The sequence below is a fragment of the Platalea leucorodia genome, assembly GCF_965183815.1.
Source record: "Platalea leucorodia genome assembly, chromosome: W".
NCBI lineage: Eukaryota > Metazoa > Chordata > Aves > Pelecaniformes > Threskiornithidae > Platalea > Platalea leucorodia.
This window is the reverse complement of record NC_138859.1, coordinates 17,975,230-18,263,587: the sequence shown is the minus strand read 5'-3', so window position 1 is coordinate 18,263,587 and position 288,358 is coordinate 17,975,230. Positions and strand designations below refer to the sequence as shown.

Here is a 288,358-nt window from a genome sequence, read left to right as displayed (position 1 = left end):
TTTATTATATTAACTTGTTACACTCTCAAGAAAACTGCCTAAGACTAAAAAAAAAAAATCCCTCTCTCACATGAAAATGTTCAAATCTAATCACAATTTTTCTGTTGAAGCCCTGCTAAGAAGTAATTCTGACCAGAGTTGAAGCCACAATAATGTTTCAATATGAATCTCAGAGACCATCCTTTTTGATACCAAAGCTGAACAATTCCTAAACAGCAAATAAGATTTGCAAAGAGGCAGTTTTGCATTACAGAATCATATTAATGCAGAAACAGTTTGTCCTCTACATAAAAGGGCAATAGATAGGTCTGTGTGTAATTAAGATAATGATTTCTTGGCTTCAGAAACACTATTAACTAAGCCATTTTTAAAAATTCACCATAATTGTTCTGCAGCTAAAGAATTAACATATTATGATGCTATTTGTGGGCATGCCCAGTTTCTGAAAAAAACACCTCTCTGAAATTTATTTTTCAATTTATTTAGTAAATAATCTAAAATTCGGCCCATATGGAGAGCAGCCCATGTTTGATCCCTGACTCATACAGCATGTAAGGAGTCTGTCCCTCTCACTCAACATGCAGTGGCAAGGGCAAGTGCAGCACAGAGACCTGAGCAGTTCACTCCTGCTCAGGACAGCCACAGGACCCAAGAGCTGCCTGAATGGCTGCGGGACTGTCACTGTCCTCAGCATCTGAGTGGAGCAAGGCTCTGGGAGGCAATCCACAGCTGGGTTCAAATGTGCAGTGTTTCAATAAAGGGTGTGATGAAGGTGTGTGGTAGTCCTTGAGAAATGTCTGGAGCAGCAGTTGATCCCAAAACTTTTGAAACTGCTTGTAGCAAACTCTTGGGGGACACTGAGGGACCAAGCATTGTTCCCCCTGTTTTTGTGGATACTATGGAGGCCTGCTTGTGCTAGACACAAGATTTCTCTTCCCTCTGTTAGCCTATACAATCTGATGGAAGATTGCCTCTTCCTGCCCATGGGAACACCTGAATTTTATAGGGTAGTGTTGCACAATGTGAGAGCAGTCCCACTTTTCTCTAAGGCTCACCAATGCCACAGGAATGTTTTGTTGCTTACCAGTAACCCTGAAATCAGCCTTAGCACCAATAAAAGAAAAGATCCTGTATAACAGTATCTCTATGCATTTGTCCACCCAAGAAGCGGTTAAAGTATCTGCATGGCTTCATGGCTGGGATCACTCCTTATGTTAAAACCCCATCCTAGCTTTAGTTTCACTGAAGATCATCCAAGGCAGGAACACCTACAGATTTGTCAATGCAAATGCTGCCAAATTCTGTTCCTATTCAATCCTCCTCCACGAAGGATTTCCTTTGCTGTGTAACTAACTCAGCCAGTACACCAGCATGAATATTTCTCCTGAAGGGTAACTGATGGCCCCCATCTAACACTGACATCCACTGTGGGTCCTTACCACCTTTTGATCAGGACTAGACACAACAGTACCTAAACAATTTGGAGTACAATACCCAGGGTACCAACTTCTATGGGTGACCGGCCAACTCGGAACATCTGCCCATGACTGAACAGATGCTTTGTATCCTGAAAGCATCAACAAAAAGCCATTGCACCTACCCCACTGCCCATTGCCCATCAGCCCAGGCCCCCACTTTTCCCACCTCCCTTCTGTGCCTGTCTTGTCAAATGCAAGTGAGCACTACTCAGAAATTCTCCCTAGATACTGCCTGGCAGAGGGAGAGATTTCAATCAGCATCATCCCTCTGAAAGGGATACATATTTGTTAAGTCTGTCTTGCCTAAATGATTGATATTGATTTCAGAATACCATTTCCATTGGATTCTTTTTCTCTGTTTTGCTTCTCTGTTTTGCAGGCAGGACATGGGGAAGAAGCTTACAGCATCCTCTAGGGATGGCTGGATGACTCTGCTCTGCACGTCAGCCTCCCGCTGATGGTCCACCCCCCCCCACTGAAGGGCTGTGGCTACAATATTAACAAAGCTCCAAAGCCAGCTCAGAGGAATGCTGTGCAAACAGAAGTTATATGAGTAACATAAGCAGCTACTGGCTTTATTTTCAAGGCTAAATACAGCAGAGCTCAAACCTTCCTATTTTTAGCTTGATTTCTTAAGAGAACATATCTGTGTCCTGCTGTCTTCTTGTCTCTCCTCCCAAACAACTTTTGACCTCACTGGCAATTTCAGCCAAAGCTGGCTGCACACAGGACGGCAATATTACGGTCTTACACATTTTATAAAAAGGGGTGGCCTTATAGTGCAAACATCTGGGCAGTGCCCCCACCCTGGGAAGGGCAAGCAAAGCTCAGCTGCTGCCCTCACCACGTGGCCAGAGCTGGCTGGCCAACAGCTCCCAGCAAGCACTGGGCACTACGGTGTCAGGCTGCAGGAGGGCACTGGAGGGGAGGTAGCCAGCACTGTCTGCAGGAATCAAGGGTTATAGCATGGAGGTGGGATCACTGAGCTGGGGACAGAATGGGGGTGATCAGAGGGGGGAAGGATTAGAGTAGATAGTGAGGAACTGGAGATAGGAGGGCAAGGAGAAAGTGGGACTGAGGAAAGGATCTGGGATGTAATTGTGGAAGGGAAGGGCTGCGGGACACCAATCCATAGGAAACAAAGCTTCATTAGCCTCACTGCTCACGGGATAACAGGTCTAAAAAGGAAAAGAGATGAGATTTTTCCTGCCATTTCCCCATAGCCATAAGGACAGAGGATCAATGCCTTTTAACTTCTGCTCTGATCATAGTTAGCATCTCACTTGCACAGCTGCAATCTGCAAAGCATTCTGGGATGTAGTTTGCATGAAAAATGTTTCTGCAAAATAAGGTCTTAATTGGGTCTGTGCAGAGAACTCCCTGCAACCCTCTGTGGCTCTGTGCTGGTCTCAGGCTCACCACAGGGATCCAAGGGCAAGACCAGGCTCTGAAGTTGTACTTTGTTTCTGCCTGAGCAAACAGTTAAGATGATGAACCTGAAAGACAAGCATGGGTCAGAGGACGTAAAACAAGGGACAAAGAAACCATTCTTACCTTACAGATCTTTCCCTCTTCAGTACCAACAAGAAATAAATAGTCTATCTTTTTGTGAAAATCAAATGATGTCCCGCAGCCTGTTAACAGAAGAAAGGTCTGTGAGACAGAGAATTGGTTCATCTGACCAGCATGCGCTCCTTGCCTATGGTACACACACACTACCAGTGTTTTCAGAAGTGATTTATTAGCCAGAAGCTCCCAAAAGAAATTAGAGCCATACCTCTGCAAACACTTTCCAAGCTGTGCCTGTCCCCAAGACCTGCAATTTGAAGAGCCAACACAGACAAAGGGAAAAGGGAACTGGAAGAACTGGAAGAACAAATTGTCCCAAAACCAGGATTCACTCTGGTAAGAATTTAAAATGCCTGATGCAAATGTAAGGGTCGTGAGGACCAGGCCCACCTCCTATTGGGGAAGAACAGATCTTTTCTGTTTGTTTAGTATTCACAAAAATATAAATGGTTTCCCATGCATAAAAGAGCCCAGAGAGGAAACACCACATCATACCTCCCTGTGCCCTTTTCATCCTTAGCTCAGAAGCCATTTAGCAGGCTCACTTCAGTAAAGCCAATAGCAAAGGATGTGATTGGGAAGAAATCTTTTGCTAGGCACAGAAGGTTTGTCTTGACTTCAAAAGCCCTGAATCGAGCAACATTGTGACCTGTGTTTAAAATGGGTGTCAATCACAACAAGATGTGACTCCTTGAGATTTTTCTGGCTTCTGCTCCTGAGGCAGATGCAACATCATCCAAGAAAGCCAACTCGCATGATGGTGAAAGAAAATTTCAGCAGGGTCCTTGAGCAGAAGATGGGATGTCTGCTGAGTGCCAGAGCAATTTGGGGCTGTTGACCAGCAGGGACACCCACAGCAATCATCAGAGGAGAAACAGGAACAAGCAGACAAGGCTCAGAAGCACAGTTACAGAGAACTTTCTGCAAAGGCAGCTGTCTTAAACATTATGTCTTAAATGTTAACAAAATGTAGTCCTCAAAAGGTTAAGGTCGTTTCAAACCTGTAATAGTGTCTGCATTTTTAACATTTGAATAGATTGTTAAATATTCAAGATAAGTCTTTGAAAATCCATTTCCCGGTAACATTAACAAATAATCCCAAAGTCCCTGGGAGTTCTGCAGTGTACTGCTTTAGCTGGTCTCTTGCAACCTATGCAGCAATGCAAACCTTCTCACAAACACAAATTGTTCAGCAATTACTAGCCTAGAAACACAGCAATCCTTAAATTTAGAGAAAGTTCCTTCTCCAAACCCAGGCCACAGCTTTACAGCCAAAAGCAGGTGCAGTAGGATGATTAGGGGATTCCTCAAGGCTCCCTGTGTAGTCCAGGACCTCCAGAGCTGACTCATCCCATCCTATCTCAAACACAGGATAGTCAGGATGAGGGGATTCAGCCTAGAAGGACTGCACTGTCTCCACCTTGTATGGAAGGAGCCTAACATAGTAGCTCAGAATAGATGCTGTGCTTTTAGAGAGCCAAAGCCAGATGAGGCACATCCTACCACCGGCTGGATGAGCTGTGCACCCAGGAAAGGGCAAAGGTTGCTTTTCATCTTCATTTGGCCAGTCCAGATCAATGCCTGGTAGGAAGAACAAAACTAACTTAGTTTTGACAAATACAGGTAATGCCTGTGCCTTGTCCGCATTGGGATAGCACAGTAAAACATCCATTTTTTTTTTAATTAATGTTTATCTTTTTCTGCAAGTAAAGACAAGATCTAAGCAGCAAACCTTGACTCAGTTAGTGGCCATTGCTCCAGACAGACTTTGCCCTGCTACATAATGAAAGCAAGGAGGAGTAACCCTTCTTTACCTCCTTTCCATCTTAACACCCCACTCCCAATTTAATTCCCCAGAATGACTGATTAGAGGCTTTGTGTCAGTACTTAATCAGCATGACAAGGATTTGGGCTCCTACCAAGCGTTCACAGCTGCAGCCCCTCTGGCCCCTGCATTGTTGTTCCCTCTACTGACAGCTTGATGATATCTGTATGAACCAGCTCTTTCTGCAGGCAGAGGAGATTCCTCATGAATGACAGGCTTTACAGAAAGAATGCAGAGACATTCAATACTTTGAAATGGCAAATTTTATGGAGGAATTTTAAAAAGCTGTCTAAAAGTTGCTTAATGGTTCATGCTCGCAGTTGGCAACTTGCTAACATGTTGTTTTACATAAAATCTCCAGGAAACTGATGCTTTTGTGCACTAATACTGAGAGCCACTGGTACATCACCAGGCACATGCAGCTGACCTGGAAAGCTTTGGGTTTCGGGGTCAACGTTTTCAAGTGGAAGTTGACACTGTCAGCTTAAATCATTGCATTAAGTGAAGTCACCCTGCGTGGTTTAAGATGGGTATTGTATATTATCATGGAGCTAACTAAAATCCACACTAATGGATAGTAACTTACCACCTTGCCAGTCCTTGCTTCTTACCATCTCCCTATTACCCCTAGAGCAGCCTCAGGTCCCAACATTCACAACCTCCTGGGCTCTGAGATTCAAACAACAACATCTAGCAAGCAGCTTCCCCAAGGGAAAAGTGCCCCACGTTGTTGTTATCAGAAGAGCTCTCAAGAGCTCTCATCGCAGGCCATGACACTGCTGTGCTAGGTGCTGTATGAACACAGGGCAAAAAGGTTGTGTCCCATAGTTTACAGTCAAGGTGGGAGACAAAGGACAGATGAAAATAGACACAATGTAGGTGAGTATGAGGAAATGACGAGAAGGCAAAGATCCATTCTTAGACTAGCTTTGGGAATTAAATTACCACTGCAGAATGGAGTTGGTTGTGAATATAAGAATACCCTGGGGCTGATAAAAAGAACAAAGAACTAAAGATTAAATTAGTGAGCAGTGTGGGCCGAGGACTGGATGTTTTCATGAATCTGCAGATTTCCCACTGGAGCACTGCAAGAACAAAACATAACTTCTTAGCTCAGTGAATCAAGCTTTAGTTGGAGCTTCTCTAAGCCGAGAGCAGGACTCAGGTGGAAAAAGACATTCTGCCTGGCAAAGTCAGTCCCAGGAAATTTCATGTTAGGGAAGGTGGGAGAAGACCTTGTGAGCATCTGTTCAGTACTGCAATTCAGAGGGGACAGTGTTCTGTAAGATATTTTTATCATATTTTGGGGGGACAAATTTAGAGAAAGTTCAAGAAAAGTCAAAACCTGTAAAATAATGTACTTCCTTCTCACTAATTTGCACTGCTGTATACCCATGTGCCCTTGCCTATTGATGGGAGTGACTGTTCTCTGAGAGAGCATCAAGAAGCAGGATAGACTCCTGCAGCCTGCAGAGTCCTACCTTCTGTTAGTGACTCTTCTTGCAGCACCTGGGTTACATCAAGTCAGATTCAGTGGGTAAAGGCAGAAGTGATGCTAAGAAAGAGGCCATATATGCTGGTGCATGTGTGCAAGAATTGGAAAGAGCAGTGCCCAGAGCATATTCCACATGCCTCTTGCTGCCCATACAAACATGAGTGCTGGTGGGCTGCTGGGAGTGCAGACAGGACACGCTGAGAAGGCACTTGCCTCTGCTCAGGCTCCCAGGTCTGCCTGCTCTCCAGAGAGCGTCTGCCACATCCAAGCCATGGCTGGTGGCCACATGAGTCTGGTCTGAAGAGCAGCTTTGGAGCTGCCCACAGCTGATCATGTTGATACACACCGTGTGTCTAGCAGAGGTCAGACACATGCTCTGGGCAGGCCCAGAGATGTGCTAGCACATTCACTCTCTGTTCTAGTAGAAAGGCAAACCACACAATACCATCTCTCTAAGCACATACCTTTCTGCAGCCTTTCTCTGAAGATGCCTCCCAGCACCTCCACCCAGCCAAGGCCTCTGTGGACAGCTTCTGTAGCTGTCCTTTGTCTTCACAAAGGATCTTACTTGTGCAGACTTCCCCATTGTGCTGCTTTTATTTTGTACCCAGCCTCGCAGTCTGAAAAATGCATCTGTTCCTGGGGCTGTTTATCGCCTGAGCCATTCACATATTCCTCTGGGTAAACAGACTGTCGACAGTTTGGCCTTCCAGGAATACTGAACAATAATATGTTGCTTCTGCCTAACAATTTTAAAGCACTTTGTAAGCATTAGTGAATTGGGCCTTGCAGCTGCCTGTTTCCCTTTAGTTGTTATTAACCTCAAGTGATGAAGAGGGCCCAGAGCTGTTCAGTAAATTAGCTCTAGGTCATGTAGGAAGGGTGACCTACAGCTACTAATCAAACCTGGGATTGCTGAGGATCAGCCTGAGAAGCAGTGCCAGCCTGCATCCCAACCAACGATTCCTTGACATAGCTCTGACAGCTCTCCTTTTTGATAGGCAATGTGTGAACCCAAGATGGGAGAGCAGAGTCATCCAGCTGCAGAACTCCTGCATCCTTCCTTGACGTTTTACACCTTCAAGATGACCCAAAACCAAGCCAAGCTGACAGCCTAAGCACACATAGCTCACGTGCTAATGTCTCATGAAGTTTATCTAAAGTGATTGTGCCCATTTCTAACAGAGACAACCAGTACAGTCAAGGCAGATTGACCATCCCTAGCTAACATTTGACAACTCTTCTATCCAAATTTTGAGTGGGGCTTGCCAAATATCCAGCTGGAAGTAAGAATGAATTTATTCACTTTGTGCTCTCAGCTTTGGAAGTGTCAAACAGTTACCAGTGTTTGAAAAAGCTTTACTTCTAGATAGTCCTGTCAAAAAGATTAACGAAGCTCTCTTTCATTTATTCCGTATTTGCACTATGGATTTGTAGAATAGAAGACCTCTGGAGTCTCTTCAATTTTACTCTAAATAAAACCCAGAAATCACTCTTTTGTAAAACTGGAATTCAAGCAGATAATTGTCCATTCCTCCTTGCTGGATATAAAACCACAGATTGAACAAAACATCCTTTTCATTCTGTTTCTTGCTTTCCCTGTCGAATCTCAGTCCAAAAAAAGAAACCAGACAGCACCTAAAACTTTGCTGTTTTCCACCCCTGCATGCTAAGTACATACCAGCTCTGGCAATTTCAGAGGTAACTTCACCTCAAAAAAAATCTTAAAACAGTGCTTTCCACATGGGGTTGGCCAAGTTTATAACAGAAGTGCAAAAGTAGAAATGACAATGTGCTAAGCAGATGCAGGTCTTTTAGAAGTCACACCAAAGATGCTTAAGATGCTATCTATCTACATGCTCAAGGGACAGAAGAAAAAAAAACAGCTTACAACATGGGAACACAGTTAAGCACAGATGAATCACAGAAATGTTGCAGAAGACCCTCTACCAGGTGAGTTGCCATCAGAGTCCATCTGCGGACTCTTAGGTTGTCCCAATTGTGGCATTTCTTTGAAGAAAGAGGCTTAATCCAGTGTTTTGTGCCTCCTAAGTGGAGCAGGCTGAGCACATTCAGTTACTGGGGCTCAGCTGATAGGTGTAACCTGCCAGGTCACCTCAATTGGATATGTTTAGCTGTAGGTGTGTATTACCCACTTCAACATAAATTTTTTTGGCATTACTATACAGGGGATAAAACAGGAGATGAGTGCTGGGACAATGTTAGCCTGTCCCTATCTTGGGACACACTCGTAGGAAGGATTTTTGTATCTGAAGCTGCATGTATGAACCTGGAGGAGTTTATAAAAGACCTTAAGAATCAATGCCCTCTGCATGCACCTACCATGTTCATTAGAAGAAGCTCCCACTCCTGAAGTAAGCATAAGACTAAGATATAAATATAATGTTAGACATGAATCCCTGCCCATGGCAGCAAGGCCTAAAATTTTCAGAACAGATAAGCCTTGAGTAGCTTGGTATAACAGGTTGAAAAAATGAGCAGCCAAGGATGTAAAGGAATTTCTTTGCTTGCTGGGGAATAATGGGACAGCTGCTTCAAACTCATATTTAGGGAAATTAATTTATTTTTGAAGTAAAAGATTTTGAAATCTTCAAAATGTAAAATCAAATAGCCAACAGAAAAAACACATGTTGAGATTCAGAGACATAAATCTAAGGGTCATTTAAGGACATTGATGCTAAGTTTCTATCAGTGTACATACTCCAAAAGAAAAAGTGATCAAAGGCAGGGCATGCAAACAAGTTAACAGAGATTGTCTTGTGTGTGAGCTGGCAATGTCATGGCAGGGGGAAATCCTCTGCCTGTCTGATTGCATGTTGCCATCCCACTGCAAATGTGAGCTTATTCTGTGCCACTTTGGCCACGCAGGGGATAAATTTGCACTTTCTCTCTCTTATTCTGAATTGCAATCTGTAGGGGTGCATTTTGAGGGGTGAGAGTCTTGAAGCTGGAGAAGAAAGTGGATTATTCTGCCCTGTCTCTGGGTGACCCTCCCAGGACAAGGAAAATTTCAGAGCAAGGACCAGTCTTGAATTCCTGCAGCTGCAAAGCAGGAAAATGATCTCTCATACTCAGGCCCATGGGGTGCTATAGGTGCAGGCAGGATGAAGGTTACATCCTGAGCAAGGAGGAGGCTGGTTCTGCTCATTTCAGAGCTTAGCATGGAGCCCCAGACCCAGCTAGAGGCCAGAAGCAGCAAGCTGTGACTGCACCTGCAATCTTTTGCTGCCACTTCTTTTCAAACCTGGCTCATTACAAATAAAAATAAAACTAATGCATCATTGAACTTTGGAGGCAATGGGTTATGATTTGGCTGGGAAAGGAAATTGCTACCTACTGTTTACCTTAACTAAAGTCCATGAAACAATCCATCCATCCGAGGAGACAGAGAAGTTGTTCAAATTGTTGTCCATGTCATTCTTCTGCCACTTGACCTTAAAACAAGAAAATAGTCCCAGTCAGCACAGGGCACTCAGCATTACCAGGACAGTTTTCCAAGCCCTCAGCAGGGTCCTCTCACATCCTTCCTAAAGGGCAGCTGGTTTCCACCCCAGAGGCCTGATGCTGGGGATGCTGCAGAGTGGGCAGAGCCCAACACCTGGGGACTCTGCACTTACCCACATCCATCTCCCCCATCATTGCCATCAAGGTTGGGCCTTGTGAGGTGTCTGAGCTATGCAGCGCTGTGTACTACAGCACAATGTCATCCCAGAGATCCCTAAGACAGCTCCAAACAACACCAGAGGTGCCGCAGAAGGGTCCCTGAGACACCTGAATACATCACTGACCCTGCACAAACTAACCCCTTCCCATTTGGCTAATTACTCCAAGTGCAGTGGCATATGGCTACCCTTCAGCCAGATGACCTCAAATTAGCTTTCTGTCTCTATGTGGGGTGCAGATAAGCCTTTGCAGGCAACGTGTGACATGGGTCCTTGGGGCACTTCTGTTTCAGTGATATCAGAACGTCTCCATTAAAACTGAAATCCTCCTTACACCTTCAGAGCATCTGTCTGCCTGGTAAGGAGATTTGACTTCTGACTGTGACAGCTCAGCAGGAGAGATTAGAACTCAGATAAATGGCTTACAGTTTAGTAGAGACATTTCAATTAGACCAAAAGCATTAAGAATGCTTGATTTTCAGATCTGGGAATTCAATCAGACTGAAGGGAAAAGGATGATTTGTCACTGAGCCTATCAGCATACACTCCTGTGGGCACCTGTCAGACAGTTCAGGATGGGGACAAGCACTTTGGCAGGTTCTGCTGAGGTTTTCAAAGGTATATCTGTTCCTGTCCAAGCATTGCAGCAGATACATTTCCCTAAACATCATCCCATAAACATGATAAATGGGCATGATTATCCTAGAGCTTACCAAATACTCCATCTATGACCAGCTATTTATCTGGTACCTGTTCCAGAAAACAAGCAGCATTCTCAATACTTTAATGACACAGATTGGGTATTCTGATGATACTTACTTGGGAAAAACAATGTTAATTCTGTTTTATAAAATTGTTTATACTGTGAAGTTCTGTGGAGCACGAAAATTCAGCAAGAGACTCACCAAAGAGTAATTAATCCTCTAGTGAACAGGTTTCCTACCTAAACACACTATTCCGAGGAAGGAAAAATAAAACGTAAAAGGAATCCATCTGAGAACACATCAAAATGCCAGTTTCATGTCCATAAGATGCGACTGAAGAGTCTCGAGTGGCATATACCTTTGAACATCCTTGCAGAGGAGAAATTTTAAGTCTCCAAGTGGAACCACTTCCGCTATCTTGTATTAAAGGAATGGTGTAATTCAATATGGCCCAGAATAAAATGGCTAATGATGAAAGGACAGGTTCAATGGCACACATGGAGAACAGTGATTTCCAAGACTGGCCATCATGCACAAAATATGCTGGGTATATCTATTCCAGGAACATCTCCCTGGGATCATGAGCTACTGCTGACAATGATGGTCACCAGCAGCTGCTTCAGATGAAGGGGCTGGTGTAGTGAGGAGTTTTAATTCAAAGTGAGAAATGCAGAGTTCAGGGGAACTGTTTACAAACACATGCCCAACATGTCTCATGCTGGGCACAGAAAAAGGGACATGTTCCAAATTAGAGTTTTTTAAAATGCCACTCTAAAACTGTCTGTAGTGGGTTGACCTTTGCTGGATGCCAGGTGACCGCCAAGCTGCTCTATCACTCTCCCTCCTCAGCAGGACGGGGGGGGGGGGGGGGGGGGGGGGAGGAAAAAGATGGAAAAGAACTCATGGATTAAGATAAAGGCAGTTTAATAAAGCAAAAGCAAAGGATGCATGCGGAAACAAAGGAAAACAAAAGATTTATTCTCTACTTCCCATCAGCAGGCAATGTCCAGCCACTTCCTGGGAAGTAGGGCTTCAGTACACGTAGCAGTTGCTCCAGAAGAAAAATGTCATTAATAACAAATGCCCCCCTCCCCTCCTCCTTTCTCTTAGCTTTTATTGCTGAGCAGACATCATATGGTATGGAATATCTCTTTGGTCAGACTGGGTCAGCTGTCTTGGCTATGTCCCCTCCCAAGATCTTGCCCATCCCCAGCCTACTGGCCTTTGGGGCTGGTGAGGGGGGAAATGTTGGAGAGACAGCCTTGATGTGTGTGAGCACTGCTCAGCAGTAGCCAAAACACCTGCGTGTTATCAACACTTTTCTAGCTACCAATACAAAGCACAGCACTATGAGGGCTGCTATGGGGAAAGTTAACTCCATCCCAGCCAGACCCAATAAAATCTCTGCCCCTTATTCCATGCCATGCTCAGGTCCCACATAATTTAATATATTTATATATCTTCTAACCATCCCATTGTATTTAACTCTCATTATCCTACTCTGATTTGATTGGTAATAAATTAAATTAATTTCCCTGAGTCGAGTCTGTTTTGCCCGTGACAGTGAATGATCTCCCTGTCCTTATCTCAACTCACGAGCCTTTTGTTGTATTTTTCTCCCCCTGTCCAGCTGAGGAGGAGGAGTAATAGAGTGACTTGGTGGGTACCTGGCATCCAGCCAAGGTCAACCCACCACACTGTGTGACAATAAGATGTTTTTATTCATATGTCCAACATCTCTCTCCTCTAACTTATGTTCTTCCTCTTCCATCTACTTTCCCAAATATTTGGGAAAAACAGTCACACTTCCCAGCCTGCCTCTAAGGCAAACTGACTTCACCTGAGGTAGGGGAAGCTATTTCTCAAGACAGTATCTTCCATGAAAACACTGTGCAAAGGTTTTGCCATTTAAACCTGGGAGCGGTTAGCACAAGTGCCTCAAATATCCTCTACTGGGACAGAACTACACTGCAAGAAAAGGGGTTCTCCAGTATCTGAAACCTGAAGACTGAACCCAGCAATACCTTGACCTGCACATAGAAGAGAAGTGCAGGTGACACATACCTGTGCTGCAGTCAGCATGGGTCTGAGCCATCCTGAAGTCTAAAGCCACCATCCAGGTTGCTTACACAATGCACACGCTAGGATCAGAGCTGGTCCAGGCCCTCTCTGAAGGGAGAGTCCCAGTATGCCCACTATCAGAGTATATGTCCAGGTGCTCATTAGGAGCTCTGCTTGAGCTGTGCAGGGGCAGCTGCAGCTGAGTTCCCAGCTCTGCTCTTATTAAGTACAGTGTAGATATTTTGCATCTGAGCTAAAGCCAAGCGACAGCCCATCACATCAATGGAAAACATGTGGATGAAGGCTCAGTGGCTGGAGTCCATCCCCGATCATACTGTGAAGACACAGTTCCAGAGTCCTCATGTCTACACTAACACAACATGTTACAGGAACCTCATCTGGAGGTGACCAACAACGCAAGCACTATCATGAGCTCATGGGTTTTTTTTTCGCAAGCCAATTCCTTTCAGCATTCCCCAAGCAAATACCTTTTCCCCAGGGTTCGCCTACTCCAAATACCCTCTCCCTGATGGATATCTATTCAAGTTTTCTACTATCGGTACTCAGGTGTCACAACTACTTCTCTTCATCCATTACACAGGTGGAGTCGACAGCCCCAAAAAGCAAGTAGGCTGATTTGCTTGGGCTACTCTTGCTCCTACATTCAAAGCAGTCAACAGTACCTGAGTTAGGTACATATTGTAGGCTTGAACACAGTCCCTCGAGGGCATCAGGATCTTCCCTCAGATGATTGCCAGCAGCTCTCAGTGATGTTAGCCTGAATTTCAGAAAACAGAAATTGGCACTTAATACTTTCAATTTGCCTTCAACACCTCTGACACCTTAATAGTGTTTGTGATCTTTTTTCTCCTGATCTCTGAATCCCATGAATGCTTATCAGAGTAATTAGCCTTCATGATACTGCAATCAAATCGGGCATCTGCTCAGAACTGGCCTTTTTTCTGCTCCCAGAGGCCCATGAACGTGGCACAACCTCCTGTCATTAGCGGTATCCATGCTGTGCAGGGTAGGGCATTTGATGAGAAAACCAGGCAATTGTGTGCCTAGTGGGAAGAAGTTAATTCTTTTCTGAAGCATGTGATAATCAACCCAGGATTTTGGCTGCGTGAGATGATTTACAGCAAAAGTTCAATTATGATACAGTAAAAGTAAAGAACCACATGAGAAAGGAAAGTATGTGTAAACATTGGAAAGGAGACAAGTAAACACAGTGCAGTAAGTCATTTGCTGTGACTGATCATGATGGGACCTGTAATCAAATCAAGGATACACTGCTATTTTTTCAGTGCAAAATTAGTCTGTGAAACTCATTGCTGTGAGAAGAGTCTACCACTCTTTATTTCTTAAAGCCTGTTTATTTATAAAGAAATTGAGACTATTCAAAACCCTATTTGTTCATAGAAAAATAAAGATAAAAACCTGCATGTTCACTGCTATGTACAGCAAGTTAGCAGGGCAATAATCCATTAATTCTCAGCAAGGGAATACTATCAATCATCTTTGTCTACAGCAGCTGATAGTGGCTCCCGTCCAACAGGAGATTAGACCATTTATCCAATCTGATTTGAAAATTCCCATGTTTCTGATGTCATTCCTACAAAAGATATAATGCTTGATCAGTTTTCATGGCATGGAAGCTGTTAGTCACTCGTGCTGACAAAATACAATTGGTCAAAATCATCCTGGCCATGAAGCTGACTTGAGCACTTTGCAGGCAGCCACAGGCAGGATCTGTCTGCCTTTCTTGTAAGGCAACACCTGCTATTGCAAACACAAATCCCTCCATCTGGGTCTTGGCTTGCCAAAGCTCAACTGTGGGGTGCCACATGCACATTGATTGACAAGCAATTCCTTCCCTTCCTATTAATTATGCTTCATGGAGCCCTTTGCCAGCATTGGAGTACCACGGCCCTGCTGACTCCTGCCCTAAGTGAAATAAAAGTGTTTTGGTCACTCAGTACTTAAAAAAAGAATAAGGTCTGCCACAGGTAGAGAAGAGGAAAGACAACAGCATTATCAAATCCCTGGGTCACCCTTACAGGAACTGGCTGAGTAAGACACGCTCAGACAACTCCAGCAAATGAACGACTCCCTGGGCTTCTGAGGAAAGTCACTGCCAATGTTACCTGGGGACAAATTCCTTCCAATGCCAACCTGGCAATCAGTACAGTCCTAAGCAAAGCCATCATGGCAATGCAGGGTTTGGAAGGACCCAAAAAGGATATCTATTTTGCTCTGAGGTAGGATCAGACACACCCCTACCATTGGTGACAATTCACATAGGCTGTTCTCACAAGCCTCCAACAACAGGCACTCAACAACCTCCCTGTAAATACGTGTTTGATTTGCCTTATACAAGAAATCTCCTTTACTGTAAATCAAGACAATTACTCCTTGCCATCTCCCCAGTGGACACAGAGAACAACTGTTTATTCCCCTTTTTATAACAGTCTTCAAATGGTTGAGAAAAGGTTGCTGTGTCACTGCTCCTTTCTCTTTTTTTCCCAACCAAACAAAACCAATGGCTTCAACTGTTGTTTCCAGGTCCTGCTCTCCAAGCCTTCACCATTCCTGTTCTTCCCCTTCAGCCCTTCTCTGCAGCTGCAAACACATGGTACAGGACTGTCACTAGGCACTAGCAGTCAGGAGTTACAACCGCCTCTATCTTATATTCCTGCTAATAAATCAGAATGACACATGCCTTTGTGCAACAGTATTGCATTGCTGACCATCGGCAGTGAGCTGCTATACTCTCCCCTTCTGGCACCCTGCTGCCTAACCAGTCATCCCCTGTTTCGTATCTGTGCATTTAATTTCCCCTTTCTAAATGTAGTATTTGCTCTTGTCTTTATTGAATTCCATCACATTGATTTTGGACCTTTCTTCCAATTTATCAAGATCATTTTGAACATAATCATGTCCTGCAAACTGCCTTGTCCTCCCAAGGGGGCTTTCCTATTCTGTAATCAGAGTTCTTAATGAAAGTATTGATCAAAAGAAGACCGGGACTGACAGCTGGAGGGTCTCACTTGAAGCATCTGCAGAGTTTGACAGCAAGCCCCAGATGACTGCTCTTTAAGCACACTGTCTGAGCCACCTGAGCAGCCTCTTTATGGTGATTTTACCCAATTCATATTTCTCTACTTTGGTTATAAGAATGTTACTGTGTGAGCCTGGATCAAAAGCTTTAGTCAAGTCAAGATGGATAGAGATGATAACCTTGATTGCCTCCTCCTTCTTCATGAGGCCCATTTCTCTGAAACGAAAGAAAGAAATTATACTAGCTTGACAATTTATTCTGGACAAATCCATGTCGGCTTCTCTGAATCACCTTATTATCTAGACATTTACAAATGGTTTTGCCATTTGTTCCAGTGTTTTTCCAGTCACTGAAATTGGTCTGGCTGGTCAGTAATTCCCTGGGTCTGGTCCTACCATTTTTCCCCAGATATTTTTTTCACTTCTTCTGGTCCTTTGAGACCTTTCCTCCTTTTCATGGCTATGCTTGTCCTACAGGCCAGAGTGCAGCCTGATGCACTGCTGTGCTATCACCCACACTTTGCAAGTCCCCATGGCTGGCTGAGGATGCCTCTAGCCTGGGTGAATCATCCGGACACTGGTTTCTGGGCTCTGGTACCCTGTCCATGCCACTGTCCCTCCTGCATGCAAGGGCATCCCCTTCGAGGAAAGCACCTGCAGAAACGTCTTTTGCCAGACATTGGCTCCACGGCATCACTGAAAAGTGTTTTGGGATTGATGACAACAGACTTCACATGTATCACTATTCCAGTCTGCCCACATCACAGGTACATGAATATGTGTGCATCCATAGGCAACAGCAGTGATGGTTCCCTTCATCCATGCCCCAGAGCACACCCCAACCCTGCCTCTGAGTCGAGGTACTCAATCAGTTCAGATGCTGTATATGGGCTTGCACATAAACACCAGCCTCTGCTTAAAACACAGGATGGATGTAGCCCAAAAACTCCCTAAAATGCTTGCTAATGGTCTGAAATTGCTCTGGCTACTTCAAGTACTCCAGGGTATGTTTAAGCTGATCTTGTTGATAAGCAAGAACCTGTCTCATCGAAATATTCTTTAACATGCTCTTTCCCTATTCTGACCTGTGCTTTCATCCCCTTTTTATATTAATCATATTAAGCAGCCAGTCTCAGACACTTATTGTAAGATTAAACAGCATCAAATATTTCATCCTTCTCCATACCACTCAGTATTAGCTGAAAGCTTGCTTTAGTAATGAGCTTATATTCTTCATTCCTTTAACTTCTAATATACTTCCCAAATATTTTCCCCTTCCCTTTTACGACCCAGGATAATCACAGCTCATTTTGCACTTTCACCATCTCTATATTCCTTTGTCTGTGCTTTTCTCTAATACTCAGCTTTAGACATGTGTCCTTGTTTCTGTGCTTCAAGACTACCTTTGTAATTCACTGCTGAGCTCTAGATACAGCCGTACGGGCCCCTCTCGGAGAGCTTGCCATTCTGCCCAGCCCAGCAGCTCAGGGCATTCGCCCATCTTGCTCCGTAGCCGAACGGAGCCACAGTCTCTCACAGGAGCCCAGCTGTGCATCACGGGAGCAAAAGTGCTTCCCAGCCCCTCCCAGACACCCTGTTTTCCCCACACCTTGGGCATGCAGGGCTAAGTAGGGAGATTCAGACACTTCTTATATTCAGCCAAAGACTTTTACTCAAGGCTTCCCACTGGTAAACATCTGCTCCTTGAGCAAGCATGCAAACGCAGCGAGGGAATCAGCCCTCGGCTCTCTCTAGCTGTGCCTGCCCTGTCAGCAAAGCACAGACACAAGCCCACTGTCAAAACCACATTTCCCCAATGCCTTTATGCACAAGCCTGGACCAAAGCAAAGCGCCAGCAGAGCTCTGCGACTCTCTCTAGGTAGAAGAGTTGAACATATGCTGTGATTTAGCAAGGGTGCAAGCTCTCATGGATGCAGTTTGGCTGCATCCATCACACGATGGCCCAGGTCACCAGCTGACAGATGAACACAGTGTGGATGCTTGCAGAGGCAGACAGACCAAACTCCATCCAGCAGTACCCATCCAAACTTGGACGTGTTAGTCCAACAGTGGCCACCTTTGGTCTGTGTAGAGGATACTTTCTCCATTTCACTGCTATCTTTTTTTTTTAGGCTGCCTCAGCATCATGCTGAGGGTTCATGCTGAAGTGCTGATCTACGATAAATTGTTCCATAGGTCACATCTTCTGGAGCCAGGCTGATCTCTCCTGTGCTCTGGTGCGAATATTCTCCTGGACTCCCTTACAGCAGTCTCAAATTTGAGCTAAGAAGCAGTTCTCATTTCTTCCCTCTGTCGCTTCCAAATGTGTTTCTTGTTGGTTCCTGCCAGCGACTCTCAGCAGAATGGCATCCGGAAACATCAAGTCATTATCAGCAGAGAAGAAATCTTTCACATCCTCCTCCTGTCAATGACAAACTGCCTGTTTTTTGTTTATTTCCCTCCCTGTATCACTTGCCTCTGCTGTTTGCCCAGGGGATCGGCTGCAGTGAAAGTCTCCTAAGACAGTCAGCTGATCCTGAGTCCACTGACTTTCTGTTTTGCTGGAGCAAATACTTTGTCCCTCCTTGCTGCTGAGACAAAGTAGTCTTTCTACAACAAAGTCCCCAAATGCCCTCCATCAATCACGTTGCCAGCTATTCTTCATTTGCTGCTTACCAGGCTCCCCAGCCTGGCTCCATATAGTAGGCCTTGCCGCCTCACTGAGGATCCTCAGCCAGCTACCAGAAGTGAAGCAAAGGCCAGGCACCTGGAGGAAAAATTGCAAAGAGCAAGGCTGCTCCCCTGCAATCAGTCACAAGAGACCCCCAGAAATTACTCACTCGGTCACCTAGAAAGCACAGGCTACTTCACTCCCATGCAAAGTAACTCCAGTGTCAGTCTTTATGCAGCAAGAGACAGGCAGAGCAAGTTTTAGAGGTGAAGAGCAGGGCAGTGTCTGGAGTCTCCAGTGCTAACTTAGACAGCAGTACAAGTTGTCCTATGTGGAGGTGGGAAGAAGGAAGACAGAAAGCTTCACTCCTCGCCATGGTTAGTTGGGATAAAGGCAAAGAGTGAGTTAAATCCAGATGACTCACCTTGACTCGAGGCAATAATGAAGATTTTCAAGAGCTATGATAACTGAGTGCAGACTGCTTATTCCAAGATTTAGGTCAAAGCAGCCCAGTCAGCCTCTTTGGCTGAGTCTATGCTTGGAGGAGAAGGAGCTCCTGGGTCCTGATTGCACTTTGGCCATATGATACCACTGCGGCAGGAGAAGATTTGGCTGTGCCCTGACTGTGTGTGGGTCTGGGCTTCCTGCCAAAGGTAAACCCAGGCAGGCAGGCAGGGAGGAGCCATTGTAAACTCCAGTTGGTCCCTCGATGGGGACCAGAACTATGGGATGGCCAGCATGCCTGTCTTGGAGCCAGGACGGCAGGGTACAGCATAAAGGGCTCCTGCCCTGTGGTGCATGATCAGCAAAATAGATTGCTGGGTTGTATCAGGGCTTTTTATCATTCCTGTCTATTACACTGGGAAGCAGACAGCATTTCTGCTGTGGAACATCTAGTAAGAATGAAAGATCTCCGACAAAATAAGAGTTTTGGTCAACATTGCCATAGAAGACTTTAGCCCTTGATTTTGTTCTCAGAAGCCCTGCTATGAAAGTCTAGTCCCTGTCCCCATCCACATCCCTGAGCTCTAGACACGATGCTGGTAAAAGCACAGCAGATGAATGAATCCAGCCACAACTAAAGAGGAGCAGCCACCCTGGAGAGGAAGAATCAATCAATCAGGCCTGCCATATGGGGAGAGCTGGGCTGACACTGTCAGACTTGAGAGTCTTTGCACATCCAGAAACTTCATGGAGAAAAGCAACCCTCACGAGTGGGGGGGACACTAACACCTTTCTGCCACTGCCTGAGACACCTGCATGGGGACAAAGTTGGAGACTCTCTTTTGAGGGGGATGTGACTTTTTGGGCCAGGAAGCCGGTGCCTGTCTGAAGCCAAAATCAGATATCCCAGAAAGGTTCATCTGAGCCTCTGCCTGTTGGACCCCATTTATTGTTTACAAAGAAGGCAAGTCCCACTACGAACCACAGGTAAAGCAGAAGTATTAAGGCCTTCCTTGTTTCAGTGCCATATAAAAAGATAAATTGTAACTAGACATTTAACAAAATTAACTTTAAGTGCACAGGCCAGAATGCTGAGATAAGACAGATATATGCAACTCTGCAAGGCCTGATGAAATTCACCCTAGGGTACTTAAGGGATCAGCTGAAGCAATCTCTGAATCATTAGCAATTGTCTATGAAAACTAGAAGACAGGAGAGGTCCTGGAGGATAGGAACAGGGTAAAAATGCCCCCAGGAAACCCAAAACAAAACCTGTCTTGAAGGATAAGTTAAAGGACTGTGGACCAGTCAGCCTAACACTGAACTTTGAGAGCTGGAACAAAGTATTGTCATCCATATGTATGTACAGGATAAGAAGATAAGGAACAGTGAATATGGGCTTGTCAAGGAAAGATCTTGTCAAACAAAATTGATTTCCTTCCTTGACAGGGTAATGGGTCTAAAGGATTAGAGGGAAGGAGCAGATGTGATTTACCTTTAATTTAGTAAGGCTTTTGGCATACTCCCTGTGATGTTTTCAGAAGCAAGTTAAAAAAATAAGGTTTAGATGGAATTACTATGAAGTGGATAAGTGATTGAAAAACGAATTTTCAAGAGTTATAATCAGTGATTTCCTGACCACTTGGGAGAACATCTGTAGATGGTTCCCACAAGAGACTGTCCTGAGTCCAGTTTTATTCAATATTTTCATTAGTAAGTTGCATAGTGGATTGCAAAATACACAGAATATTTGCAGATGACACAGTTTGGAGACAGAGGATTCTGTTAGCATCAGAACTCAAAGTTATCTTGACAAACTGGAGACATAGTCTGAAAACAATAAGGTGAAATTTGATAAAGACAAGTGCAGAGGGACACAGACAGGAAGAAGAAAGCATATAAACAAGTAGAAATTAGGGAAATTCTGGCTAAGTGGCAGTAGTGCAGAAAAGGATCAGAGGCTGGTGCAGGAATCAACAAAGTGATACTGCTGGGGGTGGTGGTATTACAGAAATCTTTTTCATATGCATTAAGAGGTGTGTACCATGTAAGACATAGTAGGTAATGACTCCAGTCTGTCAGTACCGGTGAAGACAGCTAGACTGCTTGATCTCATTTTGAATAAAGCACTTCAGGAATGATATGAAAACATCTGTGATGGCATGATGGGAAGAAGAGGACACTCTCAAGGCCTCTTCCAGTTCTCATTTCTGTGATTCATGAACAGTTCCCCAGTTCCAGAAGGGAAGGTTCAGTCTGATTTTAAATTCAGTGTTTCACAAGTTCACTGCATGTCACGTTCAACCATACTGTGACTGTTTCATTCACTGCAACAGATGAGACTGCTTTGTACAGCAGACAAGTCTTTCGAGTGTGAGTAAAAGCTGATGGAAAGATATAAATAAAAAATACTTTGATTTACATATATATATATATAAACTTAAAAATAAATTCATTGAAAAATGTTCCTACCTTAAAATCAGGGTTTTCTTTTAAATTCAAATGTTTCAGCTAGACAGTTATCTACAGATAAGGGAGCTGCTAAGCGGAGGGTTCTCAGTGCTATTCTGTCCTTTGTAGAAAAATATGTTGATGTTTTACTGTAAAATCATGCAACAAGACAGAATGGATCAGCTCAATGTGCTTAGGAAGTAAACTTGCCCCCATGACAGAAGCCATTAAAACGATAAGGTCTGCAAGGACTAACTCTTCCTAAAGGTGAGTCAGTAATATTTGAATACTTGGCTGTACTGTTCGCATTAGAGAGGAAATGGTTTAGACAGCTGATGAATGTCAAAATGTTCGAAGATCCCAATGCCTTCCAGTCAGTTTGGGCTTCCTTCATCTCTCTTACATCTTTAATGAGCAACTCTGGCCTAAGGTACTCCCTGCCATTCTATCTGAAGCAGAGTAGGGATTTACTCAGATGTCTCCTGACTTTACCGACCGTCTTTTTGTGTAACACAGCTTTCCTGATAATAAACATGCCAGTTAGGAGGGTCGGGGTGGCTGATGGGCTTGCTAACAGTAGATAGGTACTGAAATGAAGACAGCTGCTTCATCTACAAAGAAGTCAGGCAGTATCCAAGGCAGCCAGTTTGGCAGGACCATATCTCACCAAGCAAGGATCCATGAAGAAGAAGTCTTCAGCCTACTGCTATGATAACCCAAAGCATATCAAAACACCCTGGAAGGGAAGACACAGCACAGCAGTGCCTGGGTGCTCCTGGAGCAACCCTTGACCATGGCCATCAGTCACCTGCCTCATGGGCATGAGGCTGGCTGATGGCTTTATTCATGGGTACAAGCAAATACCAGGCTTATCTGGTGGAAGATGGTTGCTCCTGCTACACGCAATAGCAGGAACTTCCCATCTAATAAATTTACAAATGCCTCCTCTCATTCTAGCAGCATATGGCTACTTGCAAGCTTTACTACAAGCCTTCCTGGGGTTTTCTCCTCCAAAGTCCTTGAAAGCTTCCTGATAGGCGAGGGAAAACAGTTAGATGTGTTCACCAGCAATGAGGACACACTGTAAAATAAACTCCCATGTCACATTTAGCCCCATAAACACTCCTCTTCTGAAAATCACTTTTTTCCCCCAGCTAGATCAAGTGCCCTCCACCTTGATGGCATGTTCCTGGGACTCAGAGCCCCAAGCACCATCTCTTGGACACCAATGAACTCAAGGGCACAAGATCAGCAGACAGGAGCAAAGAATCAGGCCCACCACATTAGTGCGTTCACACACCACCCACAAATTTGGGGTGCAGAAAGAGGGTAGCAAAACATCTCCTACCAAAAAGCACATTCAGTGATACTGGGAGGGACTCAGCACCAAGCTGAGCAGAGAGCACAGCCATGGGAGTGACACTGATGCAGGGCAAAGGCCCAGCCTAGGGCTTGTGCATCAGTCATGCTTCAGAGACTCAGATTTATCTGGATGTTGTGGTTTAACCCAGCAGGCAGCTAAACACCACACAGCCGTTTGCTCACTCCCCTCCTCCCCAGTGGGACTGGGGAGAGAATCGGGAAAAAAAAAGAAAAAAAAGTAAAATTTGTGTGTTGAGATAAAGACAGTTTAATAGGCCAGTAAAAGAAGAGAAAATAATAATAATGATGATGATGATGATGATGATGATAAAAGAATATACAAAACAAGTGATGCACAATGCAATTGCTCACCACCCGCTGACCGATACCCAGTCAGTTCCCGAGCAGCGGTTCCCCCTGGCCAACTCCCCCCAGTTTATATACTGAGCATGATGTCATATGGTATGGAATAGCCCTTTGGCCAGTTTGGGTCAGCTGTCCTGGCTGTGCCCCCTCCCAGCTTCTCGCTGGCAGGGCATGAGAAGCTGAAAAGTCTTTGACTAGTGTAAGCACTACTTAGCAACAACTAAAACATCAGTGTGTTATCAACATTATTCTCATCCTAAATCAAAAACACAGCACTATACCAGCTACTAGGAAAAAAATTAACTCTATCCCAGCTGAAACCAGGACAACGGTGGAGCAGATATCCACCTGCAGCCTGTGGAGGACCCCACACCAGAGCAGGTGGATGTGCCCGAAGGAGGCTGTGACCCTGTGGGAAGCCCGTGCTGGAGCAGGCTCCTGGCAGGACTTGTGACCCCGTGGGGGACCCATGCTGGAGCAGTGTCTTCCTGAAGGACTGCACCCTGTGGAAAGGACCCACGCTGAAGCAGTTCATGAAGGACTGCAACCTGTGGGAAGGACCCATATTGGAGAAGTTCATGGAGGACTGTCTCCCATGGGAGGGACCCCACACTGGAGCAGGGGAAGAGTGTGAGGAGTCCTCCCCGTGAGGAGGAAGGAGTGGCAGCGACAACGTGTGATGAACTAACCGCAAACCCCATTCCCTGTCCCCCTGCGCCGCTCAGGGGGAGGAGGTAGAGAAATTGGGAATAAAGTTAAGCCCGGGAAGAAGGGAGGGGTGGGGGGAAGGTGTTTTTAGATTTAGTTTTTATTTCTCATTATCCTACTCTGATTGGATTGGTAATAAATTAAACTAATTTCCCCAAGTTGAGTCTGTTTTGCCCATGATGGTAATTGCTGAGTGATCTCCCTGTCCTTATCTTGACCCACAAGCCTTTCATTATATTTTCTCTCCCCCATCCAGCTGAGGAGGGGAGTGATAGAGCGACAAGGGAGCAAACATATGACAGATGTCACTAAATGCCTCATGGTGCTGCAGTGAGGAGTGCAGTGTCAGGTCCTCAACAGACTGACGCAGCTGCTGCTGCAACAACAGCCTGTTACTGGTCTCAGAGTTCAGTGTAGGGAGCAGGATTGCAGCTCAGGACTGCTCCAACAAGGAAGCCTCTGACAAATTGAAGTCTCTGGGCCCCAAATGCACCCTGGCTGGCCCATGGATGTTCTTCCCATCCCTCTGTACTTCTGTGTACCTGCTGAATGACTGAAGTGATCTCTCAGGTGAGGATACAGTGGCCTCCTTTACTCCTAGGTCATCAGAGGTTAATTAGACTTTTTGCCCTGCTTGCACTGGGCCAGGTATGCAAGGCATGGCTGGTAGCAAGAAAAAAGTAGGAGAAATCTGGGGCTGGAGAGGAAGGTCCTCTGTGCAGACATTGCACTGACCCAGTATGAGAGACGCAGTTTGTTTGTGTTACCCTAGAGGTTTTGTGCTAAATGATCCTTACCATCAGGTTTCTGCTCTATTATCCCTTCAGGCTACATTCTCCCACTTGCCAGCTCTCATCCTGACACTCCTCAGCCCTATCTCCTGTCCAGCCTCCTTGGTTTCAGGTGTCCGTTGCTCTCCTTTCTTCTCCAAATTTCTGTTTCTCCTCTAGAGTTATCCCTTAACAGTATCCTCATGGAGCTGAATGAGATTTTATCACTGAACAAACAAACATCCATTTTGTGCTCCTTAGCAGTGAAGGCAACAGGAAAGGCATCGAGCCTGTTCTGAGACAGCTGATCTTTATTCTGACCTTGATAGCAACCTTCTGTCTTTTCTTTTTCTTTTATTTCCTTTGCATCAAACTCTTTGTTTGCCTGAAGCCAAAGGAACAAAATATTATGTGAAGCAGTAACATCTCAGAGGCCAAGCAAGCTGCAAAAGCTGTTTGTCTGACTGCAGATGACAGATTTAGGAGACTGCCCATCATCAGAAATGAAACAATGTGCTGGTGCGACAGTGGATTATGAGCAAAATGCTTTTTCTTCTCCTAAGTGCAGTGAATACAATCAGCTTCCTGGAAAGGCCTTTTTTTTTGTGGAGCTGTGCCCAGCAGCATGGAATGGGGTGGAGAACAGCAGGTCATGCTGATTTTAAAGGGATTTTGTACCTGAACTCATTTACTTCCATCAGCAAAATGAGACCTCGGTGAGTCTGGGGTGGCTTCATGAACTGCTAAGATTCACTGTAGACATATTTAAGGACTTAGATTAGACCATAGAAAGTAGAGGTGGAGAAGGGATCACTCAATTACAGGGCAAATTCCAGCGAGAGACTCAGGTGTGGTTTATCTGGTTTACATTTGAGATGGGACTTTTTCAAATTCTACTGGGGAACTATTCTGCAAACTGACACTCCCTCTAGTTTTCTTTGGCAGTTTGCAGACTATTACCATGCTGCCTTGTCCTTTTTGTCCTAACCACGAGCATCACATTTAACCTAAATGGCATTTGGTGAAGAGTTAGCAAGCAGTGGCCAGCCCTTTCTCCTTCCATGCACGAATATAAGGCAGAAAATAATTCTTCAGGATGCCATCTGAAGCTCCATGGTGTCAGCAACTCAGGGAGACCAGATCAGCTTCAGTAAATTAACAATGAACCAAGTTGCTTTTCTAACCAGTGATTTCTCCATAGCAATTCCAAACCATGCTGTGCACATGGGCAAGCCTGTCACAGCTGAGATTTGCTCTAAGCACAGCCAAAAGAAATGTTCCCTTTGCAGATCTAAGGATCAACACTCCACAGTGGGAATTTAGTCAGTAATTCTGATGGTGAGCAAGTAAAAAAAAAAAAAAAAAATTCCAACCCTCTGCAGCAGTATTGGCTCTGTACTAGTCCCAGAAGCAAGCAGAAATAAAGTCCTTTTGGTTTGATGTGAAAGTGAACCAGAAGCAGACATTGGAAACAAATTTGTTGAAAAAGATATGTTTTAGGAGGGAGATTGAACAGCAGAAACATTGACACAGCAGATGGTAGTTTCAATTATCAATCCCTGTTTCTGAACTGCTCCAGCTTCCAAATGCTTCAAACCTAAAATATTTAGTATATCCCAGTGATGAAAGGTAAGCACTTTTCTCAGCTGCAAATAAACCCTAATCATCATCTTTTTTAAAAAGAAGGGAGAAAGTAAGAACAAAGCTCAAAAGGCTGGCAAAGGGAGAGGCTCTATGCCGAGACCCCCTTCCCAGCAGGGTGCCACATCTCCCCAGAGGAGACTGATGTTGTGGGCTCTGTGTGCCATAGGCTAGTCAAGTTGTCCCACTTTGGCCACCCTGATTAACATCCAGAGCAGAACCCTGGGACTGAGCCACTGTCTCAAACAGATACCCTGTCCAGGGACTTGCTTTCTAGGAGTACTCAGTACTGGAGACGATGGAGGTGTGAGGCTTTTGCTGACTATTATTTGGAGCATTATTTTGATTAAAGCAGTGTAGTGGGTTGACCCTGGCTGGATGCCAAGTGCCCACCAAGCCGCTCTATCACTCCCCCTCCTCAACTGGACAGGAGGAGAAAAATATGATGAAAGGCTTGTGGGTCGAGATAAGGACAGGGAGATCACTCAGCAATTACCATCACAGGCAAAACAGACTCAACTTGGGGAAATGAATGGAATTTATTACCAATCAAATTAGAGCAGGATAATGAGAAATAAAACCAAATCTTAAAACACCTTCCCCCCACCCTTCCCTTCTTCCCGGGCTCAACTTTACTCCCGATTTCTCTACCTCCTCCCCCCCGAGCGGCGCAGGGGGATGGGGAATGGGGGTTGTGGTCAGTTCATCACACGTTGTCTCTGCCACTCCTTCCTCCTCACACTTTCCCCTTCTTAAATATGTTATCACAGAGGCGCTACCACCATCGCTGATTGGCTTGGCCTTGGCCAGAGGCAGGTTAGTCTTGGAGCCAGCTGGCATTGGCTCGGACATAAGGGAGACTTCTGGCATCTTCTCACAGAAGCCACCCCTGTAGCCTCCTGCTACCAAAACTTTGCCACGCAAACCCAATACAAGCAGCGTTTAGCCTGAGCCCACAAAGGCTTCTGCCCAGCAGAACGTGGCAGGTCTGGCACAGTTTCCCAGGAGCTGACTCCTTTTAAGCTGATGTTCGCAGCCAAAGGCAGAGGCCTGAATTCACTGACCTGGGAGACCATTTCTAGTTCTATGTTCCTGTAAGATCTAAGGTTTCAGTGACTGCATTAGCCACATTGCATGGCATGCATATACATTCACATGTCTATGTATGTGTTTATTCCTTTCTGGCTTTGGATCTTAATCAATTGGTAGTAATGAATTAGTAATTTAAAACAAGCCAGAATTTTCCATTATTTATACTGCAGTAGCACTTAATATATGGAAGACAATTGCCAAATCTATAAGAAGCCATAGCTATGCTCTTTAAAAATATGGGGGCCAGTATCAGACAGACAAACTCATTCTTAGGTAACAGAATTAGAAAATTTATATTACGCTATTTTGCTCTTAATAATGGGCTATGTTACACTGGCTTTGTTTTATGCAAACTTACTGAGATATTACTAAGTCACTGAAGATGAAAGGGCACAAGAAAAGAGCTGTCAGGCTGCTTTATTCACTTCTCATTTTGCTTCCATTGTGAAAGGGCTGTATTGTTTCAAAAGGAAGGAGCCAGGCAGTCCAGAGAACAAAGGCTCTTAATTGTCCAGGAGAACTTTGTTACTTTTCTAATTGGTCTTCAAAGTCATGGGCTTGCGGCCTCTACAAAAGTGAGGACTGCACGGGGTGGTCTAGACAGGGATCAGGCTTCAGACTAGTTGGGGTGTTGGTGGGGGAGAATAGAATATCTTTGAACTAAATCTGAGAAACAAGGCATCACTTTGTAGAACCATTTAATGCTGGATGAGGAACAAAAATCCAGTGTCTCAATCTAACAAATTGTCCTTCATGTCTCTTTTCCTCCCATCAAATGGAGAGAAAACCTTTTCTAAACCTTTTGGCTGATATTGACAAATGCCTACAGTTCAGATCTTTCCAACAGAGGTACAAGCTCTTCTCCTGATAGCAATCACCTTATTACTACCCTTGCTCACTAGTTTCATATCAAGTCAAAAACTGTAAAGTTTACTAAAAAATATAGGTACTTTATTGCAGAGGAAAACTAAGACTAATGATTCTCAGCACTCAGCCTTTAGAAATAAAACAAACAAGCAGGAACTAGAGGCTACTCATACCTACATCTATCCATATCCATGAGGTGGTTTCTCTCCTTTTCAGAGCTATCTCCCTAGAGTGCCTAATGATTTTTTTCACCTCTGAACCACATTGCTGCCAAGTGGTACACATAAACCTACCTCTAAAACCCCCTTACAGACAGCATCTACTGCTGAACGTACCTGCGTCTGGTCTGTAGGGATGAGGCCACTAATAACATCCCTTAAGCATACTCTGTCCTTCCCAATATCATCTGGGGCACAAATGATCTGGGATTCTGGTGTCTATAGTGTGCAGTAACAACTGTGACCTCCTGTAGCATGCTGCAGCAAGGCCATGAAAAGCTGCACGTAGGACACTATTTTGTCAGGCTTTTTTACTGGAAGCCTATATGGCAATGGGAGGAGCTTGGAGTTCTCTGCAAGCGTGTGTGTGCGTGTACGCACGACACTGTATGATGATAACAATCCATGGCTGGGGTACCATGTAAACCTGTAAGAAGAGCTAAAAATGTTTGCTAGAGGAAAAGCTTTGGCCAGACAAGCAGCAAATATACAATAATGTTGACAACACACTGATGTTTTAGTTGTTGCTAAGTAGGGCTTACACTAGTCAAGGACTTTTCAGCTTCCCATGCTCTGCCAGGTGCACAAGAAGCTGGGAGGGGGCACAGCCAGGACAGCTGACCCAGACTGGCCAAAGGGCTATTCCATACCATCTGACATCATGCTCAGCATATAAAGTTGAGGGAAGAAGGAAGGGGGGGGGATGTTCAGAGTTATGCCGTTTGTCTTCCCAAGTAACCGTTACACGTGATGGAGCCCTGCTTTCCTGGAGATGGCTGAACACCTGCCTGCCGGTGGGAAGTAGTGCCTGAAATTAGCTCTCCCTATTCTCAAAAGGACTATCTTCCTTTTGTTTTTTTTAATCATGTCCTGACTGTCTCTGCAATTCTCAGGTTTTTTGCTCATCTATAAAAGCAATTTCCAAATTCTTTTAAAGGGGAAGAAAAGCTGTTGATGCAGATAAGCTCTCCAGAAGCAAAGAAGGAGCTTTCCTAATCTATGAAAACAGTGCTCTCTCTAAGAGTATCCTAGCCATCTCTCCAAACACTTTTTTTTTTTTTACTGTCAAATGCCCTCTGGCACACAGTACATGGGAAACAAATTTACTGCTTTCTGTGCTTCGAGTACCTACTATACATCCTATTTGCAGAACAATCTCCTTTTAAAAGTGCTTCCTACCTTTCCTAACATTTTGACCAGCCTGCAGGATAAGGACTTGGTAAACGTGTACCCCAGTGATAACACTAGTTTCAGAGAACTCTCCTTGGCTGCAAGCTGATCCCAAATCAGCATGCAGGTACAGATATTGCTTGCTTCAAATTTATCAAGGCCACACAGAAAACATCTGAAGAACCAGTAAAGAAACTCACACATCAATAAAACTGTTATTGCTGGTTTGTATTTGGAATGTGGAAATATTCTATTTTCATGGGTGTCTCTGTACATTGAGGCCAGGCAGGGGAAATGATTTCCTTATTTTGCAGAAAGGTGAGATATACCAGCATCACTTTAAACATATCTGAACCCAAATAATACTTTTAACATATTTTTTGGAAGAGGGGGAAGCTTATTCCTAGAATTCTAGCTGAAAAGGAAGTGAACTTACTTCCTCCATCAGAGATTTGCCCTGTCCTTTGAATTCACAGAATTGTCTTTGTTCTTAGCCAAGTAATGTCATTGACAGGCTTGCTGGAGACAGATGGGGTTCACCTGTCGCAAAGGGGGAAAAGGATCCTGGCTCAGGAGTTAGCTGGCCTCATTGAGAGAGCTTTAAACTAGATGCGAAGGGGGAAGGGGATAAAACCAGGCTTCCTAGGGATGAGCCTAGGGGTAGCATGCCTGTGTTGGAGAAGAGATCAATAGCCCAACTGAAGTGCATTTACACCAATGCATGCAGCATGGGCAATAAACAGGAGGAGCTGGAAGCCACTGTGCGACAGGAAAACTATGATGTGGTCGCCATCACGGAAACAAGGGACAGGCTAGGAAAAAGAGGTGGAGGGGTAGCCCTGTATGTTAGGGAGTGTTTTGACTGTCTGGAGCTTAACGACAGTAATGATAAGGTTGAGTGCTTATGGGTAAAGATCAGGGGGAAGGCTAACAAGGCAGATATCCTGGTGGGAGTCTGTTACAGACCACCCAACCAGGATGAGGAAACAGATGAAGTATTCTACAAGCGGTTGGCTGAAGTCTCACAATCCCTAGCCCTTGTTCTCGTGGGAGACTTCAATTTACCAGATATCTGCTGGAAATACAACACAGCAGAGAGGAAGCAGTCTCGGAGGTTCCTGGAGTGTGTGGGAGATAGATAGATAGATAACTTCCTGACACAGCTGGTAAGCGAGCCAACCAGGGGAGTTGCCCTGCTGGACCTGCTGTTCATGAACAGAGAAGGCCTGGTGGGTGATGTGGTGGTCAGAGGCTGGCTTGGGCTCAGCGACCATGAAATGATAGAGTTTTCAATTCTAGGAGAGGTAAGGAAGGGGGTCAGCAAGACTGCTACCCTGAACTTTAGAAGGACGGACTTTGGGCTGTTCGGGAGTCTGGTTAACAGAGTCCCTTGGGAAGCAGTCCTGAAGGGCAAAGGAGTCCAGGAAGGCTGGACGTTATTCAAGGAGGAAATCTCAAAGGCGCAGGAGCAGGCCGTCCCCATGTGCCACAAGTTGAGCAGGCAAGGGAGAAGACCGGCATGGCTGGACAGAGAGCTTTGGCTAGAACTCATAAAAAAAAGGAGAGCCTACCGCCTTTGGAAGAAGGGGCAGGCGACTCAGGGGGATTACAAGGATGTTGTGAGGATATGCAGGGAGAAGATCAGAAAGGCGAAGGCGCAGCTGGAACTTAAACTGGCCACCGCCATTAAAGACAAGAAAAAAAGTTTTTATAAATATATCAGTAACAAAAGGAGGGCCAGGGAGAATCTCCCTCCTTTGTTGGATGCAGAAGGTAACCTTGCCATGAAGGATGAGGAGAAGGCAGAGGTACTTAATGCCTTCTTTGCCTCAGTCTTTAATAGTCAAGCTAGTCATCCTCGGGTTTTTCAGGCCCCTGAGCTGGGAGATGGAGATAGGATGCAGAGTGAAGTCCCAGTTGTCGAAGAGGTGGCAGTCACTGACCTGCTCCTCCACCTGGATGCGCACAAGTCCATGGGCCCATATGGGATCCACCCGAGGATACTGAGGGAGCTGGCAGAGGAGCTGGCCAAGCCTCTCTCCATTATTTCTCAGCAGTCCTGGTCAACCAGGGAGGTCCCAGATGACTGGAAGTTAGCAAACGTGACGCCCCTCTACAAGAAGGGTCAGAAGGAGGATCCGGGGAACTACAGGCCTGTCAGCCTGACCTCGGTGCCGGGGAAGGTCATGGAGCAGATCATCTTGAGTGCCGTTACACGGCACGTGTGGGACAACCAAGGGATCAGGCCCAGCCAGCATGGGTTTATGAAAGGCAGGTCCTGCTTGACTAACCTGGTCTCCTTCTATGACAAGGTGACCCACTTAGTGGATGAGGGGAAGGCTGTGGATGTTGTCTACTTGGACTTTAGTAAGGCCTTTGACACTGTCTCCCACAGCATTCTCCTGGAGAAGCTGGCTGCTCACGGCTTGGATGGGTGCACTCTACGCTGGGTTAAAAACTGGCTGGACAGCCGAACCCAGAGAGTGGTGGTGAATGGAGTCAAATCCAGTTGGCGGCCGGTCACGAGTGGTGTTCCCCAGGGCTCAGTATTGGGGCAGGTCCTGTTCAACATCTTCATTGATGATCTGGATGAGGGGATCGAATGCACCCTCAGGAAGTTTGCAGATGACACCAAGCTGGGTGGAAGTGTTGATCTGCTGGAGGGTAGGAAGGCCCTGCAGAGGGACCTGGACAGGCTGGATCGATGGGCTGGGGTCAACTGCATGAGATTCAACAAGGCTAAGTGCCGAGTCCTGCACTTGGGTCACAACAACCCCATGCAACGCTACAGGCTGGGGGAGGAGTGGCTGGAGAGCTGCCTGGCGGAAAAGGACCTGGGGGTGTTGGTTGACAGCCACCTGAACATGAGCCAGCAGTGCGCTCAGGTGGCCAAGAGGGCCAATGGCATCCTGGCTTGTATCAGGAATAGTGTGGCCAGCAGGACCAGGGAAGTGATAGTGCCCCTGTACTTGGCACTGGTGAGGCCGCACCTCGAGTACTGTGTTCAGTTTTGGGACATTGAGGTGCTGGAGCGTGTCCAGAGAAGGGCAACGAAGCTGGTGAAGGGTCTAGAGCACAAGTCTTATGAGGAGCGGCTGAGGGAGCTGGGGTTGTTTAGCCTGGAGAAGAGGAGGCTGAGGGGAGACCTTATTGCTCTCTACAACTACCTGAAAGGAGGTTGTAGCGAGGTGGGGGTCGGTCTCTTCTCCCTAGTAACAAGCGATAGGACGAGAGGAAACGGCCTCAAGCTGCGCCAGGGGAAGTTTAGGTTGGATATTAGGAAAAACTTCTTCACCGAAAGGGTGGTCAAGCATTGGAACAGGCTGCCCAGGGAAGTGGTTGAGTCTCCATCCCTGGAGGTATTTAAAGGACGGATAGACGTGGTGCTCGAGGACATGGTATAGATGGACTTGGCAGTGCTAGGTTAACGGTTGGACTCGATGATCTTAGGGTCTTTTCCAACCTTGACGATTCTATGATTCTATGATTCTATGATTGAACTGGTATTAAGTTGAGGTCCAGCCCTGATACGGCTGAATATCTCTTCTCCTCAACAGCAAAAACACTCAGAAAGGCTGTGATGACGACTTACCTGGAGTGACTCACAGCAGAATGGGCTAGGAAGTCAAATTGGTTAGACAGCCTTTGAACTCAATCTGTTTCATGCTCTTATTTCTCCTGGAGTGTGCTGAACAGACAGGCGTCTTTCCAAAAAGTCTGCAGTGCACATTCATTTTCTATCTGTTGGCACTGAGCTGAGGGACCTCAGGCAGCTTGTCCCCCATGCTCGCTGCACAGACAGCAGAGAGAGACACACCTTTGGAGGGTGATTCAGCTACCGAAGATCTGAATTGGGTTTTGAAGGTGCTGCTTTCTCTGCTGATTTGGCAGTATCATAAGCCAGCCACATTCCTCAATTAGAGATGATGGAGCAGGCCTTTACTGGGTAAAATAACTCAGCAGCTTCACCAAGTCCACCTGGAGGTTAGCCTGGTGGGGGAAAAGCAAGGTCTTGGGAAGAAGCTCTAGCAGTGTGAAACATGGGATTCAGTTTGCAGATTGACAGCCAAATGCAGGTCTACTTGTGGCTGGCTGGCTGTGCGCCCAGAGTTTAAGCTCCTGCTATGATTAGTAGAGATCAATCAATCCACTTCACTGAGTGCAGAAAACTCACCTTAAAGAAAATCCCTATATTTGATCTGCTGATTTACTCTCTGGGCTCCATTGACTGTAATGCCCGGCCCTCTACTGACTGTTAAACCCATCTTAATCCAAGAGATGAATTCTACTCAGTCTCCTTTATGTTATGAAATACTGTGGATGTGGGTTAAATCACAGATATGTGAATACTGCATGTAAGTCTGGATAATATGATTGCTAAAGTACAGCCTATTTCTGATGAAAGGCAAAGTGATGAGAATAATCCACAATTAACACTGAAGTATGGCACATAAATCCCAGTAAAACAATAACCTTCTGAGAGTAGGCATATAAATCCATTTCAATGAAGGGTGAATTCTCACCCAGAGTACTAAACTGTGACATACCAACATGTTCTTTAATAAATGAAAAAATAGGCTTATTTCATTAGCAATATTCTGGAATGGCAGGAACAGCACATACCCACAGCAGCATATCTGTGGTATAGCTTTGAAACATGGGCTTTTCAAGAGAAAGGTTTGTGTTTTTCAGTAAAATGTAGCAGAGCACTGCAGTGTGCCCCAAATCCTGCGTAGTCAGTCTCTCAGGATGCAGGTAGCTTATTAAAACAATGTTAGAAGACCAGAGAGCACACAGTAAAGCAAAGAATGCAGACCCAAGAGCTGACAACAGCTGCACCACTGCTGGAGGTGAAAGCAGCAGCTTCAGATCTGAGACAGCTTCTTTGTGCTGTGCTGCTCTGCACCGCAGGGATGGACCAGCATGCACTGAAAGAGCAGAGAGTGTCTGCCCCATGCAGACCCACAAAGTGCAAACTGAAACGTGGCTCTGAAATACAAGGGCTGGAAATACAAGACAGTTATTCTGACATGCAGTGCCAGCAGGAGTTGTTCTTCCACTTTACAGGAGGACACAAGGCAGCACAGCAAGAAGAGGAGAGTGAACGGACTCTTGCTGTAGTGAGGAAGAGCTGCATATCATGAGGATATTCAGTGTTCACTTGAGCAGAGGTTAAATTTCAGACCCTGACACATAACAAGTGTATGTAGGAAGAGTTTTGCTAATAAAAGATGTAGACAGCACGATTACTGGTCTCAACCTGGAGAAATGAGCCTGTAAGCATCACATGCAATCAGAAATAGGTTTCAAACCAACTATTACTGCTGTCTAAAATATTCACCTGCATTTAAAGCTGGGCAGAATCAACCCAAACCCTTTTCAGAAAAATACCGATTTAGCGGGAGCAAAGTCCCTCAGAATAGCACTGTGGTATCACCAAATAGTTCATGCAAAACAAAAATCTGAAAAGCATCTAAATCTTTCATTCTGATGCTTACTAAGTGTCTGTTTTAACAGATTTTTCTTTTATATTTTTCCTTAGATTAATTTAAAAGAATCAGCAAATGTTCAATATCAGATCAAAATATTTTGTTTGCTGGACAGAATTTTTTTTTTTATTTGCATCTTTCCCTTTTGGTTCACCAAAAAAATCCCCGAGGAATGCATGGTTTTCCTCCATTTCCTCCAAAATGCTTAGTGGCTGAACCAGTAAACTCAACGCAACAGTATCCTCAAGTTAGAAACTACAATGTTTGGGGTAAATCCTGCATTCACATAGTAAATCTCAATGCGGGGACCCTCAGTGGTCACTAGTCAAAGTAGAGATTTTTACTACACAAGAAGCCAGTGTGTGATGGTGTGGGCCCCCCCCCCCCCCCCCCGCCTTTATCTTCCGTAACCCTGCTCAGGTGATAATCACCAGTGGTGGTGGTAATGGATGTGTCTGGTCATGATGGCTGCATCTGGCTCAAAGTGGGTTCAGGAGACAGATAACAACACAATAGCCAAGGGCTATTGTGCAATGCGCCCACCTAATCACAGTGAAGAAACTGAAATCTGTGGTTGGTATGCAAATATGACTATAAGTCAATCATCTTTTACTCCCATAAATAGTGAGCAGCCTAAGAGCCCTCTGAGCTCTCCTGCACGGCAGCAGTCTGCACGCCAGTATCTCCCCTTGAGTAGGGACACTTCTCAAGGTTACTCCTTGAGATTGAGAGATTCCTTGCCACAACAGATCCTTGGTAAGTGACTAATAGCGTGTTAAACTTTGAAATCTTTTAGCTAAAAGTGATGTAAAGGATTGGTTGCGCATATATAATCCTTTAGACATAAACCGTTGACCAAGTCTGGGACTAGGATTGGATCCAGCTGCACCTAGACTCCTCTTTGAGAAGGAGTTTAGAAAGCCAGGGAGTCCTTTCTGAACCTCATGACTCAATGGGAGGGTCTCCCTGACAGTTTTGTCTGACCCTATCCTCTATGCAGTAAATAATCAAGTGCACCTTGCCATCGAATATTGTTAAACCACTGTCACATTTACCATTGAACCTTGTTAACTCACTGGTTTATATCAATAAAGTATATTTTTGCTTCTCTCTCTTATGAGTGAAGTGCATCACTCCATCCATGACGCAGTGCTACAGTTTCTTGTGTGATAAACTGGCAAATCACCTTCTCTTTGGAGGATTTAAAACCCAAAACACTGCAGCCTTACATCTTAGATCCTGTGATACATGGCTTTCTATAAATCAAGTCCACCAGCTGTCTTGCTGATATGACTTGGACCAAGAAATCATAGAATCATAGAATCGTTTAGGTTGGAAAACACCCTTAAGATCATCAAGTCCAACTGTTAACCTAGCACTGCCGAGTCCACCACTAAACCATGTCCCTAAGGACTACATCTCTACCTCCAGGGATGGGGACTCAACCACTTCCCTGGGCAGCCTGTTCCAGTGCCTGACTACCCTTTCAGTGAAGAAGTTTTTCCTAATATCATGCTAAAAGGAACCACTGCTGCTTAAAAGCTGTCCTTTCTCCTCCAAGAGCCCATCTAAAAAAAGAAGCAAGATGGAGAAGCACAGTTGTGAACAGCTGCTTGTTTCTGAGCATCACAGCTGCACAAGCACATCTACTCTCCTTTCCTAGATCTGCCCACGCTTTGATGAGCTTGCTGGCTGGGTCTCTCTCCTTTAGGCTTGGATTTCTGAGAAGCCAAGGGAAGGGGCTGGCTGTGCTTTGCATCCGATTATGCAAGCTCCTCTGGGGAGAAGAGATCAGTTTCAAAGACAAAAATTTTGGTACCCAAAGAAGTGGCTCAGCTGTTCACTTGCCTTTCAGAGATTTAAAGTGTAGAGGACAAAAAAGGTTATCCGCAGGTCAGCAAATTTCTCCAAGCAAATTATTATTATTATTACCCAGGTCGACAAAACACTGAACATATAGCCTAAGAATTTGCCTGTGCTACAGCCTGCATGGCAGATGACTGAGCAAGTCACAAACTAATGAATTCTTAATACTTTTTTTTCTATCAGTCAGCAAAACCTGTGCAGTGTGGCACTGATTACAGGCTAATCTAGCCCGCTGCGAAACATGCTGGGTGAGCTTGTGCTGCTTCAGTAAGACTCTCTCCTGGCTTATTTAAATAGCTCTGCCAACTCCACGCTTTGCTGCGGTCGCTGGCACTTCAAGTTTCAATAGCTCAGAAAAATCAAGAAAGAACAAATCTTTCCAAGGAGCTCAGAGAGTTTGGGCATGCGCTGAATGTGTTTTCAAGGCTCTTGAGGTCTAACGATAATGTTATGGATTTATGCACACTGGCCACCATAACAGGGTCCGACCCTAGGATCCCGCTGATTAATGTAAGGTCCGAGTGAAGGTTTCCAATTCCTCTTTTATTAGTTCTCAGGTTACAGATCGAGCTGGGTGCCTCCAGAGCACCTATCCCAGATTGCACCCCTCAATTATACCTGTACCACCCAGCACCCGATCCCCAAGTCCAATCACTTAATTCTGGTCAGTGGTCTCTTGATTTCTTATTGGTTTTCACTGTTGCTGGGCTGGCCTTCTTCTGAAGTTACCTCATTCTCTTGGAATCGTTTCCTTGGTCCTTATCTTCTTCATTCTGCTCACATCTGCCGGATTCAGCTAGTTCTGTGTTAGCAGCATTAGTTTTATCAAAAAGCTTACTCTCGGTCAGCTCTTGCGGCCTAAGGCTTCAACTACTTTAGCTACTAGTGCTAAGCTACTAATGCTAAACGAGACTATTCAGAAAGAAGAATGCAGTTAATCAAATTTCTTCTATAACAGTCCTCCCTTTGTTTTTTTTTCGGGCATCCCTGCCCATCTATAGTTGGTCTTGTATGAGGATTCTTTGATACCCTTGTATAGATTTCATAAGCATATTCCGTAAACAATCCCGAATACAAGTAAAAGCACAGAAGGCTATCAGAAACACAATAAAAGACTTTTTAGCAATGAACTAAATAAACTACTAAACCATGATGATAATCCCCATCCAGAGAATAAGTTTTGTAACCAATATTGTACTAACACAGTTTTGAGAATAACTCACAAAATGTTGATGCATGGTTGAGCCCATTTTGGCGATGGTTTGCCTGTTGTTTTTGACCAAATGTATAAAAGAAAAAGAACCAAAACACCTATACAAAGAAGGGTTAATATCAGAACTAGGCTAATCCACTCTACTCCTATCTTAAGAAGGTATAGAAGATAATCTAATAATAAAACATCAAATCTCACAGCTAACTCTTCTTCACTGGGTAGTTGGTGCCACCTGCATGCACGGCACCAGCTTATGTATCTGGCTGCACCTTTTCTGGTTATATTTTCCCAGTCTCAACCTCAAATGATGGTTTTCCCAATGACCTTTATAAAAGTTATTAATACACCACCCAGGATAACATGGACCACAATTGTTACAGGATAACCGAAGCCAACCATGCTCATGCCATCTCAAACCTTCCTCTCTTGGAACTGAGTTTGGAGTGATTGCCACTCTATAAGGATGGTGAATACACCAAATAGGACACTGTCCTTGATTTACGTTCTCTGATGGTCCACTTGGCCAAGCAGTGGGTGACTCCCTGGTCCAGATGGTTCTAGAAACAAAAAAAAATGACATGGTTCTGGGATTCCTTCAGCCTTTGTAAGCTCAAACGGTCCTGGTTTCAATCTCCAAGGTAGGATTGACAGAATCCCGCTGGGTCAACGGTGGTCCATCTAACTGATGTTCTTTGGGCAGTCATTTAACATAAGAGTGGAGAATCCAGTTATCTTTTTCTGCAACCTTGACAGCAAAGTAAGAAGTTAATAACACAGTATACGGACCCTCCCATTTATGGTCCAACTTTCTTTTGCAAGAGTGGACTTTTATCATTACTGCATCCCCAAACTGGATATCATGTACTGGCATTCCTGCTGGTACTGGTTGAAACCATTGGGCTTGTGCCCTATTTTCTTCTAGATGTTTTTGTATCCCTAATACAAATTTGTCAACTCATTCATCTCCATCTAAGAGGCTGGTCCTAGTGGGGACAAAGGTCCCAGGTACAGCTAAATGCCTGCCAAACACCGTTTCTGCTGGTGACAACCCTAGAGGTTAGCGAGGGGTATTTCTAATATCCCATAGCACTATTCCTAAAACTTCAGGCCATTTCAAACCCACTTGACTACAAGTTTGAGCAATTTTATTTTTGAGAGTCCTATTCATTCTTTCTACCTGTCCTGAGGACTGCAGATTATGTGGCACATGTAGCTGTCGTTGTATTCCTAAACTTTTATAAATGTTGTTTAGTACTCCTGCTGAAAAATGAGAACCCCTATCAGATTCTATGGTTTCAGGTATTCTGTATCTGGGAATGTTTTTCCTGCAAGAGTGCTTTGACTGGTCCCGCAGTATCAGCTTTCCTGGTGGGAAAAGCTTCTACCCATCTTGAGAGTTGATCCACGATTATCAGCAGGTGCTTAAGTCTGCTCACAGGAGGCATGTCAGCATAATCAATTTGCAGTCTTTGGAATGGGAAGTATGCCCATGGTCGTCCTCCAGCCTCCTGTTTGGATTTTGCATCAGAAAACTTCCAACATGTGGGACAAGAACTCACAATCCTTTTTACTGCCATATGTATTCCTGGAGCTGCCCACATTGTCTCAATCTGGTTAACAATTGCTGCCATCCCTCCATGTGTTTTATCATGAAACCACCTAGCCAAAGTCATTAAATATTTTCTTGGTAAAATGGGTTTTCCTCCAATAGTCCAAATTCCAGTTTCATCTTTCACAGCCTCCCAACTTTCCCATTGAGCCCGTTCTTCCTGAGTGACCTCTGCATATATTAGGGCTGGATTATTGATATCTGGCCAATCATTAGTAGAGGTAGTTATTATGGCGGTACACTCATGTATAGGTTGGCAGGCAGCTGCTTTATCTGCCAATTCATTATTTCTTTCAATTTCACTGGATCCTTTGGCATGAGCTGGACAGTGTACTACAGCGATTTCCCTTGGAAGCTTAATAGCTTCCAACAGCATTCGGATTTCAGACCCATTAGAAATATTTTTTTTTCCCTGACGAGGTAAAGAATCCTCATTCTTTCCATAGCATACCTGTTGCATGACACACTCCAAAAGCATATTTAGAGTCAGTATAAATAGTTATCTGCTGATTACGTCCCCACAAGGCTGCTCTTGCTAATGCAGTTAATTCAGCCCCTTGGGCACTCACTGAGGGTTGTAGAGGTCCTGCTTCAAGTACCTCTAAGTTTCTCATCGCTGCATAGCCCGTGTGTCATTTTCCATTCACATAATACAAAGATCCATCGGTGAAAAGGGTTAGATCAGAGTTCTCTAGAGGTTGATCCCACAGATCTTCCCATAGGCAGCTGGAGTGGAACACTACCTTAGCACAATCATGATGCGGCTCACCATCAGAGGAAGCAGGCAGTAAAGTTGCTGGATTCAAAACATTACATCTTTTTAAAGTAATATTATCCACATTTAAAATCATTATTTCATAACAATGTGCTCTTTGTGGGGACAATGCTTGTGCAGCATATTGCTTAAGAATCAGTTCTACTTCATGCAGGACATACACGGTTGTTGGGTGACCCAGAACTAATGGTCTGCTCCTTTCTATGATAGTCAATGTTGCTGCTATCGCTTTAACACAGGAATTATTCCCTGCTGCTATAGGATCCAGTTCAGTTGAGTAATAAGCCACAGGGCGGAGGTATGGACCTAGCTTTTGGGTAAGGACTCCACTAGCTACTCCTTTGTTCTCATGCACAAATAGTTCAAAGGGCTTGGAGTAATCCAGCAATCCCAATGCCAAAGCAGAAGCTAAAGCTCCTTTTATAGCTTGGAAAGTCTTTTCTCTCTCTGGACCCCAACGTATAGGCTCCACTTGCTCTGCCTTGGTAGCTTCTGTCAATGGCTTACTTAACTCTCCTAGCCCCAGTATCCAGGGTCTGCAGTATCCTACTGCACCTAAAAATCCTCACAATTGTTTTCTTTTTTACCAGTCGAGGTATTTCTACAATAGCCTGGACCCGTTCTGGGTCTACTAATCTTTGCCCTTCTTTTAATATGAATCCTAAATTTTTTACTTCCTGCTGACACAGATGAAGCTTAGAAAGATTCACAGCGACCTTTTTCTGCTAAGGCAGTACATAGACAAATAGCATCTTTCAAGCAATCTTCATATGTTTTACTGGCAAGTAACAAATCATCTACATACTGTACAAGTATAGAACCTCCAGGTAATATAATATCTTTCAAATTTTCTCCTTGCCACCCCGGCATGTGATCATTAAAATAGTTGTGGCTGTCAGAGGCGGCTTGGTCCACAAACACACTTGCTGACAATCATTATTAAAATTCTGGAGAGTCATTCCCCCCGTACGTCAACAAAGCCTGTCGCAATCTTCCCCAGTAGTCACTGGGATGTTCCCCTGGCCTCTGTCTACATTCCTGTACTTTAGTTCAATTTACTCTTATCTCCTCGCAAGCTCTAATCGCATTTATCAGATTTCTAGCCCACACCCCCCCCCAGACACACACCCCCATTGGGCAATTATCTCTATCTGTTTGATTATTATAATCCCAATTAGGATCAGCCTGAGGCCAGGCAGTCCAATTTCCTCCTGACTGTAGGGTTAATTCCACATTCTTTTGAATTGTCTTATCTTTCTCATCTGGGTGGAACAACTCTCTCAATAACAGGTTAACATCGGCCCAGGATGGATTATATATATATTAGAAAATAACGGTGCACATCGACCCACATCTTCCCTTAACCTGGTGTCGTGGTTTAACCCCAGCCAGCAACTAAGCACCACGCAGCCGCTCGCTCACTCCCCCCCAGTGGGATGGGGGAGAGAATCAGAAGGGTAAAAGGGAAAAAACTCATGGGTTGAGATAAAGGCAGTTTAATAATTGAAGCAAAATAAATTAGAACAGTTAAATAGGCAAAGCAAAAACCGTGCACACAAAAAAAGCAAAGCAAGGAATTCATTCACTACTTCCCATCAGCAGGCAGGTGTTCAGCCATCCCCAGGAAAGCAGGGCTCCATCACGCGTAACAGTTACTCGGGAAGACAAACACCATCACACCCCATATCCCCCTGTTCCTTCTTCTTCCCCCAGCTTATATACTGAGCATGACGTCATATGGTATGGAATAGCCCTTTGGCCAGCCTGGGTCAGCATCCCCCCGGCTGTGCCCCCTCCCAGCTTCTTGTGCACCCGGCAGAGCAGGGGAAGCTGAAAAGTCCTTGACCAGTGTGAGCGCCACTTAGCACCTATTTAGAGACAGCTTAGCACTACTTAGCAAGAAGCAAAGCATCAGTGTATCATCGACATTGTTCTCATCCTAAACCCAAAACACAGCCCCATACCGGCTACCAAGACGAAAATTAACTCTATCCCAGCTAAAACCAGGACACCAGGGCATTTTATTTCCCCACATAACCAAATCCCCAGGGTTCCAGGGGTAATAGGCGTATACATGTAACACTGGAGGTGAGGGAGGAATATTTCATACACACACACACCCCCCACACACACGGCTGCATTGCAAGAGGATTAGGGATAACATTAGAAACCATAGGGTAAAGCCCAGCAGAAGCAGTGAGGACAGCAGAGGCAATTGGGGGGGAATCAACAAGCGATACAGAGGGAGGAGTATAGTGTGGTGCAGAGACCGGCTCTGCAGGCACCTCAGTTCAATTACAACTGCTGCAGCTAAAGTTCCTCCTCGAGGTTTTCATACTTATTTTCGACCATCCTCTTTATGGTGGTCATATGCCCAATTGTCCCATACATACCAATAATCCATTTGCTGAGGTTTTCCATTTTTCAGAATTTTCTGGAGCATAGTCAATTTCTTTACTTCGAAGGATCCTTTGTGGAGCCATACCCCTGCTCCGGTAAGTGCTGACCAGTCTTCCTTACATAGCTTTTTTTTTTTTTTTTTTAGACAGACCTTTAATACCATGTATTTTCTTCCAGTTTTCTAAAACCTTGGCTGAGGGCATCCCCTTCTCTACGCCAGGTTTATTTGTCATTCTAAAATTTTACATCTTACTCTGATCAGGCCATGCAATTCTCCCAGCTTTGTGTCTTATGCTGACCAGGCCGTGCAATTCTCCTTTAGTGCACTATTTTACCAGAATTTAAAATTTTGAAGTGGGAATTTAAGACTCACCAGGTTCGGTGCCTCCCGCCACCAAAGAAAGATCCCAGGTGAACTCACCTGTTGGTGCCGATCGGACATTTGGAGACGAGAGGTTCCAATGGTGGTCAACTAGGGTCCCATAGAATCATAGAATGCTTTGGGATGGAAGGGACCTTTAAAGGTCATCTAGTCCAACCCCCCTGCAATGAGCAGGGACATCTTCCACTAGATCAGGTTGCTCAGAGCCCCATCCAGCCTGGCCTTGAATGTTTCCAAGGATGGGGCATCTACCACCTCTCTGGGCAACCCGTTCCAGTGTTTCACCACCCTCATCGTGAAAAATTTCTTCCTTATATCTAGCCTGAATCTGCCCTCTTTTAGTTTAAAACCATTACCCCTTGTCCTGTTGCTACTGGCCCTGCTAAAAAGTCTGTCCCCATCTTTCTTATAAGCCCCCTTTAAGTACTGAAAGGCTGCAATAAGGTCTCCCCACAGCCTTCTCCAGGTTGAACAACCCCAGCTCTTTCAGCCTTTCCTCATAGGAGAGGTGTTCCATCCCTCCGATCATTTTTGTGGCCCTCCTCTGGACCCTCTCCAACAGGTCTATGTCCTTCTTGTACTGAGAACCCCAGAGCTGGACACAGTACTTGAGGTGGGGTCTCACCAGGGCGGAGTAGAGGGGCAGAATCACCTCCCTCGACCTGCTGGCCATGCTTCTTTTGATGCAGCCCAGGATACAGTTGGCTTTCTGGGCTGCGAGAGCACATTGCTGGCTCATGTCCAGCTTTTCATCCACCAGTACCCCCAAGTCCTTCTGCACAGGGCTGCACTCAATCCCTTCATCCCCCAGCCTGTACTGATACCAGGGATTTCCCCGACCCAGGCACAAGACCCTGCACTTGTCCTTGTTGAACCTCATGAGGTTCACACAGGCCCATTTCTCCAGCCTGTCCAGGTCCCTCTGGATGGCATCCCGTCCCTCAGGTGTGTCAACTGCACCACTCAGCTTGGTGTCATCTGCAAACTTGCTGAGGGTGCACTCGATCCCGCCGTCTATGTCATTGATGAAGACATTGAACAGCACTGGTCCCAATATGGACCCCTGAGGGACCCCACTCATCACTGATCTCCATCTGGACATTGAGCCATTGACCACTACCCTCTGGATGCGACCATCCAGCCAATTCCTTATCCACCGAACAGTCCGCCCATCAAATCCATATCCTTCCAATTTAGAGAGAAGGATATTGTGGAGGTCCTTCGGCTGGGGCTGCACGGCTAGAAGGTGTGTCCCCTGGGTGGTGGATAGGGGATCCCTCTCCGGAGGGTGCACCGGATAAAATTGAAGAAGGTGCCGCGAACCAACGCAGCCTAAGGGAAGGCCACCCTGACAGAAAAACCACTGGCCCTCCAAGTCATGGGGGTTGGGCAGGAGGCCAACTACCTCCTCCCGGAAAAAAAAAAAAAAATAAAAAGTTGCAGAAACGACGAGCATCAGAAATGATGGAGAAAATCGGTAATGAAGTGAGGAGGAGGAGATGGAGCTGGATTGGTTGTGTCCTGAGGGGGAAACCGACGGAAGACTGCGCTGTGGCCCTTGACTCCAGAGCACGCAGCCGCGGACCGATCGAAGTGGAAGAACGATGTTCGCGCCTTGTGTGCCTCCTGGCACTGAGAGAATTCAGATTCAGATATTGTGGAGGACTGTGTCAAAGGCCTTACAGAAGTCCAGATAGATGACATCCGTAGCTTGTCCCTCAGCCACCGATGTGTTGTTACCGTCTGTTGTTACCATCTGGAGTGCCAAACTGTTATGGATTTATGCACGCTGGCGACCATAACAGGGTCCGACCCTAGGATCCCGCTGATTAATGTAAGGTCCGAGTGAAGGTTTCCAATTCCTCTTTTATTAGTTCTCAGGTTACAGATCGAGCTGGGTGCCTCCAGAGCACCTATCCCAGATTGCACCCCTCAATTATACCTGTACCACCCAGCACCCGATCCCCAAGTCCAATCACTTAATTCTGGTCAGTGGTCTCTTGATTTCTTATTGGTTTTCACTGTTGCTGGGCTGGCCTTCTTCTGAAGTTACCTCATTCTCTTGGAATCGTTTCCTTGGTCCTTATCTTCTTCATTCTGCTCACATCTGCCGGATTCAGCTAGTTCTGTGTTAGCAGCATTAGTTTTATCAAAAAGCTTACTCTCGGTCAGCTCTTGCGGCCTAAGGCTTCAACTACTTTAGCTACTAGTGCTAAGCTACTAATGCTAAACGAGACTATTCAGAAAGAAGAATGCAGTTAATCAAATTTCTTCTATAATTATAATAACTGGAAGTGTTATAGCACTTGTGAGTGCATTAAGCCTGTATCCACAGCACTCCTTTTTACAGCCAAGGGAATGAGAAAGCCAGTGGACTGCCAAAGACACTACAGCAAGCTGGAAGAACAGGGAGCAGAATTGGGACTTCACAGGACTCTGGTCAAGGTGGCCCCATCCCAGGATCACCGAGAAATTTAAACTGGGATCACCAATGCCCATTCTGTTCCTATTCCCTAAAATGCCCAGAAGTACTGAAATATATTGCTGTGTTGATACAAGCCCTGATCACTATGGATCTGGCTGTGAACCACACTGTGGGCAGGGAAAAGACTAACACTGCACTTTCAAAACAGTCCCTTCCCAGAAAAGAAAATGTTTTGAGTATTCAATACTTTGTAGCTCAAGGCCAGAAAGCCTAGCCTCCTCTATTTCACAGCTCACAAATGTTCCTGGTATATCCTGTTTTGAGCTCGATAACTTGTTTTTGGCTAGTACACGCATACTTCATTTGAAGATCTCAAGAGAAGCCACTGTTTCATTTTGCAGTTTGTTTCAATGTTTAATTGCTTTGAGTGATTAAAAAGCTGCACCTAATTCTTTATTTGATTTATCTGGCTTCCCACTGTCAGGTACGTTTGCATCTTACTCTAAATATAGTCTGGCAAAGTAATACGAGAGACACCACAGTCAACTGGGCCAACAAAAATGTGAGATTTAGGAAACGCTTGGAACAATGCACTGTTATTGCATGCGAGAGCAGAGGCTCAGAAGCAGACAAGAACAGGGGAGAATGGGATGAAAAGATGTAGCTCCTTCCTGAAAACAGCAGGAGGATCTGACTTGCAGCTCAGCTCTCCCCTGGTTCACATAAAGGCGAGCAGGTGAGCATTGCAAAAAGAGAAGGAATATGTGACTGGGCTGAGTTTGCAATGCTGTAGGTAAAACCTGAATTTTCTCATTCTGATTAGACAGGGTTTTGCACAATAGGTCTAGGAGGCACTACAATCCTTTTTTAAATTTTCTTCTTTAAATAAGATATTCATAAGGGCTTGGTTTTACAGTGTAAATAGTAATTGTGCAACTACCCATATGTTATGAATGCTAACTTACACTCTGAAGATACTCAAATAAAAGGGAGAAAGAGTCCATATCTTTATCTTGTATGATAAAGGTACAAGACTAGCAACTGGGAGATTTGTATTCCAGACCCTGCTGTGCCAAGATCAGTTAATGTGATCTTAGTCCTTTCTTCTCTGTACTTCTCACAGCACTTCTGAGGATACACATCACAGATGAGGGAGGAAAAGGATGACTGATGGGGGCTATAAAAGTTCCATATATCAATAATGTCAAAAGCAACACTCTTGTTGTTTTCAGGAATATATTTATGTTTTGACCCTCAGCTAGACAGACTAACAATCTCACATAACTTGCTCTCATAGTGCCTCAGAAACCAGGGAGCAGAGGACACGCTCATCTCCACAGAGCACTCTGGAGCTGGGCAGCTGGACAAGTGCTAATCCTACCATTACACATTTGGCAGCAGTCAGCACAACCAGCTGAACTCTTGCTCCTGCCTTTCTTGTTTTGGTCGGCTTAAGCTGCGGTCTTGATAGTGTTTTACTATTTAATACCTGAGGCTCTATTTATTTCCTCTATCCCTGGTCTAAAAAAAATGGCATACTTGATCCCATTTGCAACCAACTAAATATTTAAGAGTGCCATCAAGTGGCCAAGTGGGGGGCTTCCAGGAGACACATGCCGTTCAGAAATCCCCAGGATCATGCAACAAATGGGACATTTATAAATGTGCCACCTTTGGATAATCGCACCAGCCTGTTGTTACTGCAAACAAGCCAGGCTGCCGGCATCTCAGTATTCCTGACCTGAAGAGCTCTGAGGGGGATGCATGCACTGCAGGAGATACTTATGTATTCCATAATTAAAGGACAGGAATGTTGGAGTTTTATGATGGTGCTGCAGCCTCTTGAAAGCAGACAGATGCCTAATGAGATGGACATGTACAGCCCAGACCATGGAGGAGGCAATTAGAAATGATACTGCAGCTCAGAGAACTGTTCTGAAGACATTTGGCAGAAGACACAGATTTGACTGAGGAGCAAAGAAGCAGCAGAGTTTTACACACAGGCCAACCTGCAGTCAATTTTGCACAGGCATGTACTTCAAGAAACAATGAATATAAGAGTAGTCATTACAGCTCAGACACCTGCCCCTATCTCGTTCTCAGCAGTGGTTGACATCAAACGCTTAGGGAAGTGTATAAAAACAGGGCATAAAAACAGTGATATTTTTTCCAGAATACTGTCTAGGCCCCTATTAATTTGTGGTTAAGCATCTCCCAGGTCCCTAAATGGTCCTCTTCCCATTCCCCTGTGCAGAAGCCAGCTACCGATCATTAAATCTGGACAGTATCTTTCAGCATTCCTCTTTGTATACAGCTGGAATATACACCAGATATTCAGTTCTTCTCACAGTAATTTCTTATTTTTGGCTTGCTTTTATTTTTAGTGTATGAAACATTGTGCATCTGAAGCAGATTTCTGAAGCATATGACTGGTGGTTAATATAAGTGGATTTTAAGAGCTACTAAAAGTAGATTTCAGAGCAAAACTATTAGTTTTCTAAAAAAAAAAATGAATGAAAACAAAGTAACTTTTATATTTGTTAGTCTCAAATAAAGCCAGTTCACAATGTATATGGCAACAAAGCAACAGCTTTCAATCCTTTGATCAGATAACAAAGGCAGGGTAAAAAAGGCAGTTATGACAAGAAGAAAGAGCATCCTTCAGAGTGAAATTTCCAAACAGCAACTAGCTGTTACGAGGGAATGGAACTGGTCCAAAAGGCCGACATAAAGCATCAAATATCTATGTGAACCATGGGCCAAATTTTGGCTCACACTTAGATATGATGGAAAAAGGATGAAAAAGAAAGAAAAGAATCACAGAATCACAGAATAGCTGAGGTTGGAAGGCACCTCTGGAGATCATCTAGTCCAATCCTCTCTGCTTAAAGCAGTTTCAACTAGAGCATGATGCCCAGGACTCTGTTGAGTCAGGTTTTGAATATCTCCAAGGAGATATCTCCACAGCCTCTCTAGGCTGTGGAGATACTGTTCTATTGCCTGACCACCCTCACAGTAAAGAAGTTTTGTTTTACGTTTAAAAGGACTTTTCTCTATCTCAGTTCATGTCCATTGTCTTTTGTCCTTTCACTTGATACCACTGAGAAAAGTCCAGCTCCATTTTCTTTATTCCATCCCATCAGGTATTTATACACATAAGAAAAAAACTTCCACGTTTCTCCAGTGACAGCCAACTTCATAGACTCCCAACTCTGGGAAGCCAACCACTACGTAAACCAAACCAAACTACAAGTCTGGTCAACAACATGGATTTGCTGTGGGAGTTAAAGGGGGTTTAGCTCCCCATTGTCTCCTGTCCCCATCAGCCAGGCTGCTGCTGGGCAGTCTGGCTTCCCTCTAGCATCTCTGCAGCAGAGGAAGAAGCCTGGGACTGCAGAGCATCTAGGAAGTATGTGTTGCTCCAGAGCATCACTCACCTATCCTGTGTGAGCTAAGGTGGGGAAGAGAGTGCACCTGGGCACCTCCCCTGTACACGAAGGGGTTGCATCTGGCTCTGGGCAAGACAAAGCTAACCTGCCTGGGAAACTGATCACAATAAAACACTCAGACACTTCACAGAGCAAATACCATGTTACAACGTGAAAACCAGCTCCCAGTATTTTGCTGGGGTGATCCTGTTCTGAGCATGGCCTTCCACAGTCTTACAGCTTGGACACAAAGATACAGTCATACAGCACCAAGGCTGCCCAGGAAGGCTTAGTCAAACATCTCCAAACTTCAGAATCCTTGGCATCCACAATCTGGCATCCACAGTATCAACATACTGAGAATCTACTGTGCTGGCTTCTCTTTTAAGAATTCACCAAACAATAAAAAAGCTGATACAACTGTCCCTCTATGAAGACCTCTTATGCAGTGCTGGAAACCACTTCATCAGGCACCATTTGATGGGAGGAGATGGAGAATGCCAATGAATCCAGGTAAGGTCAGGAATCTGATGAGAATAACTCAGGGCTGAAAGAGTTGGCAATAAGTCTTGGAGCAATACCTGCTGCCTTTCTTTTATGGCAGGTGAGACTCTTTCCAACAGCAATCACTTGCTTAACTTTAGCAATGATCTAAATCCAGTGTGATAATGTTGAAAAATTAAGGATGCATAGATTACCCAGTCCTACACACAGAGTAAGCCTTAAGTTCCCCACACAGGAAAATCATATTCTCCTTATCTTATAGCCGGGAAAACAGAAGTGTAGAGGAGTTGCGGAAGACACAACTCAAAGCTAGTTACACGATTCACCGCTTAGATTCCCCACCGATATAGAGATTTAAGCATCCCTGAATAATTCTTTCCTGCCTTCTCTAGTTGACTTCAACCCACAATATCATAAAACTCACTTTTGTCCTCTCTCACCTGTATTACAGAAAAGCGATATCCTTGAGAACAAAACATGCAGCACTCAGAATAAAAAAAAAAAAAAAATCCCACCACAAAACATGCAGAGTTTTTTATACTGTTCTGGTGTTGTTAGAAGTTTCTAAAAACTGAAAATTTGGTCTGCATTTATTCTTCAGTGAACAGAATTCTTAAAGTATTCCTGATAGAATCTTAACCTGAAAGCGGCCTGTAATATTGAGTCAGTGGAGGTTAATGTCCAGATATTCCTGGGTATATTCTGACAGTTTGGCAGCCTAGCAAATATTACCAAGCATGAAGTGGAGAATCAAAAACTATGACTGAGTTCCCTAAGTGGGGATCAGCAAAGAAAAATGTTATACTGAAGAATAAGTATTTTTGTTGTGCAGCAGCAAAAAAAACAAAGGTAAGCTAAGAAGAGTTTGGACATCTCACGAGTTTCAACTCTAATGAAAACATTAAATTAAATAGATTTCCTTCAGGTTTTTACTGATCCCTCTGTTGAAAAATGATCCTCACTCATCTCCAAAACAAAAGACAGAAAAGTATTTGAAGAAAAAGTCTTTAATGGGGCCTTATACAATTTCTTTGTAGCATTGTATTGGGATTCTGTGGCAAGGTTTTGGTAGCAGGAGGCTACAGGGGTGGCTTCTGTGAGAAGATGCCAGAAGCTTCCCCTATGTCCAACAGAGCCAGTGCCAGCTGGCTCGAAGATGGACCTGCTGCTGGCCAAGGCTGAGCCAATCAGCAATGGTGGTAGCGCCTCTGTGATAACATATTTAAGAAGGGGAAAGTGTGAGGAGGAAGGAGTGGCAGAGACAACGTGTGATGAACTGACCACAACCCCCATTCCCCATCCCCCTGCGCCGCTCGGGGGGGAGGAGGTAGAGAAATCGGGAGTAAAGTTGAGCCCAGGAAGAAGGGAGGGGTGGGGGGAAGGTCTTTTAAGATTTGGTTTTATTTCTCATTATCCTGCTCTGATTTGATTGGCAATAAATTCCATTCATTTCCCCAAGTTGAGTCTGTTTTGCCTGTGATGGTAATTGCTGAGTGATCTCCCTGTCCTTATCTTGACCCACAAGCCTTTCATCATATTTTTCTCCTCCTGTCCAGTTGAGGAGAGGGAGTGATAGAGCAGCTTTTGTGGGCACCTGGCCTCCAGCCAGGGTCAATGCACCACAAGCATTCTGCCCTAGGAATAGTGACAAGCTATCTAACTTCAGGAGCTTACAAAGTAGCTTACATATTGCTAGAATTAATGATGGAATGAGTCCAACACAGATTCATAAATTCTAAGACCAAAGGAGACTGTTGTGATGAATAAATCCTGTATTTGTTTCTATGTTTAATTACTTCCAGCATTAAAAATTCAATTTATTTGCAGCTTTCTGAGATCTCCGAATTCTACTTCCAGTTGCTAGATTCTGTCCTAGATGAAAGAGTTCTGTTCTCTAAGATATCTATTTCCTTTCCCTTCAAGTAACTAATGGACAGTAATCAAATCACTACTTAAACTTCTCCTTAATAAGCAGTTGAGCTTTTTAAGTATTTCACTGTAAGGCAGAGTTTCCAAACATAAGTCACTGTGGCTCATCTCTGAACCTTTTACAATTTTAACATCCAGTTTGAAGAGTGAACTGTTAATAGCTGGATACAACATTCCAGTAAAGGTCTCACCAGCATCATACACAGAAGTAGCACCTCCTCCCTCCTGCTAGTCTCTAGTAAGTGAATGCATACAGCATCCCATGTCAGATGAACATCTACAACTGCCCTTCCAGATTTAGCTAGAATTTTTCTTTCTCAGAGTGTACATCAAGATAGGAGAATATTTTCAAGTCCAGTTTTCATGACTGACACAAACCAATCTAACCATGGGCTGCTGCTAAAAATGCTGAGCTCTCTTCCCTCTGCTGTTTTTTCTTCCCTCCTCTGTGTCCTAAACCTAGTGTCCCTGTGCTTGCTGTCTGAAAAAACAATCATTTTAAATGGCACTGTCGTCTTAGGGCACTGATGGTGATATTGCATGCGTGTAACACTCAATCTATGTAATTAGCAGTTCTTAAATGAAATCTAAAGAGGAGTAGGTCTTTAAAGCTGCCTGGTGACCCAGCTCTCTGAATGGATGCTAGACAGAAAAGACAGACAGCTGAGTTAGCAAGCTTCCTGGTCGTTGCAGGAGCAGGGGATGGTTGAATCATAGAATCACAGAATCACAGAATACCAGGTTGGAAGGGACCTCAAGGATCATCTGGTCCAACCTTTCTAGGCAAGAATTTGCACAGTCTAGACAAGATGGCCCAGCACCATGTCCAGCTGAGTCTTAAACGTGTTCAGCGTAGCGGAGTCAACCACTTCCCTGGGGAGATTATTCCAATGGTTGACTGTTCTCATTGTGAAAAATTTACCTCTCGTGTCCAATCGGAATGTCCCTGGGAGTAACTTGTACCCATTACCCCTTGTCCTCACCATGTGACTCCTTGTAAAAAGGGAGTCTCCATCTTCTTTGTAGCTCCCCTTTAACTCCTGGTACATGGTGATGAGATCACCTCTAAGCCTCCTTTTCTCAAGGCTGAACAAACCCAGCTCTCTCAGCCTATCCTCATATGGCAGGCTTCCCAGACCCTTGATCGTCTTGGTGGCCCGTCTCTGGACCCCCTCCAGCCTGTCCACATCTTTTTTGTATAGCGGGGACCAGAACTGTACACAGTATTCCAGGTGTGGCCTGACAAGCGCCAAGTAGAGAGGGATAATGACTTCTTTATCTCTGCTGGTGATGCCCTTGTTGATGCAACCCAGCATCCTATTGGCCTTCTTGGCCGCAGCAGCACACTGTTCACTCATATTGAGCTTCCTGTCCACCAGGACCCCCGGGTCCCTTTCCACAGAGCTGCTCCCCAGCCAGGTGGATCCTAGCCTGAGCTGCACTCCTGGATTATGTTCTCCCAGGTGCAAGACCTTACACTTGTCCTTGTTAAACTTCATAAGGTTCTTGTTAGCCCACTCTTCCAGCCTATCCAGATCTTCCTGCAGGGTGGCTCTCCCTTCCAGAGTGTCTACTTCCCCACTCAGTTTGGTGTCATCTGCGAGTTTCATCAGGCTACACTTGATCCCGTTATTCAGATTGCTTATGAAGATATTGAATAGCGTTGGGCCCAATATCGATCCCTGGGGGCCCCCACTTGTGACGGGTTGCCAGTTTGAAAAAGAGCTATTTACCACCACCCTTTGGGTGTGGCCTGCCAGCCAATTCCTCACCCAGACCACTTGTCTAGGCCATAACACCTCAATTTCTCCAGGAGGAGGCCATGGGGAACCGTATCGAAAGCCTTGGAGAAGTCCAGACAGACAACGTCCACCGCTCACCCCATGTCAACCGAGCAGGTCACTTTTTATCATAGAAGGCCACCAGATTTGTCAGGCAGGATCTGCCCTTGGTGAAGCCGTGTTGGCTTTTCCCAATCACGTGCTTCATTTGACTCATGATGGCCCCCAGGAGGATTCGTTCCATAACTTTTCCAGGGATTGAAGTAAGACCGATGGGCCTATAATTACCCGGCTCCTCCCTTGAGCCCTTCTTGTAGATAGGGGTAACATTCGCCTTCCTCCAGTCCTCTGGGACATCCCCTGATCTCCATGACTTCTCGAAGATTATGGAGAGTGGCCCCTCAATGACATCAGCCAGCTCTCTCAACACCCTCGGGTGGATGGCATCAGGGCCCATTGATTTGTAGGGGTCAAGCTCCTGTAATAATTCACATACTAACTCCTCCTTCACTGATGGTGGGTCTATGTTTGGATCAACCTGGATTTTCATTCCCAATGCCTGGGATCCAACAATGTTGGTAGAGACAGAGGTGAAGAAAGTGTTGAGAACCTCTGCCTTTCCAGCATTGTTGGTGACTGATTCACCTCTACTGTTTAACAGTGGGCCTATGTTTTCCTTCTGTTTCCGCTTGCAATTTACATACCTGAAGAACCCTTTCTTGTGATTTTTGACATCTCTGGTCAGTTCCAATTCAAGCTGAGCTTTTGCCTTTCTAACTGCATCTCTGCACACTCTGGCAATGCCCTTGTAGTTCTCAATGGATAATCTTCCACTTCTCCATCTCTGGTACGCATCTCTTTTGGTTTTAAGCAGACCCAGGAGCTCGTGGTTGAGCCAAGGGGGCCTCTTGCTCCGCTTACTTCCCTTTCTTTTATAGGGAATAAACTGGTTTTGTGCTTCCAAGAGAGCATTCTTGAAGAACTCCCAGCACTCGCTATCTCCTTTATCCTCCATGGAAGCATCCCATGGAATCCCTCCCAACTGAGCTCTGAGTGAGCTGAAGTTTGCTCTTCTAAAATCTAGAACCCTTGTCTTGGTGCTAACCTTCAGCATGCTCAGCCGGATCCCAAACTCCACAATATTGTGATCACTGCAGCCAAGGTTGTTACTTGTTGGGACAAGTTAGGAGCTCTCCAAATCAGAAACATGGTGTGAGGGCACCAGTCTGGAGAAGCAGTACTCCAGGTTGAATAACCTCTCTGAAAAAAAAGCCTCTAGAGTCACTGCCCCTCTATGGGAATTGCTGGAATAGAGCCTTCTGTTTCTAGGACTGCCCTACAGGATCTGAGATGAATGTAGCTCTGGATACATGCTGCCTTCTGCAGGTCCCTTGGCTTGGCTTTTTCATCAGTAAGAATGGAAGTGGCATTGCCCAACCTCATCTGGGAAGACACAGTCAAGGCAGAAAGGAACTCGGACACCACAGCAATGGAGATCATTTAAATAACTAAAACAGGCAGGCAGAGATCCTGCCCCCTCTGCAATCCCAGGTTACCGTGGAGGAGCCCTCGCATCCATTGACTCTGAAGTCAGTCTAAACAACAAACATGGATAACTGCAGCACCAGGCTGGAAGGCAAGGGCAACTAGAAAATAGCTCTGCTGGGAGAAGTGCAATATAGGCCCAACCTATAGCTATTTCTATCTTAACCCTTTCTGCAAGCCACATTTGGCCTGGAGGAGAGTCGGATCTTCTCGTTGGTTTCTTTATATTTTGTAACTGCTAGATGCCACAGCTGGAGCAGAAAGGACTTCAAATGAACAGTAGAAAGCTGACCTCTGGTGTTGGGAGCAGGGGTATAGAGAAAAGACAGCAAGGAAGGCATGCTCCCGTGTTCCTGAGCACTGCTTCACAGTCTGTGTAGTTCTCTGGTAAGATTCACTCACTAACATCACTTCACATAAATGAATAAAACCAGTTGATGAATGAAAGCAACATGGAACAACAGGCTACAGTGCTTTGCAGGACTATTGCTGTTTTCATTTCTGTGTTTTCATATCAGTTCTTCCTCCACAAAGCATCTAATCAGCCAATGCTATACAGCAGAAAATTAATGGCTTCCTTCAGAGAGCCGCCTCATGATACCAGAGAGCATGGCGGGATTGTTTGTAAATATATGATTAGAAAAAGCAAGTAAAATTGGTATGAAAACATGCAGGAATTAATGCTGTGCCACTATCTGATAGGGATCTTTATAGTACAGAGGTGATGCCAGCCAACATTAACACATATGGTACTACACCAAATGCCTTCACCAGCGACTCTGCTCATACAAAGCCAGCATTCCCACAGATCCAGTCTGTAAATAGCTGATTGACAGGAGCTGACATAGTTTCCAGGGGATACATTGGGTGTTCTGTTCTGCTCCGTCTCTACACAGCACATAAAAGGGAGGGCACAGGAGCATCCTCAGAGCCTTTGTGTACACCCTCAGCCCTCTCTTTGCCAATTGAAAAAGAGGACAGGGCTCAGGGTGGGAACGAGCCCTGCTTCCTCGGCATTCAGTGTCCTTTGAAAATCTCCCAACCAGGAGCAAAATACATGACCAGTCATTAACCCATGCATGTTTCTCTCTGGATGTTTTCATGCAACAGAACCCTATTTTGGGGAGGTGTTCCCTTGCAGAAGTCTCTCTCCAAAGAGAGGGACATAGGTAGGGCATAGTCTGTGATGAGCTTCAAGGCCCTCTGCATACACGCCTGCACAAGAAAGGAGACTGTCCTCCAGGAAGGATATGTCCTTGCTCACCCACCTGTCTGAAGTGGGAAATCCCTCATCTGGTTTCCAGTCCAAGCCCTGTTCCTTTATTTCTGCATTTCAGGTTTGGATGTAACAAACCCTCTGGCAAGGGGTGTCAGGTGCACACTTGCAGTTTTTTTTTCTCTGGGAAGTGAGTCTGACAATGGCAGGCTGCTTAAGAGGAGATAGAATTCCCATCCCCTTGAGCTTTAAGACGCTGGTCTTTAAAGTGCCACACATCTCCAGAAGCCATTAGGCAGAATTAAGCCTGTCCTGATATAGAGAAATGATTTCTGAAGGCCCATTCCAGCCTGATTTTATATCATTCTTTAACTTCATATTTTGACTTTTGTATGAAACCAACATTGCAATAGTCAAAGATTAATATCAAACCAACGTGCTAATTTACAGTTCCTTCCGACAAACAAGGAAAAACTTCATGTTGTAATGCAGAAGGCAGACATCATCAAATTCCCTCCCAATGAAAACAGTGGGCTGATTCTGATCTTGTTTATGTGAACAGAAATTAGATATAATTCCATAGCCAGACATGCTGGTAAGCCTAGGCATGAAATCAGAATACAGCCTAGCAGTATTTTAGATATGGTCTGATTGCCCTCTCCTACCCAACACAGAAAATACCAGTAAGGTGTGGTAATCATCCCAACTGACAGTAAGCTTTCATTGCCCAGTTATCTCGGTCATTACATGTGTTTTTTAGAATTCCTGCTCTGCAGCTGTTTGCCCAAACTAACAACAATTTCTTTTTCCACTTCAGCTGGAAGTCACATTCCCTCCTTTCTCTTAACTAATTCTGCAGTTATGTAAACACATGTGCTAAGTAAAAGAAAAAAATGCATGATTAATAGTGCAAATGGCACCCAGTGAGGCTTGGAGAAAGCTGACAATTCAAGAAATAATAGAATTCAAATTGGGAAAACAATAGCTTGTTAAAATGTGAATCAGCTGGTGGTCAACATAGAACATGGTCCCAACTGACCATCATTTGTAAATTAATTGAGATTTCCTTTTGGTGGCACCTACCTTGAGAGTCCAGTTGAAGTCATTTATACACTGTAGCAGAACTCAAGAAACAGCGTTACAGTCTTAGTATTCAGGCTGGGACTACATACTGTCAGCTGTAATAGCATATTCAAGAAATGATAAGAATTTGTTTCAAAGAAAGAAGAAAAGGAAATTGCAACTTTCAGAGAATGCTGTGAGGTCTAGAAGGATTAGAGGCTGTCAGAGAACCTGCAGTACAAGAGGCATATAGGAAGAAGCTAAGCTCTGATGCCTTTAAAGTATGAGAGATCCCGGTGGGGCTTGAGGTTTGGTTAGAAATCTTGAAAACCCTTTTGCAAATCTGAAAATGTAGTTCAAACTTTTCTTTGCAAAACTTAATTCATTCTTAGTGGGAATCCAAATTTGGAAAATTACATTTAAAAAATCATAAATAGTTCAGCCACAACAGCAATCTAATCATTACAGATAAATTGAAATGCTTTAAAGGAAGCAAATGAACTGCAAGGAGCATCAAACTAGCAAAGCTGGACCAGATCCATGACTTACCAGTAATTTCCTATTGTATTCCAGGGATCAGAGTGGAGCTGTGAACTGGTCTCACAAGACATGTGAAATGGCAAAAGTTGCAAGTCATCAGATCTGCACAGCCATGAACCCACTGGGATTTTTCTCAGACCTCAGAAGTCCATTTATTTGGGAACCACTTCCTCTACCTTCATGAAGGGACACCACTTGGAGAGCTGTGCAAGGCATCCTATAGACAGAACCACAACAGGGTTGCCAATTCCTGCAAGTTTATCAGGAGTGCTGCAAATGCATGAGGTTTTTTTTCCAAGCCTCAGCTTCATTATTTAAACACAAGTTCTGTTTCTGCTTTGTTTCAAAACAAAACATTGCTAGCCCTCATGGCAATAAAGGAAAGTTATAAAACACCAAACAGATTCCACCCTGAAAGCACAGGAGGGAAATAAAAAGAAGTCGTCTTATAATTTTTAATAATATCATGACTTTGAGAGCCTGTCTTGTGATCTCTGAACGACCAGAATTAGCAATACCATACCACCCTCATGGAAAAATTTCCTAACTACCAAAGAAATTTTCCTTATTCCCTGAAACATGAACTCCCAATGTGTCCTGGTTTCATCTGGGATAGAGTTAATTTTCTTCTTAGCAGCTGGTATAGTGCTGTGTTTTGGATTTAGGATGAGAATAATGTTGATAACACACTGATGTTTTAGTTGTTGCTAAGTAGGGCTTACACTAGTCAAGGACTTTTCAGCTTCCCATGTTCTGCCAGGTGCACAAGAAGCTGGGAGGGAGCATAGCCAGGACAGCTGACCCAGACTGGCCAAAGGGCTATTCCATACCATCTGACATCATGCTCAGCATATAAAGCTGGGGGAAGAAGAAGGAAGGGGGGGACGTTCGGAGTGATGGCGTTTGTCTTCCCAAGTAACCGTTACGCATGATGGAGCCCTGCTTTCCTGGAGATGGCTGAACACCTGCCTGCCCATGGGAAGTAGTGAATGAATTCCTTGCTTTGCTTTGCTTTCGTGCGCGGCTTTTGCTTTACCTATTAAACTGCCTTTATTTCAACCCACGAGCTTTCTCACTTTTATTCTTCCGATCCTCTTCCCCATACCACTGTGGGGGACTGAGTGGCTGTGTGGTGCTTAGTTGCTGGCTGGGGTTAAACCATGACAGTCCTTTTTGGCGCCCAACGTGGGGCTCGAAGGGTTCGAGGTAATGACAGATTTAACTGGAATGTGCTAGATCGAATTTATAGCTGTTACTGCTGTTTAGCTATTAATTGGCAGGCCTCTCTGCTTGCCATGGGGCTTGCTTGCCTTACTGTATATTAGAGTCTAGTGCTCGTTAGTGGCTTTTTGCTTTTGCTGCTTGCTGTACTGTTTATCATCTTATTCTGCTGTGCCTGGGACCATTTTGATAACAGCAATGGCCACGCACCTGGGCTGGCAGATGGCCAGGGCATCTCTGCTGTTTCTGTGCTGCTGTACTAGATAGGCTGGAACTCCAGTATGAACTTGAGTCAAAGGGACTGTGACCTGTGGATGAGTCCATGCGGGAACAGGACACCCCGAAGCGTCTGTGGACGTGGATAAGCCCATGCCAGAGCAGGTATGTCTCGAAACATCTGTGGCCATGGTTATGTCTGTGCCACAGCAGGTATACTTCTGAAGGGATTGTGGCCCAAGGATAAGTCCACGCTGGAGAAGGTACACCTCGAAGCATCTGTGGCTGTGGATAAGTCCATGCTGCAGCAGGTACACCTTGAAGCATCTGTGGCTGTGCATGAGGTCATGCTGGAGCACCTCAAAGCACATGGCCATGGATAAGCCCATGCTGGAGCAAGTTTACTTCTGAAGAGACTGTGGCTCTGGGCAAGGCCACGCTGGAGCAGGTATATCTCTGAAGGCATTGTGGCCCATGGAGAAGGCCATGCAGGAACAGGTGCGCCTGTAAGTGACTGTGGCTGTGGATAAGTCTATGCCACAGCAGGTATACCCCTGGAGAGACTGTGGCTCATAGATAAGGCTCCACTTGGAGCAGGTACTCCCCTAAGGGACTGCAGTCTGTGGATAAGTCCAAGCTGGAGCAGGGACAAGGGGAGGAGTCCTTTGCAGTGTTAAACCCAATGGTCTGGTCCAAAGGGGCCAGGGGTGGAGATTGTAATGGAAATACCTTTAAATTGTTGTAACCCATGATCTGAGTTGCATGTTATGGGAATTACCATAGCAGGAACCACCTGAACCAATGGAGGAGAAGCCTTACAAGAAGCAGTGCAAGTGCAGCAGTGACCTGACCTGAGCTAGCTTTGGTGCCCAATAACTCCACGCAACACACCACCTCTCCTGTCCTGAGCGACCACCATCACAGATGGAGCCCAAAGCCATGGACTAAATGAACTCAATGGACATTATGTGGACATTTGTGGATGTTTATGGACATTTTACAGACATTTCACCCCCCTGCCTGGGGGACAGTCCTGGTATCACTCCTCTTGGTTTGACTGGTCGCTGATGTAATTTTCCAATTAGCAAAAACTACTAACCAGTTGTGCCTTGGAAAAGGAATTTGGGAGGGAGCTAAAAGATAACAAACTGTGGAAAACTAACGGCTCTAACCTTGAAGAAGAGCTAACAAGCCGACAAAAGTGAACATCTTGGCACCAAAGACTGGACGGTGGCCAGAGAAGATAAAACTGCAGAAAGTAGGTGAAAGGTAAATGTGGCGAGGGGAGATCACGACCACCGACTCAATTCAGGACCGAAAAGACTTGCCCCCCCAAACCTGAAAGGAGCATGCATGCTAATTTACATAGCAAGCGAGGCTAATTTAAATACAGTAAACCAATAGTGTACGAAATGTTAATCACTAGCCAATAAGTGTAAATTTAGGCGGGTTTGTACTAATCATGTAGCCTGATAAATGTGCTGTAGTTTGTGTGTGTGGTGTGCTTGTGTGTGTACCGGTACTCATGTTTACGTTCGTGCTCATGCTCGTGTGTGCGTCATTTGTGGAATTATTATCACCGAGCACCCTGCGCAGAATCAACATCTCTATAAGAACCTTCACTTCTCCTCACTCTTTTTCTTCCCTCACCGAATACCCTTGTTGGCAGGACCAACGCTGGATCCAGGACTGGTGATTCTCTATTCTCTCTCTCTCTCTCTCTCTCTTTTTCACTTTTCCTAAGGTGATTAAGTTGTTAAAGTTGTTAAATTGATTCCAAGTACTGCAAAGCCTACCTTGATTTTCTGTAAAACCGCATAGCTGGGGTGGATATAACCGTGAGAGGGTTGGCGGGTATCGAATATTTGTACTCAATGTTTGTCTCTATAGAAGCTTTCTATTAAAGCTGGTGTTTGTGTACGGACCTTGAGTGTTGGTCCACCTTAATCCACACTGAGAGGATTTGCGAATCTTTGTCACTCCTCCCCCCTCCTCCCCAGGTGGGACGTGACAATGGGAAATGGGGTAGTGGTTAATGAGGATGTATTGGATAGTGTAGGACCTGAGCATGACGTATATGGTATGGAATAAGGGGTGGATACTCTCCTGGTTTCATCTGGGATAGAGTTAATTTTCTTCCTAGTAGCTGGTATAGTGCTGTGTTTTGGATTTAGGATGCGAACAATGTTGATAACACACTGATGTTTTGGTTCTTGCTGAGTAGAGTTTATAGTAGTCAAGGACTTTTCAGCTTCCCATGCTCTGCCAGGTGCACAAGAAGCTGGGAGGGGGCACAGCCAGGACAGCTGACCCAGACTGGCCAAAGGGCTATTCCATACCATCTGACATCATGCTCAGTATATAAGCTGGGGGAAGAAGAAGGAAGGGGGGGGACGTTCAGAGTTAAGGCGTTTGTCTTCCCAAGTAACTGTTACGCGTGATGGAGCCCTGCTTTCCTGGGGATGGCTGAACATCTGCCTGCCAACGGGAAGTAGTGAATGAATTCCTTGTTTTGCTTTGCTTGCGTGCGCGGCTTTTGCTTTACCTATTAAACTGTCTTTACCTCAACCCATGAGTTTTCTCACTTTTACCCTTCTGATTCTCTCCCCCATCCCACCGGTGGGGGGGAGCGAGCGAGTGGCTGTGTGGTGCTTAGTTGCCGGCTGGGGTTAAACCATGACACAATGCTTATTAGTATTAGCTTTTCTACTTCAATTTCTTCCTGTTTTCTCACTTTCATATGTCAAATAGCTTTTTGCTGAAGACATCATAAATCCTTACGCTGCATCCAAAACAATTTAAAATACATTCTTTTTATCATAGACAAAGACATATATATTTGATCACTCCTTGTCTCCTTAAATTCTGGCCCACAGACTGCTTTAGTAATCTAGTTTAATTTGCTTTAAGGACATCTATTAAAAAAACCAACTTGTTAAGTTACTACATAAAAATAGTGACTTTTTTTTGCCTATAGTGGTTTGTAATAAAAATTATTTACATACACAGCCTTGCCTTTAAGGGTGACTATGTCATGCAGTGTAGCAAGGGGCAGATCAAGCCATAGAGAGAAGTTACACAGAGGAAATTTTGCTTGCTTTACGCTATGTTTTCGTGTTGATAGTTTTCTGCACTATAACGTGACTCCAAGGTTTAACTGACATGCAAGCTGTTCACACTGATTCATGCAACAGTACTGTATAACTCACATTCTCTTCATAGATTCTTCTACAGTGCCCAGCATTTTGGTGTGGGAGTAACTAAGTTCAGAAATAAAGCAATGAAAGTGGAAGTTGAGTTAATAACTAGCCCATCTGGCCAGTGCGGTACCAGCAGTTACACCACTGCTAATAATGTCTGTACAGAAGGTCTGATCACAAGCTCTGCAGACCTCACGTATAGTGATTTATCTCTTCCCCATCTGCGTTAGAGAAGACAGGTGATTTCATCTCAGTGCACAGACACAAAAGTATTGTCACAATATAAGGTAATCTAACACAAACAAACTGATTGGAGCAGCATGTTTGAAGGTACTTAAGCATTACAGCTGAAAGACATCAAAATTTATTTCAAGCTGGTACATCCACTACACTTCAGCCACACAGCAACATGCTCATTAAGAATTCCTGCAGCACCTTCCACATCACAGGACTGAAAAAAGGATGTTTTCTATAGCAACACACACACACACACAGTCCCCCTTTTTTTACCCCTAAGGAACTGCTTGCCAAATTACAGACTCCACACAAGGATTCACCATTAAAGTGCCTCCTTAGCTTGAAAGACTCTGAATGCAATTGAAAAATGCAGATCATCCAATCATATCTAAGCCTGCAACAGTTAACTTCAAAAAAATCATAACAGAATTCTGTACAAATGATTTGTATGATCGAGTTTTTCAACAGCATCACTTCACTACAGAGGCTGCATTCCTATAGTCATGAAAGATTAACGATAGCTCTATCTTCTTACCAAGGATTTTAAAACTTTTGAGCTTTAATAGTACTGAGCTGATTAACCACAGTAAACTATGCATGAGGCATTAAATAAAAGTTATGGAGTCAGTGGCATTCCTTATCCATGTGGCTGATTTCACAACCACAGTTGCATCTGAGAAACAGAGGAAATGGAAAGACCTCTCAAGTCAATGGATCCAGAGCCTTTTCCTGGCAGGCAACCAGAGCAAATCCATAGCATACTGTCATGGTTTAACCCCAGCCAGCAACTAAGCACCACACAGCCGCTCGCTCGCTCCCCCCCACCGGTGGGATGGGGGAGAGAATCAGAAGGGTAAAAGTGAGAAAACTCATGGGTTGAGGTAAAGACAGTTTAATAGGTAAAGCAAAAGCCGCGCACGCAAGCAAAGCAAAACAAGGAATTCATTCACTACTTCCCGTTGGCAGGCAGGTGTTCAGCCATCCCCAGGAAAGCAGGGCTCCATCACGCGTAACGGTTACTTGGGAAGACAAACGCCATCACTCTGAACGTCCCCCCCTTCCTTCTTCTTCCCCCAGCTTATATACTGAGCATGATGTCAGATGGTATGGAATAGCCCTTTGGTCAGTCTGGGTCAGCTGTCCTAGCTATGCTCCCTCCCAGCTTCTTATGCACCTGGCAGAGCATGGGAAGCTGGAAAGTCCTTGACTAGTGTAAACTCTACTCAGCAAGAACCAAAACATCAGTGTCTTATCAACATTATTCTCATCCTAAATCCAAAACACAGCACTCTACCAGCTACTAAGAAGAAAATTAACTCTATCCCAGCTGAAACCAGGACACATACCAAACTCTCCTTTAAACTAATATATCTGCCTGCACTAGCCTTAAACAGCTCTTATGCCTCCTTGGCATTTATCAGCCCTGATATACTTATGGAGCGCTATGGAGGCAAAACAAATCAATTCATTTCGTCTTCCTTTGCATGGAGGCTCTGGAATTCCTCTGAAGAAAGTGCCATATAAATTTGGTTTATTGTCAGGTAAAAGGATTTTACAAAATTCCCATCCTTTGCGAATCTACCCATGTTAGTGAACCTCCTCTTTGAAGTCCTAATGCAAAGAGTTAAATCAAGGTCAGATCTTCAGTCTTGCTACTGGTATCTCTCAGATAGAACTAGAACCACTTAGATTTCTTAATCTGAGTGGCCCATGTCAAGGTTTTAGCAAAGAAATATAAAGCAAGCAGAAGAAAACCAAGTCCTTCAAAGTACAAGTAAATATAGAAAAATAATTAAGTATCTATCTGGCATAAGTAAATACATTATGGCTAAGTTATGTTGTCTCGTGTTTTATCCAGACTTGACTTTGCTATTTATCTACCTAAACATTGGGTTATTGGGAGAACAGAATGTGTTGGGGTTGCTTGCAGGAATCACTGGCTGCTCCCTAAGCAATGGGGAGCTGGTACCCAAGCACAATAACACAGCCAGCGGTGCAGGGGCCTCGGCAACCCTTGAGCAGTGATGCTGGTGAGGGTGGTCAAGGCCACTAGAGCCTACTACTGCCCTCAGGGCCCTGACAATATTTTTGCTACTTAGAACAGAGTGTGAGTAATAGACTTGATTCCAGGACTTTTCCTATGGAAAAGTCAAGCTATGATGATAATGTAACCTTAGTATTTGGCAGAGAGGGGAAATACAAAAATAAACAAAGTGTTTGGCTTATAGAACATAGGTATAAGAACACCTATGTTTCAGAAAATGAATCTTTAAAATAGAGCATAAAATGATGCTTTTAAGAGAGTGCATAGAGCTGTTTTGCCTGTCCTCAATATCTGTTGATCATCTTCTCCTGCTGAGTCAAGGGGTCTCTCAGTATAGAAGGGTGGAAAATCTTTTAGCAGATTTTCATTATGAGACCATCACCTTGACATCAATAACAAAGAGAGTTAACCCATCCCTGCTTGGTTTCTGTTGTGCAAATGCTAAAAAAAGAATTACCACAGTAACTGAAATGTAGCTGTTTCCAGGGTCAAAGCTAAGAAAGGGAAGGCATCAGACTGGCTTTATCAAACAGGTAAGACTCTATGGCATACAAATGTTTAGTCTCCTGTGGATCAAAATGCACTAATCAAACTAACTGGGCTAGACAAAGAGGTAAGTGGATGGAAGTTAATGGCCTGCAATGCACCGGAGACACAACAGGATGGCTGAGCAGTTCCTTTGATCCCCAGGCTCTATAAAATCTCTTAATACATCTTTTTCCCCAAACACATCAACAGAGCTCTTTATTATTTCATGCTTAACAAAATTCTACAGCAAAAGATGATGTTATGAGTCAATTTAAAATTAAATGAATCAAAAGGTTAAAGCTAGGAAAAATTAGGCAAAGCTTACAGAATTTAAATTACAAATCAGTAATTAAGTCACCAACTGAAATTAATCTTTCATATGATTCACAATGTATTATACTTATTAGGTTGAATTTACTAACAGAGTTGACAGTATAATAGGTACTGTCAATTTTACACTCCCAGAGCCTACACGCATGGTAAGAGATATTTGGTATTTGGAAAACAGATTTAAAGGTGTTGTAATTTTCAGTATAATTATGTTTAATTATTTAACCACAATTAGTTATGTCAATTAACCAGATGTATGATGGCTTAAATTTCTAATACTGATTCCACTAGGGAGGTTTTTCCAAGACTGTCAGACCATGGAGGAGGATACACATGTTTTGCAAGTGAACTTTAAAGTCTCTAACATGAGACTGCAGAGAGCAGCCTCTGAAAAGGCTAGAAGAGGGAATAACTCAGACTCCTGAAGAATATAAGATATGAAGAACATAAGATTTTTCTACATTAATTCTAGTTTTAAATCAAAAAATCATGGCTGCAACAGAGCAAAACTTACAGACAAATATCACGTCTTTAAAATTTCCACATTTTAAAATTTCCAGAGGTTGGGAATTTACCACATGCCAAAATTAATTGTTCTCAGTTATCCATCTGCTATTAAAAAGCCACATTTTGTCTGGCCTGAATTCACGTAGCACCAGATTTTCTTTGATCTTGTTACATCATTTGTCTGGCAGATTTAAGACCCCTTTGTTATATGGTCTGCTTTCCCAATATAGGAAGTTAACAGACCGCAACCCAACTACCTAATAAGATTTCCTTTAACAAGCTGAACAAACTGAATTCCTTGAATTTGTTTCCCAGGTCAGTCCTCCTGTTCTTAGATCATTCTTTCATTCTTTTTTGAACCCTTCCTAATTTATCATCCTTCTCCTTGGCATGTCACCAGCGGTGAGCACACCTTTCCAGGGTGGTCATTCCAGCACTAAATAAAAAAGGTTCTTTTAGCCTCTCAGTTCCTTTGCAAAACTCCCCTCTCTATAGAGCCAAGGATCTCTGAGGCCTTTCTCGGCTGCAGTGCAGCAATGGGGTTTCACCACTGCAGTTCTGAAGCTTTTTTAAAAATCACTGCTCCTCAAGATAGGGCTCCCCCTGTATGGATGCACGGCTTGAATTTCTTTGAACATATGCTTGGACACTAACGCAGAGTGATGCCTTGTACTCAGCTACAAAGGGATCTGTCATGGTTTAACCCCAGCCAGCAACTAAGCACCACACAGCCGCTCGCTCATTCCCCCCCCGCCTTGGTGGGATGGGGGAGAGAATTGGAAGGGTAAAAGTGGTTTGAGATAAGAACAGTTTAATAGTTGAAGTAAAATAAAATAGAATAGTAGTAATAGTAGTAGTAGTAGCAGTAGTAGTAATAATAATAATATAATACATTAATAATATACAAAGCAAGTGATCCACGATGCAATTGCTCACCACCCGCCAGCCAATGCCCAGCACATCCCCAAGCAGCGATTGCTGCCCCCCGGCCAACTCCCCCCAGTTTACATACTGAGCATGATGTCATACGGTATGGAATAGCCCTTTGGCCAGTCTGGGTCAGCTCTCCTGGCTATGCTCCCTCCCAGCTTCTTGTGCACCTGGCAGAGCATGGGAAGCTGAAAAGTCCTTGACTAGTGCAAGCCCTACTCAGCAACAACTAAAACATCAGTGTGTTATCAACATTGTTCTCATCCTAAATCCAAAACACAGCACTATACCAGCTACTAGGAAGAAAATTAACTTTATCACAGCTGAAACCAGGACAGGATCTAAATCACTCTTTGATCTGATTGTTCCATTTCTTGCCACCTCCCAGATATTTGTCTCATCAAAACATTTTATCAGCAGTGATTTCCTGTTTACTTCTTCCTCGTGGATGAAAACATAGATTAGCATTAGACCTAGTTATTAATGGCTTTTGATATGCTTGCCTCAGAGGCTACATTTTGTTTCCTGCCTTTTTTTTCCCCAGCAACCTCTTTTTAATTAATACAATGTAGTCATGCCTTTTTTTAGGCATGTAGTCATGGAAAACTCCTTACAGCTATTAAAAAGTCACATAGCATACACAGCACTCATAAATTAATACAAAGCAGGCCCCATGTCATCCATGGTCTTCCTTTTTGATTGTGGGGGCACTGAGTATCCATAAAAATGTTCTTCAACAATTCACAAATATGACTCACATATTCCCTTTTAACTTTTTCTCTTTGTTTATTTGGTAGATGCTTGTTTTCTGTATTGTAATATTCCCTTACAGTAGCAACTTCACATATTACTTAGTGAGGCTTCAGTCTGCCTGATATAATAAATATAATCAATTAAAATCACTGGCAACTAAGCAACCATTATGTTTTATTCTGTGATTGTCTCTTTTTCCCCTCAAGATAAATTCACTACTAATAGTTAGATATCACTAACTATTAAATCAAATACCATTAATAACTGGCATTATCAGCATTCGCAAATGGTGACAGTCTTTCAACTTACAGTACAAATAACCAAAACATCAATAAACAATACATTCATAGCTAAAAGAAAACACTCAGCCATCATATTGGCACAACACAGTTCTCAAACCTGTTACCAAAAAGTCAGAGTGATCCTCCTGGGTCTTTTAACATTGCAGACATTTAATTTTAGCAACTTCAGATCGGTGCTGGGCACATGCCTCTGAACAGACATGGAGACATTTTCCCAAAGCTGGGATCTGTTATGGCATTTTAGTGCTTTATACAAATAAAGGCCAAAGAGCAAATTGAATCCAGACTGCAATATGAATTTCTCTTTGAGGTGTGTGCATGCTACTGTGGGCCACATGAATCTCTATCAGCCTTTTGTGGTATTGCAATCAGAAAACCGCAGTAGCTTTACTGTGGGGTCCCAAAAGGCCGAAGCTCGCTGCTGGACCTGGTCCAGCACACAGGCCATTATGTGACTGAGGAGCTGCCAGCCCCCCAGTCCAGTGCAGTCCCTTCATGTGAATCACATGTGCACACAGCCTTATACAAGATAAGGAATTTCATCTAAGCAATCATCTAAAATGCTTTTTCTCTCTCTGACAAAGTCTTCAGTCTCCATATTCTCAATTGTATTGGGTTTGCGTGGCAAGGTTTTGGTAGCTGGGGGCTACAGGGGTGGCTTCTGTGAGAAGCTGCTAGAAGCTTCCCCTGTGTCCAATAGAGCCAATGCCAGCCGGCTCCAAGATGGACCCACTGCTGGCCAAGGCCAAGCCAATCAGTGATGGTGGTAACGCCTCTGTGATAACACATTTAAGAAGGGGGGAAAAAAAAAAAACCAAACACAAAACCCCCCTGTGTAACTGCAGCCGGAGAGAGAGGAGTGAGAATATGTGAGGAACAACTATGCAGACACCAAGGTCAGGGAAGAAGGAGGGGGAGGAGGCGCTCCAGGCACCGGAGCAGAGATTCCCCTGCAGCCCATGGTGAAGACCATGGTGAAGCAGGTTGTCCCCCTGCAGCCCATGGAGGTCCATGGTGGAGCAGATATCCACCTGCAGCCTGTGGAGGACCTCACGCTGGAGCAGGTGGATGCCTGAAGGAGGCTGTGCACCCGTGGGAAACCCATGCTGGAGCAGGGTCCTGGCAGGACCTGTGACCCTGTGGAGAGAGGAGCCCACGCTAGAGCAGGTTTGCTGGCAGGACTTGTGACCCTGCAGGGGACTCATGCTGGAGCAGTCTCTTCCTGAAGGACTGCACCCTGTGGAAAGGACCCACGCTGAAGCAGTTTGTGAAGAACTGCAGCCCGTGGGAAGGACCCACGTTGGAGAAGCTGTCTCCCATGGGAGGGACCCCACACTGGAGCAGGGGAAGAGTGTGAGGAGTCCTCCCCCTGAGGAGGAAGGAGTGCCAGAGATAACATGTGATGAACTGACCGCAACCCCCATTCCCCATCCCTCTGCGCCGCTCAGGGGGAGGAGGTAGAGAAAATCGGGAGTAAAGTTAAGCCTGGGAAGAAGGGAGGGGTGGGAGGAAGGTGTTTTAACATTTGTTTTTATTTTCTCATTATCCTACTCTGATTGGATTGGTAATAAATTAAACTAATTTCCCCAAGTTGAGTCTGTTTTGCCCGTGATGCTAATCGGTGAATGATCTCTCCCTGCCCTTATCTCAACCCACGAGCCTTTCATTATATTTTCTCTCCCTTGTCCAGCTGAGGAGGGGGAGTGACAGAGCAGCTTTGGTGGGCACTTGGTGTCCAGCCAGGGTCAACCCACCACATCAATATAAAAATAAACTCATGTAGCTTAGAGAAAGATTAGCAGGTAACTCCACTCCCATAAATCTTCTCTGCCTGTTCTGAGAACATGATTTAAATATATTAAAATCTCTAAAGCCACCTGGAAGAGACTTTTTGTGAGCTGGTTCAGAGATCTGAATTTGTTAGGCAATATTCAGTCCTCTTAGTGCTTTTACTTAAAGCTCTTTGGTCATTCATCAGAAAATACCAAATTTAATAGCGGCTTGTTATGTAAATCCAGTCCAGACTATCTTCCACATGCTGCATCACAATCTTTAAATCTACCACTGCAGAGAAAAGTATCCACAAACACACACCTGGTACAATTTCTAACACTGACTCTCCATACACTTCTGTCCTTGTCACAGGAATTGCCTATCATCATCTATAGGGCTTTGCTCTCAACTGTGCCAGGAATTACACTGCATGCAACCTTCATTAAGTGGGACTAAGTTTAGTCCTCAAACCCGTGGTTAAATAAAGCACTATCTTGTTAAGGGAGCAGCAGCTGCCCCAGCATTCACACACCATTCAGGGAGTCACACACACACCACCCGAGACTTTAACTGCTAGGACCAGAGTTCCTTCGCAGCAGGCAGCTCCATTGAGCTGACAGGTGCCCCTTTCTGACTCCTCGCTCACACACACACACTCACCCTCAGGCGCTTTCTCTCCCCTCAGGCTCGACCCTAGGTTTCCCCAAAGCAGAGTCTCAGACACCACTTAAGCCAGGCAAATTTATTGAGTGGTACAGCGGTGAAGAGCAGCTCGAGCTGGGTGCCTCCGGAGAGGGACCCCAAACAAAGAAATCCCTGGGCAATTATACCCTTACAGGTTAAGTTCCCCTCCCCTCACGTGACGGTTCAGTCCAATAGTAATGTATGGGTTTGGGGTCTTCTTGTTCCTTATTGGATCCTTTCCCCGCCTCCAAGCAGGACATTACTTTTCTTATCTTGAATAGTTGCAGCTTCTGCCAATGGTTGTGGCTACCTTATCTTCCTGGTTTGCACTGGTTTCAGGGCCTTCCTTCATGTAGCTACGTAGGAGTTCAGCATACGGTCAGCATATCTAGGTGAAAGTTCACAGCTTGCAGTCTAAGGCTTCAACAGGTCTTTGGATTCTTATTTGAGCTAAAAAGTGACTTCTACAACAATCATCTTGCACAGAAATGGACTAATAACTTCTTGAAATCCTTTTCAGTTCTATTTTCTATGACTTTCTAATGTATCTGTGAGTTTCAGAGAGCCAGGCTTCATAAGTTATTTCCATAATTTGACTGAGATTTCATAGAAAACTTGAAGGATTTATCTACATTTCAAGATCAGATAAAGCATTATAGCTTCTAAAAAGTAGTTAACATGAATTAATGATCACAGACCTTATCTGTATGCAGTGAGATTCTTTCAGTGTGAGGATCCCAGTCCTGCTGAATCATCTCCCCTATTACTTAGGTCACCAGACCTATGGAGAGGGTAAATGTCTTGTCAAAGCTGCCATCCCTCTTGTCAGGATGACTGATGAAGTAACTGTGCTAACAAGAATATATCTGTGTATTTCTTCAGCATTCAGCTAAGTACATCATAATATTTGATTTAAAAACTTATATGACATGGAATTAGCAGAGCACATACTAGATGGATTAAAAACTGGTTCACCGCCAGAGCCTAAAGTAGAACTGTAAACAGAAAGCAAAATGAACAGAGATGGTTTCTAGTGCAGATTCCCAGGCATCAGTTCTTAGTCCAGCACTGGTTAATATTTTTATTTTGATCTACGTAATGATATACAATGTTTGCTGAGAGAGCCCGGAGATGAGACAACAGTGAGTGGCATGCATAAAAGAGAAACTAGGTCAGTATGCCTGGTTATGGCATTTGCACTCAAGAAGAACGCGGATATGTTGGAGAAAGGTTAAAGTCCACTGAAATAACATGGCAGATGGAAAACAAATCTTGAGTATGGTTTGATGAGTTCAGCCTAAAGAAGAGAAAAATGAGAGATGTCTTCATCAATGCATATGGGCACTTACACCACTTATGGAGAAGGGACTTGCTGGAAAGGCTTTTTAATCTTGCTGCCAAGAGAATAATGAGTTTCAATGGCTGAAAATTTGTTAGATAAATTCAACCTTGAAATGATATACCATTTACCAGGGGGCAGACCAATTCAAAGTTGGAACAGTATAGCAGGAGAGGTGAAGGACTCACCATCAGATGGAGTTTTGACAAGGAAACTGAGCATCATTCTAAAAGCTTTGACCCAGCTTTTAAGAAAAATCCTCCAGCCAGCATGCAAAGGTAGGATGGGGTCCAGCCCTGTCGTCCATTACTTCCTTTCTTGACTTCAAGAAGAAGATTGCCCTCCCCATGCTCAGAACACCTATGGGCTTGCCTTAGGAGAGTTATTATCAGAGCTTATGCTTCAATGCTTTGATTGCTCTTCTATAGGGATCAGGAAGGAATGTTTTCCTGATACCTAACCCAGCTTCCAGATTTGCATTTTCTGCAAGTTTGTCTTAATCAACAGACTGGCCATAGCTGAAGAGAAGGAACTTGGCAGGGCAGGGCACAGTTCTGCAGTGAGACCATAAGTTCCTTCTGATACCTGGCGCAAACATCTTGCTTACATGCTCAGGATGTTACACTATGTCAGAGAGTATCTGTCCTAACTCAGATTGACAAGAGGTTAAGGTTTCAATGTCTCCCTACAGCATCATGAGGTAAGAACCATCCTCTGAAACCATCAGGGTACAGGGTGCCTAATAAATTTCCTTCCCTTGGAAGAACCTGGATACAGGGTACCTTGGCCTCTCCTATTCCTTACTTGTGCCTCTGTGCCTCTCAAATTCATATTCGGCAGAGAAATATTTTGCTAGAAAACAAAGTATTTGGTCTAGCAGAAGTCTTTGGTGCTTGGAACAGGCTGTGTACGAACCTAAGTGGTGTGTAATATGGAGCTGATCTTAATTTTCATGAAATCTTTGGAGTGAATAGTGTATTGGGAATTCTCTACTAATTATTTTTTCTGCTGTTTGCGTTCTAGATAGAGGGGGCCCAGGCTTCTTGCACAAAAAGAGAGAGAGAAAAATAGCATATCTCCAAACATACTCTCTCAGTCCCTGCAGGATTAATTTTACCCTCTAGAAATGAGCTAGTTTTGTTACCAGTCATTTTCTTTATTCTAATCTCCCATTTAAATGCCTGATCCTGCAAATACTCATCACCAATTATGGCATGTAGTAATGAATCCTCCATTCAGTTGTCTGTGCAGGATCAGATCCTTGCTGAGCTGTCTGCAAGGTAAGAGAAGCATGTTCCTTGACCATGCCAATCTTATTTGACATTCATCTTGCTATCTTGTCTTCACTACCCTTCCTGGAGAGAATGTTTCTCAGTGTTACTGAGAAGCTAGCTCCTTGAGGAGCTGTACTTCATCCTTTAGTGCTAAGTGCTCATGGAGCACTGAGGGTGAATAGATTCAATTGACTTGAAGAGTGGCAGAACTGCTGAGGGATGAGACCTCCAGCAGAGCAAGCAATGCCTATGAAGCACAGAGGTGAGCAGGAAGCTTCAGTACCTTGCTGTTAAAGCCACCCAGCTCATTTTCTCCTCTCCCTGTTCTCCAAAACACCCTGAGCATGTCCCATTCAGGAGTATCCTTATTGCAATGGCCATCCATCAGCCTCAATCAGTGGAGGGCAGTAAATAAAAGACTGTCCATGTTCATTGGGCAGTGTATTTGAGAAATGGGAAAATACAAGACTGTCCAGTTAGTACACCCGGTCTCCCTGTGTTTACCTGACACTACATTGTAGAAGAATGCAACAAGAGCTGGCCTGTAGTTTCAGAGTTCAACCATGACTCCTCAGCACCAGGGAGCCTCAGGATATCTGTTAAATACCAGCTCATCTCTGTGAAAGCTCTGGCCCAGATTTTACACCAATTTAGTTCAGTCACAAAGTCATAACAACTCTTACTTCAGATGCAGTCACACCAGTATAAGGACCCTGTACAAGCATTGCTCATCCTGATTTTACACAAGAAAGCTAGAGCAGTAGAGGCATCTTTATGTGGTCTAGTTCTGTCTACATGAGGCCCCGTTAACCAGAGCCATTTCAGACCCAGCACTGTGAAGAACTGAGCAGGAGATACCTTTGCCAGATACTCGAGATGGTTGCCACTGCTTTGGGTGTGAGTCTGTACTCCTCACCCTTCCTTGTGACTGGCAAGTTACATCCACTGAGTGCAAAGAAACAGTAGGATAAAATACATCGGCCATACAGATACTGTTTTTCCCTACTCACTTCATGTGCTGACAGATGAAGCTGCACATAGAAAGTCATCTCTGAGGTACCTGCTGGTTGTTTTGATGTTCTTCAGTGGCCTGACTCTTGGGTACGCGAGCATCTATGTATGTGACGTACTTTTACAACCAGGTTCTCTATCCAGGCAGCAATATCTTGCCACAGTGTGGCAGCCCAGATGGGTTTGCCTCTGCGCTGCCAGTTGCTCTGCTTCCATTGCTGTAACCACCCCCACAGGTCATTTGCCACCATCCATGAGTCAGTATAGAGAGAGAGCTCTGGCCACTTCTCTCAGCCAGCAATATCTAAAGCCAGCTGGATGGCTTTCACCTCTGCAAACTGATTCAATTCACCTTCTCCTTCAGCAGTTTCTGCAACTTGTCATACAGGATTCCATACAGCAGATTTCCACCTCCGATGCTTTCCCACAAGACGACAGGACCCATCAGGGAACAGGGCATATTGCTTCTCATTTTCTGGCAGTTTATTATACGGTGGGGCCTCCTCAGCACACGTCACCTCCTCCTCCTCTGGCGATATTCTGAAATCTTTGCCTTCTGGCCAGTCCATGATCACTTCCAAGATTCCTGGGCGACTGGGGTTTCCTATTCGAGCCCGTTGTGTGATTAGTGTGACCCACTTACTCCATGGAGCATCAGTTGCATGACGTGTACAGGGGATTCTCCCTTTGAACATCCAGCCCAGCACTGCCAGTCGGGGTGCCAGGAGGATCCGTGCTTCAGTACCAACCACTTCCGAAGCATCTCGAACCCCTTCATATGCTGCCAATATCTCTTTTTCCATTGGAGTATAGCGGGCCTCGGATCCTCTGTATCCCCGACTCTAAAACCTTAGGGGTCGACCTCAAGTCTCCCCTGGTGCTTTCTGCCAGAGGCTCCAGGTAGGGCCGTTCTCCCTGGCTGTGGTGTAGAGCACATTTTTTACATCTTGTCCTGCCTGGACTGGCCCAAGGGCTACTGCATGGACTATCTCCTGTTTAATTTGTTCAAAGGCTTGTCGTTGCTCAGGGCCCCATTTGAAATCATTCTTCTTCCGGGTCACTTGATAGAGAGGGCTTATGATGAGACTGTAATTTGGAATATGCATTCTCCAAAAACCCACAATGCCCAAGAAAGCTTGTGTCTCCTTTTTGCTGGTTTGTGGGGACATGGCTGTTATTTTGTTGATCACATCCATTGGGATCTGATGACGTCCATCTTGCCATTGTATTCCTAAAAACTGGATCTCCTGTGCAGGTCCCTTGACCTTACTTTGTTTTATGGCAAAGCCGGCCTCCAGAAAGATTTGGACTATTTTCTTCCCTTTCTCAAAAACCTCTTGTGCTGTGTTGCCCCACACGATGATGTCATCAATGTATTGCAGGGGTTCCAGAGCCCCACCCTGTTCCAATGCAGTCTGGATCAGTCCATGGCAAATGGTGGGGCTGTGTTTCCACCCCTGGGGCAGTCGGTGCCAGGTGTACTGGACCCCCCTCCAAGTGAAAGCAAAGTGTGGCCTGCACTCTGCTGCCAAAGGGATTGAGAAAAAGGCATTAGCAATATTAATTGTGGCATACCACTTGGCTGCCTTTGACTCCAGTTCATATTGAAGTTCTAGCATGTCCGGCAAGGCAGCGCTCAGCAGCGAAGTGACTTCATTCAGCCCACCGCTACCCTTTTGGGTCCTTGAAATACCCTCTCCTGAGGTAGTCTATGCCAAGGATGCACAGAGCTTCTGGGCCAGTCACAATGGGGTGCTTCTGCCACTCCTTCCCAGTTAGGCTCACTTTGGCCTCCAATACAGTCAGCTGTTGGGATCCCCCTGTCACTCCAGAAATACAGATGGGTTCTGCCCCTTTATAGGTTGATGGCATTAGGGTACACTGTGCACTGGTGTCTACTAGAGCCTTCTACTCCTGTGGGTCTGATGTGACAGGCCATCGAATCCACGCAGTCCAGTAAACCCGGTTGTCCCTTTCCTCCACCTGGCTGGAGGCAGGGCCCCTCTTGTTCTGGTCATAGCACTCCTTACTCGCTTCTTGTAAATGCAAATCAAAAATCCCTTTATTAAGATCAGAAACAATATCAGCCCTTCTGCTCTGTCTGGGGAACTGCTCACTGGAAACTGGAGCAGCAATTTTCCTGGGAGAACCACCTTTTGTAGTTGTTTTTCCTTGCAACTCACATACCCGTGCCTCTAGGGTCGAGGTAGATTTTCCATCCCACTTCCTCATGTCCTCTCCGTGGTCACGCAGGTAAAACCACAGGGTGGTCCATGGTGTCTATCCATTACATCCTCTCTCTTGATCAGAGGGACGCTTACTCCTAATGGCTGAGATACTGGTCCGTACAGGTGAGGAGGAGGACATATCTTTGAATCGCTGGAACTCCCAGGACAGGTTTTCCACAGCCGAGACACAGGCCCGTAGGGAGGAAGAGAGACTTTCTTCATATTGTCAGAGTTGGCCAGCCATTTCATCCACCCTTGGTCCCTCTTCATCTTTCCAGGTCATTATTGCCAAAGAGTTTGCGTGCGATGATGGTGCGCTCTGTACAAACTTCCGCCTCATGGGTCGTGTGCATTATCTTTGGATAACTGCTCGTTGTCCAAGTCACTATAAATCACCTCCAGCACAGCTAATTCCCTCAGGTACTGGATACCTCTCTCCATGGTGGTCCACTTGCCTGGGTGACATATAACATCTTCCTTGAAGGGATACCTTTCTTTCACACCTGACAGGAGTCGCCTCCAGAGGCTGAGGGCTTTTGCCCATTTTCCAATTGCTTTGTCAATGCCTTCTTCCCTAGAAAGGGATCCCAGCTGCTTGGCTTCCCTACCCTCTAATTCCAGGCTACTGGCCCCGTTATTCCAGCATTGGAGCAGCCAGGTGATGATGTGCTCTCCTGGACAATGGCTGAAATCTTTTTGCATATCTTGCAGCTCACTCAGGGACAGGGATCGGGTGGTTACCATCTCATTTATGGGTTCTGCCTCTTCCTCCTCCTGTTCTTGTGATGGCCCTCGTTCATCATCAGCCCTTACTAAACGAGTTGATTTTCTTGTGTATTTTTTCTTGTGTACAGGGGCGACTGATACCAGCACGGGTTGGTTCTCTGGCGTAGCCGCTGTGCCTGTCACTGGGGCTGGCGCAGCTGCAGTGCCTGTCGTTTTGTTGTCATATCCAGAGACCTTCTCTTCCCCGTGGGCGTACTGAATAGTGTTGAATAGGGCTCAGTAGGCATGGGCCAGGGCTATTCACAATAGTCAGCACTTCAGGTAGAGCTAGAAAGTAGAAGAGAGTAGGAGAACAGAAGAGAGAATGTTTATTTGCAGTGACATTACTATCCCATCTACACAGGAGTAAAAGGGGAGATGTGAAGACAAGAATCCAGAATACAGCAGTTTTTGTCTGTAAGTGACAAGAGATACCGAACAGGAGGAAATGCAAGGTTGTTGATATGTTTGTTTTTTAACAACATATGATTCATATGTTGTTAAAAAAAAAAAAAAAAAAAAGATAACCTGAGCAGGTAGATGTAATGCACACAGCAAAACAACAAAAAAGGTGAGAAAACATCAACTTGTTAGAATTCTTTTCCATTTCCTGAACATGAGAGCAGCAATACTGGATAGAGATTAATAAGGAGTAACACAGCAACCCCTGAACCTTATGTTCATAGCTGCTCATAATTATCCCATGTCCAATCCCAGACACTACAGCAGGGGAAGTGCCTTTTCACAATATCCAGGCCTGATGTGCCCTAATGGAGATATTATCCTTTGAGGCATCCTTGGAAGGTGTCCCCTAACAAGAAAGCAATGAGTTTACACTTAGGGAAGTCTCTCATGATTAGCTTCTGGCAAAACATAACAGATCTGATCTTTCAGCAATTAGAAGGGCAGGAATAGAGAAATCAGAGCCTATCAAGTAAGATAAAAAGGATTAAGTGGTGCTTCTAGAGGCAAGTTCTTGACTGAAGGGAGAGTCAGCACTGTCATAAGTCAAAAGCCCTAGCTAACGCTGCCCACACCTATGCATTTCTGGATGTTTATGTCATGGTATGTAAAGGCCTTATCCCTGTCTTGAGTTAAATCTCAATATACTGCTTTGAAATTAGGTGAGTCCTTGCTATGAGATGCAATCCATGCCCCAGATTATTATATGATTTGATCTCAGTACACCAATTTAATATTTTAAATCTCAATTTTTTTTTTTTGTGCATTTGTTACTTACAAGAGCCATACCGCACTGCAAATAGGTCCTTGTACTTTGGATTCCTGTAATGAGAATATATATATAAGCTTGCATTTATTATTAACCATATAGTTCCACAGAAATGCAGTGTTTCACACATTAATATCAGAGTCCGTTCTCACAGGACTGCATACAGTCTGAGGGCTTGACCCTTTGAACATATGCACTAGTAAAGTTCATATATGAGTAATTCTTCTGGACTCAAGATGCATAAAAAAAATAGAACATCAGAAGACCACAGCAGTAAATGAAAAGGATAAAAAGGGCACAGACAGACATGGTGTCAATCTCCAGCACTTCTTGGCTTATCCATTTCATAATCACGGAAAGTTTACTTTCAAAAATGAGGTCTTTGAGGAAAGGAAAAAGGCAGGAATGTGTAGGTTTCCATCTTTCAAGAGCAAGAATAAAGGAGTTTCTAAACCACAACAGAATAATACCCAGTAAACTTACTTCACCTATCTGTACACAAGAGTGGACTGCAGGTCAAATGGCTACTAAACTGAACTGTGTAAGATCCCAGTACACAAATACCACTGTTGTCTGGGCAGCGATTGAAATGTGTGCCACTGCCATGCATAAAGGTTTTGTCTGGTATCAGTGCCTCAGCATCTTAGAGCTTGTGGTGATACCTGTCTGGCACATGCTATGTTTGCATTTCCCTTTCTGCTGCTTTACTTCTTCTGTGTTGATACTTGTCAAAAATATAGTTATGGTCCCTTCTCCTCCCCTGGGCTTTTCAGGATTGATTCCTACACCATATTCTCCAAAGATATGACATGTCTATCCCAGCTTTCCCAAGAAGGGACTCTTATTTGCTCTGCTAACTGCACTCACTTTGCCCTAGCACTGCACAGAGCCTGCTGTGCCTTCACCTTTTGCTGAATGGTACACGCCTGGAACATTCAGCCTCACACAAGGTGCTTTCCACCCAGAAGCACCTGGCATGTCTAGGTGCTGCCAAAGTAGCTGACTGTAATTATTCAAAACAGTGGTCCCGGAGAAACCAGCACTGCCTTGTGAGGTGCCATGACATTCAATTCCACTCCTCTGCGAAACAGCTGAGAGTAAGTTTGCAATAAAGAGACTCACCAGGAGATGGCAGTAACTGCAAGTCTCTTGGTTTTGTCATACTGGAACTTCCAGTGGGAGGAGGATTCCTTGCTGGTCTCTGTATTCATCCGAGGCATCCTCAAAATATTTAAAATCTAAAACCAAAAATCAAGGAAAAGGTCCCGGTGAATAAATCTGAAGTAAATCAGCATGGCTGCAGTGCCAGGGAAGCTTTAAAAAAATGCTGTGTTATCCTCACAGCCTCTGCACAACCCAACTGTTAGTATAAAAATGTCTCAGTCCTTAAGTCTCAACTCCAAACCAGCACCTAAGTCCTGTAAATACATTTTACCAAGCACCAAGTCCTCACACCAAAAAGCTGATGGTCCAAAAGCAGACAAAGGATGAAAAAGAAAGCAGAAGCCCAGAGTGAGGAGTGACTTCAAGCCGCTCCTAGAGCTAGATGTGGCCTTTCAGGAGGTAGCTGAGCAGAGATAGCAAAACCCTTGCAAAATAACATCGAGACTGAGTCTGTCGTAGTGGCTGGGACCTGTATGGCAGCAGGAGAGCTGCTCGGCAGTGGCTGTTATCACCAGCACCTGCATCCAGGAGGGAAGTACCTGCTGAGGGACAGAAGTGCTATAGGGAGGGTGATGCTTATCAGACCTGCTTGCCTAGCCCCCTCACAGCAGGGCTGATGCAGCATGCCCTTTAAATGCCAGCGGTCTACTGTCCTGTTTGCCTTGTGTGAGTCAGCAGGTTCCTAGCCCTGCTCATTTTAGCTCTGTTTCTCTAACATTCAGCATTTGAGACACCAGCATGCTGTATGGTAACAAACCAGTTGCTTACATAAAGGCACTAGCTGTGCCCTAATCTTCCGCTGTTCACCTCTGCTTTGGCTTCTTTTGCTGAAATCCCTGCCTGCTTCCTTTACTATGAGAAGCTTCCCCAAAGGAGCTGTTGTGATCCTTGCTACATCTGTGGCCATTCATCTGAAGGAGTTCTGGCTTGAGTGCAAACAGCATCTCCCAGCAGGGTAGTACCTTGTGCAATGTCATCAAATGTGTTCTGATTCACCATCCGCTCCATTATTTTAGCAGCCTTTGAGATCTTGGTTATATCATCACTCTGTTGAAAAGAAAAACAAGGAAGAGAATATGTATATCCTATATGTTTACAAGTCCTTCAGACCTTGTGTTACTGAAAAACTTGAGTCCTTTGATCTTGAATACAGGATAATTTGAAGCTCCTCACACCAGCACCTAATGATAAGGGCACTTGAATTAAGGCAACAACTTTATTATAAGTTTAGCAAGATGCCATTCACAGCTGAGCTGCAGTAACTTCAGTGTTTGTTCCTGATTTAGCTCAATTGCAAGGTACTTATCTGTGAAGGCAGTCTTGTCTTCCTCAACTCATCCAATCTACCTCATGATGGGATGAGCTAAAAGCACATATGTGATCCCTCCCCCATCTCACTTGATAATAGTTCATTAGCTTCAGTAATGCAATCATGTTTAATCATGCATCAGCATCCTCCCATCTCTACCTGGAGAGCTTTAAGGTCTCATGTGTTAAGCACAGATCACAGGATTTAGGAATCCTTCAGTCAATCACTGGGTAATTCCAACTTGATGCATACACAGATCCATAAGCTCATACAATATATAACAAACATGCAAAGGGCAGCTCAATGTCCACCTCTTGTAGAAATTGCTTTGATACTGTGGAAAATCCCATCCTCCTGGCTAGGGAACACCACAAGTAAGCAAGCCTGCATATGTGAAGGTATGCAGACATACCTTCAGGTATGCAAGTATTGGAAACCTTTTGGGGAGTGGCATCCTGCAAGGCCAGCAGTCCCTAGGTAACTGTATCAGTAATATCATGTAAGGCTAAGATTGCCTAGGAAACTATGCCAGAAATAGCAAACTTGGGTATGGATGAAGCAAAAATGTGACCAATAGGGAAAAAATAATTAGGGGCAGGTTGTTGATATGGAAGGAGACAAGAGTGGAGAAAGGGAACGATCCAGGTGGATGGGGGAAGAAGCAGCAAGGACAAATGGAGAAAAGGAAGCATAAAAGGGGCTATTTGACTGTCAGCAGATGGATGGTTGGTATGCTTGTCTGACAGAGCCCTGCACCTGATCACCACAGTCTTATAACCATCTTACTAAACTCTATTCCTAACTATTTTTTGTGTGAGTGTGCTCTCTATCCTCTGTGTGTGTATGTGCAATCACTAGCAAAATCCAAGCTAGATTAACCAGCAAGTAGGACAAGAAGCCTGGGTGCCAGCAACTGGAAGGACAGAGCTTAAATGTCCCCAGGCTGTGCTGGGCCATGAGGATGATGCCAGCACAGCTCTGCACAATGATGTGAGAATGCCAAGGCATGTGCAAAGTGCTCTGACAGCATGCTGCTCCAAGGACCTGAATCCCCATCTACTACTGCTGCCCCAAAGCCCCACCAGTGTTTCAAAGCCTTTCATCTTCAACCCCCTGCTAGGGACTGATGGCTGCCAGCACAGCATGATTTCCTCCACAGTGAGGACACTGAAAAGAAACTAGTCATCCTTGGCACAGCCCAGAGAGTGCCCTGAACATGAAAAGTGAAATGACTCGCCAAAACTACACTGCACAGTCACAATCAGAACCAAGAACACGACTTTGAATTATGTGCATCCCAGCCCTCTGCTTCTTTCTTGGGCTCTGCACAGACTCAAGGGAGACAAAGACTCTTGCTTCAAAGAGCATTAAACCCAAGGTACTACATAAAGATGACAGGACAAAGGAGAAAAAAAGAAATTTTATGATCTGCAACACTTTTTATAAATCCATAGTTTGCCTACACCTTCAATAATGTGTGCAGTTGTCTTCTTCCATCTCAGAAAGGATAAAGTAGAACTTGGAAAAGTTTGAAGAAGAGCAACAAGGATGATCCAAGTCTGGAATGGTTTCTGTACCAGGAAAAACTGAGTAGGCTGGGACTTGCCAGTCTGGAGAAGAGATGGCTTGGGAAGAAATGAGACATGTCTGTGAAATCCAAAACAGCCCAGAGAGGATGGACAGGAACTGACTATTCACTGTCTCTTCTGATATAAAAAGTAGGGGTGTTGAGTGAAGTTAGTGGAAGTCAAGTTCAAAATAAACAAAAGGAGGTGACTCTTACAGAAGGATGACACATCTGTGCAGCTCCTTAGGTGCTGTAGATGCAAGAATTTCATATGGGTTCAAGGAAGACTGAACAAGTACTTCCATCCATCTGCCACACCACATCAAGCTTAGGAAACAGCTGAAAACAGTTGAAGGCTGGAAGAATATTTGGGGCTGGGATACACACTTGCTGTGTTCTTACCCTTCCTCACACATTCACTTAAGGTTAGAGCCTTGATCTGAATCAGTGTGGCCCCTCTCATGTTCTTCAGGTCTATGGGAGGACTTCTTGAGAACTGTGCACAAAATTTACTGTCATGTTCAGAATTTAAGAAAGAACAAGGAGAGATGTTTTCAAATTTTAACACAGCTTGATTTCCTGCAAAATATTCCCTAGACATTAGGACTTCAGAAGTATTAAGAGAAATTAAAGAGGGAGAGAAAGAGGATGCTTGAAACATGTGAAGTAGAAATCAATACTCTCAATTGCTGGGATTTCACTCTTTTGACTTGAAGTTGCCATTATTGCTTCTGCCACAGTAAGATCTGTCTTTCACTAAAACACTTCTTAAAAAAAAAACATTTTACCTTTGCTAACACTTGTCCAACAATATTGGGATCATGACTATAAAAATGTCTTTGGCTGCCACCAGTATATTGCTCTGAATAAGCTTAATTGACAGAGGTTAAATGTTGAAAAGGTTACAATTTGATTAGGAAAAGAGAGGAGCAATAAACAATTTTCTCTCCAACACTGTAAAAGTCATAGTTATGAGGTATAAAGAACAGATCCTCTGGAGTCCTGCTGGTTCATCAGGTGTGTTAGCTAAGCTGCCTTCCATTCACCTACTATGCAGGCAAAAATCTCTCTCCCATTTTAACATTCATCTGCTACTGGAAGGAGCTGGGGAAGAATGACAGTGTTGTACCCTACAGACATAAGCATGACTGTTCTTTTACACATCCAAGGAAACTTACACTTCAAGCATTCTGAATTTCCAACCTGAGACATCATTCTGGGCTGAAGATCAGAAGATAAGGCTTACTTTACTGTGTTATCAAAGATGAATGCTAAATCCTGCATCATCTATAAAGTCTTTTTTTTTTTTTGTCAGTGGAAAGCAGGCTTTTAAAAAAAAAACAAACCCTGTAAATACAGAAACAATGTATTATTCAGTGGAATTTTTCCTGCAATGCAGGAAACTCTCCAGATGAATTGAAAAAGCTTTAAGCCAGCTTTCCTGTTAGGTAGCTATGTTGTTAGCAATGCAGCCATGAATAACTATATTTTTGGCATTAAACTGGATCAGAGTAAGTTATTTTCTCATTGGATCCTGTCCTATTTCAGGATTGATTTATTCTGTATGTTACTGAAATAAATCTTCAGTGGAAGCGATAGGCCTAATTTCTCTTTTTTTTTAAAGATCTGTTTGAAACTCATTTTTTCTTTGTAGGCCAACTCTGGGCTAGCTAGCCAAATGTAATGAGAGCGCATCAGCTAACAAATTTGTTTTGTTTATTTATGTGCATAAATTATTTTTAAAACAGCAATAATGTTAATGGAATCATATGTTAAGATGGATAATGGGCTAGTACTTTGAAAATAAATGTCTTGGTCTTGCTCTACTATTCATTGACACTAATTGCTTCACATTTGCCTCTCAGCAGCTGGCCAGTTGCAATGTGTAACTCCACTAAGCTGGAGCATGAAAAAAGGCTTCTGCTGGTGTATAACTGCAAATCCAGAAGACAAACCCCACCCTAAAACCAATGCAGTAACTGCTTGTATCTCTGGCAATACTGTGACTAGAACTCCTGGCTTTCAAAGAAAAAAGCATGATACAGGCGTGTTGTCATCTGTTGCCCAGCCAACACCTCCATGCACTGCAAACACTCACTGCAAATCCCAAATAAAGTCCCCCAGGTTGAATCCTGTCAAGTAGTTATTCATTTCCAGAATTGTACTCATCTGTTCATTTTCATTATTTGCTTTTAGTACCAATACGCTGTAAACAGCAGAATGAAGATGAGGGAGTTGGTAACAATTCATTCACTCCTTGGGATGACCAGGAACAGGTGAACAATAATATGAAGGTTAATTGCATTCAAATTTCAGCTGTTATTTCAAAAATAACTGGTGGTTATCCAAGAGCTTCCAAATGATAATTATGACCCTGTGGGCTCGGCTATCTCACTGGGCATATTTCAGAAAGGGGTAATGCTATAGTGGGATAGACAATTCAGACAGGACCTCACAAGATTCATGAATGCACATTTCTCTGTTAAATATAAATTTTGCTTGGACTTTTTAATAAACTGTTCAGTCTCGTCTGTTTCAGAGGAGATTAGAGACTGTTCCAGTGCAGTAAGTTCCAGCTTTAACATATTCCTAACTGGTTCACATCCATCTGTATTTCTGTCCATGCTATCCTCTGCCTTAGTAATTCTTCTCCCTCTCTAGTATCTACCTCATATTCCTTCTCTGCCTTTGCATTATACCAGGTAAATATGCCAAGCTTTTTTTAGTCTCTTCTTGTATTCAAGCTTCCAATTTCTTATATTCTTTTCCATATCTATGCAGGTTTGTAATCTATCATCTTTGAACAGGGACAACCAAAATCATATACCCCTATATTATTCCAGATAAGGTATCACCACACTTTGCATAACAGAAATAATATTTCTCTGTTATCCCTCATACAATATATTCCAGCAATGTACTTGTCTTTTCATAGCCACATCACAACTCATGTTTCTCCCTGTCATTTCAAACTGTAAGCTGTTACCTTATCAAAGATTTTTTTAATACTTCTCTCCACTGGTCCCTCCCAATCTGTATTAATAACATCATTATGTTTTCAAATCCTCATCTGATCCCTACCATCATCTCCAGATGTGGCTCTAGTTCTTGGATCTTCTCTTTCATGGCCTCTTACCATAGTAAAAACTTCCATCAGTGATCCACCTCTAGTAATATCCACTCACTTTCTCATCTTCTTCCCTTTGGGTTGAATCCAGTACTATCTCAGTAGCTATCACAGTCTTTTTCTTCTTAGTCCCTAGCCTGATGGAAACAACGATGGAAATCAATTGCTACTTCTAGCCGTTGGATCCTTGATTTTAGCCTTTGTATAGATCAGCCACATCTCCTGCTTGATGTTCCATAGCTCCTGTTCAGCAATGATCAAAGGCAGAATGTACTCAGAAAGTGTTTAGCTGGAAAAGCTCTGTTCCAATTACTATGTGTAGTCTAAAGTATGTAACCTATGAGTTGGAAGCTCCACAAAACCCACTTCTTCATTTGCTGACTTGAGACCAGAGGTACAGATTCTGATGCCATCAACCTTTAATTTCTATAGACCTACACGTGATCAGATGTAATGACTGTTATAAGTCTGATTCTAGCTTTGGATTACTTCAGGTTGCATGTTTCCAGTTAATGACTGCAAAATTCAGCAGGTTTTTCATACGCTTCAAGCTGACCCACCAGCCTCGCAGTGGGTCTCAATTTGGGAGACTGGCTCTGCATAAAGAAGCTTTCCCTTTCACTTTTTCAGTGTATCGAATTTCTGGCTTCCCTGCAATCCCCCTGGAAAGTGCTAAGAGTGAAAAGCAAAGCACCAAAGGGAGGGATCATGGGTGCCTGGATTTCAGCTTCCCACTGTTGTCAGTGGAGCATGCAGCAGGTTTTTTTTATAGTATGGTGTACTGGTTTTGGCTGGGATAGAGTTAATTTTCTTCACAGTAGCTAGTATGGGGCTATTTCTTGGATTTGTGCTGAAAACAGTGTTGATAACACAGGGATGTTTTTGTTATTGCTGAGCAATGCTTACACAGAGTCAAGGCCTTTTCTGCTTCTCACACCACCCCACCAGCGAGTAGGCTGGGGGTGAACAAGAAGTTGGAAGGGGACACAGCTGGGACAGCTGACCCCGACTGGCCAAAGGGCTATTCCATACCATATGACATCATGCTCAGCATATAAAGCTGGGGGAAGAAGAAGGAAGGGGGGGGGGATGTTCAGAGTTAAGGCGTTTGTCTTCCCAAGTAACCATTACGCGTGATGGAGCCCTGCTTTCCTGGAGATGGCTGAACACCTGCCTGCTGATGGGAAGTAGTGAATGAATTCCTTCTTTTGCTTTGCTTGCGCGCGCGGCTTTTGCTTTACCTATTAAACTGCCTTTATCTCAACCCATGAGTTTTCTCACTTTTACTCTTCCGATTCTTTCCTCCATCCCACTGGGGGGGAGTAAGTGGGTGGCTGTGTGGTGCTTAGTTGCTGGCTGGGGTTAAACCAGGACATATGGTTTCATTATCAGCTTTTAACAGCCCACCCTTTAAGCCCATAATTGTATCATTGACTTCAGGCTTAATTCTCTGAAACATACTCAGGTGAAAGGTTTATTAGCTTCAGAAAGGACTGTGAATTTCAATGGCACAATTCACAGGAAGAAGCCTGTCAGAACATGTTCCTGGTCTGTTTACACTATAAGGCTTTTGATGGCACAGTGCTGTTGTGGAAGCTAAACCACCCAAATCCTCTACAGTTGAATCAGCCATATGGTATGAAAGTACTAAAGGCAGTTTCAGGAGCCAGCTTATATTACATAGATATATCTTAGTTACGTTGATATATCTACACCTATTCTAGGAGCAAGCTAAGAACTGACTTTCTGTATCATAGTTCTCAGTGCATTTTGCTCCAGTCATTATAGATATTATTTCCGCTTGCCTTCTAAATGGTTAAATTTAGACTGGGGGTGGGGGTGGAAAGAACCACCCACAATTCTGCATAGATCAAACTCTTTAAACCCTAATAGAAATTTCCTGAACCCCCTGAAAACATTCTGGAACATGAAGCAAATCTTTCAGGGTTGCTGTATAGTATTCTCAGTGCTTGAAGTGGGATCACATTTCTAAGATGGGGATATTACCACTTTAGGAGAATGGACTGTGGCATCCCTGCAGGGCACTCCTAGGCTACTCATGACATAGCCTGGATTAGGAGCCAGCATCACCCTCACAGCAAGATCACAGCACCAGCTTGGAGCTTGGCAGGAGTTATGATACTTGCTACTCTGAGAAGCCAGACTAATGGAGGCTATTCCAGTCTAGCAGCCCTTGCCATTCACCCCACTACTTCATAGGACTCAGGGTGGCTGACCTACTCTTGGGATAATCACATCAACATGACTGAGTGTCCTGGTTTCAGCTGGGATAGCGTTGATTTTTCTTCCTAGTAGCCGGTATGGGGCTGTGTTTTGGATTTAGGATGAGAATAATGTTGATAACATGCTGATGTTTTAGTTGTTGCTGAGTAGCTGCTAAGAGGCGCTCACACTGGTCAAGGACTTTTCAGCTTCCCATGCTCGGCCCAGTGCACAAGAAGCTGGGAGGGGGCACAGCCAGGACAGCTGACCCAGACTGGCCAAAGGGCTATTCCATACCATATGACGTCATGCTCAGTATATAAACTGGGGGGAGTTGGCCGGGGGGAAGCAATAACGGGAACATGCTGGGCATTGGTTGGTGGGTGGTGAGCCAATTGTGTCGTGTATCACTTGCTTTGTATATTATTATTATATTATTATATTATTATTATTGTTATTACTATTACTACGATTCTATTTCATTTTACTTCAATTATTAAACTGTTCTTATCTCAACCCATGAGTTTTCTGACTTTCACCCTTCCAATTCTCTCCCCCATCCCACTGGGGTGGGGGGAGTGAGCGAGCGGCTGTGTGGTGCTTAGTTGCTGGATGGGGTTAAACCACGACAGTCCTTTTTTTGTCGCCCAACGTGGGGCACGAAGGGTTTGAGATAATAACAGATTAACCAGAGCATATTAAGGAATTTGTATCTGTTAACAGTTGCCGGTCATAATATTGATTCATCTGTTCTCGATATTAGTCTGCCTGATCTGCACCATGCTCTTGTTTTTGCAGTACATGTTAAAGATTGGTGCTGGGTGTTGCAGTTTGCTCTGCTCTGCAGTGATTAGTGATGTTTTGCCTGGGAGATTTGTTATTAAAACACTGACCTTGAGCATTATCTGGTATTTGGGTTCTGTAGTGAAGCCATTACTGTACTTCAGGTACCACCTCATGGAGACAATTAGCAATTATACCTCTTCCTCTGAGAGGTTTTTTATGGAGGAAATACAGAATGGCACCTTCGCTGCCTTCTTCTATGATGTTTCCTCCTTCATTACAACAACTTTTCAGTATCTTGAACGTCCTTGAGTAGTTAAGATATATCTATTGGTAGTTCTTGGGAATATTGTTTCAGTTTTGTCTAAGGTTAATAAACAGTTTAAGAATATCATCCAGAGATCTGCCCCAAGGCTGGATAGTTATGAGTGGCAGGGTGTATGGGAGAGCATGGGCAATTACCTAGGACAGTGGGCCCCTCCAGTATTTTGGAACTTCACCCCTGAACAAGTGCAGAATCCTGAAAAACTAGTAAAGTATTTGGAAAAAGTATGTTGTCACCCTGGCAACTCCAGAGAGACACAAATCACTGCAATGTGCTGGGGCCTGGCCCATGCCTACCAAGCCCTGTTCAACACTATTCAGAACCCTCAAAGGGAAGAGAAGGCCTCTGGATCTGACGACAAAATGACAGACGCTGCAGCTGTGCCAGCCCCTGCGGCTGTGCCAGCCCCTGTGACAGGCACTGTGGCTGTGCCAACCCCCACGACAGGCACTGCGGCTGATCCAGACAACCAACCCGTACCAGTATCAGTTGCCCCTGTACACAAGAAAAAGTACACAAGAAAATCAGCTCGTTTAGTAAGGGCTGATGATGAGCCAGGGCCATCAAGAGAGCAGGAGGGGGAAGAGGCAGAACCCATAAATGAGATGGTAACCACCCGATCCCTGTCCCTGAGTGAGCTGCGAGATATGCGAAAAGATTTCAGCCATTGTCCAGGAGAGCACATCATCACCTGGCTGCTCCGATGCTGGGATAATGGGGCCAGTAGCCTGGAATTAGAGGGTAGGGAAGCCAAGCAGCTGGGATCCCTTTCTAGGGAAGAAGGCATTGACAAAGCAATTGGAAAATGGGCAAAAGCCCTCAGCCTCTGGAGGCGACTCCTGTCAGGTGTGAAGGAAAGGTATGCGTTCAAGGAAGATGATATATGTCACCCAGGCAAGTGGACCACCATGGAGAGAGGTATCCAGTACCTGAGGGAATTAGCTGTGCTGGAGGTGATTTATAGTGACTTGGACAACGAGCAGTTACCCAAAGATCCAGATGAAGTCCAGTGCACACGACCCATGAGGCGGAAGTTTGTACAGAGCGCACCATCATCGCACGCAAACTCTTTGGCAATAATGACCTGGAAAGATGAAGAGGGACCAAGGGTGGATGAAATGGCTGGCCAACTCTGACAATATGAAGAAAGTCTCTCTTCCTCCCTACGGGCCTGCGTCTCAGCTGTGGAGAAACTGTCCCAGAAGGTCCAGCAACTTGAAGAGGATATATCCTACTCCTCACCTGCATGGACCAGTATCATCTCAGCCATTAGGAGTAAGCGTCCCTCTGATCAAGAGAGAAGATACACACCATGGACCACCCTGTGGTTTTACCTGCGTGACCACGGAGAGGACATGAGGAAGTGGGATGGAAAATCTACCTCGACCCTAGAGGCACGGGTATGTGAGTTGCAAGGAAAAACAACTACAAAAGGTGGTTCTCCCAGGAAAATTGCTGCTCCAGTTTCCAGTGAGCAGTTCCCCAGACAGAGCAGAAGGGCTGATATTGTTTCTGATCTTAATAAAGGGATTTTTGATTTGCATTTACAAGAAGCGAGTAAGGAGTGCTATGACCAGAACAAGAGGGGCCCTGCCTCCAGCCAGGTGGAGGAAAGGGACAACCGGGTTTACTGGACTGCGTGGATTCGATGGCCTGTCACATCAGACCCACAGGAGTAGAAGGCTCTAGTAGACACCAGTGCACAGTGTACCCTAATGCCATCAACCTATAAAGGGGCAGAACCCATCTGTATTTCTGGAGTGACAGGGGGATCCCAACAGCTGACTGTATTGGAGGCCAAAGTGAGCCTAACTGGGAAGGAGTGGCAGAAGCACCCCATTGTGACTGGCCCAGAAGCTCTGTGCATCCTTGGCATAGACTACCTCAGGAGAGGGTATTTCAAGGACCCAAAAGGGTAGCGGTGGGCTGAATGAAGTCACTTCGCTGCTGAGCGCTGCCTTGCCGGACATGCTAGAACTTCAATATGAACTGGAGTCAAAGGCAGCCAAGTGGTATGCCACAATTAATATTGCTAATGCCTTTTTCTCAATCCCTTTGGCAGCAGAGTGCAGGCCACACTTTGCTTTCACTTGGAGGGGGGTCCAGTACACCTGGCACCGACTGCCCCAGGGGTGGAAACACAGCCCCACCATTTGCCATGGACTGATCCAGACTGCATTGGAACAGGGTGGGGCTCTGGAACCCCTGCAATACATTGATGACATCATCGTGTGGGGCAACACAGCACAAGAGGTTTTTGAGAAAGGGAAGAAAATAGTCCAAATCTTTCTGGAGGCCGGCTTTGCCATAAAACAAAGTAAGGTCAAGGGACCTGCACAGGAGATCCAGTTTTTAGGAATACAATGGCAAGATGGACGTCATCAGATCCCAATGGATGTGATCAACAAAATAACAGCCATGTCCCCACAAACCAGCAAAAAGGAGACACAAGCTTTCTTGGGCATTGTGGGTTTTTGGAGAATGCATATTCCAAATTACAGTCTCATCATAAGCCCTCTCTATCAAGTGACCCGGAAGAAGAATGATTTCAAATGGGGCCCTGAGCAACGACAAGCCTTTGAACAAATTAAACAGGAGATAGTCCATGCAGTAGCCCTTGGGCCAGTCCAGGCAGGACAAGATGTAAAAAATGTGCTCTACACCACAGCCAGGGAGAACGGCCCTACCTGGAGCCTCTGGCAGAAAGCACCAGGGGAGACTTGAGGTCGACCCCTAAGGTTTTAGAGTCGGGGATACAGAGGATCCGAGGCCCGCTATACTCCAATGGAAAAAGAGATATTGGCAGCATATGAAGGGGTTCGAGATGCTTCGGAAGTGGTTGGTACTGAAGCACGGATCCTCCTGGCACCCCGACTGGCAGTGCTGGGCTGGATGTTCAAAGGGAGAATCCCCTGTACACGTCATGCAACTGATGCTCCATGGAGTAAGTGGGTCACACTAATCACACAACGGGCTCGAATAGGAAACCCCAGTCGCCCAGGAATCTTGGAAGTGATCATGGACTGGCCAGAAGGCAAAGATTTCAGAATATCGCCAGAGGAGGAGGAGGTGACGTGTGCTGAGGAGGCCCCACCGTATAATAAACTGCCAGAAAATGAGAAGCAATATGCCCTGTTCCCTGATGGGTCCTGTCGTCTTGTGGGAAAGCATCGGAGGTGGAAATCTGCTGTATGGAATCCTGTATGACAAGTTGCAGAAACTGCTGAAGGAGAAGGTGAATTGAATTGGTGGCTTTAGATATTGCTGGCTGAGAGAAGTGGCCAGAGCTCTCTCTCTATACTGACTCATGGATGGTGGCAAATGACCTGTGGGGGTGGTTACAGCAATGGAAGCAGAGCAACTGGCAGCGCAGAGGCAAACCCATCTGGGCTGCCACATTGTGGCAAGATATTGCTGCCTGGATAGAGAACCTGGTTGTAAAAGTACGTCACATAGATGCTCACATACCCAAGAGTCAGGCCACTGAAGAACATCAAAACCACCAGCAGGTGCATCAGGCTGCTAAGATTGAAGTGGCTCAGGTGGATCTGGACTGGCAACATAAGGGTGAATTATTTCTAGCTTGGTGGGCCCATGACACCTCAGGCCATCAAGGAAGAGATGCAACATCTAGATGGGCTCGTGATCGAGGGGTGGACCTGACCATGGACACTGTTGCACAGGTTATCCATGAATGCAAAACATGCGCTGCAATCAAGCAAGCCAAGCGGTTCAAGCCTCTGTGGTATGGAGGACGATGGCTGAAATATAAATATGGGGAGGCCTGGCAGATTGATTATATCACACTCCCACAAACCGGCCAAGGCAAGCGCCATGTGCTTACAATGGTGGAAGCAACCACCGGATGGCTGGAAACATGTCCCATGCCCCATGCCACTGCCCAGAACACTATCCTGGGCCTTGAAAAGCAAGTCCTGTGGTGACATGGCACCCCAGAAAGAATTGAATCAGACAACGGGACTCATTTCCGAAACAACCTCATCGACACCTGGGCCAAAGAGCATGGCATTGAGTGGGTATATCACATCCCCTATCATACACCAGAAAATCAAACGATACAATGGACTGTTAAAGACTACACTGAGAGCAATGGGTGGTGGGACATTCAAACACTGGGATACACATTTAGCAAAGGCCACCTGGTTAGTCAACACTAGGGGATCTGCCAATCGAGCTGGCCCTGCCCAGTCAAGACTTTTACGTACTGTAGAAGGGGATAAAGTCCTTGTAGTGCACATAAAAAACATGATGGGGAAGACAGTCTGGGTTATTCCCGCCTCAGGCAAAGGTAAGCCCATTTGTGGGATTGCTTTTGCTCAAGGACCGGGGTGCACTTGGTGGGTGATACAGGAGGATGGGGAAGTCCAATGTGTACCTCAAGGGGATTTTATTTTGGGTGAAAATAGTCAATGAACTGAATTGTATGATGTTAATTGCTATATAATACTGGATGTCATCACTTCTGTGATTACTATATCAACAGTATTACAGTAAGAATCACCCAAATTAATGAAGAAGGAACTTTGAGGAAACCAAGGAAAGTGCAGTGGTGATGGAACCAAAACTGACTTCAGCGGGCAATGATCCAACACCACACACCATCTCTCCTGCCCTGAAAGACTCTTATGATGGATGAAGCCCAAAGTCATGGACTAAATGAACTCAACAAATAAATATTTTAGAGGGATAGCCTAGAGACTAAGGAAATTATATCTATGTGTGTGCATATCTATATCTATTTCTATCTATATCTATCTATACCTATCTCAAAAGACTGGAAAAGTGGTGGTGATTAATTGGAATGTATTGGGAAGTGTAAGACCTGGGCATGACGTAGATGGTATGGAATAAGGGGCGGACATTGTCCTGGTTTCAGCTGGGATAGCGTTGATTTTTCTTCCTAGTAGCTGGTATAGTGCTGTGTTTTGGATTTAGGATGAGAATAATGTTGATAACACACTGATGTTTTAGTTGTTGCTGAGTAGGGCTTGCACTAGTCAAGGACTTTTCAGCTTCCCATGCTCGGCCCAGTGCACAAGAAGCTGGAAGGGGGCACAGCCAGGACAGCTGACCCAGACTGGCCAAAGGGCTATTCCATACCATATGACATCATGCTCAGTATATAAACTGGGGGGAGTTGGCCAGGGGTCAGCGATCGCTGCTCAGGGACAGGCTAGGCATTGGTTGGCAGGTGGTGAGCCAATTGTATAGTGTATCACTTGCTTTGTATATGATTATTATATTATTATTACTACTATTCTATTTCATTTTACTTCAATTATTAAACTGTTCTTATCTCAACCCATGAGTTTTCTGACTTTCACCCTTCCAATTCTCTCCCCCATCCCACTGGGGTGGGGGGAGTGAGCGAGCGGCTGTGTGGTGCTTAGTTGCTGGCTGAGGTTAAACCACGACACTGAGGTATCACCATGCTGTGTAATTACTGACTGTGGCATAGCTCTTCAAACACTGGAGGGAGACACTTCTGTCACTTTCCAACTAAATGAATAAAAGATGCATCAAAGATCCCCCTGCAAATCACGTCTAGCCTCCCAGAATCATTATTCATTTTTAAGTATGTAGGCTTCTATTTCAATTAAATATTATATTATAAATATATATTATAATGAAAAATTATTATAAAATTAACTTTATAAAAAAGTTAATTATATTAAATTTTATATAAATTATATATCGTATACCATTTATATGTATATAACTATAAAATATATAAATTATACTTCTATAGCATTATCATTAAAATAATAAAAAATAGTGAAATGTGTTTCACTACAGTGCTTTAGTAACATTTTGAAAGAATCCTAAATTACTTTGCCTTACAGATTGGAAGATTATACCTAAAACCTCTGCATCACTTAGAATTCTTTGAAAAGTCACACAGTGTTTCTACTTATTTCATTTTTTTATCCCTCACATGCTATTCAAAAATGAGACACAAACATGATAATGCACAAAAAAGAAAGCCATAAATCTCATTTGGAAATCAGGTTTGAAGACAAGTTTATGGCTTCATACTGTTTTGTATTCCTATAAAAAGTACAGCAATTTGAAAATCCTGTTTTGGAAATACAGTTCCTAGCAAAAACTAATTTTTGCATTTTTTAGGGTTGTTACTTGCCAACTGAGACAACTAGCTACATAGCCAGCATGAGTTGCTAAATTTCACCTGACTTGCATTATGGATGCATCCACTACCACTCTGAGCATGCTTCTTCCAGCATTATGAAACATACCTGTGATTCCAGAGGGGTCAACTTTCTTCCCCTCCTCTTCTCTCTTTGCTATCTGAGTGTTTGGGTTTTCTTGCTCTTCTGACTTTTTCATTTTCTGAAGCTCCTCCATATAGGCATCATAGATATTCCACTGTGAGACAGAGGCATAATTTATCAGGACCTGATTATGCTCCAGAAAACAGCCATCTACACCATCATCACAAAAATATGATAGTCCTTACAACAATAACACTGCCACTGGAATCAGCTGAAAGACAGTGGGCTTGTTACTTACAAAAAAAAGTGAAGGATTGAAGCCCAGGATTTTTAAAGCTTGATGGGGCACGCCTTACTTTTTAAGAACACAGTATTGCATTCTTAACAATTTCCTTTCCCCAGTACTCTTCTTGGTGCTTTGACTCCGTATCTTGTTTGTAGGACTTTCTGTTTGGCTAATTTACCAGTGTTTAATAGGAAACATGCATCAAACATCTGCTTTATGACATTTCTCATGTGGTGTTGGAAAATTAGAATTATAGAATCATAGAATATCCTGAGTTGCAAGGGACACACAAGGATCATCGAGGCCAACTCCTGTCCCTGCATAGGACAACCCCAAAATTCACACCATATGTCTGAAGGTGTTGTCCAAATGCTTCTTAAATATTGTCAGGCTTGGTGCCGTGACTACCTCCCGGGGGAGCCTGTTCCAGTGCTCCACCACCCTCTGGGTGAAGAACCTTTTCCTAATGTCCAACCTAAACCTCCCCTGGCATATCTTCCTGCCGTTCCCTCGGGTCCTATCATTGGTCGTCAGGGAGAAGAGATCAGCGCCTGCCCCTCCTCCTTCCCTTGTGAGGAAGCTGTAGACCGCGATGAGGTCTCCCCTCAGTCTCCTCTTCTCCAGGCTGAACAGACCAAGTGACTTCAGCCGCTCCTCGTACGGCTTCCCCTCTAAACCCTTCACCATCTTCGTGGCTCTCCTCTGGGCACTCTCCAGTAGCTTCGTATCCTTTTTGTACTGTGGCGCCCAAAACTGCACACAGTACTCAAGATGAGGCCGCACCAGTGCAGAGTAGAGCGGGACAATCACCTCCCTTGACCGGCTAGCAATACAGTGCTTGATGCACCCCAGGACATGGTTGGCCCTCCTGGCTGCCAGGGCACACTGTTGGCTCATGTTCAGTTAAACTGTAGCTGCTTAACACAATTTAAATCTTGGCCTCCAACTCTGCAGCATATGATCAAACGGAAACTGAGAGCAGTTTTACATCTTCTGCTATGCCACATGCCAAAAATGTCTTACCTGAGTAGATCCAAAAGTAATTTTTCTACTTAAGAATTATTCATTAGTATTGGAGTGCTAGTACTGTATCCGAAGCAGGTATATTACTTTCAGGACAAAGAAAAGGTGTTCTAGTTCTGACACATCAGCTTAGGAGAGGGAGCATGATTCAAACACAAAATATAGACTAAAACATTGGAATAAAGAAAGGTAGCAGAAACCGTTAGCAAAAAAACTGCATTGTGTTATAAATTTGCAGGTGGAAATGAGATGGAAAGATGTTCCAAACATCAGGGAAAGGACAAAGAAGATTTGACGAGAAGAGTAGGAGAAGGAGCAGAACAGAAAACTTTGCAAGAGGAAATTGTAAGCATAAGGAAGAACAAGAAAGAAAAAGAGTTGAGGAAAAAAAGAGATTACATTAAAATGTTATTTTATATCCATTCAAATTTTCAACAGAATAAAAAGAAAACAGTGAAAACTTTTCCTCTTAGTTTTCAAACATCTCATGCCAAATTTCAGCAACAGCCTGATTATCTTAATAGCTCTGTTCTCTCTAACTCTCAGGTCATCTCACTGTCAGAAAAAATGAAAGGAAGCTCCAGCTGGAGGGAGGGAAGATCTCAGGCCAATTACTCTGTGATTTCAAGTTCAGGAATAGACTGGGTTACAGTTTTCAGCTTGACAGAGACACCATCGCTCCCCTTACTACCACTTTCCTACAACAGCATTTTTTTATACTTTCTCCTGGGTGTTCCTGTGGTACACTGGTAACAAAACAATATTTCAGTACCAGTTTGGTACACTGGTTTGAAACAATATTTGCATCAGTGACAAACACAAATACATTTTGTAAATATCTGTGAGAATTAATCAGCAGAATTGGCTGGATTCCCTTTCCAATGAAAGCTATAGCATATTTCATGTAAAATGTCATGCAAAATATTTTTTTTTTACATTTTTAAGAGATGGAGAAAATACTGTAGAACAATTGTGGAACAGTTCTTCATCGTGAATAAACAGGCACATTCCCACTACCTAAAAGAGAGCTAAGTCCATTGCAACAGGCTTAGAGTGGGCCTTCCACATTCCTTATGCTGTACTTCTCATTGTGTTCAGCTTCAGGCTTTATAAACCTGCTTTCCCATATAGCTAAACTTAGACAAAGTAAAAACCACAATGTTATAAATATCAAATTCTTGACAACACTCCCAAAAACTCCATGAACCCTTGTAAATTTCCAGCTGTACAAAATCTTCAGAGGTCTCTACTCTCTATGCACAGTGCTCAAAGTGGAGCTAGCATGCAGACGTGCCATAAGTGCTTTTTCATTATTTTGTTCCTATACTTTCAGACCCCATTGAGCCTGCCTCTGATGGGATCAGCTGATGGAGGTGTCCTGCAGCTGACCAGGTAGTGAATGCTGGATCACAGCTCCTCCTAAATGACCAGTTCATCCACCACATACTGATGGAAGATCTTAAACAGGGCAGTCCCCACCCCAAAGAGAGCCGTGTCCCTGGAGGACTCAGTGCCTGGAAGAGGAAGTTGCAGTTGTGTCCCTGTTCCTGCAGAGTTCAGCTGCAGCTCAGCTCTTGAGCCCAGAACCATTCTCATACTGTGGTTTCCCCATTTCCACTCCTTTTAAGACTCTAAATGAGACTGGACAGGGTGGCTGGCAAGTGATAGATCAATCTAAAGCAGCTAAACAGAGACACTTGACCTTAGAAATGTAAACCATTAACAAGTTCACCCATTAAGGCAGAGAAGAGGGCCACACAAGTTTGCTCACAGATTTAAACCAGAGATCAAAGCCACAATATGGGAGTGTGGTGGGTTGACCCTGGCTGGACTCCAGGTGCCCACCAAAGCTGCTCTATCACTCCCCTCCTCAGCTGGACAAGGGAGAGAAAATATAATGAAAGGCTCGTGGGTCGAGATAAGGACAGGGAGATCACTCACCAATTACCATCACGGGCAAAACAGACTCAACTTGGGGAAATTAGTTTAATTTATTACCAATCAAATCAGAGTAGGATAATGAGGAAATAAAAACAAATCTTAAAACACCTTCCTCCCACCCCTCCCTTCTTCCCAGGCTTAACTTTACTCCCGATTTTCTCTACCTCCTCCCCCTGAGTGGCGCAGAGGGATGGGGAATGGGGGTTGCGGTCAGTTCATCACATGTTATCTCTGCCACTCCTTCCTCCTCAGGGGGAGAACTCCTCACACTCTTCCCCTGCTCCAGCATGGATCCCTTCCATGGGGTGCAGTCCTTCAGGAAGAGACTGCTCAAGTGTGGGTCCCCCACGGGGTCACAAGTCCTGCCAGCAAACCTGCTCCAGCGTGGGCTCCTCTCTCCACAGGGTCACAGGTACTGCCAGGAGCCTGCTCCAGCGTGGGCTTCCCACAGGGTCACAGCCTCCTTCAGGCACATCCTCCTGCTCTGGCGTGGGGTCCTCCACAGGCTGCAGGTGGATATCTGCTCCATCATGCACCTCCATGGGCTGCAGGGAGACAACCTGCATCACCATGGTCTTCACCATGGGCTGCAGGGAAATCTCTGCTCTGGTGCCTGGAGCACCTCCTCCCCCTCCTTCTTCACTGACCTTGGTGTCTGCGTAGTTGTTTCTTTCACACAGTCTCACTCCTCTCTCCGGCTGCAGTTGCTGTTGCGCAGCAACTTTTTCCCCTTCTTAAATATGTCATCACAGAGGTGCTACCACTATTCGTTGATTGGCTCAGCCTTGGCCAGCGGTGGGTCCGTCTTGGAGCCAGCTGGCATTGGCTCTATCGGACACAGGGGAAGCTTCTAGCAGCTTCTCACAGAAGCCACCCCTGTAGCCCCTGGCTACCAAAACCTTGCCACGCAAACCCAATACAGGGAGTTCATTCCACTGCAAGGAATGCAAATATAACAATTTGGTTTTTCCTTTCTCATATCTCAGTTTCCTAAATATACTCGAAAAAAGCTTAAAAAGTAAAAAGGATATACCTAGTTAGCAGTGGCTGAGAAATTTTTACAAGGTGTAGGCTCTGATTGACATGCTCTTTCCTGAATAAAGAAAAAGCATGAAGAAGTGTAATCTTTGCACTGAAACTCTTTGCAGTGACATAGTCCAGCAGTGGAGACAGCCTTCTCATAGCAGGTAGTTAGAATAATACTGATCTTAGTTTAATTCAGCATCCAAATGACTACCAGAGCACTGCACAAACATTATCGGTGATCAAGCAACTACAACTAGATTTTCTTGTGGACCAAAAGAAGGTTCACAAGACCTTCTGATTTTTTTTCCAATATACTTAAAATATTTAATTTCAGTATTTAATTTTGAAGGAGTTGAAATGGTTTGTTTCACCTCTGCTACCGGTTATAGTATCAGTTATGATATGCTACCAAATTTGAAAAGTTTTTACTTATATTTTAAAATCCCACTTGGGAGTTGAACAGAATGATAACCTATAAACAATTCATTTGATCTTACTGAAATAATATTTTCATCACCCTTACATTGAAATTCTGAATTAAATGAATATATTTCTGTGAATCTTTCATTTCATGGAACAGCATTTTCTTTCAAAAAAACATTGTGTCAGGACGTTTTTAAGAAGCTGCCTGTAGCATTTCACTGACCTCTGAAATGAAGGAGTCTCAGAGGTGGAAACTGCACATCCTGTACAGCACACAGCAGTACTTCACAGCTATTTAAGGGCTAGATTCTGCTTTCAAAGGCAGAATCACACAGAGTTATACAAGTCTCTTCCAGTAAAATCAATAGGAAGAGAATATGCAGATCTGGGGACAGAGAAATAACAAATTCCATGGCCTCTGCAGGGATTTTTGAAAGATGCAGAATCTTAGCTCAGACTTTGCAGTAAGCACCCCACTGTTGGATGAACTCTCCTGAGATTCTCCATCTCTACTAGTGGGCAGAGATGGTATTCCTTCTGGGAGATAGTAGCTCCAGCAACACAGTAACTCTTAGATCTCTCCAAGCCCATCAGATGTAAAGGCATCTCACTTTAGGCGTAATAGCTGCAAGAAGGAAGGCAGGCTCTCTGGGGAAGTTGTATATACTCTGATTCCAGGGCAGCAATGAAAACAAGAGAATTTTCTCTCTGAAACTTGTATCTATCTCTGACTCATAAAGGTCCTTTTTGAGCACTCAACTAGGGGACAACATCACTGGTACTGCTCGGTCAAGAGGCCCTGTGAAGACACGCTCACTGGGAATGGCTGCAGGCTCAGCAAAAAGCTTAGGGAAGGAACATAAGGTCTTGAGTCTGTACTGATTGGAAAGTGCATGCACAGAGTGGGAGGGAGATGTACCCTGTAGCAGCAGTAAAGATTTGTCATACTTATATGGGTCTGTTACTGTAGTACCTGTGCTTAACACAAGCGTAAATACCTTTATCCTTTTAATACAGGGGCACTTATATCCCTGCTCCATGGGTAAGAATTGAAGTACAAGGCCATAAAGGGACTCTGTGGCAAAAAGAAATTGAATTCAGGGATTCCAACCCCTTAGCTACTACCCTAATCATTGCTCTATACTTTTTCAGATGAGAAAATAGACATGAAAAATGTTATATCTACATAGAGGTGTAAGGATTTACAGTAGCACCAAAACTTCTTGTAGGCTGTCCAAGAGTCCATGAGGCAAGAATTCTTCTGTCACCATTTTCATCACCCCAAATGTTTTACCATAGTAAAACACTGGGGTTTTTTTCTCCTAATAGTATCTACAGAGATCACAGTATATGACACAAACACAGATGCTCCACATGCCCTCCCAAAGGAAAGATCCTCCAAGTCACTGAAGAAAATGGCAGCAGCAGCATACCCACAAAGGGTTGTTGAGTGCCCTTGAAGATCTCTCAGTGAAGTTGAACTGATTTGAAAGCTTCTGCTCCTTCACTCTTGGGGGAGGAGGCTCTTCTGCCTCTGCTGCCTCAGCTACTTCTGCTGTTCCTGCCCCCTCTGCCTCTTCCTCTCCTGCAGCCTGCAAGAAAATAGAGCAGTGACTCCACCCTGAAAGAACTAGACATCTCTTTCCTTCTTCAGAAGCAGTTCTTCTCAGACTGCTGGATTTCTGCTGCCTAGTGAAAGAGACTGTAATTGAAGATTCAATATTTAAGATGGAAATTAGGAGACTTCCAGCTATCAGAACAAGGAGATTCTGGAATGGTATCTAAACAGGAATATGGAAGACCAGGAACTGAAGTTACTTTAAAACAGAGCCTGACATGAGTCGGATAATACAGCATGACTGCCTTTGATAAAATGAACTGGACTCAGGGACCAGAAGACTGTGTTAGAGTCTCACTACTCTGTTTTCATTGCCTTGCTAGACAGTCAGCTTTACCTGAAACTAGTCTGAAATTGATTCCAGGGCCTGACACTGTGTGGATAAGAACAAACTTCTCACAGCATACTCCTTTCCTGATCAGCCAACTGCCTTTAAGTCAGGCCACTGCTTATTTTGGGTAGTTATGCCTGCTGCTTTTATCCCTCCACACTTTGTTTTCCACCAATTTCACTTTCAGGGATGGATATGCTGTCCAGGAAGACTCCAGACCCCAGCAAATTACACTCTATCTTGATATAATATCTGGATGAAGACAGACCTGGTGTGTAAGGACCTGGCATCCCCCTGCACAGCTTCTTCAAACCGAAAAACAGCAGGAGGACCCCAGCTGTTCAGTAGAATCTGCAAGATCTCACCTACAGCAGAGATATCTCAGGCATAAAAGAATCAATCACAGAAGCTTCTCAGCAAGTCCATTTTATAATAAAGTGAATTTCAAACCTAATATTAAAAATAAAATGGACAGCTCTCAGCTGACTATGGAAAATTACATGAGTATCTTCTGTGCTTTCTTCATCTTTAATCTCTGCCCGTTCAGATATTACTGCAGAAATCTCAACAGGAGCCTTTTCTGATGATAGAAAGGATAAGTGAATAAGCCCAGGATAATAGGATATATTATCCCATATTCTGCAAATCCTTCTGTCTTCTGAATCATTAATATACAGACGCATCCTTTCCTAATGCTATCTCATTAGACAATTGTGCTGGTTTTGGCTGAGATAGAGTTAATTTTCTTCACAGTAGCTAGTATGGGGCTATTTTTTGGATTTGTGATGAAAACAGTGTTGATAACACAGGGATGTTTTTGTTATTGCTGAGCAATGCTTACACAGAGTCAAGGCCTTTTCTGCTTCTCACACCACCCCACCAGTGAGTAGGCTGGGGGTGAACAAGAAGTTGGAAGGGGACACAGCTGGGACAGCTGACCCCGACTGGCCAAAGGGATATTCCACACCATATGACATCATGCTCAGCATATAAAGCTGGGGGAAGAAGAAGGAAGGGGGGGACGTTCGGAGTGATGGTGTTTGTCTTCCCAAGTAACCATTATGCGTGATGGAGCCCTGCTTTCCTGGAGATGGCTGAACACCTGCCTGCCAACGGGAAGTAGTGAATGAATTCCTTGCTTTGTTTTGCTTGTGCGTGCAGCTTTTGCTTTACCTATTAAACTGCCTTTATCTCAACCCATGAGTTTTCTCACTTTTATCCTTCCAATTCTCTTCCCCCCATCCCACTGTGGGAGGAGTGAGCAAGTGGCTCTTTTAGAGGCACTGACCCTCAGAATCCGTAAGTAACAACTATTCTCAGGAACTTATGCAGTGGTATCATTGTGCCTGACAGTTACCACTTTGAAAGGACACTCTTTCTGACACAACTCCTTTCACAAACAGCAGAAATATGAGAAAAATCACTAAGTAGTATGTCTTTCCCTGCTGAAAATTCAAACCTAGAACTGTTTACTAACAACAGAGCTTTTCAGCCTCTGATTAAGGTATGTTTGACTGAAAACCTAAGAATGGCAATACTAGCTCAGATCAAAGGTCCAACTAGCTCAATATCTTATATCTCACATTGTCCAGAAGAAGATGCCCTCATAAGACTGTAAAAATGGGTCAAGTATATGATAGCTTCCTGAATGCTCACCCAGCCTCCAAACATTTCTGCTTTAAGACTTTAGGTCATGGCTGAAACTTTCAAAGCAGGCTAAGGAGTTTAGACATGTATGTCCAACTATTTGTAGTGGAAGATGTTTAAAAGACACTAAATAGATCTGAAAATTTCAGTGTTAGTGTCCACCTGGCTTGAAAAGCATGCACTGTTTTCTACACTGTGGCAAACATCTGACTGATTGGGTTTTTTTCTGTTTTTGTTTCCCGAGAAGGATGCAAGCCAAAATAGGAGCTGTTCAATTCTATGGTGATGAAGCATGATCACTCCCTCATGTTGAGGTAGTGGTACCAGTGCCTAGCTGAAAATGTGGTTTCAGATAATAAGCCTACCTGCTGCAGTGCTTAATCTGATACTCTGCCGTCTGCCTTCATCTGAATCTTTGAGTATCATGTTTCCATTCAAAGACAAGCGAATGGCCATTTGATCCACATATAGCTTATTGGCTTGTATGCTCGTTCCTACAAAGAGGAAAAAACAACAAAATTGGCATGGAAAAAAATATATTTTAAACCAGAAATACTGTGTAGCCTAAATTGCTAAAGCTAAGAAGTTCCGTGCTGACGCGGAAGTCACGGACACAGCACACGATCAATATGATCAAGCAAAATGTCGGTTTATTACATACACAGCTTAGTTAATATAGTTTCTTGCCTTCCTAATCATGCATAAACTTATCGCTAATTGGTTAACTATGTTTGGCAATATGCTGTTCATGCGCTACTAGCGATATTCTGATTCGTTCATAACAATAGTTCACACGCACCGCCCACTTCTCCCATATCTTGTTTTCAACATTGCAAGCCAATAGTTTCTTCCTCTTAATCTGCTTGTTTCATGTCTTCCAAACCGCAGTCGACCTTCGCAGCATCCTTGAATTCCTCTTGCGTTAAATGCAGATTAAGTCCACATAGTCTGAGTCTGGGTTGCTCACTACATGTCCTTGGCTTTTCAGATATCCCACAAATCCCCCTTTTTGTTTTTGAGCAATCCAGACTCCATTCATCATACGCTCCATGGCTTTCATGCAATATTTAAAAACACATCTTAATATAAGTATAGTTAATAATAATAATCCCAATAATAATATAAACCCATGGATAATTAGATCTTTTCCCCAACCTGAAATGCCTAACCCAGCTAACCATGAATTAAAACCTAAAGAGCTAGTCTTTCTACAATTGTTGTATCTGCTGTCCAGAAATCTAAATCTGACTTACAATCCTTTGAATATTTTTCAATACTTCTTCAAGATCTGTGGGTTTGTTTTTTAATATTCAAAATCATTGACGTCGTTAGCTATATCTCTGCATGCATGCCTGATGGTGGAGGAGTTACAAACATACTCCCGCTCTTTACCGCCAATCGGAGTCCCCACTAAACATGTCATAAATGGGTTGCCTGCATTTGCTGCCGCTAAACAGATTGAATCTTGCCCTGTTTTATTAGCTAGAGTTACCCAAACATTTGTACATGGTTGTACTGAAATCCATGAGTGACCACTACCAATGATGGAGAGGAATGACGTGAGAAAACATATCATGGTAACTCCTGTTGTGGTCCCGACTCTTCTCTCCATGGTTTCACCCAGCGGCTAGGCACCCACCTCGGACCTTCGTCTGTCAAAACACAAACATATCCTCGACCTGTCATCTTAATTTCTGCAGGACCCTTCCATTCTCCAGTTTTTAAGTCACGATATCGTACTTTTACCGATACTGAATCGATCTTCTGTATTCCCGATTGAAATGACATATGGTGTATAACAATTGGAGGAGATTCACGGTCCCCTGTTAACCGTAAATAATTTAAAACGTAAATCGCTTTTGCAAGACGTTCAGCAGGGGCTATTTCTCCCCCCTTTTGTTTTTGCAACAGCGATTTTAACGTAGCATGTGCGCGTTCTACGATCGCCTGTCCTGTAGGAGAGTGTGGTATGCCTGTGATTCTGCGAATGCCCCACAAGTGGCAGAAATGTTTGAATGTCTTAGAGATATATGCAGGACCATTATCTGTTTTTATCTCTTGAGGAATCCCCAAAGCAGCGATGGCTGCACACAGATGTTTTACAACATGTTTGGCTGTTTCCCCTGTTTGAGCAGTGGCCCAGATTGCATGCGAATAAGTATCAATGCTAACGTGTACATATTTTTGCTGTCCAAACTCTGTGATGTGGGTGACATCCATTTGCCATAACTGTAGGGCTCCCAGACCTCGAGGGTTGACCCCAAGACCTAAACCGAATCCTGATTTTTGGCAGGCAGGACAGGATTGGACGATGCCTCGGGCATCTGATAGTTTTAAATCAAATTGTTTCGCCAATACTTTTGCAGATTGATGTAAAAATTCATGAGATAAACGGGCCTGCTCAAACAGGTTAATATTTTGATTTTTCCAGATGGTAGCAACCAACTTGTCGGCTATGTTGTTTCCAATCGACAAGCCTTGATCAAATTGATGGCTACGAATATGTGTCACAAAATAGTGTTTAGTGCGTTGATTCAATAAAAATAAAAGTTGCATTAATAACATATATAAGGTGTTATTCTTCAGTGATTTGATCATAGCGCGTTCTAGGCGCTGTACCGTTCCTACTACGTAGAGCGAATCTGAAATTACATTTAGAGGTTTGTCAGGCCAGCGTTGAAAGGCCCATAACACCGCTCTCAGCTCGAGGGTTTGTAAAGAGTCGGCGGTATGACCTGTAAGAAGTTGATGATTCCATTGATTATTGTCATACCAAGCAATAGCAGCTCGTTTCGATTTTCTACCAGCATCAGTAAATACTGTAAGCCCTTCAACTGGTACTTCTGATCTATAAGGGATGTCTTCAAAGTCCTGATTTTGTAAAAGCGGCAAAATTTTCGTGGAAGGATAGTTATTGGTTACAGTACCTGGATATTCGGCTAAAGCGATTTGAAACCTTTCTGATGTTGCTAAAAGCCAATCTAAATAATTCTGTGCTATAGGTACAAACAGGGTTTCAGGTTCTTGTCCTGTCAGATCACAAATCCTTCTTCTACCTTTGATGATCATATTAGCTAATAGTTCAATCCGTGTACAGACGGTATTTTTTGGCTGATAGGATAAAAATACCCACTCTAAAATGTTGATGCGTGGGCTATCTATTTGGATTATCAGTCCTATGAAGTGTTTTCGGTTGGGTGATGAGTTAACAATTAAAAATTGCAAAGGCAAATCACTAATTTTTCTTTGTACAACTGTTGTCAAAACCTTTTTTATATTGTGATCCAATGCCTGCTCTTGTTCCTTCGTCAGGCTTCGTTGTTCATCGGCTCTGGTTGAGGTTCCCAACAGAGGCATCAAGGGAGCTAGATCATCATTAGTTATTCCACTAACTGACCTTACCCACTGTAAATCTCCCATTAGTTTTTGAACATCTGAGAGCGTCTTAATGTCTGTTTTGAGTATGATCTTCTGTGGTCTGACTGTGCTCCCAGTAATTGTCCATCCTAAATATTGCCATAGATTTTGTCGTTGTACCTTTTCTGGAGCAATTTTAAGACCTTTCGGTTCTAAGGTTTCTATTAACCTTTGTAAAGTTCCTTCCACATCCATTTTTTCTCCAGCAATTAAGATATCATCCATATAGTGAAAAACTAGTAAAAATGGATGTTTCATTCGGAATGGTTGTAAGGCCCATGCTACAAAATTTTGACACAGAGTAGGTGAGTTTTTCATTCCTTGAGGTAGTACCACCCAATGGTATCTTTTTGCCGGTTCCTGTTTATTGATTGATGGTACTGTAAATGCAAATTTTTCTGCATCTTCAGGATGCAAAGGAATAGTAAAAAAACAATCCTTCAAATCAATGATGAGTAAGTCCCAATTTTCTGGGATCGTCACAGGGGAGGGTAATCCTGGCTGTAATGCCCCCATATTTTGCATTACAGCATTCACCGCTCGTAAATCATGCAACAATCGCCATTTTCCAGATTTTTTGGGGATGGTAAAAACGGGTGTGTTCCAAGGGCTTGTAGAAGGCACAATGTGACCTGCTTCTAGTTGTTCTTTAACTAAATTTTGTAAAATATGCAGCCTCTCCTGTTTCAGCGGCCACTGGTCTACCCACACTGGCGTTGTCGTAGTCCAGGTGAGTTTTAAGATGGGCTGCTCAACCATGGCCGCTCCTAAAAATGCTGGGTTACAAGTTTGGCTCCCATTTGGGATAATATATCCCGACCTATAAGAGCTACAGGCAAGTGCATTACATATGGCCTTGTGGTAACAGTGGCACCGTCTTCAAAATTGAATGCTATCAGTAATTTGCTAATCATCGTGCATTGTGCCCCCCCCGACTCCCACAACACTGGTAGCTGCAGGTACCAGTGGCCAATTACGAGGCCATTTTGTGATAGGGACAATAGTTACATCTGCCCCTGTGTCAATTAACATTGACAGTACTAAAGATTGTCCATTAGGATGTCTTAATGTTACCCTTTCTTCAGGTTTTCCCTTGGCAATATCTATTGCTAATAACACATTTGGTACTCCTGTGGATCCAAAACCTCCATGCCCACGTACAATTGAATGCGCTTTAGGGACACATGCATGAAATGGTATTAATTGAGCTATTTTAGACTGTGCTGGTATTGTAAGTGGTGGCGTTAAGGTATATACCATAATCTTTATGGTTCCACAGAAATCCGCATCGATGAGTCCTGGTACTATAAATATACCTTTTCGTGATATTGAAGAACGGCCTATGAGCAATGCACTCAACCCATGCCCTAGAGGTCCTTGTTGATCTGAATCAATTAATTTAACCTCAGACGTTGTTAAGGTTATGTCTACTGCTGTTGCCAGGTCCACTCCGGCGCTACCGGCTGTGGCGGCTGCGTAGCGGTCCAAGCACCCTGCACTTGTGTCTTCACGCGTGGGTGTGGCACGCTCCGCGCCGTGTTTCCCGATTTTTGACATTCTTGGGTGTCGTGATTATGTTTTTTACAATTCGTACACCATTTTTCTTTCCAACCCTCAGTATTAATTAGACTCCTACATTCTTTTTTAAAATGGCCTAGTTTTCCACAATTAAAGCACTTCTTGTCCTTTTTTCCCTCTTGCTTTTTTGATACCAACGGCTTCAGTGCTGCACCTACAGCTGCGGCCATAACCGTAGCCTTTTCTTGTTCTAACATTCGCTCAGCAGCCTCTAGCAACTGTCCTGTGCTGGATCCTCTTGGCAACACACTGAGTGCTCTTTTTGTTTTTTCATTAGCGTTATCAAAAGCAAGCATATCTAAGAACTTTACTTTCATTCCCTCATCCATATCTGGATGAGCCATAATTGCAGCGTGCAAACGATCAATAAACTTGCCGTACGATTCAGTGGGTCCCTGCCTTACAGCGGTAAAAGCAGGTCTAATTTTCTCATCATGCACGTTAATAAGAGCTTTATAAGCTAACTCCTGACTCAATTGCAATACCTCGGTAGCAAACTGCGCTTGCCAATCAGGTCGCGTAAAAGGCCCTGCGCCCATTAACATTTGAGCCTGGATTCCGAATAACGGATCGCCTTGTTGTCGAGGTATTGAAGCTGCCCTATCACAGGCAGTTTGCCAATGTTGGAAAAATTGTAGTTGTTGCGATGGTGGTAATAGCATCTGGACAATCATTCTAGAATCATAAGGAGTTAATAACTGTGCTGAAAAAATGTGCTGTAATATAGATTGAGTATATGGTGATTTTAAACCATATTGAGTAACAGCGCTTTTCGCTTCTTTCAGTATTTTCCAGTCCAGTGCTTCCCATACACCTCTCCCGTTATTATCAACTACAACAGGAAAAGCCATGGGTAAAACCTGTCCCTCTACCATGGCATCTCGGATAACACCTTTCCATCGCATTGACGGATCCCCAACTCCTCCCACCAACATCCCTTGCCCGAATACACCCCCCCCCCCGATGGTTGTTGTGGTGGCAAAGACGGAAAAGCACCAGTTTCCACCGGTGTCCTAGTTGGAGCAAAAACGTTGGGTGCTGACCGTCCTGGGTATAATGCGGACAGTGACGCTGGTGGGTTTTCTGGCGGGGCCGCCAATCGCGCTTCTAAAGTCTCTAGTCTTTTTATCAATTCCTGTAATTCAGCTTTCTCCGCTAGAACACCATTGTTTTCCTCCTCCTCTTCGCCACCTGGTGGCAAAGGAGGGTAAAGTGAGGTGGTCACCACCGGTGAGCGAGGTCGATTTGGTGGATCAGCCTCATCGTAACTCGGAGGGCGGTCCGACTGTGGTACATCGGGAGATGGTGGAGTAGCCTCCGCAGCGGTTTTTTCTGGTGACTGCACTTCGGTGGTGGTGGGAGCTGCAGTTGCAGTCCCTGCTAGGATCCGGACCCCTCCTGCAACGCGGGCTGGGGTCGCTGCAGGGATTGTCGGACCCGAAAACAACATATTGGTTGCAGAGGTGGGCCCGCCCCCTGGAGTCAAAGCCGCGAATGCCGATGCAGCGACTTGCCGCTCCTCCCCCATGCTTTTTAAAGTTTCATGAATCAGTCTCCACACAGTGGGGAATTTGCTCGTCTCTTTGGATCCTTTACTTATTTCTTCCCACAGTTCTGCCCCTATTTTCTCCCATGTCATAGCATCAAAGGCAACTCCAACCGTGGGGATCAAATCCTTTCCTTTTGCCCAGAGCAATAATGCTTTCAGAGTAGACGAGTCACAACTTATACCTCTCGTTGAGAGGATATGTTGGAGGAGCTTAACCACCACTGACTCTTCTTTTGTCATGGTAGCCCCCATCTCCTCCCCGGCCGCTCACCTGATCAGGGTGAGATTCCACCTTTCGCGCTAGCGTTTCCCGAGTGCCGGGGCAGCACTCACCTTCGGCCGGCTTCCGCCCCCTGCGTTCTCGGTTTCGTCAGAAAATCCAACTCCGATCTGAGGGTCCCTGTTCGGGCGCTGCCTGCTGACGCGGAAGTCACGGACACAGCACACGATCAATATGATCAAGCAAAATGTCGGTTTATTACATACACAGCTTAGTTAATATAGTTTCTTGCCTTCCTAATCATGCATAAACTTATCGCTAATTGGTTAACTATGTTTGGCAATATGCTGTTCATGCGCTACTAGCAATATTCTGATTCGTTCATAACAATAGTTCACACGCACCGCCCGCTTCTCCCATATCTTGTTTTCAACATTGCAAGCCAATAGTTTCTTCCTCTTAATCTGCTTGTTTCATGTCTTCCAAACCGCAGTCGACCTTCGCAGCATCCTTGAATTCCTCTTGCGTTAAATGCAGATTAAGTCCACATAGTCTGAGTCTGGGTTGCTCACTACATGTCCTTGGCTTTTCAGATATCCCACAGTTCCGTACTGATAAATATATGTTTGTTATTGACATATTTACACTGAATTTCTTCCAGCAGCTATTTATATCTCAGTACACTGAGAGCCATAAATTAAAAATACAAGGAAAAGAAGCAAGAACATGAAACCTCTAGTTCTCCACCGCTACCACACCAAGTGAGTTTAAATATAGTTCTAGTGGGTCTCTACTATACAGCACTCCCTAAGAGACTCTGATGTCCTGTTGTGCTGAGATCCCTGAATGAGTTGTTGTACCTACACAAGAGCAGCACGATACAGAGAGAGCTGTGTATGGAGACAGTACAGGCTCTTAGCACTGTGCCCAGGCTTATAAGCACTGCACTAATTCAGCTCTTTGAAGCTAGCTTGATTGGCACTTGCTTGTGGACCACTGTACAATGCAGGCACGCACCTAGGCTCAAACTGTGTATTAAGATTTTGAGCTGCACCTAAAAGCAATCAGAAGCCACTGCAGACCACAGATGCTTCAACAGTTTCTTCTTAAAAATACGACTGCTTTCTGTACCGATCGCAGCATAGCATCGAGCCCACTTCAGTCACTGTGGAGGATTTGAAGATATGGATCATTCACCACCTGTTTCTATTCCATAAATATGGAAAACATCAAGTAGAAGAGAAAGTGACCTTATTTGCTTCCACAAAACTGATTTCCTTCCTCTGGTGATCTCCTGTAATGGTTGGTCAAACTAGTTACAGTAGCACAGAGATGAGACAGGCTCAGGAATATTTTACCTAGTTGTCTGTTCTCTGCCTAAGGTTGGGGATAATTCAGTGCTAGAGCTGTAAGAGCTGTCCCTGTGTCCTTTCTTTCAGGGGGTGTAACCCTTTCCAAGGGAGGGGTAGGAGGCAAAGCCATTCTTCCACACTCCCCCTGTGGCAGCCTGTGTCGCTAGCTGTACATGCTAGCCGGAGGAGGCTGCTCCAGGGTAATGCAGCATATGCTCTGCACACGGAAATGTGAAGGTGTAACTCTTGGATGTTTCCTGGCAGTCTTTGATGCACCCTCCCCTGCTCACTCCTACTCATCATGAATAGAGCTTTTGTCACTGGTTTCACAAAGCACATTTCTGAGCACGCTTATAATTCAAACAACTGAATCTTGATGTGAGGATACTGAGGTATAACTGTCTTAAATACTGAATAAAGCATTGCCTTTTGTCCTCTAACCACCACAGAATGGAAAAAGTTATCACCTGAGATTAGCTGCAATAATTATGTTCGCTGCCAGAACTAGTTGAGTAATTGTTATCTCCTACTTCTGAATAAATATGTCAATGCTTTTAGACTTTTACCCCCTGCAAAAAACCTTTAGGAACCATTGGCAGTAAGTACGTAACAAGATGAAGTCACATCATTAAAAGGAAATTTATCTGGTTATAAATCAAAGGAAAACACAAAAACAGTTAATTGCAAAAAATCTCACCATGGTTTTATAAGTCATGCTGCACTTACTTTAAAGCTGTAACTGACGATATTCTGGGGAGCATGGGGATTATTAGCTGTCGAGATGTGTGTAAATTCCTCTTTTAATTCCTTTGGAATGGAAAAAAAATAGTATTGTAAATAAAACTCCACTGTTAATACAATGTGCAGCATACAAAAATCACCAGGTTCTTTACACTCAGTTCTGTGATGTTCAGTTTGCTGCAGATACCTCACGTGCAGCTGATGCCTCCACAAGAACAATGCTTGAAGCCAAGCTAGCTCAGAGTGGAATCCAGAACACAGTCATCCCGCTTCCTACCATAGTATTTCAATGGGCTTTCTTGAATTCTTTATCTGTCATGTTAATTCTTATCTAAGTTGTGGTAGCACTTGAAAAAATTCTACAGGGCAAGAAAGACAACCTGTGTCTTGAAGCGTACACTGTCCAAAAATAGAGTAAACACTAAGCTCTGTAGCAGTGCTTGCAGGATTGACCACTGCAAACAAAACACAGTACTAGTGTTAATTGTTTTCACTGCCTGAGAGGGGGAAGTATGTATAGCTTACCTTTGAGAGCTATTTGGAGGACAGGGAGCAATGCTAGAGTTTTACATGGCAGCGAGAAGAGAGAGACAACTGCAGTTGGAAGGGTGACCAACTACAGTCCCACTGAACCAAGCTGAGAAGGAATGGCCATAAAACTGTAGGACACCTCCCTGTCCTGTGTATCAGACTCCCGATGGCCCCTGAAAAGATCAGGGTTGGCTCTGGGGCCCTCCTTATCTGAGGGAAGCCCCGGCTCCATTCCCCTCTTGGATCAACTCCTTACAGTTACGTTGCCTTAAGCCCAGAGCTGTGCTTCAAAGCACATTCTCCCTGTTTTCCTGCTGACAGTCAGTTTAGTTTATACTGCAGATGCTGTACATTACCAAGTAGGAGCTTATGAGGAGCGGCTGAGGAAGCTGGGGTTGTTTAGCCTGGAGAAGAGGAGGCTGAGGGGAGACCTTATCACTCTCTACAACTCCCTGAAAGGAGGTTGTAGCGAGGTGGGGGTTGGTCTCTTCTCCCTAGTAACAAGCGATAGGACGAGAGGAAACGGCCTCAAGCTGCGCCAGGGGAAGTTTAGGTTGGATATTAGAAAAAACTTCTTCACCGAAAGGGTAGTCAGGCATTGGAACAGGCTGCCCAGGGAAGTGGTTGAGTCTCCATCCCTGGAGGTATTTAAAAGATGGGTAGACGTGGTGCACGAGGACATGGTTTAGTGGTGGACTTGGCAGTGATAGGTTAACAGTTGGACTTGATCCTCTTAAGGGTCTTTTCCAACCTTAAGGATTCTATGATTCTATGATTCTAAGTACTGGAGTTTTACTCTCACAGAATTTCCTCTAAAACAAACAGGTAAGAGGTAAGCTTCGGCTTATGGAGTTTTGTACACATCTCATGACAACTACAGGCACTGTTTTACTCACAGCTTCAGTCAACTCTAGTTGATGTGGGGGTTTGATTAGAGTCTTTGCTGCTGCCCATTCATCTACCCCCTCTCCTGCTTCAGTGGGATGTCTTCATCCTAGCACAGGAACAAGCCCATTAGTGCACCAAGACTGTGATTGTTTTGCTTCCTCCCAAAGCAGCACTTCTCCAGGCATGGAGCAAGGAGGACAAAACAGCATTTCCCCATCCATCTGTGCTTTGAGCAGAGCAGATAACCCCAACTGTGTTCAGTTTTGGGCTCCTCACTACAGGAAGGATATTGAGGTGCTGGAGCATGTCCAAAGAAGAGCAACGAAGCTGGTGAATGGTCTAGAGACCAAGTCTTATGAAGAGCATCTGAGGGAACTGGGGTTGTTTAGTGTGGAGAAGAGGAGGCTGAGGGGAGACCTTATCACTCTCTACAACTACCTGAAAGGAGGTTGTAGCGAGGTGGGGGTCGGTCTCTTCTCCCAAGTAACAAGCGATAGGACAAGAGGAAATGGCCTCAAGCTGCGCCAGGGGAGGTTTAGGTTGGATATTAGGAAAAACTTCTTCCCCGAAAGGGTAGTCAGGCATTGGAACAGGCTGCCCAGGGAAGTGGTTGAGTCCCCATCCCTGGAGGTATTTAAAAGAAATGTAGATGTGGTGCTTAGGGACATGGTTTAGTGGTGGACTTGGCAGTGTTAGTTAACGGTTGTACTCGATGAACTTAAGGGTGTTTTCCAACCTAAACGATTCTGTGATTCTATGAACACCTTAACGAGTATGAGTCTCTACAGAGATTCCTAGACTCCTCTCATGATTCCCCTTCATTATGAAAATTAAATATTCACTTCTACCATCTGCTTCCTATGTATTAAACAATTAAGCAGCCATAATGACTTTGACCCAGCATCCCCAAGTCTTGTTTCTAAAGCCCCATTGCTTGTTAAGACTTGACAATAAGAATTCAGAAAAGAAATATTTTCAGAGGAGAACAAACTGTAGCAGAGATGTGAGGCTGCGACTTTCAGTGTTGTTTCCCTTTGTACAAACTAAGCCATGTAAAATTGCTGTTACTAACAAGGCATCAGGGATTATTTTTATTCCAGAAGATACATATTAAAGGCGATGAAAAATGAGCAGACTGATACATTTCTATGCTTAGAAAATGTGCCTCACTTTGAAATACAAATAGTATTTCAAGCACAGGCTTGACACTGGAGACCCCACAGCTGTAACATCTCACTACTGGTCAGTTAGAGAAATGCAGATATGCAGAACTGCAGACTGGGGAGCTGGACAAAGCTGGTTTTAGGGGTATCAAAGAAAACAAAAAAAAAAGTATCTATCTAACACACTTAAAAAGCATCATATATAGTAATTTTGGATGTAATGTGGAACACCAGACCAATGAAGAAAGAGAAAGGTGTGAAAGCATGTTAGCTAACATATAAAGAAACTCCAAGTGGGTCCTAGAGTTTAGAAGAAACCATCAACATGGATATCCTGTCCTTCCCAGCGAAGGACCCCAGATGCTGACAACTCGCCATAACATCCCCAACACTACCACTAATGACAGCAAAATGAAACCATCAACCTTGGGACCCAGAGAAGCAGAAGGATGAGCACAACACCAGAAAAGGGGTATAAACTAAGCAGCTTGCATGCAACAATTTTAACTGCATTATTATTAATAGTATTATTATTGATTTTGGTTTTTTTGCACATAAGTATTCTTTATTTTCTCTAATAATTAGATCTGGACTGATGATAATGCTTAGACTAAGATTTCAGTCATACTAACAATAAATTCTTAGTTTTATATACATGAGGTGTGCTTCCTCTTTGCCCATAAACAAGATTTTGAGCATAACAGAGTTTACAGACTATTTCAACAAAGAATCAGGCTCTGAAAGCCTTAAGTTTTATCCCATGCATGTTTTTACTCTTTATCAAAGGGTAGCTGAGTACCACATCCAGTTGTGTATGACTGGGAGAGAGTGTTCAAGGGAGGGGTCTCATTGCATCAGTTGGTGGGATTTACCCCCCGCTCCATTTGTCTCACGCCTACCTTACAGACAGACCCAGCTCCCTGACTGTCTACATGGAGCACGTGACAACTTGCTCCAGGGCTCCCTGGGACCTAAGCAAAGTAGTTCCCTATGGCAGGGAGCAAGGACACAACTGACAGGACAGTTACAGAATCATAGAATCATTTAGGTTGGAAAAGACCCTTAAGATGTCACCATAAGACAATCAGACTACAAGGCTGAGCAATAACAGAATGCTCCTGCTAAGTTTACTGTATTTTCCTGAGCAGAGACATTATCATTCCCGCTTCCTCTGGAGCACAGCACAGAGGTTAACACGTAATCTGAAAAAAAGAGAAGAACAAAGCTGCTTGTAGGATTCTAAGGGGAAGAGGGAGAGTCATTATAAGAGCTAGGCTTGACATTTCTCTAAAACTGTTTAATAACTTCCTGCTAGCTTTTTATTCTTGTTTTGAATATTAGCAGTCTCCATAATAAACTGCCGTTCAGCAGAACAAGCAGAGAAGCATGGCATGGAAACAAAGCCAAAGGAAGCAAAGTGACTTCTAGCCTGCCCTGCAGCAGACATCCATTTACACACACTAGGGAGGCCAATTTAAGAGCTATTTGCCAACACATTTTATAATCTGTTTTCTGAGAGACACTACACTGAGTGTTTATTTTATATTTCATGGATGGTTTAATGCATGTTTAAGAGCCAACGAGCACCTTAAAAGCCTTTGCTGGCAAAAAAGTAAATTGTGGTTAATTGTAGACTGCATCTGGGGAGGAGATCTCTCTGTTTCTCTTTGACAACTTGCTGAACGGCAAAGAAGCTGCTTACATGTCAGTGGGTGCATGTTAAGTGTAACGATAAATGCCTCCCTGTCCAAATTCAGATTCTTTCTTAAAACTGCATAAGTTACCTGTTGCTGACAGTGGAGTTGACCCTAAGTGATAAGTCCAGCCAGTCTGGTTTTATGCACTGTAAATGCAAAGAAGTGTATGCAATGTCAGTTAAGAAACCATAGCCAAATCTTGCTTCTCCTTGGGGTGGGTTCAGCCGCACAGGTACACAGCAGCACAGGGTGCTCTCCACTGCTCAGACAAGGCTTTTCCTTGAGCCACAAAGCAAAGGCATGGAAGTCTGGAACCAACACCTCCAACAGCATACCTGATAATCATGTTTAAAATAACTGCTTTTATAAATCTCAAAATTGTTGACCATTTCCTCTCACCACCCAGGACCATGCATGGGACTGACACAGGGCTAATGGAGTGCTGTTCCCTGCCCTATCAACAACTTCCTGCATGTTCTTGTACATGCCACACAGGTCAGTGTTTTTAAAGAATACTACACTTCTGGGTGTCCTGCTTGTCATACTCAAGACCTCATTTTCAGGAGAGCTGAGAATCTAATTCTTCTGTTCCCTTCAGTCTGATTTAGGGATGTTGGCTTATGCCTTTACATAATTCTGCATCTACCCAAAATGCTGTGGGGCTCAACTGTGCATAACACATTTCAGACCTGAAAGGAAGTATGTTATTGAAGTACAGAGCATACATAAGTATTATTATTTACAAAGCTGCATTGGGAACACAAAGATCCAGGCACATCCAATTATTTTAACAGACTTAACACTGAAACGCATTTCTTATTAATGTACACAAACATACAAGAGCCTAAAGATGCTAATTAATGATTCATCCAGAAGGCCACTACCTTTATCTCTGATGGCCAACCAGCTTTTGACATATTTTCACCCAAGAATATGGGAGATTCCATTCAAAGAAAAAGAAAAAGACATCAGGTGGCTGGAGATTGAACTGGAGGCTGAAGTCACCCGGATGAAGAAACAGAGAGTTAAATAAAGCAAGAAACTGATGTCAGAGGAGAAGGCAGATACAAGACAGGCACAGAAGAAGGGCAGGCAACCACCACCTGTAAGGGAAAAGAAGAAGAAAAAAAGAAGAATTGATCACAAAGCACTTGAAGAACAGACAGCCATGAAAGCAAAGGAGGGGCTGGAAGTGACACACGGTAAAAGGGAAGGACTTGATAGTGTTCACGTAACTATCTTGGCTTTGAGAACAATCTCAGGAAGAAAATTTTCAAAGGGAAAGCAGTCAGCAATGAAAATATGAGGAAGCAGAACAGAACAAAGCAATACATAGGAAACAGAGGAATGAAAAGCGCAGGGACAGGTGAAAAGAGCATAGTGCTAGAGGAGAATTTGCAATGAAAGGGACAAGGACGGAAAGCCTATGGAAATTATGCTCAGCAGTAAAAACAGCCTCACTGGCAAGTAGCAGGCTTGTTTCCTGCCTCACTATGAACACTGGCAGAGAGGAGGAATATATATGACAGAAGTGCAGGAGCTTACTCACTTATTTTCAAAGGAGATTTTCTTGTCAAGAACTGTGATCTAGACCTTGACTCACCAATTAATTTTACAGTGGTCATCAGGGCTCGGTAAATACTAATCATCAGGCCCCGATCAGGTGGTGAGTAGTGCAAAAGCACAGCCATCCACTCCCTGGACTCTGAAAGCCACTGAGATGTGGGCTATATTTTGAGTCAGGGAAAATGAGGCAAAAGCCTCTGGACTCCAGAGCCAGCTAGTCATCCACACAATTCCTCCACTGCAAGAATATTCTAGTAGATAAAAGGACATGAAACAGCAATCAGATTTAACAAGCTCAAGGCAAATATAGGAAAGGCAATACAGGACAAGTTAAAATTATTTTCTTTTAAGTTATTGTAATGAAAGTTATGTGAAAAGCCAAAAATCCAAAGAGTTTAAACAGTTTATGATGCTTCAAGAGCTTTAAAATAAATTTAATGCCTTTACAGCACATTAATTAAGTTTTTCAAATAATATGTGAATCAAAGCCTCTCTGTTTCAGAATATTTGAGATAACGGCTACTGAAAATGATTGAAAATATTTATGTGGAAATTCTAAGAAAAAAAGAAACTGAAATTCAGTGCAAACATTTAATCACAGGTTTAGTTTATATCATTATTATTATTAACGGGTTTTACAATTTTAGCATAAACATCTTCATTATCTAGGACTGGATGTGGTCTTTGGTTCTGAAATCGTGCCCTTTGCAAACTTTATAAAGCCTTTTGCAACTTGATAATTACTAGTACTTCTTAGTAGAAGCATTAGGAATGTCACAGTGATCCTCTCTCTTATTCTTGCCTACTCTAAAGTCCACAAGCCCTTCTACCACATGTGCAGAAATACCCAGATGGCTCCCAGAGACATCAGGCCCATGCAGAACCATTTCAGTACTTCTGGTTTTTGGGCTCCAACCCTTGGTTGCAGGAGCAGGGAGATCTGATCTGGTTCTGCAGTGTCAGCTCACACTTAGCGGGGTTTATTAGCTCAGGCTTCAGAAGTCACATAGGTCTGTATAGAGTCTATACAGCCCTAGTATGGATAAACCAGAGTCTAGATGAATCACCCTTGGGTAATTAGATGGGAACCAGATGATCAGCAAGGGTTGCTGTTCCCTCGTTGTTGAAAAAGCTCCTGCTGTCTGGACCCCCTCAGAGACCACTGGGATTGTCCAGGGATCTCAGCTATCACCTCACAGCTCTGAACCATCACATCGGTCCCTCTTTTTTTCCTTCTGCTTTCCTTGGTCAGTTATGGCTTTCTGGCATGTGTTCTGGACTGAGAAAGCAGGCTGCTTGTTCTCAGTCACTTCTGGGCCACCTATGCTAACCCTCTTTCCCCCACCCCAAAGATCAAATACATTGGGATTGACCTAAACCTGTTATGAAGAAGGTTTTATCTGCCAGGTCAGCTTCTGCTTTTAAATCAAACACTTTGGTACTCCAGTAGCAGATGAGATCCAGGAATGAATCTGACTGAGACCTTCATCCTGTGAGAGGATGCATGCAGACATGCCCATGCAGAGCCTGAAGGCAGACAGTGAGGTCTCACAGACACACATCCACCCACGCTGCTGCTCCCAGAGTAAGATTAGGGCCACGAAGGTTAGAAGATGATGTCACTTCATTGTCAGAACTGAGAGAAGACCAAATAGTAAAACAAAAGGAAAGTAATAAAAGTTACAGCTAAGTATAATTGAAAGCATTTTTTAACACTTTTTAAAAACGGGGATTTCAACCTGTCAATTCAGCATCCCTTAAAAATTCTCTGACAGACTGGGGACATCTCAAGTGCATTAAAACCTGTCCTGGAAGGGAAGTGTCACATGCTGTAACAGTGACAAAATGGCATGACATAATGATGTCCGAAGACCTCTGTAGTCTCACAGGGATGCAACAGTACAGTGACACAGTGTGGAGTGCTGTGGCTTTGGGATGTGCTGGTTTTCCTGAGTAGGGTGGCAATGCATAGAAGTGCCACGGAACATGCAGGGTGTCACGGGCAAGGTGATGACATACCTCAGTGCAGGGACAGAGCAATGCAACATGATGTAACCACACACCAAGCAGTGCCAAGGAGGGGCTGTGCTGAGCCCCTGTGTCCCACCGAGCCCTGCGGGGTTACAACTCTGCAGGGCACCCCGGAGGGAAATGAGCTGGGCTATGCATGGTGATGTAACTTGTGGTGGTGCTGGGAATGATGATGTCATTGTGGGCCTGGTGTTACACCAGTGACACTGCAGCACCCACTCAGAGCAGAAGCTGAAGGCAGCAGAACCAGAGCAGGGCCGCAGAGCGACGCTCCCTCGTATGAACCGCTATCCCCCCGCAGCACGAAGCACTGCAGTGACGCCATTCGGGGGTGACGTCACGGCGCCGGTGGTGACGTCACCACAGCGCTATCACACGGGAGCATGGCATTCACCTTGCTACGATACCCGCTCGGGACAGATCCTTACCTGCCGGTGCCTGTTGCCCGGCTTCGCTGACATGGCAGCTGCCGCAGCGGCTCTCTGCCACCGGCCACTCCTCACGACAGCCCCACGCCTTCCCGACCAACTACGGGCCGGAAGTTGATAGCGGCAACCATGGCAACGTGCCGGAAGCGGCGTGCGGCCAATCAGGCCGTCGGTGCTGGCTATTCCTTCCCCCCCACCTCACCCCTGAGGGAAGGGAATGGTATGTCCCAGCAACAGTGGAGCAGACGCCTCAGGGAACTGAGCATCCGGGCCCCGGAATTATTGCTAGAGGCCCCGCCCTCTTCATGAATATGCAAATATAGAACGGGGCGGTAGCAGCCGCGCCGCTTCCGGGTGCGGCTGAGTCACTTCGGCGGCGAGTGGCGATGACGACGACGATGACGATGACGACGACGACGATGAGGCAGCACCGATGATGAGGCAGCACCTGCGGTGGGTGGCGGTGTCGTCTTTGTCGTCTCTCGGCGCTTGAGGAGTCTCGCCGCGTTCACTCTTCTTTTTTCCCGCCTCGCTTTCACCATCATGATGGAGGAGATAGACCGGTTCCAGGTGCCCGCTGTTCGCGCCGACATGCAGCTGCTGGTGAGGGGCGGGTGGGGCCGTGCCGTCTCTAGGAGCCGCCGCTTCGCCAGGGGGCTGGAGGGCGGGGGCGGCGGTGCTGAGGTCGGGCCCGCGCGCCGCGATCGTTATGTAAGGGTCCTCCCCTCAGCGTCCTTGCTGGGGCCGTGCTCATCGGTGGCTGCCCGTGGTCACGGCTGCCCACCCGGCCATTCCGTCGTACTCTTCTTTTCCCATTACACACACCCCCCCCCCCGCCCCCGGCATCTTCCTGGGTGCCGTCGGTAGCAACGGCGGAAGCCGCCCACGGGGACAGGCGGGCGGCAGCGGCTCTGCTTCTGCCTCTGTTGAAAGGTCGCTCCTCCAAACGCAGCGGCGTCCCGGAGCGCCCCGGCCTGGCTGGCGCATGGGGTGGGCGTTTCCCACCGCCTCGGCCGGTGGGCTCCAGCGCCGGGGAAGGGAGTGCCCCGGGGGGGTGGGAAGCGGCGGTAAGACTGAGGAGCCCGTCCGAGGAAGGACGACCAGCCAGAGCACCTGAGCAGCTGGAGGCGCAGAAGACTGGTGCGGTTCTAGTTGAGTCTTACAATATATGTGAGGTCTGGGGGAAGAATTAGACAGTGTTTGTGCGCAGTTTGGTCTGAGAGGTGCTCCCCAAGGACGGGATACTTGCACGGGATGGGTGTTAAATAAGTGTGTCTGGCATGAGTTGTGGTATGGACCTCCAGGATGCTCTCCATGGCTGATTTTTATAGCCATTGCTCTTAGTGCAAAACTGCTATTAGATACTCGTGTGAAAAATCCAGGTGTTTTGTAAAGAAACATCTCTGTCAAATTACAGTTTTGCTCACAAAAAATGTTTCATGTAAAAAAGCAATCTGTGAGGGGTTGTGGTTTGTGGGTTTTTTATTCCTCCCCCCCCCCCCCCCCCCCCCTCATGCCAGGGTATGTGTTTTTTCACTTAAGGATGTTTTTTTACTTCATAGACACAATTATACTTGGTTAATGAGCTCTGAAGAAGTTGACATAATGGTTACACTACTACATTGGGACCCTGGACAATCTTGCCAGAGAAGGAAGTGTGGGACAGGCTTGTGGGACTTTGTGGCTGCATAAATGGGCAGGTAGAGTGGTCCTGGGCTTTTGATAGCTTCTGAAATGACACTTATGAAGGAAGGCTAGCTGTCTGGCAGCCATGGGAGATGCTAGATCATCACCAAGTAGTCAAAGACTTCTTATGAGCATGTAGCTGCTTTGCTTTGATGCTATATGCTTGCTTGTGTGTGGTGTGCCCCAGCTGCTTTCTGCAGAACACTCAAATGTGTTTATCTGTTTGTTACCCATCTGGAAAAGGTTCCCTTACGTGTTCCTCTCTGCTTACTCCAGTCTGTCTCACTCTCTGCTCGAAGGTGCATTGTTATGTATAACTTTGTGTCGTGGTTTAACTACAGGCAGCAACTAAGCACCACATAGCCACTCGCTCACTTCCCGCCCACCCTGGTGGGATGGGGGAGAAAATTGGAAGGGTGAAAGTCAGAAAACTCATGGGTTGAGATAAGAACAGTTTAATAATTGAAGTAAAATAAAATAGTAGTAGTAATAATAATACTGCAATAATAATATACAAAGCAAGTGAGACACAATGTAATTACTCACCATCCGCCAACTGATGCCCAGCTCGTCCCTGAGCAGTGATCGCTGCCCCCCAGCCAACTCCCCCAGCTTTATATACTGGGCATGACGTCATATGGTATGGAATAGCCCTTTGGCCAGTCTGGGTCAGCTGTCCTGGCTGTGTCCCCTCCCAGCTTCTTGTGCACCGGGCAGAGCATGGGAAGCTGAAAAGTCCTTGACTGGTGTGAGCACTACTTAGCAACAACTAAAACATCAGTGTGTTATCAACATTATTCTCATCCTAAATCCAAAACACAGCACTATACCAGCTACTAGGAAGAAAAATCAACGCTATCCCAGCTGAAACCAGGACAGTATCCACCCCTTATTCCATACCATATACGTCATGCCCAGGTCTTACCCTTTCCAATACATTCCAATTAATCACCACCACTTTTACAGTCTTTTGATATATATACACACACAGATAACATTCCCTTAGTCTATGGGCTATCCCTCTAAAACGTTTGTTGAGTTCATTTAGTCCATGACTTTGGGCTTCATCTGTCATAACAGTCTTTCTGGGCAGGAGAGATGGTGTGTGGTGTTGGATTGTTGCATGCTGAAGTCAGTTCTGGTTCCATCACCGCTGCACTTTTTGCTCGGATTCCTCAAAGTTCATTCTTCATTAATTTGGGTGATTCTTACAGTATACTGTTGATATGGCGCATAGTAATCGTAGAAGTGATGAAATATAGTATTATATTGGTCGACAGCCGGCTGAACATGAGCCAGCAATGTGCCCAGGTGGCCAAGAGGGCTGATAGCATCCTGGCTTGTATTAGGAATAGTGTGGCCAGCAGGATCAGGGAGGTGATAGTGTCCCTGTACTCGGCACTGGTGAGGCCGCACCTCGAATATTGTGTTCAGTTTTGGGCTCCTCGCTACAAGAAGGACATTGAGGTGCTAGAGCGCGTCCAAAGAAGGGCAACGAAGCTGGTGAAGGGTCTAGAGCACAAGTCATATGAAGGAGCGGCTGAGGGAGCTGGGGTTGCTTAGTTTGGAGAAGAGGAGGCTGAGGGGAGACCTTATCGCTCTCTACAACTACCTGAAAGGAGGTTGTAGTGAGGTGGGGGTCAGTCTCTTCTCCCAAGTGATAGGACAAAAGGAAACGGCCTCAAGTTGTGCCAGGGCAGATTTCGGTTGGATATTAGGAAAACCTTTCTTCACCGAAAGAGTAGTCAGGCACTGGAACAGGCTGCCCAGGGAGGTGGTTGAGTCTCCATCCCTGGAGGTATTTAAAAGATGTGTAGATGTGGTGCTTAGGGACATGGTTTAGTGGTGGACTTGGCAGTGTTAGGTTAACGGTTGGACTCAACGATCTTAAGGGTCTTTTCCAACCTTAACGATTCTATGATGCTATGATTCTATATAGCAAATAACATCATTATACAATTCACTTCTTTGGCTATTCTCAGCCAAAATCAAATCCCCTTGAGGTACACATTGGACTTCCTCATCCTCCCGCATCACCCACCAAGTGCACCCCGGTCCCTGAGTAAAAGCAATCCCACAAATGGGTTTGCCTTTGCCTGAGGCAGGAGTAACCCAGACTGTCTTCCCCATCATGTTTTTTATGTGCACTACAGGGACTTTATCCCCTTCTACAGTACGTAAAAGTCCTGATTGGGCAGGGCCAGCTCGATTGGCAGATCCCCTAGTGTTGACTAACCAGGTGGCCTTTGCTAAATGCGTATCCCATTGTTTGAACGTCCCACCACCCATTGCTCTCAGTGTAGTCTTTAACAGTCCATTGTATCGTTTGATTTTCCTGGAAGCTGGTGTATGATAGGGGATGTGATATACCCACTCAATGCCATGCTCTTTGGCCCAGGTGTCTATGAGGTTGTCTTGGAAATGAGTCCCGTTGTCTGACTCAATTCTTTCTGGGGTGCCATGTTGCCATAGGACTTGCTTTTCAAGGCCCAGGATAGTGGCATGGGGCACGGGATGTGTTTCCAGCCATCCGGTGGTTGCTTCCACCATTGTAAGCACGCGGCGCTTGCCTTCGCGGGTTTGTGGGAGTGTGATATAATCAACCTGCCAGGCCTCCCCATATTTATATTTCAGCCACCGTCCTCCATACCACAGAGGCTTGAACCGCTTGGCTTGCTTGATTGCAGCGCATGTTTCGCATTCATGGATAACCTGTGCAATAGTGTCCATGGTCAGGTCCACCCCTCGATCACGAGCCCATCTATATGTTGCATTTCTTCCTTGATGGCCTCAGGTGTCATGGGCCCACCAAGCTAGAAACAATCCACCCTTCTGTTGCCAGTCCAGATCCACCTGAGCCACTTCAATCTTAGCAGCCTGATCCACCTGCTGGTGGTTTTGATGTTCTTCAGTGGCCTGACTCTTGGGTACGTGAGCATCTACGTGACGTACTTTTACAACCCGGTTCTCTATCCGGGCAGCGATATCTTGCCACAGTGTGGCAGCCCAGATAGGTTTGCTTTCCACCTCCGATGCTTTCCCACAAGACAACAGGACCCATCAGGGAACAGGGCATATTGCTTCTCATTTTCTGGCAGTTTATTATACGGTGGGGCCTCCTCAGCACACGTCACCTCCTCCTCCTCTGGCTATATTCCGAAATCTTTGCCTTCTGGCCAGTCCATGATCACTTCCAAGATTCCTGGGCGACTGGGGTTTCCTATTCGAGCCCGTTGTGTGATTAGTGCGACCCGCTTACTCCATGTAGCATCAGTTGCATGACGTGTACAGGGAATCCTCCCTTTGAACATCCAGCCCAGCACTGCCAGTCGGGGTGCCAGGAGGAGCTGTGCTTCAGTACCAACCACTTCCGAAGCATCTCGAACCCCTTCATATGCTGCCAATATCTATTTTTCAGTTGGAGTATAGCGGGCCTCGGATCCTCTGTATCCCCGACTCCAAAACCCTAGGGGTCGACCTCGAGTCTCCCCTGGTGCTTTCTGCCAGAGGCTCCAGGTAGGGCCGTTCTCCCTGGCTGTGGTGTAGAGCACATTTTTTACATCTTGTCCTGCCTGGACTGGCCCAAGGGCTACTGCATGGACTACCTCCTGTTTAATTTGTTCAAAGGCTTGTCGTTGCTCAGGGCCCCATTTGAAATCGTTCTTCTTCCGGGTCACTTGATAGTATCATAAAATCATAGAATGCTTTGGGATGGAAGGGACCTTTAAAGGTCATCTAGTCCATCCCCCCTGCCATGGGCAGGGACATTTTCCACTAGATCAGGTTGCTCAGAGACCCATCCAGCCTGGCCTTGAATGTTTCCAAGGATGGGGCATCTACCACCTCTCTGGGCAACCCGTTCCAGTGTTTCACCACCCTCATCGTGAAAAATTTTTTCCTTGTGTTCAGTCTAAATCTACCCTCCTTTAGTTTAAAACCATTACCCCTTGTCCTGTCGCTGCAGGCCTTGCTAAAAAGACTATCCCCATCTTTCTTGTAGGCCCCCTTTAAGTATTGAAAGGCTGCAATAAGGTCTCCCTGCAGCCTTCTCTTCTCCAGGCTGAACAACCCCAGCTCTTTCAGCCTTTCCTCATAGCAGAGGTGTTCCAGCCCCCTGATCATTTTTGTGGCCCTCCTCTGGACCATCTCCAACAGGTTTATGTCCTTCTTGTACTGAGAACCCCAGAGCTGGACACAGTACTCCAGGTGGTGTCTCACCGGAGCAGAGGGGCAGAATCACCTCCCTCGACCTGCTGGCCATGCTTCTTTTGATGCAGCCCAGGATACGGTTGGCTTTCTCGGCTGTGAGAGCATATTGCCGGCTCATGTCCAGCTTTTCGTCTGTCAGTACCCCCAAGTCCTTCTGCACAGGGCAGCTCTCAATCCCTTCATCCCCCAGCCTCTATTGATACTGGGGATTGCCCAGGTGCAGGACCCTGCACTTGTCCTTGTTGAACCTCATGAGGTTCACACAGGCCCATTTCTCCAGCCTGTCCAGGTCCCTCTGGATGGCATCCCATCCCTCAGGTGTGTCAACTGCATCATTCAGCTTGGTGTCATCCGCAAACTTGCTGAGGGTGCACTCGATCCCGCTGTCTATGTCGTTGATGAAGACGTTGAACAGCACTGGTCCCTGAGGGACCCCACTTGTCACTGTTCTCCATCTGGACATTGAGCCATTGACCACTACCCTCTGGATGTGACCATCCAGCCGGTTTGCTATCCACTGAACAGTCCACCCATCAAATCCATATCCTTCCAATTTAGAGAGGAGGATATTGTGGGGGACCGTGTCAAAGGCCTTACAGAAGTCCAGATAGATGACATCCATAGCTCTTCCCTCGTCCACTGATGTAGTTACTCCATCATAGAAGGCCACTAGGTTGGTCAGGCAGGACTTGCCCTTGGTGAAGCCGTGCTGGCTGTCTCGAATCACCTCCCTGTCCTCCATGTGCCTTAGCATAGCTTCTAGGAGGATCTGTTCCATGATCTCATGGGGCGATCGCTGCTCGGGGATGTGCTGGGCATTGGTTGGCAGGTGGTGAGCAATCGTGTAGTGTATCACTTGCTTTGTATATTATTATTGTATTATTTTACTATTATTATATTATTATTATTACTACTATTGCTACTCTTCTATTTCATTTTACTTCAATTATTAAACTGTTCTTATCTCAACCCATGAGTTTTCTGACTTTCACCCTTCCAATTCTCTCCCCCATCCCACCGGTGGGGGGGAGTGAGCGAGCGGCTGTGTGGTGCTTAGTTGCTGGCTGGGGTTAAACCACAACAGAAATATTTTTTATTTCTGGTACAGGCACATTCATATACTTCTGGTCTATATAAAAGTGAAACCGTTTCAGAGTTTTAGGTTCTGCATTAAGCCAGCTTGTAACATGCTGTCTGTAGGAACAAGAAGGGTGGTGATTATTTGGGGAGAATAGGGGATGTGGATGTCACACTGATATCCCAAAAGGCTCTTTCTAGCCTAAGATGTCTGTTGACTGCCATCTGAACTTCAGTGAGAACAGCCAGAGCGTATGAAGACAAAAATTAATGCTGCAAGATCACATTAGACATTGTCTGTGGGACAGAAGTGTCTAGCACTCTGGAGCTGTAAGGTTCCCTACACTGTTTATTTAGATTTCATTGCCAGGATAGGATTAATTTTTCTTTGGGTTGTTTTTGTTAGAGAATTCCCACCACATCCAGGAAAGCCATGAGCCGCTGAGCTCCAAAAGAAAGTTGACACTAACAGTCTTGTTTTGCCCTCACCTGCCTTATTGGTTCCTCAAGGAGGTGGCCGGTACCTTCACAGGGAGACCTGCCAGAATCTCAGAGGTGTTGCTGAAGTGTAAACTCAAAATTCACTTTTTAACCTTATAGATACAGGATGAATGTTTTGTAGTTCTAATGTTTGCCTCTGACCACCCAGGAAGCAAAGGAAAGACTTATACAGAAATCCTATTCCACAGTGCAAAGATGTTAAAAAATAATCAATTGAAAACAGAAATCTAAATCACTGATCTTGTTAGCGTTGCTTTTGTGTACTCACAGGGCTATCAGAGCCCTCTTCTTCTATGGGAAGAAACCTTGTTTCTACCAGAAAGACTATGGAAACATTAAATAGAAATCTAATATTCAGTAAGTTTACAACACGTTGGTTGCCTATAGCAACACGAGGGCACTATTGCCAGACTCTACTTAATTGAGACTGCAATTTTAATCAATATTAACAGAGTGCACATCCAAACAGAGGTTTTGCGTTGACACAGAGCTGACATTTAAGTACAACTATCTGGTTAAGGAACTATTTTTCTAACACGCAGACTTGGTTATTTAGATGAGCATACTTAAAGATACAGTATAGCACCACAAAATTATCATGTTCTTAATCAACACTGCATATAGAAAATTTGAACCTTACAAAGAACAATAATTTATTCTAGAGAAAAGACTTTAAATTTGGGTTTTCTACTGTCTGCCACCTCTTCCCTTGGAAAACAGAAGTCACTACTTAATTTCTTACATATAGCTCTTTCAAGAGACAGCAGGGATCACAGAAGCCCAGCATGCCACTGGAGAGGGCTACAGCAGGGCTTTCCCAATACATCAACATGATGACAGTTTTCACAATATGGGGGCACATCACCTTAAGTGGACCATAAGCCTCTTTCCTGAAAGTTTGGGCAAAAGCTCTTCCACTGACCAGAAAATTTTACTACTTTTGGCTCATCAGGAGGTTTCTGTGACTCTTACCAAGCTCCTAGATATTTTGGGACAGAACTAAAGCCTTCTACCACCAGTTGTCCAGGTTTGTCTCTTTTTCAACAGTTCCTTAGTAGAGAGAAGTTCACAGATAGGATAAATTAAAACAATTTGGAGAAGAGAAGAAATTTTTTTATTTTTTTTTTTAAAAAAAAAATCCTCCCTTCCAGCATACCACAGTGGATGGAGCTTGGATACAATTTTTACCTTAACCAGAGAAGAACCTTTCCTCAGGGCAAGGCCAGATAGGTGGAAACGATTTGCCAGCTGCAAAGAGCAATGCAGGCAAAGGGGTTATAACAGATGACATGAGCAGGTATGATATGCTTAGCTGGTGGCTACAGATTAGACACACACTGCCTACACACCAAGTCCTACACATGTGCTTTTGGAGTGGCCCAAAAACCAATCTTTTGATTTTTTTGCACAGCTACGCCAAAACAGCAAAACAACAGTTTACAGGAAGACTTTACCTTGCAAGCCCTGAAGCACTCCAGCTTACCCAAACTTGTCAGAGGCCTGCAGGTAGCAAAGGAACCACCACATATGCCTCCCCCATCCATTGGATAATTAGGCAGATGGCAAGCCTGCAACAAAGCCACCACAAGACAGTCCATACTCCTGTTCACTGGACCTTGTAATGCAGCTTCATTTCTCCGATCTAAATACCAAGTCCTGAAAGCTATTTCTCTTGCTCATTTTCTAGACAAGAGTAGGATTCCAGAAGGGAGCTGTTTGCATTAAAAATAGGATGTGTCACGTTAAGCCATTGGTGCATTCTGTAAAAGCTGAAGAAAAGCTTTTGAAGAAAACACTCCAAATTATTCTGGCTTTTCCTCTTGCTACTACCTGGCCTTTGCATTCAAGGGGCATTCAGCACAGTGAAGGCTACCCTGTGGTTGAGTTCCAGCGAGGAAAGTCCTGACCCAGCACCACAAGCATAGCTAAATCTGTAGAAACCCTTCTCTGAGCTACAAGAAAGAGATGAACTTCAAAGAGCAGCTCCTCTGGAGATCAAAAAGAATTCCTGCTAGTTGCTTTACCAGCAACTTTTAACCCAGCACCCTGGATTTGTTTTCAAGAGCTTTGGCAAAAGAGTTGCTCAATGTGCAGCAAGAAGCACAGCCTGACACTGGGGCTGGTCAGTGTCCTGTGACGTTTCCTGGCACATATGGCCACAAACTCATCTCTGGCTATAACACTCATAACTGTGACCATACAACTTGCTGTGGAACAAGTGACAGAAGCATGCAGAAATGTCGCATCAGGTACAAGGCAGCTAAGTTTACACATCCGTGTAAACGGAGCTTAACCACATGCTGAGGACTTTATTGAAGACTGGCCATTGCACTGCAAGTTTACAACCTGGTTTTCCTTAAAGTGAAAAGTGTGCGCGCTAATACTGCTAGCCAATGCACTATGAAACCCTTTCTGTTTTATCAGAGCAATGTCATGCAATCATTTCTTTTGATACTTACATTGACACTTATAGTTCTAATATTTCAGCCACTACAGTTACTACTGGAAAGGAAACATCTAGTAGCCGATGAAAGCTTGGTGCAGTACCAAAGCCAGCATCTAGTATCTGAGACAGAGTAAAAACTGGAGTGATGCTCAGCATCTCAAGTAAGAACTAATGACAGGAATATCCTTCTTATAAGGAGAAGTTACTGGGCTTCAACAACCCCAAGTAGCATGTAAGATTAATTTTGCTCTCCACTAGCAGCTGTAAGAATCTCAACCATTCCTTCATACCACTCTGGCAATAATACAGATTTCGAGGAAAGATGCTGCTCATCCCATAAACCTACCGAAGTTTGGAACAAAACCAAAAGATACAGGTTTCTCCTTTATGTCTTGTTTCTCAATTTGACTTCAGGAGCAGGAGTGGAGGAAACCACAGAGAGAGAAATTGAAAGAAAAACTTCCACATAACAGCTAGTGGGAGAACTGCATCAACACCAGAGAGGAAAAGCCTCTATACAAAAAGTCATAAAAGCAAAAGGGTTCTTTGGAATAACAAAAAATGATACCAAAGCTAGGACAGCTGGTCAAAACACCAACACATCATGGATTGCAACAGCAGAGCAAGATAGTCCTGACAGTTCACAAACACAACTCTGTACAGCTAGTACGAAGTCCCCTGCAATGGCAAATATCTAAGAGACTGGCACAATATGTTACCTTGCATATGCACAGTGTCTTTCCCACAGAGTTGACCAAGTTTGATTAGAGCCTCTTGAAGGTGTTGCAGTTTCCAGCATCCTACTACACCATGTTTTATTTACATATGGACTTTGCCTACTAATGACATGCAATTATCTCATTTTTGTACATAAGAGCTAAATACAAGGAGGAAAAGAGATCATTTTAAAAGAACCTCATGTTACTTTTCTTCAATGAGTGATGCTGAAATGTAACAGCTGCATTGTATTCTACCCTCGAAAGTCTGCTTTTGACCCATCATTTCTACAGAGCTCCTGGAGAACAGACCTAAGCTGCCATTTCCCTTGCTCCGTTTTAGTAAGAGAAGGCAGTATACAGAGTTATTATATTTAACCAGCACTCCCCACTCATATCTCAAAGCTACAAGACTGTCCATTTTCAAAAAGTGTCCAATTGCCATTATTGAAAGTAATGATGCATGGTGATACTAATTTGTTCCTTTAAGAAAGCATGGCTAGAGTAATTGATTTATTTCCACTAGGGTGTTCCTAAAGAAAAAGGAGCATAAGTACAACACTGATGGTGCATCACTTTTTAAAGCCTCGTTTTAAAGGCTGAAAACTGGACTTAGGACTTCGACACTTGTACTCGGCATATAGACACACGCAAGTCTATGGGGCTGGATGGGATCCACCCAAGGGTACTGAGGGAGCTAGTAGAAGTGCTCACCAAGCCACTTTCCATCATTTATCAGCAGTCCTGGCTAACCGGGGAGGCCCCAGTTCACCGGAGGTTAGCAAATGTGATGCCCATCTACAAGAAGGGACGGAAGGAGGATCTGGGGAACTACAGGCCTGTCAGCCTGACCTTGGTGCCAGGGAAGGTCATGGAGCAGATGATCTTGAGTGCCATCATGTGGCACGTGCAGGACAACCAGGGGATCAGGCCCAGTCAGCATGGGTTTAGAAAAGGCAGGTCCTGCTTGACTAACCTGATCTCCTTCTATGACAAGGTGACCCGCTTAGTGGATGAGGGGAAGCCTGTGGATGTTGTCTACCTGGACTTTAGTAAGGCCTTTGACACTGTCTCCCACAGCATTCTCCTGGAAAAACTGGCTGCTCATGGCTTGAACAGGCATACTGTTCGCTGGGTAAAAAACTGGTTGTATGGCCAGACCCAAAGAGTTGTGGTGAATGGAGTTAAATCCAGTTGGCGGCCAGTCACAAGTGGTGTTCCCCAGGGCTCAGTACTGGAGCCAGTTCTGTTTAATATCTTTATCGATGATCTGGAGAAGGGGATCGAGTGCACCCTCAGGAAGTTTGCAGACGACACCAAGCTGGGCGGGAGTGCTGATCTGCTGGAGGGTAGGTAGGCCCTACAGAGGGATCTGGACAGGCTGGATCGATGGGCCGAGGCCAATTGTATGAGGTTCAACAAGGCTAAGTGTCAGGTCCTGCACTTCGGTCACAACATCCCCATGCAATGCTACAGGCTTGGGGAAGAGTGGCTGGAGAGCTGCCTGGCAGAAAAGGACCTGGGGGTGTTGGTTGACAGCTGGCTGAATATGAGCCAGCAATGTGCCCAGGTGGCCAAGAAGGCCAATGGCATCCTGGCTTGTATCAGAAACAGTGTGGCCAGCAGGACTAGGGAAGTGATCGTCCCTTTGTACTCCGCACTGGTGAGGCCGCACCTCGAGTACTGTGTTCAGTTTTGAGCCTCTCACTACAAGAAAGATATTGAGGTGCTGGAGCGTGTCCAAAGAAGCTGGTGAAGGGTCTGGAGAACAAGTCTTATGAGGAGAGGCTGAGGGAGCTGGGGTTGTTTAGCCTGGAGAAGAGGAGGCTGAGGGGAGACCTTATTGCTCTCTACAACTACCTGAAAGGAGGTTGTAGCGAGGTGGGGGTTGGTCTCTTTTCCCAAGTAACGAGCGATAGGACGAGAGGAAATGGCCTCAAGTTGCACCAGGGGAGGTTTAGATTGGACACTAGGAAAAATTTCTTCACCGAAAGGGTTGTCAAGCATTGGAACAGGCTGCCCAGGGAAGTGGTTGAGTCCCCATCCCTGGAGGTATTTAAAAGACGTGTAGATGTGGTGCTTAGGGACATGGTTTAGTGGTGGACTTGGCAGTGATAGGTTAACAGTTGGACTTGATCCTCTTAAGGGTCTTTTCCAACCTAAATGATTCTATTCTATGAAAGGGACAATTCCTGCCAGTTAAACCTCAGTACAGATGTTTCATAACACATTTTCAAGAAGAGTTGGACTTCCTGTAACTCCTTTACCATACCCATTCCCCTTTATCCTAGCGTAGTGATTCAGATTCCGGTTTTGATCAAACTTTTGACACACACAGATTTACAGAAACTGAATCACTAGCTAGCAGTTTCTCGTAGGCTCAGTCCTACAACTAAGACGACACTACAGCATTTCGATGACCCAGGCTGTTCTTATGCTAAATCAATTTTGCCACTGGAACAAAGCTGTCCCACAGATAATACTGGAAGTGTTGTTGCAGAGGGGAAGCTATGCTGACAGAGCTGGTCCCTGTATGGACACAGGAGCACTGTACATTTCTCTGTACACCTGAGACCCCTACTCCAAACGACAAGCCAAGCCAGCAGGGGTGAACCTTCACTACTCTTGTCTCATCTCTGTGATCACCAGCAGAGACCCCTTTCCATGCCCCAACTGACAGAGCAGCGCCTGTAGAAGCCCTTTGACTATGTGGTATTCAACTGGAGGGTCTGCTCTGGCCATCAGAGACAATGTATTTTCCATTTGCATCACATGCATGTGGATGGGAAGAAAATCATGCTTTCATACAAAGGAGTGTATTGTTTTCAGAAGCGTCAGTCACAAGATCCAGCCAGACAAAAGTTTTACAATGCCATTGTTGGTCAGGAACACTCCTATTTCTTTTTTCTTCTCAATTAACAACATGCACCCTGTGCAATGCAGACACCTCTCCCTTTCTCTCCAATTTCTCAGAAGGTCAGTCTGCTCAGACAGCTCCTTGGATGTTCAGGTTCTGCAGACTTCAGAAATTTGTCTTTTACCACACCTCAAGCTACTTGCAACAACCGACCAGAAAACAAGTTTCAGATTAAAAGTTAAGCCCCACAATCGAGTCACTACCAATGAGGATAAACCCCATGAGTATTCAAGTAATACATTCCTCTACTGCATTAACTACTGAAGGTAAAAGTCTTTATACTCAGAGATTTCTAACCATGGCCACAAACATTAGGACTTGACTTATGGGACTGCTCTACTCTACTCATACAGAATTCAAATATTTTCTGATAAATGAACATCACCGCTATGGTTCCTGCACATTTTGTTTGTTTGACAGTCTCTCAATATCAGGACCACTTCGAGCATCAGACTGGGTTTACTGGGTTCTCAGTACTTCTCTCAGTGATTTTTTTTTTATTTTTTTAAGATATGGTGACCTTAAAGAACATCTCACACCACTTCAGAGCAAGGCAGCAATAATCATTTCAGTCAGGAACTCAGCTAGCAATTCAGCAGAACTGGGAGGCTGAGCAAGAGTGGATTTGAATCCCCTTATGTCCTCATCTCTAACAGATATTAGACCTGCATGCTCTGACATGCTCTGAGAAGTTACTTTCCTAGAACTAGCTTGGCTCAAAACATGGCAAGTCTCATCTGCTTCCCTTGTCCCATCACTACAAAGTCTGGTATAAGACTGGTACATCAGCCAAAGAGTCAAACCAACACAGTTCACTGTCTGGGGACATGATTTAAGCAATACTAGCAAAATAATCACATTTAAGGAAGCTGAAGATACTCAGTCCACCAGGAAAAAAGATCATCTACTGGCCAACCATAAGAGAGATCTGTTTGAAAGCAAGAAGCAGGAGAGGCCACCACCAAAGCAGGCCATCTGATCCCAGCTCAAAAGCTCTTCCGATGCCTGTGGCAAACTTAGTGAACGAACAGACATCATTCGCCCCCTCTTCAGCTTTACTACTGAAAATAACACACTTTTCTCAGTCCCTAACTAAGAGGGCTTTGCAGCTCACTTTGTAAAAGCAGTTTGGATATAGCCAATATACTTGGCATGTATTGAAGAGAACATTTCTTCCCAGAGAAGTGATAAACCTTGTTATCCTGTGAATCAATGGTGGATATGTCCAAAAGCAGGTACTCTTTGAAACTGAAGAAAATTTCCACCTATAATTTAATTTGCTCTAACTTGCTATCCTCAGAGTCAAAGCAGAGAAGCAAATGCTTGCTTTCTATTACATGTTCCAAAATGGACATCAATCCATTGTACAAGATTACACTTTAAACCTCAGAAAGAAGAATAATGGTCAGGGAGACCACACAGGGTTAGAGCTGGAAATGACGAATTTACTAGTTGCAAATGGCCACATCACTACAATGTCAATTTTATAGTGACAGACACAGAATAACCTCACAGGGACCTTATATTCAAAATGGCACAAGACTTCACCGAAGATGCATGGTGTGTGCGAGTGAGGGGAAAGCGGAGATGCATTTCTACAGACTGTCTGTGGAAAGTGACAGATAATTGATCTGCGTAGAAGCCAAAATACAACTACTCCAGCCAAAGTCTTAAAATGTCTGGAAAAAACAGGTACACCATCATGACTGACTGACTCCCAGTCCTGCCGTTAGTCAGCTCCCCTCTTAATCTCCTGCCCCACAAATCAAACCAGTGATGCAGTCCCTTCCTCTTTTCTTATCAGGTTCAGTCTTCAATTTCACAGCAAGGAAGATGCAACTCCAGAGAGGCTGCATAAGTCTTACAGTCCCGTGGGTAAGCTGAGGGCTTTCCTTGAATGAAAGCTTTCAGAATTAAAAGGTATGTGTTATTTCCCTCTCTCACCCTGGCATTTCGCTCATCTTGTCTGACTCCTTACAGACCTGCCTCTATCTACTTGCAGAGAGATTATACAGCTATTTCTGTAGCAGAAGTTGGTGTCTGAGTAGACATTAATATCAAGCTACAGATAAGCTCCTGGGAGTTATGTAAGAATCCCAAGAGAAGAATGCGCAGGATTAATTCTTTGTAGAGTTCAGTGCCCTTTTTTAAACACCTTCCTTCACTCAAGAAGAGATTTCCAAACATACTGATAGAACAACTACATATAAGATTTTGTGCAAAGAAGTGGAGGAGAAGAAGAAACGGCGTGCCTGCAGAGACAGTGCCAGCCACAACACACTCCCGTGTGCTGACAAGTCATCCTCTAGCAACAGCAGCCGCATCCCTCACCACAGCCATTCGTGAGCCTGTGCTGGAATCACTGCTGGAGTTTCTCCCTGGCCTGGGGGGATAATAAAAATGCTCCTGTACCTCTGCACCAAAGGCCTGATACAGGGCAGGGGAGGGACAAGACAACCCCAATGACAGAGGACTTAAGTATTCAGGGAGATCATTTTTAGGCTACTGCTATAAATGACACAGCAACATATCAAAACAGGCTGTATAACTAAAAGCAGCACTATCTGAATTAGTTCAATTTCAGAACCCATAGTACTGCGACATTACAAGTCTCGTACTATAGGCATTTACAAAACATATAGCTGTGTAACCCCTGGGCTACATTACAATGAATATACATAGGGATGACATTTTCATTTTAGAAGCTTTTTCCTTCTAGAAAGATGAGTTTCTTGAGTATCTATACTAGAGACCTAATGTTATATTAACATACTCTTCCTAAGTCCCACGGGTATAACTTTTCTTTTTGCTTCTTAGTTACTCTTGCTTTTCTGTTTTCATGTTTTTCCCTAATTTAGGGATGCATCAGACAAAACAAAAGGTTAACACATAGCACAACTTCCCTAGGATAAGACAGTCAATATTTTACAAAAATAAAGAATGAAGATTTTATAAGCATGCTGAATACTCATACTGTTCACTAAAATGATAGTTCATGTTTTATAAACTATGTATCCAATAGAAAGTCTAGTTTTTTTTCTTTTCTAAACATTCAAAAAAGCTGTATAGAAATGCATCTTCTGTATCTTCAAAGTTTCTGGAAATTTTACACCTCCAGGACCAGTGCAGATTTGGCACCTCAGCTAGAAAGCCAACATCATCACCGTAGGATGTGGCTAAGCAAAATCCTCAGGTCAGCTGTAGTCATCACAACTAGAGCTACCAGCCCGAGGTCCCACAGCCTGGCAAACATCTGCAAGGAACCAGCCTGGCCACAATGCTTCAGAACAAGATATAAGAACAGTCAACCCAATTTCTCCAGAAAGAGCTCCCACTTTTCACATGAGCAGAGAACTGGGAAACTAAAATACTGTGTTACACTTGCCACTTTCAGAAAGCAAGCCAAAGTCTCAGGAGTTTGTGGCAAAGCTCCTCTGAAGCTGATGCACTCTGATAGGTGCTTTTTCTTAGGAAAAGTCATACTGGTGCCATGTGGGCAAGAGCGCTTTTACTCTACTTACATTTTTGTGCTAAGAACAGAAACTGCCTGCATCAGTATACGGGAGCAACATGTGATCCAACACCGCCATCTGTCAGTTTGCCATCATACACCAGCCAGTGGTTGGTGTGTGCTAGAGAGACAGTGTTAAAGGAGCAGCAGCTGCCCCAGCATTCACACACCATTCAGGGAGTCACACACACACCACCCGAGACTTTAACTGCTAGGACTGGAGTCCCTTTGCAGCGGGCAGCTCCATTGAGCCGACAGGTGCCCCTTTCCAACTCCTTGCTCACACACACACTCCCCTCCCCTCATGCGACGATTCGGTCCAACAGTAATATTTGGGTCTGGAGTCTTCTTGTTCCTTATTGGATCCTTTCCCTGTCTCCAGGCAGGACATTCCTTTTCTTATCTTGAATAGTTGCAACTTCTGCCAATGGTTGTGGCTGCCTTATCTTCCTGGTTTGCACTGGTTTCAGGGCCTTCCTTCATGTAGCTATGTAGGAGTTCAGCATACGGTCAGCATATCTAGGTGAAAGTTCACAACTTGCAGCCTAAGGCTTCAACAGGCCTTGCTCCTAACACTATGTATTGGATTCTTATTTGAGCTAGAAAGTGACTTCTACAACAGTCCTCCCTTTGTTTTTTTTATTAAGCATTCCTGCTTAATATGCCAGACAAAGGTCATTGATTAGTCCCTAATGCTAATAGAGAGGATCCTAAGGGGTGTTCCAGTTTGTCCAACTCGCTAGATGTCGCACTGAGTTTGTTTGTGAGTCCTTCAGCATTTATACCATTAAGTACCCCAAGTCCTGCTCCTAATCCTGAGAAGACACTAGTCATGCTTCTTTTCATTCGTTTGGCAGGGGACAGAGTTCGTCCATGTAGCCAAGCTAGCCACCCTGCGGAGGACGTATCTAGGAAAGGTGCACAGGTCGGTTTAATGGAGGAAACATTTACCTGCATTGACAACTCTACTCGTTTTAATGACCACGAAGGATTAAACAATACTTGTTGCTGACCCACGTTTTTGATAGCATATGGTCCAATTCCAGATATTTGTGGGGTCAGCTTCTTCCTTCTTAAGGAAACTGAAGTTGGTAATGTAGTGGTTGGAGAGACAGTTGTCAATATTGGCATAGTAGTTTCACAAATTACATTGACAAATACCATATTAACATTTAATCTAGGATTTTCCTGCACACAACACTTGGAGTCTACTGTTAAACAGCAACTGGTTTTATCAAAACACTGTGATTTTTTTCTCCTAGTCAGTTCTACCAGAATTAAATCCTGAGCTGTATCTGTTTCACAGCAGAAAACGAAAGTCTCTCTTTCTGGTTCCCAAGGAACTGGAACAGCTACTCCCCGATCTTCACAAATCAGTTATTTCTCAGCTGATTGGCTATCCCTCACTCACTCGACATGTGAGTGGCGTATCCAATTTTCTTTTCCTGAAACTTTAACAGCAAAGTAAGAACATAGTAAAACAGTATATGTCCCTTCCCATTTTGGTTCTAGCTTAGACTTTTGAGAATATGTCTTTATTAGAACTTTATTCCCAGGCTGTATATCATGTACCTGTATGTCAGGTAGTGCCAGCTGGCACCATTTGAGAATATTTTTTATGGTCTGCAAACTGTTTCTGCATACTTAAAACATACTGGGTCAATCATTCACCTCCATCCAACAGGCTGGTCTTAGCTGGGATATAAGTCCCTGGTATGGCCAAATGTCTCCCAAAGAGAATTTCTGCTGGCGTTAGTCCTATGGGTTGTCATGGAGCATTTTGCACATCCCATAGAGCTAAGTGCAATGCGTCCGGCCACTTCAAACCACTGTTTGTGGGTATTTTTGATATCTTTTCTTTGAAGGTTCTGTTCATTCTTTCTACCTGTCCCCCTGTCTGATTCAATTGATTTGGGAATTCCATATCTGGGTATAATTTCCTTTAATAATGCTTTTACTACTCCCCCTGTGTCCCCTTCTCTTGTGGAGAAAGCTTCTACCCAACCTGACAATTGGTCTACTATAACTAGTAAATGTTTGTATCCACTGGTGGATAGCCTATCTGTGTAATCTATTTGTCATCCCTGAGAAGGGAAGTACATGGACATGGTTGTCCACCTAACTCTGAGCTCAGCTTGGTACTCAAAAACTTTTGGTAGGCTGAGCAGCTACTGGTAATCCTTTTCATGGCGGCATAAATTCCTGGTGCTGTCCATATTTTTTGTACCTGGTTAGCCACTGCCTCTGCTCCTCCATGAGCTTTGTCATGAAACCACCTGGCCACGGTAATTCATAGAATCATAGAATGCTTTGGGATGGAAGGGACCTTTAAAGGTCATCTAGTCCATCCCCCCTGCCACGGGCAGGGACATCTACAACTAGATCAGGTTGCTCAGAGACCCATCCAGCCTGGCCTTGAATGTTTCCAAGGATGGGGCATCTACCACCTCTCTGGGCAACCCGTTCCAGTGTTTCACCACCCTCATCGTAAAAAATTTCTTCCTTATATCTAGTCTGAATCTACCCTCTTTTAGTTTAAAACCATTACCCCTTATCTTATCGCTACTGGCCCTGCTAAAAAGTCTGTCCCCATCTTTCTTATAAGCCCCCTTTAAGTACTGAAAGGCCGCAATAAGGTCACCCCGCAGCCTCCTCTTCTCCAGGTTGAACAACCCCAGCTCTTTCAGCCTTTCCTCATAGCAGAGGTGTTCCAGCCCCCTGATCATTTTTGTGGCCCTCCTCTGGACCATCTCCAACAGGTCCATGTCTTTCTTGTACTGGGGACCCCAGAGCTGGACACAGTACTCCAGGTGGGGTCTCACCAGAGCAGAGTAGAGGGGCAGAATCACCTCCCTCAACCTGCTGGCCACGCTTCTTTTGATGCAGCCCAGGATACGGTTGGCTTTCTCGGCTGTGAGAGCACATTGCCGACTCATGTCCAGCTTTTCGTCTGTCAGTACCCCCAAGTCCTTCTGCACAGGGCTGCACTCAATCCCTTCATCCCCCAGCCTGTACTGATACCAGGGATTTCCCCGACCCAGGTGCAGGACGTTGCACTTGTCCTTGTTGAACCTCATGAGGTTCACACAGGCCCACCTCTCCAGCCTGTCCAGGTCCCTCTGGATGGCATCCCGCCCCTCAGGTGTGTCAACTGCACCACTCAGCTTGGTGTCATCTGCAAACTTGCTGAGGGTGCACTCGATCCCGCTGTCTGTGTCATTGATGAAGATATTGAACAGCACTGGTCCCAATATGGACCCCTGAGGGACCCCACTCATCACTGATCTCCATCTGGACATCGAGCCATTGACCACTACCCTCTGGATGTGACCATCCGGAGGGTTTGCTATCCACCCAACAGTCCGCCCATCAAATCCATATCCTTCCAATTTAGAGAGGAGGATATTGTGGGGGACCGTGTCAAAGGCCTTACAGAAGTCCAGATAGATGACATCTGTAGATCTTCCCTCGTCCACTGACGCAGTCACTCCATCATAGAAGGCCACTAGGTTGGTCAGGCAGGACTTGCCCTTGGTGAAGCCGTGCTGGCTGTCTTGAATCACCTCCCTGTCCTCCATGTGCCTTAGCATAGCTTCTAGGAGGATCTGTTCCATGATCTTCCCAGGCACAGAGGTGAGGCTGACAGGTCGGTAGTTCCCAGGGTCCTCCTTTCTACCCTTTTTAAAAATGGGTGCAATGTTTCCCTTTTTCCAGTCCCCAGGGACTTCACCTGACTGCCATGAATTTTCAAATATCATGGCGAGTGGCTTGGCAACTACATCAGTCAGTTCCCTCAGGACTCTGGGATGCATCTCATCGGGACCCACAGACTTATGTACATTCAGGTTCCTCAGGTGGTCGCGAACCTGATCTTCACTTACAGTGGGAGGACCTCTGCCCCCCTGATCCCCATCAAATGACCCATTGACTCGGGAGGTGTGAGGAGAGAGGTTGCCAGTGAAGAACGAGGCAAAGAAGTTGTTGAGTACCTCAGCCTTTTCCTCGTCTGTTGTCACCAGCTTGCCAGTTTTGCTCATCAGAGGGGGCACGCTTTCTTTAACCTTCCTTTTCTGGTTGACGTACCTGTAGAAGCCCTTCTTATTATTCTTTGCGTCCCTCGCCAGGTTCAGCTCCAGCCGAGCCTTGGCCTTCCTGATCCCATCCTTACACAACCAGGCAGCGTCCCTGTACTCTTCCCAAGATACCAGTCCCTTCTTCCACTGCCTGTGCAATCTCTTCTTGGCCTTTAGTTTGACCCACAGGTCATGGCTCAGCCATGCCGGCCTCTTCCCTTCCTTGCCCGATTTCCTGCACCTGGGGATCGAGAGCTCTTGTGCCCTATGGAAAGCATCCTTGAAGACCTGCCAGCTCTGTTCTGCTCCCTTGTCCCTGAGGGCCATTTCCCAGGGAGTCCTGTTGATTAACTGCTTGAAGAGCTGGAAGTTTGCTTTCCTAAAATTCATGGTCCTGACTACACTCTTCACCCGATCCTTACCTCTCCAGACTGTGAACTCTACCAATGTGTGATCATTGCAGCCGAGACTGCCTCCAATCCTGACATCACCAATTAAATATATTAATAAGTAATTTAGTAAGTAATTAAAATAATTTAATAAGTAATTAAATATTTCTTTGGCCAAACCAGTTTTCCTCCAATCATCCATATTCTGCTGTCATCTTGCTTTGCTTCCCACTTCTCCCATTGTTTTGGGGTCTCTTATATTTGGCCATTCATTCTGATTTTCCATTGAGATTGCAACCATACACTCTCTCAGAGGTTGCCGGGTTGCAGCCTTCGCAGCTGCATCAGCTAAGGCATTTCCTTTACTAATTTCTGTAGTGTCCTTGGTATGGCCTGGGCAACGTATCACAGCAATTTCTTTGGGTAGTTGGACCGATTCCAGCAAATTGTGTATTTCCTCTCCGTTGGATACCCTTTTCCCTGATGATGTGAGATATCCTCGTTCTTTCCATAGCATTCCTATTGCATGGCACACCCCAAAGGCATACCAAGAGTTCACATAGATATTGACTCGTTTTCTCCTTCCTAGATGAGCTGCGTGCGTCAAAGCTATCCGTTCTGCTCCTTGTGCGCTCAGCCTTGTCAGGAGTGGTTCAGCTTCCATCACTTGTCCTTGGCTGACCACAGCGTACCCAGGCCATCGTTGTCCATGCAAATAGCTATCTACAAACAAAGCCAAATCTGGATTCTGCAAAGGAACATCAGTTAAATCTGTTCCTGGTTTGCCAGAAGTAAGCATTACCCATTCACACTGATGATGTTCTTCCCCTTCATCAGGCAACGGTAACAACGTTGCAGGATTCAGGCTATTGCATCTCCTCAGAATAACATTATCTGCCACTAGGAGAATTAGTTCATACCTATGTGCCCACTGCGGTGACGATGCTTGGGTCGCATATTGCTTCAGTAGTATTTCTACTTCGTGTGGGACATAAGCTGTCACTGAATGTCCTAAGGTGTGTGGGCGACTTTTCTCCAATATAGCCGCTGCTGCCACTGCTGATTTAATACAAGTTGGTGCTCCTGCCGCCACTGGATCAAGCTGAGTTGAATAACAGGCAACTGGCCTGTGACACGGACCCAGTTTCTGCATTATTACTCCACTGGCTATCCCTTTTCACTCATGTACATACAAATTAAAGGGTTTTGTATAGTCTGAGAGTCCAAGAGTGGGAGCTGATGCCAAAGCTCCTTTTCTTGTTTTAAAAGCTTGCTCCCTTTCTGGACCCTATGCAATAGGTTCTACCTACTCATTACTTGTTGCTTCTGTCAGTGATCTTGTTAATTCTCCCAACCCAGGAATTCATGGTCGACAAAATCCCACAGTTAGGAGGAACCCTCGCAACTGTTTCTTTGTGACCAGATGCAGAAGCTTTATTACGGCTTCTACTCTTTCTGGGTCTATTACTTGCTGCCCTTCCCTTAGGATAAACCCTAAATCTTTAATTTCCTTCTGTCACAGCTGAAGTTTGGACGGAGATACACGATGACCTTTCTCTGCTAAGGCAGTACATAGGTGTATAGCGTCTTTTATACAGGCATCCTCATCTTTACTCGCTATTAGCAAATCATCTACATATTGTACAAGAGCTGATTCACCTGGTAATTTTATGTCTCAAATCATTTCTCAGTATTCATGAAAAAAATTGTAGGAGGTCCTCCAAACCCTTGTGGAAGACGGGTCCAGTTTAATTGTTGTCCTTTCCATGTAAAGGCAAAGAAAAGTTGGCTGTCCTCACCTAAAGGGATGCTAAAGAAGGCAGCGATCAATCACAGTAAAATATCTTGCCTAATGCAGTATTTGTAAAAGCATGGTAGAGGGATGGGGCACTACTGGATGAGGAGTCACTACGTACCCTGTACATCTTGTACAAAACGACCTTCAACTTTACCTATAATATGTCCCTGCTGATCCAGTTGGGTTACCCACATATTAAAATTTTCTAATCTTTCTGCTTCTCCCTCAAGATCCGCAGGGTCTCTTTCCTCCAGGCATTGTGATTGCGAATCTTCCTGGGGCAAGTCTTCCCGGTGAAAATTTCCTTCTCTCATCCTTTCCCACGGGCATTCCCACTGTATATGCTCTAAGTTCCCACAATAATAACACTCCCTTCCAGCATTCCTTCCCGTTCCCCTTTCTTGCCTTTTTTTTTCCCCTCTTTTTTTTTTTTTCCTTCTTTTCTTTCTTTAATCTGCTCAGCTTTTTGCCTTTCCTCGCACCCATCATATACAAACACAGCAATACTCAAAATCTTTTACAAATTCTCTCCCTGCCACCTGGGCATGTGTTCTTTAAAGTGATTCTCTATTTCGGGGGCCACCTGATCCACAAAGATGCTAATCGTGAGCATGTCATTACAATTCTGTGGCGTCATTCCTCCATCTTTTAGCAGAGCTTGCCGGAGTCGTCCCCAAAAATCACTAGGATACTCATCAGGTCTCTGCCTGCATTCTTGTACTTTAGTCCAGTTCACCCCTAGTTCCCCACATGCTCTAATGGCTTCTATTAAATTCCAGAGCCCTGTCTGACAAACGGCTCAATCCCCTGCATGATTATAGTCCCAGTTTGGATCATTTGCTGGCCAGGGGTTTCTGTTTCCTCCTGCTTGTTGAGCCAATTCAACATCCTTATTCATTATTGTCTCTCTTTCATCAGGGTGAAAGAGTTCCCTTAATAGTATTTAAGCGTCACTCCAATTCAGATTATACCCTGCACATAGATTCAAGAGTAGTTGGGCATACCTCTTGGCGTCTTCCCTTAGGCGGGGCATCTTACTTCCCCACACCGCTAAGTCACTAGGTTTCCAAGGCTGGTCCCTACAAAAGGTTAACAGTGGCACAGTCTCCCCCAGGCCCCAGGTTGCACAGCAGTAGGATTAGGAACATGAGTCATTGTCATAGGAAAGGGTCCAGCAGCCAGAGGGTAAACAGGAGGAGAATCAGAAGACAGATAAGACAGATAAGGTGGGGTTGACCAGTTGATTGACTTACAGGAATTTTTGGTGGGGTAGCTTCTGCTACTGCTACAATTACCCCCTTTTTCTTTTTTGACTTTTGTCCTGGAAGTTTTCTCTCCCCAGGTCATGCATGCCATATGTACCAGTAATCCATTTGGTATGGGTACCTATCCTCCAGTCGCTGTCTCGAATACATTAGTTTGCGTAGATCGAAGGTTCCCCAGGTTGGCCATAACTGTAGAGGGCTCCCTCCTGCCATTCTTGTAATAAACAGCCATTTATATTGGCACAATTTGATTGTGCGCTTTTTAGATAATTCTGCTGTACTATAAATTTTCTCCCAGTTCTGTAAAACCTTGGCCAAGGGTGTCCCCTTTTCTACGCCAGGTGCATTTCCCATTTCTTTTTCTCATTTATGTGTGGTTTACACTGATCAGGCCACGCACCACCTTTTTCCACCTTGTGCGATTTATGCCGATCAGGCCATGCACCACCTGTTTTTTTTCCCCTCTTTTTTTCCTCCCCCCCTTTTTTTTTTCCTCCTTTTCTTTTTCCTTGTGTGATTTATGCCAATCAGGCCACACACCCCCTAAATCACTAGTCTCAAGTCTGCTTGGGGAATTTTAACACTCACCTTTCAGAGCCTCCCACTCCAAATGTCCCAGGTAAATTCACCCGCTGCCAGCAGTTGGATGTTTGGAGGCGGGAGGATCCGAGGGTGCTGGCCTAGGGTCCCATCTGGGGTGCCAAACTGTTAAAGAAGGAGCAGCAGCTGCCCCAGCATTCACACACCATTCAGGGAGTCACACACACACACACACACCACCCGAGACTTTAACTGCTAGGACCAGAGTTCCTTTGCAGCAGGCAGCTCCATTGAGCTGACAGGTGCCCCTTTCCAACTCCTCGCTCACACACCCACACTCACCCTTGGGCGCTTTCTCTCCCCTCAGGCTCGACCCTAGGTTTCCCCAAAGCAGAGTCTCAGACACCACTTAAGCCAGGCAAATTTATTGAGTGGTACAGTGGTGAAGAGCAGCTCAAGCTGGGTGCCTCCGGAGAGGGACCCCGAACAAAGAAATCCCTGGGCAATTATACCCTTACAGGTTAAGTTCCCCTCCCCTCACGTGACGGTTCGGTCCAACAGTAATATTTGGGTCTGGGGTCTTCTTGTTCCTTATTGGATTCCTTTTCTTATCTTGAATAGTTGCAACTTCTGCCAATGGTTGTGGCTACCTTATCTTTCTGGTTTGCACTGGTTTCAGGGCCTTCCTTCATGTAGCTATGTAGGAGTTCAGCATACGGTCAGCGTATCTAGGTGAAAGTTCACAGCTTGCAGCCTAAGGCTTCAACAGGCCTTGCTCCTAATGCTACGTATTGGATTCCGTTTGAGCTTAGAAAGTGACTTATAGAAGAGAGAGGCTCAGGAGGATTTCAGACAGCTGATCAATAGTGCCAGTATCAGTAGCGGGTTTGGAAGCTGAGGGGCTTGGAAAGGATTCAGACTACTTTCTGAGAATGGCTTCCCTTCAGCGTTTAACAGCCATACCTATCTCTTAATTTTGAACATTAGCAGACCAGTAGGCCTGCCTGTCAGATGGTTTCTAGGCAGATCTCTGACAGTTATCCTGGAGTTCAGCATGAAGACATCAAAAGCTAAGATGACACTTTATCTATGCAAATGAACAGGACATTCAAAAGTGTGCATGCTGGTCAAGAACACAAAGTTTTTAAGGATTTCTAGAAAAGCCTAGCTTCACAAACCTCACTTCAGGACCCTTCTCACACTGCCAGGTACTGGCCAGACTCAGAGGGAACACTGCTCTCCTAGGACACCCTCCAGCCTAAACAGGATGAAAAAAAACATTTCTTATAGTGTATGCACTTCAGACCAGGCAAGGGACCTTCTCTTCTCTATTTCTCTATTTGCTTTCAGCAGGGCATCATGTTTCAAAACAGTTTTTGATCACTTTAGTGGCAGTTCAGAACAGCTCTCAGGTTACACCTGGAAAACAAACTTCTACCTCAGCCCTTTGGATGAGGAAAACACTGCCCAACTCCTTTGGCCTTCAACATCGGATGACCCATCTGTCTCTGAGACCATGTGGAACTGAAAGCTTTTACACTGGGAAGGAAGAGAGGGGAGAGAGAAAAAAAAGAAAAAAAAAAAAAAAAAAAGAGTCCCAAGGTGCTAATGTTATTCTATACTTCAAAGTGTGGGATGCGGGAAGGGACAAATGGTAACTTTAATAGAACAAAGCAGCAGTATTGGGCAGAATTGGGTTACCCAAGCAAACTACTATGATAAACCCCAGCCAGCTTCTGAACTGCAAGGATTCTTCCAAGCATCCAGTCCCTACTTGCAAGATACAGACCAGAAGCTACAAAGCAGACAAAGCCACTGGAAATGCTGTACCAGACTTGTTCTGTCCCACTTATGAGCCCAATGCCAGCGTTTCCAGGCACATGGAAGAATCCCACACATCCAGTCACAGCAACAGCCCCTCACATACACAAGGTTTCACTATAAACTCCATCACTTAATAATCAACTGAAACCCCGAAGCACAGGTTCAGAGTATTCTTTTAATGCAAGTGTTAAATCCCTTTGTAAAAATTTCCTAATTATTGGCTGCTGAAGAGGGGAAAGAAACCTACTTCCTAAGCTTACTATCACAGCTGCATAATATACCGTCCTACCCTGCAATAGCAGGGCTGCACCAGACAACCTCTTCAGGTTCTGGTCACTCCACAGCCATGCAAACATGCATGCACATGCCAATTCCACTCCTCTACTATTATCATGGGGTTTCTAGAAAATACTTATGTGTATTTTTTTTGTCTGCCAACAGCTTTTCTAAACTTGCTAATCTCACTACAATGCGTACTGCCCTCAACATGAATAAAGAGGGCCAGCCTTGTAATGTCTGCTGCCTCTGCTTGACAAAACACACACCACACACAAATAGGGCATGCAACAAGTCTACATCAGCTTTTATGGATAGTTTTCTTCCCCATCACAAAGGTTAAAGTTAAAAAAAACAAACCACAATCACACTAAAAATACTTAAACAATTTTTCAACACTCCCACCATAAGAAAAAAGTGTTTTTCTTGCTGCTAAGGGTTAATTTGAGTTTGTAGACCTTCATAGGAGAGCCTTTCAGTTCACAAGACAATATTTTGTTCTCAACTTTTTTCAAGCACTAGTTGCAACAAGAAAACAAGGATTGGTACATCAAGTCTAAATAATGCACAGTTTGATATACTGGAAATCTCAGTAGTATCTTCAGTGCTAACATGAATGTCGTGGTTTAACCCCAGCCAGCAACTCGCAACCCACACAACCGCTCGCTCACTCCCCCCCACCAGTGGGATGGAGGAGAGAATCGGAAGGGTAAAAGGGAGAAAACTCGTGGGCTGAGATAAGAACAGTTTAATAACTGAAGTAAAATAAAATAGAACAGTACTAAGAATAATAAAACAAATACTAATAATTATACAATAATAATATACAAAGCAAGTCATACACTGTACAATTGCTCACAACCTGCTGACCAGTGCCCAGCATGTCCCCAAGCAGTGATCACTGCCCCCCAGCCAACTCCCCCCAGTTTATATACTGAGCATGACGTCATATGGTATGGAATAGCCCTTTGGCCAGTCTGGGTCAGCTGCCTGGCTGTGCCCCCTCCCAGCTTCTTGAGCACCTGGCAGAGCATGGGAAGCTGAAAAGTCCTTGACTACTATAAACTCTACTCAGCAAGAACCAAAACATCAGTGTGTTATCAACATTATTCTCAACCTAAATCCAAAACACAACACTATACCAGCTACTAGGAAGAAAATTAACTCTATCCCAGCTGAAAGTGGGGATAGTGCAGAATCCTGAAGTGCAGAATCCTGAAAAATTAGTAGAATATTTGGAAAAGGTATGTGGTCACCCTGGCCATTCTAGGGAGACACAAATCACTGCAATGTGCTGGGGCCTGGCCCATGCCTACTGAGCCCTATTAAATGCTATTCAGAACCCTCAAGGGGAAGAGAAGGTCTCTGGATCTGACAACAAAATGACAGACACTGCAGCTGCACCAGCCCCAGCGACAGGCATTGTGGCTACACCAGAGAACCAACCTGTGCCAGTATCAGTTGCCCCTATACACAAGAAAAAAAACACAAGAAAATCAACTCAGTAAGGGATGAAGATGAGCCAGGGCCATCACAAGAACAGGAGGGGGAAGAGGCAGAACCCACAAATGAGATGGTAACCACCCGATCCCTGTCCCTGAGTGAGCTGCGAGATATGCGAAAAGATTTCAGCCATTGTCCAGGAGAGCACATCATCACCTGGCTGCTCCGATGCTGGGATAACAGAGCCAGTAGCCTGGAATTAGAGGGTAGGGAAGCCAAGCAGCTGGGATCCCTTTCTAGGGAAGGGGGCATTGACAAAGCGATTGGAAAAGAGGCAAAAGCCCTCAGCCTCTGGAGGTGACTCCTGTCAGGCATGAAGGAAAGGTATCCCTTCAAGGAAGATGTTATATGTCAGCCAGGCAAGTGGACCACCATGGAGAGAGGTATCCAGTACCTGAGGGAATTAGCCATGCTGGAGGTGATTTATAGTGACCTGGACAACGAGCAGTTACCCAAAGATCCAGATGAAGTCCAGTGCACACGACCCATGAGGCGGAAGTTCGTACGGAGCGCACCATCATCGTATGCAAACTCTTTGGCAATAATGACCTGGAAAGATGAAGAGGGACCAAGGGTGGATGAAATGGCTGGCCAACTCCGACAATATGAAGAAAGTCTCTCTTCCTCCCTACAGGCTTGCATCTCGGCTGTGGAGAAACTGCCTGACATGCTGGCTAAGAAATTATCCGGGGAGTTCCAGCGATTCAAAGAGGACATGTCCTACTCCTCACCTGTATGGGCCAGTATCATCTGAGCCATTAAGAGTAAGCATCCCTCTGATCAAGAGAGAAGATACACACCATGGACCACCCTGTGGTTTTACCTGCGTGACCACGGAGAGGACATGAGGAAGTGGGATGGAAAATCTACCTCAACCCTAGAGGCACGGGTATGTGAGTTGCAAGGAAAAACAACTACAAAAGGTGGTTCTCCCAGGAAAATTGCTGCTCCAGTTTCCAGGAAGCAGTTCCCCAGACAGAGCAGAAGGGCTGATATTGTTTCTGATCTTAATAAAGGGATTTTTAATTCGCATTTACAAGAAGCGAGTAAGGAGTGCTATGACCAGAACAAGAGGGGCTCTGCCTCCAGCCAGGTGGAGGAAAGGGACAACCGGGTTTACTGGACTGTGTGGATTCGATGGCCTGTCTGACTGTATTGGAGGCTGAAGTGAGCCTAACCGGGAAGGAGTGGCAGAAGCACCCCATTGTGACTGGCCCAGAGGCCCCGTGCATCCTTGGCATAGACTACCTCAGGAGAGGGTATTTCAAGGACCCAAAAGGGTAGCGGTGGGCTGAATGAAGTCACTTCGCTGCTGAGCGCTGCCTTGCCGGACATGCTAGAACTTCAATATGAACTGGAGTCAAAGGCAGCCAAGTGGTATGCCAAAATTAATATCGCTAATGCCTTTTTCTCAATCCCTTTGGCAGCAGAGTGCAGGCCACACTTTGCTTTCACTTGGAGGGGTGTTCAGTACACCTGGAATCGACTGCCCCAGGGGTGGAAACACAGCCCCACCATTTGCCATGGACTGATCCAGACTGCATTGGAACAGGGTGGGGCTCTGGAACCCCTGCAATACATTGATGACATCATCGTGTGGGGCAACACAGCACAAGAGGTTTTTGAGAAAGGGAAGAAAATAGTCCAAATCTTTCTGGAGGCCGGCTTTGCCATAAAACAAAGTAAGGTCAAGGGACCTGCACAGGAGATCCAGGTTTTAGGAATAAAATGGCAAGATGGACGTCATCAGATCCCAATGGATGTGATCAACAAAATAACAGCCATGTCCCCACAAACCAGCAAAAAGGAAACACAAGCTTTCTTGGGCGTTGTGGGTTTTTGGAGAATGCATATTCCAAATTACAGTCTCATCATAAGCCCTCTCTATCAAGTGACCCGGAAGAAGAACGATTTCAAATGGGGCCCTGAGCAACGACAAGCCTTTGAACAAATTAAACAGGAGGTAGTCCATGCAGTAGCCCTTGGGCCAGTCCAGGCAGGACAAGATGTAAAAAATGTGCTCTACACCACAGCCAGGGAGAACGGCCCTACCTGGAGCCTCTGGCAGAAAGCACCAGGGGAGACTCGAGGTCGACCCCTAGGGTTTTGGAGTCGGGGATACAGAGGATCCGAGGCCCGCTATACTCCAACGGAAAAAGAGATATTGGCAGCATATGAAGGGGTTCGAGCTGCTTTGGAAGTGGTTGGTACTGAAGCACAGCTCCTCCTGGCACCCCAACTGCCGGTGCTGGGCTGGATGTTCAAAGGGAGGGTCCCTTGTACACATCATGCAACTGATGCTACATGGAGTAAAAGTGAGTCGCACTAATCACACAACGGGCTTAAATAGGAAACCCCAGTCGCCCAGGAATCTTGGAAGTGATCATGGACTGGCCAGAAGGCAAAGATTTCAGAATATAGCCAGAGGAGGAGGAGGTGACGTGTGCTGAGGAGGCCCCACCGTATAATAAACTGCCAGAAAATGAGAAGCAATATGCCCTGTTCCCTGATGGGTCCTGTTGTCTTGTGGGAAAGCATCGGAGGTGGAAAGCAAACCTATCTGGGCTGCCACATTGTGGCAAGATATCGCTGCCCGGATAGAGAACCGGGTTGTAAAAGTACGTCACGTAGATGCTCACGTACCCAAGAGTCAGGCCACTGAAGAACACCAAAACCACCAGCAGGTGGATCAGGCTGCTAAGATTGAAGTGGCTCAGGTGGATCTGGACTGGCAACAGAAGGGTGGATTGTTTCTAGCTTGGTGGGCCCATGACACCTGAGGCCATCAAGGAAGAAATGCAACATATAGATGGGCTCGTGATCGAGGGGTGGACCTGACCATGGACACTATTGCACAGGTTATCCATGAATGCGAAACATGCGCTGCAATCAAGCAAGCCAAGCGGTTCAAGCCTCTGTGGTATGGAGGACGGTGGCTGAAATATAAATATGGGGAGGCCTGGCAGGTTGATTATATCACACTCCCACAAACCCGCGAAGGCAAGCGCCGCGTGCTTACAATGGTGGAAGCAACCACCGGATGGCTGGAAACACATCCCGTGCCCCATGCCACTATCCTGGGCCTTGAAAAGCAAGTCCTATGGCAACATGGCACCCCAGAAAGAATTGAGTCAGACAACGGGACTCATTTCCAAGACAACCTCATAGACACCTGGGCCAAAGAGCATGGCATTGAGTGGGTATATCACATCCCCTATCATACACCAGCTTCCAGGAAAATCAAACGATACAATGGACTGTTAAAGACTACACTGAGAGCAATGGGTGGTGGGACGTTCAAACAATGGGATACGCATTTAGCAAAGGCCACCTGGTTAGTCAACACTAGGGGATCTGCCAATCGAGCTGGCCCTGCCCAATCAGGACTTTTACGTACTGTAGAAGGGGATAAAGTCCCTGTAGTGCACATAAAAAACATGATGGGGAAGACCGTCTGGGTTACTCCTGCCTCAGGCAAAGGCAAACCCATTTGTGGGATTGCTTTTGCTCAGGGACCGGGGTGCACTTGGTGGGTGATGCGGGAGGATGAGGAAGTCCAATGTGTACCTCAAGGGGATTTGATTTTGGCTGAGAATAGCCAAAGAAGTGAATTGTATAATGATGTTATTTGCTATATAGAATCATAGCATCATAGAATCGTTAAGGTTGGAAAAGACCCTTAAGATCGTTGAGTCCAACCGTTAACCTAACACTGCCAAGTCCACCACTAAACCATGTCCCTAAGCACCACATCTACACATCTTTTAAATACCTCCAGGGATGGAGACTCAACCACCTCCCTGGGCAGCCTGTTCCAGTGCCTGACTACTCTTTCGGTGAAGAAAGGTTTTCCTAATATCCAACCGAAATCTGCCCTGGCACAACTTGAGGCCGTTTCCTTTTGTCCTATCACTTGGGAGAAGAGACTGACCCCCACCTCACTACAACCTCCTTTCAGGTAGTTGTAGAGAGCGATAAGGTCTCCCCTCAGCCTCCTCTTCTCCAAACTAAGCAACCCCAGCTCCCTCAGCCGCTCCTTCATATGACTTGTGCTCTAGACCCTTCACCAGCTTCGTTGCCCTTCTTTGGACGCGCTCTAGCACCTCAATGTCCTTCTTGTAGCGAGGAGCCCAAAACTGAACACAATATTCGAGGTGCGGCCTCACCAGTGCCGAGTACAGGGACACTATCACCTCCCTGATCCTGCTGGCCACACTATTCCTAATACAAGCCAGGATGCTATCAGCCCTCTTGGCCACCTGGGCACATTGCTGGCTCATGTTCAGCCGGCTGTCGACCAATATAATACTATATTTCATCACTTCTACGATTACTATGCGCCATATCAACAGTATACTGTAAGAATCACCCAAATTAATGAAGAATGAACTTTGAGGAATCCGAGCAAAAAGTGCAGCGGTGATGGAACCAGAACTGACTTCAGCATGCAACAATCCAACACCACACACCATCTCTCCTGCCCAGAAAGACTGTTATGACAGATGAAGCCCAAAGTCATGGACTAAATGAACTCAACAAACGTTTTAGAGGGATAGCCCATAGACTAAGGGAATGTTATCTGTGTGTGTATATATATCAAAAGACTGTAAAAGTGGTGGTGATTAATTGGAATGTATTGGAAAGGGTAAGACCTGGGCATGACGTATATGGTATGGAATAAGGGGTGGATACTGTCCTGGTTTCAGCTGGGATAGCGTTGATTTTTCTTCCTAGTAGCTGGTATAGTGCTGTGTTTTGGATTTAGGATGAGAATAATGTTGATAACACACTGATGTTTTAGTTGTTGCTGAGTAGGGCTTGCACTGATCAAGGACTTTTCAGCTTCCCATGCTCTGCCAGGTGCATAAGAAGCTGGGAGGGGGCACAGCCAGGACAGCTGACCCAGACTGGCCAAAGGGCTATTCCATACCATATGACGTCATGCCCAGTATATAAAGCTGGGGGAGTTGGCTGGGGGGGCAGTGACTGTTGCTCGGGGACGTGCTGGGCATCAGTCGTCGGGTGGTGAGCAATTGCATTGTGCATCACTTCTTTTGTATATTCTATTCTTATTATTATTATTATAATTTTTCCTCTGCTGTCCTATTAAACTGTCTTTATCTCAACCCATGGGTTTTACTTTTTTTTTTCCGATTCTCTCCCCCATCCCATGGGATGGGGGGAGGGTGAGCGAGCAGCTGTGTGGTGCTTATTTGCTGGCTGGGATTAAACCACGACACTGGTATGGGATAGGATATTATGTAGGCAGTCCTTGGCTTCACGGTGGTGATGGCTGTTACAACTGTGTGGGAAAATGAATGGGTCTGCAGTACTCTTCTGCATTCCCAGGAACATCTGAGGGTGCATCTGTGCTGTAACCACATCAGCAACTCTAGCATAGCGTAGAGATGCCTGAATTAATGTTAAAATAAGAATCTCTGTCCAGGCATCCCAGCACGGAGCCCAGCAGGACTGTGAGGTCTGTCCCAGAAGGCAGGTAAATTAGCCTTCAGTGAGCTTCATGCTTTTCTGATGAAAATATACCTCACGTAACTTGTTTAAAGCTAAGTGGAGTTGTCTTTCAGCTGCACTGCAGTAACTCAGATAGCAGTGAGTCCCTCAGAGCACTGAATTTTTGTAGCCACATGGAAGAGATTTGCCTCTAAGCTACGCAAGGGCACGTGCCAGTCATGCAGAGTTTCTATTGCCTCATGGTTACATGTCTTCGCTTACTAATATATCTGAGCTACTTCCAGCAAGGTTACTGGTGAAGAGTGAGTCTGGAGGGGAGATTCTTTTGATGTTCACTTATTTGACTTGAGTTTTATGTGAGTCCTAAAGGATGTGTTTTGTAGATAACTCTGTAGGGGAGGCAGCATGGAAATCCAGGCATAAGTGTCTTTCTTTGCTTAAAAAATAGGGAAGAAAACTTGATTTCTCTTAATAGTCAGTTGCTGAACTGAACTGTAACTAAATTTCCAAGCAATCTCTAAGCCCTACAGAATATTGTGCAGAGTTTTGTATCTTTCAGTTTTGTGCAAGGCAATGATTACTGGGGGCAGTCCTTAGAGCTCTTGCAGAGTAACGGGGGATTGCCATCCAGTTCCAGTGCTGCCATGTTCCTTCCTAAAAAATTGTCTGTCATCAGAGGATCTTTGGGTTTTTCGATCATGGGATGGTCTATTCATCCCCAGGTCTACTGACATCCGATGGGATGCACCTCTCTTAGAAGGGGAAAAGGGTTTTTGCTCAGGAGCTAGCAAGGCTGATGACTGATAAAGCTTTAAACTCGATTCGAAGGGGGAAAGGGACAATACCAGCCTAGTCAGCAACGAGCAACAGGATGGCATGCCAAAGTTCGAGGAGCTGAGTGCTAGTGAGATTCCTCAGACTGCTCCACGAGGCAACAGGCACAATGAACCACACTTGAAGTGTTTCTACACAAATGCATGCAGCCTGAGGAACAAGCAAGAGGAGCTAGATGCCTTGGCCCAGTCCCAGAAATATGACATCATAGGCATAAGCGAAACCTGGTGGGATGAGTCCTGTGACTGGTGTGCCATGATGGATGGTTACAGGCTCTTCACGAGGGATAGGCAGGGCAGGTGAGGTGGAGGGGTGGCATTGTATGTAGTGGAGGGGCTGGAATGCATGGAGGTAGCAGTTGGCGATGGCACAGAGAGCCTCTGGGTAAGGATGAAGGGACAGACAAAGAAAGCGGATGTCGTTGTGGGAGTCTACTATAGGCCACCCAGCCAGGATGACGACACGGATGAGTTGTTCTTTAAGGAACTAAGGGATGCTTCCAAGTCATCTGCCCTTGTCCTTATGGGGGACTTCGACTTCCCAGATGTCAACTGGGAATACCACACAGCTGGTACAAGCAGGTCCAGAAGATTCCTAAACCATCTAGATAATAACTTCTTGGTACAGATACTAAGGGAACCGACCAGGAAAGCTGCCTTCCTCGATTTGTTGCTTACTAACAGAGAGGGTCTCGTGGGTGAAGTGGCGATTGATGGCTGCCTTGGCCACAGCGACCATGAAGCAGTCAAGTTTAAAATCTATGGTAACAGGACGAAAACTGCCAGCAGGACCTCAACTCTGGATATGAGGAGAGCTGACTTCAGGCTGCTCAGGGAACTACTTAGTAAGGTCCCCTGGGAAAAAGCTTTTGAAGGTGCTGGGGTCCATCAGTGCTGGTCACTTTTTAAGTACCACCTCCTGAGAGCACAGGAGCAGGCAATTCCAAAATGTCGGAAGTTAAGCAGGCGAGGTAGAAGGCCGGCTTGGCTGAGTAGGGATCTTATGCTAGAACTAAGACGAAAAAAGAAAATGTATGGCCAGTGGAAGCAAGGTCAGGCGACATGGGAGGACTACAGAGATGCTGTTCTCCACTGTAGGGAGGAAATTCACATGGCCAAAGCTCAACTAGAGCTGAAGCTGGCCAGTACTGTGAAGGACAATAAAAAGGGCTTTTAAAAATATATAAATAGCAAAAGGCAGGCCAGAAATAACATTGGCCCGTTACTTGACGAGCATGGTCACCTCACAAACAGGGACATAGACAAAGCAGAGACGTTTAATGCTTTCTTCGCCTCCGTCTTCAACACTGATGATGGGCTCTGGGACCCCCAGAGCCCTGGGCTAGAGAACCACGACTGTGAGAACGACAAACTCCCAGGCAACCCCGAACTTGTGCGGGATTTGCTGCTCCAGCTGGATCCCTATAAGTCAATGGGGCCCAATGGGATTCATCCCAGGGTACTGAAAGAGCTGGCTGATGTCATAGCGAGACCTCTCTCAATGATTTTTCAATGCTCTTGGGAATCTGGGGAGGTCCCAGTTGACTGGAGGCTGGCAAACGTTGTCCCAATCTTCAAGAAGGACAACAGGGATGACCCCGGTAACTACAGGCCTGTCAGTCTCACCTCTGTGCCTGGCAAAATCACGGAGAAGATTATTCTGAGAGTTATTGAAAAACACCTGAAAGACAACGCAGTCATTGGTCCCAGCCAGCACGGATTCACGAGGGGAAAGTCCTGCTTAACAAACTTGATTTCCTTCTACGACAAGGTTACCCACCTAGTTGACCAAGGGAAGCCAGTCGATGTAATCTTTTTGGACTTCAGTGCAGCCTTCGATACTGTCTCTCACAGTATCCTCCTGTACAAAATGTCCAGCATACAGCTGGATAAACACATAATGCAATGGGTGAGCAATTGGCTGACGGGTCGGGCTCAAAGGGTTATAGTAAATGGGGTTACATCGGGCTGGTGACCAGTCACTAGCGGGGTTCTGCAGGGATCCCTCTTGAGGCCAGTGCTCTTCAATATCTTCATAAATGACTTGGATGCAGGACTTGAAGGTTTGTTATCCAAGTTTGCCGATGACACAAAACTGGGAGGAGCCGTTGACACTCTCGAGGGCAGAGAGGCCTTGCAGAGAGATCCGGACAAATTAGAGAGCTGGGCAATCACCAACCGTATGAAGTTTAACAAGGGCAAGTGCCGGATTTTGCTCCTGGGACATGGCAACCCTGGATGTACATACGGACTGAGGAACGAGAGGCTGGAGAGCAGCCCCGCAGAGAGGGATCTGGGGATTCTGGTCGACGGCAAGTTGAACATGAGCCAACAGTGTGCCCTGGCAGCCAGGAGGGCCAACCATGTCCTGGGGTGCATCAAGCACTGTATTGCTAGCCGGTCAAGGGAGGTGATTGTCCCGCTCTACTCTGCACTGGTGCGGCCTCATCTTGAGTACTGTGTGCAGTTTTGGGCGCCACAGTACAAAAAGGATACGAAGCTACTGGAGAGTGCCCAGAGGAGAGCCACGAAGATGGTGAAGGGTTTAGAGGGGAAGCCGTACGAGGAGCGGCTGAAGTCACTTGGTCTGTTCAGCCTGGAGAAGAGGAGACTGAGGGGAGACCTCATCGCGGTCTACAGCTTCCTCACAAGGGAAGGAGGAGGGGCAGGCGCTGATCTCTTCTCCCTGACGACCAATGATAGGACCCGAGGGAACGGCAGGAAGATATGCCAGGGGAGGTTTAGGTTGGACATTAGGAAAAGGTTCTTCACCCAGAGGGTGGTGGAGCACTGGAACAGGCTCCCCCGGGAGGTAGTCACGGCACCAAGCCTGACAATATTTAAGAAGCATTTGGACAACACCTTCAGACATATGGTGTGAATTTTGGGGTTGTCCTATGCAGGGACAGGAGTTGGCCTCGATGATCCTTGTGGATTCTTTGATTCTATGGAGGTGTTCTGGGAGGAAGATTTTTTTGCCTCCTGCTGCTGTTGGAAAAGTGTTTCAGAACAGGGCAAGCTGTGTGGATTGGCCTCTGGTATCTGTTCTGTTCTTGCTTGAAAGAATTTTACTCAGTAAGCCTTTTTCAAATTGTTTTGGTGATTTCTGTAGGTGACTCCTACGCTGCCATGGTGCACTAGGCTCTAGAGGCAACTGGAAACCAGTGGAAGACCTCTACAATGCCCCTGTGAAAGCCATCAGATAAGAGTTTTAAATTATATGTATGCCTTGGCTGTGCCTGTAAAATAAGTAAATGAACGTGTGGGCAAACAGAGACTTATGTGAAGAAGCCTCCAGATGCTTTTGGAGGGCTATGTCTAAAGGAGCAACTACACAGGACTTATTTTCTAATAAGTATTTGTTTCAGGACAGTCACATCAAATATAGTAAATGTGCAAGTTAAAATAAAAGCTTCTGCTAGACCATTGCTGGGTCAGCGTGTTGTGTGGAAAAAAACTGATGTAAAAAGTTGGTGCCAGTTGATTGTAGTATTGCTGTGCCTTGGTTCTGGCTTCAAGCTGCTATGCAGGGTTTTGTCTTTTGAGGGCAAATAGCCCCAAAGGACTGAACGGGCAGTGTTATTTCCCGGCCAATCTATAAGGCACTAAGGGCTCTGAGCAAACTCTGAGAGACAGCCCTTTTATTCACAAACATCCATACAGTTGTGCTCAGCAGAGATTTGAGGCTTTCCTGCACAGAGAGTTGCTTTGGCTGAGACTTTTTCTTGATTAACATGTCAGTATTTTGCATGACATAGTTCTGCAAATCAGCTAGTTTGCTTTCAAAGATATCAGTAAACATGCCTTTCTTAAACAGTCTTCCTTGCTGCCAGCCTTCCTGCTGCTGTCCCCCCATGTTACTTCAGATTGCTGTGGGGTTAGATCTGACTTTAAATACTGGGGCACAGCCAAGTACGTTTGTGTGCAATTGCAGGTTTCTGTCCTTGGTGTGAGAGCCACTGAGCTACTGAGCTTTGTGTGTGCCTGCAAAGAGACTTCAGATGAAGCAGCTGAGGAAAGATGTCTCGCAAACTCCCAGCAGAGGCTTGTAAGGTGCTTTCTGTGTGATGAGGTGTAGATGTTGGCAAGGGGGTGACAGCAGGCACCAGCACACGGGTCGTGGGACCACCTAAGACGTGACACAGGCTGTCGCGTCTATGACGAGTTGTAGCAGAGCAGAGGAAAAGAGACCCTGGAGAACTTCAAAACAGCGACCCACTCATCAGCCCTGTGCACAGAAGAGGGAGCCACAGGCTTGTTGGGTGTTCAGGGGGTTGGAATTTTTGCCAAGAATTAAGCTGTAATTAGGCAGCAATAGGGCTGATGAAGAAATACCAGAGGCCAGTGACCTTTAACAAGGCTTCTGATGGAAAGGTAGTCAAATCTTTTCCAAAGTCAGAGTTTCTGAAACCTTGGTAGACACAAACCTGCCACCAAAACCTGCTGTAATGGAGGGAGCTTTTCCAGGAAATATTAAGTGTAACACTTGAGTATAAGCATTGGGGGTGTGCTTTTTGCTGTGGCTGATGACTGCAGTGGTCCTCTCAGCACCAAACTCTTTTTCTAAACAAATCAGCATACATTTACCTCCCTCTTCAGAATTTGCAGGGGGAGAGGCCTCTGCCTTCTGCCAGATAGGGTATAGGAATCAACATGTCAGAGACCAAAAGCAATTGCAGCATAAAAAAATACCTTGCTTTGAGCAATGCTCAGCTTTTTTGGCCACCTTATTTTAAATGGCACTTTGAGAAATTCTTGTCAATACATTCATGGAGAGATATGTAACTCAGTTAATCACTGAAAGCATTACTTACTGGGTTTGGGACACCTGCTTATTTTGCAGCACCTGCTTGTCAGCAGAACAGAATTCAAAAGTGGAGAGGGTTGTTTTTCCTACAAATACTCAAGGCTGCCCATTATTTTTATCACCTCTATAGATAAGCTGTACTGCTTTCTGCTGCTGGAAGAGACCAGCATTCTGGTTAGGTATGTATACGTGTCCTATACCAATCTGAACAAGACACATTTCTGCACCCTGGAGACAAGTGGCAAGGCTTCAGAGATGTCTGATTAGTTGTCAGCCTGTTCTCTGCTACTCTTCAACTTTCCTTCTTCTACCAAGCTAGTGCTTATAGAGGTCCTGTGTGAAAAAGTTAAGCAGAGAAACAGTCTTATATCCAAGTTTAAAGAAAGTTTCTTGGAATATTACTGCAGAAGTAGGGAATGTAGTGGTTACTACATGCACTCTTTTTTAGCTTTAGTTGCTTTCCTGGAAGTCACAGACTACGAGAGCCGTAAAGCTCTGAGCAGCTGCAAAATATCCATGGCAGGGAGCAGGTGGCAGGAGGTTAAATGTTTGGGGACTTAACAATACATAATGAAAAGATAGGAAGAGATAGAGGGAGATGCTTGGGGGTGTAGTGGAAGGGAAATTGCAGACACATGCAGAAACATTTTGGTGGAGAAATCTGGATTATGATATTATTGCTTATCGCTGCAATCTCAACCCAGTGATGTCTGTCAGGTGCCCATGGCAGGGGGGTTGGACTAGATGACCTTTAAAGGTCCCTTCCAACCCAAAGCATTCTATGATTCTATGATTTAGTGGCAAATTGAAAGTTAACTTTGTCTGAAAGATTGAGAGACCGGTCATCAGAGTAAAACTAATAATGCATAAATGTGAAGCTAGTCAATGACTTAGATTTATGTTCCATGCTTACTGATTTAATTTTTTTTTAACTCACTGATGTTAATAAGGATATAAATCACTTAAATTCATTCTGCTATCTTTACCTTGCCCTTCAAGGCAATGAAAACAACCAGTGCTGTGAAGGATGTACTAGCAGGAGCAAAGATGTTTTTTCCATTGCTAGTTCTATGTAGCAGGTCATTCTAACCTGGTGAAGCCCTGTGCCTTCATGCTCTTGTGATCGGTACAGCACAGCCCAGGTCTTCACTCTAATGTTGTGTATAACTTTATGGAGCCTTGTGTTTCAACATGTTCTGTTGGTTGAGTTTCTGTTGTTCTGGTTAATAAACGTTTATTTGCACTACTTGCCATTTGGTAAAGCTTATAGCTAGAGATTCAACTGTTCTAATATAGTTGTGTTTTCTCTCGCCATAGAAGAATATCTGCTCGTGAAATCACTGCAAAAAGGAAAATAAACTTTCCTCCTAGAAATAGCTGTCCATGGACTAATAGTCATTGTATTATACAGTGTCTTCATTCAATAGCTTTGATCCTAATATTGAGGCATAAATTTCATCAGTCCTGGCTTACTGCAGTGGTGGGAGGATAGGCTGGATTTTCTGGGGAGTCTGAGGCCTGAAAATCCTTCTGTTAGCATCACCATAGACACAGTACAGTGCGCTATGTGGAACTGGGGGGAAAGGGCTACAGTTGTGCATAGGGCAGGCACATTCTTCCAAGAAGTCTCTTACCTCTCTCTGGCCCTTAGTGAGTCAACCAATTTTTACCACCAACACTTCTATGATTCAGAGGCTGGTTTACTTGAGGAGATGAGGTCTTGCTGTTTTTTGTTCTCTGTAAGACTGAAAAAATGGGATGAAGTGGGTAGGGTACAGAGCAAATAAGGAAAAGAATTGGGCATAAAGAGCTGGAACCCTAAACTAGAAAGGATGAACTTGGCTTTCCAAAGCTTTAACCAAAGAGTGGTCCTGACTTGTTATTCTTCCACATTTGCTGGCTGGGTTAGCTCTCACCTGCCTTGGCAGGAAGATGCTCTTTTTATAAGAGCAGCTCAATCCAGAACTGGATGGTCGCATAAGATCATCATGCTGCTTCATGCAGCATCACTTGTGATGGAAATGGTACAGGCCAAATCGTGCAGTCTCTGACACTACCGATTCTCTGTTTGGCAGAATATGGTTGTGAGTCCTTAAAAGCATTCAACACCTCAATTATGGGTGAGGGAAAGGATCCTTCCACAGGGTTATGTTGCACACTGCTCACCGGGAAAATGGTCCTAGAGAACTTAAGTGGAGCGTGTTTGATATGGGCCATTGAGATTTGCTAACTTTGAATTCTGCAATGATACTTTTCAAATTGGTTTCCAAACGTGGAGCCATGCTTTAATTTCTATGCAGGACTGGAATACCATGGTGGCTGACCCTTTTAAATGCTTGAGCGGGTTTGGAAGAAGCACATCTGTGTCTAATGAGTCTAATTAGAAATTAAAAACTTGCATTTTTACAGCTTGGGGTGAGGAGAAAAGGATTCTAATACAGAGGCTGTGTCTTGATGTATGCATGATGGGGAGGGAGAAGAAAGCTGACCCTGGGAAACTTCTCCCTAATTTCTTCCAGTTCTTGAGGCACGTGCACAGAAGCCCACTATGTTTCAGTCTTTAAATATTGTTCAGCTCTCTAGAGGTTAAGGCTATTACACATTTCATCATCTTGGTTAAAATGCAGGTGAAGGCCTAGAATGCCATTGGTTTGCTCCACTTAGCTGTGGTAAGTGCTGCTTTGAAGCACCTCTGTGGCACACAGGAAAATGTCAGTGTATTTTCAGCAGCACATGGAAACATGAAGGTGTGTCATAAGATAATTCTTGAAGTGCAGATCCTGCCTCCATAACATAGTTTGGTTTCAGAAGGATAGGAGCCTTATGCTCTCCTCCAAAGATAATTAGGATCCCATATTTCAGGTTCACTGAAAATCAGCAGTAGGATAGAGACCCAAACAAGTGCCCCACTGTGGGAAGGACAGACAGAATCCAGGCAGGCTGGGGTCCACATGGCAGCTGCCCACAAGCCAGGCAGCGCACTCCTGGCTCTCGCCTGGTCCAGGTGCTGCTTTCTGCTTCCTGTCATCAGTGATCTTGGCGGGATATTGCAGCGAGCTGGGGAGATGATGGTTAAAGGGGAAAATAAACAAATCTTTGTGAAACCAAGATGCATTTATTCTCCTGGTCAGGGGAATAGCCTGTTACTTTTTTAGAAGGAAATCAGAAGGGTTGATTTTTAGAGAAAAAAATCTGGCTATGGATTAGTGTAATCTAACAACCAGCAGAGTAACAACTCGTAAGGTACAAAATGTGTTAATGAAGGGTGAACTTTGACCACATGGTAGCAGAGCACTTGGGGTTAGGACTGTATGAGATGATTCAGAAAGGCCCCTCTGAGCATCATGTTTTGTTAACTTTCATTTTGTTTTTGAGGCTATAAGCTTATTCCTTCCACCCTGTGCTTTGGCTTCTCTGTTCCTGGTTCTCTGATACATTTCCTGTTGTCCCCAGTAGCCCAATGTTCCTCTGTATATTGATTGGTTTTTTGGTTTTTTTTGTTTGGTTTTGGTTTTTTTTCAATTTAAATGATAGGCTGTGATTTCCTTCAGGCAGAAGATGAAAAAAAAAATCTAAGCAACAGATTAAATTGCTCTGTGAAAGCCTCAGTTACAGTAATGCTGGCTTTTCCCTCTCCCACACAGTTTTAGACTGAATCAAAACTGTGTTTGGGAGAAGAACCATATTGGAGAAACCTCCACTACTGTTTCAGACCCTTTAAATGAATTAGCTGTCCATCACATCATAACAGAGTATAGCCTCTCAAGTCCTGCTGTGCTCAGTTTTCATTAGCAGAGTTCCTTCTTTTGTTTGTATGGACTCGCTTCAAAATTTAAGTTAAAATAAAAATTCATTCCTCTTGCATCTCTAGTGTTCTGGGGCAAAGTGCAATGACTGTGCCCTTGACAAAAAGTCATCTGTCACCCAACTTTGGTAGCATGTGTGCATCCCATGGGGAGTGGTGCCTTGGCAGCCTGGCTTTGAGAGCAGTCCCTCCTCAGGCCCCTGTTGCGAATGAGTGGTTAGGTTGCTTAAAGAATCACCATCAAAGATATTTGCAAAAGTGATTTTAATAGAAATTTATAAAAGTGTGATTTAACAAAGTTTGATGGCAAGGTTCACTCTATTACTTATTAAATGAATGGAATATATACATAAAGAGAAAGAAAGAGAAAAATGAGGTAGAAGAAAATACAAGGGGGGTAAAGGAGGCCCTCCCGTTGAGTCATGAGATTCAGAATGGACCCCCTTGCTTTCTAAACTCCTTCTCAGAGAAGAGTCTAGGTGCGGCTGGACCCAAACCTAGTCTCAGACTTGGTCAATGGTTTATGTCTAAGGATTATATATGTTTTCACAGTTAAGAGAGAATCACAGGAATTTAACAGTAATTAATCATTGGTTAATTTAGCATTTACAAAGTGATTAAATAAGTTTTACTACAATATTTGTATTGATACACACACACACAATAGGCCTAATAAAGGTCTAGTAAAAATTCCCCTCTAGTTCAGTGAAATACTCACTTCAAATGATTGTCTCAACGGGCGAAGGTCAAGGCTCAAGGAGTGAAAGGTGACGGAGATCAGCCCAGGTCCTGTTGCCAGGCCTCTGTATGCAAACTTAAGAGTTTGCAGCTCTGAGAGGCGTCCCACTCAGAGGGAGATACTGGCGCAGCCCACTGCGGTCCAGGAGAGCTCAAAGGGTCTCCCTTGGTACTGCTGTTTATAGGGTTGTGAGATGATTGACTTTAGGCATCAGTGAATTTCCATTCTGCCCACAGCTCTGGTCGGTAATTGCTGGGTTCTCATCAATCTCAGCAAGATGGGTACGATCCTCCTGTACCAATCCGCCTGAGTTGCAATCCTCAATGATATGTTCCCGTGCTGTCAGGGGGTGACTGATTATGCCAGGTGGGATCAAGGCTTTCTTGTTCCCCACCTCAGCCATGCAAGAGTTCCTGGTACGGCCAAGGGGCGCCTAATCGCCAGACTCATTGCTCAAAGGCCAAGCCTTGACAGGAGTCCCTGTGATCGTAAAGCAGTCCAGAGGAGGGGGAGGGATGCACCACCACAGCCCCTCACCTGGTACGGGCAGGGATGGGCGTGACTAGTAGCCTACCAGCCAGATTCAGTGCAAACCATCTGCTTCTCACAGCAGTGCTGGGTAATGATCTCAGCGTGTTTCATGCCCTGGGTACTTTGTGCAAACACATTCTCATATGGTGGATAATAATAATATGGTCATAAACATTTCCAGCCTACAGAGCGGCTGTGAAAGCAGTAGCCAAAGCAGGGGTGGGTCAGATGCGGGCAGTCAGCAGAGGTGGTGATGCCGTGAACTAAAAAGGGTCACTCCACCACACACGGCACTGACAGATTGAGCCCTGGCATGCTGAGCTTTGCTTGCTCAGCCACTTCTGCAGGGAAGGCAGTTCACTGTGCTGTGCTTGTCCCTGTGGAGACAAGCTGTTCTCTCTGCACAGCCCAGGGCATCTCTCCCAGTCCTCTCCTGTCTCTGCCACCAGTCTGCAGCTCTAGGGATGGTTTTGCTAACCACTAATTGCTTGTTTCATTCAAACAGGGAAGGAAGGGTCTTGGTGGATGTAACTTTTTACCCATTATCTTAGATTTCAGAGCTGTTCTCTGTAACACTGCAGTGCAGGGGAGGCTCATCTTATTGTGTTTAGATAGAGCTATGAAACATAAGTTGTTGTGATCTGTAAACTCTCATCCTCCTGGGGTTCTTCTTGCTGGCTGTGCACAGCCAGAGCGGGGCAGCATCCTCTGAGCTGGCTGAGAATGGTGGGAAAGGGAGAGGAGAGGAGAGGAGGGACAGTGCTTGAGGACAACAGAGCAGGTTCATTCTCCCAGAAACCTGTTTCTCCTTTCTCCAAGATCACACACTGATCTGATTTTCAAGAAAGGGCACAAGCTTCGGGAAACTTGGACACTTGTTTTCCATGAGGCAGAGTGCTGGAATAGGTGGAGTAGCACAGCTGTTTTGGAGCTCATACATAGGGCTCAAGAAACACACGCTCCTTATATCTCAGAGCTGGGACAGAAGACTCGAGGAGAGGTGTTGCATTGTGTGCCATGGCTGCTGCTGGAATTAAAAGATGTCAGGATTCCTGCTAAAGTGGTCCTGCTCTTTAGTATGCCGGAGTCCCATTTAGTCAGTACCTGCAGAAAATAAGGTATCTGAGTTGGATCTTCCAGTTGGTTTCATTGCTGGAAAGAAGGAGCATTATCTCTTTGAAGCCATGTTGATTGGGTTGTGAACAACAGAGGTTTTCCATTCTTTTCCCCTGTTCTTTTTTTGAATCTGTCTTTTTCAATAACTGATAGCTGCTGATCAGGCTGTTCCAAAATCAGCAGAGTAAAACAGAGCTAGTTTTGTTAAGTTTTCCTGCTCACGATCCTTTTCTCCACCCTAACAGAAGTACCCAGAACATCTGTTCTCGCTGTGCTGCTGGTGGGCAGAGCACAAGCAGCCACAGAAGTCTTGTCTGTCTGCAGAGTTAGGACAGCATTGCATTGCCTCACACATGGAAGCAGAGGGCTCAGGGCTTCACTGCTTTCACATGGAAAGTTAGCTTTTCCGGCAGGTGTGGTCATCTGTCTATTAGGGACTGAGTCCTGGCTGCTATTTCTTTTTGTATCAGCCTACATAAGTGATTCTTAATAAAATTTAAACCAGGGCACTGAGATGAAAAGCTCTGTTGTCCTTAATCAGTGCCTTATGATATCAAGGCACCAGAGTTCATCTTATGAAAGGAATTGGCAAATTGACAAGTGAATTGTTTTTAATTTAATTGACCTTGTATTTTGATGATCAGTTGGAGCCACTGACCCTTAAATGAGTCAAAACCTTCAAATTATTGTCTTGGACAGTAAACACCTTGACATAGTTTCCAAATACAATGATAGGCTACAGCTGTAAAAGCTCTTTTAATTATTAAAAAATGTTAATAAGCCTTTTGTAAATTAGTTTTAACTTGTTAATTAAGAATTTCTAGCTATGGTTATGACCTGCAGGGAAATGTTTAATTGGCTGTTTTCCCTAGCTGGTTAAATGTCTTCATAGTAGAAGAGTGTATGCTTATGGGATTTGAATGCCTCAGACCTAGCGTAAGCCAGGATTCCTGTGCTTAACACTGCTGCAGAAATTTTCACAGGTGGTATCTGCAAGGCAACTCTCCACTTCAGTGCAACAGAGCAAGCGCTTGCTTGCCTGCCTCGGTTTGCTCTTCCCTCGGAGATGGATGCAGGCAGTGAGAGGTAGCAGAAACATACTCTGCTTTGACGGAGCATGGGCATAGGTTTCCCATATAGGTTGTGGAGCCTCTATCCTTTAAGAAAGATATTCAAAAGCTGTCTGGTCATGGTCCTGGGCAACCGGCTCTAGGTGGCCTTGTTTGAGCAGGGGGGGTTGGACTAGATGATCTCCAGAAGTCCCTGCAAACCTCAGCCAGCCTGTGATTCTTCTCAGCCAGAAAAAGAGGGAGGGAAGGGATGCACCCTCGCAGTCACAGTAAGGCATGCTGTGAGTCAGCAACTAGCAGAGGTGCAGCAGGCCAGAGAGGAGCAGTGGGGCATTTGCAGCCACCAGCCTGTGTTTGGAAGAAGTATGGCCAAGTGTATTTGGTTTGCATGGCAAGGTTTTGGTAGCCAGGGGGCTACAGGGGTGGCTTCTGTGAGAAGCTGCTAGAAGCTTCCCCTATGTCCAACAGAGCCAATGCTAGCCGTTTCCAAGATGGACCTGCTGCTGGCCAAGGCCAAGCCAATCAGCGATGGTGGTAGCGCCTCCGTGATAACATATTTAAGAAGGGGGGGGGGGGGGGGGGGGGGGCGAAAGGGCAACAACAGGAACAGCAGCAAAGAAATGAGTGAGAATATGTGAGAGAAACAACTCTGCAGACACCAAGGTCAGGGAAGAAGGAGGGGGAGGAGGTGTTCCAGGTACCAGAGCAGAGATTCCCCTGCAGCCCGTGGAGGTCTACAGTGGAACAGATATCCACCTGCAGCCTGTGGAGGACCCCACACCAGAGCAGGTGGATGCCCGAAGGAGGCTGTGACCCCATGGAGAGCCTGTGCTGAAGCAGGCTCCTGGCAAGGCCTGTGGACCCGTGGAAGAGCCCATGCTAGAGCAGGTTTGTTGGCAGGACTTGTGACCCTGCAGGGGACCCATGCTGGAGCAGTCTCTTCCTGAAGGACTGCACACTATGGAAAGGACCCATGCCGGAGCAGTTTGTGAAGAACTGCAGCCCGTAGGAAGGACCCACGTTGGAGAAGTTCATGGAAGACTGTCTCCCGTGGGAGGGACCCCATGCTGGAGCAGGGGAAGAGTGTGAGGAATCCTCCCCCTGAGGAGGAAGGAGCAGCAGAAACATGTGATGAACTGACCACGACCCCCATTCCCCATACCCCTGTGCCACTCGGGGGGAGGAGGTAGAAAAATTGGGAATAAAGTTGAGCCTGGGAAGAAGGGAGGGGTGGGGGGAAGGTGTTTTAAGATTTGTTTTTATTTCCTCATTACTCTACTCTGATTTCAATTCGTAATAAATTAAATTAATTTCCCCAAGTTGAGTCTGTTTTGCCCGTGATGGTAATTGGTGAATGATCTCTCCCTGCCCTTATCTCAACCCATGAGCCTTTCATTATATTTTCTCTCCCCTGTCCAGCTGAGGAGGGGGAGTGATAGAGCGGCTTTGGTGGGCACCTGGAGTCTAGCCAGGGTCAACCCACCACACCAAGGCATGAAAGATGACGCTTGATGTTCCCAAATGAGATGAGGTTGACTAGAGATTATGTTTGGAACCAGCATATGGGCTGGGCCTGCTGCCAAATGGGAATGCCTTCACGTAACCTTGACTGGATTTCCAGCATCCAAAGAGTATTTCCTGATAGCTGGTAGAAATCCCATTGAATTACTGAATGCTGTGCTGAATTTCACTTGTTTATTTGCAGTTAAATTCCTGTATACCTTTGGTTAGATAGTCTGGAGAAACTGTAGAAACTCATTGATTGCTTCTTAGTGATATCCACTTTCCCATCTGCAGAAATGCAGCCACCTCTGGAGACAGTAGTACCCCTTGGGCATGCGTGGCAAAGGGGGGAGAAGGCACTGTGTGGGCAGGATCACTGCCATCACTTTGTTAGTTGGGACAGGGCTTTCCTACTCAAGTGGAGAACACTTCAATACCTAGCACAGGCATGATTTCTGCAGTACTGAAGGTGACCAGAAGAATATTTCTCTAACAGTAATTTAGAATCTTTATCCAATAATATTTTGAAGGGAGTGATTTGTCACTGCACTGCAGCTTCCTTTTTAAATACTTGGTTGTAGCTGAAAACAGTCAGAAGCTTGAATTCATATTTGGGCAGGTTAAAGCCGAAATCTGGAAATCCAGTCACATCTGTGTACAGCCACTATTGAGTTTAATGAGAACTGTATGTCTGCAACAAATGGCACCCCATTCATCTTAATCCATAAAATCCTCCACTGCTAAAATCATCTTAGCAAATTTGGGGTGAATCCCTGGTTGAAAGTAACTGTCTTGTAGCAGTGGCCATCTGGAAATGCCTGTTGCAGCCATTCCTTTACTGAGATGAGCAGACAGTGTGAAGAAGTGGGTAGAAAATGACTGAGGAGTGTGTGTGCAAGAAAACCTTTAAAGCAAACACTGTTGGAAGAGTGAAAAATATGCTGTTTATTAATGTAGATTGGAATTTCCTGCTAGCTGAGAATAATGCAAAGGTCACTCACATGCATTTCTTGTTCTCTACCTTAAGCCTGGGAATCCTATTAAAGATACCACTCTGTAAACTTCTGTAAACAACTGTTGCAGTTGAGATGGCTAGGTGTCTGTTGCCTACCATTATGGCCAGGGTGTTATTATGGCCCTAAAACTCTTTCCACAGGCACAGTGATGTGATTTTAACTCTCAAATGGCTTAGAGTTATCCTTGCCTCCCCATCGGCTGGAGTCTGCTAGCGCAACCATTTTACACTGACATTTTTTAAACTCTTCTCTTTTATCTCTTGGACTCAGAGATAAGCTCAGGGAGAACCTGAATAATGGCCTCAGAAAACCCTCAATTTCTTTTTGCTGATGAGCTGAGAGCCGCTGGCATGATGATGCAGCACCATGGCCAGTCTGGAGGTGGAAAAATTGTCGGAGCCTTGGACAGAAAGGAGGACAACAGCACTGCAGGCATAAAACTGCCCCTATGTTAGCTGACATGCAAGGCAATGCTAACTCCTGAAGAACATAAATCCAGAGAGCACCTGCTCCTGCTTTAGGGGATCTTGCAAAAAGTTTTTAACTTGACAGCTTGTCGTGGTTTAACCCCAGCCAGCAACTATGCACCACACAGCCGCTCGCTCACCCCCCCCCCCCCCGTGGGGTAGGGGAGAAAATTGGTAGGGTGAAAGTCAGAAAAACTCGTGGGTTGAGATAATAACAGTTTAATAATTGAAGTAAAATGAAATAGAATGGTAGTAATAATAATAATATAATACAATAATAATAATGTAAAGCAAGTGATATACGACACAATTTCTCACCACCCACTGACGATGTCCAGCCCGTTCCTGAACAGCAATCGCCCCTTTTTCTCCGGCCAGCTCTCCTCAGTTTATATACTGAGCATGATGTCATATGGTATGGAATAGCCCTTTGGCCAGTCTGGGTCAGCTGTCCTAGCTATGCTCCCTCCCAGCTTCTTATGCACCTGGCAGAGCACAAGAAGCTAAAAAGTCCTTGACTGGTGTAAACTCTACTCAGCAAGAACCAAAACATCAGTGTCTTATCAACATTATTCTCATCCTAAATCCAAAACAGAGCACTCTACCAGCTACTAAGAAGAAAATTAACTCTATCCCAGCTGAAACCAGGACAGTATCCACCCCTTATTCCATACCATTTATGTCATGCTCAGGTCCCACATTATCCAATACATCCTCATTAACCACCACCCCACTTATTCTATGGACCACTCCTGTAAAATGTCTGTAAAATGTCCATAAACATCCACAAATGTCCACATAATGTCCATTGAGTTCATTTAGTCCGTGACTTTGGGCTTCATCTGTCATAACAGTCTTTCAGGGCAGGAGAGATGGTGTGTGGTGTTAGATTGTTGCATGCTGAAGCCAGTTCTGGTTCCATCACCGCTGTACTTTGCTCGGTTTCCTCAAAGTTCATTCTTAATTAATTTGAGTGATTCTTACTGTATACTGTTGATATAGCATATAGCAACCATAGTAGTGATGACATCCAGTATTATATAGCAACTAACATTATACAATTCAGTTCATTGGCTATTTTCACCCAAAATCAAATGCCCTTGAGGTACACATCGGACTTCCCCATCGTCCTGCATCACCCACCAAGTACATCCAGGTCCTTGAGCAAAAGCAATTCCACGAATGGGCTTACCTCTGCCTGAAGCAGGAGTAACCCAGACCGTCTTCCCTGTCATATTTTTTAGGTGGATTACAGGGACTTTATCCCCTTCTACAGTACATAAAAGTCTTGACTGGGCAGGGCCAGCTCGATTGGCAGATCCCCTAGTGTTGACTAACCAAGTGGCCTTTGCTAAATGTGTATCCCAGTGTTTGAATGTCCCACCACCCATTGCTTTTAGTGTAGTCTTTAACAGTCCATTGTATCGTTCGATTTTCCCGGAGGCTGGTGCGTGATAGGGGATGTGATATACCCACTCAACGCCATGCTCTTTGGCCCAGGTGTCTATGAGGCTGTTTCGGAAATGAGTTCCGTTATATCTGACTCAATTCTTTCTGGGGTGCCATGTCGCCATAGGACTTGCTTTTCAAGGCCCAGGATAGTGTTCCGGGCGGTGGCATGGGGCACGGGATATGTTTCCAGCCATCCAGTGGTTGCTTCCACCATTGTAAGCACATGGCGCTTGCCTTGGCGGGTTTGTGGGAGTGTGATATAATCAATCTGCCAGGCCTCCCCATATTTATATTTCAGCCATCGTCCTCCATACCAGAGAGGCTTGAACCGCTTGGCTTGCTTGATTGCAGCGCATGTTTCGCATTCATGGATAACCTGTGCAATAGTGTCCATGGTCAGGTCCACCCCTCGATCACGAGCCCATCTATATGTTGCATCTCTTCCTTGGTGGCCTGAGGTGTCATGGGCCCACCGAGCTAGAAACAATCCACCCTTCTGTTGCCAGTCCAGATGCACCTGAGCCACTTCAATCTTAGCAGCCTGATCCACCTGCTGATTGTTTTGATGTTCTTCAGTGGCCCGACTCTTGGGTACGTGAGCATCTACATGACGTACTTTTACAACCAGGTTCTCTATCCGGGCAGCAATATCTTGCCACAGTGTGGCAGCCCAGATGGGTTTGCCTCTGCGCTGCCAGTTGCTCTGCTTCCATTGCTGTAACCATCCCCACAGGGCATTTGCCACCATCCATGAGTCAGTATAGAGATAGAGCATTGGCCACTTTTCTCGTTCGGCAATATCTAAAGCCAGCTGGATGGCTTTCACCTCTGCAAACTGACTTGATTCACCTTCTCCTTCAGCAGTTTCTGCAACTTGTCGTACAGGACTCCATACAGCAGCTTTCCACCTCCGATGTTTCCCCACAAGACGACAGGACCCATCAGTGAACAGGGCATATTGCTTCTCATTTTCTGATAGTTTATTATATGGTGGGGCCTCCTCAGCACGCGTCACCTCCTCCTCTGGTGATATTCGGAAATCTTTGCTTTCTGGCCAGTCCATGATCACTTCCAAGATTCCCGGGCGACTGGGGTTTCCTATTCGAGCCCGTTGTGTAATCAGTGCGACCCACTTACTCCATGTAGCATCAGTTGCATGATGTGTACAGGGGACTCTCCCTTTGAACATCCAGCCCAACACTGGCAGTCGGGGTGCCAAGAGGAGCTGTGCTTCAGTACCAACCACTTCTGAAGCGGCTCGAACCCCTTCATAGGCTGCTAATATCTCTTTTTCAGTTGGAGTATAGCCATCCTCGGATCCTCTGTATCCCCGACTCCAAAACCCTAGGGGTCGACCTCGAATCTCCCCTGGTGCTTTCTGCCAGAGGCTCCAGGTAGGACCATTCTCCCCGGCTGCAGTGTAGAGCACATTTTTAATATCTTGTCCTGCCCGGACTGGCCCAAGGGCTACTGCATGGACTATCTCCTGTTTAATTTGTTCAAAGGCTTGTCGTTGCTCAGGGCCCCATTTGAAATCGTTCTTCTTCCGGGTCACTTGATAGAGAGGACTTATGATGAGACTGTAATTTGGAATATGCATTCTCCAAAAACCCACAACGCCCAAGAAAGCCTGTGTTTCCTTTTTGCTGGTTGGTGGGGACATGGCTGTTATTTTGTTGATCACATCCATTGGGATCTGACGACGCCCATCTTGCCATTTTATTCCTAAAAACTGGATCTCCTGTGCAGGTCCCTTGACCTTACTTTGTTTTATGGCAAAGCCAGCCTCCAGAAGGATTTGGACTATTTGCTTCCCTTTCTCAAAAACCTCTTCTGCTGTGTTACCCCACACGATGATGTCATCAATGTATTGCAGATGTTCCGGAGCCCCACCCTGTTCCAATGCAGTCTGGATCAGTCCATGGCAAATGGTGGGGCTGTGTTTCCACCCCTGGGGCAGTCGATTCCAGGTGTACTGGACCCCCCTCCAAGTGAAAGCAAACTGTGGCCTGCACTCGGCCGCCAAAGGGATTGAGAAAAACGCATTAGCGATGTCAGTTGTGGCATACCACTTGGCTGCCTTTGACTCCAATTCATATTGAAGTTCTAGCATGTCCGGCACGGCAGCACTCAGTGGCGGCGTGACTTCATTCAGGCCCCGATAGTCTACTGTTAGTCTCCACTCTCCATTAGACTTTCGCACTGGCCATATGGGACTGTTAAAGGGTGAGCGAGTCTTGCTGATCACTCCTTGGCTCTCCAGTTGGCAAATCAGCTTATGGATGGGAATCAGGGAGTCTCTACTGGTGCGATATTGCCGCCGGTGCACTGTTGTGGTAGCGATTGGCACCTGTTGTTCTTTGACCCTCAGCAACCCCACAACAGAAGGGTCTTTCGAGAGACCAGGCAGGGTAGACAGCTGTTTAATTTCCTCTGTCTCCAAGGCAGCTATACCAAAAGCCCACCGGTACCCTTTTGGGTCTTTGAAATACCCTCTCCTGAGGTAGTCTATGCCAAGGATGCACGGTGCCTCTGGGCCAGTCACAATGGGGTGCTTCTGCCACTCCTTCCCGGTTAAGCTCACTTCAGCCTCCAATACAGTCAGCTCTTGGGATCCCCCTGTCACTCCAGAAATACAGATGGGTTCTGCCCCTTCATAGCTTGATGGCATTAGGGTACATTGTGCACCGGTGTCTACTAAAGCCTTATACTCCTGTGGGTCTGATGTGCCAGGCCATCGAATCCACACAGTCCAGTACACCCGGTTATCCCTTTCCTCCACCTGGCTGGAGGCAGGGCCCCTCTAGTCCTGGTCATAGCATTCGTTACTCACTTCTTGTAAATGCGAATCAAAAACCCCTGTATTAAGATCGGAAGCAAAATCAGCCCTTCTACCCTGTCTGGGGAACTGCTCACTGGAAACCGGAGCAGCAATTTTCCTGGAAGAACCACCTTTTGTAATTGTTTTTTCCTTGCAACTCACGTACTCGTGCCTCTAAGGTCGAGGTAGATTTTCCATCCCACTTCCTCATGTCCTCTCCATGGTCACGCAGAATAAACCACAGGGTGGCCCGTGGTGTGTATTCACTGTATCTTCTCTCTTGAAGAGAGGGATGCTTAGTCCTGATGGCTGAGATACTGGTCCGTACAGGTGAGGAGTAGGACATGTCCTCTTTGAATCGCTGGAGCTCCCGGGATAATTTCTCAGCTATCACATCAGGCAGTTTCTCCACAGCCGAGATGCAGGACCGTAGGGAGGAAGAGAGACTTTCTTCGTATTGTCGGAGTTGGCCAGCCACTTCTTCCACTGTTGGTGCCTCTTCATCTTTCCAGGTCATTACTGCCAGAGAGTTTGCATACGATGATGGTGCGCCCCGTACAAACTTCCGCCACATGGATTGTGTGCACTGGGCTTCATCTGGATCTTTGGATAACTGCTCATTGTTTAAGTCATTATGCATCACCTCTAGCACGGCTAATTCTCTCAGGTATTGGATACCTCTCTCTATGGTGGTCCACTTGCCTGGCTGACATAGAAAATCTTCCTTGAAGGGATACCTTTCCTTCACAGCTGCCAGAAGTCGCCTCCAGAGGCTGAGGACTTTTGCCCCTTTTCCAATCGCTTTGTCAATGCCCCCTTCCCTAGAAATGGATCCCAGCTGCTTGGCTTCCCTACCCTCTAATTCCAGGCTACTGGCCCCATTATCCCAGCATCGGAGCAGCCAAGTGATGATGTGCTCGCCTGGATGACGACTAAAATCCTTTCGCATATCTCGCAGCTCACTCAGGGACAGAGATCGGGTTGTTACCATCTCATTTGTGGGTTCTGCCTCTTCCTCCTCCTGTTCTTGTGATGGCCCTGGTTCATCATCAGCCCTTACTAAACGAGTTGATTTTCTCGTGTATTTTTTCTTCTGTATAGGGGCGACTGATACTGGTACAGATTGGTTCTCTGGTGTAGCCACAGCGTCTGTTACCGGGACTGGCATAGCCACGAAGCCTGTCATGGGGTCTGGTATAGCCACAGTGCCTGTTACCGGGACCGGTATAACTGCAGTGCCTGTTGCTGGGGCTGGCATAGCCACAGCGCCTGTCGCTGGGGCTGGCATAACCGCAGCGCCCGTCACAGGGGCTGGCGTATCGGCAGTGCTCGTCGCTGGGGCTGGCATAACCACAGCGCCCGTCGTTTTGTTGTCAGATCCAGAGACCTTCTCTTCCCCTTGAGGGTTCTGAATAGTGTTGAATAGGGCTCGGTAGGCATGGGCTAGGCCCCAGCACATTGTAGTAATTTGTGTCTCCCTAGAACTGTCAAGATGACAACATACTTTCTCTAAATGTTCTACTAATTTTTCAGGATTCTGCACTTGTTCAGGGGTGAAATTCCAAAACATTGGAGGGGCCCACCGTCCTAGGCATTTGCCCATGCTCTCCCACACCCCCTGCCACTCATAACTTTCCAGCCTTGGGGCAGATCTCTGGATGATATTCTTAAAATGCTCATTAACCTTAGACAAAGCCGAAACAATATTCCCAAGAACTATCAATAGATATATCTTAACTACCCAAGGATGTTCAAGATAGAAAAAAGTTGTTGTAATGAAGGAGGAAACATCATCGAAGAAGGCAGCAAAGGTGCCATTCTGTATTTCCTCCGTAAAAAACTTCTCAGAGGAAGAGGTATAATTGCTAATTGTCTCCATGAGGTGGTACCCGCAGTACAGTAATGGCTTCAGTACAGAACCCAAATACCAGATAGCGCTCAAGGTCAGTGTTTTAATAACAAATCTCCCAGGCAAAACACCACTAATCACGGCAGAGCACAGCAAACTGCAACACCCAGCACCAAACTTTAACACGTACTGCAGAAACAAGAGCATGGTGCAGATGAATCAATATTATGACCAACTGTTAACAGATACAAATTCCTTAATACACTCTGATTGATCTGTTATTATCTCAAACCTTTCATGTCCCTGTTCGGGCGCCAAAAAGGACTGTCGTGGTTTAACCCCAGCCAGCAACTATGCACCACACAGCCGCTCGCTCACCCCCCCCCCCCCCGTGGGGTAGGGGAGAAAATTGGTAGGGTGAAAGTCAGAAAAACTCGTGGGTTGAGATAATAACAGTTTAATAATTGAAGTAAAATGAAATAGAATGGTAGTAATAATAATAATATAATACAATAATAATAATGTAAAGCAAGTGATATACGACACAATTTCTCACCACCCACTGACGATGTCCAGCCCGTTCCTGAACAGCAATCGCCCCTTTTTCTCCGGCCAGCTCTCCTCAGTTTATATACTGAGCATGATGTCATATGGTATGGAATAGCCCTTTGGCCAGTCTGGGTCAGCTGTCCTAGCTATGCTCCCTCCCAGCTTCTTATGCACCTGGCAGAGCACAAGAAGCTAAAAAGTCCTTGACTGGTGTAAACTCTACTCAGCAAGAACCAAAACATCAGTGTCTTATCAACATTATTCTCATCCTAAATCCAAAACAGAGCACTCTACCAGCTACTAAGAAGAAAATTAACTCTATCCCAGCTGAAACCAGGACACAGCTGTATAAAATAAACTACTTCAGAGCAGAGGCACCTATCTTGGAACATGTGGCTGATCCTGCAGAGGTGATTTGTATGGCAGAGAGGTGGCGATCCTTAGAAAGACCATGGCCAGCTGATAACGCAGGAGGAACTTGTCACATTCGAGTGAGTTTGAACATTGAGAGCTAATTGTGCTGTGTAGATATAATAAACCAAATCCTCTTCTCTGCAGAATATTACTGAGGAGATGCTGTTTAGTCTGATACACATCTCAGGTAATGGATGGCCAGTCAGTTGCTGTTCTGAGTATATGAGTATTGTGTATCTAAGCCTAAGGTGAGATCTAGGCACCTCCATTCTGTAGGTGGATCTCACTGCTCTGCATGTGCTACTGGTACCTGCTGTGGGTAGAGCTGTGTTAAAGCAGATACGAACACAGCAAGGCATATGGGACATAGTTTTCATCACACAGCTATGTCATATCATAACAAGAGAGTATTTTATAATAGATAAAGTCTCAATTTTGAAAGCCCTTGTTGTTGGGAGAATGTGATCTGGAATGCCCTGCAATCAGGGAGCGCTGTGGATGTGGACACCACAGGAGGGAGAGCTGACACCACCATTCTGTGCAAAAGCCCCAGGCATATTCCCTTTTTCTCCAGCCTGTCCATCTGCTGTGGCCTATTTAGTGGGACAGGCAGTAATATGTTTAGCTTCTCTGATCCTCTTGTTTATGTTAAAACTTGTGAGAATTCTAATTTTAATCTCTTGTTAAACATTCCTGATAACAGAGTCACAGAATTTATCAAATCATCTAATTCCTAGCTTACTTCCTTAGGCTAGATCTAATATTTCCTTGGGTTGTAAAGTCAGACATTTCCTTTCTTCTCTGTAATAAATGTAAATACTTCAATTTTAGGATTCAAGATTTCTCATTTTCTAGGCAAGATAACTGACTTGTGTCATCTTTTCAATATTCTGCATGTTTAAACAGATTACCTGGCTAGGCATCCTAATGGGAATTTCATACAATATATATTAAATGCAAACATGCCTTTTAAATGTTGATTGTATAGAGATGTTCATGTTCTTATATACTGAAAGAAGAGAAAAATCATCTGTTACATTCTCTTCTCATAATTTTGTTTTGACAAGGATGAGAGTGCTTAACAAGGCAGTGCAGAAGCACTCTGTTATGCTAATGTAAAACTCAAGCAATGCCGTTAAAATAAAAGGTTTTTCTTCAGAGCAGAGTGTGGTCTGCAATCTTGTGTTGTGTCTTAAGCATGGAAATCTCTGTACTGATACAAGTTACAAAACAGGAAAACCAGCCATCAGCAATGTGTCCACTTATACAGAACACCTGAAAAATAGCAGTGAAAGGGAAGGAAAACCCCCTCAAGCCACATTCTTATGCTCACTGAACTTTCGTGCAGCCTGACCAGTGTGACCCATGTACTGCTGGCATCCAGAGCTGTGCTCCCAGTGCTGTCTGCATGTGGCTGACTGGCAGCCGTGTGTGCATGGGGTGGACAGGAGGATGTTGGTTGTTGGTACGGCTTGCAGCAATGCAGCAGGAGGATTCTGCAGCCACACAGAACTTCTTGGAAGAGATGGTGTCCAGTCTTGTATTTATGTCCAGCTCTGCTTTCTTTTTTTAGTAGATTCCTGACCTCCTTTTTGTGACTGTTCACAGGGATATTTGTGAAATGTGGCCTTAAGGAGGGTTTATCTGTATCACCCATGTCATTCAGGATGCTTATGACAACATCCAAACCATGCTAGCAGGGGAAGAGGGAGAGAGAGTCTTTAGAAGAGTTGATGTGTGGTGATTGTTTGAATATTCTGGAATTGCAATCATAACCTTGTAAATTTTAAAGAAAAAATAAATTGCATTGATACAGGGCAGAAAATACAGCAATCTGAAATGCTTGCTGCTTAGTACTGCTCCTTAACATCCAGTTTAGGGGCAACAGTAGAAGAGAGTTAAGTTTTAAAATCCATAAAGCTTAAGAAAACTCATCTTTTCATTCAACCACCTATTTATGCCCCTTCCACTAATCTTGGAACAAATGACTCTGGGCCTTCTAAATTAAAGCTTCTGTTTTCTGTCTTCCCTAGCATGGTTTTCATAGTCCTCCTCAAGGAGGCAAATGATGGAGTCAGAGAACTGATGAGATGGTAGAAAACCTTTCACGTTTGAACTGCCAGTTCCAGTCCAGCAAAGACAATAACCAAGAATCATTACAATGCAATTGTTATTTGGACAGACAACCACAGATTTTCATGAAGACTAAATTCTGCTATACCAGAGCCCATATAAAAAATGATTTATGAAACACACTTTGTACTAATCTCACTCTTGATCTCACCAAACTAGCTGCAAAGGAAAGCAATGTTGGCTATCCTGTTTTCATATGTTAACATTTAACTTGGAGGGACTGTGTGGCTCTTTAGGATGGCCTGCCTTGCCCCCAACAGTACAGGCTAGTCCTAGGAGAGGTTGGGTTGTTGCCAGCAGCACTGAAGGGTCTGGAGAGTTAGGATTAACTGGGGCCGAGGAGTAGTTGGAGGAGCATCTCTAGCTGTTCCAGCAGGTAGTAGCTGCCAGGTTACACTGGGATGGTGGCTACCAATGCACAGTATTTGCATGTGCCTCTGAACTCTAACGATAAACCTATTCACACCTCATATGTGGGGAAATGGGGACCGATTTCCATTGTCACCTTTTGTTTAATGGGCCTCCTGGGAACTGAATGCAGACTCCTCTTCTATCCTCACTCCTACAGGAAAACACTTTGCTTATGAACATCCCAGATACTCTGCTGTCTCAGGTTTATCCAGACTCCTCCTGCGTAGTTTCTCTCTTCCCTGTTTCTTATTGTATCTGTGAATCACTCTGCAGCCTGTCATAATTTATTTTTACAACATGCTGAAAGGTATAATAAGGAACTTATAAACATGCTGGGGAGAAGCCACCTGAAATAGCAAATGTTTCTAATTATAAAGTTAAAGCTGCCTTTCTAAGCTATGTGGTTCTTTCTTTATTATACCTTGAACAACCTGAAAATGTACTTGGCTACAACTAGACTTCCAGATACAACAGGTGAATTGTAAATGAAACCCATCCAGTGGAAAATTACACTATTAGCCTGGAGCAGTAGCCCTGATCTTTACAGTTTATGGTGCTGCACAGCCTACACATCCAGTAATGTTCTGTGAGTCCATAAAGATGAGAAGACAGTCTCTTAAAAGCAGAACAGTTTAGCTTTTTGAAAAAATTAAAGTCATTATTACATTCTTTTACATTTATTATTTTTTAACATTCCCAGGCTTTTCCACGTTAGCCTGGTTTAAATGGAAAGCAATTTATCTTTGCCTTACCAAGATATATTAGGCAATGTTCCTGAAAGGGCTACATTTAATTAGTTTCAGTCATGGTTTTGGTACCTGCAAGGTAAAAAAAAAAAAAAAAAATTAAATTTCTGTACATGGAAGAATAATAGTAATTGTAATTTAGAGTCTGTGTGTTCCACAGTTGTCCATGGATTTTAATCCCTTTCCTTATGCAGAGTTGCGTGCTGATGGTCCAGGTTTGCTGCTTTATCAAAATGCTTTACTGACTGTACTAATTAAAGGCTGTGGTACACACCTTTAGCCATCACTGATTTGTCACAGTGTTCACGGAGAAATGAGAGTGGCAATGTCACAGCTGGCACAGGAAGAAATGAGCTAAAGCTACACAGGAGCGAGTAGGGATAGGGACCACGTGCATCTAGATTCAAGAGAGCAGTGAACAATTCAGGATACTCACTGTCTAAAGCTGTCATGTCCTGGTTCCTGAAAAGAAGTCATCACGCTGGCTGAGATTGACATCTGAAGCCAGCAGTCTGAATACAGCCCCTTCTTCATCTGCTCGCTGCACTGGGAGCCAAGGGCATTTCAGATGCTGTTGGAGGTGGTTTGAGTAGAGTCTTCAGTAATTACGTTAGTTGGCTTGGGCACAGGACATTAAAACTGATATCTTGTCCTCACAGGATTTGAATAGGTGCTAGTTTGCATGAGGCTTGCCCTAGTCATTAAAATAAACAGAAACAGGAGAGGAGCTTTCACTTGACTAAAAAGAAGAGCTCTAGATAAGTGGTTCTTTTGCTGGGGAAGAGGTTGGAGATCCTCCTTCTGCTTCGTTTCTCTTACTTCCATTTCTGCAGGTAACACATAATATTCAGGGTCTTCAATTCTGAATGTATCTGTAGTTAGTTTGGGAGGTATACTTAGACAGGGATCAATACCTTAATACGGTTCTCAAATGATCTGTTACAGGATATAATATGTGCTAAATGAAATTGCTTGGGTTATAAGATGTAGAAGACCACTGGTGTGTTTTGAATTAAACTGATGTGCTTTCCTGTTTTCTCCTGAGAAAGGAGTTTGCCAGTGGCATCTCCCTTCTTGTATTTTTTTGAAATGCAGCAAAAAGAAATAGTCTCTTCAACCATCTTCTGAAACACACATGATTCTTTTAGATTTGTACTTTCTTTTTAATTCATGGAGAACAGCTGTGGAATTGTTACTCCAACAACATAAGTGAATCTCTTAACAGATGGCTCTCGCACTGGCTGGGACAAAAGCAGCCTCTTCCATCCTGATGTGGCTTGTTTGTTGTTCTTAAATCCTGATATCTTGACAGGGCTCAAGTAAGTCTTTGCTGTTTTCATTGCAGTGCAAGTATAGCGTTGCTCCAGTAATTCCGCATTGATGGTACGAGACCTAGGCTACTTCTGGAGGCCTTTGTGAAATGATGGTCTTCAGGAGAAGCCATACAGTACATCTGTTGCTGGATGCGGCAGGGAGTGGAGACAGTGAGGAGTTAAATTGAAGTGGGGGAGAATGCAACTTCAGCATGTGTGTTCTCTCATGGCCACGCTTTTATGAGATATGTCTTGATTTTGCATGAACCACAATACTAGCTCCTGTTCTACTTGGTGTACTTTTTATTTCTGGATTTAAAACATGGCACGTTAATGCAATTGGATACCCACTGGTGTGATGGAAATATAGAACAATTACTGAAATGTTTATGCAGGATGAGCAGGAGTGTGTGAGTTCAAGGTGCTGGGCATGGTTGTAAATGAAAATCTGTTTGGCATGGCTCCTGTATAATTAAGATGCCACACATTGTCTCTTTGTTCAAGGGTCATTGTCAGCACCTCAGGATTATCGTGGGCATGATGGCAGTAGGCAGCTACCACCGTAATTTGTTTGATGTAAAAGCTGGACCTGAGAACTAGCAGCTCAAACTGGAGTTCAGCCATACAGATGTTTTTGGAAACTTCAAAAGCAGTCACAAATTCCCTGAACCCTGCCCCATTATAGCTGGGGGAGTAATTATATCTGAAAAGCCCTTGGAGTAGTTGGCGTAAATGGTCCTAAACTGTACTGCTTGTGCAATTTAATATCCATTTCTGCTCAAAGCAATTCTGCAGAGATTTTACATAGTGTAAGAGCAGAATAATTTAATTTTGCTATGTTAAAGTCTATTATCTCTCCTGCAAACAGGAAATAGTTCACAGCTGCTTGATAACTCTGAAATGACTGAGGTGGAAAATTCAGGTGAATTACATTTCCCTGTATAAACACAGGTGTATACTCAGTGTTGACTACATTGCTCTGCTTCAAATGTTTGCAAATACTGTAGAAGTAGAAGCATAAAAACCAGATAGAGTAGATGTACATGAGCTATCCTGTGATTAAACATAACACAATCTTAATGTCATTCTTCGTATATGATGTTTATCCTAGTGGCTGTGCAAACTGGGTGAAACGCAGATTACAATGAAATTGTTGATCTCTCTGGCATAGATGAACCACATGAGTTGTTTTGGGCGTTTTCTAGCCGTGACCCTATTTCTGTTTCTGTGACCCTGTTCTCTTCGGCTCAGGCCACCTCTGTGTGCTGTCTTGGGATCACCCCACATCACACCTCTCAACTAAAAACTATGGTTCTGCAGGCACTTCACACAAGCTCTCGTGATGATGCCCAATTTCCAGACATGATACTGATCACATGGTCCTGTAACTTAGATTGAAAATATTGCTTTGGAGGTAAAGTAGTTATGAGGTGGATTTTTACTTCAACAATTGTAGAGACAGAGAAGACTTTAAATGGCAATGTAACCAGTTTAAAGTAAATTGAAAGCCTCCAAGTTTTGTCAGGTGTCATGGTTTAACCCCAGCCAGCAACTAAGCACCACACAGCCGCTCGCTCACTCCCCCCTTGGTGGGATGGGGGAGAGAATCAGAAGGGTAAAAGGGAGAAAACTCGTGGGTTGAGATAAGAAGTTTAATAATTGAAGTAAAATAAATTAGAACAGTTAAATAGGCAAAGCAAAAACCGTGCACACAAACAAAGCAAAACAAGGAATTCATTCATTCTTCCCATCGGCAGGCAGGTGTTCAGCCATCCCCAGGAAAGCAAGGCTCCATCACATGTAATGGTTACTTGGGAAGACAAGCACAATCATGCCCAATATATTTCCCCCCCCCCCTTCTTCTTCTTCCCCCAGCTTATATACTGAGCATGATGTCATATGGTATGGAATAATCCTTTGGCCAGTCTGGGTCAGCTGTCCTGGCTGTGCCCCCTCCCAGCTTCTTGTGCACCTGGCAGAGCATGGGAAGCTGAAAAGTCCTTGACCAGTGTGAGCGCCACTTAGCACCTATTTAGAGACAGCTTAGCACTACTTAGCAAGAACCAAAGCATCAGTGTATATCATCGACATTGTTCTCATCCTAAATCCAAAACACAGCCCCATACCGGCTACCAAGATGAAAATTAACTCTATCCCAGCTGAAACCAGGACATCAGGTTAGAGCACAGGTTACAGGTAGGGTAGAGGCTGGCTGCTTCATAAGAAGTGAGATATCTCACCCAGGAATTATCTTAACAGGAGACCCTCTTCAAGACTAATGGGCTCCCATCTATGGGCAATGAGCTACTTCTGGGTGAAAATAAAAGGTCTGGGAATAAGGAGAAGGGATATGGTAAGAGCAAAAGAAGGTATGTGGAAGAGCAGTAAAGAGCAAAGGAACCTAAAATCATGCCCTGAGATAGCTGCACTTAGCTTACAGGCTAATTGTTATGATTTGCATCATCAGTACATTATGTGATTATACATCATAATGAGCCGGGAATCTGCTGCCTCTTTTGAAGGTCATAACAACGCACTTAGATATCTTATATTTGTACAACATGACAGCGTCAGCTCAGATAGATCTGTATGCAGTAAAGTATGTTGAAGATATGCCTAGGGGTTAGGCTATATGTAGATGAGCTTTTTAAAGTGTAAATTTCATCTAAAGCATCAGAAGCTCTCTCTGAGCTGTGGTGCTAGGGACCTAATGAGACTGCTTTAATACAGCTCTAACATACATATTAGGTAGCAGTTGGAAAGACAGCCTATCTTTCAAGGTTTAAGCAGCACTTTCTGAAAGTGCCTTCAATTAACAGCTAATGACAAGCTTTCTTTAGTGCTTCTCTCATTATCTTGTATAGCCAGATAATGAGAATGATCACCCAGAGAGACTCCAATTTATTTACCATTTTTTATTTCATTGATAGGCTTCTGGATATTTGAGCCAATAACGTTCCTGATTTGTGCCTCCATAAGTCAAGTGCTTGAGTTCAGCTTCAAGCTATCATTGCTCTTAAGATTTAAATTTCAGATAGCTTTTTCCACCAGTGCAGATGTTGCAAACCTTAAATTAATGCACAAAGCTGCTTCTACCCTGCAAAAGATGGAACTAACACGTAAGGAAAACAGTATCTCTTTCTCATGTCTGTCTTTTAATGGTAATGGAATTTAAAATATCTACAAAGGGCTGTTTCAGCTAAATATCTCATGTCCACCGGTATTTGAAAAGAGAATAATGAGCTGAAAGTGTTTCTGTGCCCACCCGCAGTGTTAATTGAAAGCTGTGAAGACAAAGAGGTAGAACCAGGCTCAAGGGACATTTCTTACAGAAACTTTATGATGTGAACCATCTCTCCTGTATCTGAATGTATTGTCCTCATTAAGCTAAAAGGCTTCACTGGTAATGTGAGTTCCTCTTAATGCTTCCCCTTGTATTAATTCTATAGGTGTCGTGGTTTAACCTCAGCCAGCAACTAAGCACCACACAGCTGCTTGCTCACTCCCACCACCCCAGTGGGATGGGGGAGAGAATTAGAAGGGTGAAAGTCAGAAAACTCGTGGGTTGAGATAAGAACAGTTTAATAATTGAAGTAAAATGAAATAGAATCGTAGTAATAGTAATAACAATAATAATAATATAATAATACAATAATCATATACAAAGCAAGTGATACACTATACAATTGGCTCACCACCTGCCAACCAATGCCTAGCCTGTCCCCGAGCAGCGATCGCTGACCCCTGGCCAACTCCCCCCAGTTTATATACTGAGCATGATGTCATATGGTATGGAATAGCCCTTTGGCCAGTCTGGGTCAGCTGTCCTGGCTGTGCCCCCTTCCAGCTTCTTGTGCACTGGGCCGAGCATGGGAAGCTGAAAAGTCCTTGACTAGTGCAAGCCCTACTCAGCAACAACTAAAACATCAGTGTGTTATCAACATTATTCTCATCCTAAATCCAAAACACAGCACTATACCAGCTACTAGGAAGAAAAATCAACGCTATCCCAGCTGAAACCAGGACAATGTCCGCCCCTTATTCCATACCATCTACGTCATGCCCAGGTCTTACACTTCCCAATACATTCCAATTAATCACCACCACTTTTCCAGTCTTTTGAGATAGGTATAGATAGATATAGATAGAAATAGATATAGATATGCACACACATAGATATAATTTCCTTAGTCTCTAGGCTATACCTCTAAAATATTTGTTGAGTTCATTTAGTCCATGACTTTGGGCTTCATCCATCATAAGAGTCTTTCAGGGCAAGAGAGATGGTGTGTGGTGTTGGATCATTGCCCGCTGAAGTCAGTTTTGGTTCCATCACCACTGCACTTTCCTTGGTTTCCTCAAAGTTCCTTCTTCATTAATTTGGGTGATTCTTACTGTAATACTGTTGATATAGTAATCACAGAAGTGATGACATCCAGTATTATATAGCAATTAACATCATACAATTCAGTTCATTGACTATTTTCACCCAAAATAAAATCCCCTTGAGGTACACATTGGACTTCCCCATCCTCCTGTATCACCCACCAAGTGCACCCCGGTCCTTGAGCAAAAGCAATCTCAAAAATGGGCTTACCTTTGCCTGAGGCGGGAATAACCCAGACTGTCTTCCCCATCATGTTTTTTATGTGCACTACAAGGACTTTATCCCCTTCTACAGTACGTAAAAGTCTTGACTGGGCAGGGCCAGCTCGATTGGCAGATCCCCTAGTGTTGACTAACCAGGTGGCCTTTGCTAAATGTGTATCCCATTGTTTGAATGTCCCACCACCCATTGCTCTCAGTGTAGTCTTTAACAGTCCATTGTATCGTTTGATTTTCCTGGAAGCTGGTGTATGATAGGGGATGTGATATACCCACTCAATGCCATGCTCTTTGGCCCAGGTGTCTATGAGGCTGTTTCGGAAATGAGTCCCGTTGTCTGACTCAATTCTTTCTGGGGTGCCATGTTGCCATAGGACTTGCTTTTCAAGGCCCAGGATAGTGTTCCGGGCGGTGGCATGGGGCACGGGATATGTTTCCAGCCATCCGGTGGTTGCTTCCACCATTGTAAGCACATGGCGCTTGCCTTGGCAGGTTTCTGGGAGTGTGATATAATCAATCTGCCAGGCCTCCCCATATTTATATTTCAGCCATCGTCCTCCATACCACAGAGGCTTGAACCGCTTGGCTTGCTTGATTGCAGCGCATGTTTTGCATTCATGGACAACCTGTGCAATAGTGTCCATGGTCAAATCCACCCCTCGATCACGAGTCCATCTATGTGTTGCATCTCTTCCTTGATGGCCTGAGGTGTCATGGGCCCACCAAGCTAGAAATAATTCACCCTTCTGTTGCCAGTCCAGATCCACCTGAGCCACTTCAATCTTAGCAGCCTGATCCACCTGCTGGTGGTTTTGATGTTCTTCAGTGGCCCGACTCTTGGGTACGTGAGCATCTACGTGACGTACTTTTACAACCAGGTTCTCTATCCAGGCAGCAATATCTTGCCACAATGTGGCAGCCCAGATGGGTTTGCCTCTGCGCTGCCAGTTGCTCTGCTTCCATTGCTGCAACCACCCCCACAGGGCATTTGCCACCCTCCATGAGTCAGTATAGAGAGCGAGCATTGGCCACTTTTCTTGTTCAGCAATATCTAAGGCCAGCTGGATGGCTTTCACCTCTGCGAACTGACTCGATTCACCTTCTCCTTCAGCAGTTTCTGCAACTTGTCGTACAGGATTCCATACAGCAGATTTCCACCTCCGATGCTTTCCCACAAGACGACAGGACCCATCAGGGAACAGGGCATATTGCTTCTCATTTTCTGGCAGTTAATTATACAGTGGGTCCTCCTCAGCACGCGTCACCTCCTCCTCCTCTGGTGATATTCCGAAATCTTTGCCTTCTGGCCAGTCCATGATCACTTCCAAGATTCCTGGGCGACTGGGGTTTCCTGTTTAAGCCCGTTGTGTGATTAGTGTGACCCACTTTACTCCATGGAGCATCAGTTGCATGATGTGTAGAGGGGATCCTCCCTTTGAACATCCAGCCCAGCACCGGCAGTTGGGGTGCCAGGAGGAGATGTGCTTCAGTACCAACCACTTCCGAAGCAGCTCAAACCCCTTCATATGCTGCCAATATCTCTTTTTCAGTTGGAGTATAGCAGGCCTCGGATCCTCTGTATCCCCGACTCCAAAACCTTAGGGGTCGACCTCAAGTCTCCCCTGGTGCTTTCTGCCAGAGGCTCCAGGTAGGGCCGTTCTCCCTGGCTGTGGTGTAGAGCACATTTTTTACATCTTGTCCTGCCTGGACTGGCCCAAGGGCTACTGCATGGACTACCTCCTGTTTAATTTGTTCAAAGGCTTGTCGTTGCTCAGGGCCCCATTTGAAATCGTTCTTCTTCCGGGTCACTTCATAGAGAGGGCTTATGATGAGACTGTAATTTGGAATATGCATTCTCCAAAAACCCACAACGCCCAAGAAAGCTTGTGTCTCCTTTTTGCTGGTTTGTGGGGACATGGCTGTTATTTTGTTGATCACATCCATTGGGATCTGACGACGTCCATCTTGCCATTGTATTCCTAAAACCTGGATCTCCTGTGCAGGTCCCTTGACCTTACTTTGTTTTATGGCAAAGCCGGCCTCCAGAAAGATTTGGACTATTTTCTTCCCTTTCTCAAAAACCTCTTGTGCTGTGTTGCCCCACACGATGATGTCATCAATGTATTGCAGGGGTTCCAGAGCCCCACCCTGTTCCAATGCAGTCTGGATCAGTCCATGGCAAATGGTGGGGCTGTGTTTCCACCCCTGGGGCAGTCGATTCCAGGTGTACTGAACACCCCTCCAAGTGAAAGCAAAGTGTGGCCTGCACCCTGCTGCCAAAGGGATTGAGAAAAACACATTAGCGGTGTCAGTTGTGGCATACCACTTGGCTGCCTTTGACTCCAATTCATATTGAAGTTCTAGCATGTCCGGCACGGCAGCACTCAGCGGCGGCATGACTTCATTGAGGCCGCGATAGTCTACTCTTAGTCTCCACTCTCCATTAGACTTTCACACTGGCCATATGGGACTGTTGAAAGGTGAGCGAGTCTTCCTGATCACTCCTTGGCTCTCCAGTCGACGAATCAGCTTATGGATGGGAATCAGGGAGTCTCTGTTGGTGCGATATTGCCGCCGGTGCCCTGTTGTGGTAGCGATTGGCACCTGTTGTTCTTTGACCCTCAGCAACCCCACAACAGAAGGGTCCTTCGAGAGACCAGGCAGGGTAGACAGCTGTTTCATTTCCTCCCTCTCCAAGGCAGCTATGCCAAAAGCCCACCGGTACCCTTTTGGGTCCTTGAAATAGCCTCTCCTGAGGTAGTCTATGCCAAGGATGCACAGAGCCTCTGGGCCAGTCACAATGGGGTGCTTCTGCCACTCCTTCCCAGTTAGGCTCACTTTGGCCTCCAATACAGTCAGCTGTTGGGATCCCCCTGTCACTCCAGAAATACAGATGGGTTCTGCCCCTTTATAGGTTGATGGCATTAGGGTACACTGTGCACTGGTGTCTACTAGAGCCTTCTACTCCTGTGGGTCTGATGTGCCAGGCCATCGAATCCACACAGTCCAGTAAACCCGGTTGTCCCTTTCCTCCACCTGGCTGGAGGCAGGGCCCCTCTTGTTCTGGTCATAGCACTCCTTACTCTCTTCTTGTAAATGCAAATCAAAAATCCCTTTATTAAGATTGGAAACAATATCAGCCCTTCTGCTCTGTCTGGGGAACTGCTCACTGGAAACTGGAGCAGCAATTTTCCTGGGAGAACCACCTTTTGTAGTTGTTTTTCCTTGCAACTCACATACCCGTGCCTCTAGGGTCGAGGTAGATTTTTCCATCCCACTTCCTCATGTCCTCTCCGTGGTCACGCAGGTAAAACCACAGGGTGGTCCATGGTGTGTATCTTCTCTCTTGATCAGAGGGACGCTTACTCCTAATGGCTGAGATGATACTTGTCCATGCAGGTGAGGAGTAGGATATATCCTCTTCAAGTTGCTGGACCTTCTGGGACAGTTTCTCCACAGCTGAGACGCAGGCCCGTAGGGAGGAAGAGAGACTTTCTTCATATTGTCAGAGTTGGCCAGCCATTTCATCCACCCTTGGTCCCTCTTCATCTTTCCAGGTCATTATTGCTAATGAATTTGCGTGCGATGATGGTGCGCTCCGTACAAACTTCCCCCATATGGGTCGTGTGCACTGGACTTCATCTGGATCTTTGGGTAACTGCTCGTTGTCCAGGTCACTATAAATCACCTCCAGCACAGCTAATTCCCTCAGGTACTGGATACCTCTCTCCATGGTGGTCCACTTGCCTGGGTGACATATAACATCTTCCTTGAAGGGATACCTTTCTTTCACACCTGACAGGAGTCGCCTCCAGAGGCTGAGGGCTTGTGCCCCTTTTCCAATCGCTTTGTCAATGCCTTCTTCCCTAGAAAGGGATCCCAGCTGCTTGGCTTCCCTACCCTCTAATTCCAGGCTACTGGCTCTGTTATCCCAGCATCAGAGCAGCCAGGTGATGATGTGCTCTCCTGGACAATGGCTGAAATCTTTTTGCATATCTTGCAGCTCACTCAGGGACAGGGATCGGGTGGTTACCATCTCATTTATGGGTTCTGCCTCTTCCTCCTCCTGCTCTCTTGATGGCCCTGGCTCATCATCAGCCCTTACTAAACGAGCTGATTTTCTTGTGTATTTTTTCTTGTGTACAGGGGCAACTGATACTGGTACGGGTTGGTTGTCTGGATCAGCCGCAGTGCCTGTCGTGGGGGTTGGCACAGCCACAGTGCCTGTCACAGGGGCTGGCACAGCCGCAGGGGCTGGCACAGCTGCAGCGTCTGTCATTTTGTCGTCAGATCCAGAGACCTTCTCTTCCCTTTGAGGGTTCTGAGTAGTGTTGAACAGGGCTTGGTAGGCATGGGCCAGGCCCCAGCACATTGCAGTGATTTGTGTCTCTCTGGAGTTGCCAGGGTGACAACATACTTTTTCCAAATACTTTACTAGTTTTTCAGGATTCTGCACTTGTTCAGGGGTGAAGTTCCAAAATACTGGAGGGGCCCACTGTCCTAGGTACTTGCCCATGCTCTCCCATACACCCTGCCACTCATAACTATCCAGCCTTGGGGCAGATCTCTGGATGATATTCTTAAACTGCTTATTAACCTTAGACAAAACTGAAACAATATTCCCAAGAACTACCAATAGATATATCTTAACTACTCAAGGACGTTCAAGATACTGAAAAGTTATTGTAATGAAGGAGGAAACATCATAGAAGAAGGCAGCGAAGGTGCCATTCTGTATTTCCTCCATAAAAAACCTCTCAGAGGAAGAGGTATAATTGCTAATTGTCTCCATGAGGTGGTACCTGAAGTACAGTAATGGCTTCACTACAGAACCCAAATACCAGATAATGCTCAAGGTCAGTGTTTTAATAACAAATCTCCCAGGCAAAACATCACTAATCACTGCAGAGCACAGCAAACTGCAACACCCAGCACCAATCTTTAACATGTACTGCAAAAACAAGAGCATGGTGCAGATCAGGCAGACTAATACCGAGAACAGATGAATCAATATTATGACCGGCAACTGTTAACAGATACAAATTCCTTAATATGCTCTGGTTAATCTGTTATTATCTCAAACCCTTCGTGCCCCACGTTGGGCGACAAAAAAAGGACTGTCGTGGTTTAACCCCATCCAGCAACTAAGCACCACACAGCCGCTCGCTCACTCCCCCCACCCCAGTGGGATGGGGGAGAGAATTGGAAGGGTGAAAGTCAGAAAACTCATGGGTTGAGATAAGAACAGTTTAATAATTGAAGTAAAATGAAATAGAATCGTAGTAATAGTAATAACAATAATAATAATATAATAATATAATAATAATATACAAAGCAAGTGATACACTATACAATTGGCTCACCACCTGCCAACCAATGCCCAGCATGTTCCCGAGCAGCGATCGCTGCCCCCCGGCCAACTCCCCCCAGTTTATATACTGAGCATGACGTCATATGGTATGGAATAGCCCTTTGGCCAGTCTGGGTCAGCTGTCCTGGCTGTGCCCCCTCCCAGCTTCTTGTGCACTGGGCCGAGCATGGGAAGCTGTAAAGTCCTTGACTGGTGCAAGCACTACTCAGCAACAACTAAAACATCAGCATGTTATCAACATTATTCTCATCCTAAATCCAAAACACAGCCCCATACCGGCTACTAGGAAGAAAAATCAACGCTATCCCAGCTGAAACCAGGACAATAGGCAACTTACTTACAAACCAAATTGAAACCCTTGCAGATGACCCCGTTCTTATGTTTTGTTAACTCTTTTCTAGTCTCTGCTTTTCCATATACAATGCGCACAGCAGAAGAAACAGACACAAACATGGACCTAGCCTCCAAATTTACAACTGAGAATGTACCTTAGGAGGAAAGTTGTGCATTTTTTTATTTGCTTTTTAAGATCATGTGTTGCTCTTCCCCTTTTAATTGTGAGCTCCTTATAGAAATGTGACTCATAGGGAGAAGAAATTGTCAGATGTGACAGACTGGTAGAGGCGCGACTCTTTACATTGATCAGGGATGTATAACATATAATTGAAACATTGGGGAGCTCTGTCTGAATTACAGTAGTTTGGATGATAATGAGAAAGGAGTAAGTTCCTGAGAAAATTAACTGAGCAAAGAGCATGAAGCAGTTCACAAGGCAATTTTGGAAAATCATTTTGCTGGAAAAGGAAGATGATAGGATGAAGAAACAAGCCTGTATACTGAGCCCAACCTTTAAAATGTCTGAGGAACAGTCTGGCCTGTGAGACTTGTGATTTGTTTATGTAATTTTCTGCTGAATATCAAATGCTCGCAGGAAGGGACCACTTTTCAGGACTGTAATATAGTCCTAGAACTGCAGCTCCTGGCCACTTTTTTTCCCCTGCAGTGTAGTTTGAAGTGTAATATTGGTACTTATTGCTTTCTGGTTAATGCTATCAAATGTATTCAGTAGAAATGCATTTATGAAAATGCTCTTATCACAGGGGACAGAACCCTGGAGGAGGACCCAGCTCTCCTGCTCTTGTGTTGAGCAGCTTCACCTCTCTGGATCTCAGTTTTCCCAGATATAAAATATTTGTGCAAAACCGCTTTGAAAGATGAAAAGGAGGATAGAAAAGCTGAGACACAGGGAAAAGAACTTAGTGTCACTGCAGGGAACATGAATGAAGTCATTTGTGCAGTGTGGTGACAGAGACAAAAAGGCAAACAAAAGTTCAGAGAGATTAAAATGCAGACAAAAAACTGTGAAGCCATTCTAGATCAGTAGTACATTGCTTGGGACATGGTGTGTGTTTCTGATCACTCATCCTAAAAAGGATATTATGGAATCAGGAAGAGTTTGGGGGGTCTGTAACAAGAAATAAAGAGACAGTGAAAATACTGAGACTTTTTCTTCTTGAAGAAGCAAATAGTAGTAGGAGGAAAATAAACAAGGAGCTAGAAAAAGGAGAGAAGGGGTTAGTAGATACCCAAACTCCTACTTCAAAACACAAGATTTTAAGAACTTAGTGAGACTGCAAGACACTGATCCCAAAGCTGAGTCAGTGGGGTGAAGGGGAGAGGCTGGGATACAAATCCATTCCTATAGCTTATGGACCCACTGGCACAAGACACCAGTTAATGGATAAGGAGGATGCCCAGATCTGCACCAGAGTAAAAATAAACAGTCTGAGAAGGAATAGACATTCATGTTTCAGCATCTCTGGCAGCCCTCTAATTACTGGAGCTTAAAAGGGAACTTTCCCAAGCGCCAGGTCATCCCAAAAGAGATTTCTTACCTCGTTTGGGGTGAATGAGTGCAGGGCTTTGGTAAGATCGAGGTAAAGATCAGGGCTGCTGCTCTGATGTGTTGTAATAGTTCCTTTGTTCTTACTTCACCTGCTCCTGCTCTCCCAGCTCTCAGTGGAGAACAGCTATACAGGCAGTGGGGTGACACTGGCAAGGAACCTGACAGGGTTGCAAGACATGCCAGTGCACCAGTAAACACCAGTGCACCAGGAGGGGAGGATAGGCCTACTGCTACAGGAAGACATGGCAGAGCCACGCACAAGATGAAAAAAGGCATAAAACCAAAATTCCCGCAGACAACTAAGTCATTTTGTGGGCTGCTCCATGGCATTTGGCATGACAGATAGTGTCTGAGCACTTCACAAAGTCCTTGTTCATCTCTGCAGTGCTCCAGCTATGCGAGGGGATGGATTAGACAGCCTCACCAGATCCCCCCAGCCCTTTCAAAATCCCTTCTCTCTCCCTCATGATCTTGTGACTCAATGGATAAGGGCTTGAGACAGAGACTGATTAAAGCCAGAATGTCATTTGGGGTTTTCAGCACAATGTACCTATCACCTGATGATTTTAATTTTTTTTCCTCTCCTGATTCATAGCTTTTCACCTACTCAAAGCACAGCTCCCGCTCACTTTGGTAGCATTTGTAAGCACTCAGCATATCACACTCCAGGGCTGTGAACCAGGAGCCCAGCAAAGGAGGGAGACCTTATTAGTGACCCTTTGTGGGAAATCTGGTTTTAGAGACTTGGCACATTTCACGTAAGAGTGTAAAGGTCTCAGTTCTCTAGGACAGCCCCACGTTGTATAATCACAAGATCATCTTTCCTCCTGTGTGCTATGCTCCCCTGTTCCCTACATGACTTGCAACTTCTACAAGAAATTACGTACTTGGGCTTCTGTTCCTTCATTGCATAACCCTGATTCATCTCCAGCATAGGTCCATGCTGGCCTCTGAATTACCAAGCAAAAGGGTTTATGTGAGACTGTTTTGTAGCACATAGGTTGCAGGGGCTCAAATTAGGCTGCAGTAGCTGTATTTGAGAGCTTGGCAAACCAGCCCTGCTGTTTTTTTCTAATGTCAGTTCCCTGCAGTTTTAACAGAGGGAAATGGACTATAAAGAAACCCCAGCGTGGCCTGGCACAGCAGCACCAGCATGGTTCAGGGCCTTCTGAGCGCACAGCTCCGTGCCACCAGCCTTAGCTACGTTCAGGCCACAGAGACAGTTAGGTTCCTAAATCCCATTGATTTCTCTTCATTGCAAGAAGGCTTCTGGAGCTTCACTCAAAGGTAGTCTGGGACCAGCTGGGGGAGTAACAGCAATGGTTGGTTGTTGTCTTTTGTGTGCCCAAGCCCTGGAAGAGTACGGAGATGCATCATATCACAGATGTCTGACAGCTGTGTCTTCTAGTGCTTTTAACCCTGACTGCCTTTCACTGTCCCTGTCCTGTCTCTTCTTTGTCTTCTTGGATCTGTTCTTCTAGGAACATCCTTCAGCCATTCCTATTTCCCCTCCTGGCTACCCTGGATGGGTCTGTTTCCCCCATCCCCTCCTCCAGCCAGCTCTAGTCCTCCTGGCAGACCCTGCCTTTCCTCCCTGCTCATCCCCTTCCAGTCTCCTGCCCTCATCAGCCTCAGCCTTGGACTGCAGTTGCTGAGAGGGATATCACTTAGAGGGGAGGGTTCAGGGTGACAAAATGTGTTCCCAGCACTCCACCCCAACAAAAAAAATGTATTTTTATATATATTAATTTATATATATTTTTTAAATCAGGCTGAGAGAAATGTCCAGAGTGCAAAATTTCATCCCAAAGAGTAGATATTTGGCAATTGAAAAAAACTGTCGCAATGCAAAGATTTGGGCAGTCACACCCAGTGAGCAAAGCAGGCAAAACTCTCCATGGCTCGCAGCAGTCTGCCTTCCAGCAAGGCGTTCAGGAGCCCCAGCACAGGGCTTTGGGGCTGGTCCATGTCTCCACAGCAGAAGGAGCAGCAGCCCAGAGGGAGCTGAATAAAGAGCAAGGGCCGGCGAACATGTGCCTGAGCCTGTCCCAAGGAGCACCGATGCTGCAGTCACCCTTTCATCTACCTTCCCAGCTCAACCAGGGATCTGGTTTGGCTTTTTGTGCATGCAATGAGCTCCCTCGACCTCCTATTCCCACCTCATGCAGTGCTTCCTCCTGTGCTCTGCAATCTGCTGTAGCTCATTGAAGGGGGCCAGGGACAGATGGCTTGATTTCAGCTGATAAAGGGACTTCTTTCAAAGGAGAAGCGAGGCAGAAGCCGTCTGGTCTGGCCTGATATCTCTTTCTGGCACTGTCAACAGGAGGCTGAGGAGACAAGCTGGAGCCAGATGGAGACCAGCTCCATTTCAGGGAACACAGAGGGGAAACAAATTCTCCTTTAAAAACGCTCTCCTTGTGCAGTTAAATGGTATCTGCTTGCCTTTACTTCAAACAGCTTTTGCCAAGCCCAGTTTGCCTCAATATTTAAGGTATGCTCTGGTCTTTGCTCAGTCCGCTGCACTATGTGAAAGATAACAGCACTAAATATCTTCAGACGCTCTTGAGGGACAGCCGGGAATGTGGCTTGCATTTTGTATGCTGCTGACTTTAAGCTTAACATGGTAAAACACTAACCATGCTTATCACTTCCCATCCACAGCATCTGGCAGTGCTGCTGAGCCGAGCCCGGCAGGCAGTGTGGGGCTGGCAGGCTTTCCAGGCCCTTTGCAGTGCATAAACTGCAGCGCTGCAATAACTGAGGGAATTGGGAGTGAGCTTAGCGAATAGGGGAGAAGACAAGAGCTGCTATTTCTGGGAATAAAAATAGTTTTTTCTTTAGGGACCTCAATTTTGCACTTTTTTTTCAGGATCAGGAGGGGAAGAAGTGTCCCTGCCCTTTGGAGACAGAATAATTTCTAAGCCACATTTATAAAAATCGGTGATTTCCCTTTGTCAGCTCCTGTGCCTTTGTCTTAGCTTCCCTGATTAGTCACATAATGAGGATATTTCCAATACAAACATGTCAGGGGAGAACGGGAGCCAAACAGTGCTTTATCAGAGGAGAATCTGTATCCCCCTGGATGCTAATTAGTCATGGAGACACAGGCGTGGGGGGTGGGGCGAGCTCTTATTTTAGAAGCCGAAATGATTTGTGCCCTCACAATTTCTCACTCAGGGCTGGAAAGCTGTGCCAAGGTAGAGAGCGACTTGAGATCTCCCTCGGCTTTCGCATCCCCACCCCTCAGACGTGTTTGCTGTGCTGCTGCTCCTGCTGCTGTTTGCAGGGTTATTTCTGTCACAAGCTTGGCTAAACAGAAACTCTCTCCTTATAAATATGGAAACCTGATGATTGAGCTCTCCATCTCTTGGGACAAGTTCAAAACATTGCGCTAAAGAGAAAAGGGCTGCTGAGCGCTCGGTTTGGCGGCTTTGTTTTCTCTACTAGTGGAGAAAAATCAGTGAGGTTTTAATGCTGGGATCCACCTTTGCAGGACGGGCAAGTGACCTCTCAGGCCATGCTTAGGGCAACATGCTGATGACTTTGAACTGGTGTCCAAACCTGAGCATGGCGAGGTGAGGACAAGAGCAGTCCTGCTTGCCTGGTGCTGCCCTCTCAAAGCCGTTAGTGTTGCCCACCAAAATCCTGGCTGAACCCATAGGCCTGGATTGTGGGGTCAGGAGGCAGTGCTGGGTGGGTACAAAAGCATGGGCTGTGGCAGAGTCCCTTGCTCCATCCAGGCTAAGCTGGTGTCCACCGCTGAGATCCCCACCTGTCTGCAGTGTGACATATATGCTTGGTGTGTGAGCCTTGGGCAGCTGCTCATCTTTTGGGTTGTGTTGGAAGAGTATGTTTTTAGATTTGTTAAAGAGCTTTGAATGCCACTGGGCATCCATTATTATTCCTGAGAAATCTCTTGAAACCTCTGTCCTGGAGTGGTGGGCCCCCACAGTGCTCCTTCAGGGGTTGTTTGGATCCTGCTTTACAGCCTGTCTCCTTTCCTTGGTTTTCTCTGCAATCTCCTTCCTGGGGCCAGAGGTGGCTTTGATCTTGGACAAATGCACAGGTATTTGCTCTTCCCTTAACATCCTGACTGTTTGCATTTGCATTTGCAGCACTCCCAGATCTTCAACTTCCCTAGAAAGCAGGGTGCTGAGTCCTTGAGATTTCCATGCTGTTGACTTTTTAACTCTCCTGAGGCAGTTTTGGCTGAGTAGCTGAAGGGAGACGCGGTGATTCCCTGCTGAAAGATCCCTCTGAGCCCTTGCTTGTGAGTGCAGGCTGAGTAAACTTGGAGGCGTACAAACTCAGCTTGTCTAGACAGCAAACAGCCTGCCCAGGGTGCCTTGGGTTGAAGGGTAATAGGTCTGGCAAACAAAAAGTAGGTGTGCGATGGAGGGGGCATCCTGTGGTTTAGACATGAATCCAGAAGCTAAAAAAAAGTTCTGCAGTCTTCACACATCTCATTTTCATTCCAGAAATGTCTGACATCAAGCTGACACTCAACAGGTGGCATTGTCAGTTGTGTGGGTCTTGCCGTTGACTTGAGACCTCAGTCAGAGAGCCTTCAGAGCCGGACACCCCTGCCCTCAGAGAGAGGGGAGATTTACTAGGTGCAGGAGAAAGGCAAGGTGAAGAATGATCAATGGAGGAGTGAACAGGAAGAGCAATCGGACAGCTCAGAAAAGGATCTGAGGGATTGGATTAAAGGTGCCAGGGGTATTCCAGGAGCAAAAAGCAAGACCTCATTCATCTTATGTGTATAGGAGTTGAACCTGTAAAAATCAGCAGCCTTTTTTAAAAAAAGAGTCCTAACTGCTAACTGGAAAAGAACGAGTGGCCCCAGAGGTATGCTAGTAACATAGCTGTGACATTGAACCACTGATTGGAGCCCTTGGTCTGTTGAAAGGTATGGATGTGGAGCTGTCCCGGCTTTTCCTGCTATTGTTCTTACAGCCAGAGGCTCTGAAAGCTTAGCAATGTTGGATTTGCCATGCTGGATCCAGTCCATGGCCTATGAAAGCAATTATCCAATCTCCAGGATGTTGGAGGGAACTTGCATCACTGGAACAGGACTCTCCTACTGTCATTTGTATTGTGCCGGGACGTTTTTGTCAGAATATATAATCTCTGCAGTACCTGCCAGAACCAGCCAATATTTTTAGTGTTTCCTTCAGGCAAGCTTTGATCTCATCTTTCATGTACAGCTGGAATAGCCTAGCTGTGTGCGGAGAGGATCCGTAAACCATTCTGTATATGCCCACGACCATGGCATTTCAGCAGTGATGGCACCACTTGTCTTGCACTTTCCCAGCCAGTTTCTCCAGGTGTTGGGGTTGTCCATGGGAAGGAAGCACAGTTCCTCTCTGCCATGCGGGAGAGTCTCTGCTTGTCTTCATTTCAGGTGGAAAACTCAACTCTGTCTTTGAAAATAGACTTTTCATCTTTGTGATGTTCCTTTAAAGCTCTGAAAGAGTAAAGATGGGACACACCTTTGAAAGAAGTTCTAAACGCTAACCCATGAGCATGAATTCAGACACTACAAGATCCTGCTGTGGTCCCTTATGAGCAGCACTAGGGCTGTGCAGAGCACTGCAATTTTCTATAGGATGCAGCTACAGCATGTAGCCAAGAGCCCGGGCTCCTGTTCCTGCCTCCATCCTCCAAACACACTGTGACCTTGGCTCTGACACGTCTCAATTTTTAATCATTTTGAGGATATCCTCCCTCATGAGTTGAGGTTTAAAGAGCAGTTGTAAAGTTGTTTGGAGGGTTTTGAGATCCTGGTTTGGCCAGATGCCGGTTGCTAAACTGACTCTTACAACAGCTACCAAGGAATTTGTGATGCTTTATTGCCTTAAATACTCATATGTCTTATGTTGCACCTCAGAGCTGTGTGTACAAAAGGAAAGGTGTAATGCTCTCATGTATATATCCTTTACAAGGAAGGAAATGTTTTGGTATTGGAGCATCCTGAAAACATACCTCAGTTAATAGCTGGTTTTAAATAGTTATTGCATGGCAGCCACTTGGCAAGTGCTGCAAGCAGTGGGGAGTGCAGGGTGGCATTTCTCTAATTTGCAATGTTAACGATCCAATTTAAGTCATGTAAAGTTAGCACAAGATACCAAACCTATAACTGCATGTGATAATAGTGATAGCTGGTGCTTATGTATGTGAGAAGAGCCTGAAGGGAAATAGGATGTTAAATATACTCTATCATGATTGAAAGAAAAGGACCAGGGATTGCTTGTGCTGCTGGTTTCTCAGAGGGAAATCTTAACAGAAATCATGTAATTACTCCCATTTTTCTTCCTTGTCCCTCAGTTGCTTTCCCAAAGTATTTGGTCTACTTACTGAGTTGGTGCTTCCTCTGTTACCATAGACTCCCAGGATTAGTCATACATCATCATCTAAAAAAAGGAACTTTCTTCCCTGTGCTGCAAATGTCATTTTTTATTAGGAAAACAGATCTCTGAAATGTCTTGTTCCCTTTCCACAGCTTACACCTTTCTGTTTGCTGCATTTTGTTCAGCATGAATGTGGCAGTCAGGCAGACCCTTCGTGGCCAGGGCTCCAAGGGGGCGTTTCAGCACAAGCGCTGTGGCACGCGAAGGCAGACTGGCACTTCTCTTCTGCCCCCATTTGAAACAAAGCAAAGATCCAAATTCCTCATTACCTGCCAGTGAGTTGAGCTACACCGACTGCAGGTGTACACAGTAGAAAGTCATCTCAGTGCAGTTCTGGTTCAATTTAATTAATAAGACTTGAGGTTTTAATCATGCACCAATATTAACACTGCTGGCTTTTCAATTGCTAAAAAAAATTGGCTTCAAATACTGGTTTGTCTTACAATTATAAATGAATCGGGTTCAAAATCTGGATCCTGTAGTGGATATTGCAGGCCTAATTTGTTACTGTTAAATAAGATCCATTCAGCATTTGCTCAGAAAAGAAAAACAGCAATGTTGTAACTGGTGCATTGGCAGAGCTAGTAGAAAGTCAATAAACAGTTGTTGTTTATTGCTTTTTTGAAACTGAGTCAGTAGTTATCAGAGTATATTTCAGTGCATCAGTTGCTGTGTCACCAAAATGCCATTTATTTTCACTTTGGTACAGGGTGGTGATGCTGAGATGAGCAGTTAGTGCTTTGGATCCAGCAGCTTGCACATGTTGATGAAAAGTGCTGACCACATCTTCTTGGGGAGCCTTCTCCTCTGGTCATTATATGATTCAGGAGTTCCTTCAACATGTGAGACTTAGAAAAAAGATGTTTTCTTCAGCTCACCCAGAGAGAAGGTGAAGGCCAGTCATCGTCCTTGGAAGTGGGTAGGGGAGTCTGGAGAACCTCTTGTTCCCAGGATAAACTGGTGTTTTGCCTAAATGAGTCTGGCTTAGAAGCAGGCTCCTCTCTTATTAAAACAGATGGGGGAGAGGGACCTAAAAAGATCAGGGATCTTATCAGCTTGCACCAAATCCAGATCAGGCTGCCCCAAAACCGGATCAGCTCTGTTGACTTTCTGTGTGACAAATCAATTTCTAACCCAGGCTTAAAATCCTCCAGCAACAGCAATTCCATAACTTCATCAGGCAAATACACAGCTCCTTAGACTTGCCTCTAGTTTTCCCTGAAATTTCCTTGCAACCCTGCTACAATTTAAGGTGATTGTTTCTTGTTCTGGTGATCAGAAACATGGAAAAAAAATTGCTCCCTTTTTTCTCTGGCAGCCTTTTCTGTAGCTGAAGACAGCTATTATATCCCTCCTTAGTCTTCCCCTTTCTTCTCTGAACAACCCCATTCTTCCAGTGTTCCTGGATGGTTGTAGCTTCTAGCTTTTATCTATAGGACTACTGAGGGGATTACATCTTCCTTGAAATAACAGGTTCCAAAACTGAATGTTTAAGCTGGAGCCTGAGGGATGTGGAGGAGAACACCAGAGAATCTTTTGTGAGGTTTGCAGGTTCCATTCCTGCCGTACATGTGACGCTTTCCTTTCTCTTGCCAAACATGCCATTACTGACCATTGTTCAGCTATATGGTGGATGCTGTTTCTCACATAGAATCATAGAATCATTTAGGTTGGAAAAGACCCTTAAGATCATTGAGTCCAACCGTTAACCTAGCACTGCCAAGTCCACCACTAAACCATGTCCCTAAGCGTCACGTCTACACGTCTTTTAAATACCTCCAGGGATGGGGACTCAACCACTTCCCTGGGCAGCCTGTTCCAATGCTTGACAACCCTTTCAGTGAAGAGAGTTTTCCTAATATCCAACCTAAACCTCCCCCAGCGCAACTTGAGGCCATTTCCTCTCGTCCTATCGCTTGTTACTTGGGAGAAGAGATCCACCCCCACCTCACTGCAACCTCCTTTCAGTAGTTGCAGAGAGCAATAAGGTCTCCCCTCAGCCTCCTTTTCTCCAGGCTAAACAACCCCAGTTCCCTCAGCCATTCCTCATAAGGCTTGTGCTCTAAACCCTTCACCAGCTTCATTGCTCTTCTTTGGATGTGCTCCAGCCCCTCGATGTCCTTCTTGTAGTGAGGGGCCCAAAACTGAACACAGTATTCAAGGTGCGGCCTCACCAGTGCTGAGTACAAAGGGACGATCACTTCCCTAGTCCTGCTGGCCACACTATTTCTGATACATAGATAGACATGCACATCTTTGTTCCCAGTGTTTTTTTTAAGCACTCTATGTTTATAGATATTTCATGTTTATATTGTAGTGGTACCTAGAGGCTGCAGAGGTCTGTTGTCCAAAACACTGTGAGATCGTGTTTTCCATACCCACCTGTGCACATCAGAGTCCCCTCCCCAGAAGCCTACCGCCTACAGCTGTATTTCTCAGGATAACTTAGCGCAGTACAGCTTGAGGCAGAGTGAATCTGCAAACAGCATATAATTTTCTGTTCCCAAAGCAGAGAGACTGAAGACATAAATATTTATTAGCAGGAGCAATGTTCTAGCCCGAGAGTCTGGGATGACAACATGGGAATGATAGAAACTTCTTGGTGACCTGAATGTATCCCCTGTATTTGGGGTGCATGTGGTTTCTCACTTGTTTTTCTGCTAAGTCAGTCTCTCATGCACAGAACATCTATCAAATTTTCAAACTCAATGTTTGATGTGGAAAAGAGGCAAAACACTTGGGCTTGTCCTTTCTTGTTAGCATTTGTTTGCAGCGTGTGATCCACATGGGCAGCTTCAGAAAGCAGGAGTCTGCTGGGCTGCGAGCGCTCACTGTAGGCTGTCACACACATGTCGGTACCGAGACTTCCAGCATCTTTAAGTTAGGCAGAAGACAGCAAGCACATCATTGGTTGGTACTGGAGACGAAGGTAGCTGGATGATATTCCTGAGCAGTCAGTTCATAATGATTCAGCTGATGATGATCAGACCAAAGCCTCTGAACTTTGGAGAGAAGTGGTGGGTAAAGCCCTGTATATTGGGTCTTTCCTTGAGATTGGAGGGTAAGGGCAATCTTCCTCCTCTGCTTTATCAAAAAGCAGAGCTGCTTTAATGATCGTAGAATTTCCCACAGACAGCAGAGTGGAGAACATTTTCTTAGGGCTGTAAAAATGAATGATATTTAGGATTGAGAAGGGTGGGCAGATGATAGAGACATCTCAGTTCCCAGCTATGTTTTTAAGGGGCAGCTGAAGGCCACAGAAACTGCATGTGCCCATTTCCTTCCACATGCACTGGGGTCCCAGAGGACTTATGGGGTGGAAAGCGGAGGCTTGTTAAGCTTGCAAGATGTCAGAGGTGTTGACTGTGAAGGAAGGCAAAGGAAGGTGCTACAAGGGTGTGTTTGTACCCAGCACCCAGCTCCATTGCTCAGGATATAACTGCTCCATTGCTCAGGATATAACTGCACAGTTTGCTGGCTGTTTGGGGCTATTTCCCACCATAGTGAGTGTGGGCTACTGGGAGAGGCAGGCGATAAGAGTAAAAAGCCTGTTGATCTGGTGCATTATGGCAGATCTTGTGTTTCTTGCTAAGTACTGCAAAAAGGAAAGGGGGGATTTTCTCAGTTTTTTTTAAAACAGGGAAAGACTAAAAACCTTACTGAGCATGCCATGTTCCTTAAACCTCTGATTTCAGTTTAAAGTGGTTTCAGCTTCTCTCTGTGCCCCTGCATACTGAGGATTCACAGCACTCTGCTCCATGAAGGTTCACTGGAACTAATTTCTGATGTTCAGAAATGGCACAATTGTACACACTGTAGGACACGGCTGTACCTAGCAGGAGGGCAGAGTTTTCGAGGTCCATTGAGTCAAGCCTATAGAAAAAAACCAAACTAATAAGGAACCACCCCACCGTTCAAATGCTGCGGTTGCCCACGCCCAATTAAGCTCTGAGCATGTGGGAAGAAAACTGATTAAGCTCTGGCCTCAGCCAAACGTTCACACAGTGGCCTGATTGAATGTATTTTTTCCCTAGGAATGAAGACATAAGGAGGCCTCAGGAACAAAAAACACCCTTAAATGTATTAAATTCCCAGAGCCATTTAGAGCCCCTGCAGCCACATCTCAGCACTTGCCTTTTGATTGGGAATGTTGTGTTCCCCTCCCAGTGAGCAGACAGAAATCACAGACTACTTACTGTCCATTTCTGCTCTTTCATGTGGGTACAAATGATGTTGCAACAGAAAGTCTGAGGTCAATCAAAAGAGACTTCAGGGCCCTGGGAAGAATGCTAAAAAGTTCGGGAGCACAGGTAGTGTTTTCCTCAATCCTCCCAGTAATGGGGAGAGGCTTTGGAAGAAACAGGCAAGCCCAAGACATCAATACCTGGCTCCAGGACTGGTGCCTCCACCAGAACTTTGGTTTCTATAACCATGGAAGAGCCTTCAAGAGACAAGGTATGCTGGGGCCTGACGGGATCCACCTGTCCCGATGGGGAAAACAGGTCTTTGGGCATAAGCTGGCAGGACTGATTGAGAGAGCTTTAAACTAGAATCAGTTGGGGAAGGGGATACCAACAGGAGAGCTGAAGGTAAGCCAAGGGTTGGCATAGCATTGCCTGGGGGTGGCAATGCTAATGGGAACATTTACACTGCTCCAGGGAGCACTGAGGGCTTAGGAGCACATCTGAAATGCTTGTACACCAACACATGCAGTATGAGAAACAAACAGGATGAACTGGAAGCGCTGGTCAGTCTCCCAGAGCTATGATGTCTTTGGCATTAGCGAGAGTTGGTGGAATGAGTCCCACGACTGGAGTGCTGGGATGGAGGGCTACAGGCTGTTCAGGGGGGATAGGCAGGGCAGGCAAGGTGGAGGAGTTGCACCGTATGTAAGGGAGAGGTGTGACTGTACAGCCCTTACAGTTAGGGATGATGTGGTTGAGAGCCTCTGGGTGAGGATTAGGGGGATGGAAAACAAAGCAGATGTCGTAGTGGGTGTCTACTACCGATTGCCCAGCCAGGATGATAGCACTGATGAGTTATTCTATAGGCAATTAGGAGAAATCTCTGGATCGGTAGCCCTGGTCCTTATGGGAGATTTCAACTTCCCAGGCATCAACTGGGAATACCATACTGCTATGACAAGCAGGTCTTGGAAATTCTTGAAGCTTGTGGAAGATATAACTTCTTTTCACAAGTACTCAGTGAGCCAACTAGGAAAGGTGCCCTCCTAGACTTGATGTTTGTGAATGGAGAAGGACTCGTGGGAGATGTGATGGTAGGTGGCTGTCTTGGCCACAGTGATCATGAAACGGTTGAGTTTAAAATTTTCGGTGCAATGAGGAAAAAGGTCAGCAGAGTTGCTACTCTGGATTTCAGGAGAGCAATCTTTAAGGTATTCAGGGAGCTACTTAGCAGAGTACCCTGGGAATCTGCTTTTGAGGGCTTAGGGGGTCCATGAGTGCTGGTCAGTTTTTAAGAACCACCTTTTAGAAGCACAGGAGCAGGCAATCCCCTTGTGCCGCAAGTCAAGCAAGTGGGGCAGAAGACCAGCTTGTCTGAACAGGGAACCCCTCTTGGAACTCAGGAGGAAAAAGAAATGGTATGATCTCTGGAAGCAAGGTCAGGCTTTGCAGGAAGATTACAGAGCCCTGGTTCGCATATGCAGGGAGAAGACACGAAAGGCCAAAGCTCAACTAGAGCTGAAACTGGCCAGTGTTGTGTCAGACAACAAGAAGGGCTTTTTTAAGTATGTTAATAGCAAGAGGAGGTCTAAGGAAAACATTGGACTGATACTTGTTGAAGATGGTCACCTGACAAATAGGGATGAAGAAAAAGCAGAGGCATTCAATGCTTTTTTTTGCCTCATTCTTTAATGATACTGATCGACCTTGGGCTGCCCGGTCCTCTGAGCTGGAGACCACGAGTGTGGGAACAGTGCCTTTCCATTTGTGGACACCGAAATTGTAAGGGAGCAGCTGTATCAGCTGAATGTTCACAAGTCCATGGGGCCTGATGGGATTCATCCCAGAGTACTGAAGGAGCTAGAGGATGCTACAGCAGGACCCCTCTCAATCATCTACCCAAGGTCTTGGGAGTCTGGGGAGGTCCCCGCTGACTGGAAGCTAGCCAACGTTATTCCAATTTACAAGAAGGGAATGAGAGAAGACCCAGGAAACTACAGACCTGTTAGTCTAACCTCAGTTCCTGGAAAAATTATGGAGAAGATCATACTGGGTGCTATTGAAAGGCATTTAAAGGACAATGCAATCATCAGGCACAGTCAACATGGGTTCACAACAGGGAAAGTCCTGTCTAACTAATCTGATATCCTTCTACGATAAGGTCACCCGCCTAGTGGATGAAGGGAAGGCGGTGGATGTAGTGTTTCTGGATTTTAGTAAGGCTTCTGATACTGTCCCTCACAGCATCCTTCTGGACAAGTTGTCCAACTGCGAGATGAGCAGGTTCACGGTGCGCTGGGTGAAGAACCGGCTGAAGGGCAGGGCTCAAAAGGGTTGTGGTGAATGGGGCTACATCTGGCTGGCAACCGGTCACCAGCAGTGTTCCTCAGGGCTCAATCCTAGGGCGAGTTCTGTTTATTTATCGATGATCTGGATGCAGGAGTTGAATGCACCATTAGCAAGTTTGCTGATGATACCGAACTGGGAGGTGCTGTTGACTCTCTCGAGGGACAAGAGGCCTTGCAGAGGGATCTAGACAGATTGGAGCATTGGGCTATGATTAATGGCATGAAATCTAACAAGTCAAAATGCTGGATTCTGCACATAGGGCAGAGTAATGCCAGGCACAAGCATAAACTGAGAGAGGAGTGGCTGGAGAGCAGCCCTTCAGAAAGGGATCTGGGGATGCTGCTTGATGGCAGGCTCAATAGGAGTCAGCAGTGTGTCCTGGCAGCCAAGAGGGCAAACCACATCCTGGGGTGCATCAAACACAGCATAACCAACCAGTCAAAAGAGGTGATTATCCCTCTGTATTCAGCGTTGGTGCGGCCTCACCTTGAGTATTGTGTGCAGTTCTGGGCCCCACAATTTAAGAAGGATGTTAAGGTCCTTGAATGCATCCAGAGGAGGGCAACAAAGCTGGTGAAGGGGCTGGAAGGCATGTCCTATGAGGAGTGGCTAAGGACTCTGGGTTTGTCTAGTTTGGAGAGAAGGAGGCTGAGGGGCGACCTCATTGCTCTCTACAGCTCCCTGAGGGGGGGAAGTGGACATCCAGTGACAAGATGCATGGGAATGGCTCAAAGCTGTGCCAGGGGAGGTTTAGACTGGACATTAGGAAGCATTTCTTTACCAAGAGGGTGGTCAAACACTAGAACAGGCTTCCTAGAGAGGTGATTGATGCCCCATGCCTCTCAGTGTTTAAGAGGCATTTGGACAATGCTCTTAATACCATGCTTTAACTTTTGGTCAGCCCTGAATTGGTCAGGCAGCTGGACTAGATGATCCTTGTAGGTCCCTTCCAACTGAAGTAGTCTATTCTATTCTATTCTGTTCACATCATTTGGCCTGGGACTGGTCAAACCACATAGCTGAGATTTTTGATGTTGGGGTCAGAGCTGAATGCATCGGTCTAGGGAGGCTTGTAAAAAAGGACAAAATCACCAAGTGAATTCCAATAGCGAAAGCCCGTGGTGAATCTCAGTGTGCTTGTAGGCATTCACAAGCAGAAGGCTAATTAGTCAAGTAAATGTTTTTCTGGGTGGATGAGCTATAGAGAGAGAAATGCGCCCATTCAGTATTCACAGAAGCAAAGCGTGTTCGTGCAAAGAGGATGCTCCAGCTGAGCTGCCGTGGGAATGCTGTCTTCTTGCAGCTAGGGTTTGTTACTATGCAGTCCTGTGCATTGCTGCAGAACGTATATGAAGTGATGGATGGGAAATATGACAGTGCCTTTGACGCTCCTGGACCAGGGATAGATACATGCTGGCACTGGGGATGCTGTCTCTGGCCCAGCTCGGTTTCCTTTTGGTTCCATTTTACTCTTTGGAGGGAGTGGGTCTGACCCATGCATGCAGTGGTGGTTGCCCAGACTCTGCTGGTGCTTTGTGATCCCTCTGTGGTAGTCATGAGTCTGTTGTGCGGCAGTAACATGTTCCCCTGTGGGTCTGCTGTAGATGCGCAGTGCTGCTGAGGCAGAAATGTGTCATTCCAAACCTTGGAGATGAATTCCTGGTGTGGACTGGCATTGTTATGGACTCTGATGGTGTGTCCTTCATCATCCTCACCTCCAGAGTCAGGGGCAGGGGTGCAGTCTCCACCAGTTGCCAGGCCTCCTCTGTAGTCAGTAGGGGGAAAGGAAGACACATCTCCAGGGATGGACTCGTCTCCTTTTAAGATGAGTGTGTAAGGATGGAATTAATCACTCTTTTAAAATCATCTTTCTCTTCTCTGGTGATCTAGGAAGCCTTTTCTGTTTGTTTGGTCTGAGCTGGTCTTTTCTGTTGGTTTGAGCTGAGTCCTCTGGTCCAGGACCGGAGTCCAGATCCTCAAAGGCACCTCAGAACATTTCTCCCCTCCTGCTGTTCATGCAAATGGATGTCTAATGTCACTGGCAGGTTACCCACAAGGAGAAGCTACTGTCAGCACATCAGCTTCGAAGAAAAGTAGGGGCTGGTTTTGATTTAAAGAGTTTAAGTATAATTTTAACAGTTTGAACTTGAGCTAGTCCAGGTGGCCAGGCCCTTTCCCTGCTATGTGAACTGCTGGCTGTGGATTCCTTCCATGTGGGAGCTCACGTGTTCAAGTGCTGGACTGCACCAACACAGGAGGCAGTATCTGGCCATCGCACCATGTCCTATATCATAACATGTCTACTCCCATGCCTTCCTGCAGCCAGCAGATTGGGGCTCCAAAGACTTGGCTGTGTTCAGTAGCACTAGGAAGTATCCAGCTCTTATTGTCATGCTCTTTAAAAACGCTGCTGTCGTGGTTTAACCCCAGCCAGCAACTAAGCACCACACAGCCGCTCGCTCACTCCCCCCACCCCAGTGGGATGGGGGAGAGAATTGGAAGGGTGAAAGTCAGAAAACTTGTGGGTTGAGATAAGAACAGTTTAATAATTGAAGTAAAACAAAATAGAATAGAAGTAATGGTAGTAGTAGTAGTAGTAATAATAATAATATAATGATACAATAATAATATACAAAGCAAGTGATACACTATACAATTGGCTCACCACCTGCTGACCACTGCCCAGCACGTCCCCGAGCAGCAATCACTGCCCCCCGGCCAACTCCCCCCAGTTTATATACTGAGCATGATGTCATATGGTATGGAATAGCCCTTTGGCCAGTCTGGGTCAGCTGTCCTGGCTGTGCCCCCTCCCAGCTTCTTGTGCACCTGGCAGAGCATGGGAAGCTGAAAAGTCCTTGACTAGTGTAAGCACTACTTAGCAACCACTAAAACATCAGTGCGTTATCAACATTATTCTCATCCTAAATCCAAAACACAACACTATACCAGCTACTAGGAAGAAAATTAACTCTATCCCAGCTGAAACCAGGACACCTGCCTTTTCCCAGACTGTCAGAGAAAAGGTTCTCATCTGGGAAGCCTGGACCCGGGTGGTGGCCTGCCACTTACCACCTTACACATCCCATATATATATATATATTTATGTGAATGTTCAATTTAGTTTCTAGCTTCTTGGTGGGAAGAAGTGAACGTTTGAAAAACAATTTTAATTTTCACTATGGTGCTAAATAGAGATAGTTCCAACATGTTTGAAGTTTGCCATGAAAGGACTTTAAATATTTTCATTAGTGCTGGAGCTGCCTGAATTGGTAGTTTGTCTGTCTGAATCCTTTGATGCACTGTACCATAGAGTACAACACTACCTGGATTAGCTTGTCTGCAAGTAGGCACGATGGGGCAGACTCCATGTTTGTGGAGCTTTGGTTTTAGGGGGGATTTCAGTGACAGTGAAAGGTGCTGTGCTGAGAGATACTGAAATTAAATCTTTCCAGTTAGCCACAAAATAGGTCCAGATTGGAAAGCAGACTTCTTCATTCCTCTCCAAGAGGGACCGGAGGTTGAATTCTCCTACTCATTCAGTCCTCATTTCTTCTGAGCTGGACTTTCACACAGCTGGTCACAAGCTTTTTAGTTTTAATCATGAGGTTGACTGGTCCACTTGGATCTCAGCTGAAACTGTAAATGCATTTCATACAACACCCCAAAGAGTCATCACATGAAAATGGTTTCGGACTACTGCCAGCCTAGGCTGAATTTGAGCTGGTGACCCACTCTCCATATTATATTCCCAGTATCATCCATCATATAAGTCAGATGTTGAAATTTGGTGTTCCCAGAGGTACTTTTAGCATACTAAACGTGCTTCCAAAGTTCTGTGTTTTGCCCCTAGGTTTCAGCCGTTCAAAACACCAGCATGTTCTCTGTTCTCTCTGAATGTAGGTGGGAATAGACTCACCTAACAGCCAGTTAGAGAAGAGAGTGCATAACTTTTAGCTAAACCATTCTGTTTTGTTTCATTTTCTTTCTTAACAGGATCCAACAGCTGCATCTATTTCGGACAGAGATTGTGATACGAGAGAGGGAGAGACTGTAGCTATGAACTATAAGCCGTCCCCACTTCAAGTGAAATTAGGTGAGTCTTTGCTGATGGAGAGTGAAAAGGCTGAATCCAAGGTCTGAAATATGGTGAGGTGCTTGTGGGATCATATGCAGATCTCCATGCATGTGGCTGAGCATGCCAGCTCAGCTCAGCTCAGACAACTCACAGAGCGGTTTATCAGTGTGATTCTGCTGCTCAGGGAACTGACCTACAAACATGCAAGGACCCTTTATCTTGGGCTGTGGTAGAGGAAGGAGCCTATGCCTTGAAAGGAAGGCATAGCTTTTTAAACCTACAGATTTTTATCAAGCTAAGATCAAGGCTTGGCCAGAAAAAGAATGAAGATAGAAGGACTGTAAAAAGAAGAGAAGACAGGATAACTGCAAACAAAATGGAAAGGATCAGAGACTTGGACTACCAGGAAAAGACAGAGCTGTGTTACTGTGAGGTGGAGGGTTTGTAGGTTTGTAAAGGTTCACATAGAAATACGCATGGTATTTCTGAGCAATACTTTTGAAGTTCTGGAAGCAGAATCATATTAGCACAATACTCTGCTTCCTCACAAGGCTAATGCTTACAAGAGGACAGCAATCCACACATGGTCGTCCTGCCTCTACCTGAGCGGGCTCTACCTGAGCCACTATTGTGCCACACAGACTCAAGAACCTGACAAGGGACAGGTCAAAGGAATAGTGTGCTTTTTGCTCAGAGCATGGGAATCTAAGTCTGGAAAATTTCCCATAGGAGCAGGAAGCAGTCCCCTGGTTGTCCTTCACATCAGAACAAATGACATCATTGACAGGATGCTGCTGGAGCTGGTTGAGGTCGACCTGTCGGAGTGGGTCCAGAGGAAGGGCTACAAAAATGGTCAGAGGGATGGAACACCTCTCCCATGAGGAAAGGCTGAGAAAGTTGGGGTTATTTAGCCTGGAGAAGAGAAGGCTCTGAGGAGACCTTATTGTGGCCTTTCAATACTTAAAGGCAGCTTATAAGAAAGATGGAGAGAGACTTTTTAATAGGGCCTGTAGCGATAGGACAAGGGGTAACAATTTTAAACTAAAAGAGAGTAGACTAGATATAAGGAAGATATAAGGAAGAATTTTTTTTTACAATGAGGGTGGTGAACCACTGGAACAGGTTGCCCAGAGAGGTTGTAGATGCCCCATCCCTGGAAACATTCAAGGTCAGGTTGGACGGGGCTCTGAGCAACCTGATCTAGTTGAAGATGTCCCTGCCCATTGCAGGGGGGTTGGACTAGATGACCTTTAAAGGTCCCTTCCAACCCAAAGCATTCTATGATTCTATGCCATGCTGGGGAAGGCTCTGAAAGAAGTGGGTGCCCAGATGTTCAGTGGAATAACTCTGGCCCCTACAGTGACAGGGAAGGTCAGCAGACAGCTAAGGTTTGAAGAAGATTTGGGGAAGTTTGGGCATTGGTGTATGATTATGAAGAGATGTTCTCTAATAGATAGGTTTTACCCAAGGACCTGCAACTGCAAACACTGGTGTTGGCCTCATTTATAAGAGGAACCTTAAAGAAACACCAGAAAAAGGATGGGAAGTGCTTGTGCAGTCTCAAGGCTCTGCCTGAGCATGTGGTAAATTGAATAATCAAACAAATCTGGTCATGGCAGTGCAGAAAGGAATGTCACAGAGTAGACCCATGGATGGCAAAGGAAAAGAAAGTGGTTGAATAGGCAAGATCTCACTGAAAGAGTGACTAGGGAGGAGAAGACGGAAAGTTGGATATGCAAATGTAGCAAGATTATGCAGCAAAATGGAGGACCTTGAGCTACTGATACAGGATATGAGCGAGTGCATTGGGACAGTAGATCTGTCCTGCAATCACAGTCATGAGCACTCTAAAACCAGTGGCTGCTTTTCAGGAAAAGGCAGGGAGTAGCAGTATGTGTTAATGACAGCACAACTCACAGTCTAGTAAAATATTATCACTGCCAGCATGCTATATGCCACCAGGATCCTTTTTCACCACCAAGAGAGTTCTTTAATGTTATTAGAGAGATAATTACTACTGAAATAGTTGTTTTGGATAATTTAACATCAGGAATCAGGTTAGAGAGCAATTTGAGGTGCTAGAGCGCATCCAAAGAAGGGCAACGAAGCTGGTGAAGGGTCTGGAGCACAAGTCTTATGAGGAGAGGCTAAGGGAGCTGGGATTGTTTAGTTTGGAGAAGAAGAGGCTGAGGGGAGACCTTATCACTCTCTACAACTACCTGAAAGGAGGTTGTAGTGAGGTGGGGGTCGGTCTCTTCTCCCAAGTAACAAGTGATAGGACAAGAGGAAATGGCCTCAAGCTGTGCCAGGGGAAGTTTAGGTTGGATATTAGAAAAAACTTCTTCACCGAAAGGGTATTCAGGCACTGGAACAGGCTGCCCAGGGAAGTGGTTGAGTCCCCATCCCTGGAGATATTTAAAAGACAAGTAGATGTGGTGCTTGAGGACATGGTTTAGTGGTGGACTTGGCAGTGTTAGTTAATGGTTGGACTCGATGATCTTAAGGGTCTTTTCCAGCCTTAATGATTCTATGATTCTATGATATTATTATTGTTAAGTATGAGATATTCTTGCATTTCTAGACAATACAAATATCCTCCAGAGATTCACTAACGTGACAGGAAATGGTGCTATTTTAGATTTGTCTTTGGTAAGTCATGAGGATGTTATAGAAGACCTGATCATAGGAAATAGATTTGGATTCAGGGATAACAAGTTCAATTCATGCAAATTAAATGAAAAGGTAATTCGAGATAGATCTATAACAAAATTCAGTTTTATAAACTAATTGCTTAAGCAAAGCCAGTAGATTGAGAAGCCCAGGAACTCAAAACACATCAGGTAGTGTTGAAGGAGAAAGTATCAGAAGAAAGGAGATTGCTAATGGAGTTCTCCAAGAGCCATTTCATTTATATGTTCATTAATGACTGACACAAAAAGCAAGAGTTGGCAAAGAAAATTTAATCATAACAGCAGCGACGAAGTTGCAATAAGAAGTCCAACTGGAGGTAGGGGATGGAGAGCCATGCAGCAGCAAAGATGCAAGGGTGGTTGATGTGTTAGAAACCACAGAAGCACCTGAGAACAGTCACATAGGAATTAGGACTTCTCCCCCCAAAAAAGTGGCGGGATCAATAGCCCAACTGAAATGCATCTACACCAGTGCACGCAGCACGGGCAACAAACAGGAGGAGCTGGAAGCCACTGTGCAGCTGGAAAACTATGATGTGGTCGCCATCACGGAAATGTGGTGGGATGACTCGCACAACTGGAGTGCTGCAATGGACGGCTATAAACTCTTCAGAAGGGATAGGCAAGGAAGGAGAGGTGGTGGGGTAGCCCTGTATGTTAGAAAATGTTTTGACTGTCTAGAGCTTGACAATGGTGATGAAAGGGTCGAGTGTTTATGGGTAAGAATCAGGGGAAAGGCCAACAAGGCAGATATCCTGGTGGGAGTCTATTATAGACCACCCAAGCAGGATGAAGAAGCAGACGAAGTATTCTGTAAGCAGCTGGGAGAAGTCTCACGATCGCTAGCCCTTGTTCTCGTGGGGGACTTCAACTTACCAGATGCCTGCTGGAAATACAACACAGCAGAGAGGAAACAGTCTAGGAGGTTCCTGGAGTGTGTGGAAAATAACTTCCTGGCACAGTTGGTGAGGGACCCAACTAGGGAAGATGCCCCACTGGATGTGTTGTTTGCAAACAGAGAAGGACTTGTGGGTGATGTGATGGTTGGAGGCCATCTTGGGCATAGTGATCATGAAATGACAGAGTTTTCGATTCTCGGAGAAGTAAGATTTTTTAATTCTCTTTGAAGTAAGGAGGGTGGTTAGCAGAACCGCCACCTTGGGCTTCCGGAGGGCAGACTTTGGCCTGTTTAGGGGCCTGGTTGACAGAGTCCCTTGGGAGGCAGTCCTGAAGGGCAAAGGAGTCCAGGAAGTCTGGACATTCTTCAAGAAGGAAATCTTAAAGGTGCAGGCTCAGGCTGTCCCTCTGTGCTGAAAGACGAGCTGGAGGGGAAGACGACCGGCCTGGCTGAACAGAGAGCTTTGGCTGGAACTCAGGAATAAAAGGAGAGTTTATGACCTTTGGAAGAAGGGGCAGGCAACTCAGGAGAACTACAAGGATGTCATGAGGTTATGCAAGGAGGAAATTAGAAGGGCCAAAGCCCAACTAGAACTTAAACTGGCTACTGCAGTAAAAGACAATAAAAAATGTTTCTATAAATACATTAGCAACAAAAGGAGGGCTAAGGAGAATCTCCATCCTTTATTGGATGCGGGGGGAAACATCGTGAGAAAGGACGAGGAAAAGGCTGAGGTACTTAATGCCTTCTTTGCCTCAGTCTTTAATAGTCAGACCAGTTGTTCTCAGGGTACCCAGCCCCCTGAGCTGGAAGGCAGGGACGGGGAGAAGAATGAAGCCCCCATAATCCAAGGGGAAATGGTTAGTGACTTGCTACACCACGTAGACACACACAAGTCAATGGGGCTGGATGGGATCCACCCAAGGGTACTGAGGGAGCTGGCAGAGGTGCTCACCAAGCCACTTTCCATCATTTACCAGCAGTCCTGGCTAACCAGGGATGTCCCAGTTGACTGGAGGTTAGCACATGTGATGCCCATCTACAAGAAGGGTCGGAAGGAGGATCTGGGGAACTACAGGCCTGTCAGCCTGACCTCGGTGCCAGGGAAGGTCATGGAGCAGATGATCTTGAGTGCCATCATGCGGCACGTGCAGGACAACCAGGTGATTGGGCCCAGTCAGCATGGGTTTAGAAAAGGCAGGTCCTGCTTGACTAACCTGATCTCCTTCTATGACAAGGTGACCCGCTTAGTGGATGAGGGGAAGCCTGTGGATGTTGTCTACCTGGACTTTAGTAAGGCCTTTGACACTGTCTCCCACAGCATTCTCCTGGAAAAACTGGCTGCTCATGGCTTGAACAGGCATACTGTTCGCTGGGTAAAAAACTGGTTGTATGGCCAGACCCAAAGAGTTGTGGTGAATGGAGTTAAATCCAGTTGGCGGCCAGTCACAAGTGGTGTTCCCCAGGGCTCAGTGTTGGGGCTGGTCTTGTTCAACATCTTTATCGATGATCTGGACGAGGGGATCGAGTGCACCCTCAGGAAGTTGGCAGACGACACCAAGCTGGGCAGGAGTGCTGATCTGCTGGAGGATAGGTAGGCCCTACAGAGGGATCTGGACAGGCTGGATTGATGGGCCGAGGCCAATTGTATGAGGTTCAACAAGGCTAAGTGTCAGGTCCTGCACTTCGGTCACAACATCCCCATGCAATGCTACAGGCTTGGGGAAGAGTGGCTGGAGAGCTGCCTGGCGGAAAAGGACCTGGGGGTGTTGGTTGACAGCCGCCTGAACATGAGCCAGCAGTGTGCTCAGGTGGCCAAGAAGGCCAATAGCATCCTGGCTTGTATCAGAAACAGTGTGGCCAGCAGGACTAGGGAAGTGATCGTCCCTTTGTACTCGGCACTGATGAGGCTGCACCTCAAATACTGTGTTCAGTTTTGAGCTCCTCACTACAAGAAAGATATTAAGGTGCTAGAGCATGTCCAAAGAAGGGCAACGAAGCTGGTGAAGGGTCTGGAGAACATGTCTTATGAGGAATGGCTGAGGGAACTGGGGTTGTTTAGCCTGGAGAAAAGGAGGCTGAGGGGAGACCTTATTGCTCTCTGCAACTACTGAAAGGAGGTTGCAGTGAGGTGGGGGTCAGTCTTTTCTGTCAAGTAACAAGCGATAGGACGAGAGGAAATGGCCTCAAGTTGCGCTGGGGGAGGTTTAGATTGGATATTATGAAAACTCTCTTCACTGAAAGGGTTGTCAAGCATTGGAACAGGCTGCCCAGGGAAGTGGTTGAGTCCCCATCCCTGGAGGTATTTAAAAGACGTGTAGATGTGGTGCTTAGGGACATGGTTTAGTGGTGGACTTGGCAGTGATAGGTTAACGGTTGGACTCGATGATCCTAAGGGTCCTTTCCAACATAAATGATTCTATGATTCTATATTTGGGAGACATCAGTACAACAAAGACTCAGAAATGCCATAGAGAAAAAACATGAAAACTGGAATAACAGAAATGAGAAAAATATGACAGGAGAAACTCAGTCTGCTGTAAACTGGAACTTACCAACTGGAGGTGACTTAGGAAGAGGAAGCCTGTTACATAGTTGATTGCAAGGTAACTAATTTTTAAAATGGACTAATACATGAAAATATGCCGTAGTCACACTTCTACAGAGTTTACCAGCTTTTTTCCAAGGATCAGATACAACAGAATGAGTCCTTCTGCCAGAACTTCTGCTTTTCCACATAGGGACAATTTTATTCCACTTAGCCAGTGCTGAATGCTACTGTCCACTAGTAAAGAGGCAAAGGGAGGTATTGGAAGAGTCCGAATAGTTTTTCCAGTAGATAGAGGAGGTGTACCATTGCCAGGACCTCCTTTCCAGCTAGTGCTCCTTCCTAGTGAATACTCAGTGCTGACCACAATATGGTTATGAAGGTAATAGTGGGTGAAATCTGTCTGCTTAAGAGGAGTTGTCTGACAAGGCTGACGAGCATCTTCCTGCCTTGTCTCCAGAGAGAAGTCTGCTCAAACACCACTCTGCCTGTGGATACAGTGTGCCTCTTTAATTAGGTGAACACATATCTAGTGGCTTTTTGAACAACTCTCTACTCTTAGCCATACCCAGATGAGCTCTAGGTTACCTGGGGCAAAATGAGACTAATGGTATTATCTGTAGCCAGTGTAACATGCCTTTAATCCACATCAGCTCCTGCTGCTGTTATTCTTAAAATCTGCTCAGCCTTTACAATTTTCAAGCAGTTTAATGGCTTGTGTCTCCTGGCTCTGGCCCCCATTCCTCCAACTCGATCTTTTGTCTCCTGCATTAAACTTGTCAGAACTTGGATTGTTTTTTTAATCTCTTTAAGCCTAGGCAAAGTTAAGGTAGTACATAAATGTTTAATAGCTTAACTGGCAGAGCCATTGTTGGGGATGGTAGCAACTGGGGGTTTAATCCTATTGCAGGTTTTCTATATGGATAGCGACATTTTTCACTGTTAAATCAGAATCAGTTGTTCAAATGTCAGTTGCTCTGCTGGAAAGTTGATAAATGTCATTTTTTTACTCTGTGAAGATTCATATATAAATCTGTCATATGTGCTTGCTGTAAGCTTGGTTCAAATGAGCTCAATTAAATACCAACCCAGCATGAATACAACTTTTGTTTCCAGAGTCCACAGTGATTGAAGCGTGAAAGAATGTGCTGTGCTGCATGCACTGAACACAGATTTATTCCACTGCTTGAATGGTCTTTTCCTTGGTTGTTTCTCCCCCCTGAATAAATACATTTCATGGTCACATGTTTGCTTGGGGGTCAGTTAGATACAAGAAAAACTAACCAGGTGGCTTATATTTCTAGTGCTTCCTAAAGGTTACACCTGGTTTGTAAGTGGAATAGTAAAACATTTAGCTTGCTGCTGGGGCCACATCAACAAAGTGGAGAACCTCACACCAAGGGGAAATAACTTCTCCCGGTTTGTGTAGTTCAAAATCTTAAACCCTTATTGATATTATATCCATATTAACTATATATTTCTTACTTTTCTAACACTCCTACTTTGTATTTCTGTCAGGAACTTCAGGGCTCAGCCATGCTGCTTGCTTTCTTGCAAATCACTTGATAAGGAGGCTCCTGACAGCACTGTGGGGGGCTGGGTGTCCATTAGTGCCTAGGAGATGTCTCCAGCACATCCTTATTAGGAGGCATATCCAGATGGAGCAAGCCTTTTGAAAACAGAAGAGAGTTGTCATAAAGAGAGAGGGAGGAACAGAATAATCCCCAAGTGTAAATCTCAGGGGCTTCATGTCTACTGGAAGGCAACAGATCTCCATGAGATCCCCAGGAGATGAGATATTATTTTAATGAAGCTTATGCCATCTGTTTTTCTATTTTGCATTTTTAATTTCCCTTCTCTGCGCTGAAATCCCCATCCAGACAGTCTGTCTGTCTTACCTAGCAGTCAATGATGTGACAGCATTAAAACAGAATGGGCAACGTGTCAATTGGTTGGACTGTTGCAGAACAGGTTACTGTGGTGATGAGCGACTGTGGCAGTGGCATCTTCATCAGCACATCCACCACATTGGGAGCTTGGCAGTAAATCTGCATCCCCATCTGCAGATTAACATACGGGAGAGAAGCAGACAAACAGACTCATAGCAGCCTTCATCCCTCTGATGTAAGCACGTCCTCTCCTTGGACTAGATAGATAGAGAATAAGGCACTGTTTATGGAAGATTGCTCAGTGGGGTGCCTAAATGTATGTGAAAAGAGTGTCTAAGTTAGGCAAACTGGATCCCACCTTAAGACTGAGTGAACTACATGTAGATGAGGTCTCCTGCCATATGACCAAGAGGAAGCCTAGTTCATATTGATGCAGGTTTGAAAGTATTTATGGTTTTTGTTTTAGTTTTTCTTTGCTTGTAAAAAAATTACCTGAATTGCAAATGTAGCAGATAATTTTCCTGCTTTCCTATCTACTGTTTTGTTCCCCTCCCAGCTTAGATCTCATGCTGGTATTTAATTTAATACCAAAAAACATAGTGGCTGATACTAGTCAGCCCCATAAGGAGAAGTAAGTGTCACAAAGTTGCCTTTGGTGTAAGCTGCTGTAGCTCAATTATATAATCTACCAGCCTAACCAGAAACTTTCCTTGCTTCAAGAGGCAGGAAGCTGTCATAACACTAACAGAGCAGAGCTATTTCATTAATTAATATGGTACTAACACTTTCCTCCTGCCAGCTGCATTGTAGGACGTTGCTTTTTTTTCTCTAGGAGACACAGCACAGATGATTGCTCTTAGAGCAGGTCAGCCACAGCCCAGCTACTGCTGGGAAGGAAATTCTGCTCGCTGGGAGCCTGGACCTATTGCTAGGGTAGTCATAAAAGCCTCTTGAGTCACCCCAGCCCAGCCTTTTGGCTTTCTGTGTGACAAGAAGGAGATGAGAGCAACTGAATGGCCATAGCGGGGCCTGAGCCAAGCAGATGGCTCAGGGAGAGGTGAAGGAAGTCTCGGTAGAAAAAGCTGTTCTCTGACAAATAACCATAGCGCTCACCCTTCAAGGAGAGATCTCAAATGAGACCACCAAGGCTTCTTGTCTGCTTCTGCCTCTTCCTGTATCAGTCCCACCTCTCCATGTGAGATGTTGACAGGGATTGTCCTTGAGTTTTGCAAGACGCTGTTGCTGGTTCTGCGTAAGCTAAGAGGCTTACTGTTGATCAGTAGAAGGGAACCCTTTGGTACCCAGAACTGGAGAGTAGCATGTGGAGACATGAACAGTGGCAGTGTAAAGCCATGCCCTGAGGGAATGGGCCCAATCCCTACCTGTTGCTCATCACTCCATCACTCTGCTCCTCCATGTACAAACATCCTAAGATTTTATGCAGTGACAGCAGAGGAGTTCATATCTCTGGCTTCCACAGTCTCTAGTTGGGGATGGGGATTCTGCCTGGGGACACCAATTAGGTGCGTCCACTTCCAAGCACCAAATTACTTGTGCTATTGGATTAATTCCTGCTTGTTAACAAACAAGATTCTCAAAAAACCTCAAGCAACTGGAATGATGTTCACTTAGAGCAAGCAACTCTGGTAGGGGTAAAATGGCAGCAGAAACCCTGTCACAAAGAAATATAGCATGTTGTTCCCTGGTGTGCTTGACTTGGACAAAACTGAGGATCTAATTTATGGCTGGGCCCCATCTTGGTGGAGACTGGAGTGAACAGAGGAGATATAATCCATTTGGGGACACAGGCTGACAACACAACCTGTGGTGTTAGCTCCTGCCTTCCAGCCTGCTGCTGCGCATTCATGGCAGATATTAAACTGCTGTACAGTCAGGGAGGAGTAGTACTGGGAATATCAGTCAGTGAGCTGAGAACCACAAAGCCCTCAGGGTTCAGCATAACAAAATTTGTGCATTTGTGGTTGAAACTTTACAGATGGTCTCTAATCCCAGTAAAGAACAGACTGCCTTTATCTCCCCATGTTGCTCCTGAAACCGATCTTTCCATCTGTGTAGTTATTTAACCCCCCTCTCCTGGGGTTGGGTGTGGGTTCAGAGCTTGTTTTAAAGCATCTCCATCAAAGAGCCACAAAGCACACAGCAGAGCAACCTATCTCAGTGCTGTTCAAAAGGATGCCTCACTCAGCGATCCCCTTCCAGGGCTGCTCTTGCCACGGGTCAAGATGAAAAACTGACACTGGGAGATGCAGTCCCAGAGCAGGCAGCAAGCATCTTGCATAGGCTGAATGGCTTGGTACCTGCCTGTATCTGTGGCTCCTTTTCTGCATCATCTCTTCCCAGTCTGCTTCACAGCTTGTGACTTCTAAGCATTTCATACAGAAAACAGAATAATAAGGGAAGGTTGAAGTAGACTGGACAAATCAATGCCATTAGTGTATCCTTTTGTCAGTAACTCAAGTACTGTACTATTCCCAGTTGCTCTTCTGTAACAAGGCAATTAATGCTAATTAGGTACAGCAACTGTTGTTTCTGGAAGCTCTGTGGGTAAATTAGGGAAACATTTTATAAAAAAGCTGTAACTCTTAAGCTAGGTCCCCAGGTTCCAGCTCTATTGACAAAACTACAGATTTCCATATCCATAACTGTTTGCATGGCAACCTCAAGTGATATCATTACCTTAAATGCACAAAGCCATTTTCTTCCCCTGAGAGCACCCATTTCCTTGAACACAGTCTGTGCTTTGTACAGGTGGGATGAGTAACATGGAAGTCAGAGCGCAATGGCAATATAGCACTGCTATTGATTTTCTTCATGAAGATAGAAGCGCAGCCTACCACTCGGAGGTCTCTTGGGGCTTGGAAGGAATTTATTTAAACATGACTTCATGTGTTATTACTCTTTCCATTTATAAGAGAAATTGTGTATGCACATTTATTGTAGCATCCTTCCTGTAGGATATCTCCAGGCTCTTTTTTGGAGGGGATGAGAGATTGAACAACTGGATCATGTTAAGGGCAGTAGGGCTGTCTGCAGACAGAGTAGCAAAGATGAGGGCAGAAAAACAGTTGTGACAGGCATATTATTGCAGATTAGTTAGAGGAGAAATAGAGGGGCAGAAGGGAAGAGGTGCGTGAAACACTGTAGCTGACAGGCTCTGGTGGACAGTAAAGCCATTAAGAGAAACTGGAACAGAGCAATTCACTGGAGTTCAGCAGAGAGCTCTGGGCAGGAGGAAGTATGTAAGTGGGTGAGATGGAGAGAAGGGAGGTACCAGTCAGCAAAGCGCAGGAGCAAAGCATGGGCATATGAATATGAGCATGATGTGGCATGATGTTCACCAGATGTGCCTAGTCTTTCTGTCACTGCAATTTGCTTGATTTGTTATGCCACCCCACCAGGGCTTTACTGGCCTTCCCAGCTCTCCACTGTCATACATGCACTTCTCCTGTGACAAGTTACTGGGTACCCATGCACCTCGCAAGCTGATAGACACACACCCGCTCACATCTTGTGTTGCACACACCACTCTTGGCTAATATGCCTTCAGATAAAAAGTCATGAAGGAGGAGGCTTTAAGGTAGCCAAATCATTTTGATGGGCATTACCTGGCCATCCTTTGGCCACTCCAAATTTCTACAGTATGTACAGGTCTGATAGTCTAGGAAAGTGAGCTAATCCTGAAGATCTGCTTCTACACAAATTATTTTACTTTGTAATAAAAATGGGCCAAAGCATCTGGTATCTGAATGGGAGGTTTGTGCCTGAAGCAGGAGACCAGAGCTTCAAATTACAGGTTCTCTTCTTTGCACTGCCCTGACCCACCATAATGTCACCTCAAATATGAGAAGCAGCTCAGATATCTCCTGCTTATTTCACTAGCAGAAGGTTGTGAGGCAAAACAAATTAAGCAAAATATTGAGATTCTCTGATAGAAGGAGGGAAAAATTCAGTAATTGAAGTAGTGATTAGAATAAAAACTAGGTCTAGCAAAGCCTAACCCCAGCAGGCAGCACCACAGCAGTGATAAGCTGGTGGTCTGTTCAGAGGTCTCATTACACAGTACGTATTATTCTCATCACTGTTTTCTATGAAGTACTTAGAGACCTGGTTTAAAAAAGAGTGACGTCCCCAAAGGTGATTTACAACTTGTTCCTGACATTTAAAAGACTAACACCAGCTGAGTTGACAAGGCTGCCTGCTCAGGTGTTGGCATCTTTGACAAAATCAACACAGAAAAGTGCAATAGTACTAAGTTTTCTGGCTTCTCAGAGCCCTGTGTACTTAAATGAAGGTTCCACATGTTCCTCTGGCCCACTGCAGGGGAACATTTCCCCAGTTCTGAATTACTCAGGTGTTACTATTTCTGTAATTTCTTCTAATGTCTCCATAGGTAGATGAGTTTCTGTGTATCACTCAAGAGAAGCAAGTAGAGCCCAGTGTAATTAATGTAAACTGGCTCCAGAACAGACCACAGCATTTGCAGACAATATTGGATGATACAATTTTTTTCTGTATTTATTAATTATGAGCCTTAAACTGTACCTGATGGTTAATTGAATTTGTTCTGACTATTCATTGATGTGGTCTCCCCCTTTGTCTTCTCTGTGCTACACACTCAGCTCTTAACTGGGAAAGGTTACTGTCTGCTTATTGAGCATTGGGGCTAAAATGCTCTGTCAGCAGATCAGGGCTCTATTAAAGAAATAATGTGTAGAAATAACACATGCTTCTTAAAGGGAAGGAATTTGTGCTAGTATAGGAAGTTCACTGCAATTCTTGTTTTTTAACTGCTATCCTTACGCATAGAGGATGTTCACAGCACCCTGAAAACTTCTTGTCACTTCTCTGAGATCTTAAAGGATCCTTTGGAAACTCAGAGCTCAGAAAAACACACAGACTTCGATGTGCCACAACAGGAGAGCAGAATAGATGAGGATGTCATCAATATTGTGTGTCCTGGCAATAGCAGGGTCCTTGTTAGGTGAGGATACCCTGGTAGTCTTGGACACAGACCTCAGCCAAGCATGAACAGAGGAACATCCAAGGAGCCCTTTTTCTCTGAAACTAGGGACAGTCTTGGGTCTAAGTAGAGCAGCTAGCGTTACACCCAGCTGTGCACAGCAGAGCCCCAGCATGCCAGGCACAGTAAGTGATGCAGCTAAAGTACCACCTGCGTGGCCAAGCTCTTAATGTGTCAGTTAGGGAGATGTACCACATGAAATAGTGGAGAAGTAGTATAGAAGCAGCAGCAGCAACAAACTAAGCATGTTTTTTTGCCCAGTTAGCACAGTCAGACTTCATCACGTCCATCAGTTTTGGTTCTGTCACAAATCCTGATTTAGGATACTGCCGACTACACCAATTTATCACGAATGGGTGATTTAGACCGCTTAAAGAACCACTGTCAAAGGTATCAATCAGCAAAAGTGGTTTTATTGAAATATGATGTGGTAAAAGTGCGACTTAACAAAGTTCAACGGTTCACTCTATTACTTACCGCACAAAGGATATAACAATGATTCAAAACTACCAAGACAGAATCAGGGTTTTAAGGCAATTTTACTGTAAATCCAAACCCATCATGTTATGTTTGCTATAACTTCAAATTTTTCTACCTTCTGCTCTAAATGCAAGATAATTCCTGCTTTTTTCCAAACAACCTACATACATACCCTCTTCTTTGCTCTCTGCTATGAAACTGGTACAATCAAGACAGCAGGTGTTGATGTCTCTTGAACGAATGATGCAGTTCTCCTGTCTAACTCAATAGTCTGAAGTTCATGAGCTTAAAAGTGCTTTCTGCCATGAGTAAACAGTGAGCTGGCTATGAGAAGAGAGTTTAATCACACCAGGTGTTCCAGAGCTGAAGGCTGCTGGCAGCCCCTTCACTGTAATGGAGCTCCCAAGTAACACCAGCTGCTCCATGCCAGAAAACAGCCTCTCTCAGTTCCCCTGTCACTACTCAGCCTGACAGTAAGAGCAGATTTACAAAAAAAGAAAGATTTGATATGATTTATTTTAAATATTGGTTGTAGGACTAGCAATTTGGGAGAAAAGATTAATAGTACAAGTGAGACAATTGTACTTTGTATAAGTTGATCTGAGAAACAGTGTTTGACATATTAAATGACACTGTGCTAAAAATATGTCTTGAACAAGGCTAGCATATTTAATTTTTAAAGTGATGCTGTCAAGCATGGGTAGTTTGAGTCCAGAATGGAGGCCACTTTTTAAAATTAAGATTTTCAGGTTTTGCTTACAATTTAAAAAAACTAAGCAAACAGGTATCTTGGGCTTAAAGTCTCTAGTAAACCCTAGCACTATTTTTTTTAAGAAGTTCACTAAAAGAATATGTAATTGGTCGTTCCAAAACTATTCACGAATTCATGTCTAATTTACAAGGTGGTTTTGGCTATAAAAAGTTTGGGAGGCTCAAGTCACAAAACAGCTGCGCCTTTTTTAGCTACAGACTTTCAGCCAGAACATTGAAGACTCAAATTCAATTCCTTTCTCTGCCTGAATGCTTTAACTACCAGGCTGAAATGTGGCTTTATGCAGCCTCTGACCTGTGGGGCAGGGCATGAAGCAATTGCAAAATGTGAAAACAAAACTTTGACATAGATATTTCTGTGCAGGCAGATGTTACATTTTTAGTGCCTCACAGTTCACATAGCTGACTCACTTCTGCCTATGTGCAGAAGAGCTATGATACACGACAGTCCTTGGATTTGGCTTCAGTCCTTTGGGTTTTGCTATATTTGATTGAAAGGGGATGATCAGTAACACAAGGAGGTGATCTTAGCTCCTTTGTTGCCAATGTTCTTCTTTCTAACTGCAATTAAACATTCATGGGTACCTGGGAGTTTCCACCTCCCTAGAAAGTGGTGTCATGGCCGCATTAGAAAAGGCTATGGCTGCTTTGGGTCTCATTGACTAGATGAATTGAAGCATCTCCAAGGGGTCTCCAGGACATTCATCTGACCTAGAACTAGGCTGTAATCTCCTCTGCTTCAGGGCAGGGCAGAGAGAGAAAGGGAAAAGGACAGGAATAAAAGGGAAAAAGACAGTGCCGGCTGTCTGCATTCACCTGGTAATGACCATCAGAATGGAGATAACCAGGATAATCTGGAGAGTTGTAAGAGGAGTGGAAAGGCTTCATATGAAACTTCCTCTGTGCTAGTGAGGAATGATATCAATATGGCCGAGTTGACAGTAAATTGCCTGTAGCATCTAGTGGGTACTTCATTCCCAACCTGTTTCTTTTCTCACCTTAATCACCTTAAGGAAAACTTTTTTCACCATGAGGACAGTCAAGCACTGGAAAACTTTTCCCAGGGAGGTTGTGTCCTCTGCATCCTTGGAGGTTTTCAAAACCTGACTGAATAAAGCTCTAAGCAGCCCAGTCTGATCCCATGGCTGATCCTGCTTTGAGCAGGACGTTGGGCTAGAAAGCTCCTCAGGTCCCTTCCAACTTGAAGTATCCTATGATCCTATTCCTAGTTAAGATTCCAGTTATTTTTTTAGATGTCATATACTTTCTACTTACTACTGGAAAAGCCTATCTAAGTCCTATCTAGTTATTCTCTTGGGATCCCAGCACAAACACGGTAGGATTTGCAGAGGTAGACTTAGGTAACTTGCATGCACTGGCACAGAGCAGTCCTCTTCCATAAGCACTGGTATATCTATTGGTAAACAAGAGAAACCCAATTGCTACTTGATTTTCATAGAATCATGGAATCGTTAAGGCTGGAAAAGACCCTTAAGATCATCGAGTCCAACCATTAACCTAACACTGCCAAGTCCACCACTAAACCATGTCCTCGAGCACCACGTCTACCTGTCTTTTAAATACCTCCAGGGATGGGGACTCAACCACTTCCCTGGGCAGCCTGTTCCAGTGCCTGACAACCCTTTCGGTGAAGAAGTTTTTCCTAATATCCAACCTAAACCTCCCCTGGCACAGCTTGAGGACGTTTCTTCTCGTCCTATCGCTTGTTACTTGGGAGAAGAGACCAACCCCCACCTCGCTACAACCTCCTTTCAGGTAGTTGTAGAGAGCAATAAGGTCTCCCCTCAGCCTCCTCTTCTCCAGACTAAACAACCCCAGCTCCCTCAGCCGCTCCTCATAAGACTTGTTCTCTAGATCCTTCACCAGCTTCGTTGCCCTTCTCTGGACATTCTCCAGCACCTCAATGTCCTTCTTGTAGTGAGGGGCCCAAAACTGAACACAGTACTCGAGGTGCGGCCTCACCAGTGCCGAGTACAGGGGCACTACCTGGTCCTGCTGGCCACACTATTCTTGATACAAGCCAGGATGCCATTGGCCCTCTTGGCCACCTGGGCACACTGCTGGCTCATGTTCAGGCGGCTGTCAACCAACACCCCCAGGTCCTTTTCCTCCAGGCAGCTCTCCAGCCACTCCTCCCCCAGCCTGTAGCGTTGCATGGGGTTGTTGTGACCCAAGTGCAGGACCCGGCACTTAGCCTTGTTGAACCTCATACAGTTGGCCCCGGCCCAACGATCCAGCCTGTCCAGGCCCTCTGTAGGGCCTTCCTACCCTCAGGCAGATCAACACTTCCACCCAGCTTGGTGTCATCTGCAAACTTACTGAGGGTGCACTCAATCCCCTCTTCCAGATCATCAATGAAGATATTGAACAGGATCGGCCCCAATACTGAGCCCTGGGGAACACCACTCGTGACCGGCCACCAACTGGATTTGACTCCATTCACCACCACTCTCTGGGCTCGGCCGTCCAGCCAGTTTTTAACCCAGCGCAGAGTGCACTTATGCAAGCCATGAGCAGCCAGCTTCTCCAGGAGAATGGAGAACATTTCCCTCTGTTACAAATGTTTTTCTTTTTAAATTTTAATTATTTTTCTCTGTTCTTTCTCTTTAATTCACCAAACCTCCTCGATTGTACAGTGATTGAATTTAAGAACATACATATTAAAACTAGTTTTCTCCTTTGCTTATACCTCTTACTGTCTCCAGTGCACAGATAGGGAAATTTGTTCTTTTACAGATGTGTTTCCTGACTTGCATTTTATCCATTGTTCTCAATGCTGAGTGATCTTTTAATACCAGCAAGCAGCTGATTTCTTGTACCCACGATGTCCTAGCAAAACAAGGGCATTCATGGAGTGTAGCACTGGAATATTACAAAGCAGAACCAAATTCAAGATGGTTGTGCACGTGTTCATGTGAGGTGCGGTGCAGATGACACACAAGCAGCTGCTAAGGCAGCTGTATAACAGCTCCGTTTCGTAGACCAGTTTGAGCTCTTCTTGGCATTGGTGATGTCTCAGGCAGCCATTAGAAAAGGCAGTTAAGTCTCAGATTGACAGAGGGATTTTTTTCTGCTGTAATTTGGATTTTTAAGGGGACTTTGCAGGAAAAGATCATGACCCAGAGGCTGGCTGTCACACACAGATCCCTACCTGCTGCATGCCGTAAATAATTAAGATAAAGGACAGAAGAAAATAAAAAAGCAGGTGAATCCTCCAATCCCATGGGGTTTTCTATTTTCATCCCATGCATTTTTTCTGTAGGACAGGGGAATGTTTTTTAAACAGAGAAAGTTAAAATCCATCCTGAAGAATGAGGTCTACTATTTTAATAACTTGAAAAACACTGTTTTGATCTTCTTATGAGGAATTTAGGAGAGGAGTGGAGGCAGTAGGCAAATGTTCAAGACTGTTAAAAGTGTGGAGGTTGCCTTGGGAAAAAATGAATGCTGCTCTGGAGCAAACTGACGTGTTGCCTGTAGCCCAAAAGAAAGAAATTCTCTTTCATGGTCTTGGAGTTTGGAACAAAGAGATGTTTATGAAAAGCTGATTGTTACATCTAACAAGGTTACAGAACAATGCTAAAACTTTTCAAACACGGGATACAACAAAAAAGCAACTTGTCAGACTTGACAGACCAGCTCTATAATCCAGAGACAGAATCACAGAATTGTGAAAAATTAAGCAGAGAATATTTGGGGATCTAAAAATGAAGATTTGCGAGTACATTTCTTGTGTTCCTTCACCTCAACAAATTATTTACTCTTGCTTCCTGAGTACTCATCATGTAGTTAGCACTCAAGAGGGCCCTTAGCAGTGGTTAACAAACAGGGTTGTTGAAAAGCTGAGTACTCTGAGCTGTGCTCTGTAGAGGAAACGTGGTATTTCAGGTGGAAGAAAAGGGTAAGTAGTGATATGTCATTATTTGTAAATGGCCACTACTGTAAAACCTGTTCTTTGGGGCAGTCCTTTAAAGCCTCTAGGGTTTGCTACATACGGAACCCTCTGCCTGTCCAGCAGTATTGAAGTCACCCAACTCTGGTGGCCTTGGTCCTCAGAGATTTCCAGAGGGAGAGTGCCCTGTGGGCACCATCTGCCCAAGCACTGACTTTTGCTTTGTTCCTTTAGCCCAACAATGTTTTGAGACATTTTTCCGTACCAAAACCCTCTCTGAGACAGCAAGTTAGGGAGATCATTTTAGCTGGCTGATCCTAGTTGCAAATAGTAGCTTAACTTGGAGAATGTCAGATATACCCGGTAAAAACAAACTCTTGCACTGTCACTGGCAGATGTCTGTTGACCTTCCTGAGGTCTGTGCAGATGTACTGGGTTTGCGTGGCAAGGTTTTGGTAGCAGGGAGGCTACAGGGGTGGCTTCTGTGAGAAGATGCTAGAAGCTTCCCCTATATCCGATAGAGCCAATGCCAGCCAGCTCCAAGATGGACCCACCGCTGGCCAAGGCTGAGCCAATCAACGACAGTGGTAGCGCCTCTGTGATAACACATTTAAGAAGGGGAAAAAAAGAACTGTGCAACTGCAGCCAGAGAGAGGAGTGAGAATATGTGGGAGAAACAACTATGCAGACACCAAGGTCAGTGAAGAAGGAGGGGGAGGAGGTGCTCCAGGTGCCAGAGTAGAGATTCCCCTGCAGCCCGTGGTGAAGACCACGATGACACAGGTTGTCCCCCTACAGCCCATGGAGGTTAATGGTGGAGCAGATATCCACCCTGCAGCCTGTGGAGGACCCCACACCGGAGCAGATGGATGCCCAAAGGAGGCTGTGAACCTGTGGGAAGCCCATGCTGGAGCAGGCTCCTGGCAGGACCCGTGGACCTGTGGAGAGAGGAGCCCATGCTAGAGCAGGTTTTCTGGCAGGACTTGTGACCCCCTGGGGGACCCACGCTGGAGCAGTGTCTTCCTGAAGGACTGCACCCTGTGGAAGAGACCCACGCTGGAGCAGTTCGTGAAGAACTGTCTCCTGTTGGAGGGACCCCATGCTGGAGCAGGGGAAGAGTGTAAGGAGTCCTCCCCCTGAGGAGGAAGGAGCAGCAGAAATAACGTGTGATGAAGTAACCGCAACCCCCATTCCCTGTTCACCTGAGCTGCTCGAGGGGAAGGAGGTTGAGAAAATCAGGAGTAAAGTTAAACCCGGGAAGAAGGGAGGGGTGGGGGGAAGGTGTTTTAAGATTTAGTTTTTATTTTCTCATTACCCTACTCTCATTTGATTGGTAATAAATTAAACTGATTTCCCCAAGTTGAGTCTGTTTTGCCCATGACAGTAATTGGTGAATGATCTCTCCCTGCCCTTATCTCACCCCATGAGCTTTTCGTTATATTTTCTCTCTCCTGTCCAGCTGAGGAGGGGGAGTGATAGAGCGGCTTTGGTGGGCACTTGGTGTCCAGCCAGGGTCAACCCACCACACCAGATTATGGAGCTAGTGGTGAATCCTAAGTATGTTTTTTCACAAGGTCAACCAAAGTAAGCAGAGTGCATTTAACACTGCAAGTAAAATAAGAAAACCATACGGTCACTGTCCCAGGCACTGAGGCCTTTCCAGTGAGCAAAGTGTGGTAGGTTTAACCCCCAAATTTACGTCTCTGTGTTAATGGAATTTGCTGTTGCAAAGCACCCTCACCAGCACAGAAAGAGCAGAGGCACTTTGTTGGGGTTCCTGTTTATTCCAGTTTGCTGCCTTTAAGCATCAAATTGATGCAATTTACAGAAGAAAAGACTTTCTGTCCCCAGTTTCCAATACCATCCTCTCCAGAAGGACATGGAAGAGAGATGGCTCTCCATGCCTTTCGCACCAGATGTTGCAGAGGTGACGCCGTCAGAGCTGCTCTGACAGCTTTGTCACAGCATGATCGGGAGAGGAGATGCAGCTTGCTCTACCTTATGTTACTGGCCCCTGAAGAGCTGGTAGGAGGAAACCTTGTTCCTGTCATTGGGCTGAGCCAATGTGACTTAAGGTGCCCAGGGAACAGATGCAGGAGATGATAGAAAAATGCCAGCTTGAGTTGTGTTTCTGGCTCTCCTCATTTATCCCTGTGGGCTCCAATAAGGGCATGTCTCCTCGTTCAGCTGGCTTTGCTGGGTTCTGTATTGGGTGATTGGAAAAAGATGATTCTTCCTCTCATTCCCCCAATGCATGTGCTGCCCAAGGAGAGACTCTTGAAGACAACTCAGCAGGTCCCAGTGCCCCCAAATTTTGGCTTCAGTGCCATCCCTGGAAAGGACAAGGCTGTCAGTCCCTGGGCTTCCTCTGCATCTCTACTGGTGCTGACCTGGAGGTTTTTTACTCCCCAAAGCTTGGCATTGCCCTTCTGTTCACCTCGCAAGTGCAGCTGTTAGCAGCCACAAAGACCTGTTGAAAGCAGAGAGTATTTTCTGCTACCCTTTTGCTCTGCTCATAGCTTTTCCTGGTCCTCTTTGAGCACTGCATGTGCCAGCATCAGTGGGGTGGAGAGACTGTCAGGAAATCTGAGTGTTAAAGCTGGTTCTGTTTGGGTCTTGGCAAAAGCCAGGCTCTTTCCAGCATATTGTGCGTGAGAAAGAGATTTCAGGCTTGAAAGTGTTATTGAACGTGTGTGTGTGTGTACACACCACAGTTCCTTCATCCTCCCTGCACTTGCTTGAACTTCTTGCCTCGGGGGAACTGGTACCTCATTCCTGCTCCCCGTCTCCTGCAGATGCCCCAGCCCATTCATTCAGAGAGAGTTTCTGATGTTGTTTCACACTGAAGCTGTCTCCAGGACAGATAATCCTGTTACCCTTACTTTCTGTCCCCGGGGTAATTTGAGATTCAGTATGACTTAAAGTTGCTGATGCTTGTATGGAGAGAAATAATGAGGCAAAAAAGATGACAGTTGATACTACTAGCCCTGCATGCAGTTGGTTGGCAATGGTAATCTGTGTTCTTGATTCAAAACAGATTACGAACAGGAAAATTAGTTTCTTTACAAAAATGCGTAGCAAGAAGAAAACCAAAGCAGGCTTGTATCTCTGCAAAGGCTCTCTGAAATCCCACCATGCCTTAAGATAACAACCCCCGGCTCCTCATGTCTTTTGCTCTAAATTGCAGTCTGTAGGGTTTTATTCCTTGCACATCCTGCTGCCCGCTCCAGCTGCAGATGTGCAGTACCCAGCCAGCATCTCCTTGCTGCCAGCTCCTCTTCCCTCCCCTTCACATCTGCCTGTCCACCTGGCAGCACCACCTGGCTGAAGGGCAGGCAGGTCATTTCTTATAAAGTCCTTTAAAAGGGATTGGAATTAACACAGACTTTGGCAAAGTTTTTATCAGGGAAAAAAAGCTGACCCTCCTTGCTCCACTTTTTCATCATTGAATTCAACCCACTTTCGCTGTGCTTAAGTATCTGCGTGTACAAGTTAAAGCCTGTTGTAAATCTTAATTATTGAAAGATAATTCAAACTGAAGTTGGAACCATGAGGAACTGTACATCACTGAAACACCTACCATTTTAGCTGCTTGTACTCCTTATGCACAGTCTGTTTTCTGTCTTAATTTCCTTGGTCAAGGAACTATGTGTCTTCTATACACACTCACTAGTTCCTTAGTGCTACTGCAATAAAGCCTTGCTTGCTGAGACCCTCAGGCTGTTTCTCTCCTCTTTTCTTCTCTTTTCTTCTGTTCCTCTCATCTCACCTCCAGCTCCAGTCAGGCAGCCAAACAGGTAACTATACCACAATAAACCTTATGTTTGTATGCAGTTGGTGATTTTAGCTCACAAAAATGTATGTGCTGAGTGAAGCTGAATATGCATGCACTGTGGCCCAAAACAAACCTGATCCAGTCATGCATGGGGCACAGAAATTATAATAATTCTTGTATTGCTTTTGCTTGTCTCCTCCCTTTTGTCTTAGAAATGCTGTAGAAAATCCTTAGCTAATGGTCTTTTGATAAGCAAATCCAAGCTAGGATTTTTCCTCCCTTCAGTGCATACAGTTGGCCATCGGGGAGGGAGGTAAAAACGTTGGTCTGCTAGAATTTCTGCCTCACTTGGTCATTTAGGAGAGTGGGTCAGATAGCAGAGACTTGGCAGCTGCAGCATTGCCAGCAATCTCATTTAATGCTACAGTGGTGAGAGCAGGCAGCTGGGAGGCAGTCAGAAACCTCCCCTGCCTGCTGTTTGGGGGAGATGGGCTTGTTTGCCAATCAGTGGGATCTCATCAAGCCTTTAGCTGCAGCAAGACAGAAAAGCGCAAGTCTGCAAAAATTTTAGTAACGTGGAGTGAGACACGGGTTCTGACATTCAGAGTCTAGGTTATACCTGCCTCCCCTTCACCCAGACTCCCTTTTACAGTCTCCCCAAAAAGCAGTGTTTAACCTTGCTCAGGCCATCAGTGCTTTAGCACCCATCCTCTCTCCATCAAGGCTGTCTGTGGTCCAGCAGTGAGCAACACTGTCATAGCTGCAGCCCTGAATGGGCATGCCAGAGCATGACACCTTGTCTTAGCAAACTGCATCTAAGCATCGCTGCCCTGCACACTGTCCTGACAAAGGATAAGAAAGATGTAAAATACATCAGCATTAAAATACTAAATCATTTTCACTGATACCAGAGTTGTATATTACAAACTGTCATCATCTTTACCTGTACATCATCATTACTGTTATCTTCAGCGTGAGTCAGGCTGTTCCATGAGTCCCTTTGAACTCTCCCTGTGACTGGAACTGCCGCTCCTTTGACAGAGTGTATTGGGTTTGCGTGGCAAGGTTTTGGTAGCCAGGGGGGCTACAGGGGTGACTTCTGTGAGAAGCTGCTAGAAGCTTCCCCTATATCCGATAGAGCCAATGCCAGACGGCTCCAAGATGGACCTGCCGCTGGCCAAGGCTGAGCCAATCAATGACAGTGGTAGCACCTCTGTGATGATAACATATTTAAGAAGGGGGAAAAACCTGCTGCAGAAAAAAACGGCAGCAAGAGGAGAGAGGAGTGAGAATGTGTGAGAAAAACAACTCTGCAGACACCAAGGTCAGTGAAGAAGGAGGGGGAGGAGGTGCTCCAGGTGCCAGAGCAGAGATTCCCCTGCAGCCCATGGTGAAGACCATGGTGAGGCAGGTTGTCCCCCTGCAGCCCATGGAGGCTAATGGTGGAGCAGATATCCACCTGCAGCCTGTGGAGGACTCCACACCAGAGCAGGTGGATGTGCCCGAAGGAGGCTGTGGCCCCGTGGAAAGTCTGCACTGGAGCAGGCTCCCGGCAGGACCTGTGACCCTGTGGAGAGAGGAGCCCACGCTGGAGCAGGTTTGCTGGCAGGACTTGTGAGCCCCTGGGGGACCCACGCTGGAGCAGTGTCTTCCTGAAGGACTGCACCCTGTGGAAAGGACCCATGCTGAAGCAGTTCATGAAGGACTGCAACCTGTGGGAAGGACCCATATTCCTCATTCCTCTGGTGCCCGAGAGTTGCCCAGAATTAGGTAGTTTCATAGGGTCGACATTGATTTTCCATCAAGCTGCATTGCCTTCCTGGACGTTCATTGCACGTACTGGAATGCTGCAGGCAGCATAGGCAGTCCTGGACATGGAGAGCCTTTTCATAGCCAGCATCAGAGGACAAACTATGCCTGTCCTCTCTGGTAGGACCATGCACTCAATGTCTCAAGCTAAGCAGTGGCCTTGAGGCTGGGGGAGACATGCAGGAACGCAGCAGGTCTCATCTAAGTCCAGTGGGGAATACTTAACTACCATACTGGAGAGTTTGGGATGACTCAGAAGGAAAGAGCATCTTAGCTTTTCATGCCCTGAGAATTGCCCAGATGCATAGTTCCCAGGTTTCACACAAAGGTTAGCACAGTTGGGTCAGTGGAGGGTTGTGATCTTGGGATTCATGCTCATTTGGGTGTAGCATCAGCCAATATGGGACAGACTTTAAAGAAAAATGCCATTTACTTATCGAGGCTAGGTTGTGGTTCCTTCTCTCACCTTCTCTTTACTGTGCTGGTTTATGTGTTTGATCGCAGCTTCTATGAGAACTACTTTAATTTGTGAAATTACAGATTTTTTGTTAAAATGTTGGACCCCAAAAGTAACATCTTCAGAAGTGCCTAAATCAGTCACATTTCTAGAAGGAACTTAGGTACTTAGAGTTTGGGGCTCTGGCCTTCAAAGAAACTTCTGGGGGCCAAAACCAAAAGAGCTGGAAGTCTGGGAAAGAGCTCACTACCTAGAAATGGAGTTCACAAACTCCACCTGCTACCCCAGGAGGAAGCACTGAGCAGAAAATGGGCACTGAAAACTTCATTCCCCCATTCTGATGGACTTGATGGTTGGTGTGCTGGATTTTATAGCCCAGAATTACTTCAGGAGATTGGCACCCAAACAGCTCCTTTGGGTGATGGTGGAAGTAGCAGTAGTTCATAATATTTGTAATGCTCAGAAAGCGGGTTTCCTTGCCTCAAAGCCTAGAGTGACTCATGTGCATCTCCACAACCTTCTAGGAGCTTGTTCTAACACCCCAGGGCTGGGTAGACTTCCCATTCCTCCTGCTAGCCCTCGCTTTTTGGCCACCAGGGACTCAGGATTCATAGCATCCAAGAGGGAGCTTGTCGTGGTTTGACCCCAGCTAGCAACTAAGCACTACACAGCCGCTCACTCACTCCCCCCTTGGTGGGATGGGGGAGAGAATCAGAAGGGTAAAAGGGAGAAAACTTGTGGGTTGAGATAAGAACAGTTTAATAATTGAAGTAAAATAAAATAGGTAAAGCAAAAGCTGCGCACGCAAACAAAGCAAAACAAGGAATTAATTCGCTACTTCCCATGGGCAGGCAGGTGTTCAGCCATCCCCAGGAAAGCAGGGCTCCATCACGCGTAACGGTTACTTGGGAAGACAAACGCCATCATGCCCAATGTCCCCCCCTTCCTTCTTCTTCCCCCAGTTTATATACTGAGCATGACGTCATATGGCATGGAATATTCCTTTGGCCAGTCTGGGTCAGCCCCACTGGCTGTGCTTCCCCCCCCCCCGCACCTGCAGAGCATGGGAAGCACTACTTAGCAACTATTTAGCAACAGCTTAGCACTACTTAGCAAGAAACAAAACATCAGTGTATTAACATTATTCTCATCCTAAACCCAAAACACAGCACTATACCAGCTACTAAGAAGAAAATTAACTCTATCCCAGCTGAAACCAGGACAGAGCTGAACTGTTGATTCATGCTTAAGAAATTTGGCTGGGGACACAGGCATGGATGTTCATACCACACTTACATTGTTTTGGGAATGTTCACTCCAAGCCACTAAATAAGTGAAAGAAGGGGTTAAATAGGAAATCTTGTATTGTTCAGACCCACACATTGCAATAGCCCTCAGTAAAAGCATAGAAATAGTCATGGGGAGACCTATTGGAGGAAAAAGACAATTAGCAAAAGTCCAGATTCATCAGCCAAATGAGTAATCTGAGTTGGAGAAGAGCATTAGTGCCTGTACCAAGCATTCGATAGAAAGCAGAGAGCGTCGGTCCATTTAAAAGGCTCAGGCAGGCCTTAACTGTCTTGACAGAAAATGAAACCTGTAACCTTGTTTCTGAGTCAGGTGCCTTTTGTGAATTATACAGCCTCTTAAAGTATTGGCAGCTTGTCTCAGCGCTGTGTATTTCTGGTCAGCACTGGACCTTCTGGTGTAGATGGGTGGAAGTCAGTTTGTATTTAGGGTTGTAAACATTTGCCTCCATTAAACCCCTCTTTATCCCTCTGTGAAAGGCAAAATTCATGTGGCCTGCAAAATACCAGCCTTTTATTCTGGAGACAAAGATAACCAATGCATTTGCAAGTTCCAGTCCTGAGAAATTACTCTGGTTTAAGGTTTTGACTTCGATCCTGTATCAGTCTCTTTGTTGCTCATGCCAGAGAGAGTTATTAATCCGATACTTTTCCTGCCGAGTTCAATGAGCATTTATTCACCTCTGTCATCAGCAGGAGCAGGGCTGGGCATGGTTTGTATGATTATGTACTTTTCTCTGCAGGTTCCTCAGCCACGCTCATCACCACAATCTCTAGGCATCTCTGCTGCTTATTTGTCCCTCAGAAAAGGCGGCCTTGGACATGTGTCCCCCTGCTCTTACCTGTGTGGAAAGGACAGAGTTGGCCCATCTTGCACTTACACACCCTGGTAGGCATGCCACTTTCCCAAGACAAGTGGGAAAAGGTGCTTTTCTCTCCAAGGGGAATAAAATCTGCAAGAGAAAAAAATATATCAGCACATTTTACACACCACAGGGGAAGCAGAAGCAAAATGAATTCACTATTCAGGTTCCCCAGCCAGCAGTCTGGTAAACCCCTATTATTCAAGCATGGCACAAAAATAGTTCCCAACATTTTCTCACACTCTGGAGAATGTTTTTAACCGGGCCCTTTCCTGCCTTATTGGCCCCACACTCGGCTTTTCCCTACAAGCCTTACCTGGCGTTGCAGGATGAGATTGAGGCAGTTAGCTCAACTTTTGTGGCTAATTGCTTACTCAAACCAATTGATTTCCCACAAGAAACAAGGAAGGACTTTGAATCAGAAAACTGAATATCAGTTTATATGATAACCCATCATACATGGGCTCCTATCCCTGCTGGAGGCAGGGACGTATTAATACAGCACAAACTGCATACCTGCAGAAGGCTTAGCTTTTGGACCTGAATTCTAGTTGTGATCCTGTGGTGAGAAGTTATTAAGAGAAATAGTCTCTCCTAAATGAGAAGCTAATTTAAATCCCCTCTTGCACTGAATACACAAAGAAAGCTCTATGTACTGTCCAAGTTTTAAGGTACATTTCAGCAGAGAGTAGAACAAGCTCTGAAAATTTAAGCAAACAATATGCTATTTAAAAATACAGCTGCAAAATGTTTCACCTTTTTTTTTAAATAAAGCAAGCAAACTCCCAAGAATCAATGTGAGGTAAAAAAGAAAGACACACGGGGGACATCACAGGATGCCAGGAAGAGAAGCAGGGAGGCAGCAACATTTTCTGCTGTGGGGTGTGTTAGTCTGTTGAGTTGCTGTCCAGGGAAACTAATAACTCAGGCCTGGTGTCAAGCTAGGCTGGGCTAATACTAAATGGTGGTGCTGCTTTGATGGAGACACTTTTCTATCCCCACTGGGCCCCTCAGTGGCAGCCTCAGCAAGAGGAGAAAAAGTAAAAGGATAAATTCCCTTGCCCAGCACAAAGCACAGTCTTAGAGTCCATGCAGCAACCAGGTGCAGATAAGAGGCAAGGTCTCTGCCCTCTCTCTGCCCCAGCTGGTTCTCATCCAGAAGTTCCATGACCATCTTAGTGTGGTGTTGTCAACAAACTGCTGTGAGTCAGGGTATGTTAGCTTTAGCCCCTGACCTTGGAGGCAATGGGACACAGCTCATCCAGCCTTTACAGTGTCCCTGCTTGGGAGATGGAGAGCTCATGTCCTTTGCTATTAATTCGGCTATGCCTTTTGCTGCTATCAAATCCGGGTTTCTGCAGCTGTATGGTGGCCAGCCAGGCTGTTGCCCTAATTTTGCTTTTCCCCTTTGTATCCCATATGCAGAGAAGCAGAGGGAGCTGGCTCGGAAGGGCTCCCTGAGGAATGGCAACATGGGAAGCCCAGTTAATCAGCAGCCCAAGAAGAACAATGTGATGGCACGAACAAGGTAAGGGACTGGAAAAGCACTCAGCTGTGCTCTAAGCTGCAATCCCTAATGACCTTAGGATGGGCAAGGATGATGTTCATTGCTATTTGCCTACTACCAAACGTGCTGCAAGAGCAGTGATGGTCCTTCCCGGAGCTGGCAGGCCCAGACTCTCTGTGCTGTGTTGCATTCCATCCTCTGGGGAGATGCAGGGACAGCTGCAGGACTGGTGACAGTGCAGCCTGAAGGAGGCAGAGGCAGCCCAGCCTGGTCAAAATCAGTGGTTTGATATGGCTGTCTTGCATGTTCTGGGTAGCCTCATGTAACACATAATCCTGCCAGCAGGAGAGTGTACGATGCTGCTTCATGTAACACAAACTGGTTTAGAGCTTAGTTCTGCCTTGGCTGCTTTTATCCCAGTAGTTCCCCTGATCCTTTTTGATGATGACCCCTTCCCCATACTGATTGACTTAACAAAGGCTTGTGAATAATCCATCTCTGTGTGCTTTGCTATACACCACCTCTGCACTTTCAACAGCATGGTCATACTTTGCTGGAGCTGCTTTGGCACATCTCTGTATGACAGTATCAGTGCTACAAACCACTGTAAAAAAAGATGTTCTTGGCTGAATACTTTCTTTTAGAGTATTTCTATTTTTTCCATGCAAGCTTCAGTATACCAGTGTATCACTTACCTGCATTCAGGAGGAAGGAACCCCCCTGAGTCCACGGGATTGCACGCTTTGCATGCTACTAGAAAGGTGGCAGTTTTTAGTGGAGGACCTCACTTAGAATGACAGCAGAATCTGCATGAATGCTGGGTGTTTATTGATGAATGAGAAAGTTGAATGGATTACCATATATTAAGTAGAACAGGAGCTGCAGGTCAGAGCCTCTCTGTATGCAACACATCCGACAGATGAGGTTCCTTGTTCACATTAATTCCCAAAACCCACAATAGTAGTCATAAATCATGCCAGGACTTTGTCAAGTTTTATTTGTAAGCCCCTGCGATGTTGTTGGAATACACTGCATTGCTCACTGCTCTGTGTTTGGTTGTTGAGACCATATAAAGGAGCCGGGCCCTTAGTGGCAGCAAGAAATTCAGCAGATGCTCTCAGCTGGCTTTTCCATGCTTCTCCTTGTCTTCCAAATACAAGCTGGAAAAACTTGGTTTCTTTTGGCAATGGGCTGCACGCTAGCTTCCCAAGAGGAATGGTAGCAGATTTGCTGCTTGAGAAATTTAGAAACACTGAAATTAGTGGAGGAAGATAGTAGGGGAGAGAAGATGGGATGTACAGGTGCCTACCTGTAAAATTAGCGACTTCTGCTTGGAGAGGCTGCTGTTTCCAAGCTGATGATGGAAAGAAGAGTGATTTGGGTGGGGAAGGGTAGAGCAGTGACACCCATCGACAAAAGTTTTCGAACAGCCAGCTCAGTTTTATTCCATTTGTGGACACCTGAGCACTGTTCAGAGGACATATGGATGCCTCCACAGCCAAGCGAAGCCTGCTGGCAGTAGACTTGCTTTTCTTAGTTACTTTTCACACAGCTTTTAGAAGCATCCCTTGGGATCTGCAAAACAGAGGTTTGCAGCCATTGCTTTAATAGCAGATGTAGCCAAACTCCATTGTTCCCATATGGCTGGGAGGTGTCTGGCACAGGGTCTCGCTGGCCCATGTCTCTTCATCTCCCAGCTCCCTTGGCTTTCTGGAAACCAAGCAGCACCACAAGCACAGCCCTAGTAATACCTCAGGCTGGTTTGGTCTGTCTTGCCACAGACAGGGCAACCCCAGGAAAGCGGAAATGCCACAAGCTTGTTCAAGCAGCTTCTTTTCACAAGATAATGGTTGCAGTACAATGGGAGATACTCCAGTGGGATACACTGCAAAATGTCCAGGTTATGGTAGTTCTTTAAGTCTGAACTGTTGGCTTCCTCTGGTCTCTGCAGGAGGAGAATAAGCTAAAGCCATTTCCACTTTTTTAACAGTTCTGCTCTTCTCCTCATCAAATATGTTTTCCTTTGTTCAGGCAAATCACATTGCCTCTCCTAGTCTCTACTCTACCTCCTCCTCCTTCCCCAAGGCTTCTGTTCTTCTGTATTATCTGTATGAATTTCTGACATCCAGCCTCTAATACCAGGTTGCCTTCACTATTCGGTCTTCTCCTGGGGCAGGGGCACAGCCAGCCTTAGAGGTGAAAGGATCTGAATCCATAACGTGCTCAATCTCCCTAAGAGCAAATAAAATGTGAACAAGGTTGGGGTGATGCTGGCATACTCACTATGAGCACAGGCAGAGCCTACAACACCATCCGCACCACTTCTGCACAGCCAGATATTGTAGCCCACTCTGAGGATAACCTAAACTCAGATTTTGTCATAACATATTTCATGTTAAGTGAGCAAAAACACCAAGACAAGAAGATCATACTAGGACACCTGCGGGTGAAAGCAGCTCTGACTGCAATCTGGCTTTGTTCCAAGGACAGTGGGAAGCAAAAATAAGGACAATCAGGATGCAAGGGAAAGATTTAGATCAGGGGCAAAGACATTATCACAGTTTTTGTCTGTTGCAGAAAAATTGAAGTTCTGTATTATTAAGAAAAAAGACATTTTTCAAGAAAAAGATGTAGTGATTTTTTTTTAATCAATTAAATAGCACCACATAGGGCTCTTCTCCTAGATCCCCTGACAGTGCTTTGTTCACTCATGATATAGTAACAACCATCAGTGAGTATATATGGAGCACTGACTTGAAAACTGGAGAGTGAGCATGGAAGTCAGTACTTATGATATATGTGTGAGCAAGCTGCTGCTGCCAGATCACAGCTTCAGTTTTAGTTCCAGACATCTTGCTTCTTGATTTCCTTCCTATATGCTTTAGGAGCAGCGTCTCAGTGCTATGGGAAGAGGTATTGAATTTTTCAAGTGGATCCCATTTTCTCCAGTTCCCTGGTGCTGCAGGTTGGAAATTCTGCATCAGTTTTAAAATTAATTTCTTTAATCTTGCATTTCAGTGAACACAATAAGAAAATACAACTAGTCGTGAGCCTATACATCTGCTTTGTGATAACATTTGATATATTTTACTCTCCCTGAGCCTGCAGGACTTTGTCTTGCTAAAATTGTAATGGATTCCTGAAATTTTCTGAGCAGAAGCAGAAGAACATTGCAGGTGGTTAGAGTGCAGTTGGAGCATGGATGAGATGGATTATCATCTTTAGATTTATATTTTCTAAACTCTTAGTGAAGCATTATTGTGCATCATTGTGTGTTGTTAAAGACCAGGTCTTCATTTGGGAGAAAACCTGACTTAACCCACTGAATGAGGAGATTTTTCATCGCTCTTACTGTTCCTACCTGCTGAATGTAGAATCTTCTTCCATTTGCTTGGTTTGGTTGATCTTATTTTAAATATGAACCAAAGTCTTTGTGCAGTTTTGTGGATGAAAGAACTCTGTTGTGAACTGGATACCATTGAATTAATGTATTTTCCTTATCCTAGAAGCTCTGAAGCCTGTATTCCATTACACAAACTCTCTCAGGCAATTAAAGGTGAAAAGTCATCGTCAGCCTTTGTAATACTTCTGATTAAGTGAAAGTCATTATAAAATAATGGGATTTTAAAAGTGCTAGTCTGATTGGGCTCTTACGCTGCACCCACCAGCTCATATTTCTCATATTACTAAATTTAGGAGTGAGACCTCAAAAGTGCTGTGTTGTGGGGGCTGGGTAGGAACTCATGCAGAAAGACCAAATCCCTGATTTCTAATAGTAGAATAGTAGGAGCACCAAGCCTCTGCCTTCCCCTAGCCTCCTTATCCCATTTACTTATTGCTAGTGTCATGTACTCATTGCTAGGGAAAAAAAAAGCAACACGAAAATGAGCAATATCTGATACGACAAGCAGTGCTAGCTGAACAGGCTCACCAGAATGAAGTGTGGAGTGTCCCAACTGTTTTTTCTTCCAGGGTGGAGTGTGTTCCCAAGGCACGTCCAGTGTTCATCCCTGTGAAACTGCTCTGAACTACCCAGAGACAGCCTGCTTCCTCTGAATTGCACCCATTTAAATGTCTTCACTGATAAGGGAGGACTTGCAAGGAAGTGAAACGGGGAAAGCCTAACTATCATATGGCTTTGCTCTAGACTATGTGTGATACTGAGCTGTACTGTGTGGTTAACGGACAACATTTAATTATTTCAGGCTCGTCGTTCCCAATAAGGGCTATTCGTCATTAGATCAGAGTCCAGATGAAAAGCCACTGGTAGCCCTGGATACGGACAGGTATGCAAAGTGGTAATAAGATGATATATATTACGGTGCAAGCAAGTTTTCATGCCAGAGTGCAGCACTGAAGCTAATTCCTGCTGAAACTGCTCTTGCAGGCCACTTGCACTCTTCCTTGCTGTGCCCTTCGGCATATGCCAGGGAGCTGGGGTTGTTTAGCCTGAAGAAGAGGAGGCTGAGGGGAGACCTTATCGCTCTCTACAACTACCTGAAAGGAGGTTGTAGCGAGGTGGGGGTCGGTCTCTTCTCCCTAGTAACAAGCGATAGGACGAGAGGAAACGGCCTCAAGCTGCGCCAGGGGAAGTTTAGGTTGGATATTAGAAAAAACTTCTTCACCGAAAGGGTGGTCAGGCATTGGAACAGGCTGCCCAGGGAAGTGGTTGAGTCCCCATCCCTGGAGGTATTTAAAAGACGTGTAGACGTGGTGCTTGAGGACATGGTTTAGTGGTGGACTTGGCAGTGCTAGGTTAACGGTTGGACTCGATGATCTTAAGGGTCTTTTCCAACCTTAACAATTCTATAATTCTATGATTCTATGCCGTAACGAGTCTGTGTGTGTAAACAAGTAGGAAGAGACGTGAGTAAAGAGCACTTTGATGGAAAGGTCTGAGGGTCACAGATAAAAGTTGCTCTCCAGACTCCCTTGATGTAACTTCTCTGTGCCTAAAGTACAGCTTCACAGCACAAGAAAGATAGGGCTAACCAGGGAATACAGGTCTCTCTAAGTATTGTTTCCTTCTTTGCTGTATCTTGTCCTTCCCTGCAGTGATGATGACTTTGACATGTCCAGATATTCCTCCTCGGGATACTCATCAGCTGAGGTGAGTTATGCTCTTTCCTGCCATTCTTGCCATGAATGCTAATAGTAGAGCAGCCAGAAACAACTTAGAGTGGCCTTGTGCTGCCAGAAACAGCTCCACAAGGAATTTACCAGTGGTGTAGACTCTGTGAGCCTGGAAGAGGCCATGGCAGAAACTGTGTCATGTTTCTTTCTTTCCCGGTGATCCAGTTGGCTTTGTCCCCACACTTCCATGGCACAGACACAGATCTGCCTGTCGGCTGTTTTAACAGATACCTTTGGCTTCACTCAAGCTTTTCCCAGTTCTACTCAGTCCTGCAGTGTTGGCCCATGTGGTACAAAAGCATCAACTTGTCTGTCACAGCAGCTCAGCAACCGTCTACTTGCCAAGGACACAAATAAAGGGTCTGAGGGTGTGCTGTGATTTCCAGTTCTTGTGGGGGTCAGGATCACCCAGTGCGTGTTTACTTGGAGCACCAGAAATTCCAGGGAGGACTTGCAGATATGAACTCTTGCCCTTTCAAAGAGAAAAGGCAGTGAAGCTCAGGCTTGTTAATCCCTCTGCATTGTGTCTGAATATATTCCCAAGCTCTCTTGTGAATTAGTTGTTCAGATTCTGGCTACTACTTCTGTGGGATCTGATTTTACATCCAGGGTGCTGAGCAGCCATTCTGCACACAAGCCGCCGGGAACTCTTCCCCCTTGTATCCCTTCCTTGGGCAAAATACCTCTGAAACATGAAGAAACAGCCAAGAGCAGGGACCAGATCAAATGATCTGGGCCATCTCTGGGCCCTGATGAAGTGTTGTTCACCCAGATCTGGCTAGACAGCACTTGAATACAAGATTACAAAAAGCCAAGATGCTTTACTACCTTTCAACTGCTATAGTGCCCCAGACTGAGAGGAGGGACTGCCCAGCTGCCAGTCAGTTTATTATCATTATTATTACATTACTTTAAATGAGGACTCGTCTTCATGGAAAGATTATTCCAGAATAAAATAGTGTATCAACTTGCTACTCTGGAATATCTCACTCTAGATATTCCTATTCTGGAAGAAGTTAGAACAACAGAAGGCAGCCCTCACCTGTGGTCAAAAACCGGGACTCTTTCATTGATGGGACAGCTGCTAATGATAGGGAAATATATTCCAGAATAAGGGACCATCAGAAAGAAGTCATCTCAAGTGTTTGACTGTTTGTCTCTTTGTCTGTAGCAGATCAACCAAGACTTGAACATCCAGCTGCTAAAGGATGGATACCGGTTAGATGAGATTCCAGATGACGAGGACCTCGACCTAATCCCCCCTAAATCAGTCAACCCTACCTGCATGTGTTGCCAAGCCACCTCCTCCGCTGCCTGTCACATCCAGTAGTGAAGCCAGCAGGCTGTGATCAGTGCTTTCCACTATAACTGTAAAACTTAACAACCATTGCTTCCTCCTATGGTAGGACATGCACCTCTTTGTGTTCATGGAGCCAGGAGAAACCAAAAAATTCATTTTATGATTTGTTAATAAGTTATTTTAAACTATGGTTAAACAAAAGAGAAGTTGCTCAAAGTGCCAGGCAGTGCCTGGCAGAACTGACTGGTCTGGAGAGCAAATGCAGGAGGGTCTAGAGATACCTCCTTGGTTTGTGTAGGCACTGGAGATGTTTTGTAAGGTGTCTGTTCCAGAATGGGAAGGGTCAGATGGGGCTGCAGTTACTCCTGCCCACCAAAACCAGTCCATCTACAAGATCAGGGGTGAGTCTGAGGTGTCAGGGGGTTTTACCTGCGGGAGGAGGTCAGTTCTTAATTCATTCACTAAACCTGATTCGTTTGCGTAACCAAAATTATACCATAACCGGGGCACAGGAATGGGAACGGAGCAGGGCATCCTTTCTTATGGCAAGGCTAGCCAGGACTAGCACGACACAATTCATTCACTTGTGAAGAGGACAAACAGGTGGCATTTCACTGTGAGTCAGTACTAGCTAGAGCTGTTGTGTCATATATCCAATGAAATCTATCCTTAGCTCCACATTAAATTATCACCAAACACATCAGATTCAATCTGCAATCCATCCATGCTCTTCAGGGATTCAGTCCTTTCCTGAGAATACCATACTTCTGAGTTCAGTCCAGTCATGTATAATGACTTCAGCCTATATTTCACTCCTGTGAGACCCATCTGCTTCCAAAAATCTTAAAGCTTGTTCAACTAAGAAACAATGAGTCCTGCACAAGACAGGACTAGAGCTGTGCAGTCTGAAGGTCAGTGCCAGAAAAGCTAGTTGAAGAAAGCACATTTTTACAGAGCTTGGCTGTTGATATTCTCTTGACACTGCGTCTCTTGGTGCCTGTGGGAGAGATTTGTTAATGCTGAAGGCATCTCTGTGGTGGTGTCAGACTTCAGGGGGGTTTTCGGCAACAGCAGAATTATGAACAGCTTCAGCTGAAAAAAAAACATGAGAGGAAACTACTGTTTATCTCATCTCTGCCCACTTGTGAACCAGGCTTGGTCTTTGTTAGAGATGTCCCATGTCAGGAGCAATTGTGTTTATTTAGTGCTAGAATAGTTGGGAAACCTGGCGATACATTAGGTGGCTGTACTGAATTGCCAGTTCACCAGCAGATTGTTTTGAATGCAAAATTATTTCTGGAATTAGGAAACGTCCTCTCTCCGGCCAGTCTTACACTGCTGGCTTCAGTATACGCAGGACTCAGGTGACGGATGGGCTGGCATTTTTCTCGGAGATGAAATCTTTTGCCACAGGCATGACTGTGTGTTTTCCTGCTCTGCCAGGAAGAAGGACCACCTGCTTTGCGTCAGTGCTTGCTTTAGAGCCTGGGGAAAGGAGAAAGCAAGGGCAATTCTGAGCTTCCCATCAGAACTCCCCAAAGTCGCAAGACAGAGCCTGAGCTCCACCCCGAAGGACAGATCCCCCATCTGAAATCTTCACATAGTGAGCTGAGTCTTTAAGAAGTCCTCTTCGTGATTAGGAGGACACTTATTTAACATCGTGGGTTTTCACTCTGTGCAGTGCAAGGCACAGTGTCATCCACAGCATGAGCAAAGGAGCAGGCACACAGGACTCCTGGGCTTTATTATTCATTAGCTGGCTGTGTGCAACCGTTAAAGCTGTGTTTTCCCCCCCTCCCTAAAACAGGGCACTGCCACCCTGGCTCCAGGCCACAGAAAGAGGACTGAGTGGTGCTGTTTACTGAGCATCCCTGCCTCCTCATGCAGAAGTGCTGGTTAACTTGCCAACTCCTCTAGGAAGAGAGTGTTTCCCAACTGAATTCCTCTCCCCTTCTCATCGCCTGGTAATGCTGAGAGGGAATATTTCCAAAATGTTTCTAAAGAAGCACAAAGCATTGGGTCCCCAAGTCTTTGCTTCTTCCTTCGTGTGCCTGCTTTCCTCTCCAGTGCTAGCTCAGGTGCGAGGTTAGCAACTTGTCTGGAGGGGGAGAAGAGCTCTAACAACACTGTGTAGGGAGAAGATAAAAGGGAAAAAGCATTCCTTAAGGAGTCTTTTTTTTTAAATGGAGAATGTAGTCAAAACCTAATGGAAACCCCATGGTCAAACCAAATCCTATAGGACATGGCTGAGTCTCTTTAAATGTTCACTCTTCTAAATTAGGACTTTGCAGTTCAGCATTAGTACCATGCAACATCTTCATCGCATTTATCCTCCTGGGTCAGTCTCTGTGCCTTCCGGCTGGGCTGCACACGCTCAGCCTTTCTCTCAGCCCTTGCTCAGGAGCTTGGAGCATTTTGGTGTGCCTGCTAGAGCAACGAGGCATCTGTTTACATGGGTCAGCCTTGGGAGACTGCAGGTCCCACAGGTCTCTGTCATGCTGCTATCATATTCAAAGACAGAATGAAGCTTGCTGAGACTGTATCTCTCAGGGCTAACACCTCCCCTCTGAAGGACAGACCTTCCCTGATAACCACTGCCCTGTGGCACCACGACCAAGTCCTTTTATTGCCCCTATTGCTGTTTTTTGCCTGCCATGTGCCCTGAGGCATTCCCCAACCCTGCAACCCTGCAACTGCCCTCAGCCCTTTGCATTGTGTGATGTGCACTTGCTTCCAGCACAACCCTTTAGGGTTCCTGGGAGGCAGGGAGATGAATTTAAATGTTAACTACACCCAGTGCTTCCTCCAAATACAGTGTCAGAAGCACAAGCCAAGTATTTTTCACTGCACACAGGAGTTGGTTGCACAAATAGCTGTTTTGGCATGACAGTACAGGACCATAAAATGGCAATTTTTTGGCTTCTCCTCTCTATGTTTTGTGTCCATATATTTTATTAGGGGATTAAAGTAGAAAGGGTGGGGAAAAGTAGTTACCTGTGTAGAGTCATTATCAGGAAGGCTGAATGGATTAAGGCAATGCACATGTGGCTATCATAGAAAATTGAACACTAACTCTTCTGAACCACAGTCCCTTAAGCAGGTTATGACCATGGGGCATGTTTGTTGGCTTGTTATGGAATATGATGGACGTCCCGACGGTATGTATTAACCGCAGATTGGGCTGGCTCTCCCTATCTGGTCTCATGTTCAGACCTTTGCTTCAGCAAGAAGGTTTTCCTTGTGCCCTCATTGGAGGTTATGCTGTGGTGACTTCCCAGGAAGGTGTATAGATACATGGCCATTCTGGCACTGCTCTCCTTAAACCAGTCTCTGCTGCCATGGCCCAGAGAAGGTAAAAGCAAAGAGCATGGACCCTGACTCTCTGTCACAGCATTATAAAGCCCTAAAATCTACAGAGCTGCTGGACACTCTCCTAACTGCAGATTGCTTGCAATAAAGCAAATCGTTCCTTGTTCCAGTCTTTGCACCAAACCAGATGATCTTCTCAGGCCCCATTTTCAGTCCAAAGTCATACAGAATACCAAGGGGAGGAGCACCACAGAGTATGAAAGGCTGCACCGCTGTCCATCTAAATTACCATGCAAATAGGATAGCTTCCTTATATTGATGCTGGTGCCTCCACAAAAGAATTTGCATTTGATGCCTCCTAAAGCCAGACTGGCTTTTTGTTAGGATTTTATGTAATTTTAGTCACCAAATTACCTGAGTTTAAGCAAATCCTTTCCTTTTATCAGATGTTAATTTTGCCCTTTAATTTGAGCTGACTTTGGACTCCAGGGTCTCAGCACTCTATCTCTGCAGTCAGTCTGCAAACTCCCTGTTTCCAGATGTCTCTGTGAGAGGGAATATCCTCCTAGTGTTGAGGAAGGTCTCTAGATAGGATGGTCTAGTCTGCTTTTCTGGTGGTTGTATAATAACCTTTGGCTGAAAGAAGGCTGATGTCCAGGCAACCATCCCAAAGGCTCATTTGATGTCTTATCAGACATATCTTGAAGGCAACCCTTGGAAGAGCCACTGGATCATATCTGACATTGCTGCACGTCTATCCCCAACATGTACACTTGGCCATTGGGTCTGCTATTCTGTTCTGGCTGTCTTGCCTGCAGATGCCTTGCGACTGCAAAAGCAGATGGCCAAGCCTGCTGCACGGACTTCGAAAGGGACTTCAGGATGCTGTGCTCCCCCACAGACAGGATGGACTCAGCTGCTTCTGGTTTGGCTCTCTGGCTTCTTTTGAGAAAGGAGGCACCCACTCTGCTCAGCTGTGTGCTGGCTGACACATTGGTCTGTGATCCTGAGCAGAATCCTTTCCTCTCCATGCAGAGTCTGTCCTCGGGCTGTACAATGGCATGCAGGAGGCTTGAAAAGTACAGTGCCCTGTATGTGACTCAACAGAAACATGAAGGTGCTTTTGAAGAAAGGAAGGACCCAGATGGAATGACAGGAAAAGGAAAACAAGCAGTAACTAGAAAGGTTGCCAAGTGCTGTCTTGGCCTAGGGCAGATCCCAGTTGTCTGAGTTAATCTATCTCAGTACAGTGCTGATACCAGCAGGGAGCAAAGCTCGCTTTCAGATGCACACACCAGAAACACCATGTCCCCGAGCTGGCACCACAGCCAAATACTACTGCAGAGAGTCTGCTGGACTGTTAGAGCACAGAAATTAGATCTGGGGTCCCTTGCTGCTGTTGGCACATGCTACACGGTTGCTCTAACCTCAGGCAAGTCACATCCCCTTTTGATGTCCATTCCCTTCTGCAGCACAGGGGAGAAAGCTGCCTTCCCAAGATGCTACCACCACCCTGCATGGATGTTGCCAAGTGTGTGGTGGGCACCATTGATAGGATAGCTCTGCAAGCAAGATGCAAAAAGCATGCTATAGAAGTTTTACGTGTATTTTCAAAGTACTACAAAGAACAGCAACGCAACTCTGCTTTCCCTCTACCACCTTCTGATGTTGCTTGCACATGCCAGAAGGCTGCGGGGTGGATGTTAGTAGAGAGATTAAACAGCTTTGGGGGCAGATGTTTGGCAAGGATGTGTTTCCCAGTTATTTGGCAGCTAGCTCTTGCACAACTGGCTTCTCAATCTGCATGCTGCCACAGAGAACGTGTAAGAAGATTTGGTGGTCCAACAGCACCATCCCCTGCTAGTGGAGTTAAGGAACTTAGGAGTGCAACTAGGATAGTGAGTGCTGATGGAAGGGAAGAGAGCACTGAAGACTCCTTTGGGATATTTCCATGGCAGTTTCATGCTCTTACTTTTAGCATCCATGTAATGATCTGAGGGTATAAACTGGCACTTTTGCCTGAGCTCTTCCTTTACTTTACCATTCTCCCTTAAAGGTCACATGGGGTATGGCCACTCTTACCTAGAATGAAGCAGGCTTTGTCACCTGGCTGCTTCTTGGCCCAGCAAGCACAGGCTGCATGTGCCACTGTAAATATACCTTGGCTTTGACCTCTACCACCCTTCAGAGCTGACTCTTCACATCACCCTCTTAGTTCTACTTCTCATGTTTCAAAAGAAACATCTGCATAGATGGGCAGTGCCACAGGACAAGGTTGAGACTAAGGGGAAGGCATAGGAAGGTGTTCATTTTAAGGTGCTTTTCACCTCTAGGAGAACATGGCATCCTTGTCACTTCCTTTCAAGGCTTGCCTGTGTGAGGGATTGCTCCAAACCTTGAACCACATGTCATCAGACAAACCCACCTCTGTCACAGAGCCACACAAGCCCTGAAGCAGAAGGGTCAGCAACTTAGCATAGAGGAAGAGGTTGTGACCTGGGATTACCTACAGAAGATTAATGCCAGACTAACCAGGTGCAGGTTTCTCACAGGGGCTGACATCCATATTTTAAGTCCCTGTATTGTGCAGCTGAGCTGCTGCACTGTTTCCAACAAATTACAGCTACATCCCCTCCTTTGGCCTCCTTGACATTGGTGGCAATCCCAGGATCACAGCAGCTAAATGCTGTCTGGCTGAGCACTCCTCTGACAGCTTGCTGAGAAGGCAAAGGCCAAGGACTAATTGAGATTACATGGAGCAGAGCACCATGGCCCATGCAACCATGCAGCAAGCCACATCACAGAGTAGCATGGACACCAGCAGGACAGGTTGCAGCTTTCCCTGGTGCCTGCAGAGAGCAGCTCTTCCCATTGCTTCCCAGACCCAGTTGCCAGCAGAAACTGGTGGTGGCTCTGAGTCTTTCTCTTTCTGTAAAAAGCTGCTCCAGCAAAAGATGGATTTGCTCCTGGAAGGAGCCCATCTCGCTGGTTGTGCCTGGTCTGTGGAGCCATTCCATAGTAACAAATGGTGATACAGGTGGTAGGATTGCACCAGGGAGTGGAAGGTACAAAAGAAGCCTCATTAAAATGTGACTGTCTCAGACGTGTCACTGGAAACCAGCAGAGTAGGCACCAGGAAAAGGCCACCGAAAGGCTGTGCTGAGATAAGTCCCATTATCTGCTGAGATATTTGCCCTCCTGAAGCAGCATTTCTCCCCTAGTTGCCCATCCAGCTGCCCCAGATGAGCTCACTGGGAAGACCTGCTCTCCACCTGGGCTGCCTTCTCCCTTCTGCACTGGTCCCAAAAGAGCTGCAACTTCATTTGTTACCCACCTTCCTCAAGCCCGCATGATTTGGGAGACATGAAGTTTGTTGGGAGATGTAATACAGACCCACGGAGAGAGCTGGAAAACTTGGACAAGATCTCTTCACAACAGCCCTTCTGGTTTTTATCACCTTCATCTCCATCCCCAGCTCACTGATTTCTCTGCTCAGTTTTTTGCACAGAAAAGCTGGGATAGCAGCTGTGTTTGGCTTGTAGCTTCCTCTGTCCTGAGACAAACCCAAGGCAAATGTCAGACCAGCGGGAGATCCAACAACCGTGATGGTGGGTGAGACAGAGAGCAGGCTGGGATTTCTCTTCACCCACCTGAAGGCAATGGAGCTGAGGGTTAGCCAGGCTAGTGTAAAACTTTGGTGTGATCCAGCAAGCCGAGCCAGCCATCTTCACCCTCAGTGCTGCGGGAGGTCTGGGACCCAAGCACCAGGTCCCAGGCCTGCCAGCCCATGTGCAAATAGACTGGAGACCTGCAGCAGAGGCACAGGTGGGAAGCCTGTCAGCTGTGCCCTTGCTGTGCTGGGGCAGGGTGCTGCGAGATGCGCTGGTAGGGCTGTAGTTGTGCAAGGAGAAAGACTCTTGCAGAGGATGAAGTCTTTGCAGGGAAGAAAATTCAGAAAGGTTTTTTTCCTCCCCCTTTTTGCACATTTTTAACTATTTTTACTCCTTATTGAACCTTCGGTTTAATAAAGAAGGAAATGAGCCACTGTTAAATAGCTTTCTGAAGGGTTCTGAAAGCAGGTGCCACTTGCATGCAGATGGTCTGTGCCTAACATGGAACTTCCAGACCTCACTGTACATCCTGTAGTTGAGTCACCATATGCGCTGTGGGGCCTGGGATGGGAGAGTCAACACCGACCATCATGTCAAACACCCACAGCTTCCCAAACTGAAGAAGAATCAGACCAGGAAGGGGGAAAGCAGCAGCGATGATAGAAGGATAGCTAGTTGTCACAGGCAAACTTTGGTATCTATGTCCAGTGGCTAGTTTTAGAATTGCAAGCCTTGTTATATTGCACACGTCCTCCTTCCACTCCTCTTTTCTCAAAACAGCTATCATCTTGCCCCTCCCATGCACTAATGATGAGCATCAGAGGCAGTTGCACCAAAGTGACACTCAACCCAGTTCTGCATCCCCCTCTCCCACCCAAACCCAAGGCAGTCCGGACAGTTGTTGGCCATCACAAGTCTTAATTTTTAGTAATGCCATTCGGGTTTCTTTCCTCATGTACCATAGCTTCCTCCCCATGCACTCTAGCAGGGCAGTACAGGAGGTTCCAACCATGTCCCAAGAAGCTTCTTTGCCCCCTGGCAGCACCTTGCAGACATGCACCTTACTGGGAATGTACTGGGTCAATGCTGGTGAGATCTGGCGCTGCTGATCTTGCGTAGGTGGCAGCTGATGGGGATCCACCAGGAGAAGCTGGCAGGAAGTGGCTACTGTCCCTTTTCTTTTCTTTTCTGAGGGAAAGGGGGATTTTTTTGGCATTATGATTATTGTCCACCTTCCAGTGGCCAAGTTCCGGACTGCATTAATAACTGGGGTTAATTGGCTGGCCGGGCAGGTATGGAGCTTTACACCAACCTTAATAGCAAACACCGTGGCTATATCACGAGCCTGGATACAAGCTGAGTTTCTCCCGTGCTGGCAAAGTGCTTTCAGCAGGCTCCAGATAGATAGCCATTTCTGGCAGACAGGGAAACAGCACTCCTCAGAGTCTGGATCAAATCTGCACTTCCATTTCACGTCCTCAGCTTGGAAAAATCTCAACCCAAGCAAATACTTCCCAGGTCTCCTTTCCCCATGTGGTGCCTGGCGCCCCAGGGGAGGGGATGGCGGGAAGCATTTGGGGGTCACTGAAAGCGAGATCCTTTTTGGATATATTTAATGGAAATATCTTTCAGGAGGAGAGACCTCCCGACCTTTGCGTTAATCTCGGAGCAGGAGATGAATTTCCAGCTGTCCTTGCATATAGTGAAACATAGCTGAAACAGCCAAATGCAAAGTAGAGTTAAATGTAGGGTTTGACCCGAATAGCCTTTTAATTAGGAAGATAAATTTGTTGTAGCTTGACCTTAGTCCATGTTAAGAACCTGCTAATCATTTGACATGCAGACTGTATTAATGCTGCACTTAACTTGGCCATTGGTTTTATTATCTGGGTTTGGGAGTTTTTTCATTCCCGAAGCATCAATTTGCATCTTGTATGGGGTATTTTTTCTTTCTTTTTTCCTGTTCAGAACATGTAGCACACTGTTGTACTTCTGTTCCTGTCCGTGTAGAGTATTGCCTTAAACAGATCAGTTGTGTTGTGGTTTGTTTTGGATTTTCTTTTTTCTACCATCAGTTTTATGCATTAATTTATTTAAAAATGTGTGTTTTTTTGAAAAACATGAAACGTATTTTTTTTTTTAACATTTCCATTGCAGTATTTATCATTGTTACTGGTTGTGTGTAGTATAACAGAATTAACATTAAAAAGCATACATATGAAAAACAGCCTGCCAGACCGTCATTGGAGCGAACTGTGGTGAGAAGGTATGAACCACACCATCTCCTCTGAGCCCCCAGCAATCGCAGATACTGAAATCAGGGTGTGCCAGCCTTCATGCCATGGCCAATACCAGCCTGTTTGGGCCCAATAGAAGCAGCTGGTGTGGAGCTGTGCTGTACAGCACAGTTAAACCCGCTGGAGCCGGCCAGCCCCCAGCCAGTATTTGGGAAGGTTTCTCCCCAAGGCAGTGGGAAGGTGCATCGGGCGGGACCCAGCCCCTGCATTTGGGCTACACCTCTCCTCCTGACAGCAACAGAAGCAGAAGTGCTGCATCTATACAACATCGATAGGTGAAATAATAACCTTTTCTCCAGCCTTGCAGCCATTTCTGCCCCTTGAAGCTGTTGGCACGAGAGCTGAACACTGATTTTAGAGGAGTCCAATATCAGCAGCTGGAAATCTCAGGGACTGCTGGGGACAGGGGACAGCCACAAGGGTCCACTGGCTCACGCTAGCAGCTGACCCAGTGCAGGGTGAGTCCCCCCCCAACCAAGAGGCTGACTCCACCTCTCTGCAGAGTGGTGCTCCCCAGATCTGTGCCCCAGGGTGCTCCGAGACCACGGAGGTGGGGAGGGGGAGGCATCACTGACACCCCCATGTCCACCCTTCCCCCCCAGCCTCCCAGGAGGGGACAGGGCTCATGGAGAGCCTGAACCTGGCTCAACAGAGACCAACAGGGTGTGAAAATCAATGGCAACTTGTTTTCTTCATTTCAATGGCACACTAATCACGTTTGCCTGGATGCATTTGGGTGCCCCAGGCTGCCCAGCCCCACTGTCCCCTGCAACAAAAAGAGCAGGGCTCGGCAGCCCTTCAGGGGGATCCACCCTGCCAAGATGGACACGGGTCTTCACCAGTCATCCCCAAAAATGTGGCAGCAGAGGGGTTGGGCTTCTGAGAGCCCTCACGGGGCTGGAGCCAGGAGCAGAGCAGGGCTCTGAGTCAGCGCTGTGTGACAAGCCAAACCAGAGCAGGATTTCTGCTCGGCTCCCCATCTCAGAGAAAAGCAAACCCAGTTCATGCAAATCCCTCCCTGGCATAACCCAGCTGCCTCTGCACTGAGATAGATGAGGATCGCTCACTCCAACTGCGGAGCCCATGGAAGCACCCAGGACAGGAGAGCAAACAAGCCAAACAGGGCCACCTAAATCCAGCTTTTTAATTAAAAAGGGCAGACAGAGCAGGCAGTAATTCCCCTGGCTACCCCAGCAGGCTGGGCCAGCAGCGCCTGGTGCTGTGCCCTGGGCACTGGCTGTACAGGTACAGTGCTGTGCTGTGTGTGCACAGCTGGGTTGCTGCAAGATTTCCAAGTAAATATGGGAGAGAAGGGCTAGAAAAGCAACAGTTGCTGGTCCTGCACCTCCCAAAATAAAATTATCTTGACTAGGACCAGCTGAAACTGTTTCCTACCATTGTTAAGCTAATTGCCTGCAGGAGGGGAGGAAGCCCAGAGCCAGGACAAAGCCAGGAGGGTGCAGCTGTGCCCATGGAGTCATGCAGGCAGCAGTTCTTGTGCCCTAGTCCAGGACCTGCTATTCTTGGGAGTACAGCCACAAGGCTGACAGCCACCAAATCTCTCTGCTCTCACACTATGACATCACCAATGGCATAAGCATCACTCTGGGCTGGCAGAGCAGTGGCATCAGGTCCCCATTCCCTTTCCTGAGTGGGCTAGGAGCCCCCAGCCCCATGCAGTGCTGCTGATCCAGTGGGGCACCCCGGGACCCCCCAGGATTCCGAGCGCTCCCATCCCGGTGGGCTGCTGCATCATGTTCCTCTTTGCCCAAAAACACAAGGCCCCCATCAGCACTTACGCTGACTCCTACTGCCTGCCACACTCCGTCAAAAAGACCATCCAAGAGCAGGCTCCACTGCAGCTCTGGAAAGAAAACAAGTGCATGTAAATGCCACGGGAGGAGGAAACCTCAGGATTTCTACCCCAACCCGGTTGCGGATACTCAGTGCCAGCCAGGTGGCACAGGGACTCATGGGGTGCCTTGCTGTATGGCTGTAACGGGGGGAGGGAAGGAGGGGTCATGCTCCCTGGTTAGAAAAGCATTTGACACCCCACAGCCTGTGATCACTGGCTTCTTGTCCCCTGGAGCTGCACCCTGCGGTGGCTTCAGGCTCATGGGGCAGGTGGTCACCAGTACAAGCTCTCACGTGTCAGCCCTGTCCATCAGTAGGTTTCAGAATGCGCGGGGGCAGGATCTTGCTGAGGAAGGGGAAACTGAATCAGTGGCAGGGCTCAGCCCAGGGCTGATGCATGACACGATGGTGATGGGGGAGCAGATTGGGTGGCTCTGAGAGCTACTCCAACACACAGCTTGCAGGCTTGGCTCAGCTCTGACTGGGGGGCCCTCCGTGCCAGGGGGACCCTGCAGGGGCCGGGAGGAGATCTGAGCACTGCAACACCTCTCCCAGCCCTGGTCCTGGAGGAATCCCTGAGCCGTGGCCTTGCTTAGGGGAGTGTGTCCATGGGACAGCACATGTATGCTGTGGATGTGCAGCTCTCCCCACATGGGCTAACAAGCATGCAGGCTCTGATGCGAAGCACACTGCAAACTGGCTCATGTCTTGCAGCCTTGTTAGCCTGTGCATTATAATGAAAGAGCCAGCAGAGAGCATGGAGAGGGATGTCACCTCTGTGCAGGGACAGAAATGGCTCATGCAACCAGGGCACCTGTTTGCCCTGCAAGACCCCAGCCCTCTTGGGCTTTGTCAGCTGTAGGAGACTCGCTTTGTCCTGTAACTCCCTTCCCAACCTCTGCTGGCTCCATACCTGGCGGCCCCGGTGCACCCACCCCATCTCCCACTCTGCAAAGCGCCTGGATGCCTATGGACACCCTGGGTGCAGGGGGAAAGGAACTGGTGATGCCTGGCCATCCTCCATCCCCCAGTTTTGGCCGAGTGGGAAGCTTTGGTGGGAGGGAAATCATGGTGCTGCTACAACCCTCATGACCACCCACTGCAGAGAAGGGGGGCTTAGCACTTGTGGTGGGTCTCCAGCGTCAGACCCTGCCCAGTAATCAGCTTCACTGTGTGCCCCAACACCCACAAAGGCAGGCACCACCACATGGCCTGGGCATTTCTCCCCACTCGCTGCTGTCTCTAGGGATTAACTATGACCCCGGTGCAAAATCTGGCGAGCCAAGGTCAGCCCAAGCAGCTGATTAAGGCGGTGATGCAAGAGTACTACAGGAATGCCATCGACCCCACTGGCTGGCCAGGTCCGAAGGTACCACTGAGGTCCCAACTGTCCCCCCCCAGCATCACACAGGGCACGTCTCCATGGGCCATGGGGATGGGGGGCTGAGGGTAGTGGGAGCGGCTCTGTTCATCCCCCCTTTTGCATCCTGTGTTCCCCCCACAGTGGTGAAGGGACCCTCCCTCAGCATCTGCGCTCGTGGCTTTGCCGCAGCCGCCCATCCCCACACTGAGACTGTCCCGGTCCCAGGGATGTCTGCAGGTCCCCAGAGCTCACTCCCTTGGTGGCTTGCCATGGGATGGGATGTGTTGGGTTGGGATGGACATGATCCCCCCTCGTCCTCAGGGCCACTGCTCACCCTACCTCCGCTATCTCTTGCAGGAGTATCCTATACTGCAGTTACAGCCCCAGAGCAATGGTCTGTGCATCTACACATCACCCCAAGCCATCCTCCCTGTACACAAGACCTGGGTGCAGACAGGTTCAGTGGGGGGAGTGCTCCAGGCAGGGTGCCCTTGGGGGGAAAAGCCTATTATTTTTTCCTAACACCAGCCAGACACTAGGTCTCTTTTCATTAGGTTCTCACACAAAGTTGCTCAGAGGGTTATTCTGGGGATGATGGTATGGACTGCAGACCCTAAGCGGTAATAGGTCCCATCACAGTGCCCACACAGGCAGTGATGCAGCCACTGCACCTCCATCTTGCAAGCTAAGTGGACATGACTGGGGAGGGCAGGATGCCGTTATGATGCTGGGCTCTGGCGCATGCTGTTGCCACCCGCGGAGAAGCAGTCACCAAATTTACTCCCAGGGCAGGTGTTTCTATGCTTGGTCTTATCCTGCAGTCCTTGGGACTGTATGGCACCTGAAATCTTGCTGGCACCCCTAAGCCTGACTGCATGTAGCTTAGCATCTCTCAGATTTTGGGGCCACATCAGTGTTTCCTGTGCTGCTCTTGTATTTTTCTGTCGTCATCGCTTGCTCTTCTTATCCAAAAACCTGTTCCCTGGTCACGCTGTTCTTCCCACAGTAATCAGTCCTGTCCTTCACCCACTGCAGGTCCAGCAGCACCTTTTAATCCCCACATGTTTACCTTTAATATGTCTCCATTGCTAAGGCAGCTCTTATCCTGGAACAGCCCTGGGGAAGCAGCAAGGGGAGAGGGGAGGTTGTTCAACCAGCTTAGTCATCACTCTGCTACTGCATCAACCCCCACAGTCCAAAATTAGGCTTCAGGCTTGCAGAAAATATGCAATTGGCTTTAAATTCCTGAGCCCAGAAACTAAAACCAAACAACAAGAACAAACAGGGAGTGCTGAGGTCCCCATAGATGTCCCTATGCCCGAGCCTCAGTGAGATGCTTCTCAAGGTCTTCTCCACTGAGAAACAGGCAGATTTACTTGGACTTGCATGGCTCTGCGGGTGAAGGTTTTAGGAAAATGACAGTGCAAGGGTGAGTGGGTGTTTGCAGGGTAGGAGACCCGCTGGAAGCAGCTCACTGACATAGCAATGCCAGGGAACTTCAGCTCTTCTGCCCGGGCTTTGCTTTGGTCTCAGCACCCAAAGACACACCCCAAAGTGGATGGGGGCAGCTGTGTGTCTGCTGCTTGCCCCTAAGCCATGCTGACAGCCAGAAGCAGGTTTTCTGCTCTTCCTCACCGGAGTTTCGTCCTCCTATGGCTTGATAACTTTATCTCCTCTCTTAGGTGGGACACAAGCCACTTCAAGAAGACAGGAGGAGTCCAGCGAGGCAGCTACACCATCCACCCTGAGTTTGCCTCAGAGGCTTACTTTGCCTCATGGCGCTGGTGAAGAGAAAAGATGGGCTTTCATTAAAACTGGCTTGAACAACTGTTCCCCTCAGACCCTTTTCTACAGGCTGGGGAACTCCTCAGGGAAGGGGGATAAACTTTAGCAACTGCTGCCTTGGTGTGCACTTTAACAATCCTCAGGGGCTGGTGTCCTGCCACCACCCACAAACTGGAGACCAAGAAAGCACAGAAAGCACACAAGGAAAAGCTTTCAGAGCATAGTAACAGAGCCAGAAATAAAAGCAGTTGTTGATATGCATTTGTCAGCTTCACTCTGGGCTGCTAGGGTGTACTTGCTTTTGCCAAGTTATCCAGGAAGAGCTGCATCTGGGAGGCCAAGCACTGACACGGGCTAAATAAGGAGGGGGATTTGAAAGCAGCACATAATTAATGAAGGCATGAAATGCCCTTCTCAGATGAAGATGTGGGAGCCCAGTGTCAGCAGGGAACACCACCCAGGGCCTCCCACACATGCTTTGGATCATAAACCCACAGGGCTGCAGTCCTCATAGGAGGGATGCTTCAGCATGGAGCCATCTGGGTCTCCACATCCCCATGGGGCAGCACTGCTGCCAAGCTGTGTCCACCCCAAGCAGCACCTGAACCCCACTTGGGGCAGGGAAAGCTCCATGAAAACCCCATCCCCTGGCAGCTGGATGACCCAGGGCATCCCAGTGCAGGCCCGCCACCGCCAAACCCCAAGTGTCCCCAGCACAGCCCCAGGGATACCAACCCCCAGGGAGCCCCATCGGCTCCAACCCCCGGAGTGGCCCTGCTGCCACCAGCCTGGGCTGGTGCTGCCGCTGCCGGGGAAGCGGCGGGGGCAGGCGGGGGCCAAACTACATCTCCCAGCGGGGAGCGCCGCGCCAGGGCGGGCCGGGGGTGCCAGGCCGGGGCGGTGGGATGCGCCCAACCCCGGAACCACTGCGGGCTGCCGAGCGCGCTCAGCCCCGCTCCCGGTGCGCTCAGCCCCGGTGCCCTGCCGCCCCGTCCCCGGTGCCGCGCAGAGCACAGCCACGGCCCAGCGTCGCCGGTAAGTTTGCCGGCTCCCTGGGCTGCCCCCGGGGAAGGATGCTGCAGCCTCCGAGGCAGGTCTGGAGTGTGCATCCCCCGGCATGGGGGGGATGACTGGGCTCCCGGAGTGGTGTGGGGGCTGGAGGCAGGCAGGGGAGTGCCCCGGCCCGCAGACCCCAGGCTGCAGTCGGCAGCGGGAGCAGGCAGGTGCCTGCCTGCTCACAAAGGCCCGCGGGGAGGGGGGTGTCAGTGCAAACCTGCACCCCGACCTTTGAAGTGCAAGCCTTTCACGTTCCATGGTGTAGGGGCCACGCAAGTTTTTCTTGTGATCATAGAATCATAGAATCATAGAATCATTAAGGTTGGAAAAGACCCATAAGATCATCGAGTCCAACCGTTAACCTAGCACTGCCAAGTCCACCACTAAACCATGTCCTCAAGCACCACATCTATCGGTCCTTTAAATACCTCCAGGGATGGGGACTCAACCACTTCCCTGGGCAGCCTGTTCCAATGCCTGACTACCCTTTCGGTGAAGAAGTTTTTTCTAATATCCAACCTAAACTTCCCCTGGTGCAGCTTGAGGCCATTTCCTCTCATCCTATCACTTGTTACTAGGCAGAAGAGACCGACCCCCACCTTGCTACAACCTTTCAGGTAGTTGTAGAGAGCAATAAGGTCTCCCCTCAGCCTCTTCTTCAAACTAAACAACCCCAGCTCCCTCAGCCGCTCCTCATAAGACTTGTGCTCCAGACCCTTCACCAGCTTTGTTGCCCTTCTTTGGACACAATCCAGCACCTCGATGTACTTCTTGTAGTGAGGGGCCCAAAACTGAACACAGTACTCGAGGTGTGGCCTCACCAATGCCGAGTACAGGGGCACTATCACCTCCCTGGTCCTGCTGGCCACACTATTCCTGATACAAGCCAGGATGCCAACGATCCAGCCTGTCCAGGTCCCTCTGTAGGGCCTTCCTACCCTCCAGCAGATTGACACTTCCACCCAGCTTGGTGTCATCTGCAAACTTCCTGAGGGTGCACTCAATCCCCTCATCCAGATCATCAATGAAGATATTGAACAGGACCGGCCCCAACACTGAGCCCTGGGGAACACCACTCGTGACCGGCCGCCAAATGGATTTGACTCCGATAACCACCACTGTAAGTGAAGATTAGGTTCACGACCACCTGAGGAACCAAAGACCCCATTCACCCGCGTCATTACCCAGGACAACCCATGCTGGTGGAGCTTCCCACTGTGGGAACAGTTCCACTGATTTTAACGAAACCTCTTGGAGTGTATGCCTGGGAAGCTACCGACGCCCACGGGAAGAATCACTGAATTCATACCCGATGGATTGTCCCACCCTATTAATCATTGTTCATCTTTATGTATATGTTTTACAGGTTGTCAGAAGCACACCATGGGACTTATGTTTTCTGTTGTTGGATGGGTCATTTTTTGTGTTGTTGGTCTGATGTTATTAAGTATATTTTTCTTCTTTACTAGGGATAAATGGTGTGGGAGAAGTTTATATTCTTACTTTGTGCATGTATAATCCTGTCTCAGTCAACTGGGAATTTGGATAACCAACCCAATTTGGCATGGGAACTAATTACGGGTTTTATCTGGATCTGGAATTGAACAGACCAAGGTCTTTGTGTAGACCTCCCCACGTCCGCGTCGGCGGGCTTTAAATTCGCCATCATTTGGCTAAATTTCTCACAAATTCTAAATTAAAAGCTAGAAACGTTAAACCAAAAATGTATTCAAAATACACACTGGAAAGGAAAATGTTTGTGGGGAACTGACTCATTCCCATTCCAAGAGTATAGCGGGACAACTTGATACATGCCCTCTCCGGTGGCCTATTGATTTCCGGTTAATGTAACTTGGAGAGACATGTGGAATGCTACCTGTTGGAAGCAACAGCTCTGCAGGGGAACTAAAAGTGCCACCTTTGCAGCCCAAAAAAATTGGACGTTGTGTCCCTGGGGGGTGGAGATCCCTTGCAATCTTGTATGTTGGTGGGACCCTCCCTCTCATGGTGAACCCCTGCAACACTAATATAATGTCCTGTTTTCCCCGGGTTGGTGTATTCAAATTCCTAACAAATGGTGTGGCTATGCTCACCATAGCCGCTCTCGTTATGAATATGCTTGGTCCCTTAAGCATTTTTTGTCCAACCCAGATAGTACGATTGATGCACGAGAAATAAATCCCCTACCCTATGAGGATACCCCTCTAATGAAGTGTTCACGGACAGTTACTTGTGGATCGCTAACATGGGACCCCATAGAAACATGGTATATCCCAGAACTGCGAGCCTTTATTCAGGATATGTGCAAGAAGAGAATGCACAGGCAGTGGAAGAAGGGACTGGTATCTTGGGAAGAGTACAGGGACGCTGCCTGGTTGTGTAAGGATGGGATCAGGAAGGCCAAGGCTCGGCTGGAGCTGAACCTGGCGAGGGACACAAAGAATAATAAGAAGGGCTTCTACAGGTATGTCAACCAGAAAAGGAAGGTTAAAGAAAGCGTGCCCCCTCTGATGAGCAAAACTGGCAAGCTGGTGACAACAGACGAGGAGAAGGCTGAGGTACTCAACAACTTCTTTGCCTCGTTCTTCACTGGCAACCTCTCTCCTCACACCTCCCGAGTCAATGGGTCATTTGATGGGGATCAGGGGGGCAGAGGTCCTCCCACTGTAAGTGAAGATCAGGTTCGTGACCACCTGAGGAACCTGAACATACAGAAGTCTATGGGACCTGATGAGATGCATCCCAGAGTCCTGAGGGAATTGGCTGATGTAGTTGCCAAGCCACTCTCCATGATATTTGAAAATTCATGGCAGTCAGGTGAAGTCCCTGGGGACTGGAAAAAGGGAAACATTGCACCCATTTTTAAAAAGGGTAGAAAGGAGGACCCTGGGAACTACCGACCTGTCAGCCTCACCTCTGTGCCTGTCATGGAACAGATCCTCCTAGAAGCTATGCTAAGGCACATGGAGGACAGGGAGGTGATTCAAGACAGCCAGCACGGCTTCACCAAGGGCAAGTCCTGCCTGACCAACCTAGTGGCCTTCTATGATGGAGTGACTGCGTCAGTGGACGAGGGAAGATCTACGGATGTCATCTATCTGGACTTCTGTAAGGCCTTTGACACGGTCCCCCACAATATCCTCCTCTCTAAATTGGAAGGATATGGATTTGATGGGCGGACTGTTGGGTGGATAGCAAACTGGCTGGATGGTCACATCCAGAGGGTAGTGGTCAATGGCTCGATGTCCAGATGGAGATCAGTGATGAGTGGGGTCCCTCAGGGGTCCATATTGGGACCAGTGCTGTTCAATATCTTCATCAATGACACAGACAGCGGGATCGAGTGCACCCTCAGCAAGTTTGCAGATGACACCAAGCTGAGCGATGCAGTTGACACGCCTGAGGGATGGGATGTCATCCAGAGGGACCTGGACAAGCTTGAGAAGTGGGCCCATGTGAACCTCATGAGGTTCAACAAGGCCAAGTGCAGGGGCCTGCACCTGGGTCGGGGCAATCCCCAGTACCAATACAGGCTGGGGGATGAAGGGATTGAGAGCAGCCCTGAGGAGAAGGACTTGGGGGTACTGATAGACGAAAAGCTGGACGTGAGCTGGCAATATGCTCTCACAGCCCAGAAAGCCAACCGTGTCCTGGGCTGCATCAAAAGAAGCATGGCCAGCAGGTCGAGGGAGGTGATTCTGCCCCTCTACTCTGCTCTGGTGAGACCCCACCTGGAGTACTGTGTCCAGCTCTGGGGTCCTCAGCACAGGAAGGACATGGACCTGTTGGAGATGGTCCAGAGGAGGGCCACAAAAATGATCAGGGGGCTGGAACACCTCTGCTATGAGGAAAGGCTGAGAGAGCTGGGGTTGTTCAGCCTGGAGAAGAGAAGGCTGCGGGGTGACCTTATTGCAGCCTTTCAGTACTTAAAGGGGGCCTACAAGAAAGATGGGGATAGTCTTTTTAGCAAGGCCTGCTGCGACAGGACAAGGGGGTAATGGTTTTAAACTAAAGGAGGGTAGATTTAGACTAAACACAAGGGAAAAATTTTTCACGATGAGGGTGGTGAAACACTGGAACGGGTTGCCCAGAGAGGTGGTAGATGCCCCATCCTTGGAAACATTCAAGGCCAGGCTGGATGGGTCTCTGAGCAACCTGATCTAGTTGTAGATGTCCCTGCCCATTGCAGGGGGGATGGACTAGATGACCTTTAAAGGTCCCTTCCATCCCAAAGCATTCTATGATTCTATGATTCTATGACTTGTTGGGGCTTTCCGGTAATAGGGTTTAAACGTGGAGATCCCATGTGTAATGGAACCATTAGTAATTCAGAAACCACGATAAAATGTGGAGTCACACTTACCCACGAGGCAAAGTGGAATTTTGCGTGGGAAGGCGGAGTCGCAAGAACCGAACCCTATGACCCATCAACATGCTCCACTGCTAAATATCCAGCCCCTCAGGGTACCCTCTGGGCATGTTCAGATGGGAAAATGTACTCACACCTGCATGTGCACGAAATGGGGGGTTTACGCTGTACCATCGGTGTTCCATCAATGTGCCCCTCCAAAACATTTGACTTTAACAACCCTGAGTATAACCTGAGGAAACGGGATGTTCAGGCACCTCAGACTGCACCAGAATGGGCAGTGCAGGGAGTCCGAATACCCGATTATTATACCTGGGGCATGACAACATCTCTAATGTTAGAAAATATTTTTACCCCATATGTAACCTTTAAAAGACACCAGTTTGTCTTCGAAAACCTAACCTGGCAAGTACATGTTTTGAGCAATTGGACCAGACATGCTTTCGGGGCAATAAATTTGCAAGTCCAACAGGTGTCTGAAATGACTTTACAAAACAGATTAGCTTTAGATATGTTATTGTTAAAAGAGCAGGGAGTATGTGGAATGTTAAATCTCACTGATGGAGAATGCTGTCTCACCATTCACAACGCAACTACCACCATAGAAGAAGCACGAAAGATGAGAGAGGTGTCCGAGCAGACCAGAGAACTTTTCTGGGCAATGCAACCGAAGGACCGGTTTAACGACTGGAGTCCTGGACCCTGGTTCAAGTCTCTCCTGAAGTCTCTTGGACTCACGGGGTGGGGAAAATGGCTTGTAGATATTGGTATTATGATTGTAACGATATTTCTGTCAGTGATAATAGGTCTTGCAGTAGTTAGGTGTATGATTTCTAAACTCTTGTCCTCTCTTTCTCCTTCTATCCGCTATATTCGAATCACCACCGAAGATGAAGATGTAAAATATGGAACTCAGACTGCACCGCTGTTTGAGCCACAGGGTGGTGTAGAGAACTGCTAGTGCAAAACAACAAGATGTCTCAAACAGCCTTGGTGCTAAAACCAGAATGCAGAGCGACGGTCGCTAGGACCCAGGACCGGACAGTACCCTGGAGTGAGGGTGAGGGAGGGAGCCCTGTGGAGACAGGAAGGCCTTGCCTAGGCCCCATCCCCTGCAGTCTATAAAACCATGATAAGGCGCCTTATCCCCCCCACACGTACTCCCTGAGGGAGGGTCCTGGTATCACTTCTCGTGGTTTGACTGGTCACCCCTGTTAATTCGACTGGTATCTCTACCACTCCTGAAACTGGGAAGAGAGAAGATTCCAGAATTCCAGAGGCTGAAATCTATAAATAGGGACTCTCACTTCCCCTCATCTCTCTTTCTTTTTTCCCCACCGGATAACCCTGTTGGCAGGTCCAACGCTGGATCCAGGACTGGTGATTCTCTTTTTCTTTCTTCTCTCTCTCTCTCTCTCTCCTCCTAAGGTTATTAAGTGGTTAAAGTTGTTAAATTGTAGTTAAGTACTGCATGGCCTACCTTGATTTCCCATAAAGCCGCATAGCTGGGGTAGATATAATCGTGAGAGGGCTGGCGGGTATCGAATATTTGTACTCAATATTTGTCTCTATAGAAGCTATATAAGTAGCAATAGAAGTAAGCTATAGAAGTAGCACGGGAGCTACTGGAGTCAACTCAGACTCCTCTCAATCTCATGCTATCATCCAAATCCAAGTTAAAGACACAGCCAACAGGACATTTGGAAGGTAAGACTAGAAGTGGGAGTGCTCAGGGCTGATGAGGCAGTTGAGCTCAGGGACATCCAGGAGGCAGACAAAGAGGAGATGTTGAGTTAGTGGGCAGCTGTGAGTTAAATCAGAAGATAGGGTTCAAAAGGACTTTGAGAGGTTTCACAGTCCTTTCTCTGTTCCTAGGGAGAGCGCTTGAGCCACGTCTGTGAGAGGTTTGTCAAACTTGTTTGTAAAAATTTCCAGTGAAGGTGTCTGGCAATCAAATCCATCCCTTCATTTTCAGTGTTAGAAAGCTTTTCCTGTCTGGCATTAATCTGGCCAAAGGTAGATGTCTGCAATGGACACATCCACATGTGAGCTCGTCACCTTTGAAGTCAGTAGAAAGAAATAGTCATTTCTGGGATCTAATTATGCCATTCTGCAGAGTCACCTAAATTAGGTCAGATGGATTTGCCCCTCAAAGCACCTCTGTCCTGTAATTGACCACAGAGGGAGCCTGGGATGACTAGCCCAGGTGGAGATGATTCCATTAGAGTTGTTTGCCTTTGGTCAGAGGAATCCTAGTACCTCACCTAAACCTCCCTGATAATTTGAGTGTGACTCTGATGCTATCTATCTACAGTAGACAAAAAGAGCGGTTTACTTCCTCTTGTAGCAGCCATTTTACATATATGAAGACTGTAATTGTGCCTCTTCTCAGTCATCTTTTCTCCAGACTAAACAACCCCAAGAAATAGGTCTGAGGAAAGAGGTCTAGGTCTCTACATTACTGCTGAGTGTCAAAAAAACATGCTGACACACCCTTCCAGCAACAACAATGCAGTCTTGCTTCCCAGGATCTTATTTTAAATACAAGGCAAAATGGAAGAGCCACAAATAGCGGAGAGAGGAAAAGGCAGAACAGGCAGGCTTAGAAATAGAAGTGTATGTGGTTATGTAGGTGTGGCATGTGTGCTATTTTTTTTGTTACTGAAAGCGAGGTGGAGCTGGAGTGGGGAAGGGATCCCAAAATATGCCTATAAGAGAAGTCAGGGCTGTTCCAGACTTTTATTCTGTAAGTTCCTTGGGTTCCTTAAAGAAGAAATCACTATTATTTATTTACGTGGGATTCTGTAGCAGCACAAGGAAGTAATGAAGAATGACCAAAAGCATTGCATAGTCACTAGAATCATAGAATCATTTAGGTTGGAAAAGACCCTTAAGATCATCCAGTCCAACCATTAACCTAACACTGCCAAGTCCACCACTAAACCATGTCCCTAAGCGCCATGTCTACACGTCTTTTAAATACCTCCAGGGATGGGGACTCAACCACTTCCCTGGGCAGCCTGTTCCAATGCCTGACAACCCTTTCGGTGAAGAAGTTTTTCCTAATATCCAACCTAAACTTCCCCTGGCACAGCTTGAGGCCATTTCCTCTCATCCTATCACTTGTTACTAGGGAGAAGAGACCGACCCCCACCTCGCTACAACCTCCTTTCAGGTAGTTGTAGAGAGCGATAAGGTCTCCCCTCAGCCTCCTCTTCTCCAGGCTAAACAACCCCAGCTCCCTCAGCCGCTCCTCATATGGCTTGTTCGCTAGACCCTTCACCAGCTTCCTTGCCCTTCTCTGGACACGCTCCAGCACCTCGATGTCCTTCTTGTAGTGAGGGGCCCAAAACTGAACACAGTACTCGAGGTGCGGCCTCACCAGTGCCGAGTACAGGGGCACTACCTGGTCCTGCTGGCCACACTATTCCTGATACAAGCCAGGATGCCATTGGCCGCCTTGGCCACCTGGGCACACTGCTGGCTCATGTTCAGGCGGCTGTCAACCAACACCCCCAGGTCCTTTTCCGCCAGGCAGCTCTCCAGCCACTCCTCCCCCAGCCTGTAGCGTTGCATGGGGTTGTTGTGACCCAAGTGCAGGACCCGGCACTTAGCCTTGTTGAACCTCATACAGTTGGCCCCGGCCCATTGATCCAGCCTGTCCAGGTCCCTCTGTAGGGCCTTCCTACCCTCCATCAGATCGACACTCCTACCCAACTTGGTGTCATCTGCAAACTTCCTGAGGGTGCACTCAATCCCCTCATCCAGATCATCAATGAAGATGTTGAACAGGACCGGCCCCAACATTGAGCCCTGGGGAACACCACTCGTGACCGGCCGCCAACTGGATTTGACTCCGTTCACCGCCACTCTCTGGGCTCAGCCCTCCAGCCAGTTTTTAACCCAGCGCAGAGTGCACTTATCCAAGCCGTGAGCAGCCAGCTTCTCCAGGAGAATGCTGTGGGAGACAGTGTCAAAGGCCTTACTAAAGTCCAAGTAGACAACATCCACAGCCTTCCCCTCATCCACTAAGCAGGTCACCTTGTCATAGAAGGAGACCAGGCTAGTGAAGCAGGACCTCCCTTTCATAAACCCATGCTGGCTGAGCCTGATCCCCCGGTTGTCCCGCACGTGCCGCGTAACGGCACTCAAGATGATCTGCTCCATGACCTTCCCCGGCACCGAGGTCAGACTGACAGGGCTGTAGTTCCCTGGATCCTCCTTCCGACCCTTCTTGTAGAGGGGCGTCACATTTGCTAGCTTCCGGTCAACTGGGACCTCCCTGGTTGACCAGGACTGCTGGTAAATGATGGAGAGTGGCTTGGCCAGCTCCTCTGCCAGCTCCCTCAGTATCCTCGGGTGGATCCCGTCTGGCCCCATAGACTTCTGAGCATCCAGGTGGAGGAGCAGGTCGGTGACTGCCACGTCTTCGACAGCCGGGGCTTCATTCTTCATGCTATCTCCATCTCCCAGCTCAGGGGCCTGAAAACCCCGAGGATGACCAGTCTGACTATTAAAGACTGAGGCAAAGAAAGCATTAAGTACCTCAGCCTTCTCCTCATCCTTCGTGTCAAAGTTACCTTCCGCATCCAACAAAGGAGGGAGATTCTCCCTGGCCCTCCTTTTGTTGCCGATATATTTGTAAAAACATTTTTTGTTATCTTTAACGGCAGTGGCCAGTTTAAGTTCTAGCTCGGCCTTCACCTTTCTAATCTTCTCCCTGCATAACCTCACAACATCCTTGTAGTCCTCCTGAGTCACCTGCCCCTTCTTCCGAAGGTGGTAGGCTCTTCTTTTTTTCTTGAGTTCCAGCCAAAGCTCTCTGTTCAGCCAGGCCGGTCTTCTCCCCCGCCTGCTCGTCTTACGGCACATGGGGACGGCTTGCTCCTGTGCCTTTGAGACTTCCCTCTTGAATAACATCCAGCCTTCCTGGACTCCTTTGCCCTTCAGGACTGCCTCCCAAGGGACTCTGTTAACCAGACTCCTAAACAATCCAAAGTGATGGGTAGGGGTCTTGCTGCCCGGAGATTAATGGAGCCTGGAGATGCATCCCTGTCTCTGCTTGCAAGGTGCAGCTTCAACTTTTACCACTAGACAGATGTTTGGCAGTGAAAACTTCAGCAGATGGGTTTATGCAGCACATTGTGCAATGTGCCAGGTTGGGTTTGGAGTGGTTTCTGGGACAGCCCCTCCAGCAGCGAGTGGCCAGAGCTGTTTGAGAAGGCACAAATCCTTCTTTTTCCTTTCCCTTTCCCTGTTGGGATACTCGTGATCCCCAAAGGACAAGTACCCAGCACAGTAGGCACCCACAGCCCAGCAGGGGATGAGGGTGGGGGGTTGTGTCTGCATGGCCGGATCTGCACGTGGAAGAGCTGCCAGCAAGCATTTTAAGGGACTGATGATTGGCCCAAGGGTGTCCAGGATCACTGGCACTGTTGGACACAGATGGCAATTTAGGGTCCCAAGTCACCAGCCCGGCTCCGTGAGCCATCTGCTGCTCTCTGGAGCTGCCAGTACCTGGAGTTGGTGGTGGCTCAATGTCTGGTAGCACTTGGGTGTTGGGGTGGGCTCAGGTTTCAGCCTGCCTCAGCATCCGAAATGCTGAGCACTCCCAAAGCACCGAATCAGCTCTTTTAAGAGAGGATCTGGGGGGGCAAAATGAGGCGCTAGGTCCTGCTGTCGGGAGGTTTGTCTTGGAGGATGGAGATGAGCAGGAGTGAGATTAACACCCGCGGGAGCATTGGGGAGAGAGGCTGTTGGAGTGATAGGGTGGTAGATGAAGCATATCTTGTACCAGCAGGAATTGGGCTGTGGGACCAAAAGACAAAGATGCCAAAATCTTTAATGGCTAACTGTATCTTATACATCACATGTGGCAAGCGAAATAAGCTGTTCATGGACTGATGCGTCGTGCTGTGGTTTCGTACTCCGCCTGCTGGACCAGCTGTACTGGGCCACATCCCTGCCCGATGCTGGCTCCTTCAGTGGGAGCGATGAATTTGTAGTTATCGCTCTCGTTTCTTTTTTTTTTTTTGTCAGACATTTATATTGTCCCAGCATGCTGGCACATGGAACCGCTTGTATTTGTTGTTTTGCTTTTGCCGTGGTTTTAGAGGATGCCTCTCCAAGAGCCGCTGTCCCTGAAGGTGCCAAGGAGCTGGCTGCTGGGCCCTGGGTTACCCCATGGACCGCAGCTTTAGGGCCAGGCTGCCTCCTGCTCCCCCAGGGGCTGTAAGACATCGCTGAGGTGGATACAGAGATGTCCTCTGAGGGAGAGCACCAGAGCTTTCTCTCCCTCGTGTCCAATGCACTTTAATATAGGTGGACCGGGAGGGCTCACTTTTTTTTAAAGTCTCTGCAAATCATTGCGACTCGGACAAACTCAGGTGCCGTGATGTGCCTCCGTGCAGGGGAAAGCAAGAACTCTTGGTCATGGTTTAGTCATGAGCTGGCAGCACCGCAAGCGGTGTGCAGGTTTAAAGTGAAAACCTAGCTTATTAAAACTTCATCTTGTTAATTAGCACAGGGTGAAGAACAAAGAATGATGATGTTGTAAAGGGGGAATTGTCAGGTGTGTTAAATATTGTCATCTGCTGTCAGAATTGACTCCCTGCAGCTTTTTTGTATTTATGGCCAGACACTGTATGAGGTGTCTAAATGGGTTTGGAGCATCACTTGACACTGGCAGCTTTAAGGGACATAACTGGGCTGTAAAGTGCCAATTCCTACAATATAGGTGAAAGTATTTAAGGCTGGGCAAAGCTAATGCTGCAGCTTCAAATATCCTGTCTGCTCTTGCAGACGGAGCAAGGTCCTGGCAGCGTGTCTGCGCTTTGCAGATGAGCTCTGTATTCACGTGCCCGCCCCCCGGATTTGGGGTTTATCCTCTGGGTGCTCAGTGCTGTTTAATCCTGGCTTATGAACCAGCCGGCAGCAGCGGAGCTGCTTGTTTCCTTTCGCTCAAGGCAGCCTTGTTACTCTGCTAAATCATGACTCTGCTTAAAATCACAAGACTTGGGGAGGAAAAAAAAATCCTGGGTTGTTTTTTATTTTGCTTTCTGATTCTGGAGAGGCTGCAAATGCAGGTGGGGACGAGCCTTCGCCGGCCCTTCCTGCTCCCCCTGGCAGGGAGGCAAAACGCGAGCCCCAATCCCGCGACTCCGGGAGCCGAGGCTTGGCGAAGCTCGTGACCTTTGCGACGCTGCGATGCCTGCGGCAGCTGCCTCTTGGCCGGGCCCCGCTACCTCGGCACGCCCCGGCCGGAGGGTTGGCTGCACACGCTTACGTCACGGTGCCTGAAAAAACACGCCGGTGACGCGCTGGGTGCCCTCCTCCTGCCCGCGGACACATGCTGCTTGGGGCGCAGCCAGCTCGTAGTCCCGAAACACCCCCGCGCGATGGAGAAGACGAAGCTGCCGGGGATGTGGAGACATAGCAGCGCTTATTGTTTATGTGCTTAAAAATCCATCTGCGGCGGAGCCGGGCGACAGGCGGGGATTCCCGGAAAGCGATGGACGAGTAAGTACCGGCACCGTGCCCCCGGCGGGATGAGCTGACTCCCGGCCGGGGCTGTCCATATCCGACAGCCAGACGCTACAGGGAATTTGCTGCCGTGTAGGCGGCATCCCCAACGGCGGTCGGCTGTCGCTTTGCAGGACCACCACCCCACCCCTCCCCACCACCACCCCCCGCATCCCGTCCCTGAGCCCCTCGGGCTGGGCAGATTGTCTGTCGCTGCTGCGACCTCAGGGGGGACGGCTCAGGTGGGTGTCCCCCGAGAAGGAGGCGCCGGATCCCCCCGGCTGTCCCTGTCCTGCTAAGGCAGAGCCGCTGCCTTGGCTCGGGGGCCAGGGGTCTGTGCCGCCCACATTCGCCCGGGGGTGGCTTGTGCGCCGCAAGGATAAACCCAGGGCCCCGAGGTGATCCGGCGCGGTATTCGGGGGGATCCTTGCGGGTGGCTCTGCAGGGCTGGGGGAGGAATCGGTTCCTCTGATCTGCGGGGGAGGCCGGGGAGTGCGGGGAGCAGCCGCGCACCCCATGCCGGCGCTGCCGCTGGGTGCCCCTGCCTGTCCCACCCGCTCCCATCAGCGCCAAGCGGCTGGACCGGTTATTTCACCCTTTATGACTCCAAAAAGCCCTCCAAAGGACTCCAGTGCTGCTGCAGACCTCTCCAAGGGAAATTAAACCCCATCTCCAGTTTGCAAAGTCCCTTTCGCAGGGCTGGTCCCCCGCGGGGGGTTGTGGAGCGGTGCCAGGACCGTGCACGCGGAAGCTTCCCCCCCCCCCCAGCTGTTTTGCAGAGAAATAATTTCCCCCTTAATTTGCCATCCTAATTGCCTGCTCTTTTATGGGGTTGGAAATACCTCACGGTAAAATCTGCGGTGTTTCCTTAACTCGACTCCTGCCAAGATGTTTGGGGAGGAGACGGCAGCACCTTGTACCGGAGGGGAGGGTTTCCCCGGCATCCTGGAGTAGGAAATGGGTGCGCATCCCCAGCGCGAGCTTGGCCCCCAGCGCGGTTCAGACCTGACCCCTCCGGGGCGATAGGGACCAGTTAAATGTTATTGACCCTCTTTAAACGAATGCCCTAATTGGGAAGTTGCTGGGGTTAGTGGTGCTGTGGGTCTCGCGGCCCGTGGTTAGCGGCAGTGTTGATAAAAATAGAAGCAGTCAAAAAATGGATTTTTATTTTTACTCTGTAAAGTGTGTCCTGCTCAGATGTTTTGCTTTCATCTCGAGTTGAGGCAAGACAACTGGCTGCTTCCACAGAACGGGAAGAAAAAGCTTTGTTTTGGGTCAGCTGGGAAGCGCCACAGTTTGGCTTTGACGCCCTCCCTTCCCATTCTCTTTTGGTTTTAAGAGGAGTTAAAGGTCACCGCAATGTCATCTTGGAGCAAAATAACAAGTTTGCATTCCAAAAAAAAAAGTCAAAACAGACTTTGCATGAGCAGGCACCTCTGCGGGCTGCAAGGTGGCAGGCGTTGTCTCTGGGGAGCTTGGGAGACTTACCTCTCATTTGGGACGGAGCCAAACCACTAGCTGGAGAACAGTAAATTTTGTTAAAGAGGCAAAAAAAGAGAGGAGCCAGACAGGTACAGAGTGTGATCCTGTTTTCGGAGTCCCCCTGGCCCACTGCTGCACTGTGCAATGCCTGCAAATGCCCTTCTCGGCATCTTTGTTGGAGCGGTACCCGAGCGGGTGATGTCCGTCAGCCCAGGGCAATGACAGGGGTTTGATCCTGGCTCGGCCAGAGCAACCAGAACTGGATTAAATCTGCCAGCTTGGACACCCAGCTTGCACATCCCTCTGAGGCAGATCGGTGTCTGAGGGCCACAAAAGGCTGCAAAACCTGTCTTAAAAAACACATTACTTCACTACTGCGCTACTGTCAGCGGCAGTGATGGCTCCTTCGTGTATGTCATGAACTCCAGCCCATGGGGGGGGGAAAGAAAGAAACAGCCTAAAAATTTCGAAGTAGTTCAATAATAAACTGGCCTACTGAAAGGGAGATGAAAATCCAGAACCTCCCTGAAGCCCTGGGAGCTGCTGTGTTGCTCTCAATTTCACATGGAGGTGAGGAGGTGGCTGACCCCGCCGCAGCAGGATCAGCCATTTCTTGGGCTTAAAACTCTAGATGAGAGTTTTTTTCAGAAAACATGAAAACTTAAAAAAATTCTTTTCCCAAATAATTTGCGAGCCCTGCTCAGTGGGCAGCTGTATTTTCTTTTCTCCTTCCCTGAGCTTCCCAGTCCCAAGACAAGACATGCATGAGACAAAAGTAGTGGTAGGTATTTGTCTCTAGTAGTGGTAGGTATTTGCATCTCTCTTGCTGGCATTCCAAAAATTCCCAGTGCGGAGAGGGAGGGAGCTCCTTTGGGCTCAGCATACCGGTCTGTATTTCCAGAAGCATCCTGCCACTTGCAGCATCACTCTTGGTTTTGGCCAGGACCCTTCTGCAAACCTTCCCCCGCCCCGTCCCTGGTACAATCCTGTGCTGCTTCTAGTTCACTCTAAAGCCAAGGGGGATTAATAGAGGGGATGAAGGTTTAACCCAAACACAGCATCTTCCCACCACCGTCTTCTCCCTGCCTTTAGTGCCCAGTTTTTGCTGGGCTCAGCTGGCCTTGCATCACACATGCTGGTGGGTGAGGGGCCTGTTCCCCTCCTGAGGGGAAGGATCTGGCCCTGGGTGACACAGCTGGGGTGGTCGGAACCACCCCCATCCCGTGCTGGAGGTCCCTGCTGGCAAGTGAGGGCTCCATGGGACTTGGCCATGGGACAAGTCATTTAGCTAAATCTATTGCCTGTTCAGGCTAATTGCTTCCTAATGCTGCCGTAATCCCATTTAAAGCAACTGGAAGCCTAGAAAGTTACTGGCTCCCAGGGGAAGGTTAAAATGACCTGGCCAGCAATGAAAAGGTCCCCCCAGCTGCAGCATCTGGCCCAATATGTGCTTCAAGACGAATATAAAATGCTGTATGTTTTATTGAGCCCATGCCCAGGTGTTGTTCTGGGCATTCCCATAGTGGAGCAGCAGGGTTTAGGTGATACTCAGGACCCCCTTCTTCTTTGCCTGTCCTTTTTTGGGGAGTAAGATCTGTTCAAGGTGCAGAGGAAAATGTGCTCTGGCTTGTCACGCCTGCATCAGGGAGAGAGTTCGGTATTTCATTTTGGATCTTTTTCTTCCTTTTTTATTAAAAACAAACCAACCCCTTTAGAGGGAATCGCTGCAACCAGCTTTGTTCGTGCCCAAAAAGAAGGTTTTTTTCCTCCGGTTTGCCCAGATCCGGCAGGCTTGCAGCCCCAGGGCTTGGGGAGGAGGCAGCATGCCCACGGTTGCTGATGCTAGGCAGGTACCAGCCAGCTGATATGCAGATCCGCAGCTCCTCTTCCTCCCATGGCCGGGTTTGTTTCTCACTCTCCCGTGTCCTTACTTTACTTTTCCCCTCTGGATCCCTGGCGCTGTGCTTGGCCGAGCCCAGCCAGCCCGCGGCCAAGGAAAAGCCATTAGGCTCTTGGTGCAGACCGCTTCCCTGAGGCCATGCAAGGGGGAGCAGGCTGGAGCCGAAATGCAGCCCAGGGCCATGCCGGATAGAGGTCCTGCACCGCTCACTCCCAACAAAATTAGCCTTTCTCCTGCCCAGAGCTGTCGCAGGGCTCTGTGTGCGTGGCGAGAGCAAGCTGCTCTCCTCCTGCCCAGGGCTGCTGGCGCAGTACCTCCTGCAGCTGTGCTTTGCTGCACAGCACACCCACTACGTGCCCTCCAAAACTGGCCACAAGCCGCTGGTACCCTGGCCCTGATTGGCTATCCAGGAGCTGTGGAGAAACTGGGATTTACCCACCTTCGCTGTGAAGCATCCCCGGGCTGGAGCAGCCAGGGCACGCAGGGGACGGGGAAGGAACAGCGCTGCGGATGAGCCAAATTAAGTCTGCCAGGGAGGCAGTTTGATTAAAATTAGGAATGGCTGCCTGGAAATTCATTATGTGGTGTCTTTTATGGCTCTTAATTAGCCCTGTCCATTAAAGATGCTGTCGGTGGGCTGATCCAGCTCCCACTCAGCCTCCTCCTGCCCTCTCCCAGTCTCCGCTCCTACCTCACTGAACCTCTCCCCCCCCCCAAATAATAATTATGGCAATGATTTGGCACTTATTGCCCTGGGGTTGTTCTACACGTGGGGCTCAGGCTGTTCTCCACACGTGTTGTCTGCCCAGGGTAATTGGAGATGGTGTCTGGTACTCCAGACCTACAGCACCTGGCACGTCGCAGCCCGGTGGCGTTGGGCCAGGGGGAGCTGCTGCAATTGAGACAGCAAAGGGATGACAAGCAGTCCCCTGATTCAGAGGTTCTTCTGAGACTATTTATATCCTCTTCTTTTTCAGAGACGGGTGCTCCGGGACTCGGTGGTGGAGGTGGGAACACTCCTAACAGTCCATTTTCTTCTCCTGAGAGCCCCAGGCTTGCTGCAAAGACATCTTCCTTTCCGCTCCTCTGCAAAAACCACTAGAGAAAAGAGAGTGTCATGTACACCTTCCTGCCCGAGAACTTCACGCCAGTGAAGCAAAAGCCCTCCAAGGAGCTGAGGCCCATGCTCAAGGCCATCATGCTGGACCTCATCCAGTTCATTGCCACGGTGGTGGCCTGGTGCTACTACACGGTGTCCCTGCAGAAGGTGGAGTGGCTCAAGATGGAGCTGATGGACCTCTGGGCGGATGGCTTCATCGTCAGGAACCAGCATGAGGAGGTGGTCTTCTGGCTGGCCTTCCACTCAGGCAACCTCGACCTGGAGTCGTGCTCCAAGGAGGGTGAGATTTTGAGCCGCAGCGGGGGGCCACTGAACTTCTTCATCCAGACGGTGAAGCCCAAAGACACGGTGATGTGCTACCGCGTGCGCTGGGAGGAGCTGGCAGCCGGCCTGGCGGTGGAGCGCATCATGTTCTGAGAGGATGCCAGAGTTAAGATAAAGACAATTTAATAGGACAGAGAAGGAAGGGAAAATAATAATAATGATAAAAGAATATACAAAACAAGTGATGCACAATGCAATTGCTCACCATCTGCTGACCGATGCCCATCCCGTCCCCGAGCAGCGATCACTGCCCCCCAGCCAACTCCCCCCAGTTTATATACTGAGCATGATGTCATGTGGTATGGAATAGCCCTTTGGCCAGTCTGGGTCAGCTGTCCTGGCTGTGCTCCCTCCCAGCTTCTTGTGCACCTGGCAGAGCATGGGAAGCTAAAAAGTCCTTGACTAGTGCTCAGCAATAACGAAAACATCCCTGTATTATCAACACGGTTTTCAGCACAAATCCAAAACATAGCCCCATACTAGCTACTGTGAAGAAAATTAACTCTATCCCAGCCAAAACCAGCACAGACCCCTAGCACATCCCTCTGTCTGCTGGCTGGCACTAATCACAATTCATTCCTCCATCCACATCCTCTTTGAAGATGGGCTTTCATTGCCCTGGTTGAAGGTGGATAAATGCCGAGGCAAGGTGAGGGGTCTGGCCATCGTGGGGTTGTTTCTGCAGTGAAACCTTTGATTGCAGAGAAGCCCTTGGCATCAAATGTATAGGAAAATAACCACAGCAAAGATCCTGTATCTTCAAGAAGGGATGGAGAAGGCAGAAGGGATTTTTACATACCAAAACTCTCCTGTGGCCGGGAAGTGGAGCCAATTTGGGATAAAGCAGCATCTCCAGAGATGCCTGGGTTATATGTGGTCCTCACAGCCCTGCTCCCATGTGAGCAGCAGGTTGAGACTGTGGAGAGCCCAGAGCAGATGCCCTCAGCCTGCCTGAGAGGCTCATCTCCCACTGTGGGTACATCGATGCCGCAAGAAGTCCCATGGGGACAGGTATGAGATAACCTGCCCAGGACCCCTTGCCCTGGCAGGGCAGTTGGCTTAACCCATGCAGAGCCTGAAGCATCCCTCAAGGACCTACCTGCAGTGTTTGATGCTCACAGTAGGTCTCTGGCTTATTCTCACAAGCAAATAGCAACTGAGAGTGATTTCCCCTCCTAGGTGAAGGTCTTCAAGCTATTGAACCTCTTTATCTCACTGCTGTTGCAGGCAGCTCCCAAGGGCTCCCTCTCCAAGCAGAGCCTCCGACTGAGCCTGGGTCTAAGTGGGGCAAAGCCCAGCTCAGACCCAGGTCCCTCTCTGGCTTAATCCTTCACCTGGCACGAGCCCAGCTCACTGACTTCATTCAGAGCAGCCTGAGATAAGAGCACCTTTTTTCCTCCCCCCCTTTTCCTGTATTTCCACTGTCCCCTAGCCTGTCCGGCACGATTGCAGCTGCGGCACACGATGACCTTTTTCCCTGTTGCCTACGCTTTGCTTATTGCTCTCTGGTTTGCTTCTTCATCAGGGGAAGGCACCTCCAAAGCTCCCTGAAGCTCCTCACAAGCACTGATCGTGACCCGACAGGGTCTGATGGGCTTGGTGCTGCCCAGGGGACATCCAATGACTGGTCATCCCGCAGCCCTGGGACCAGCCTGGCAGCACTCCCCGGGTTTCAGGCTGGGCCACTGGCTCGGCAGATGGAGCTCCTTCCCAAGGATGCAGGCAGAGCAGCTCTTGGCAGGCAGTGGGATGCTGTGCCGAATCGCTGATGCAGCCGCTACTTGCAGCTTGGAGCAGCACATGGATGTTGTGTGCAGGCTCAGGAGTCAGAGCGCGCCCTGAAATGGGGAAATAGTTGATTTTGTAGTTTTTTTCCTTCTGGCTTGGGAAGGAGGAGTTTGTTCATTTAAGAGGATGGGAGCGGGACTTTCCACTCCCAGCTCCTACAGCAATTAGGACTAAAAGACCTGTGCAGTAAACTCTGCTTTATTCCCAGTAGTGAGGGGCTGGGATCCTCTAGATAAGGAAAAACCCCAGATAATATTTCTGCTCCAGACCTGAGCTGGACTTGCATGGCTCAGGGGGGCTTATAGCACGGTCAAGCTTGCGCGGGGTTACCAGCTTTGCAGCAGCACTTTGTACAGGCACAAGCCAGCAGAGTTGGTGCAGCCACCTTCATGCTGAGATGAGCTAAAAACCCTCCGGGCATCAGGAGCTGGGGGGAAAGCAGTACAGAGACCCCCAAATCAGCATGGTTACCAGAAATAAGCCTGCTCAGAGCAGTCCAGTGGGCGTGAGCTGGTGTGGGTCTCTCAATGCTGCTGGTGCATCCCTGCAGGATACAGCCACAAGCTTCCTGGCAGGTTGGACTCTGCTGCCGATATGTGGTTAATATGAACCAAACTGCTGTTTCAGCCAAGGACCCGCTGTAGCAAGATCCCCTAGGGCCAAGGGTCGAGGCGGCGAGGCCAGCCATCACCGTTGCCCTCACTGGAGCTATCAGGAATTGCTCAAAGCCCAGAGCTGGGGTGAGGGGTGCACACAGCACCGTGGCTAATATCCTCCCTGCTTTGGGACACAAACAAGCTTTGATTTTTTTCCAGCTCTCAGGAAGAGCAGGATCCTGCATCACTCCACAGGAGGCACTCTGGCTGCGTCCAGGGATGTCGGTGCCCCTCTCTGCACAGCATGGACTGCAGACAGTCCTTGGCAATGTCACCGCACCCTCTGCATCCATCCCCCAGTGATTTCCCCTTTGCGTTAAGCCTTGTTGGCTTTGTAGCTAATTTGTGGCAGCTCATGCGATAACCTTGGCTCTCCCTCGCTCCCCCTCCTTGGCTGCAGCAATAGCAGATACCTCTTTTCCCACGTCATCTAAATACACAGAAAAAATGGTGAGCGAACCTCCCCCGGGCCCCGTCTAGCAATAAATCCCCCATACGACACCTGCGTGTGCCAGGCTGCTATGGGAAATGAGAGCTGATGGGAGCTGCTTTGGGTGTGTTTTCTGTTAAAAAGGTCCCATTTGAAACAGTTGAAAAGGGTTCGGTAAATGGTTAATCAGTTCTTGCAGAGTTTTACAGAGCAATAGTTTGTTTATGACCATGACTTATTGCTTCCTATGGCACTTTCTGCTAGAACGTGTTGTATATACCCTGACTGTGAGTGCCTGATAGTGATTCCTAAGTGTTTGATAACCCGTTATAAAAGGAATCTAAATATAGAAAACAATCCCTTTATTTAACAATAGAATTGTTTCCTGATGGGTTGTTTGACAAATGATGCTGTCCCTGCACCAGCAGGCAGGTAAACGCGTTGGAAAGGCAAAAGTCTGAGGATGCAGGTATCACATAGCTAGGACCCGGACCAAGGCCTGACAAACTTGTGCCACGCGTGCCAAGAGATCAGCGGGGTTGCTGGGGATCGATTTGGTCTGGAGGAGGTTCTGTGGGTAGGTGCACGATGGGGTTTAGGCGTGTAGCTCCCCTTCGAGCTGGCTGACATATGTTTCATCCCTTGAAACCCTTGCTTAGCTCTCGTTTAACTCCAAGACGGTCTAAAGTCCCAGCTCATTTTCTGCATGTCACAGTGCCAGGTATATCAATGTTTAAGCCGTGCATGCTAAGGGCTGCTCAGATCCTCAGGGTGAGGAATCCCTGCTCCTTTCAGAGGAAGGCCTAGGGGAATGATGGGGCCGGACCCATACCAGGTCAGCATCTGATGAACCAGCCCAAATATAACACAACAGTGTCTGTGTCCCTGGGGCATCTGGCTTTCGGGGCACTCCTCTGGGAGCATTCGGCCCATCCTTGCTTGGAAGCGGTTGCACTTTGCATGGGTTAATTAAGTATTCACTGGAGCAGAGAGGCTTTGTGAGGACCGGTTCAGGGGGAAGGGATGCTGTGATGCCATAACCCTGTGGACGGAGCGAGGAAAAGGCTGGATCCGGGCTCTGGGTCACGGATGTGCGCCCCTTGGCAGGACTCCTTCTCATCACCCCAGTGCAGTGCTCAGGCTGCCAGCTTGGCCAGTGGATGTTTAACACTTTCATGGGACATCATAAGCCTTGAAGGGCAGGAGTTTGCAGCCTCAGAGACCCCCTTACCCTGGCGGGATCCATCCTGGGAATCCCAATTTCATCCTGCTCTGCCTCCAGATGTGCCAGTTGAGGGGAGGGGAAGGAGGACCATGTGTCTAACAGGGAATTTCCTCCATGACCTTCCTGACAGTGCCTGAAACCACTGGGAGGGGATTGAAGGCACTCCTCTGGTTGCTCCCATCATTTTCATAATAAAGGGATACTAATGGGAACGCTGGGTTTCTCTTCACACAGCTTCACCCCTTACTAGTGAGGGATGCAGCGAGTGGCACAGCGGAGACAGAGGAGAAGACACATAACATCCCCCAGTCATGTTGGGATCCTTCCTATGAAGTCCTGTGCCCCAGATCCCACATCTTCACTGGCAGCCGAGCCATGTAGCAATGTCTCCTCCACCAAATGACTCCCACGCCAAGGGAGGACAAGTCATTTCACAAGCCAGGACTGAAAGGGAAGAGCTGGAGCCCCTCAAAAGCATGGCCTTTATGCATTTCTGGGGCTGGAGAAACCTTCTCCACACCCCGTCCTCTTCACAAGCAGTGGTCAGACTCATGTCCAGGAGCTCCTTGCCTTCACCTCCACCCTCCAGTCCAAGGGCCAAATCCTGCCAGTGCCCTGATGAGTAATGCTGGGGCTCCAGGATTAACTCCTTGCTAGAGGGTGTCTGTAACTTGTAAAACAACTGCTATTTGCACTGGTGCCAGGGAGCAAACCTGAGCCCTTTGTAGCTAAACACCACAAGAAGCATGCTTTAGGACACGCTTGTGCTCTCACTGGGCAGGGACCTACAGGGATCCTCTGCATCTTGTTTTGAGGCTGAAACACTGAATTATGCAGGGCAGATTCAGACCTCAAGGGATGCTCCAAAGAGTCCATCAAACTGGATGGACTTCCTCAAGCACTTCCAATTTTGCCTCAAACACCTAAATTTCTACTCCTGGACCCCATCGCAACCCCTCTCCCGTGGTGGTCTTCAAGTGGTCTTTGGGGGTCTTCAGATGAAGGCTCGTAGTCTTCTTCACTGTGTTCACTGATTGAGCTTTGCTTCTGCGCAAACTCAGTCCTAGGATCACGTAAACGGTGTCCTTCAAGGCTGTTGTCGTCATTCTTTTGTGACTTCCTATCTTCCATGCATTTGTTCTCCCAAGGCCCCGTTGTCTGAGATGGGATTATCCCGGAGCCCCCTTATCTTACAACCATTCTAACTACTCTCTAAATCACAAAGGCCTTTCTTTTGTTTAGTTAAGTGACTAAGATATTTACAATATCCTCCTTGCCCCTAGGCTTTAATTCTTTCAGGAGGCATCTTGATGCAGTGGCTTTGTCTATTTGGGCTTTAACCCTTTCACTTTCACTAGTGAACTTCTATCTCTACCAACCAAAGAGGAGGAAGGAGGCTTGGCTGTCTATGCTTATGTTTTATGTGAATCCTGTATGTAGGTGCTGTTGAAGGCAGTGCCTCGTCTGTGGCAATCTGCGTAACTGGCCGTGTCAGTATTCTGCGTTCTATGTGTGTCTCTGGATATGTGCTCAGCTTTGCTAGTGGTAGAACCTGCAAACAGGAAAGTGGCAGCCATGTCCCTCAGCCTGAGTCCCTGCATCGGACTGGGCTCCAGAGGCTGGGCAGAAGGAAGTCCTGGGCTGGAGCTCCTGAAGGCGGCAGCCACTCCTAACATCCTTTAACAAGTAATAGTTGCATTCATGCAATATATGTGATAGATACTGCTTTACCAGGTATAAAGTAGGATAGCTTTTGTACACAAGCCCTTTCCAATTAATTCTACATCAACCACTTGATTTGGTAGTCTGAGTGTAATTCGGTCTTTTAACTATACATCAGAACAAAGCTTCCTAGCTAGGTTAAGGACTTGCTTCAAAATCCATTAGCATTTATGGACTTCAATAGGCTTTTGAGTTAGCTTAGTGTTTTGCACCAGGAGGTGGTGGTCTGTCATGATCCCAGTAAGAAAGGCACTCAGACTCTGTAAGGTATCATTTAAAATGCTATTTATTAGAGTTAACACTCTAAAGAAAGAGAGAATAGTATAGAAAAATCTTACGTTCCTTTAGATGCTGAGACTCCTGGGTGGTGTAGCACCAGATGGGCCTCTGATCCACGTGCAGCATGCTGGACGGATCCCATCCATAGAAGAGAGTCTCCTCTTTCAGTCATTCGAGCTACTATAGGATTTTTTTACAAGGAAACAACGCTATTCATCATTTCTACTATCAAACGGAAACGATGTTCTCATGAAAACTTCTTGCTGCACTTCTAGATAAAGGCAAGGCCATGCAGGTGAGATTCAACAAGGCTAAGTGCCGGGTCCTGCACTTGGGTCACAACAACCCCATGCAATGCTACAGGCTTGGGGAGGAGTGGCTGGAGAGCTGCCTGGTGGAAAAGGACCTGGGGGTGTTGGTCAACAGCCGGCTGGACATGAGCCAGCAGTGTGCCCAGGTGGCCAAGGCGGCCAATAGCATCCTGGCTTGTATCAGGAATAGTGTGGCCAGCAGGACCAAGGAGGTGATAGCACCCCTGTACTCGGCACTGGTGAGGCCACACCTCGAGTACTGTGTTCAGTTTGGGGCTCTTCACTCCAAGAAGGACATTGAGGTGCTGGAGCGTGTCCAAAGAAGGGCAACGAAGCTGGTGAAGGGTCTAGAGCACAAGTCTTATGAGGAGCGGCTGAGGGAGCTGGGGTTGTTTAGCCTGGAGAAGAGGAGGCTGAGGGGAGACCTTATTGCTCTCTACAACTACCTGAAAGGAGGTTGTAGCGAGGTGGGGGTCGGTCTCTTCTCCCTAGTAACAAGCGATAGGACGAGAGGAAATGGGCTCAAGTTGTGCCAGGGGAGATTTAGATTAGATATTAGGAAAAAATTTCTTCACGGAGAGAGTGGTTAGGCATTGGAACAGACTGCCCAGGGAAGTGGTACAATCACAGTCCCTGGAAGTATTCAAAAAACGTGTGGATGTGGTGCTTAGGGACATGGTTTAGAGGCAGACCAGGCAGTTAGGTTAACAGGTTGGACTCGATGATCCCAGAGGTCCTTTCCAACCTTAACGATTCTATGATTCTATGATCCTATGATAATTGCAAGTAGTGGGAGCTGCCTGCAGGCTCCTCTGTTACACTAAGCTGGCTGAGTCTATCCTGCGGCCAAGGGATTTGTGCGACACAACACAGGCCTGAAGGCCAAGCTGTATGTGCAGCACAGTGCATGCAGCACAGCACAGGCCTGGGCCTGCTCAGGTTAACTGTTCTGTGCATCATTAACTCCTCGATGCCTTCTGGCCAGGATCACTACACCCAGTATATCACAAATTTTAGCCTACTGTAAAGAATATATTTCTCTAAGGATGTCCGTAATATCTACCATGATTTTGGAAGTAATTACTAATTGATCACTGTTGATAACACTGATCTTTTAAAATGAGTTCTACATCTGGGCATTTCTGTCTGAGATAAAGGACCTGAAACACATACTCAAAATTATTTTTTTTAGCAAGGATGCATGTAAGTGATTAAGTACTTTCCTCAGTCAGCGTGACAATCAATGTATATTACTCTAACCTTACATAGGTAGAAACTAATTATCAATTGAGAATTTTACAAATGTGAAAAAAATGAAACAGTAAGAGGCCTAACCTCTCATTTGTACAATATATATAAACAAAGGAGTTCCTTCTACAGTGGGAAAGCTGAGCATGATAGTTCAATTTATCTAATCAAATTTTAAAAATACAGGAATTCAACTATATTAAACATGCTCGTGTATAACTAATGATCTGTAAAGGAGGAGACTGGCAGAAAGTGATCTAACAAGCATATGAATAGTATACGTGACCTGTTGTTGCAAATGGGTGATTTAGAATGCTTAAGGAATCACCGACAAAGGTATTAGCAAAAGTGGTTTTAATATGATGTTGTAAAAGTGCGACTTAACAAAGTTCGATGGCAAGGTTCACTCTATTAATTACTGCATGGAAGAATCATACAAAGGAAAATTGAGTTACACTCGAGTTAGAATGATTCACAGAGAGACCGGAGATGCAAAGAGTAAGGACCCTCCTGTTGAGTCACGAGGTTCAGAGTAGACCCTCTTGCTTTCTAAACTCCTGATGGAGCTTACGTGCAGCTAGGTCCAATCTTAGTCTCAGACTTGGTCAACGGTTTATGTCTAAGGGACTGTACATGCAAAGTTTATGTAACGTTTCATTAGCATCAATTCAGCATGCAGTCAAAGTTACCAAGACAAAATCAAAGTTACCATACTACAAGGTTACGCGCGATATCGGTCGCTTACCAAAGATCTGTCGTTGGTAAAAGGTCTCTCTGCCTCGAGGAGCAACCTTGAGAGGTGTCCCAGCTCAAGGGGAGATCAGCGCCATGCAGCCACGCTGCCTAGCAGGGAGAGCTCAAAGAAGACTCACCTCGGCTGTCATATTTATAGGATAAAGTGGTTGGCTTGTAGTCAAATTACATGCCATAGAAAAGGTATGCAGGAGACTCCTTGTACCCACAACTTTCTTTGTTCCTTGATAAATGAGTCTTGGAAAAGCCACCCGCTATTCATGTGTTAATCCCATGATCGGTGTTCCAAGCTCATATGCATCCACGCTCACTGTGTCACTCTGCTCCTTTGTGGGTTTTCAGAGAACAGATTGAAACTAGAGGAGTTCACGGCCCAGCTACGGCTCAGGCCTTTACGTCTTCCGGAGCCTGCACCAAACCACCACCAGTCTGGTCAAGGGGTCGAGCACATCCGTCACATATATATAAGAACTATTGTCTTTTGGAGGGGTCTTTTTTGCCCCCCTTGAATATTTTCAATCACTTACTGCCCTAATACAACGCCAGACACTGGAGAAACGAGTAAGATGACTTCAAATTACTGTGATAACAAAGAAAAAAAAGAATGTTTTATCTTTTGTTATTTCTGTCTAAATCTATAGATTGATGTTAATGTATAGTTTTTCTACAAATATGTAATTAATATGCAATATATAATGCTTCTTATAGCTTATTTTCAGCCTTTCTCCTTCATTAATTGGCATTTTACAGTTGCTCAAGCTTGTGCTTAATATCTCAGTTATGAGTGATTGTCCTGGTTTCAGCTGGGACAGAGTTAATTTTCGTCTTGGTAGCCGGTATGGGGCTGTGTTTTGGGTTTAGGATGAGAACAATGTCGATGATACACTGATGCTTTGGTTCTTGCTAAGTAGTGCTAAGCTGTCTCTAAATAGGTGCTAAGTGGCGCTCACACTGGTCGAGGACTTTTCAGCTTCCCCTGCTCTGCCGGGTGCACAAGAAGCTGGGAGGGGGCACAGCCAGGACAGCTGACCCAGACTGGCCAAAGGGCTATTCCATACCATATGACGTCATGCTCAGTATATAAACTGGGGGAAGAAGAAGGAAGGGGGGGGGAGACACACGACGACATTGGGTATGATGGCGTTATGCGTGATGGAGCCCTGCTTTCCTGGAGATGGCTGAACACCTGCCTGCTGATGGGAAGTAGTGAATGAATTCCTTGTTTTGCTTTGTTTGCGTGCACGGTTTTTGCTTTGCCTATTTAACTGTTCTAATTTATTTTACTTCAATTGTTAAACTGTTCTTATCTCAACCCACGAGTTTTCTCCCTTTTACCCTTCTGATTCTCTCCCCCATTCCACTGTGGGGAGTGAGCGAGTGGCTGCGTGGTGCTTAGTTGCTGGCTGGGGTTAAACCACGACAGTGATTCATCCTGTCCTCATCACAGGAGGAAAGTAACTCCTTAACTGTTGTGCAAAATATTTTAACTTGCAAACACATATAAGGGACAGTTTCTGAAGAAACTGTATCACATGACAGTTGTTTTGTCTCCTCAGACCTCAGTCTATGACACTACTAAAAAAATGTAGGGAGTTTATGCTAATAAAAATATTTTCATGAAATACATAGATCTGAATTCAACCACATATAATTTCAATATTGAAAAACACCTGTTTCCCTCAATCATAAAACAGGATTGAAAAAGTCAATATGACTTCTCTTGGTTCTATTATTATATTCAGTGACCGGCATGATAAGCTTGGAAATGGATAGCATTTGGTAGCCCTGTGTGTTTTGCTAATATGTCCATTAATCTTTATAGGCTTCTTTCTTTCAACAAGATCCAAAAATTAGACATTAAGAATTATCTGCTTTACTTATCTTTTTCCTTATTTATATTTTTGCCTTACAGTTCAAGAAAAGGAATGTTCTTTGTGAAGAAAAGTGAATAGCAATAAGAAAGCAGAACCTGAAAAAACAATATCACCAAGTCATATTCACAAGCAAAAAAATATAATATATACTCAAGATGAAGAAGATAATCTGGCGAATCTAAGCAATTACAGTAACAGATTTTTTTTTTTAAAGGAAGAAAGAATTGTAGATATAAAAAGCCGGATGTGAATTTAAAGCCTAGATTCAAAGATTCATAGATTTAAAAGCCAGAAGGCACCAGAGATAACCGGTGATAACTGAAGGAAAGCAGACTACCATACAGAAAGCAGAGTACCAGTGTGCTATTAATTCCCATTAGGAAAGGCTTGAGAAGGGGTGAAAAGCAGCCTGCCTGGCTAAACAGCAAGGGAAGTTAGTAGA

General features: G+C 45.9%; 1 protein-coding gene across 6 annotated transcripts; it reads left to right on the top strand.

Annotated features, from left to right (window-relative positions):
• Nucleotides 1-120,994: 120,994 nt before the first annotated feature.
• Nucleotides 120,995-245,669, top strand: LOC309601621 (protein FAM219A-like; the record flags this gene model as incomplete). 6 transcript variants are annotated; one of them, XM_082334763.1, is made up of 6 exons in its annotated part: nt 120,995-121,147; nt 211,177-211,233; nt 239,133-239,227; nt 243,412-243,492; nt 244,262-244,316; nt 245,514-245,669. In XM_082334763.1, exons 1-6 carry the CDS (start codon nt 121,121-121,123, stop codon nt 245,667-245,669), a joined length of 471 nt encoding a protein of 156 aa, XP_082190889.1. In that variant the 5' UTR covers nt 120,995-121,120. The 6 variants fall into 6 exon arrangements, with proteins under 6 accessions (XP_082190889.1, XP_082190886.1, XP_082190888.1 ...); XM_082334760.1 differs by having other exon boundaries at nt 211,177-211,276; nt 239,125-239,227; XM_082334762.1 differs by having other exon boundaries at nt 120,995-121,180.
• Nucleotides 245,670-288,358: the final 42,689 nt, after the last annotated feature.